The 288,358-nt window shown below is 39.3% G+C and overlaps 2 protein-coding genes and 2 long non-coding RNA genes across 6 annotated transcripts; 3 read left to right on the forward strand and 1 right to left on the reverse strand.

The window, feature by feature from the left end:
* The first annotated feature begins 7,198 nt into the window (after positions 1-7,198).
* On the forward strand, positions 7,199-50,331 carry LOC148045423 (uncharacterized). The gene is made up of 3 exons (XR_015696726.1): positions 7,199-7,413; positions 44,224-44,313; positions 48,328-50,331. It is a non-coding gene; the product is annotated as an uncharacterized LOC148045423 (long non-coding RNA).
* LOC148045424 (uncharacterized) lies at positions 42,211-53,021 on the reverse strand. The gene is made up of 3 exons (XR_015696727.1): positions 52,932-53,021; positions 52,520-52,685; positions 42,211-43,118 (listed from the first exon to the last, which is right to left on the reverse strand). It is a non-coding gene; the product is annotated as an uncharacterized LOC148045424 (long non-coding RNA).
* Positions 53,022-53,127: 106 nt separating this feature from the next.
* LOC106552325 (uncharacterized) lies at positions 53,128-63,668 on the forward strand. Its single transcript, XM_014070569.2, has 5 exons — positions 53,128-53,279; positions 55,334-55,473; positions 56,354-56,450; positions 58,195-58,281; positions 59,294-63,668. Exon 5 carries the CDS (start codon positions 60,049-60,051, stop codon positions 61,420-61,422), a length of 1,374 nt encoding a protein of 457 aa, XP_013926044.2. The 5' UTR covers positions 53,128-53,279; positions 55,334-55,473; positions 56,354-56,450; positions 58,195-58,281; positions 59,294-60,048; the 3' UTR covers positions 61,423-63,668.
* A 19,265-nt stretch (positions 63,669-82,933) lies between these two features.
* On the forward strand, positions 82,934-196,225 carry SMARCA2 (SWI/SNF related BAF chromatin remodeling complex subunit ATPase 2). 3 transcript variants are annotated; one of them, XM_087716022.1, is made up of 34 exons: positions 82,934-83,048; positions 96,865-97,121; positions 103,424-103,553; positions 113,008-113,328; positions 114,011-114,094; positions 115,503-115,752; positions 124,437-124,563; positions 126,047-126,220; positions 129,095-129,268; positions 130,682-130,852; positions 135,906-135,959; positions 141,045-141,175; positions 141,779-141,839; positions 143,850-143,950; positions 144,092-144,239; positions 146,635-146,798; positions 148,985-149,051; positions 149,706-149,816; positions 152,777-153,019; positions 153,895-154,008; positions 155,066-155,173; positions 155,810-155,896; positions 157,357-157,403; positions 159,146-159,312; positions 161,404-161,567; positions 162,342-162,569; positions 167,054-167,131; positions 169,790-170,008; positions 176,822-177,039; positions 188,072-188,177; positions 190,794-190,895; positions 193,479-193,608; positions 193,919-194,061; positions 195,324-196,225. In XM_087716022.1, the coding sequence occupies exons 2-34, from the start codon at positions 96,897-96,899 to the stop codon at positions 195,357-195,359; spliced, it is 4,683 nt and encodes a 1,560-aa protein (XP_087572148.1). In that variant the 5' UTR covers positions 82,934-83,048; positions 96,865-96,896; the 3' UTR covers positions 195,360-196,225. The 3 variants fall into 3 exon arrangements, with proteins under 3 accessions (XP_087572148.1, XP_087572147.1, XP_087572146.1); XM_087716021.1 differs by lacking the exon at positions 82,934-83,048 and adding an exon at positions 83,453-83,644; XM_087716020.1 differs by lacking the exon at positions 82,934-83,048 and adding an exon at positions 84,755-84,943.
* Positions 196,226-288,358: the final 92,133 nt, after the last annotated feature.

The raw sequence follows: 288,358 nt of genomic DNA on the forward strand, positions 1-288,358 counted from the left end.
CCCTGAAAATGCATGGATATGTGTATGACCTATGCAATTCTGATTGAGATGAAGAAAATTACTTAGGGACAGAAGCTGTACGTGGCAAACTTTGCAATTGTTGTAAAAATGGTTTCCATGGATATTTTAAAGCTGGAGGTGAGAGAAATCTGGGTTGCTAGAGGTGACTTGGAGCATCTTTTACCGCCATAAAACTCCACGTTAGTTTTAATGTGAAAGATTAACCAATCTTATTCTGCAGATATTTGTTCAGTGATGTCCCTTCTTTTCCTGAAACATAATAGACCCAATCCATTATACGCACTGCATCTCCACCAGCGGCATATCAAAAAGAATATATGACCAATAACCAATATGGGATCACCAACCAGGCAAGTGGAGACAAAGTGGCACCAAATAGAAAAAAGGAATCACAAGGAGGAAATGAAAATGGATTGTGGCATGCCACAGTTTAACACAGCAGGCCATAGAGATTGTGCTGCTCACAGAAGACCATAGGAGGCCTCCTACCCATTGATCTGGTGTCCTTCAAATGCCCTCTAGTGGCTGAAATTCTATATAAAAAGCTCTAGCTTGCACTCCCCCACCATACTCCAAAGAGAACTAAATACTTACACAACTGAGACATCTAAGTGGATGAGCAAATCATTCTTTGAAAAGTTGTTTCAGAAAATTGTCCATGCATGCTGAACCCACCCCCCACCTGCCTCCTCTTAGTTGTGATTTACGTAATGTAATAGACAACAGTGCAGCTTTCTGCTTCATAGAGCAGAACACGGAGGAATGCCTGCATACCAATGGAAGTGGATGCAAAGTTGGCACCTTACTGGGTTTCCCTAATAGAAATTCTCCTGCTTAAAAAGATCCTTCCTTCTCCCTCCCTTCCACATTTAACCAGAAGTTGGTATATTTACAAAGAAATTTAATTAGAATTTGGTAAGATGAAAAATATTGCTGTACTATGAAGCAGAAGGTTAGAAAATTGTAAACAAATTATATTATGTACCTTACTATATGCTGCCTTACCAGATGAAATTGACATCAAAACTGGGATAATATAAATTATTGAGATCCAGAGGGGAATTGTAGATAATTTATCAATAAAGAATTAACATTATTTATCAAATTAGCCCATGTCATGTTGCTGCTAGCTATGTGCTATTGATATTTGCTTAACAAGGTGCCGAAAGGCAAATATTTTGTGTAGCACACATGCATGACTAAAGTGCAGAATGGGGCAGCTTGCCGCTGCCAACTCGCCATGGCCAACTTGCCATAGGATAACTCAACACTGTGTAATTCAATAATTCACTTTCATTATTTAAAATACTTTTTAAAATATTTTAATTGTTCCCATTTCATTTTGCCCATCCTTTGTTCCTTTTAATGATTCTATCCTACCATTTGAGTTGCACTAGATCCACTTAAGTGGGGCACTTTGCCATATCAGTAGAGTCTGATCAGGTTCTCTATTTAAATGAGCTGGTAGGAGGTTAAAATAAGGATGGGGGTGGGGTACACATCACAGCTAAACCTCTGTTGGAAGAAATGTCCATCTGGGTTGAGTTCCAAGTGGGAAGAAAGACACTGGGAACATGGAGACTTCTTGGAAAGATGGCTGAATGGTGGACAGGATCACATGGTTTGAGTTCCTGGGCAAAAAGAGGAAGAGATGCTGAGCGTGCCTGGGTTTTATGCCCTCTCTGGGCTTTTGAATTTGAGTTTGTATTCTGATTGGTTGTCAGACTCCCTTTGGGCCATGCAAGGGTAACTTTTTAGATTGTTTGTGTTCCAGGCTTGGTTGAGCCTTACTGGGTGATGATGTGATGAAGGGGCTTTGGGCAATTCCTGCCATGGCTCTGCCTGAATGAGGTAGATCTTTGTTATGTAGAATAGACTGGACCAGCCCTTAATGGCCCATTGAGAAAGGAGGAGAACTGAGTTTATGCCTTCCTTTTAGGGGAACTATTCTGCCCTTTTGATATTTCCTAGAATATCTCATTTTGCTAGAGAGGTGTGGGTGCTAACTTTGTACACCTCTATGGATGATAAATGCACAATAATAACGATGATTATATTTGCAAGAGATGCAAACAGTTAGCTATTTATGAAAGGTATCTCTCTCGAGTTCACTTTTTCTGTGCTTCCCATTGTATGTGAATTAAAAATACTATTTTATGCATTGTGGTATGAATCTTCCTCTCACCTTACTTAGTCTCAGACATAAATGGTTTCAAATAGTTCAGTAAATTATAGTCCAAACTCTTCATGTACCCACTGGAAGATCAGGTTGACTAAGAATTGTTTTTTCCTTAAGTATGGCAATATTCAAATCTACTAAGAAAAGATAAGACTAGATAACTGAACATATTGCAACCCTTAGGCTGTGACTACAAAGCTGGTTTCTGTCCTGTCCCAGAGGTGGTATTCAGCCGGTTCTGACCGATTCTGGCAAACTGGTAAAAGAAATTTTGAGTAGTTCTGATAACTGGCAAATACCACCTTTGGCTAGCCCGCCCCCATCTATTCGCTGCCTCCCAAGTCCCAGCTGATTGGCTGGGTCTTCTTTTGATGCCTTGCACAGGAGAACAGAGCTGGAAAGCAGGTTAGTGGGGTGGGAATGGGGATTTTACAGTATCCTTCCCCTGAAGTGGAGTGGGAATGGAGATTTTGCTATATCCTTTCCCCAGGAGTGGGGTGGAAATGAGGATTTTGCAGTATCCTTCCCCTGGAGTGGGGTGGGAATGGAGATTTTGCAGTATCCTTCCCCCAGGAGTGGGGTGGGAATGGGAATTTTGCAGTATCCTTCCCCCAGGAGTGGGGTGGGAATGGAGATTTTACAGTATCCTTCCCTCAGTAGAGGGGAGGGAATGGGGATTTTGCAGTATCATTCCCCTGCCACACCCATCAAGCCATGCACACAGAACAGATAGTAAAAAAAATTGAATCCCACCACTTGCGGGCCCTACATATATTTTGCTGTCCTTTGGTGTGACCATAGCCTATACAATTTCATCACTACACATCAGTCAAATTGGGAATGAAACGGTTGAGATCTAGGTTAGTTCTGGTTATGTGCAAAGTAAAAATATAAACTTATTCACACTCAGATAATATTGTCTGTGATACCAGCATGTCTTTTAATGATCAAGATGACATAAATCAAGCATAACAAGTAACCTTTTTTTTTCTGGAGCAACACTGAGAAGGAAAGATGTCTGCATTTAAAAAAATCATCTTAATTTTCCAGTTAATGTACAGTAACACACATTATCTGAATTTTCCCCAAACTGTTTGTCTCAGGCTGCAATACAAGTGACTAAGTACTTTCACATACATATGTTTTATCATTCTTACCACTAAGAAGGCAAAACTACCCTCATATGTTAGGATATTCTTCAGGTGCTGAATGAGACTGTATAAATTATATCTAGCTATGCCCTTCCAGTTAAGTTATTGGTATTTATAAATAGGAATGTCATCTTCTAGATTGCTACTATGGATCTTAATTCTCATGGAATGTGTTACAGAGCAAGTGTGCTACAAAAGGAAATTAGTTATTAAAAATCTACAACAGACATCTATTTTTATCAGCAACAAATAAAGAAGATACTTGTCCCCCTCCGACCACTATAAGTTATTGTCAAATGCTCTTAGAAAACACAGTTAATGAGAAAGTCATGTCATTTAACATTGCTGCAAAGAACAAAAGTCTCGAAAGGCCTGTTTTTGATGAAGGATCTCAGAAATGCTAAAGGAGGGTGGGGAAAAGGCTTTGAATTATGCTGCTGAGGAAAATAGTTGAGAATACATTAGACCACAGGAAACATAAACAATGTTATATATCTTGCACACCTAATGTGAATGCAAAAATCACTGGATTCCAAACACCCTGAAGGTTGAACAAATGGAAAGCAATCACAAAAGTTGACAGAAGATAAGACAAATATATGCTTTTATAGGTGACAAATGCACGACCTTAAGAATGCTCAGGAGAATATGGACAGACAATCTAAGTACAGTCAAATCTATTGGATCACGAAGAGCTAGAAGTGACCAACCACTAGCAACACATTCTACTGACATAAGCTTTTGTTGCAGAAAATGACAGGCTTTAGACTTCTCAGGATACCGGAAAAGTTTATTTGGCTGCCAGGTTCAGAAAGCTAGCACATTGCAAATGTCTAACATTGCAAATGTCTAACATTGCAAATTCTGAACAACCTTCATTATCGAAGCACGCGTTCTTATACGTTCTCCAAAGCAGCATAACACGGAAACACTTAACTCGTTTCTTATTGGTTACCTTGAGGAAAAAGCCTTATAAGGAGATGGGGTCTTACTTCTCCTTTTGTCTTGAGCCATAGGTACTGACTACCTGCCTTTATGCGAACTTTAATTGAACCTTGTGGTTTGGACTTTTGACATAGGGACGTTGGCTGGAACATCTTGTGGTTAGAGGCTGATGACATTTCCCTGTCCCTTTAAGCAAGCTTCTAACTGTCCCTTTTGCCATGTCTTCATTTTTTATATTTTTAATCCATATTTTATTCTACTTTACTTTCTTATCTAAAGCACATGCAATCAAAAGTACTTTGAATACTCATTTGGCTAATGAAAAAAACTGGTCTCAAAATGTCTTTGCAGTTCTGTTTGGAGCAACATGAGTTTTCAGCCGGAGCATTGGAGGAACAGGTGGCAGCATAGAAAAGGAAAAAGGGCACCTTGGCTACGGCCTCTTCAAATCTGTCAAGGCCTTCCTTTGCCGTATTGGAAGAAATATCCATCTGGGTTCAGTTCCAAGTGGGGAAAAGGACACTGGAAACCTGGAGGCTGCTTGGAAAGATGGTTTAATGGTGGACAGAATCACATGGCTTGGAGCTCCTGAGTGAAAAGGGGGATCACGTGCTTCAAGATGTTGGGTGAAGAAGAAGAAAGGGTTTGCTTGCTGAGAGTCCCTGGATTTTATGCCCTCTGTTGCCCCCCCTCCCCCGGGCCTCCCGTTCCTGTCCAAGAAATGCACTCTGATTGGATGTCAGACTCCCATGGGGCCATGCAGGGGCAACTCTGTAGACTGTGCTTTGAGTCCAAGTTTGGTTGAGCCTTGCTGGGCAGTGATGCAATGAAAGGGCTTTGGGATTCCTATTATGGCTCTGCCTGTAGATCTTTGTTATGTAGAATAGACTGGCTCAGGCCTTAGTGGCCCATTGACAAAGGTGGGGGTGATGAGTTTCTTCCTCCCTTTTAGGGGGAAATATTCTGTCCTTTAATATTTCCTAAAATATTTCATTTTCTGGGAGAGAGGTGGGTTTTAACTTCCAACAGCCGAGAACAAAAAGATCTCTACATCCCCCAGTGAAATTTACTATATGTGAATAAGTTAAGGCAGGAGTCCCCAACCCTTGGGCACCAGCACACTACCGGCCTGTGGCCTGTTCAGAACCGGATCACATGAGCAGCTAGTCAGTGCATACATGCACAGCTCGACCTGCACAAGCAGGCCAGTTTCCTCCCTCCTCCCCAGGGCCACCAAACCGTAAAGGGGACTGCTGAGTTAAGGTGTGAGATAAATGAAAGAGAAGGAGACAGACAGGCAGACAGACAGATAGACAGGCATACAGACAGACAGACAACAGTATATACTGAATGGCACCATCAAACTTTGTGTACAGGAACATCTGCACCAGTAGTGGGTTTCAAAAAAGTTTGGAACCTCTTCTGTAGGTGTGGCCTGCTTTCCGGATCCACTGGTGGAACCTCTTCTAACCGGTTCAGTAGATTTGACGAACCGGTTCTACCGAATAGATGCGAGCTGGTAGGAACCCACCTCTGATCTGCACAGAATATGGGCTAACCCCTCCTAAGTCCAGGTGGGAGATAATCACAGCAGATCGTGGAGAATAAGCAAGTTAAGATCCTGTGGGACTTCCAGATCCAGACAGATGGGCAGGTACCAGGCAGTAAATCAGACATTGTGATGGTAGACAAGGACCAGAAGATAGAGGTGGTGATTGATACATTTAGTGGTGCCAAGTGACAGCACCATCAGAAGAAGAACCAGTATGAGAAACTGGAGAAGTACTAGGATCTGAAAGACGAACTGGAGAAGAAGTGGAAAGTGGAAAGGCCAAAGTGGTTCCAATACAGGTAGGAGCACCTGTAGGTTTGTATAAACACATAGATGCATGCATTCAAGGAGATAATCTACTGGCAGAACAAATTTGAGTATAACTGTGTGTGGGGAGAACGAAGCTCAGATTCATACTATATCTGTAGGTAAGGATAAAGAAGGTTCTGGACTGTAAGGAAAAAATGACCGGCAAAAACTCACACAGGCTCATAATCTTGGAAAAAGGTACAAAATGTTCATTACTCTGAGACACAAATAATCTTTCCAGTATCTGTTTAATAATTAAATATTGCTCTACCAAGTACACAAATTTGTTTTTAACTCCTGAACAAAAATGGCATTAAGTACACTAAATGCTAGAAAAACTCTAGAAGACTAAGCTGCATGAACAGCTGTTCCATTAATCCAGAAAGAAAAGGCAAGTTGGTAGCAATGTCTTCAAAGGCCATAGGAACAATTTAATCATGCAATGTTGAAACAATGGGTGAGGTAAAAAAAATAATTTAAAAGCTTATTTAAGACATTTTAAGTATCCAGAATGCATTGATAGCTCCACTATCAACAAGAAAAGCATCCAAGTATGCATAAATGATTAGACCAAATATAATGTAAACATTTATACATATCCACCTAGGGCAGAGGTGGGCAAATATGTGCTGGCTCAGGAATTTTGGGAGTTGAAGTCCACAGGTCATAAAGGGCCCATATTTGTCTACCCCTGATCTAGGGCTACAGTGATTTACTAATTAATTATTTTGATTCCAAATAAACCCCACATAAGCACAAAAGATAACATGTGCATTAAATTTGCACATAACTTTTGGCAAAGTAATGGTGCATGCAAGCTCAAGTCTCAGTCCATTCTTTTAAATAGACATTGAAAGAGGGCGGAAAAGAACAAGGAAGAGATGCCTGCAAATCTCTTTTCTTCCCTAATGCACTCCCTTTCTTGTCCTTGAATGCAAAGTACATTGTGCACTGTACTGAGCAGTAACCACTGTGAATGGTCCGTGAATTAAAATTGTCTCAGCAAGCCCCATGCTGCTATCCTTTTGCTGCCTCAGCCTCGACAAGGTTTCTGTGGAGAGAAATAATAGACCATCAGAGGAGAAAAATCCAGCACCCCGGAGTCCTGCGGGAAAGTTGTTTTAACGCACTATACCACCATCATCATGGACAAACCTATTTGCAGATTTGAACTTGCTTTATCTGGACTCATTAGCATAACTCTGTAGGTTCATACCGCAGTCAGACTAACACGGAACGCCCCATATTCTTATCAGGTATGTCTTTTTATATACAGAGTTGAATATGATGTTGCATTCAAGAAATCCACAATTGCTACTGTAGGTGGATTGCTTGCTTTAGATCATGTCTCCTTTGTTCATGTACATAACACAGCAAATGTACATTGGTTGATATAAAATGCTTGAAACAAAAAAAAAACTTTCAGTAATCCATTTTAAAAAGAATATGTGTAGAGACATATGTACATTATACAGTTCCTGAGTAGCTGTATTCTAGGATTCCCATATCCTCTTTAGTTCAATAACACTGTAAAAGGCAGCTTCCCTGTATTTTGAAGAAATGCTTTTATTACTGTTCTAACTTATTACTGAGTTTATTTACAAATTGTTCCTGTGATGTAGTTGTACTGCCTGATTAGAACAACCAACTCATAATTATCAAAGATTGTGAGAATGTCTAGATCTGTGATGGCGAACCTATGGCATGCGTGCCAGAAGTGGCACACAGAGCTATCTCTCCGGGCATGCAAGCTGTTGCCCATTGCTCTTCTGGTGCGCCAGCCAGTTGGTCTTCATGTGCACGGGAGTGACTGCCAGAAAGCAGAAGAACAGCCACCTGGTGCGCATGAACACACTGGAAAAATGATCTTCTGGTTTCCAGTTCCCACATGTGCACCAGCCAGCTGATCTTTGTGCATGCATGCACGTCAAAAACCAGAAGACCAGGTGGCCGGTGTACATGCACATGCCAGGAAGATGATCTTCCGATTTCCGGCATTGGTCTAGATAATCACATATTCTTTTACTTCCAATATTTCTAGAGTAAATATTTATTGAACTGCTTTATTCACAGAATTTTACATGATATTATCTTCAGTGTAGAACTTGCCTGTCTCTTCTTCCCATTCCTCCTTTCTTCAGCTGCTAAATGTTTTCAGGTACCTAGAAGCATTCCTATTAATTACAATAAGCAGTTTACGAATGTAATTCATTTGAAATGCAATTGTTAAAAGTCCTCTTAAACTGTTTAGTAAAGTTAAACTCAACTGAGAAAATCAGTCCTTTAAGTGTGATTTTGTGACCGCAAGGACCTATCTTAAGGGGTGGTATAAATTGGTGGGTTTACTTCTTTGTAGTTCTTTGGTCAAAAAGAAAGAAAAAATGATAATTCTTGACACCAACCCCCCTTCCCCCACCGCAATATTCACTCTATAAGAAGCGCAGACATTTCCACCCACTTTGGAGGGGGAGGGAAGTGTGTCTTATCGTGTGAAAAATACGGTAAGGTTTCATAGAGCAAGAGTAAGTAAAAGCTTATTTATACCTGTAGTTTGCTTGGTTAAATCTAATAAACATTTTGTTGCTGCAACTCTTAACGTTCACTGTTATACAGTGCTGAGACCAGGTTATTTACTATAATCTTCTTTTAAAGAAAAACATCACTGAAAGCAGGAATAATACTGGTTTACTGTAACAGTGGAGCAACTGACACCATCTTATTTGATGTTAAATTATTTATTATTCACCTTTTTTGTACAAGCCAAATTTGAAGTAGATAGATGTCACTGGATGTTTTTTATTCCTATTGAAATCTGTGGATAAGAGTTAGTTTGGTGTAGTTCCCATATTGGTCAAATTTGCCCAATTACTTGTTTGTTTCCCTGTTTTCGCTCTGTCAGCGGACCAAAGGAAAAGCTTTCAAAACAAGTACTGATAATTGCCATTTCAAACTAAGAAAATTAAACAGGCCAACCAACATTGCTCAGAAAAACTTGCATGATGATCAAAATCTGGATGTTTCAATTGTTTATATTGCCAGTGTTAGACAAACCAAATTCCTCTTGCAATAACTCAAATCTATTAAAATTTATTAAGTAATATGTTTATCTAAAGTATTAATACTTTTGTTGGTTTATGAATTTTACAAAATTACTTGCAATTTTCAGGAGGACTATCTACCAATGTAAGTTTATCTTCTAAAATAGAATTAAAATGTTTTTTATCTTAATAACTTTCTTAATAACGCCCACAGAGATTTTTGACTTAGTTCACTTAAATTTTATAAAGACTTTAGAAAATAAGCCTAATAATAAAGCTAAAAATTGTGTGATCATCCTAACATCCTGGGGTTCACCTATAAAAGTTTTGAGGTATTTCTATGTTGTTAAGAAAGCTATGGGTCTTAAAGCAATATTCATATTTACAATCTCTTGATTGCCTAATAAGACAGCCCAACAATCAAGTTATGCATAAGAGGAGGTAAAGGCCACTTTTATTTAATTCCATGGAACATCTTAATAGGTAAAGAGATAATCCATTTATACTTAATAGAGCTGAAGAATTAGAGAGCCAGTTTGGAAGGGTGATTAAAGCATCAGGCTAGAAACCAGGAGACTGTGAATTTTAGTCCTGTCATGGGCATGAACCAGCTGGGTGACCTTGGGCCAGTCATCTTCTTTCACCCCTAGAAAAGAGGCTACAGTAAACCACTTTTTAAAAACTTGCCAAGAAAACTGCAGGAACTAATCCAGGCAATCTTGCAAAGATTGGACACGATTGAACAGAATAAAAGAAAAAAGCTGAAGCGTTACAGGCGGGATAGCAGTAGATTTTAGGGATGATCTAAACAGATTGCTCATTATCCAGCATGAAACACAGTCCCCACTGCCTAATAATATTAATAATAGATATGAATTGTGTGCATGGTATTTTTTCCTAAGTAATTATTCTACAATTTAGGGTCTGGTTCTCCTTCATGGAATGGCAGTGTGGAAATAACTATTACTGGTTTATAAGTTCTGTCTCTGATCTGGGAAAAACATTAAAACCGAAATCTTTTATTATGTTCTATTTCACTGGGGAAAGGGAAGACTATGAGAGAGGAAAAGAGAAGCGAATATCATGCTTGTACTGTAATTAAGGCCAGACGTGCTAAATTTATCATTTGTTTATTTTAAAATGATGGTTATAAAAGCCGTGTTTCAGAATGTGGTCCGTATGTATGGAGATTGATCTGATGCTATTCAGTGGAGACCTTCTTCTGTGCACATATAGGAAGAAAGCAGGTAGGCAAAGTGATTTCTGAAATATGGCTTGTGTGTCATTCATCCTTGCTCTGCATGACTGACAACAGATTTCAGTTCTTTCCCAGCTGTCATGCCAGGAAAGGAGTTGCTTTTATCTTTCCTTCCTTTTCTTCAAAGATCCCAGGAGTGCCTTTGGGCTTCTAAAAACTGAGGATGCACTTTCATCGCTGTTCATCACTCATAGGAAAATGGGGAAACCAAGGAAGAGCCCCCTACACTTTGTGAGAATATTTAAAGGTAAAGGTAAAGGTTCCGCTCGCACATATGTGCTAGTCGTTCCCAACTCTAGGGGGCGGTACTCATCTCCATTTCAAAGCAAAAGAACCAGCATTATCCAAAGACATCTCCGTGGTCATGTGGCTAGCATGACTAAACGCTGAAGGTGCACGAAATGCTGTTACATTCCCACCAAAGGTGGTTCCTATTTTTTCTACTTGCATTTTTACGTGCTTTCGAACTTCTAGGTTGGCAGAAGCTGGGACAAGTAATGTGAGCTCACTTCGTTATGCAGCACTAGGGATTTGAACTGCCGACCTTTCCGATCGACAAGCTCAGCGTCTTAGCCACTGAGCCACTTTGAGGCTTGAGAATATTTAGGAGAACTAATCTTTCTATTCCAATCTCTTTCCTATCAAGAGGAAGGAAGTCAGGTTCACAAGACCAATGTAATAAGTGTGAAATGAGTTGATGTTTGAAGTGATCCAAGGATAGAAGTGACTGTGCAGTGATTTATTTTAGCCGTCGCTCAACCCACAGTAGAAAGCTCAGAGCACTGTCTAAACCTATTCTGGGCAACGTTGAGAAGAATCCAGGAATGGCTGCAGCAAATACATTATTATTCAAATACTTGCCCATTCTTGCATGTTTTAAACTAAGCCACTTTAGAACAAATTTTTAAAAAAATAAAGTGGCCATTCATATCAACAGGCTTAACTTTGCCTCAGATGCAGTCTTGCTGCTCAATCATGGCCCTAAACTGCACAAATGGTTACAGTGCAACATTTAAACGCAACTACCCTGGTTCCCTGAAAATAAGACCTCCCCGGATAATAAGCCCAATCGGGCTTTTGAGTGCATCTGCTAAAATAAGCCCTCCCCTGAAAATAAGCCCTCCCCGAAAATATTGCAACACAGCAGCAGCCATGAGATTATCATGCTCGCCACTTCCTGCACCTCAAAAATAATTAGACCTCCCTGAAAATAAGGCCAAGCGCTTATTTCAGGATTCAAAAGAAAATAACACCCTGTCTTATTTTCAGGTAAACACGGTAGTTAGTTGTCTTGCTAATCAGCTGAAATCAATAACAACTATCTCAAAATACAAATAAAACACACAAAGCAGAGGTTCTGACCAGTTCTGAAGAACCGGTAGTAGAAATTTGGAGTAGTTTGGAGAACCGGTAAATACCACCTCTGACTGGCCCTGCCCCCATCTATTCACTGCCTCCCGAGTCCCAGCTGATTTTGCTGTAACCTTCCCCTGGAGTGGGGTGGGAATGGAGATTTTACCGGAGCCTTCTCCTGCCACGCCCACCAAGCCATGCCAGACCCACTAAGCCACACCCCCAGAACTGGTAGTAAAAACAATTGAATCCCACCACTAAAACAAACCAAGGTGGGGAGGGAGATCATATTATTTTGGAAATTTAAAAGAAATCTTTAGGAACATTGGAAGGGCATATATTTATCAAAGAGCCTAGCTCCCAATCATATTTTAAAAGCTGTCTCTTTGACAGGCCAAGATAGCCGCTGAGAATGTCCAAAACTCAAAACTCGCTAAATACATTTTATTGTTTGCTCTTCAAATCTCCAGGAGAGGGAAGAGAATGAGGCCAAAGAAAAAAGAGCCGTCCAAGATGGATTGTTTGTTGCATTTTGATTACTCATTAATGTCCACCTAGGTGTGATTCATTATCAGACTTATTCAACACAGCTATATTTAGCTTTCTGGCAGGTCTCTGAATGTTAGACTGCAGTTAGATGCCTCTGAGTCCAAGGGAAGAAAAAGGATGGAGAATATGGAGACTGGATAGTACTTAAGGGAATTCACGCAAACTCTCCCAGGGGACCCTTACACAGGAATAATAGGGTCCATTAAACACTGTAAATATGCAAAGACAACATTATCATTGTGCCTATATATATATATATCTCACAAAGGTGCTATAATATTATTAGTAGCATAAGGTTGTGGAATGCACTTGATAGAAATGTTTGTCCTCGCCTCTACATTTGGCTTTAGATGAGCAGCTAAGGCAGATTTCTTTTTTGGGCAAAAGTATAAATCTGAACATTCATTTCAATATTTTTTTCTACATTTAACTGTCTTGGCCACTTTGGATGCTCAGTTGAGTAGAAAGGCTAGATACACAGTACATGAAATAAGCAAAATGAATACTATAGAGATTCACACAAATCCTATGCAGAGTCATTGAGAATTGGGCACCATGCAAGTTTAATGAATTATTATCATTATTATCATTATCATTATTGTTATTATTATCATTATTATATTTTATTTTGTAACAGTTCTGAATTTTATTTGAATACAAATAAAGAAAGTACAAGAAATATGTACTTTCATCTTTTCTTTTTGTTTGCTTTTACGAGTTTTCTCTTTTCTTCTTTCCTTCTTCTTCCCTGCCTCGGTCCCTTTGTATACAGGCAGTCCTAGACTTATGACCACAGTTGAACCTGAATTTTCCATTAGGCACCATTTTACAACTTTTCTTGTCCAAATTGTTAAGGGAATCACTGCAGCTGTTACTTTAGTACTGTTTCCCCAAAAATAAGACAAGGTCTTATTTTCTTTTGACCCCCAAAATAAGTGCTTGGTCTTATTTTCAGGGAGGTCTTATTCTTTTTGAGATGCAGGAGGCGGCGAGCATGGTCATCTCATGTCTGCTGCTGTGTTGCAATATTTTTGGGGAGGGCTTATTTTCAGGGGAGGGCTTATTTTAGTGCATGTGTTCAAAAGCCCAATTGGGCTTATTATCCGTGGAGGTCTTATTTTCAGGGAAACAGGATAGCACAGTTGCTAAGTGAATCCGGCTTCCTCATTGTCTTTGCTTGTCAGAAGTTCTCAAAAGGTGATCACATGATCCCATGACACTGCAATGGTCATAAATATGAATCAGCTGCCAAGCATCTGAATCACATGACCACTGGTATGTTGCAATGGTTGTAAGTGTGAAAAATGGTCATAAGTCCTTTTTTTCAGCACCATTATAACTTCAAAAAAGGGGAACACATTGGTTCAGTAGCTAAGACGCTGAGCTTGTCAATCAAGGTCAGCAGTTCAGCGGTTCAATCCCTTGCGCTGCATAGCAGAGTGAGCTCCTCTTACTTGTCCCAGCTTCTGCCAACCTAGCAGTTTGAAAGCTCATAAAAATGCAAGTAGAAAAATAAGGACCACCTTGGTGGGAAGGTAACAGCGTTCCATGCACCTTCGGTGTTTAGTCATGCCAGCCACATGACCATGGAGATGTCTTCGGACAGCGCTGGCTCTTCGGCTTTGAAACAGAGATGAGCACCGCCCCCTAGAGTTGGGAACAACTAGCACATATGTGCGAGGGGAACCTTTACCTTTACCTTATAAGTTCAAATGGTCACTAAACGAATAATGCTAAGTTTAAGACTATGTCCATTTGGACCCAGAGGTGGGTTCCTACCGGTTTGGCCAAATAGGTAGTAACTTGGCCTGCCGCACCCCCGAACCTGTTCTCTCAATGACGCCATAGGCAGTGTCATCTTGTTTTTTGCTTCTGCGCATGCGCAGAAGCAAATTTTTAGTTCTGCACATGGGCACATAGCACACATCAAGCATGCATGCAAAGCGTCCCTGAGCAAACTGGCAGTAGCAGCAGCCGGAACCCATCCCTGTTTGGACCTATCTTTAAAATCACTGTGAGAGACTTCTAAAGGATGCTGTTATTTTAATCCTGTAAGGAGAGATATTTTTCCCAGCTTAATATCCTTTCTTAAGGGCCCTGTTTTAGATATTTTGCACAGCCCTGTTCTGCAAATTTGTCCCCCAAAGTCTCTAATTCCTTCTTAAGAAAGTAATGAGACTTGATATTAATTTAATCGATCTCACAAGCAAGGATTTTTTTTTAAAAAAAAAATAGGAATGGTAATTTGCAAACTTTAGGTACTATTGCACTACAATCCCCTATGATCAAAATCAGCAAAATCAATGGTGATTGATGGTAGGAATTGCAATTCGGCATCACCTGTGGGGTCCAATACCTTTGTTTTTGTAGTCTGCCTAGGCTACAGTTGCTGCTTTCCATTTTTACTTACCATTGCTGGTCAGCTGTTTTCCTACAGCAAAAGTTACCAAAAAGAGAGAGATCACAAAAATTTGAGTTCTGGATAAGAGGGATAGAGACATCGCTATTATTATTGTTTGGGGTGAACAGGAAGAACCATTATAGAAGAATCTTGTCTATGAAGAATGGCATTCAAGGATTCTAGGGCACAATATACTGACATTAAATCATGTGCATAGCTAGTAAATTGTTTCAGAGAAGCCACCGACTATTTTTACAGAAATGCCTTGCAGAACATTAGATACCTATTAATCCCAAGGAATTGTGTGGAAATTCTGACCCACATGTTGCATCTTGCAGGGAGACACAATGGCAGACAAAAAGAGTTACTTAGACTATCATTTCTTAAATGGCAGTGGAAGAGGAAGAGACCCTGTTGTGACTAAAATGAGGCTGGAAGATTAGTCTGCATTTGTGCTATGCAGCATTTGAAAAGATTATAGACTTTGAGGCACTCACGTTTTTTCCAAATCTAAAATCAAGGACAACACTAATTGACATAATTATTTTTCTGGCTTGTATGAATAAATCATAAAAATATGATCTAATCTCAGTGCTAGAAGCAGATGGCAAGCCCTGCTGATGGTGACTGTAACAGTAAGTGTAAATAGGCAGCAACACAGGGGATAGTAAAGAAATTTTGGCATATACAAGGACCACTGAGTCTGTAAAGAGCAGATTTCATAAGGGAAGTGCAGGAGAATAAAATAGGATAAAGGCTTTGTGATGGCCAAAAATCAGCTGAAATCAAATTTTTGGAGCTTGCATATCTAGGGAAGAAATATATTAATCAACCGAAGATTAAGCAAACCCAAGAGAAAATGTTTTCTATGACTCTGATTTAGGACTCAGGCAACACTAGATATTCTAAACTATAGATGCATAACACATATACATACACAAATACGCACTCAAATAAGAAATCCCTTAGAATGTGTGTATTCTATTGAAATAGGCATAAACTGAACCTACCTTTCACAATCACAATTTCTGTTGTTAAGCAAAACAGTTAAGTGAGTTTTGCCCCATTTTACTACCTAACTTGCCACAATTGTTACGTGAATCACTGATGTTGTTAAGTTAGTAACATGGTTGTAAAGTGAATCAGGCTTCCCCATTGACTTTTCTGGTCAGAAGGTCGCAAAAGTGGACCCCAAGATGCTACAACTGTCATAAACACGAGCCCCTTGCCAAATGTCCAAATTTTGATTATTTGACAAAGAGATGCTGCAATGGTCCTTGATTATGAAAAACATATATAAACCACTTTTTTCAATGCTGTTGTAAGTTTGAACAGTCACTAAACGAAATGTTGTAAGTTGAGGACTACCTGTATTCTAGCCTGTCTTTCTTTTATCAAGCTCCAATACAATGTCCAGGGGTCTTGTCCAAGCAAAGGGCACCATAAGAATAGCAAGCCATCCTTTTCTACTGGCTGGAATTGTAACATCTGCATTATGGTATCACTTGGCTTCTCAAGATATCATACGAGACTTTAAAAAAAAAATCATTTTAGAAGCTTCCTTCTTCTACCTGTCTGCCTGCCACGAAAGAGTTAAGTGCCAGCACCAAAATCACAAAAGGCTTGCTATATCTTTTTTTCCTTTTCCTTCTAAAAAAAAACCACCATACATCAAAGTAAAATACTGACATGCAGTACCCTGAAGCACTCTCCTGCATGCTTTTAGGTTTGGGAAATTTCATTTTCTACCTTATGATGATTACATGAGAGGATGAAATGCTTGCTTTGAGATTCATTTTAGACAGGGATGTAATAAATGGTGTGGCTTTCCCTTTTACTGCAATGGCACTCTCTTTCTCAGTCTCTCTCTCTCACACACACACACTGAGAGAGAGAGAGAGAGAGAGAGAGAGAGAGAGGGAGAGAGGGAGAGAGGGAGAGAGAGAGAGTGCTTAGTTTATATTCAAGTGATATGATACAGGTGAGGATCTAGCTGCAATATTGGGAGGGGGCAGGAAGACAGCTAAGCAAAGTAGACCCTGGTGTATAAATGTGGTGTCTCCCAGAGTGAAAATGAGTTTCCTGGTCTCCATCCCTGCTGAATGGCAGTCCACTACCACAAACATAGAAAAAAAATCCTCAAATTTCATCATAAATAATTCACTTAAGGTTGACAGAGTTTACAGCTTCTCCTCCACCAAGACCCAGGAGCAAGCCAGCACAGAGAGTGAATTATCTCTTGCCCCAACAAGAAGTCAATTCCTCCAGAGGGGCAAGACACATGATAGAGTTCATTTTAATCATGCCACACTGTGCAGAATTACACAGTTGCTTTTTTAAAAAATCCCTTTTGTCTTTCAGACCCCATCCTAGATTCTCTTTGGATTGTGGGAAAGCTGCAAAGCTATATGGCTCTTTGCAGCTGTGATTAAAAAAAAGGAATGAATAACTTCTTGGGTTCCTAAAAATAATAATAAATTTTGGGGGGAAAAACACCAGCATATGAAACGCTTGTCTCATTTTTGTTTTGCAAAGGATACGTTGTATTTGTTATTTCTTCAAAACACAAGTGATGTTTAATAGTAATGTGCATCAAACACATCACAGAATCCAGTGTGGTATTCTTTTTTTTTTTAAAGGATGGACCAAGACAAAGCATTGCAAGTGGGAAAGAAGCAGGAGATACTACATAAATCATGGACTGATTTACAATCATCTATTCCAGTTGCCATGTTGCTTATTTCATATTTGTAAACAGGTTTGCTGCTTTGTCTGAAAGTTAAGTCCTATTTGACTTTAATAAAAAATAGCAATAGCACTTAGATTGTCCCCAGCAATCTGGGTCCTCATATTACCAACTTTGGAAAGATGGACTGCTGAGTCAATCTTGAGCTAGTCAGGATCATGCTACACTCTGAGCACTATGCCACCATGTCTCTTAATCATGCTGGAAATATTGCAATGGCAATGGCGTTTTTTGAAATAGAGGCAAATGAAAACTTCCATTTGGGAAGATCAGTCCATTTCACCTACCCACCTGATACCATCTTTCCTATTATCACCTTCCAGTCCCCATCTGGAACACTTTTAGGTAGATATATCTTTTTGTGCCCTACTAGATTTTTTTTAAACTCTAGAAACTACCACAACCAAAAATATCAGAAATGCCTTCTTCAAAAACCTGGGCTAACGATGGAAAGAGCACTAAAAGCACAGATGTGGGCATTCATCACATAAATAATTATTGAACCAGATGCCACAGCAATGGCATGAAATGTTCATTGCATTACAGTGATTAATTGTAGATTTGCCCTCAACATGGCACCTCCACCACCCCAGGTTTAGATTGTAAAATCCAGTGTTCTTCTGTAGTAGAAACTGAAAGAAGGCCCAGTAACTGCTGCAACTGCTGAATGAACAATTTCTCTTGTTCTTTTCCAAAGTCTTAGCTGATGATGGGAAGACAGCTAGAAGCAAACTTATAACCAGGATGATTCCTGGTCTCTTCTGAATGTTCATTAAAACCAGTGCTTTCATTACTGTAAATAAGGTGTTCCATTGTGGGTATATAAATGAAAGTACAGTATGAAGACAGCCTCCTTCATAACCATCACTATGGAGGGAAAAGAGGGAAATAGTGCAATTACATTCTCTTTTCAGAATACCCCAGGCAAACCAAGGAGGCACAAATATTGCCAAAGCAAATATCTCTCTTCTCTTCTGTACTTTCATTTGTCAGATCTAAGGATTTTATTCTGTTCTGTTGTTCTGTTCTGTTACGTTCCATCCCATTCCAATTTATTCTATACTAGCCGATAACCCAGCATTGCCTAGATAGTTATTTATAGGGGGACCAAACGTCTGGACCAAACGTAATTTCTAATGTTGGATTTTCCCCCTTACCAGAGGGAGCCCCCTTGTGGAGTACTGTAAAGCTGTTACCATGGCAACTCCACTGCGCTGTACAGTAGAAGCCATTTTACGGCAGAACAGTAGAAGTCATTTTAAGGCACATCAGGCTGTATCTTAACAGAACACACACCCGAGGGGTTTTAGAGGGGTCTTATCCCAACAATATTTTATCCAGAGAGTAAGTCGTCTGTGTACCAAGATTGGTTGAAATTGCTCAAGGCGTTCCAGAATTATGCCGGAACACACAGACACACAGACACACACATTTTTATAGATATAGATTCCATTCCAATTTTTTATCAAATTGGTATGCTCCCCCATCTCACTATCCAAAGCAATTCTGTGCTATTCTATTAGTTTAGTTTCTAAAAAGTAAATTAGAATTTTTTTTTAAAAAAAGCAACAGGACCTTATTTTAGCATTTTTTGCAGTTAAATCACTGAACATTCATTTGACAAAGAAATAATGGAACTAAAAAATAAGGATATTAGATTATATGTACTAAAGTTCTGCTTATTCTGTAGGAATTGTCTTCCTACGTGGGTGCATCCCACTTTTCCAATATCAGAGCATTTCTGGCTAAAAGGCAGCTACAACCCATGGAATAACACGTATGGCTGACTGTTGTAAATTTTTGCAGGATGCCTAACAAAATTGAAAGAGGCATCAATTACTGCCATTCCCTAAGTGGTATTTATAACATGTCTCCTGACAAGACAGCGTAAAAAGATGCACAATTCAGAACACATACAACTCTTGTACAAGGCTAATATCCCAGGTTGCCTTATAGTGCATAAATGATCCCTACACCTGTGCACTTATCATAAGGAGAGAACGGGATGTAGATAAAGTGATGGTTCTCATTTGTCTGGTGCATTGGATTCCATGAAAAAATTGTATCTCTATGCAAGCCGTTTTCTATTCTTAATACAAGTGTACATAGGTTTGCGGGCATAATTAGGAAGTCAAGCTTACAAAACAAGCACTAAAAGAGGACTTATCTTTCAGCAAGCAATTATTATTTCTATGATTCTGACATCTTGCATATGTTCAGCATGTAGAAGAAAAAAGACTACAGCAACTGCCAAGTAACAAGCTATATTTTTTTCAGATTAGTTATTAACAGGTCTCTAAGGACATGCCACCTATTTCTTTTCTTAACTTTCTCTTTTAATTGCATCTGACATAAAACAGATGTTATTTTATTTACTCAGCCCAATGTCTTTTTTTTTCAGAAGTTTCATTAGATTCAATGGGTCAGTTGCAACTGGAATGGGATAACTGACCGTGCTGGAGCCAATTCACCACGGAACAACTGGCGCTGGGATAATTCAAAAAATACAAAAGTTACATTGATTAATTTCAATGAACACATCAGAGGTGGTATTCAGCCAGATCTCTCCAGTTTGACCGAACCAGTAGTGGCAGCTGTGAGAGGCTCCACCCACCCACCCTGACTTAATGCGCGAGCATTGCATATGCACAGGAGGCGATGCGCCTGCACAGATGCGGTGCTTGCGAGTAAAGCAAGACGACTTTTTGCTGTGATGACTTTCTTGTGGATTGCTGGACCCAAACACCATTCCTGGCATAAATGGATGAAAGGTCTCCTCTGGAGGCAGCATCTGGACAAGCATGATCTGCTTCCACAAATGTCATCTGTGCAGGGCTGAAAGACATGAGAACAAGCTCCCCTCCTCCTCCTTTGTGGGTGATCCTCTCAGGAAAGGCATTGTCAGAGAATAAGAGATGTAGAGATAGAGTTGGGATGGGTTGATAGCTTCTAGGCAGGACTTCAGGAAGTAAAAAAAATCAGTAGTGCAGTTATTAAACAGACCAGTTATAACAAAATAGGGACATCACAGATAAGAAAAAAATAGCTGGATTCTTATGTTTCAGGGAAAGGATAGACATATATTTTCATCTCAGCAGAGAATTGGCATCCATTAAACATCACAAAAGAGCAATATTAAAAAGGCTGTTGGCATTTAAATACAGTTAATGTAAGAATTTTTTCTGTAAATTAACTTAAAACATTCCCTCATAACCTTGGGCTGTACAGAGAGGGAAAGAAAGAAAAAATTGAACACATGTTTTCTCTTCACTCTGTTTTGTGAGCCAGACAAAACCAAGATGAAGGCATTTGCTTTCTTTTAAATTGCTTTAACTCTTTCTCCTAAGAATTTAAAACTCTAAGGATCAGATTCATTTAATAGTTGCAATTATCTTGAGTGCACACAAAGACAAAGACACACACATATACACAAAGACAAGAGAAACAAAACAGAAAAGGAAAACTCTCAGGTTTACACCCTGGTCATTCCCACCATAAATCTCAGTTAGCTTCAGGTGAGGGAAGGCACAAATCTTAACCAACCTGTGGTTACATGAAAGACAAGAGAGGAAGAGAGAAACAGACAAACAAATAAAAACCCCAACATTCTTATATATGATTCTGATTTCTTTCAGTGTTTTAAAATCAAAAGTACCATCTTCTGGCCAAATATGCCCTCCTGTCCTGTCCTTAATCTGAACCCATTCCTTGCATGTTACCTTTGCTCGATCCCTTTTCACACCATCTAGGACAGGCACTTGCCTCTCATCCTATGCTGAGAGCAAAATCACCTAGTGGGGATCCAGGTCTGTCCCTCGAGCTACAGTTTCCCTTGTCCCATTCAGATGTGGGGTTCATTTTGACCTAACTAGGCTCTACCTGCTGCAGCACCTGCTGCTTCTAGCCTATCAGTTTCCAGGCAACTCTGGCCCGGGGAGGACTCTGCCTTCCTTGGCAAAGAAAGGGCACCTCCTCTCTCTCTCAGCCTACCAGTTTTTGGATTCTTCAGTCCGGGAGGACTCTGCTTTCCCCTTTGCAGAGTAAGGGCACCCCCTTAAATGGGCTCTAACTAATCGCAGTTTAACCAGGGGTTCCTTTCTCTTTCACACCATTCTGCCATTACCCATTCGGCTTCCTTTCTCTTCTTGTAGAAGGTCCTTCACTTCTCCCCTCTTGCTTTCCCAGGTCCTACTGGCTAACAATGGGCCGGGGTGGCGGCGGCTATAGAGTTCATGAAGGGAGTGGGATACTGCTGTTGTCAGAGGCCTCGAAGCCTCATGCACGCACCCACTCCCACACTCTTTCATTCTCTAGGTTACTAAATTTAAAGAGACAGTACTTACCCTCTCTCTGACAGCTATTGAGCATAAGACTCGGAATCTCCCTTTATTACCCGTTAGCTCTAGGCAGATTCCATGGGCTTCTACATTCAGATAAATGGTCTGTGCCGGCTGGGTAGTGGTCCACCAGGCCCTGTCTGGTAGCTGGGTTGGCTGGGAGTCCCTTCTTTGGTCACCAAATTGTTGGGAAAAAATTCCCAACTGGGAAACAAACACATAGAATTTCTTTTAACAAGGGTCAGTGGTATTCACGGGGGATGGAGGGGTGTTAGGCTTGGGTATTTTGTCGCATTGCAAGGATTCTAAACTGATGATGCATTTAACTTCCCCACCTCCACTCCAGCTCTGCCTGCTCTTCTACACATTGGCTTTTATATATGACATGGAATCTTACATACCTTATGCACTGTCTCAAGAAGCTTTTTGGTTGCCCCTAGCAATGTGCTACTTCCTTCTTTGAGCATCGTAGGAGAAAAAAAGAACAAACTTCTGTATTTTCTTCCTCCAGTTGGCTAAAAGCAATAGTGGGGAATTAATCTGGAAGTGGAAAATTAGCAGAGTGAATAGGCTCTTCTGTCACCAAAGAATTCCTTTGGAGACTGTCATTTGGGCAGCTAGTTTCGATTAAAGGGGAAAACATTGGGGGAAAGGGAAACTATACATAACATCAAATATGTCATTTGAATCACAGTTGTAATTATTACCAAAATCAAGTGACAGGTACACAAGTTATAACATTCATCCCAGGAATGGAGTAACAAAGTGATAAGAAGTCCATATACAGGGAAAATGAGCAAAATTAAGTGGTTATTATTATTTTTTAAAAGGGGCTAGCAAGGGAACAACTGTATATTCTAATTTCTGGTTAAAATGGTACTTGATAACCAAAAACAGTAAACCAACAGATAAGTGAGAAATGTTTACAGATGGAGTACAACCCAGCCCCCTGGGTTTTTCAAGTCAGTATAAAAAGATGTTAAAATATTTTTAAAATGGAAAATAAGAGTAATGTATTTTGAAATCTTAAAAACTATGAAATGTTTCAACAAGGTGTTCAGTGTTTGCAGCTTGTGTTCACTCATAAACAGGTGCTGAGTATGTCTTCAAAATCAGCCATTTTTTCTCTTCAGGGCTTAGCAGTGAATGTTAAAGAAGATTTGTTTGTAAGAATTCGTGTATTTATTGCTCAGCTCTGCTGGCATATTTAACACATAAAATGAAATTTGTTAGATTTTCTTCCCAGGAGGGAATATATGGAAAAGTTTTGTTTAGATGAATCCTTTTCAAGCATCTTGGCAGCTATCTCTGCAGCATAATTATAGGTTATGAAACAAAAAAGAGAAACAAGAAATGTCTCTGGGACTGTATTACCATTTTTCCGTTATCTTCACTCTACTTATTACACATAAATCCATTCAGATTCAAATGCCTTGGAACTGTTTAGCCACAGAATCATAGAGATGAAATGACTCCAAAGATGAGATATCTATTAGTTCAAAAGACTTTGAAGAAGTATCAGGTGAAATGTAAAATGCCAGAAGATCCTAATGGAAATAAGATGTAGTAGTAAATAACTATGATGGTGGGTCTGCTGACATAACACTTTGTAAACATTTTTACAGTGTTTTTCCAGTCTGGTGCTTTTTATTCCAAGCTGTGAACTTCAATTCACAGAAACCCCAACAAAAATTTGCTGGCTGAAGATATCTAAGAGTTCAGAGATGTGGAGGGCCTTTAGTTGAGGAAGGCTGGTAATATACTGCTTTCCAGGCATGTCATATGTATTATCTCATGCCCGATGTATAATATCACATAAGGTATCAAAAGCCAGTTTAGTATAGTGTTCAAGGTTAGTAACCAAGAGCCCATGAATTCTAGTCCTGCCTTAGGCACAAAACCAGGTGGATGACTTTGGGTCAGTCACTTTCACTCAGCACTAGGAAACAAGCAATTTTTTTCTGTTTAATCTGATTAATTTTGGGGGAAAGGATGTGTTCAAAATCTGAATCATCTTCTTTTCAGGTCAATGTAGTATTTGTTTATTGATTTAAAGCATTTATATAGCCACCCATCTTTCAGCAAACTCTAAACGGCTCCCAATCAAAGGTTTTAAAAAACAAAAACAGTTTTTTAAAACTATAAAACACAATAAGTTAAAACATAAAATATTAAAAACAACAAAAATATGGCACCAATGCATGCTAACATGCCATCATCTACAGCCATAAGGGCTTTGGGCCTCCTTCTCAAGCTATAATTCCATGCATATTTCATGTCTCTTAAGTAAACCAATTCAGAGAAAAGGTTTCCAACTCAGTTGCTGGAGCACATTGTCCCCATGCCAACGTTTCTCTTTTGGTCGGAAAAAGTCCTTGATTGAAATAATTGGAAGCTGCTACTAGATAATATTAGCTAACAGAGAGAGCAATAGTAATAGCAGTTAGACTGATATACCACTTCACAGTGTTTTACAGCCCTCTCTAAGCAATTTACAGAGTCAGCATATTAGCCCCAACAATCTGGGTCCTCATTTTACCCACCTTAGAAGGATGGAAGGCTGAGTCAACCTTGAGCCTGTGAAAATCGAATTGCAGGACTGCATTCTAACCACTGCACTGCCACAGCTCAGGTAGATCAACTACTGTAACTACCATGATCTAAAGTAGACAGAGCCCAAGGTTCTTACAAGGAGAGTTTAAAAGCAACATTCAATCAGCATATAGTATATCATTTTCCTCACGGTCATCCCCCAAAGAGTTATGGACCCAAGGCCACCTACTAGGCTCTTGGCTAAGTATTGATTTGAACTACAACATAATAGTCCTGATGATGAGCTCCAGGGAAAGTACATCAGCAGAGGGCCATTACCTTGTGTTTGGTTGCCAACCTCCCAGGAGGCATCTGACGGGCTATTGTGATACAATTTAATCCTCTCACCTTCTGGTAGCTCTGATTAATAACCCACTTTCCTGAGCTCAGGGGGGGTCTGAATTATTATCAAAAGAAGTGAGCTGGGCTTTCGGATACATTACCTCATAAGAAAGCCTTTAACTAACAATTATATTACTCTAAAATAACTTTCTGGAGGAGGACTCTTACACTGAAAAACATAATAAATCTTCAGCCCAGAGCCTTGTTTATTTAGCCAGCTTTGGTCTCTAAATACATGCTGTTACAGTATGAATAAATATGCAGTCAGCAATATCCCTTAATAAAGGAATTAAAATCAGAATTAGAAGAAATGCATGAGACAAAAAATGAGAGCTACAGTTTATGATATATTAAATTATTTTAACATAGTTAAGGAATTACCTGATGTCTTATGAATAATGTAAATCAGTCTCTAAGTTCTCCATACTTTCTTATTCGGTAGGTAAAATCAATGTACGAGTTCGTTTTCACTGAATGTTTAATTTATATGGTAGTCTTATAAGAGTTTTCCTGATAAACTCTGACTGCTGCTCAAAAGCAATTGTAGCATACTTGCTTGACTGTTTTGCTTAAGGATGGGACCCCTTATAGTCATTGATTTGCTTAGGGTGTTTTTTTTTAATCTTTAGGTCAAATTAGATTACCTAACCCTGTTTGAACCGCAGTTTGGCACTTTGTTCATGAGCCCAAGTGTTTTGCTTGACAGGTGCTTTTTCTGTTCTTCATTGCTAAGACTTCATTCCTGTACTATGGCCAGGGTTCAGTCCATTATATACAACAGACCTATTACCTTTCAAATGCTGTTGTATTGAAACTGAAATGCTAGTGGTATATTCAGCTCAGGTTTTGGTTAGTATCTGTGAAATCAAGTCAGCAGATCTAAATTACAAAAATTAGTGCCAAAGAATGAAGTCTACGTAGTTCAGTGGTAGTCAACCTGGTCCCTACCGCCCACTAGTGGGCGTTCCAGCTTTCATGGTGGGTGGTAGGGGTTTGCTGTAACCCTGCTTTATAAATTTTATAAAGTAAAGTTACTTCCCTATTTTATAAATCACCATTACTGTGGAACCAGTGGACGGTTAAATTTTTTTACTACTAACAGAGATACAAAAGTGGATGTTAGGTATAAAAAGGTTGACTACCCTTGACGTAGTTCATAGAGCATATCACAATTCCAGAGACTGTTCAATTTGCACCAACTTTATACACAAACTCTTCTTTTCCACTTCTTTTCTAGCACAACCTACACATTTGTTTGCTCTTGTTAAAAGAATATTGGCATAGTCAGAAAGCACTGCAGAAATAAAGGGATTTACTGTTGAACAGAGTTTGGGAGTAATTAAGACCATCTGATGAATAGTAATGAATAGTAATTGCCCAGACAGTGAAAGTTTCTGATTTACAAAACTGGTGGGAAAAGTGTTACTTCACGTATTTTGAAGTCTGTCCCCTTGCAAATTATGTAAATTATGTTGTAAAATGTAATAAACAACCAAACCTATTGCAGAAGTTACAATAAACTATTATTGTAGAAATAATAACTGGATTTCTGGGCTAAGGCAAAATTGAAAGAAAAAAGAAAAAAGAGAAAAAGAAAAGAAAAAAAGAAAAAAAATTCTCATTTCCCTAAAGCTTCCTTTGGTTCACATTTGTTTAATCTTTCTTAAAACTATCCCCTTCTCCCTATATTTTGGGGAAATATTTTGCTTCATTATACTCTGCTGCCTAGAGGAAAAATATCTCTAAAATCTTCAACATTTAAAATGTATCAAAATAGCTTCTTCATCCTCCATTTCTTGATTTCACAGTCTTTTTACCTTTACCCCACATTGCTTTTTTGCTGAATTGTTCATTACCCATATTCCTTTCTGAAGAGACTTCAGTTTATTACAGTCTTCTGAAAGATTGACACTTTCGGTACCAGACTGAACTTAGTGAGAATTGCACAGCACCTCTGCTTTTCAAGAAAGGTAATTGCCAAAATGCATAATTGCCTGGTTTTGAATACTAATTTGCTTCCCTTGTAATATAGGATATAAATTGAGCATCATTTCTCCCACGAATCTTCTGATTTTTTAGAATGTAAAATGAGTTTTGAAATGCATGCATGTTTTAACACATTAAAATTCTGGTCAGCTGTTTTAGAAGCAGAGAGAAAGAAGACCTTTACCTTTTAGCCTCTTATTCTCATTGAAACACTTGTTGATTGCTTCATACTGTAGACACTGAAATTCTTTAGCATTAAATCCTTACTCAAGATTAAATGCAAAGTAACCCGATAAAGTAATCTTTTGCTTTGTGAATCTCTCATTTGATCCTATTTTGTAGAGTCACATTTCAAGATAAAATGGCTGAGTTCACACAACCCTTTCAATCAAACCAAGGTAGACAAGTGTGACTCCAGACACTGTGAATGTATAAATGACTTAGCCCTACGTATGCATGAATGCAAATATCTGGCATTAAAATATAGCTTAGTGCATGGATGGATGAGTCTATAATTGTGTCATATGCAGCACTGTCCATATACATGTGCTAATTTTAGGAGTATGTTCCCCCAAAAAGCTCAATTTTAAATCAAACCTGGGAGTGGGATTTCTATTTCTCTTGTGCAGAGATTTGTAAACTCATGCATGCACGCCTGCTTTCTCTTCTGAATATAGCATCTCAGCCACACACATACATCTTCAGTCAGACAACAGCACGATTGAAACACATTATTTCCTTTTCTACTGTCACATCTTTTCTTCTGACAAACCCCCCTGATTCAGGTGAAAGATGATCAGCTAAGTAATCAAGGTACATGCATTTCCATAAAGATAAATTATACTTTGATGCCTTCTTATGATAACCCTCGAGAACTGATTACTGTAAACAGGCACCAGGTAGGCGAGGTGTGTAAAATGGTGCTTTAAGGTCATTAAAATGTATGGCTCCCACTCCATGGTTGTTACAGCCGAGACCCTTCGTACCACTGTTTTGTATGCAGGCTGCCCTTCGCCTCCATCTCTCCACTCCTATTTTCAGATTTCATTCTGGAAAACAGCTTTAACAAACAAGAGCCCCTGGAACAATTGCTTCTGTGCTGAAACATGCTGGTCAGTGTCACTTCTATCATTATGTTTCTGGTTAACTGGCTTTTTGAAACACTCCGCACAATCCTAGTTGCCTGCATTTGTTGGCATTTTCAGTTGTTTAAAGCTGTTGCCTAGCCTTGATCAGTCCTCTCTTCTTGATGCCATATCAGAATGCCAGCATACTAATACAGCTTTCATTTTTCCCACCTTGCATAACTCTGTCCTTTCAGATAGATGCATGCCAAGACACATGTAAATCATGGATGTAATTCAGAAGATCCATGAAAGTGTTAAGCCGAACGTTTCATCACCCTGTATTTATTTTCCTGTCTACTGCGAATTTCTGAAAATGCACTTACTTCATTTATGAGTCTACAGTTCATTTGAGATACCTGATTTCTAACATGAGCTTAATCCAGTCTTCATGCTTGTTTCCTAGATCTATCATTACATATGATTGGTCATTTTAGCTGCTTTTTTTCTGATAGGAATTCATCTCCTCTTTCTTGTGGGCATCTTCACCTAGCAACTCTTCTGTCTCTTGAAAATTACTTTATTTATGAAGCCTCCATTCTTCTATTGCTTGCTGAAACCAAAACTGTATATTTGTTAGGCTTATTATTGTAAGCCAGAGCAATGATTTTTAATTATAATTTTGCACTGAGTAAAACACATGCATTATATTATCCACAAGGGTACAAGCTTTAGATAACCATTCAAGCATTTAATATTTGTTGGAAATGGAAGAGGAAAAAAGGAACATAGTAAGGGGTTGATAATGCAAGTTGGCTGTGCTATACATTTATTTGTTTGATGTCAGGTTTTTATAAAGCTGCTCATCTCAAATAATGTTAGTTGTACTGTTGATGGCATACAACAGAAATGAAATAATAATAGCACTCTAAACATCTGGCTGATTGTGTGACACACAATAATAACATCTCTAATACCATCAAACAATTTTTGCCTATCTCGGGTGCGTGGGGAGGAACGTGATAAAAATTCAAATTTAAAGAGACATCCCTTGCTTTTCATAATATTATGTCAATATTAGCTTATTGCTAAGTTTTAAAATTTCCACCTGAAAATGGTAGAAACAGTCTCAGAAAAAGACTGAGAACTACAAGGCATTTTGCAGATATATCCTGAGAACTACAAGGCATTTTGCAGATATATCCTGATTTAATTATAAGAATAATTTAAAATGTTATTTTTAAATTTGAGTATGTTTTTAAATATATTGTAATTCAAATCAACTAGTAGATAGGGATATTTACTGTACCTTTATTTCAATTATTTTATTAGCTCAATAAATCAGTGTACAAAGTTTTGTATTTGTGAAAATTCTTTACCAAATAAGATGGTAAAGAAAAAAACACCAAAAATCTTTTTTTTAAGAGAGAGAGAGAGGTTTCAGGGGAAGAAAAACATAGCCAAACATAGGCATTTTTGAATTGGTGTTTGTTTTTTGTTTGGGCTTTATTTGCTTGTTTTCTACAGTCTGATGAAGAATATAAAAACCTATTTAGGGTACTGTAATATATGAAATAAATGCATTTTATTCTGAAGGTCAGACTCATATGCTGTAGCAAATTGTAGGCAAAGCTTGCCTCAAATTGAGGCAGACCTGCATTCAGAACATTGCAGTTTCAGCTATAATAGAAAATGTTGCCAGGGAAAAAATTGTATCCAGGAGTGAAATGACATATCTTTAGATTGGGAGTCCTACAGTGAGCCAGATAGCTGACAGCTGATGTGCCTAATATAATTTCATCTGAATCTGTCTACTAGAGACCATTAAAATAAGTATTCTGCAGAAGTCCAAATTCTGAGTCATTCTTGGGTAGGAGATGGAAAACAAAAAAGAGATGGAAACAGGTTCTGATCATTCACATATTTTCATGTGGACTAATGGTGCAATGTCACTTGAGCTGTTTGGGAAGTTTATCGATACAAATAAGGAAGAGAAAATGCAAAATCATAAGTCAGTAGTGTCATGGTAGACTTTTGTGAGGTCCATACTAAGGAATTTGCAACCTGGTACCTTCCAAAATCACTGCAAATGTCCCACTCCACTCCCAACATCCCTCTTTATTTTCATGAGTAAGAAATGGGGATTGTTTTTTAAAATGCATTTAGGAACTCAGATGGATTCATGAGAACTGAATAGGGTGTTTATTATTGGAGAGATTTACGTATGAAATATAGAGGTTCTTTATAATGTATAATTCCAAATTAAGGGTAAACTAATCTTTTCATAGTTTTCTTCACACACACATCCCAAATTGCCTATATAATTCCACGAATTAACTTGACATTTATACAATATTAATCATTGCGTATTTTACAACTGTAATGCCTATGCTGCTGTTAATATTGAATAATCTGTTTCTACTATATGCTCCAATATTTCTGGATTCCACAAATTCAGGAATAAACAGCCATGTATATTTTGCAAGGAGCCTAGGCTGAGGGAGACAATATGAAGATAATGCATTTGAATGGGAAAATAATAGATTGGATTATTCTAGAAATGTTAAGTAAATTCATACATAAAATGAAGTTTTCTGTTTTAAGAACCAAGATAAATACCATAGTTCACATCTAGTACAGATAGTCTTCACCTTACAACTATTCGTTTTGTGACCGTTTAAAGTTATAACAGCATTGAAAAAGTGACTTATGACCGGTTTTCATACTTACGACCATAGCAGCAACCCCATAATCACATGATCAAATTTTTGGCACTTGTCAGTAGGCATATATTAATGACACTTGCACTGTTCCAGGGTCATGTGATCATGTGATTTGTAACCTACTCAGCCTGCTGCCCACAAGCAAAATAAATGGGGGAAGCCAGGTTTGCTTAATGACTGCATGATTCATTTAATAACAGCAGTAATTCACTTTAAAATGTCGCAAAAAGTCATAAAATGGGGCAAAACCAGTGGTGGGATTCAAACAGTTCGCACCACTTTGGGAGAACTGGTTGTTAACTTTCTGAGCAGTTTGGTGAACTGGTTGTTGGAAGAAATCATTAGGGCAGAGAACCGGTTGTTAAATTATTTGAATCCCACCACTGGGCAAAACTCACTTAATAACTGCCCTGCTTAGCATTGGAAATTTGGGGCTCAATCTTAGTCATAAATCAAGAACTACCTGTATTTGAAAAACTGGTCCAGATATAACTGCAGATTAGTGCACTATAATAGAGCACTATAATAGAAAGAATATTATAATACAGAGGAAGAGGACATTGCCAGTGTTAGGAACAGAAATGGATTCTAATTGAAAAGAGAAAAAATTACAGTAGGGAATAGAAAATAGAAGAGAGAAAAATAAGAACAAGAGCATAGACGATGCTTTTGAAAGACTCTTCAGAAAAGCTCAGTTTTTAATAACTTTCTAAAAATTACCAAGCAGGGGGCCACCCTGATCTCAGTGGGAAGCCTATTTCATAGCAATGGCACTTTTATACAGGGAGAGCACCTTCTGGATTTTTGCCCCTCCCCCGAGCCATCTGGAAATATTGGTCAGCAACATAATCTAACATGCAACGTTGAATCTGACAGTAGCTGCCAAGCCAAGTAGGGCTTCATAGGGTGTCACCACCCTTCAAATATACTCAAAACGGAACTGGTAAGTCTGTTGAATATGGATGACGCATAAATTCAAATAAATAAATAAAGGTATATTATTGTATGGCTGATTGTAATTTGCAGATAGCTTCTAAAGAGAGCCCCATGTAAAACACACTGCAGAAGTTTATAGGGATGAGTTACTGTTACTAATTTCTCCTGCACCTGGTAAAGATAATAGTTACTGCATCTACTGAGGACCAGCAAACCCACCCACCCACCCACATCTTGTCATGGCATCATTTAGTGTTCAGGAAGGAGTCACCAGGAGTTCAGAAAGATGGTACGAAAGAAAAACCCCAATGCATAAATAGCATTTCTGTCTTTAACAGAAAGGACCTTGGAGGCCTTCTAATCTATCCCCCCATTTGAACAGGAGATCCTATTCCAGTAATGGAGAACCTTTTCGGCACTGAGTACCAAAAAGGTTGCACGGAAACATCATGCACGTGGGCGCTCGTTAAGGCTATGTTCCAGAAAAGCCGAACTTCCGGGTCCTAGGGTACATGCACGCCTGACGATCAGCTAGCTGGTGTGCATGCGCAGGCGGGTTTTCGGCATTTCTGTGCACGTGAAGTGATCACGCTCTGGAAAAGCCGAACTTCCGGGTTCTGTTGTGTATGCGTATAGCGATTTTCGGCACTGCCACGCACAGGAAGGACACGCGTGCACGCCAGAAACCCAGAAGACAAAAAGGCAAGGCTGCGCATGCCAGGTGACATGGCTTCGCGTGCCACTTTGGCCACATAGATTTGCCATCACGGCCCATTACTGTTTCAAACAAATGGCTGTCCAATCTCTTCTTAAAAACCTCCACAATTTCTGAAGTCAAGCCATTTCACTGATTAAATGTTCTAACTATCAGGAATGTTTTTCCTTTTTCTAGTTTGGTTCTTCCCTTGATTAGTTTCCATCCACTGCTTCATGTCTTTCTTGGCTTCAAACCTGCACAGCTTCCTGGCACTGGAATAAACATTAACACCATTTTCCCCAGAAGAGAGCCATGCTAGGAACACTTAAGATTCTGCACTGAGCCCTCAAACTCATAGGCCACTGGTAGAGGATCCAAGACTGAGGAAGACACAGACCACCCAGAGAAATAAGAAGGGAATATTTATTTCTAAGAAACAAAGAGAGGAATGGAACTGCAATTGTTTTCTCTGTCAAAATGTATGCCTTATCAGAACATCAGATTTTGAGCCTCGGGACTGAAGACAAGACACCACCATTTTGAGCCTATGCAATTAAGGACTAGGGATGACATGATAGCAGTATTCCAGTATTTGAGGGGCTGCCACAAAGAAGAGGGGGTCAACTTATTTTCCGAAGCACCAGAGGGCAGGACAAGAAACAATGAAAGAAAACCAATGAAGGAGAGAAGCAACCAGAAATTACGGCAAAACTTCCTAACAGTGAGGACAATTAACCAGTGGAACAACTTGCCTTCAGAAGCTTCATCCCTGGAGGTTTTAAAGAAAAGACCTTTCTTAAATGGTATCAGCTCTTGTGCTTGAGCAGGGTGTTGTACTAGAAAACCTCCAAGGTCTCTTCCAGCTCTATTCTGATTGACTGAAAAAAAAAGAATACTAGAATCAGTATCTGGTTTTGTACTAAACCCAAAAACCCTAAAAGTTTCATTGCATACAGACATTTTACAAATGTCACACAAATCCTGCAACAGCAGCAATGAAGTAAAATGGCCACAACCTTGAAACAAATTGTGCTTTCACAATAGCTCCATTTTAAGTGTTATGCATACTTTTCAAAAAATTACCTAAAATTACCAGTCCCCTTCCTGACCTAGGCAATATCTATGATCTGGCACTTTTTCTTGCACCTTTGCTGTAAGAAGATGTATTGATTTCTGCCAAAATCATCTTTGTGACTCCACTATGCAAAACACATAAAAACATGTGATAACTGCTTTGTCACAAAAGCAACATTACAGTGTAGCCAATGGCCTTAAAAAAAACTGTCTCACAATCAAGCAGACATGTTGGACTCCATTAACAGCTTAGTCTCAACGCCTGAGGGAAAAGCTCAAGGCTTTCCACAAAGCTAACAGGATCAGGATCTCAGATGGGGTACTGAAGCCATGACAAGGAAGGACTTGCCCTAAGAATTAGCTGCAACAATTGTCAGTGAAGCAATCACTTCCACAGCACCAGAATTTTTGCCGCCCCATTTTCTAAAAATCAAATGCCATCCACCTGCGATAGTCCTCATCCCCATCATTCATGCTGCCTCCTTGCATTTCTTTAGTAAATTGCAGTAATCAAACCACCTCTTGACTCTCAATGAACTGGGACTTCTTCTAGCTAACCAATAGATGGGAGCACAAAAAGCAACCATTACCCGGCATCCCAATGCAGAAATTGGAGCAAATTACAGGCAGTCCCCTTCTTCATTACCCCAATTGGGATTAGAATCTTGGTCGCTGAGTGAAGTGGTCAGTGATCGAGATGTTATGTGACTCCCATGTAACTGCTTCACTCAACAACCCCCATCCTGTTAAGAAGGTATTTACATTTAGCAGCTGGAACAATGGGGTTGTATAATGAGCTAGAACCAGTGGTGGGTTCCTACCAGTTCGGCTGAAGCGGTAGTGGTTTGGTGGCCTGGGTCACTAGAACTGGCAGTGACCGAGGCCTGCCACGACTCCGAACCGGTTCTCCAAACCAGTTCTTGTAGGTACCGCCATCTTGTTTTTCAGTTTTAATTGCACTGCTCATGCATGCACAGCACACATCATCAAGCACGCACAGCATGCATCAAGCACGCACAGCATGCATCAAGCACGCACAGCATGCATCAAGCATGCATGTGCACAAGGCACGCACACAAGCGAACTGGCAGTAGCGCCTGCCAGAACCCACCTTTGGCCAGAACATAGTTATAGTTGATTGATTGGAAAGTGCTGGCTCACTGCGTGAGGCAATCTGTGCTGTGATTGGCTGTGGTGGGTGTGGAGGCGGAGTTTCCCTTTCCCCCCGCTTTTTTCTTCCGTGCGCCCTGTGTGCTCTGTGATTTACCTCATGATGCTCCTGTTTGTCTGACTAGCTAGTGTGTTGTATATATCGATGTAAAATCTATTTATTTATATAAAGCTACAATTTCATCTCAGCATCTCTGACTACATTTGGACACCTCTGATACCAATTCCCTGATACCAACACTCCCAGTTGCAGTTGTTAAGCAGTTGTGCAGGTCATTAAGCACATGGAATCTGAGTTACAGAGTGGACTGCGGGGTGGACAGAGTGGACTCTGGGGGCGAGAGCCTGGATAGCATCAATTAGGAACTGAAAATCCTCCATGCCGCAGCCTGTGTCAGGCCTCCCCCCGCCCCGACAATCCTGAGGCATACACACTCCTTCTCTTACCATACTGCCACTCACTCTGCCCAGGAGTTAAAAATCTTCCCTCCCCAAATCCTAAGAAGGATTTTCAGCCCGAGTAAAGAGACATGTGCACATTGGCCTGTGCCAGGCTCCCCAGGGCCTCTTCGCCCTCTGAGAGATGTCTTACTTTACCAAGCTGCCTCTGTCTTTGAATTTCCACTCACTCTCCTCTCTAGGGACTGGCTGAAAGAGAGGCATGCCAAAGGATGTCGGCTCCCCTCCGTGCATAGAAGGGAACTCCTTCAGCAGGGTGAAGGAATGGAGCTCAGATCTTCGGTGTCAGCTCCAGGCAAGGGAGAACCTCTCATAAGTGTGACATGGAGTGATCTGAATTCTGTGCTTTCGATTATGTAGAAGGAAAGAAAAGATTGGAAAATAACGTGTTTCCCTTGGTAGCAGGTCTCTGGGCCATTTCCAGATCTATACCTTTTGGATGCTAGATATTGAAAGTCATACCCCTTGATACCAAAAGTCGTATCCCTAGATACCAGAAGTAGTAAAAGGGCCAGGTTCTATTTCTGTAAGAGAGATGATGTTTGTATTCTGCAAATGAAAAAGAGCCAAGGGAATGTAACTCACCCTCAGATTAAAATGGCAACTTGAGACTCCTGTCACTCATTTCCCTGTTATATTTTATGATTAATTATCACCCATTTATAAACTTATCAGCTTTGGGTCTACAGCCATTAAAAAAAAGAAGATTGATAGATTGCAGATGTGTGGCTTTTCAGCCAATGAGCCCTGTGTGAACTATTATTAGTATTTCCTTTTCTGATCTGTTTTCAACACATACCTGTCTCTGACTGAATAATATAAGACATGCAGATCTTGTACATCGAACTGCCAAGTTACATCTTGACCTTGTACACTGCTCTGAAGTTCTCAAATCTATTTCTGAAATTTTCAAATACATGACAACTGTTCTTTCCCCCAACAGTTCTGGCTTGCCATATGAAAGCAATTGCAAACATTTACAAAGCAAGATCTGCCGCTCTGAAGACATTCAGCATTTTCCATAATGTTTTCTAACTTGATGTTCTTCAATTGTGTTTAGACAACAACTCCCCAAATTCTCTAACATGCATTTTGGTTGTGTTAGCTGGGGATCTATCAGCCTAATTCACATACAGAATGTTCAATTAGAAATAGTAATGTTATGGTAGGAATAGTAATCTATTAACATGCTACATTTTGTTGTTTAATGATATATATTTATTGCACTTTTTCCAGATAATTGCTTCATTAAGATGGCAATTTGAATACAGTATATTCATCCATCCAGGAAAAACTTCATCTTGGATTTTATTTTCCTTTCCCAAAGAAATAGTTACCGTACATGATGGTGTTTTTGCTGATACAGGACATTGACCCATTAATGCATTAATGGTTAACACCTTCTTAACACTAATGGAAGCAATTACTGGGAATAGTTTTTTATACAGTACCAGCAAGATTGTGTTCTATGTAAAACAAATATCCTTGCCTTTCCACCAGAAATAGAAAAAAAATACTTCAGAATCTGATCGATCAGCAGTATGTCTTAGCTAAATCAGAGCTAAAATCAATCTGTTCTCTGGATCAACTGTACTGGAAGGTAAGTCCCACTGAACTCAGAAAGGCTTCCCTTTTAACATCTCAGGCATTACATACAATTATTTTGGCTATCCTCCATGCAGTTCCATAGTCTGCTTTTAGGGTTAAGTAGTGTCTAAGGCTAAGCCCTGGCATTTTTCTTGCTTTTCAATTGCTTTCGTTGGATTCCAGCATTTCTGTGTGTGGGAATCAGGGGAAGGAAGGAGTGCTGTACTTGCAGAACACTATGCTTGCAGAAGGTAGTTCTTTTACTACAATAGGTGCCCCAAGGAGTGCTAAGGCTTAATCAGAATTGAGAAAGAAGCATCCCTTGATCTCAGGAGCACCTTTGTCATCTTCATAAAGACTCAACACATAATCCAGCCCTATTTGTTGGTTGCAGACCTGCCAGAAGAGTTCAACATTGGATACGGATAACCTTAATTCTCAATTTGGTCTGTGGAATTTGCCAGGGCTACATCTGGATTGAAGGGTGTCCCTGTGTAAGGTGGAACTATGCCAGTAACAGAAGGTGTCATCCAACGTGACATTATAGCCAACTTGCTTAGTATCCAGTATTCTTTCCAATCTCACAAAGGCATAGATAGAAACACTTCTCGTGAGGATTCATTTCCAAGAGGTCCATTGCTAAAGTACCAAGCAGATGGCAACATTAACCCGGAATTCACTACACCTGTGGAACCCACCACACTTGGAAATATATTACTGGCTTGCACACACAGAAATTAGGAGCCTCCAAGGAGAATGTATGGTGAGACTTTGATTTGCACTTGAGGTAGCAATAAGACCAGGGGTGTCAAACTCAATTTCATTTAGGACCGCATTAGGGTTGTTTGATTTCGGGAGCTGTGGTGGGCATGGCCAGGGTGGGCATGGCTAGCTCGACATCACTCATATTGGTACGCCTGTGATGGCCCGAGTACTCTGCCAGCAAAAATGGGCTCACGAGCTCAGTTTCTGGCTGCAATGGCCTCCTGCAACTCTCTGCCAGCGAAAACGGAGCCTGGGAGGAGCATGTATTTCTGGCTCTGAAGGCTTCCTGCAACCCTCTGCCAATGAAAACAGAGCCTGGGCGGGCCGCACACAGCCCTCCTGAGCTCTGTTTTCAGTTGCAACAGCCTCCTACAACCCTCTGCCAGCCAAAATGGTGCCCAGGAGAGCCACATGTAGTGCTCAATGAAGAGGGAGTCAAACTATTCTCCAAAGTACCTGAGGGTAGGACAAGAAACAATGGGTGGAAACTAATCAAGGGGAGAAGCAATTTAGAACTAGGGAGAAATTTCCTGACAGTTAGAACAATTAAGCAATGGAACAACTGGCCTCCAGAAGTTGTGAATGCTCCAATATTTTTAAGTTTTGAAGAATGAGGAGGAGGAGGAGGAGGAGGAGGAGGAGGAGGAGGAGGAGGAGGAATGTTTGCTTTATGAAGTTTTATTATTGGAGGAGAAATAACATTAGCTGTTATTTTGTGATCACAAATGGCTGTTTTAGGTTCTTGGATCTCTTTTGAGATCAGAACTGATTTATCTTCAAACAGAAAATATATTGGAGGTTCATGAAACTGAGACAGCTCCAATAAATATTATTTTACCTTTTCTGCTATTTTTTCTCTCTCAACTACCTGCTTAGCTCTGGTTTTCTAACCTGAAATTATTAGGTTTCTTAGGAAAATAATGAAACTGGATTAAAATACATGTATAATAACATTGAAGGACAAATACTGAGGCATTTATTGTATCTGTTATAATACAATAAAGAAAGCTACAATAAATTTATCTCCTACCCCACCAGTTTTGCTTATTACAAGCAGAAAGGCATATATATCTGTAAATACAGAATCAGGATTTGTTATCTTTGGCTAATTAAACTGAAGTATTTTTCTTTGTTTTTACAAAAGAACTGCTGGGTTTCCCAGGATCTCTATTAGCCACTAGAGGCCACTGCCACACGTGGCAAAGTGGCTTGGCTTTCTATCTCTCTATTTGAATCTGGAGTAGGAGTATGGGGTAGTTTACATGGAATGATATGGGCCACCAGAGAAAAATGGATGCTACTACATTAGACTATGTGTAAACAAAGAAATTCTGGAAGAAAAACACATTCTGCAGAATGAAAAATGGAACATTTAACTAGATTCCCTTTTCAGAGCATGTTTTATAAGTAAATGAGCCCTTTCTCTTGGAGAAACCTACCTCTGGCACTTACCAATGTGACTACATTGCACAAAGAGGTTATTGTCTTATCTAAGATTGAGGAATTGGGTAATGCTACATGGAGACCTCAGGTTACAATGGCAACTGGGATTGGAAGTTCTTTCACTAAACAATACAGTCGTAAAGCATGACATCACATGACCATATTGCTTGGCAATTGCAATTCTGGCAGTCACAGTTGTCATTGTTAAATGAGGACCACATGAGTTGTTAAGTGAGGGCCTCATGTGATTGTGACTTCTGACTTCCTACCAGCTTTCTCACTGACATATGTTTGTAGGAAGATGGTAGGGAACATTGGAAGTTGTCATCACATGACTTTGGGGACACTGCAAGCTGGAACTAGAGAAAAGAAGAAATGCTTCTCAATAGCATATGGAATGAACATTTTTAAAAACCAAAGTCTATTTTGGCTTTTTTCCTTCATCCCAGCAAAGCTTTGGAGAACCCGGAAGAAGCAGGAATTGCAGCCAAGCTAATCACAATATTTGTGTTTCCTTAATCACTAATAAGCATTTTTTTGTTAGATATTCAAACATTTCAACATACAAATATCTTGAAATGACCTCAGTGAGATCTGGGCACAGAAAAATCCATTTAATGCTTATAAAATAAGCACTTATAACCATGTACATGCTGGTTTTGCACATAATTCTTTACCATAAACTATGGTTCAGACACCATAGTGACTGGGTTCAAATACCAGGCTGAGCAAGACCAAATAAATCATATTGTAACTTAGTATGGCATGCGAGCCTAGTCGTAATGAAATACGAAATGAAACTCAAGTCTTCTGACGCTATTTTCAACATGGTATATTACCCTGGTTTTCTTTTATATGTGAATGTATGTTTCAAGTGAGAATAATTCAGTTAGTAATGCATATATGTGAGAATGAAATATAAGCAATTATTTAAACTTGATGTACTTTGCACTTACCTTTGCACTTCTTAAAATAAATATAAACTAATGTTCAAGTAATTGCTAGGTAAAAAATACAGGATGTTTCATGGACTGCCTCATTGCATACAAACTATTCCAAGTATCGACTGTAAGGCACTGTTCCATCTAAATTAAAGTCAAGAAAATGATAGGGCCTTTTGTGTTATGGAAACCTTACTTTAGGAATTTAGTTCAAAGGGAATCTCACCTGGCTCCATCTCTATTGTTTCTCTGTCATTTTAGATATTTTAAAAATCACTCATGGTTGTTGTTTTTTAATGTCTAGTTCTGATTGATGCCTTTGAGGTGCTCATTTCTACCTTGGTTATTTGTCTTTTTCTACACTGTGAGTCTGCCTTGAATTAGTCTTGACTTTTGATGACTAGTTCCCTCTGATTTTCAGAAGTGATCTGCAATTGCCTTCTTCCTTAGGCTGAGAGAAAGTGATTGGCCCAAAACCGCGAGCCAGCTTCATACCTAAGATGAGACTAGATATTAAACTCTGTGTTTTCTAACTGTGTCTTAGTTAAAACACCAAACTGGCTCTCCGAGTCATTTTTTAAAAGGCTTCTCATCACTATTTTGCAAAGCAGAAAACAAAGGAAATGCCAAAGAAGGAAAAGAGAAGCTCCTCTGTTCTACCTAAGAATATTTGGGACTTTAAAAAAAGATACAACCATTGTGTATATGCAATTGTATTAAAAAAAATATCACCAGGCAATCATCACCATGTAATCTCTATTTGGTGTTCACCTCAACCCCACTTTCTATCACGGTTTGCTTGTTAGTCTTCAGCCTGACTGAAAATCAGAAGTTAGTTGAAAGAATTATAGATGGCAGACTTCCTAAGCTATTTACTGGATAAACAGCCTGGCAAAAGACTTAGTCCAAAATGTGGAATAGAGATGAGAAACATTTAGCAATGTCTCCAGCCTTGATCTCATTCCTCTGTGTAAACAAGGCTACATTCCTACAGTGGTCTAGCACTAGTTATCATCACTTTGACAGACTAATGATAATATATGGCCAAAAAAAGAAAGAAAGATATCCACTGATTGCCCTTAGTGTGCTTAGCCATCTTTTTAAAGTGAAACTCTTTTTGAAATTGTTTGTGCCTCATTAGGTAGCCTCAGTCTCAGCAAAGGAGAAATTTGCTTTAATGGCATTGTTTTGAATTGCTGAGGGAAGAATCTATCAACTGCAAGGTGCCCTGCTGCTGAACTCAGCCAAAAGGCGGTTAATAACTCCAGCAGATGTTTCAGCTTTTTAGGCCAACCTGAGTTCTCTCCCCCCCTCCCCAATCATTTGCCAATATGATACAAATCCACAACTCAGAGTTGCTAAAGGAGAAAGAAAAAACCTTTACTCCATTATTGGCAATTATTTCCCAATACATAATTATTTGCCAAGAGAACAAAAAAGGAATCCTCAAAGTACTGTTTACACTTTCAGGATTAACCCTTTAAGGGTAAAAGCAATAAAAAAAAAGGGGGGGACCACTTTTCTCAGTGATTTTTAGTTTGCAATGAGGTGTTACTGAAAGAAAAAATGGCATTCTTTTAAATCATATTTCTCCTTTATCTTTTATATCACCGAACAATCCTCCCCTCCATCACTACTTTGATAGTGTTTTGAACTAAAATGTTTTGAACTAGCCCTACCAATGGTCCAGATCCATGTTAGTTTGTCACATGGCTCTTGCTTCTTAGCAAATTGCTCTGGATTCAACTGAGAGATTGATTAAGTGCATGTCAGTCAGTCTTATATTTATTTCAGTGGGTCTTAAGCACATCTATATTTGTCAGTATTGTGATGTCTTTGGATTAAGGGATTACCTGTGAGGGCTGAGTAGCAAATTTTCAACCCTCTTGCAAAATACTGTCGATTTTTTGCAGTAAACCAAGTAGAAAATTAAAAAGCAAAGTTGCTTTCTTAAAGTATTACTGAACTGGTCAGCAGTTGGTTATTCTGTCATCTAGTTTAGCATAGACTCTCTTTGATTCTCTGCATTAAGCTGCTATTTCCCTATAGCACTGCTTGGTTTTAAGTGCTCTGACCTTCACAGTTTTGCAATATTAGTTATGTGCTTTATAAATACTTGACTATTACTGTGTTGTACAAAAGCCATGACTGTATAGTGTCAGCACTTTCATGCCGACTCAAAAGTCTTGATCATATTTATATTCCAAGTATTTATTTAACTTTAAGCTCTATCATGACTTTGGGTAGAATACAATATAAGGCAAACAGTACACTATCAAACAATACAAAAAAACTGGAGAAACTCAGCAGTCTAACAAGCAATCATCCTTCAAGGAGTCCACCATCCACTCTAGCCAAAGTCTGGGGGAAGAGCCAGGTTTAAAATAAGGTCAAGGTAGATGTCATACAAAGCTCTGGAAGAATACTGTTCCAGAGGCCAATATTAAATTCTTAGTGACATAAATAAATATTAAAAGTTACTATAAGCAATAGCTTGAGGAATAGAAATGATGATAAAAAGTCCAGTGCGTCAAATTTATTATAACTGCATAAGGGACAGATTATGGCAAAATTCAAATTTCAGTGGCAAGTGTATGAAAAATGTATTAGAAAACATTCTGTGCCATATAAGCCCCTGTCCATTGGATTGATTTTTGTGGCAAGAGATCAACTTTTCAAAAAAAAAACCAAAAAAAAAACCGCCACTATGATAAATTCTCATAGAAAAACTAAGAGAAAGAGAGAGAGATCTAGATCCTATATCAAAGGTCAACCGAAAAGACCAAGTTGTTTCTTGTGAGATTGCTATATTATTGTCATACACCAGGACTTTCAACTTTCCCCCTGCATTTATTTTATTTCATATTACTTAAGTACATACTGAAACCAACCAAGATCTGCTCAACTCACTTGGATTCTGCAAACAGGTTGATTGCTGTGGAGGATTCTAGTTGAAACTCTTTTTTACATGTGGATCCAGAGTCTTTATATAAACATTGAATTATCAAATAAAACTGCTCATTTCCAGATAATGTGAGAAAGAAGTGCCTCAAACTCCCTTTGCTGTCCTAAAAGATCAAGATGACAAAAATACTAATTAAATGCTTCCATATAAGGGTTTTCAATAATAAACAGTAACTCTGACTACATATGGAGAACACTTGAAATGGTACATGCCAAACACTTAATAAATATATTCCAAGATAGACAACTGTGAATTACCATCTGCTGAAATCAGCCTTTATTCTATTGTCTATATGTGAGAGAGTTTTTTAATGTAATGGAACAGCTAGTAATGTGCTTTATAAGGAAAAAAACCCTTATATATAATAGGGTTTTCATTCATTTGCCTTCTTCAAATGTTGATGGGAAACTTGCTGATGCACTGATAGATGAGAAACACATGCAGATAAAATGTAACCTTCTTAAAATATGAAAGGGTAAAAGCACAGACAGGTGCTTCATAGCACAGCCATTCCATTCTTCTGCTTCAGGAATGTCTGAAATGTAAATAGAAAGAAATATTTCTTTAAATCCTGGAGCTGCTTTCTTATACTGTTCAGCTATTAATTGTTCTAGTCAATTGGTATCATTTATTCTGAAGAAACCCTTAGTCATTGCAAATAAAGAAAACATGTAAACAAACAGAGCAAACAATACTCAATGTCCAGACAGAAACAAAGTTAAAATTAAGTTTACAAATTAAATAAGCAGCTAATAATTTCATCTTCACATGATTGGATATCTGCCATTAGCTATATTGCCAAGCCAAAATTTCAGTAGACACCTTGTTTATGATACCTTAGGATGTACAAAACAACTACCATAAAAAGCATTTTTACTTTTCCCTAAATTGAGTACTTTCCTTAAAAATCCCAACAAAGTTTTTACAGACACCATTATAAATATTGGGTACAATCTTCTTCTTTGGGAAGGTCACATAAGTTCCTTCCAGATAAGCAGATGGTATGAACTGAGTAAAAGGATCTTAATTTTCTTCTTCAAAGAAACAAAGAATGCCTTAAACCTGTGTCTTATGGTCTGTTGGAAGAAATATCCATCTGGTTCAGTTCCAAGCTGAGAAAAAGACACTGGAAACATGGAGGCTGATTGGAAAGATGGTTTAATGATGAAGCAGAGCCATCAACCACATGGTAGCTGACCCCATGGAGTAGACAGAGAGAGATTTATACCCTCTCTTGGGCTTTGCCCTCGAGTTTCCTGTTCCTGTGCAAGAAATGTATTCTATTGGCTGTAGTCAGACTCCCATGGGGCCATGTGAGGTCATGCTTGTCTGAATGAAGTTTGGTTGAAGCCTGGAGGGTGATGCAATGGTTCCCAGGTGATTGTGCCATGTGGTGAGCTCTGCTGATAGATAATCCTATTATGTCCTGGAGGGTCATGTCCTAATCCCATCACCCTGGAGCTGAAGGTCTTTTGTCTTGCAGATAGGCTGACTCAGTCCTTCTTAATGGGCACCAAATATCTGCTAGGGGCAGGGAGCTGGGCTAAATTCTGTTTCCTTTTAAGATTTCCATTTCTCTTTTAGGGGAAATATAATATTCTCCCTTTTTAAATATTTCTCAAAATATTTCATTCTTCTAGGACGGGTGACTTCTCTCAACACTAAGCAAAGTAATGGAACTACAAGACACACAGACACACAAAATGTTGCCAGGACATGTTTGTGCCATGGTAGGTATAATCTCAAAGTCTCAATACAGTTGATATATGGGAGAGCAGTGCTCCTCAATCTGTCCCAGTTAATCTCCTCCTTTATTTATATTTCCTATTACAGCAATGTCCCTTAGTCATTCTCTGGGCCTTTTCCTACTGCTGAGTTTAAATGCTGTCCAACCATCCATGAGTCAGCAGCAAACACTGGAGTGACATTTGCTGTTGCCACTGCTGATCCCCAGCCTGCTTCCCTTGCATCTGTTGTAACTCATTGCTCTCCTGATCAGGTACCTGCAGGACATGTTAAATAAAGCAACTGGTTTAACATTCTTGCTGTGCTGCCCTCCCCTTCCAGACATTGCCAACTAATGGGAAAATATCCATAAGTGCCAATAGAAGATAACTTCTAAGTTTTCAAAGAAGTTGCCTCCTGAAGAAGCACCTTTGGGACCTGGATGACTGAGAGCTCCATAGACATTTAGCTACGCACTTTGGGATGAACCCTTCAAATGATGCAGGAATATGAAGGGATTTCCAGACTATAGGAACCATTTGCACTTCAGTTTGAGATGCAGACAACACAGACTCATCCCCAACAGCCTGAGCCTGTCTTCAACAGTGAAGGGACGCAGGGCAGAAAACATCTTGTAGCGGCTCCACATAGATTAGTACTGCTCAGGTGACCCTGAGGACAGAGATAAACCTCCAATAGCCTCAATGACTCTCTAAAAGAATACAAATGACCAACTATCTGCAAGGAATATAAATCCTTCCAGTCCCCACCATCCAGTCAGAGCTGAAGAAGCTTCTTGGATGAGAAGAGAAATGTCTTCAAAGAAGAACAAGAAAACCCAGTTGCCTCCTGAAAAAGCACCTTTGGAAATGGGACAACCATGACCTGGATGACTGAGAATCTCCATAGACAATAGAACATGTGTAACTAGGTTTAACAGAAGCAGTAAGACACAGCGTAATTGAGGATCCACCAAGATCATTCCCACCAACACTGACACGGCAAGCCACTTGTATATAAAAAGAGCGCAAACACCATTCCCTTTTAGCACTGATGATGTTACGCAGTTGGGTAATGAAATGTCTGCAAGAAAACAACCAGGCTAAGAGAGTACCAAGGTACCACATATTCATAAATCACTACAATGAAATAAGAATGGGTCAGGCCTAACATCTCTAAACTTCTGTGACTTATCTCCCAATCAATAAAGATTAAGCCCTGGGAAGTGACAATAATCATAAGAGGAAGCAAGTCTTATGCTCAAGCAAAGAGTCCCATGAAAATACTTACAAATGTCAGCTCCCTCTAGTTGGGGGGGGGGGAGAAAAGGAACAAGAACTGAATAACTTCAACGTCATTTTACTGTTGCTCATCTGCTTTGTGAATGACATGCTTTTTAGCTTTCTGCAAAATGTCCATTCTCTACCCAGTGAGGAACATTCTACTTTGCTCTTTTATGTCATAGATGAGAGAAGGTGAAATGAGTGAGATTTGATTTGTCTTAGCTTCTTTTTAATGCAGCCAAGGGTGATGTGATAAACCTCAAAGTTAATCCTGCTCTCTTTTTTAGATACCACCTCATACACAGTTTTAGGCAACAAGGTACTTTCTCCCTTTAAAGATACAGGTGAAGGACAATGTTAACCTCTTGTAGAAATGTAGAAATCTCAAAAGGGAAGAAGAGCAACAGAAGAAGGAAGAAAATGCTTGGCCAATATGTCCTTGTTGAAAATGTTCACCAATCGCATACTCAAAAGAGCAGCAAAATGTTTTGCTGTGGTCAATGAGCTAGAAAATTGCATGTTCAATGTAAATGGATGTAAAAGACAAAAGATTTACACGATCTGAAGAAAAACATTTGGCTATGCTATAGAATTAGATACCGTATTTTTCAGAGTATAAGACACATCTTTTCCCCCCCAAAAAAGAGGGTGAAAATCTGGGTGTGTCTTATACACTGAATAAAGCATTTTTGGCCTCCCAAAACCCCACCCCGCACATTCTGTTTTTCACAAAAATGGACATGCAGTGGGTTTAGGAGGCCTGAAAAATGCTCCTGGGGGCTGAGGAGGGCAAACATGAGTGAAAAATGAGCCCGTTTTTTGTGAAAATGGTGGAGTTTTTGTCCTCCCAAGTCCCCACAAGCATTGTACAGGCCTCCCAAACCCTCTGCATGTCCAATTTTTGGAAAAAATGGGCCTGTTTTTTGGCTCCCAAGCCCCCCCACGTGTTGCGTTTTTGCCCTCTCTGGCTCCCAGGAGCACTTTGCAGGCCTCCCAAGCTCTCTGCATGCCCCGTTTTTCACAAAAAAAGGAGTGCGCAGAGGGTTTGGGAGGCCTGCAGAGGCCTCCTGAGAGCCGGGCAGGGCAAAAACTGTTTTTTTTAAAAAATTTACTTCTTCAAAATCTTGGTACGTGTTATTACTCCTGTGCGTCTTATAATCCAAAAAATATGGTGAATTGCAAAAGCTTTGGGATAGAAATTATAAGATGACAAGGGCCAATGCATATAAGGAAAACTTATATAAAATGTGGCATCTGCCATCGAAAAGATTAGCAAAGATGTCTAGAAATATGTCCGCCAAATGTTGGAAATGCAATCAGATACCAAGTACTTATTATCATATGTGGTGGACATGTATGAGGGCAAGAAAATATTGGGCTAAAATACATCCATGGTTGGAAAAGATGATTAAGCAGCACATAGATTTAAAGCCAGAAATATTTTTGTTAGGCATAATACCAGAAAGTTATGATAAAGGGACTATATAAATACTTCATGTATTGTCAGCAGCGAGTATTGGATTTGCACAATATTGGAAAAATGAGGATACCCCACCAGAAGGAAACATAATTCGGAAAATATTGGACTATGTAGAGATGGATAGACTGACATTAAAAATTAAAGGAGATACAGAGTATTACTCAACATGGGATAGGTTTTATCAGTGGTTAGATACGAGAAATAGAAGTTACAAGAGGAAAGATTATTGTTATGTGTATGTAAAAGATGAATGTTATTATGACTATAAGTATGACAATATAATTAATAGAAGCACAAATAAGTTAACACAACTATAATTATTGTTATAATTACTACATATATTATCATTATTATTACTGTTACTATATTTGTTATTTTTACACTTAAATGAAATACCTGGGCAATACAGTTTCAAAATATTTATACATAAATAAAAAATATATTATTAAAAAACTGTAAATAGATGTAGTTTGGCCTAGCTAATTACTTTGATGATGCTCTAACTAGTATTTTTAATTTTGATTCCTGTTTGAGAACTAGCTGTTCCATATTTAGACATTTTTTACTAAGGCTATTCTCCGGTGCAGTAAGATATAGCATGGATTTTATTTTACTAGAAGATTCAAGGGGCAGGAAAGGGTAAAGCTGCTTTGGACAACATCCCTCTTTTTACTGCCAGAGGTACATAGTAAGAAGTTAAAATATAGAATAATTGAAGGAGATTGTGTTTGTTTGATGGGGAATGATGTTCTTAACTGAAAAGAGTAAATTTGCAACAGAGGTGAGGGATACCTTTTATTTATTAAAAGTGAAATGCAAATACAAAGAAGGGTGGAAAAAAACACATACACAGTCTTCCTTTAGGGTCTTATCTTTCCTGCTTTAAGAGAAGATAAAGCTGACCAAGTATACCTAGCAAAAACAAAGGATGTAGAATTAGAGATCCTTTCTGAATAGAAAATAGTAGGATTTCAGAACAAAAATGAACTTCCTAGCTTAGTGATTTTCTTCTAAAAGAGGCCTTTCCTCACTGTAAGTAACTATATCATCCAATTTTCATTTGGCCACTATAATAACAGTGAGAACAGGCTTCATATCGTCATGACAATGGATGTGGAACTAGAAAATGCTATTATTCTGTAGTAAGAGAATGGCCTAATGGTGTTTCTGTTTGCTTTTTTGTGACAAAGTCAAGATTCCATAGATCTAGGGAAATGGATGAACATTATCTTTTCTCATTTTTAAAATGGTAACAGGTGCTATCTCTCCTCTATGACTGAGACTTGGAAACTCTTTTCCTCTGAGGCTGGTGTGGCTTGGGCTTTCACACAGAAATGAAGTAAAGATAAGGAAGCAATCATTCAGTGCTATACATCAACATCAAGCAGGAGTATAATGAATCTACATGCCAGAAGACCAAGAAGAGAATAAGTCATCCACTTGTTCAGGAGATGGTACCTATGAGTAGGGCGAGGAGGGTCATCTCCCATAAGAACATATGTTTTTGATGAAGCCCTAATTTTAATCAAAATACTCACAATGGCCTAATTAAAAGACAGGGAGGGCAAAAAAGAATGCTTAAAAAAAACTCATTTCCCCCCTAACAGAGAATCCTTAACAGAGAATCTAATAGAGAATTCAGAATGTAAAATTATTGAAGCAAAGCAGTGATTTGTCTTGGGTATCTTAAAGAATGTTATTGCTACACTTGACAATTATTGATGTTGCTAGGTAAGACATTGGGAATACAATTGGAGGGTGAGTCTGTTATCATTGGCCATGGCTTCTTGGCTGTATGACTTCCAAAGGCATCAGCCACTACAGCAGGGCGGTCAAATTCCCAGCCCAGGGGCTGGATGTGCCACGCACTGGCCACACCTACGCCCAGTTTAGCAAAGGGAGGGGAAGTCCCGATATGACATGTGACACCACCGTGATGTGAGTTTGACACCCCTGCTAATGCTAATGCTTTTATGTTAAATAAAAATAAGTTTTATAATTTTCATTTAAAAAGTAACTTTTGTATTTAGCTGAAGGATATTACAAAAAAATGAAGGCTAACCTGCCACATATATTTTTCCTATTTTCATTTTGAATGTCAAGACCTCTGTGAAAGAAGTAATTATTATATAAGCAGTGAAAGTAGTAAGTAGTGGATTTTAACACTTTAATCAAAATAGTCTACAATATGCCATTCATTATGTATAGACATACTGCAATTGTAAGGTGGTAGGGAGCAGTTGATATACTATTTTTTTAAATGACCTTGGTAGTACATTCTGTTTCTTAAGAATAGAAGAATGAATCTATTCTTAAAGCTACATAATTCTTCATTTCCAAAGAAATAACCAACAATAGTCTCCCCTATTCCTTCTCTGGCAGAACTGTTATTCTGTGGTTAAGAAGCATAGACTATTCCTTTTCATTGTGCGGTAACAAAATAATTTCATTATCATTTTGTCCACAATGCTTGGAAAAGAAAAACTACAAATTGCAAGATGATATACATGATCAGATTTGTTGTGAATATTAATCCAAACACCAAAACACACTATATATTACACATCTCAAAATTCTGTTGTGACTGAATTCTGCATATTATTTATGCCTTTCAAACACACAAAGTTGATGCAAGAATCCTTGAGACTTTAAGTAAGAATTGTTCAATATATAAGCAATTTGGAATAGAATTAAATAAGTGTCTTTCTGGTAAATTGCAAGTGTGCATGTATGGATGTATGTATTAGCAATGGTTTTGTTATAAAATATATTGTTGGCCTTACCATTATGTAATATTTGTAATGTAATTGTAAATATTTTCCTGTTTGTTTGGGAGATGTATTTGAGGAGATGTATTTGGTATTTGAGGATCCCACATGGTTCACTGCCCAGTGAATGGCAGAGTTCATCATGGAAGATATATGCTTCATCTCCTCTAGAAATCCAAGTGTTTAAGGGGAGTATGACCTCCTGAGAGAAAACTAACAAAACCACCTCTGGATTAAGGAAAAAGAACCAATCAAGAGCAGCAAGATATCTAAAACGGGAAGTGGGTATGGAGAAATGACAAATTCATTTTGTCCTTATTTCAAGCTTTTTTGAGGGAAGTGGGATGCCTTTCCTAGCTGACTCCAAGCTAAGTAGTGTTAAATTTCTCTGTGAAGTCTGGGTTTTAGAGATTCAGGAAGCTTGATATGAATTAAAATCTTAATTTTGTTTTATACAAAAATTATGAGTTGTAATGCCTTTCTAAAGCAGTCACTGAAATGAATTCTGCAAACATGAATGACTTCTTTTGTTTTTAGTTTGCTCTATGGCTTTCAGCTCTTATTAATTCATTACCTTGATATCCATAATAAATATTTGCATTTCTTAGTCAATCAATTTCAGTCTACGAGCATTTTAACAGTAGTTCACATATCCCCTATTCAGTTCATTTACAGGGGAAAAAAGGATAGAGTTAGGAATACATGTAATAAAATATATAGTGGCAGCATTAGCCAAGTAAGCTATCTCCCAGGGCTTAAATGAAAGGTATATAAATGACGATCCAGAATTGTTTTTTCAGATGGACAGCCATGTACATCTTTTAAATTAATTACAAAATTGGACATTATTCTCATTATTTGGAACAGGATGCACAGGAAGCTTGTATGTAGCAAGAAATAAAAGGAGATACAGATGAAGTAGAAAGAAAGACACAGTAAATGGGACACTGATGTGTAAGTATTTCTATTATACTTATGGGAGTTTAGTTACAGAATGACTGGAGTGAGGGGCCTGCAACCCTCCAGTACAGGTAGCCCTTGACTCATGACCACACCTGAGCCCAAATTTATGTTACTAAGTGAGACATTTGCCCCATTTTATGACTTTTCTTGCCACTCTTGTTAAATAATTCATTGCAGTTGTTAAGTTAGTAACCTGGTCGTTAAGTGAATCTGACTTCCCCATTGACTTTACTTGTCAGAAGAATGCAAAAGGTGATCACAAGACCTTGGGATATTGCAACCATCATAAAAATGAACCAGTTGCCAAGCATCCAAATTTGATCACAGGACCATGGGGATATTGCAATGGTCGTGTGAAAAACAATTATGTCACTTTTTTCAGTGCCATTGTAACTTTGAACTGTTACTAATTGACTGTAGTAAGTCGAGGACTATCTGTACTAATATATATGAACAGCACCAGGTAAGAACTATTACTGAGCTGATGAACCCCAGAAGCAAGACTGCCTCTATGTTTTCAGGTAATCAATAATCTTAGAAAAGGAGAGTTCCATATACTTTGGAATAATAAATGACCATGGAAACTAACACCAAGGAATTTTTGAATGAATAGGATTTAGTGAGATAATGTATGAGAACCTTCTGCATTTTCACAAAGTCCAATATGGCCTCTTTCACTTGTCTCCAAGTATCAGGATTCAGCCTTAAAAACTAGCATATGGTAGTAATTATGTAATTTCATGTAGATACCCTATCAAGCTTTCCAGTGGAGAAGAGAGTAAAGTATGAAGAATGCTACAGTCCAAAGAAATCATTCCTTGGACAACAAATCAAAGAATATTTATATTCTTTGTATTTATTTATAATATATATTTATTTATATCCCACTTTATGTTTACAAGGTGAACGCACACAATACTCTTTCCTCCTCCTGTTTTCCTCACATCAACAACTCTTTGAGGTGGGCTGGACTCAGAGTGAGTGACTCAGCTGGCTTTCATGCTTGAGGCTGGAATAAAGCTCACCATCTCTGGGTTTCCAGCCTGGTACCTTGTCCATTAGACCAAGTCACGATGAATAAAATTAGTAATGAAATGCTATCCAGGTGCTGGCATATTTAATATATCACCTAGGTTGAAAAGTAAACCATTGTAGGAAGTTAGCACCCAGCCCTCTCCTAGAAAAATGAAATATCCTAGGAAATATTGAAAAACCAGAATATTATATTTTCCTGTGTAGGAGGGGAACTTCACCAAGACAATGTTGCATTAGGTAAACCAGTACAGCACATAAAAAGTCACTAGAATAACAAAGCCAGCATACATTCTAAAAGGAACCTCCGGAGAATAATTACCAGGATATCAGGACCATTAGGAATAGCTGCAGAGTAGGAAATAAGACAAAAGACCCAGGAAGGGCAGGAAGATGCCACCCTCAAGCAAAAGGAAAAGGGCAGAGTGGCAACAAAGACTGAATAGCTCAGGACAGAAATGTAAAATAGGAAACACAGTAGAAGACATTTGTGCTCATCCCAGCTCCATGGAAAGTACTTTAGGGCAGAGGAATAACAAAACGCAAGACAGGATTAGAACCATTAGCAAAGGTACACACAAAAGGTGATAAAACAATAATACAAAGAAAACAAAAGGACTTCAAAGAGAAAAATGGTATAAAAAATGTACTCTCTCTGTATATGGCTGTCAGGCTGTCAGCTCACCCAGGAACGCTGATCTACGCCACTGTAGGTCTGACCTTCCTGAAATAACAAAGACAACTTGCTTTCAACGCAACTTGCTTCGATCCCAAATTCATTCACTCAGCAGGGACATTCTCCCAGCTGGGAAATACGAACTCACGGAGGAAAATCCTTTTCCGTTTAACCCCTGGATGTGAAGAGAGAGAAACATGTTTCCTTCCTTGCCGACTTTGTTAACTGTAAGTGAATTTTAAAGTTAATATGTATTACTTTAATATTTTATTGCTTTATCCCGTTGCTTTTACTTAGCTGCCAAGAGTCGCCTTTATGTGAATGGGCGGCATGTTAGTTATAAATAAATAATAATAAATAAAAAAAACACAAAAATATGTAGCGCGCACACACAAAAAGAAAAATCTCTTCAGATGCGTACAACAGAAGGCAGGAGAGGCGCACACCACACTCTGGGCCGCCATTTCTTTTCAAAAAGTAACCGGCCTCTTCCCCGTCACCTCCAGGATCGGATAAGCCCCGCCTCTCCAGGAAGACTCCGATGTGGCAAGGTGACGGGGCGAGGAGGGCTGGGGACGAAACCGGAAGGAGCTGCCGCAGCTACTTCTGCTCGGCTGCAAAAAAAAAAAGGGGCGCAAGTTGCCGAGGCCGTTTCTTTTCTTCTCTGGTGCGCCTAGACTGCTCTGCAGGGGTGTAGCGGAAGAACCGCCGCCGTAGTCACTGTTCAGAGTCAGATGGGAAAAGAGCGAGGAGGGAGCAGACGAGAGAGGTGGGAACGGCGCTCAAAATCTTGGTCGCGCTTTTCTGCATCTCGGGACTCTCCTTTCTCCCTGCCTTCGACGCGGAGGGGAACCAATCATTTCCAAAGGATTGAATCCGTAGCTTTCAGGGAGAAATGGAAGGCAGGATTTCCCAAGGCGAAATAAAGGGTCTATTTGGGAGAGGAGACTCCCTGGAACATAAGAACGCCGTTTGCTCTCCTTTTAGAATGATGGGTCGCTGTGATATAATAAAATCAATACATTTATTATATATTTATTATAATAAAATTATCCCCTTAGGCTTTTCCCTTCCGAAACAAAAACAGAAAATGCAGTTTGACTTAGGGTCATTTTGCTTGACAAAGCTGTTCTTACAATACTGGGCTCAGGAGGAGAACTTAAAACAGGAAAAGGTTATTTATACCTGTAAAGAAAGACAAATATTTTCTTGCCTGGTGGAATACTCCACATAAAATGGACATGAGCTATTACTGCTGCAAGTTAGAAGGATGATTTTTATACTTTCGGACAATAAATTCCCTGGAGAGCTCATTTGTATTTTTCTAACCAGAACAAAGCTTACTGCCTGATAGAATGTGCTCGGAGAAAAAAGACAGCAATTAATTACTTGGTACACTTGATAGTGCACTTAAATAAATATCTATTAATGGGTGGAGAAATCCTGCAAAGCCAGTGAGAAGCCTACCCTTCTCCCACCCTCTTATCACTTGAGCTTTGCACCTGTTTTCTGTATCTTTAACTTGCCTATTTTTTCCCTGAAACCTCTTTATTTAATGATGGATGTTACATAATAACAGGGCATTTGGGGAAAATTATTAAAATGGGATATTAGAAAGGAACAGGCCAGCAATAAGCCCCTCCCAAACAAAAACAGAACCCCACCCTAAATTTGCCATCCCACGATGATGTTTGCTAATGGAGTTCTTTTTAACAGCTAAACTAACAGCTGTTTAACTTTATCTGAATTTCAGTTAATCTTACTGTAACAACTTTATGTAATATAGAAAGAAAATGAGCTTTTGGAATAAGCTATGACATTTACATATGTATTAATAATCAGCCCCACAAACCTGTTGTAACTTGCAGTTATGTTTGCTATTGTAAAAGCCTTATCTATAAGACTTCTGTGACTGTGACATCTCCTATATCATAATCCTGGGCAGTTCACAAAACAATAAAAACCAACTAGTAATAAAAAGCTGTAAAAGAACCTTAAAAAAAGAGAATACTACTGATGAAATAAATAAATCTACTTGGATATGACATTAATAGGAGTTACTTGGTGAAGTATGGAGAAACACTGCATAAAATATAATTGCTATAATTAAATCTCCCTTTTTATTTCCAGAGTCTTAGTAACTTAAGCTTTTTTGTAAAATAAGTTTCAAATGTAGGTTGCTGGGAAAACCGGGGTATAACAATCTGAAATTGTCTAAAGTTTAGCGCAGTTTTTTTTTTTAACTAATTCTTATCATCACCATGCAAAGGCTTATACTAGATTGGAATCAACTCTGCAATCAAATAACATTGGCTGGTTTGGAAAGTTAAGTAATTTTTTAAAACTAGTTTATTTGAAACAATAAAGTTGGTCTTTTTTCAATATTGCTTATGGAACTGTTCCTAGAGTCTTTCATAAGCATTGTTTAGCATACAGGTAGTCCTCAACTTAAACTACAATTGAGCCTCAAATTTATTTTGCTAAGTGAGAAATTTGTTAAGTGAATTTTACAACTTTACTTGCTACATTTCTTCTTCTTTTTCTTCTCCCCCTCCTTTATCCATCATCAGACATTGGCAATCCTATTTTTATCAACAGCCACATGAAAAAGTCCTGCTGAGTTTTGTCCAAACTGGTTCCTTAAATTTTGAAGCCATGTTGTTGAAGCCTTCTCCCTGGACCTTATTTGCCTCCAATTTTTCCCTGGAGGATTAAGTGAAGTGTGCAGTATTTTTCTAAGTGTTGCATCACATATCCAACACATCCACACATCCATAACTTTTGCTTTTTTATGGTTTTGATTATTTCCCTTGGCTTTCCTAGGTGGCTTTCCCAGTGAATCATTGCAGTTCTTAAATTAGTAACACGGTTGTTCAGTGAATCGGATTTCCTCATTGACTTTGCTTGTCAGAAGACCCCAAAAGGAGATCACATGACTATGGGATATTGCAACCGTCATAAATGTGAGTCAGTTGTCAAGCATCCAAATGTGAATCACGTGACTAGGGGGGATGCTGCAATGGTCATAAGTGTGAAAAAATATAATGTTACTTTTTGCAGTACCATTCAGTAACTTTGAATGTTCACTAAATGAACTGTTGTAAGTCAAGGACTACTTGTATCTGCTCTGGTCTAGACATTGCAGAAAAAACTAAAACAGGAGGGAATATAACTTTGCAGCCAGAAGCTCCTACTTCTCAGATTTTCTTTTTCTTTTTTTAAATGGCTTCAAAATGCTTATAAAACAAATTAAAAATGGAGAAGGGGTTACAGTTTATTTTCTTACACTTGTGAGAAGTGGGATAAGAGAATTATATATTACTATGACCAAAATCATAGATGCTAGTGTACCAGAAAATACCTCCCTCTGTATGGAATAGAAGCAAACTTACTGCACCAACACATACATCTGATCTACATCATGTATTTGCATTTGTAAACAAAAACCCAGATGTTCATAATAGAATACGTTGAAAAGTATAAAATCATCTTTTTTCCTTTGAAAGACCTAAAACCCATGATCAAAGCATAATATGGAGGATGGGACTCTTCACAAATTTTTCAAAGAAAAATTTACTGTGTTTCCAAAGCATCACACCTAAGTCAAAGCAAATGGATTCAACTCTCCCACCTCTGCAATAGGATCACAGAAATGGAATTACTTTCGCACTGGTTCTGTCCTTCTGTGGAAACACCTGTTGTGATCTCAGGAAATGCTGAGTGTTTGCTGATCCGCTGAGATGAGATGAACATAAGCTTCAGATAGTTTTGGAGGGACTGGGGAATGAAAACAGTGCTGAAATTGTTTACATGCTGACATGTTTTACTTCTTTTCACTTTTAGGTACTACATTGTCCACTAGTTGTGATTTAGAGGATTGATTTGAACCTATTGTCCACTTGGTTAAAACTGCTCATTTCAACTTGGAATCTAATTTGAAGTAAGCTTTCCATTCACTAGCATGGAAAAACCACAAATAACTAACTTTTTAATCCTTCAACCACATGAAATAACATTTCTAGGAAAAGTATTATTTTTAATTTACTTACTTTCTTACAATGAAATGAGGACCATACAAATTCCAATTCTATAATTTGGATTTTAAAAATCATAATACAGTTAAAACCATAATTCCAAATGTTGAAAACCACAAATACTAAAATCAGATACTTTATTTTAAATCTAAAATAATTACTTGAGAGATAGTTGTAGCAACTTTGCCCCTATTGAAATAGCCCAGTCTTCACAAACTTTCTAATTAGGGGAGAGGGGGCATTTGAATGTCTGGAAATGGTATTCCAGAGGAGGAGGCCACTAATTTAAAACATGTTTCCATGGTTTCTGTTGTTGGAAGTCTCCAATACAGGGAGTGTGTACTCTGCTAGATATGCAGGTTGGACAGATGTTATCAGGAGAAACTACTCTCACAGATAATCTAGGCCCTGATACATTAAGGTCTTTAAAATTGACAACTAGCATCTTGAATTCCATCTAAAATCAATTGGCAATCAATGCATCGTTCAGTAGTTATATGAGTTCTGTGAAGTAAATTCCATTTTACTATGTCCTCCATACCTTATAGACAAAGGTCTCTTGTAAAGCACTTTAACTAAAACATGCTTGATGAACATTACTTATAAGTGAGAAGATAAGGAGGCAATTGTTTGACTCCACATTTCTTCATATTCTTTCCATTCTAACCTTTTAAACAAAATTGGAAAGTGTAGCAGTTTCTGTAGGGCATCAAGCAATAAAATATTTCATTCAGTCTCACAGTTCAATTTTAGTCATGTAGACAAGCCACTTTTGTCTGCCCCTTTCCAATTATACCAATAGAGGAGAATATTTGTAGATCAGTTGAAATGAGGGGTGCTTAGTGTTCTCTGAGCTTGGTTGTTTTGTAGATGTCCCAAAGGTGCTTTTTCAAGAGGCACCTGAATTTTCTTGTTTTTGTTTGAAGATGTTTTGCTTCTCATCCAAGAAGTTTCTTCAGACCAACTAGCAGTCAAAAAACATGATGAAAACACTTTAATCTCACAACACAGACTTGATCATAGTTTCAGCTGGGAAACCATGACCACTCTAGACCAAGCCATGTCTAAAAATATTAAAGAATTCTTGGAAGTCTGGCACTCTGACAAATCAGCCATCAATAAGCCCACAGACATAAACATTTACATACTGTGCAAAAGAGACAATCAACAACTCCCAAAGGGAACAAAAAAGACCAAAACACATTCCCACCAGCAATCAACACTCAGATGAGCATAGACTATCACCAACATTAACATCAGACCAACAATCAAGAAGTAAACAATATCCCAATCAAGGAACTGCTAAACAAGCTAACAATAAACAGCCCAACCAAAGAACATCCATGATCACTCCTACCAACACTGACAGGGCAAGCCGCTAGAATATAAATTGAGAGCAAACATCATTCCTTACTAGCACTGATGGTCTTACATAGTTTGGGTAATGAGATGGTTGCAAGAAAATAAGCTCAGGGAGCACCAAGGACTCCCCACCCCACCCCACCCCACCACTTTCCATTTCTGTTTGGCTGAATCCAATATAAATTGTAGGCCTATTTTTTTTGAAACAGAAAACTTCCAAACCAATATATAAATGTTTATATCAAAGACTAGAATATACTATCAATGTTTCTTTTTCTCATTTGCCAGTTTGGAAAAAAATTGAATCCAACATATATCAGGAATTGCTACTAATCTTGACATTGTCTTCTTTCAAAAGTGTTTGGCTGGCATTTGGTAAGTGCTTGGTGGTGGCGGGTTTTTATTTTATTTTATTATTTTTTTGTGCTTTTAAGTCAAGTGTTGACTCCTGGCTACTATCTGGACAAGTCACTGCAGTTTTCTTGGCGAGATTTCAGAAATGGTTTGTCATTGCTTCTTAGGGCTGAGAAAGAGGGACTGGCCCTAAGAGAAAAGGCATGACTGCTTAAGGCAGATCTAGAACTCACAGGTTCCTGTTTTCTAACCTGGTGCCTTAACTACTATACCAAGCGGACACTCAACTGCTTGAGGTTATTTAATGTAATTTTACTTATAAATAAAGGCCTGTTCTGTTTCCCTAATTAAAATTTTTGAAAATTAACTTGTACAGTCATTTAAGTTTAAGATATTAAATAAATGCAAATTGTATACTATAAAAGTACTAATGCCACATTTTAAACTCAATCAGATAACAAAAACAAAAAATCCAAACAAGTTGGAGGTTCTGCAAGTAAGTTGTAGCTTCAGTTCAGAATCCTAGCCATTTTTTCTTCTCTTCTGTCTCCATGTCCATTTTTAATAACTGCAGATCTTGGAATTACCGGAGCATGCCAATTTGACCTTTCTTTTGTGCATCAATGGTGTGACTTTCGTTAAAATTGCATGGGCATGAAAAAGATATTAGCAGAAATACAGAATTTTAGGACTGAATTTTCATTCCACAAAATAACTTCAGTAGAGTATAGGAACCAAGACAAACCCCAAGGCCTCTTTTGGGAGGGAGATGGAGAGGGTATAGAAGTAGGCTATATGATCATCTGATGCCTGATGTGTCTTAATATTTAATTTGCCATAGATATTATAAGCCTGGCAGCTTTAGGCCTCCATTGGGAGGCTATTAATTTTGCATTTTTCTCTGAATAGTCATTAAGTATATAGTTGGAACATGATTAATTATTTCTCTTCTCTCATCATTGACATTTCTGCTTAAAAGTTGTTTTCACCTTCTGACTTGACCCGTCTCTTTTCTTCCTTTTCTCTCATCCAGCAATCTTCAGACCAGATCTTCTAGGCATCATGCTGGCACTTTGCTAAGAAGCTGGCTAGGTGTCATCACTCTTCCTTCTGGCCTGGTCATCTGTCTCACCTTTTAAACCTGTTTTTGTTGTAACTTCCAGAGGAGTTTTACTTTTAGATATTCCCTATAGTCCAAGCACACATTCATCTATTGTTGGATTAAACCCTTTGGTGATATCATATTGAAAATTAGGGGGGTTAGGAGGATTATATCATGTTAAGACTTGTTTTGATCATTTGAAGACAATGGACAGCAGTCAAAAGGATAGGATGACAAATGCAGTGAAAAACAGAAAAATGTGTATTTTCAGCAATGCAGCTTGTGTGCCAAATGGGCTTGAGCTGTTACTGCAGTCACAGCTTGCTTGGAGAAAAGCCCACTAGAACTTTTTAAATGCAAAAATAAGCACAGCGGGAGTGGTTTGCAGCAGAAATTGGCCTAGCAGTTGGCTTGTCTTTTCATTTGCTATTGTACTTGACAAATAAGGAATTTGTTTTTGACCTATTCTCATACCCAAATTCTGTGTTAAAAGAATGCTATTTATATAGTCATTGAAATTGAGGGTTGGCAAATGTATTTTCAGAAATTGCCTTTTCATTTGAAGGTGTTCGATGAGCTAATTTATGCGTGGCATGAGCTCCCTTGAAAATGTTGCCCTGACTGGATGGAAAAACAAACACAAATTTCTTTAAAAGTTTGCTGCTAGGAGTATCTAAGTCGCCAAAATGATACGTGCTTTTCATCTAGAAGAGCTAGCATCATTTGTTCACGGATGTAGTAAGTGGTATAAAGTTGTTACCCAGGCTGCTGGTGCTTTCATGACTCGTGGGATTCTATCGATTGTTATTGAAAAAAAACTTCGCGCGGAAAGAGCGATTCAGAATTATTCTCGTCAAGTTGCTATTGCCAGTTTGAGCATTATTGGATCCCATCTTCACATTGCCCCACAATCTCGTTTCAGTGATTTGGATTTGGAAAAATTGGTTAGATCGATATTTGCTGAGCCAGTTGACCCAGCCATCTTAAGAAACGATACTCAGCTTGAACAAAATTCATTCCTATTTGGTCCAGATGCAGCCCTGATTGTGCCTAACGCTCAGGGCAATTTTGTTTTCAGTGCTGAACGATTTGCTGCTTGGATGGGACAAGTTTTTGACGCCAACAATCCTGTGCGCTCCCAAAGCAATTGTCCTCAGGGTGTACCTGCGGCGGCTAAACCTGCACCTGTAGCTGGCGAAATCCATCCTTGGTTGTTCGGAGGGCTTCTTAATGTGAACCTTGCTGATGGAACTGACAATACAGCTATTGTTCAAGATAATCCTCTCTGGTCTTTTGAACTACTGGCTCGGGTTATGGTAATGTCACCCCAATTTAGAGAAAAAATATTAGCAAATTTGACCACAGCTGTATTAATAATAACCTGTGCAGGGAGTATTACTCCAGCTAAACTGAACAAAACTCTTAGACAAATCCGTCGAGAGACAGGATCTCAGGATATTGAAGTAGATCAAGATGCTGTGATTAATGGTTTCTATTGTCTTCGTGCCATTTGGGATGGGCAGACCACTGGACAAAACTTTGAAGAGATGTTTACTAATCTTAAAGCAGAAGTTACTAAAATCTCATTGACGCTTGGGACTATGGTTGAAGAAACAAGAAACAAAATGCTTACTGGAATAGTAATTGTTAATCAAGCAATTAGAACATATGAAGATTTTCCCTGGACAGAGCTAAATGAAGAAATAAAAGCAGTTACAACAAAAGACGAGATGGCAGTAGCAGCTGCATTTGGAGATACTGTTAACAATTGCCATTGGATTGGATGGACTTATGTTTTTAATACTGCACGGCCAGAACATACAAATAAACAATTTCCAAACATTCTTTACACTGCCATTCAGCTTCAAATTTTGGCAGGAGGAGTTCAGTCTCTTAAACGATATGAGGGATTGAAAAATATTACGATAGAACTAAGGCCTTTTATTAATGGATTGGTTGCTCAATATGCTCAAATTCGCCAGACTGGTGTTAATTATTCTGTTCAACCAGGTGCAGCATCCAGTGTGGTTGATCATATGAGGCAACTTGACTTGACTTGAACATGATCTCATATGCAATTCTATTTACAGAAGGATAACCTGTTCCATGTATATCCTGAAAAACTTTGTGCCTTAGGTGGCACTAGAATTCATCATCTCCTTGATTTTAGCCTGCTGCCTTTAGCCACTAAACCAACTGATTTTTGTTACAATTACTAGCATCTTGGATCTAAATGTTAAGAATAAAAATAGTCATTTTTCAGGCAAGCTGGACTCTTCAGAATTTCTGTGGGATATCCATGAAAAGCCTACTTTTTATGGGCAGAGAATAGAAGTGGTTTGCTATGGTCTTCTTCGATAATTCTCCAGTCCCAGATGGTCCACCATCCAGCTGCTCATCCTGACTCTGGTTTTCTAGATGAGCCAAGACAAAAACATTGAAATATATTTAGAGATACAATATCAAAAAGAGTTGTCAGAAATGTACTTAATTTATTAAATTTGTATGCCACTCATCTCCCTTTCCATAGCAACTTTGAGTGGCTTATAATATCATAAATTCAGAAAATAATAGGACATAGATAAGAAACTGTACACCAAGAGTACCACAGTATGGTGATGGAATCTCCTCTATCCCTCCAGCAGCCTTCTCCAGCATAGAGTGCCTTCATTGGAGCTCCAAGCCAACTGGTAGAGGCAAGTTTTAAGGCTCTTGAGTAAGGTCAAAAGTGGGGGCAGATCACACCTCCAGAAGCAAAGTCCTCCAAAGGATTGTGGCCACAGCAGAAAAGGTTCTACTAAGCTGAAATTCCTTTATGGAGGAGAGTCTTCACAATACTGAAACCTATGGTTTTAGAGAAATTTAATTGTTCAAACTGCTTTCACTATCTTGAAATGAGTTTACCTGCTAGAATAACAAGCACCTGAAATTTATTATGACAAATTATAATAATGCTTTCAAAAATCAAAATGGCTTCCTCCTGTAATATGTATCGTAAGTCTCTGAAATCGCTTCTGTTTAAAAGCAAATCTAAAACTGGCTGATGTTGAAGTTGGACAGTGCTATTTAATTTTTAAATGTTCAGCTCAAGACATTTAAAATTCCACAACCACAATTTTTTGTTCTAGTAAACAGTTGTGTAATCTCAAGATGATATTCAAAAGCAGGAAACAACAGTTGGACTCAATTTGCAATCTGAGGAATTGGAATCTGATCTGTTGCCATTAGATATGAAAAAGAAACTATGGTTTGAAAAATATGGATCTGCCAGAAATGATTGAAAAGAATATGAATATAAGAAATTCTGAGACAATGGATATAATGAAGGATGGACTGGACTCTCTGGCAAGATGACTGTTGTATTCTCAAAAAGAATTATTCAATAACATATGTTGCAAAGACACTTACAATAGAGTCTTATGAACTTTGGAAATAAAATGCAATTGTTGGGAAAGTTCCCAATTAAAAACCTAAGGAAAGGTTTCATTATTAAGACCCAAATCAGGGCATTTGACCAAATACTCTGGTATTTGACTCAGAGATAATGGCCGGGGTGATTCTGTTCTACAAGTAAATTATAATAACAGACTGTTAACAGAATGCGTTGAGCTTCAAGTTTGCTTTTGTTTGACTTGTTAACTATTTTTTTCCTTCATATGCATCAGGGGTGTCAAACTCAATTTTATTGAGGACCACATCAGGGCTGTGGTTGACCTTGGGAGGGGGGAGGGAGGCATGGCCAGGGTGGGTGCAGCCAGCTCAACATCATTTATGTCAGGGGCACCTGTGGTGGTCCCGAGCTCCATTTTCGGCTGCGGCAGCCTCATGCAACACTCTGCCAACAAAAACTGAGCTTGGGACTGCCACCCACGGACCTCATGAGCTCCATTTTCAGCTCTGATGGCCTTCTGCAACTCTCTGCCAGTAAAAATGGTGCTTCATTTTCACTGGCAAAGGCACTGGGGCTGGTCCTTCACTGTTTCCAGAACAGCCCCGCAGGCAATATCTAAGCATCTCACAGGCCAGATCCGGCCCCCAGGCCTTAGGTTTGACACCCCTGATATATGTAATGTGTAACAGGTCATTTGGGTTGCAAATAGATGTACAAGCTTATAAATGTTAAACCTCCTTTTCAATAGGGGGAAGGTATTGTTACAATTATTGTTTTTGTCCTTTTTTATTCATGTTTTTTATCTTTTTGTCTAAATTTGCCTGTGTTTAATTTTTTTTATTTTAGATTTTGTGTTTTAATCTTTTGAATAAAATAAAATTGGACAATAAAAAGAGAGGTCCTTGGCGTTCTGAACATAGTTGTTTTCTTGCAGACATTTTACTACCCAAACAAGGTAACATCAGTGCTAGTTTGGGTCATGAAACATTATCAGTGCTAGTTTGGGTCATGAGACATTTGCAAATCCCCTCATTTCAACCTCAGACTAAAATATTCTCTATTGGTACAATAAAAATACATTTAAAATTTCAGATCAAAATGTGTTTTTGGGATTCCACAGCAACTCTTAAGTTGTTGATCAATAATATTAATACACAGATAACTTTAATTGTACTTTATTTATAATTCATTATTGAAAAAGATTGATTTGAAAAAGAGCATGGTATTCCAAAAACAGTTTTCCAAAGAACAGTATTCCAACCAGATTTATAGTTCTTTGGAGGAAAGAAGCTTGACAATGAATATACTGTATACTTGATAGTATTTTTTCTCCCCTCTGTTTATTGAGGCAATCGCAGCTAACATTTAATCAAGTAATTAAAACTATTTCAATGTGTCCAATTTTCTATTCAATAACATTGATTCTTAAATTAATTTGATTCAAATTATGGATAAAGTCTTCCATTCCTTCTTTTCATGCTTTGGCACCAGGAGAATTTTAATTCTGTAATTCCATATATGCATCCTTACAGGGGAGAGGATTGACTTGAACACAGGGTAGGACTGCACTGTTCCTCCATGAAGAAAACCTCTTATCTCCCTAGACTTAATGTTATGTTTCAATGAAAAACAATATCAATTAAATAATGCACACAAATTTCAAACTTGCTGCAACATTATTAAAAGAGCTATGTTGGGAGTTTATTGGCTTATATTTTTCATTGAGTCAGTGCTTTCTAAACATTTGTATAATCAATATTAAGGATTGGGAAAACATGCACCCTTGTTTCTCTATTGATAGAAACTTTATATTTAAGAGACCCTATTTGTCATAAATGATTACCAGGAGTCGGGTTGTATCTGCTGTCTCCTCTAACTGTCCACTGAGGAATTCTAAGCTTTTCTTTTAAGAGTCTTCCAATCCACACAATTCTAGGCAAAAAAAAAGTGAAAAGAAAGCACTTAGATGTTCTTGTTCCCAGTAACTTGGAACTTAAGGCATAAAACCTTATCATTATTCTAAAAAATAAGAAAAATAAGGGTTCAGCCCAAAAATTGTGGCAAATTCTCTTTTAAAGCAAAACAAGCATGTATTGAGATACAAAACGTTTATTTAGAAGGAGAAGAAAAGAACAAGGGCAAGCAACAATTACGCAGGCTAATTGTTACCTGCCTAAATATTTTGGGGGGTTTCAGACCATTTGCAAAATATTCTGTGCAGAGGATACCTGAGGGAATGTGTTGGCCTCTTCTGATTAGATGAGGATCCCCAATTGAAAGTTCATTTTACATTTTTATGAAAATCTTAAGATGAGTGGAAGATAACCTCAGTGGAGATAAAATACAGTATATTGTATCTTAACTGAACAGCCTGTTTCTGTTATGTAGGAAGTAGGTTAGCAGGAAATTCATAACTAATCCCAGTTTCTTAACATAGAAATGTCAATTACAAAAAGGGCTAGCTAATTCTCAAATATAGAAATGGTTGCGCAGAAGAAGTTCTAGGCTTGGGGTCAATGTACTAATGGGTTTTGGTTATTTTGGGTAGTCCTCGGTAATATACAGGTCGTATTTGACTTAAGTTTGTTTAGTGACTGTTTGAAGTTACAAACAGGCATTGAAAAAAGTGACTTATGGCTGTTTTTCACACAACTATTGCAGCATCCCCATAGTCAACATGATTAAAATTAGGTCCTTGACATCTGACTCATTTATGATGGTTGTGGTAGCCTGGAGTCTTGTGATCACTTTTTGCAACCTTCTAACAAGCAAAGTCAATGGGAAAGCCAGATTCACTTAACGGTGTTACCAAATTAACAATTGCATTGATTAACTTAACAATTGTGCTAAGAAAGGTCATAAAATGGGATGACATTTTTTTTAACTCTCTCACTTAGCAAGAGAAATTTGGGGGTCAATTGTGGTTGTAAGTCAAGAACTACCTACAATGATGCCAGATGATGTCCACAGGATTCCACAAATAAAACTTGGATTTTGTTTTGATTCCTAATTCCTATTAAATAACAGCTTTTGATAATCTTGTTAAGGTCATTTTTAGGAACTACCATTAAGCTTCATCAGGATATAAATATCCTGCAAAAAAAGAGAAGCCAACATTGAAATTTGTTGTATTTCAATATGAATTCAGTGTGGGATTATTGTTATCTAGTACTGTTATTATTAAAATATTGAGATAACAACAGTGGTGGGTTCCAGATCCCGTTGCAACTGGTATGGTTGCAGTGGGGCACAGCATCCTCCACATGAACGAGTGCAGTGTGTGCATGCGTCTTACCTTCCAGCGATGCCTCTGCAAACCTCCGCGGCACTTCAGCTGCTCAGCGGAGCGTTGCACAGGCGCTGTATGCGCCATGCGTGTGTGCAGAAGCACCGAAGGCTTTAAAGACAGGTAAGGATCACGGGCAGGCGGGTGGGCCCTCCGGAGTACCGGAACGGTACCCTGTGCTCTGGGCAGGCTCCGGTACACCCGTACTGGGATATACCGCCTGTAACCCACCACTGGATAAGAACCAAAAAACTTCCCATACTTAACCCTAACCCTGACTTGAGAAATAGGCTAACGTATTTATCAACTACAAGAAAAAAAATGCTTTTCTTGGTTTCTGTCATTGCTTTGCATGAAGGTCTCTCAAAATGATAAGGGCACACATTATTTTACCATCAGATTGACCCAGAGTTAGAAGACAACAGTGGCCTGAAGTGATTTTTTTTATCTGTACCTAAACTGGGAATAAACAAACATCACGCAGTTGAATGGTATAAGATTTTTTTTTAAAAAATCCCTCCTCCTGGCCCTTCTTCAAGCAGTAAATAATTTAGGGTTGGCATTTGCTGTACTTTATTTTCTTTTGAATAATTGTTTCCAACGGCAATGTGAAATAATTATTAAATAGTGCTATTAAGAATACTAATACCATTCCCAATTGTGCTATGAAAGTTCTTTGTCCAGGGCTATTTTTAACATTAGCATTATATTTGGCATTATATTTGGCAGCTACCAGCATTCCAGCTTCCTCATAACGCTACAAATGGCTGTTCAAAGTTCTTGTACATTTTAGAGCTTGGTTTAATAGCTGCTTGGTGGCTTCATATGGTTGCCTTTTCAATTTCCCTTAGTCTCCTAGCATTAATAGGCAATGCTGCAATGCTGCTCTTCCAACTGGCAGTCCTTCCCTCACCCAAAGTTATGCTATGTGAACTCAAAGCTTAGCCATGTTAACAGTTGGGTATATAATGCCCTCCCTCCTTTTATGTGAGGCATATAAAGCAGTGAAATTTTGGATGCCTTCTTATGATATACACCTCTCCCAAATCTGTGATAAATACACACTATATTCCTTCTTCCTCCTATTTTCCCCACAACAATCCTGTGAGTTGAGTTGGGTTGTGAGATTGACTGGCCCAAAGTCACTCAGCTAGCTAAAGTGGAATTAGAACTCAGAATCTCTTGGTTTCTAACGGAGATCAGCGGAGGTCGCCTAGGAACTGTATGCTGCGTGTGTGTGTGCAAATAGCCCGGTTGTCTTAAAAGCAGGTAAGGAATGTGGGCAGGTGGGTGGGTCCACCAAAACACTATTCCGGTATGGTGGCCGCTGCTTCCAGCTCCAACTGGTACGCCTGTATCGGGGCATACCGGCCGTAACCCACCACTGCTGGGCAGTTCCTTAATGCATATCATTAGACAGACAAAATGATCTAAAAAGCTCAACAAATTAGTCACTAATCATTGGCCATATCACCCCTCAACATCTTTTATAAGCGCAATAATAAATATCCAATATTAATAATTTATACATGCATTTCTGTTGATATTTACCCATAAACATAAGAAATCTGACAGCGTAGGCAAGTCTCCAGGCTGAAACCAGATGATATGCATAATTGCACTTAACAATCCCCCTGATGGGTTATTGTTGTTTATTAAATGAAAAGCAGCCTTGGGAAGCTATAATCAGAAATGAGTCAGTAGCAAAGGGAAAAGGTTCTTAATTCTCTTTACCTCCAGCCACTCAAAATGATCTTTCCCAAGCTGTTTTGTTTCTAAGCAGAAAAGTGACAGTATTTTTTCCACTTGGGAAGAAAAACAGTTGGTGAAAGGCACTTTCAAAGGCAAAAATAAATAAATAAATAAACAGCCGGTAGGGAAAAACTCCAGCACTACCTGAGCTCTGTTCCTTTTCCTACTGCAGTCTCTGAAAACTGCTGCTTTTTAATAAAATAAAACATCAGCAAAATGGTACCAATAACCCTCTAGATAACCAAAACACAAATGTTGATTTTCAACATTTTCAATATCAAAATTAATGGAAACAGTATGTAGAATCCTGTCTTGTTTATTGATTTCAGCACTGTCGCAACCATTATTTCATTTTTAGTAGGACTATTTTGTATCGGATAGAGAAGCTCAGTAATCTGTGTGATTTCTCTAGTCATCATAACTTCATAAAAAAAAGGTTGCTGTTCAAACACATCTGTACCATTTAGTTTCAAAATATACCAATAGTCCTTCACTTACAACCATTCATTTAGTGACTATTTCAAGTTACGGTGGCACTGAAAAAAGTGATTTATGGCCAGTCCATACACTTATAACCATCATAACATCCCCATGGTCACATGCTCAAAATTTGGAAAAGTATTTACTACCATTAAGTGGGTATGTGATCTCCATTTGTGACTGTCCCACTGGCTTGCGACAAACAGTGTACGGTAGGGAGCTGGATTTGCTTAACAATTGCAAGAGTCATTTAACAACTGCAGCGATTTGCATAAAAACCAAGGCAAAATAGGTTGTAAAATCAGACATGCATCACTGAACAAGTGACTTGCTTAGTGACAGAAATTCTGGTTGCAATGGTGGTTGTAAATCAAGGATCACCTGTACAAGTCAGACCTAACTCTCATAAAATGATAATTAGAATATGATGAACGGTTTATTTAACCACATATACTTGCGAAAGGCAGTGCCTAAAATATAGGACCACTACCTCAGAATGGTAACCAGAAATGTTCCTGATTCCAGTATGTTTATGTTTGTTTCTTTATTGGATTTATATGCCACCCTTCTCCCAAAGGACTCAGGGTGGCATACAACATTAAAAAAAAAAACATATTACAAAAGTCAAAGAGGAAATTAAATAAAGTATCCAAAAACAAACCCAATTAATATTAACAATAAAATTTTAAAAATTAGATTAAAATTAACAATTAAATTAATCATTTATTTTATTCTGTTCAGGCCAGGCCGGCTTGCTGGAAAAGCCAACTTTTTAGGGTTCGTCGGAAGGACCGGAGGTCGGGGATTATACGAAGCTCCAGGGGCAGCTCATTCCAGAGGTAAGGCGCTCCCACAGAGAAGGCTCTCCCCCTGGGGGTTGCTAGCCGACACTGTCTGGCTGACGGCACCCTGAGGAGGCCAATTCTGTGGGATCGCACTGAACGGTGGGAGGCTACTGATGGCAGTAGGTGGTCTCGCAGGTACCCTGGGCCTAAGCCATGGAGCGCTTTTAGTACCTTGAATTGCACCTGGAAAACAACTGGAAACCAGTGCAGGCCACCTAAAAGGGGTGTAACATGGGAGCACCTAGGTAACCCCATGATAACCTGCGCAGCTGCATTCTGGACCAGCTGAACGCTCCGGGTGCTCTTCAAGGGCAGCCCCATGTAGAGAGCATTGCAGTAATCCAGGCAAGAAAGGACAAGGGCATGAGTGACTGTGCACAGAGCATCCCGATCCAGGAAGGGGTGCAACTGATGTACCAGGCGAACCTTGTAAAAGGTCCACCTGGTCATGGCCGTCAGGTGTTCTTCTAATCTAAACTAAGCCACGTATCCAGGAGGACTCCCAGATTGCGGGCCCTCTCTGAGGGGGCTAAAATTTCTCTCCACATGACGGAAACCACAGCCACTCAGTCTTGAAGGAATTGAGCTTGAGCCTGTTCCTCCCCATCCAGATCTGCACAGCCTCCAGGCATCGGGACATCACGTCAAGGGCATCATTTGGGTGGTTTGGGATAGAAATGAAAAGTTGGGTATCATCAGCATATTGATGATACCGTACCCCAAAACCGCAGATGATCTCGCCCTGCGGTTTCATATATATGTTGAACAGGAGGGGTGAGAGAACCGACCCCTGGGGCACCCCACAAGTGACGCGCCTCAGGGTCGATCTCTGTCCTCCAGTCAACACGAACTGAGACCGATCCGACAGGTAGGAGGAGAACCACATAAAACAGTGCCCCCACCCAACCCCCTGAGTCGTCGCAGAAGGATACCATAGTCGATGGTATCAAAAGCCACCAAGAGGTCTAATACAACCAGGACAGAGGAGCAGCCCCTGTCCCGGGCCCGCCAAAGATCATCAACTAATGCAACCAATGCCATCTCCATGCTGTACCCGGGCCTGAAACCCAACTGAAACAGATCCAAATAGGCAGCTTCATCCAAGCACTGGAGAAGCTGACGTGGTACCACACTCTCGACAACCTTCGCTACAAAGCGAAGGTTGGAGACCGGATGATAGTTGGCTAAAGAAGCTGGTTCCAGGGAAGACTTCTTAAGGAGGGGCCGCACCACCGCCTCCTTCAAGGCGGTGGGAAAGAACCCCTCTCTCAATGAAGCATTGGTAATCGCCTGGAGCCAGTCTCGTGTCACCTTCCGGGAAGCTGAAACTAACCAAGAGGGACACGGGTCCAGCACACAAGTGGCAGCACTGAGTCTCCCCATAATCCTGTCCATGCCCTGAGGGGTCTCCACAAGATTCATCCCCCCCATTGACTCGCCTGAATCTACCCAGTCAGAGTCCAAGCCTGTCTGTATCTGACCGATTTTATCCTGCAGATACTGAACAAATTCTTCAGGCCTACCCTGCAAGGGGCCTTTCCCAGTTCCTTGGTTAAGTAAGGAGTGGGTCACCCTAAACAGGGCAGCTGGGCAATTATCTGTGGATGCAATAAGAGGAGAAAAATGTTGCCATTTTGCCGCTTTTATCACCACTAAGTAGGATTTAATATGAATTCTTACTAGTGTTTGATCAGATTCAGATCGGCTGGCCCTCCAACTACTCTCTAGGTGACTTTTCTGGCATTTCATCTCCCAGAGCTCCTCGGTAAACCAGGGAGCTACCCAGGATCGACACCGGGTCAGAGGCCGCAAAGACACAACGTGATCCAAGGCCCCAGTGGCCATCCTATCCCAGGCTTCCACTAGGGCTTCAGTCGAGCTGTGAGCAAGGGATTCAAGAAAAGTCCCAAGCTCCATCAGGAACCTTTCAGGGTCAATCAGGCGCCTGGGGCAGAACCATCTAGTCAGTTCCACCTCTCTGCGGCGAGGGGTAGCAGAATGGAAGTCAAGCCTGATGAGGAAATGATCAGACCATGACAAGGGTTGAATAGAAATATCCCCTAAATCTAGATCATTCATCCACTGCCCAGAGACAAAAATCAGGTTGAGCATGTGTCCCCTGTTATGGGTGGGGTCTTGAATTAACTGAGTTAGGTCCATTGCCGTCATGGAAGCCATGAACTCCCGAGCTGACTCGGATGTCTCGCCAATGGAAGGCAGATTGAAATCCTCCAGGATCATAAGCCTGGGGAAATCAACCGTCAATCTGTCTAACATCCAGCAGCTCCAGCAAGGCCAATGAAACGTAGCAGGAAGACAGGTACGTAACAAAAAGACCCACCTGAACTCCAAGGCCCCATTTCACAAAAAGGGACTCACACCCACCTATCTGAGGCACAGTGAATCCTGAGGTCCGAAACTTTCCCTAATAACCACTGCCACCACACACACCCCGCCCCTGCCCTGGGCTCTCGGCTGGTGAAACGCTTGGAAGGCGCCTGAAAGGTGGGCATAATTCACTAAGGGAAACACCCCCCTCATGGCCCAACCAGGTCTCTGTAATGCACGCCAGGTCTGCTCTACCTTCTTGTATGAGGTTGTAAATGAGGGGAGACTTATGTAACACGGACCTGGCGTTAAGCGACACCAGAAAGGGGGAGTTCCCGAAGGGAGTAAAGTTCTGTTGCAGTATAACATAGAGAGTGTGGCATCAACCAAATGGGATGACATCATAGGGAGATGGAACGAGGAGATGACATGTCCACTGGGGGGGGGGACAGCCGACAGTGTTCAAGGGGGTAGCGGGAAGCTTATGTCCATCATAGCAATGGCTGGTGTTAAGCACAATATGTAGGAGTAATGGCCAGATGTCAAAATCACAGCAGATGATAAATTGCGAGGTGGTGAAGCGGCCAGTGATGGCAGTGGTGAAGACAGCGGAAGCAGCAGCAGCTACTCCAACAACTTCAACAACTCCAACAGCTAAGCTCCGTCAACGCCAGCCGCACTCATATCAGTCGCCAGGGCCGCACTCCGTTGACCCAGTCCATAGTGTCACAAGAGGAGGGGCCAAATGGCCAAATGACACAGTACGGTGGCCCAGGCAACGGCAGTGATACCAGAGGGGGCCACAATGAAGGACCCTCCCCACTCCAACCACACCCATGCCGAAGTCATCTTCCGCTGATCCAGTGTATCACATCCATAAGCAAGGTGGAGGAGGGGAGCAACTGGCGGGGGGAGCGGAAGCTGCAGAGACCCCAGGCCGGGTGTCCCACCGCTGCTGACGATGACCACACCGCCGGCTGCAGAGACCCAAGGCTGGGCATTCCGCTGCCGCCGCCCACACCCACACTGGCAGCCACCGACGCTCTCCATTCTCCTTTCACTGCCAACTGCCCCGTTTCACTCACGATGTTCCAGCTACAAGGCAGGAAATCACAGCTCAAGGGTATCCCCGAGGTCCCAGGAAGTTCTCATAGCTGGACCTGGAACCGACAGTGGGATAGGGTACCCCCTGCAAGCCCCGAGAAGGACAATCATCTCCCTGAAGTGCATGCACACTTCTGTTTATCACTAATGCTGTCTCCCAGTAGAATAAAGACTCACCTGTAGAAGAATGCATTTTTCCATTCTTTTGTAAGGTCAGTTTCTACTAGAACAGTGATGGCTAACCTTTTTGCCATTGCGTGCCAAAAGTGGGGGGAGTGCAGGGGGGGTCGTGTGCAGGCATGCCCACACTCATAATTCTATGTTCATGACACCCATGTGAATGCGCACACACCCCATACATGCAGGCGTGACCCCTGCACTCCCCCCACTTTTGGCATGCAAAGTACCCATTTTTCACCCTCTCCAGGCTCCAGAGGCTTTCTAGGAGCCTGGGGAGGGTGAAAACAGCCTGCCCCACCCCTTAGAGGCTCTCCAGAGGCTTCAGGAGGCTTCTCTAAAGCCGCCAGAGGGTGAAAAATGGTCCAACATGCAAACCAGGAGCCCGTTCCCAAACTTCTGTTTTGCGCATTGGGTTGTTTTTCACCCCCTGGAAGCTTTCGCCCTCCTGAAGCCTCCAGACAGAGAGAAACTGCCCAACAGGCAAACAGGAAGTTCAGAGATGGACTTCCGGGTTGTCCATAGGGGCGTTTTTGGCCCTCCGGAAACTTCAGGAGGCTTCCCTGAAGCTTCAGGAGGGAGAAAAACGGGCCAACGTGCAAACCGGAAGTCTGTTCCCGAACTTTTACTTTGCGTTGTTTTTTGCCCTCCGGAGGCTCCAAGGAAGCCTCTGGAGGGCGAAAAACAGCTGAAAATGAAGGCCAAACTCAGCTGGCCAGCACACACATACATGTTGGAGCTGACAGGGTAATTCCTCGCATGCTCTTAACAAATGGCTTTGTGTGCCATCTGTGGCATGCATGCCATAGGTTCGCCATCACAGCGCTAGAAGGTATATTATAGTTATGAATCTGAGCGCCATGCCAAATCTGGAAGGAAAATTTCTGAGTCAGTATAGAAGTTTGACTTGCAGGTTCAGGATTATAGTCTACCAAAGCAGAGGAATAATGGGGAAATGTAAAATTGTTCAGAATTCAAGGAATCAAAGAGGAATCTAGGAATCGAAAAGTGCAAATTCAAGGTTGTGATAATGCTTCTAAAATCAAGAGACTAAAATTGATGGAGGCCATAGTCCAGGGATTCTGTCCAGTCTTAGTTGTGACAATAAAGCCCAAAATACTTTGAAGCAGTCTTTCTTCTATATTTTGGGGGTTTTCATCTGTAGATACGTATGCTTTTTTACAATATGGTGGGATTTCAGTCTTTTCACCTGAAACTCTTGAGTTCTGCAATAGGAACTGATTAAATCTTAAGATCCCTAAAGTTTTCTACTGCTTATGTTCTAAAGTTTCTCCTACATGAATTAAGATTTGTCAGGAAGCATTGACACTTTCAAAGAGATTTGGCAAAGCATAAGAGGAGGTAACATACAAACAAATGGGGGTGACCTTCATTTTCTATTTGTGCCCTCTGAGAAAGATATAACAGATAAAAAAAATGAAGAAATCTGAATCTGTCATGCCTCCTGTTGATTATACTACAATCAAAAGTTGCTATGGGACCACATTTGTGATCTATAACCAAGACTTACTATTGTATTCCAGGTCAGGATTCCAGCTTGCCAACTCCACTCTTTTCCAAATACTAAAATTACTTTATTGTATTTCCTCTCAATAGACATTTGATGTTCCAGATTCAGTTCTCATTGGGCACTTTTGAGTGTTTTTTTAAATCATTTTATATTTAATGCTCCTGTTGTGATTTCTCAAATACTTCATGCTGTGCATAATAGTATATTATAATTAGATTTGGCATTTGTGAAGTGAGTTAGTTGATTATTGGCCTATATGATTCTTATAGGAGTTAAGATTCTGTGTCAATACAATTTGATTGATCTTTCATATTCATGTAACTTGTTTTTAATAATCTGAACATCTTGTTCAATTCCTTCACAACATTAGCATTTGTAATGCTAATTTTTGGTAGTTACAAGCTTTTATGAAATAAGCATGAGGCAATCAGGCTGGAATGGAATTGCTATGAGAAAATCAAGAGTGAATATAGATAATAACTTGCATTAACAACACATTTGGGCACGTTCATTATGGTGCTAAAATTCAGAAACCACAAATTTGACTTAAAATTGAAAGTCTTACCATTAACATAATGGGTCAGGGATTGAAAATCCATGAAATGTATTAGATCATACATGTCTGTACACAAGTTTCAGGTCAAATCTTTGGTTTTAAAAAAATTGTCTCATGCAGAGGCTTATAGTTTCCTTCCTTTTATTTAACCAAGAAATACATTTTGACATTGCATTACTTAAAAAATAAGGAGTATAAGGCCTGCTGGAGTCTGTTTAATTTGCATATAATATGTATCCGAGACTCCATTTGGTTTGGGGAATTCTTAGAATCATCAATTCTGCTGCCAGTGATTCTCTGAAAGTGAATGAGTTATTTGACGGGTCTCCCTCTGTCTTTTTCACCTTTTGCCCTTTTATATGTGTTCTGCCATCCAAAGATGCAGGCAATCATCAAGAAAATTTGACCTCTGAGCAAATAAAGCCTCCAATCCAGATCATACTTCATCTGTTGGTGCATTAAGTCTAAAATGACCCCCACAACCCTAAAACTTTTTCCTCCCAAATTTAAGTGTTTGTTATCTAAATCCTTTGCCAGGCCATTGTCACAAAGTCCTTGTGCAACATGACTTGGGAGAATATCAAAAGGGTTGAAGTCACAAGTGTTCTAGCCAAAAGGGAATGACTAGCTTTGACTTGAATGACAGAGGTTTTTGAGTCACACAAGTCTCTCAGGATTAGTATAGATATGCTGCTGATGTGAAGGGTCTTCTATTAATGATCCTGAACTGAAAAGGATTCCCTGATAAGTATTGTTTAACTTTAAGAAAAAATGCTAACTTTTATCTTTGCCTTGAGGCTTGCATTACTTAGGGACACAGGTAGAGTCAGATGTAGTTCTATTGTCCAACTGCTTTGCTATGCCAAGGAGACATTCAAATATATTGGGAATAACAATGAGAGCAACACAGAAGATATTTACAAAATTATACTCCTTACTTTTGCTAGCCCTAAGCACTGGATGCTCCCACTCATCCCCAAACTATGTTAACAGCTATCTAGCAATGATTTTGGTTATGCCTTATATTTCTATGTTAGCTTTACGAACTTCTACATCTTCCTTGTAGAAAGTATGTTTTGAAGGTCTGCTGATTAAAATGTTATTCTCTGGCTGAAGTTGAAAGATTTGACAGACAAGGCTGGCAGGCAAATTGACCTGAAGTGTTGTCTGTACTTCACTCCTTCTCAGCATAAGGGAAAATACCAGGTTTTGCATCTTGGAGCGGAAGGAGGAGGACGCGACAAGAAGGTAGTAAACAGCAACCTTTATTCTAGCAGAGTAAACTATGATTAACCTGGCGTGGTTCGCGCCAAACACTTATACCCCCGGGTTTGAGCAATGAGCCAATGGGGCGTCGAGTGTCTCGGCCAATCAGGGAAGACATTGAACCGGCTCCGCCCGCAAGCCAGTATTCAACACCCCTCCCCCCCTAGTCAAGTACCCTCACGAAGGGCAAACATAGTCCTGTAGATAGGTGGGACGGTGCCGCTCTCGTCCCGACCTTCGTAGCTCCCCGACAGCTGTCGTCGGGGGGGGAATCGCCAACAGAGGCGAGTCTGTGGCGGAACGGTGATCCTGTGATGCGGCCCCGAGAGATGGCGCTCCAATTGTCTGAGATGGTATCTCCGCAACAGCCGGAGTATCCGACGATGGACCCGTACAATCTGGTTGGAATATATGGTCAGAGTCTCGATAAAGGCTTTGAGGGAAAGAATGGCCAAATGAGGCACGTCTGTCCGAAAAGTTCGTATCGGCTTGTCCCCCGTTCCCCGAGGAAAGGCAGTCCGTTGGGGATAAGGTCATCAAGGGTAGCTCGCGCTGAGGGCGAATGTCTGGGGGGCCCGGGCCGTCTATTTCCGCAGGGAGGCGGCGCCTTAACTGGTCCAGGTGGCGCCTCCATTGCGTTCCGTCGGCCAGACCGGCCCTGAAGGAACAGGGGCCAGTCAAAGCTGTGATTGTTGCGGGAACCCACCGTGGATCCCCTGAAAAGGAACGAGCCCAAACGGGATCCCCTAACTTAAACGTATGGGACGGAAGGGCCCCCAAGTTGCTCGGTAAATCCCCTGCATAAAGTGGATGGAGCCTATCTAGGGGGGTTCGCAATCTCCTACCCATCAAGAGCTCCGCAGGACTTTTATTAGTTGTTGGACAGGGTGTAGAGTGCTGGCTCAAGAGATAGGCCGCCACTCTCTCCTGCCAGTCACCCTGGTCCATGCGGCCCAAAGCTTCTTTAGCTGAGCGAACTGCGCGCTCCGCCCTACCGTTACTAGCTGGATGATACGGGGCTGTGGCCGCGTGTCTAATCCCTTGCTCTGCCAAAAATTCTTGGAACGTCGTGGAAGTAAACTGGGGCCCGTTGTCTGAAACTATCACATCTGGTAGCCCGTGTGTGGCGAACATCTTACGAAGAGCCCTCACGGTACTCTCTGCCGTAGTGGAGGTCATGATTACCAACTCCACCCACTTAGAGTAAGCATCAACCACTATCATAAAATTTCGGCCGTGAAAGGGGCCGGCAAAATCAATGTGTAAACGGGACCATGGGCCTCTAGGAATTTCCCACTCACGAGGGGCGGCTGTGGGGGGATTCGGCCTAGAATTTTGGCATATTCTACATCGACCTACATAATCTGCGATTTCCGAGTCTAACAAGGGCCACCACACATAACTACGGGCTAAAGCTTTCATTCGCGCTATACCTGGGTGATTTTTATGGAGCGCGGGCAGGATTCGTGCCCGTAGAACTTTAGGGATCACTACCCTATCCCCCCAAACAAGGCAACCCCCGTGAAGGGCAAGTTCGGCTTGTCGTGCCTTAAACGGTCGAAATTCTTCCGCTACCTTTTTTTCGGGCCACCCCCTCAACACCCATGAAGCTACTTGGGACAAAATGGGGTCAGCCTTTGTGCAAGCTGCAACATCCGCGGCTGAAACGGGGAGATCGGATTCAGCAATAGACAAAATGGAGAGAGAAGGCACGAGGGCTGTGTCCGTCTGTGGCAAAGGGCAACGACTCAGGGCGTCTGCGTGCCCTAGCTGCTTACCCGGACGGTATACCAGCGCATATGAATACGCCGCTAAAAACTCAGTCCAACGTGTCATGCGGGGAGACAAAATGGGGGGGGTTGGCTTATCGCCCGCCAATAGGCCTAAAAGCGGCTTGTGATCCGTAACAAGGGTGAAATTCCTACCGTAAAGGTAGTCATGAAAACGCTTAATACCGGACACTGCAGCTAGAGCTTCTTTGTCAATTTGGCTATAATTTCGCTCCGTTGACGAGAGCGTCCGGGAGTAGAAAGCTATAGGAGCCTCTGAGCCGTTCGGGAGGACATGGCTCAGGACCGCCCCTATGCCATAGGGAGAGGCGTCACACGTTAAAACTAGGGGCATCCTGTCGCTATATTGAATTAGGACTGCTGACGAGGTTAAAATGTCCTTTATAGCCGCGAACGCCTGCGCTTCACGGCTACCCCATTTCCAGGCCGCTGACCGGTCAAGCAATCGATGTAACGGTTCAGCTAACGACGCCTTGTGGGGAATAAAAGGGGCATAAAAGTTTAAAAGCCCCAGGAACGCCTGCAATTCCGCCCTCGAGGTGGGTGCAGGAGCGTTTTTTATGGCCGCAACTTTCGAGGGAGTGGGGTGGATGCCCTGTGCATCAATAAGGAATCCCAAAAACTCTACTTGGGGAACAGCAATTTCGCACTTGCTGCGCTTTAACTTCAATCCAGCCTCCCTAAAACGTGTAAGAACCTCCCGCAGTGTTTTTAGGAGTTCCAGGTGGCTAGGGGCTGCAACCAGGACGTCGTCAAAATAAGGAACGACGCCTGGGATCCCATGGAGCAACCGCTCCATGAGGCTCTGAAATATCCCTGGGGCAACCGAAACGCCGAATTGGAGGCGGCGGCAACGGAAAGCCCCGCGATGGGTAACAATGGTCTGGGCTGTAGCCGCATCATCGTCTACGGGGAGCTGCTGATAGGCCTGTGCCATATCCAGCTTGGCGAAAATGCGGCCTTGCCCCAAAGAGTGAAGTAGATGTTGCACTACAGGAACAGGATATGGATTTGCCTGCAGGGCCAAGTTGATGGTCGACTTATAGTCGGCACATATCCTCACCGATCCGTCGGGTTTGACCGGGAGGACTATAGGGGTTTCCCAAAGGGCATGATCTACGGGCTCTATTACCCCCTGCTCTATAAGCTTATCCAATTCAGCATCTACCTTTGCTCTCAATGCAAAAGGAACCCTACGTGCCTTCAGCCTAATAGGCGCGACCTGGGGATTGAGGCAAAGGGAAATGGGGGTGCCCTTATAACAACCTAATTTCCCATCGAACACATCTGCGAACTCATCCAAAACGCTATCTACGGCACGGGGAACTACCCTATGCACCCCTTCTATAGTGAGGCCCAAAACGGGGAACCAATCTAACCCCAGAAGAGCGGGCAGGTTATCCTTAACAATTAAAACTGGAAGTTTCCCTTTAAAATCTCCGTATTCCACCCGGATGTGGAATATTCCTGCCGTGGGAATCCCATTTCCCTGGTAATCTAAGAGGGAGACCCCGGCAGGGCGCAATTTACTCTGAGGAACCCTAGGGCAAAGGCGGGAAAACAAAGCCCAAGATAAAAGGGAACGGGAAGACCCGGAGTCCACCTCCATTCGGCAAGGCTGACCTTCAAGACGAACGACGGTGCTAATTTTGCGACCGCCGTCAGGGACGTGGGAAGCCTGATAGACTACGCGCTTAGCACTAGGGAGCTGGTGGGTTGAATAGCAGTCCTCAGCTCGCCTCGCTGGACGTGGTTGTTGGCGGCGTTGCAACGTCTGACGCTGGTTGCTGGGCTGCATGAACGATGGGGCTGGCAAGAGAGCCCGGCAAACCTTGGCGAGGTGTCCTTCTCCTCGGCAACGGCGGCAGACAGCGGAACGAAACGGGCAAGATACGCGGCTGTGGCGTCCACCGCATCCACGGCAAGGCATGTTTGAAGCTGGCTGAACGGACGTCGATGGTTGCTGGTGTGGCCTCTGCTTCGGCTGCGTCCTCATCTGTCCGACGGTTTCCTCCTCCTCGTCTTCCGTGGGGGAGAGGTCGTCAACGAGGTTCGTCTGATTGGAAGGCCCCGCAGCGGTTTGCGTGAAAGGTTTCAGCTGAAGGCGTTCCATGTCGGCCGTGGATTGTTCAGAAAGTTCTGCTGCTCGCGCAGTCTCCACAGCTTGCGCCAAAGTAATCTTGTGGTTCCGGAACATACGGCTGCGCAATTGTACGTCGCGGACCCCGCATACAAACTGCTCCACAAGATTCTCCTCTAGGTCTGCAAAATCGCATTGGGCGGCCACTGTGCGCAATGCCTCGAGAAACTGACTAATAGATTCGCTGGGCTTCTGCACTCGGCGGCGAAAAGTAAACCGACGAGCAATCAAAGAAGGTGAGGGGGCGTAATGGTCCCTCAACCTGGACATTAGCTCGTCCCACCCAAGTTTGTAAGCTGGCCTCGGAGCGGCCAGGGCTCTCGCAGAAGCAAACATAGAGGGCTCGCAGCAAGACAGGAAAAAGCTGCACTTCTCCTCGTCAGTCTGTGCCCTGTTCTTGGACGCGATTAAATAGCATTCAAAACGCTCCATGAAGCCGTCCCAGGATTCTCCCGCAGACCCAAACGGCGCGAAAGTTGGAAGCGCTGTTGCCATTCTGATGCAAAAAGCCAGGGAAAGGAAAGAAGAAACAGAGAAGATTTTTGTTCGCTGCCGGCGTTCCTAACCTGAAAGGTATGATTCAAACGTGGAGGCAAGCTGGTTTGTTCTTCTCTGTGGTCACGGGAATCTCATCCCATCCTCGTCGCCAGTTTTGCATCTTGGAGCGGAAGGAGGAGGACGCGACAAGAAGGTAGTAAACAGCAACCTTTATTCTAGCAGAGTAAACTATGATTAACCTGGCGTGGTTCGCGCCAAACACTTATACCCCCGGGTTTGAGCAATGAGCCAATGGGGCGTCGAGTGTCTCGGCCAATCAGGGAAGACATTGAACCGGCTCCGCCCGCAAGCCAGTATTCAACACCAGGTTTGCAGATAAAAGTGTTATTAATCATTACGATTATCTTCTCTTCCAATAAAAGAGAATATATGCAGCTCAGGATTGAAGTGTGGAGTCATTGGTGCTGATCAAGGCTATTTGCTTATTTTTCCTTATCCGACTAGGTAACTTCATCTGGGTAAGTGTGACTACAATTTGGGTTGCAAAGTGTGGCATTTACAACTCATCTACAACAGACAGGACAGGCAGAAGATTACAGCACATCCATGAATACCAACTAGCAGTCAGAAGACATGATGAAAACTTCTTAACCTCACAACAGATGAACAGAGTTAACCAGTGTTAACGGGGAAACTGAACATCCTAGACCAAGCTAAATCCAGAAACACTAATTCCTGGAAGCCTGGCATTCAGACAAATCAGCCCTCAACAGACACAGGAGGATAAACCACATTTACAAACCATTCAAAAGAGGCAATAAAAAATCTAAGCAGGGTGGGGGGAGGAGAACAGAATACATCCTCTCCAACAATCAAATAATCAGGGATTAACTTTTATTATTTATTCAATTTGTATAGCCACCCATCACAAATCGTTAACTCTGGATGGCAAGCAATCCTAAAACCAGTTAAAACAGTATAATGCAGAAAAGAAATTAAAGGCAACTAGCAGCCAAGAGATCCATTGGTGTTAATAATTAATACCAGACAAGCAGAAAATCAAGACTACCAAGGAGAAAACCACTCCCACTAATACTGGCTGGGCATGCTACTACAGGTAGTCCTCAACTTATAACACTTCCTTTAATGACCATTCAAAGTTACAACAGCACTGGAAAAAGTGAGTTATGACCTTTTTCACACTCAATTGTGGTTGCAAGTCAAGGACTACCTGTATATATAAACAGGCAGCAAAATCCACACTCACTAGCAATGATGATGTTACCTACCGTTATAATGAAAAACAAGCACATAGCCAAGCTCAGCAGCAAGGACTCCACAGTTCAGCCCTCAGCTGCATATAGTCTCTTTGGAAGAAAACTGTAATGAATTCTAAAACTTCCTGCCCCCTCATTTTATTTGCAAACCTGGCATGTTTCCTCATGCCAGCGGGCCAGTACAGAGAACATTCAGGGACCTAACTCCACACTCACTAGCACTGATGATGTTACCTTATTAGGTGACGTCTATGGAGATTCTGTTATCCAGGTCAGGATTGCCCCCAAGGTGTCTTTTTCAAGTGGCAATTGGACTTTCTGGTTTTTCTTTGAAGACCGTTGCCTGTCATCCCAAAAGCTGCTCCAGCTCCGATAGGATGGTGCCTTCCATTCCCCACCATCGTGTCAGAACTGAAGGAAGCCTCTTGGATGAGAAGCGAAACGTCTTTAAAAAAAAGCCAGAAAGCGTCTTGAAAAAGGCACCTCGGGGACTTATCAGAAAAGTCTGCAAGCAAAAACCCTCCAGCTCAAGAGAGCATCAAGGACTCCACGACGATCTTCCCTGTTAACCTTGCCCCTGTCCCAGGAGCCACAGGTAAACAACTGCTACAAAACCAACACTGAGGTGAAATCAGTTTGTTCCCCACCCTTCCTTCTTCCCCGACAAGCTTGCACCGGCAGGCACGGTTAAATTCCAGCACCTTCTTCACCCGACCCCTCCTTTAATTCTCTCTCCCCTCCCCCTCTTTCCAAAAGGGCCGACACGTTCCAAAGATTCCCCTCTGGATCCAAACAGCTGAACCGAGAAAGAGTGGGGGGGGGGGAACCCCAGAAGCGTTCACACGCATGCACGCGTCTGCCTTGAGGGGAGGGGGGGGGAAGCCGCGCTCGCGCACTCCGGCCAGGTTCTCTCTCTCCCTCTCTCTCCACATTTTTGAGCAGCGGTAAGCTCCGCCCTCCACCAAAGCTGCAGCTTGAGTGACAGCGCGCAGTAGCGAATCCGCCTTTCCGTTTCCTCTTCCGGACGAGAGCCCGAGACTCGGTTCGTCCAATCAGGAGCTCCCCTCTTCTCTAGTACGGAGCGTCGGAATGGGAGAAAGCGGCCGAGAACGAGCCGAGAGGCGGGGCGGGAGTTTAGGAAGAGGAGGGAATGGCTGTCATCAATGAAGTCATATTCATAATCTAGTTCCCCTGGCTAGCTGGGTCTGTACTCTGAGTGACTCATAGAGAGGGAGAGATCTAGCCCGCCACTCTCCCCCAGCAAGGTAAAAAAATCGCTTGCAACTCCTCCCTCCCTTTCCTAATCATTATCCGTCGTTTTGATTTGCCTGCCATGTAGTTGTTGGTATTGTGGGGGGAGGGTTAAGGAAGGGAGAGGAAGAGAATTTAGCCTGTGCATCCTCCGTTCTCCCCCCCCCCCAAAATAATATCCAAACAGACTCCCCCCCTTTCATTTCCTCCGGTCACAAACAAGTCTCGATTTCCTCTGCGTCTCCTTTGCAGATCGAAAAAGCGAACGGAAGAAAGTTTTCCCGATCCTTCTTAATAATCCTAATAATCCTCATTTGAAAAAGCGGCTGGGCGAAGATTTCCTGGGAGAGGGGAGGGGGGAGAAAGAGAGGATACTAGGCGCTGACTTTGTGAGTCAGCTGAACCTGGGGAGAAAGTCGGGCGAGGGAGGAGGGCTGGCGTGCCCGTTGCAAGCCCGGGCTCTGGCGGCGGCAGGAGAAGCCAGAAGCCTCCGGCGAGGAATCAGCTGCTCACGGGGAGGGGAGGAAGAGAGAGAGAGAGGAAGAGACGAAGAGAAAGTGCCAGAAACGGATTGCGAGCAGGTATATGCAGGTCCGGCGCGATGGAGCCGGTAGGTTGCCTCCTCTTGAACCCGTCTTTTGGATGCGCTGAGCTGCTTTTGGGGAGGGGGAAAGTCCGTCTTTACTTCCTCTAGAAACTGCACTAAGGCTCTGCTGGGGAAAATCGAGGCGTGTGGCCGGCTGTGAGTGCTGGAAGTTCGCACCGCGTCCTGCCCCGGGCAAAGGAAAAGGCGGAGGTGCTTTTGCCCGGGTCGCCTCGCTGCAGAAGATCCCGGCCGCCTTCTTCGCCCTCCGCTGCAGAGTTTCCCCACTGCGGTCGAGAGGCAGGAGAAGGGCTGGTGGGAAAGGCGATTGGTTCGCGAAAAAGGGAAGCGGTAGAAGCGTCAAAGCCGGGCAGGCCCAGCTCCGGACCGTCTCGCTTGCCTTAACTGGCCGCCGAGAGTGCCCACGCGAGACCGGAGAGCCTCTGGAAAAGGCGAGGGTGGTGGTTTGTTGGAACCAGAGATCGGTGCGCTTTTCTCTTCATAGTTCGGGCCTCTTCAAAATATCCGAGATTTATTAGCGTCTTTAAAACTCCACAGCCCCCTTTGCTTCCTTCTGCACCGTAGCCGCCGTCGCGGTGCGTACCCCCGCCCCCCCCCCGCGCGAAAGTGTCTGGCATTTGCCTGTGTTTGCCTCGTCCTTTCGCTCTCGCCCGAAAGCGGGCTCTCTCTCCCGTTGTGAGACGCGGGCTTTTCCCTTATTTCCTCCGAGGGCTGGGGGAAAAACCACCGAGCATTTTATTGATTTCGAAAGTTACTGAGTGCCAGCCACAACCTCGGGCGGGGGGGAGGGAAGCAGCGTTGTCCCACACCCCGTGATTGGCGCGGGGGGAAAGTCTTTTAACCCTCGGGCATGAATTGGGTTAAGATTCGGCCGAGAAAGGGGGGAAAAAGTTGTGGGTTCTAGGCGGAGGGGGGTGGGTGATGAAGTGCCTAGAAGAGGAGGAAGAGGAAGAGGATTCCGCCCGACTGGTGCCGCTCGCTACTGGTGGCTGAGCAGGCCAGCCAGGCTGGAGAAGTAGGAGGGTAGCTGGAGCCAGCCTCTCTTGCTGCTGGGAGAGAGGAAGAGGCGAGGTTTCGCGCTGGTTGGGGTGGATTGTTTTTTTTTTTCCTGTCTGTGCTCAGCAATGCAGAGAATCAGGAAGTCACCGCAGCCAAGTAGGACTCATACAGACATGTTTGATCGTGGTGACACGATGACGGGGGAAAGATAGGCCCCGATCTGCCATGAAAGCTCGCGATCGGCGCATCTGGCATCTCACCCACGGCGGGCGTGCCTAGATCTTCTCCGGGTGTCACACCAGAAAGGTAAAGGTCTCTGCAGCCGTTGCTGTGGGAACCGGGTGTGGGAGGAAGGGAAAGAGAGAGAGAGAAAGACGGCGTGGGGGAGGCTCTTTTCAATATGGACTCGGGGTCGCCCACCGGGGAGGGTCGCAAACTTTCGAATCGGCTTGGCTAGATGGGCGCACCGCCACTCGTGACTCTCCTCTCGGGTGGGTTGGCAAATGGAAACTTGAGGCCTATCGAGTCTGATCAAACTCCAGCAAGAGAGTTCCTTCTCTTTACCTTCGCGCAAAGCCGCGTTTTGTAGCTGCGGCCGGGTTTTGTATTTCAACGTGTGTGTGCGGGAGGGGGGGGGGAGATCGGGGGCGACAGGCTTCTCCGTTCAGATGTAAACCCGAAGTTACAGAACACATGGCGCCTTTTGCCTGCGCTCTTCCTCCTCCCAGTTCGAAGCGGGCCAGCCAGAAGGCCCGAATCCTGCATTTATTCCGGCCGCGATTCAGAGCGTCGGTTGCAAAACTGTTTCAGCTCCGTGAGATTATCTCCAATTTGCAACAGACAAGAGGAACTGATTAACTCTGCTGGGTAGTTGTTGTTTTTTTAAAGCCAAACTGATTTCCGTACTTGCATTTTAATGTGATTGGGACGATTGTGTTTTTTTTTTAAAGGGGGGGACACCCCGCAACTATTTGAAAGTTGGGAAATGTTGCAGATTTGAAATGTGCCCCATTTGCATCACTAACTGCAGCCGCCGAAGTTTGTGAGCCATTTTTCCCCTGGGGTGAGAGTGTGTGTGTGTGCGTTGTGTAGAGGCACGGGGGCTTTGCAGTTAACATGGCATTTGACATTTGCAGTCTTGTTCTCTGGCCTTTTTTCTTTTGTGTACTGTGTGCTTTAGTTCCTTCCCTTCAGTCCCCTTTAGTTCCAGCCACTAACTCCTGAGGTCTGCAAATGAATGGAGAGCCAGTCTTCCATTCCTTTAGTACTATAACAGCTACATGTTTGGAGGTGGGGCAGCCTTTGCTTTAGGAGTCCACCTATTGTCATGCTAATTTAGGCACACTTTCTTTTGTGAATCTAATTGCCCTATTATTCCCATTTGCCTATCCCCCCCCTTTCCCCCTTCCTCTAGAATCCCTTTGTTACTGCAGAGAGAGAAAAAATAATGTAACAGAAGGACTGAATTGGATACAGATTTTTATGTCCATCTGCAATTCATCAAACTCTGAAACCTAATAATATTAATAACAACGATCAGTTAGGGCCATTTTAAAGCAAATTTGTAGTTAAGTGTATCAGTAGGCAAAGAAAGGTAAGCTTAATAGAGTTGAAGATAATGCTTCCTTAAAAATAAGAATGTTTTCTGACTTTTGATTGAGCTTCAGGACTGGTTATTTTATTGGCTTCATAGAAAGCTTGCACCACAACAGCATTTTCAAAATGACCTCAGATCTTTTCTTCTGTTAACTTCTGAAATGGTTGCTGAGCATTCCCTGTTAGTCAGTGCTTTGACCAACACTTGATGCTGGCAACTGAAAAGAAAAGAAATATTGCAGCTAACATTTTTACATGGTAAGGGCTGGAAATATACAATATTTTCTTTCCAAAAATGGAATGGAAATTAATACTCCCTGGACACAAAACAGACTCCTTTGGTTGATGTTGAACTTTAGATAACACAACAAATAGGGGTGGGTGGATGTTTTGTCTCCACTTTTAATTTTTCTCTTGAACTATGTTTCTGAACATTGCTGCTATAATCTCAGTGATCCAAGGACACTTTGCAGACTGGGATTTTTGTGTGTGTACACTGACATTCAGTAAAGCAGCTTTTCCCAGCTTGATAATGACTCCCAATTGGATTGCAATTCCTCACATTCCCAGCCTATATAGCCTTCACAAACAAGAATTAGAGGAAGGAATCCAGACGGGAGAAGACCGTACTGTATTATATTTACTATATTCCTGTGGGATTTTTTATTCTGTGTTAGACAAACTTCAGGTTTATATGAAAAAAATAGACTGTAAATGCTGTAAGTCTTTCTAATATTATGGGCCACTTCTAATGTAATGTGAGCAGACTGTTTATCTCCCCAAATCCCCCTGTACCTCTCCCTTATGCCTCCCAGGTGACTCCTAAGGGATTTGATGGACCTGGGAATATAGGCAACAGATGAGTTTATGGGATAATAACTAGTTCAGCCTTTAAGGTGCCAAAATATACTTTGTAGTTTTGCTGCAGGACACTAGAAACTATAGAGTGTCAATATTGCTTATGTCCTAAAAACTGTAGATTCTAAATATTGCCTATGTGTTTCTGTATAAAATTAGAAGGGAGCAGATTTTTAATTCCTTAATGAGGTGTTGAGCATTATTCAGATGCACCCATATTTTAAAGTTATTTTGCCCTTTTCTGACTATCTGAACAACCAAAAATCTTTATTAACCATATTTACCAGATATCGGTGCTGTTTTGTGTTGTTTCTTCTGCACCTGTCCACACTATGTTTTGCATCTCTAGTTGTTTTCCTTCCTACTCTTACAGATATACATGAGCCATAATATAGTGCTTAAGTAATTGGCCTTATAGTTGAGCAGAAAAGTATACTGTAATTCATTCCTTTTGGCAATTCCCAAGGTAGATTATAGCCCGCATATGCTGGAAATTTGAATCTTGCCTACTGCCAATAACACTTGCAAAATTTTGTACCTTAGTTCATGGTGTTTCATGCTCCCCCTAGGGGCCTTCTCTACAATTTGAAAAAAAATACATGGATTGCTTTCAAAAACAATGATTATTTTATTCCTTTTGTGATTTAAGATTGGCAGTAATTAGTGTTCTCTTAGTGGATATCTAACAATTTGTTATTAAAGTGGAGACAGATGTACTAGGCATGCCTTTAAATTCAGAATTAAAGACATGTAGGAACAGTTAATATAATAGCTTCCTGTGTGTTTAATATTTTTTTCTTGGTTTTTCACATAATTTTACTAGAAAGCTTTGGGACTGTGTGCATAGTTTTGCAGAAAGATGTTCTGTCTTGGTCAAGATACTGCTTTGTTTCCTGAGATTGCTTGTACAGTGGATCTTGCCAACTATTCACTTGGAAAGGTTTATTCCAATGAGTACCGTATTTTTCCGACCATAAGATGCACTAGTGTATAAGACACACCAAGATTTCAAAGAGATAAGTAAGAAAAAAAAGTTTTTGTCCTCCCCAGCCCCCAGAAGCACTGCAGGATTCAGCAGGGCTGGGGGAAGGGAAAAATATCTCCCTTTTTGCCCCATTTTTTGCAAAAACTGGGACGTTTTTCTCTTCTCCCAGCCCTGCTGAAGCCTGCAGAGTGCTTCTGGGGGCTGGAGGAAGGGAAAAACTCCTCTGTTTTTGCAAAAAAACCTGCCCATATTGCGGGGCTGGGGCTTTGGGAGGCCAAAAATGACTGTATCAATGAATAAGACCCACCAACATTTCCATGCTCTTTTAGGGACGTGGGGGGAAAGGTGTTTCTTATACACAAAAAAATACGGTAGTTAACTTCTTGTAGCATAAATTTACTTCTAGTGGCAGAAATGAACAAACTTTTGAATACAATTAACTGTATTTCTCTGGATTATATTGAGCACACCTTCACCCATGTTCTTCAGCGATATACTGTAAGAACTCACATATTCAGTGTTGATGCAGGTCTCTTCAAAGTCCTGTGTCAGACTAAACTAAAGTATCCATATTGATTAGACTGTTTGATGTGTTCACTAAAGAATAAGAAGACAAGGACTGTTAGAAGTCTGCTATTCAATTTAAGTGCAAACAATCCCGGTCTTTTGAAAAAGAACATTTCGAGTAAGAAGATGGAAAACTCTTTCTGATGTCAACCCACTGCATTTCAATATGTATTGATATCAGCTGAAAGGGAAATACTTGGGAGAAACTTTGAATTACAGCTTCAAGTGATTCTTTTTAGAGCAGTTTTCAAAAATGAATTAAAATCTGGAACATTAATGACAGAAATCAATGACACATGTTGGCTGGAAGTGCCCTTTTTATCTAAACATTACAGATCTCAGATTTAAGGCTAATTCTTAACTAGTAGAGTTTTATAGTAAACCACCAACTTTTTAGGTTTGGTAGGGAAATAATGTACAATAATTGCAATTCTATTGACATACTTGCATTCTACATGGAATGGAATATATTATAAATGACCTACCTTTTTATGAATATATATCCGCTGCAGTAGCATGCCTTAGATTTGTGTGTTGTCTCCTCTTCCATTCCTTCAAACCAGCAGTAATTACAATGTTAATCCCTTACCCCTTCTTCCATACTCTATTTTTTAATTACAACCCAGTCCTTAATTAGGTTTTAAACTTATAAACCAGTGTTCCCAATTGTGTCACTTTCCATATTATGTTGGGTTTCATAATAAACCCTCAGGCTGTAGAGTTTACCAGTCTGAACGTTGTAGATTTCCCAGAACTGGGCCTATAGTCACCCAGGCTGAGAGCCTGCTTCCCCCCTTGTATTGCTGAACTGTAATTCAGTAGAGACTCCGGGACACTGGAACCGTCATAAATACATGTCATTTGCCAAGCATTTGAATTTCGATCATGTGACCATGGGGATGCTGCAACAGTTGTGAATGTGAAGAACAGTCAAAACCATTGTAACTTTGAACGGTCACTAAACAAATGGTTTTAAGTGAAGAACTAATCGCACAGAAAGCTAGTAAGTCATATGGTGTCTCTGGCTTTCTGGATTTGTTTTGTGTGTGTGTGTGAGAGAGAGAGAGAGAGGGAGAGAGAATGAAAAAGAAAGAAAACCATTTTTATTACATTGCTTTCTCCATTCTCATTACATCTACTTGCTAGAGTATCTCTGTTTTTAAAAATCTGATGGATGAGATTTTTGGAATAGTCTTAAATTTACAGAATATGGTTAATAATGGGCAGCCCTTACACAAAGTACTTTTCAGTCCCCCAAAGGGCCAAATCTAATCAATATTTTTTCAGTCTTCTCCTATGATACAACTTCTACATGCAATTTAAAAAGTCAGTCTGAAAGTTGTACTAATGTGACATTGTTAAATGCCAATTTATGAATGTAGGACTCCATATGTAGCATAGTACAGGTAGTCTTTGGTTAACTATGGCAATTTCCATTGCTAAGCAATGAGATTGTGAAGTGTGATGATACTGACCATGTTGCTTAGTGATAGCAGTTCCTGCCCTTCCCAGTTGTAATTGTTAAACGAATTACATGTTGTTAAACGAGGAATTCACATCATTCCCATTTGCAACTTTCTACTGATTTCCCTGTTGACTTTTCTTGTAAGAACCCAACAAAGAAGGTCACAGATGGTGAACGTGTGACTACAGGGATGCTGCGATGGTTGGAACTTTGATGGTAAGTCCCCGAAGGTAACACTGGTGCAAGTTCAGTGTTGAATGATTTATCATTAAACAAGGACCACATGTAATACTTAAAAGTGACTCTGGTTAGTATACCCAAACATCATGGATACAGATAGCCCTTGACTTAAAACAATTTGTCAAAGTTACAGCAGCACTGAAAAATATGACTTATGATCATTTTTCACACTTATGACTGTTGCAGAATCCTCATGGTCACATGATCAAAAGTTGGACACTTGGCAACTGGCATGCATTTATGACAGTTGCAGTGTCCTAGGGTCATGTGATCCCCTTTTGCCGCCACCTTCTGACAACCAGAGTCAATGGGGAAGCCAGATTCACAGTACCACCAATGTTACTAACTTAACAAGTGCAGCAATTCACTTAACAACAGTGACAATAAAGGTTGTAAAATAGGGCAAAAATCAACAAATGTTTCAGCAATAGAAATGTTAGGCTCAATTGTGGCCGTATGTTGAATACCGATATATGTCTGTCTTGTTTTAGATAACCCTTTTGGTCTTATGCCGTTAAGTGGATCGGTTTTATAATTCTGGCAACATATCAGTAATACAAATTATGCTGGCATTTTGGCATTGATAGGCCACCTCACATGTTCTGGTACATGAATTGTTCATAGCATGAGACATTGTGTTTTGCAGTCTCTGAGACATGTCACTGTAGGCTACATCTGTGCAAGAAAAAAAAGAATCTTAATTTAAAATATGTTTAAAAGAAAAGCCACAAAGTGATTCTGGGCATTACATTTATCTCTTCATTTTCATCTGACTTCTTTTTTATCCGGCTTCCTTTTTGTTCTCATTTGCACTCTGCAATAATAACTTGTCTGATGAAACTTGGGAGATTTTCACAAGTGGGAGCAATTGCTATATTTGTATAGGTATTTTTTTTTTACTAGTCCACTATGTCTGTATTAGGAGGGTTTCTGGAACATAATGAAAACCATCCAAATCTCTCTATCCCTGAGAGATGGGCCAATTTCCCCAGAATAACCAACAGATGTGGTTATAACATGTGCTGGGAACACTAGAAAGAGCACATGGTGAGACGTAAGTGCTGGGAGCAATGCCGGCTGGCACTGCATGAAAGTAATGTAACGTATATTGTAGGCATGGTTTGCGGGAAGAGACTGAAGCTCAGAATTCAGTCACTCCATTAAAAGGATTACAGCAGCTCTGACTGCAGTGGTTCCATGTTATGTAAATGCAGGCAGATTTTGCACTTCCTGATACTGAATCAGTGTGTTGTCAGTGCCCATTTTCCCAAGACAAACACCTTTCATTGAAGATTTATGTGCAACTCAGACCTGTCCCCAAGCATGACACTGGATCAACAGATACAATTTGAGAAGAAAAAGAACAAAACTCTGTGTACAGACACAAAACAGTGTTATGTCTCCAAGCTTGCAGTCGATGGTCCCCAATATTTTTTTATGGATAATCTTGCATGTGGTTAGAATGCAATATTGCAGGCTAACTCTGCTCAAAGCCAAGAGTTCAAGGTTGACTCGTCCTTCCAAGGACCCAGAATGTTGGGGTCAAGGTCAATATGCTGATCTTGTAAACTTGCTCAGAGAGTGTGGTAAAGCACTATAGAGTGATGTATAAACCTAAGTGTTACTGCTATTGCTTTAGTCTTAGAGGTATCTCCAGGATTCTGTGCATTCATCCAAATGACAGAAGCAGTGTTGTGCGTTCATTGTACAAACATCTTTCCTGGTCTATATTGTGTGCAATAGCATCGTGTCTGTACAAGGAACTTGTGCCGCAATAATATGACCCTGTTTCAGTTATTTGCCCTCACCTGCTCCCCTCCCCCAAGATCCCTCTGGAATATGGAGTAGTTCTTCAAATAAAGTAAGAGTAGGTTGTGTACCTCACAGAAATAATGTTATCCTATGAGGATGGACAAAAAGAATATTGAAACAATTATACAAGGGATTCTACTCAAGGGGCTTATGAGACGGGACAGATTGAAGAGTTTTTCCCAGAATACAATTCTAGCACAATTCTAACAGTTGGAAAGATGTCCACAGTTTTTGGCCATCTAATGTGGTAGTTTTTAACTGTGGTTAACATTTACCAAAACAATAGAGTACATTTGCAGTAGCATACTGTTTGCCAAGAATGCAAAGCCGATTGCAGCTTTAGTTCAAACACTGCATGATGCTTCTCAGGATAGTACTAATGAAAGGGGTTGTTTAAATTTAAACCGATAGCAGTGCCATTTTTTTGCTTTACTTTTTTCCTCCAGAATGTGGGCATTTTGATACATAGAAAAGGAAACCTGGTGGCCCTCCAGAAGTTACTGTACAATAACTTCCAGCAACCCTCACCACTGCCTAGGCTGCGTGGGATTGCTAGGAGGTATTATTTTGTGAGCCAAAGAACATGTTTGTTTTAGAGTGCCCCTCTCCTCCAAAATGTCCTTGTAAGTATCATATAAATGACCTAGTAGTTACAGTTATGTACATATAAAGCAGACCCCTTTATAACAGTTTACAACAGTTTACAACAGTGGATGGGATGGCACAGATTAGTCCCTGGGGTGTTCTGTGTCTTTATTTAAACTTTAAAACTTCAGAAGGTATTTCCATATCTTGCCCTGCAAGGAATGAGCTCCCAAGAGTTTCTCTTGAATGGGAAGAGAATGACCTCTCTTTCTGCCTTATAAGAAAAAAGTATAGTATTAAGGCATAAGAATATAAAGTTTTAGAACAATTTAGTAAAACTGTTGAGTATTGTTACATATTCAGGTGCTCTCTTAAGACACTAATCCTGATTTTAAAAAAAATCAGATAGTGGTTCCATGTCTTGTCAGCTTTGGAAGAATTAGTTCCCAAATAGTGAAGACCCTGTAACTAGGTCGGGGTCACTTCTGAAAATAACAGTGGGATGGCTTGGTCTGAAAGGGTGCTTGCTAAGAACTTGCTATTGTTAGATTGGACTTTATTAAATAGCCTTCTACCTGAAACTTTGGGGCAAAAATAACTCTTTGCACTTAGCAGTTGTAGGAACTTCCAGCTCACAGTTATTTCCCTTTCCATAACTTGTATGCCATGTTATAAATTTGCTTGCCTCTCACTTCAGGGTTAGAGCAGAGGGGCAACCTTTAGGCTGTGTGCAGCCTCTAAAAATGTCATTTTCCATTTCCTCCTGTAAAACCTTTGAAATATCATCACCTTTCAGTGATGCCACCAGCAGCTTTTAGGCTGCGAATATTGCCTACTTGGCTTAGTATATGTCAGAGTAAAGATGAGGTAATTTACAGATATATTGGATTTCAACTCCCATTGCCTCTTAATTTGCATGACTTGGTTTTTTTATATATTTTTTATATAAAAAATGCAAAAGAAACATACATCTAACACTAACAACTGCAAAAAAAGGAAAAATGTACAAAAAAGAAAAAAACAACAACCGAAATATCAAATAAATTTAACATTAAATATATAGAATTCATCCCGGCTGGATGGTGAGAAAGGGGAAAAAATCCAAGAAAACTGATAATTTCTCCTCTTTACATAATGGGTCTACAATTCTTTGACTTTTGATTATTTTGATTGATTTAACAAAAATACTATATTAAATAAACAAATGTTCCAAGTGAGGGGATCTCTGATAATTAAATCGACTCAACATCTATCTATCTATCTATCTATCTATCTATCTATCTATCTATCTATCTATCTATCTATCTATCTATCTCCACACGCACCTTTTCCAGCTGTTTCAGAGACGATTTCAACTCTGCTTCTCCCTGCCCTGCCCTCCCCTCATGAAAGGCCAGAGCTCTGTCAGACTGAGCTAGTTGCTCCCAGAGAACTCTAAAAAGCCTCTAAAAATGCCCTCTACAGGAGGCGAGAGAATACGTGCCTCATTCGCATAAAGAATTTTTTGCTTGTTGACCGTTGACCCTTGCTTAACTCTTAAAAGGCGAAAAATTCCTTATGCAAAAGAGGCCCCTAGTTCTTTGGCCTCCTCCTATGGTTAACACAAAACACTGTTCCAAGTCACTGTGAATCTGGCAGCAACTACCTTGGCTTTAATTATTTTAAAAAAATTCTTTAAAATTCTTTCCTTTTCCTCATGACTGGTGAGGCCACGCTTCCCTTGCATCTAGTGACTGCACGTCCCTGATATATATGTGTGTGTATATGTAGATTTTCACGGATATAGGTATGCTGGTCTTGTATTTGGGTCTTTTCCCGTGTAAAATTGAGATTGTCTTGGCAACGTTTCAGTGAGGTCTCACTTGCCATCCTCAGGCTGATGTTTTTGTGGCCGGAGCTGCCATCTTTCTATAAATCTTGGTGGGGTATGTGTGAAGTGCTGGCTTTGTTTTAGTAAGTGGATTGCGTGGCCCGACAAAACCGCGCTCGTCAAAATAGCGGCGACAAATAAGCGCCGACAAGTATGTGTCGTCATTAGAGCGCCCACATTACCGCGTCTATCAGCGCGACGACGAAAGCGCAAAGGAAGAAACAGTGAAGCTTTTGAAATATAAGTTTATTATGTCACTAAATAAGTTAGGTTTAGGGGTTAGGTTTAGGGTTTAGGACTAGTTTTATTATTATTTATTATTTATTATGTCACTAAATAAGTTAGGGTTAGGGTTAGGGTTAGCTTTTGAATGCTAGTAAAAGTTTATTTCGTTGCATCAAATGGAATAAAGATATCAATTACAGACAGTAAAATGTAGTACTGATGTTGGCGCGCTAGGGTCGCATTTTGCTGAGCTCTTCGGAAGGCGGGGATTTGCCCTCCACAGTTATGTCGGCGCGCTAGGGTCACATTTTGCTTAGAGCTTCGGACGGCACGAATTTGCCCTCCGCGGTTATGTCGGCGCGGAAAAGGGCTTCGCGGTTTTGTCGGTGAACCAGTGGATTGATTGGATGTGTGGCTATATCATGATTGGTAGATTGGTGCTGATTGGTGCTGGCTGTGGGTCTGTTGTTGTTTTGTGTTGTAACGGCCTGGGTGGTGGGTGGGGCTCATTTGTTTACCAGGGCTGGTTTCCAGATGTCTGGTAGGCGGAGGTATTGTCACGTTTATTCATATTGTATATATAGCTGTTACATATATAAAACCCAAGTCAACAGGTTAACCCAAACATTACACTAATCTTCAAATCCTTCTGTTAACCATCTGTTATTGTATTTGACATGTTCACAAATGGCTTCCAGTCTCTTATAAAACTATCTCGTCCCTTGTCTCTAATCAAAGCATCTTTGCTAATTCAGCCATTAACTTGCATGGCTTTTGAAAGTCAACACATTGTGGGGCGGGGGGGGGGGCGCTCCATAATGGGGAATGCTAATTTTACACGATGGACATACTTATAAGGAGCAGAATATTTCTAATATGAGTTATTCTGAGCAAAAAGATGTCCCATTGAGAGAAGAGATGGCCCGCTTACCTTTTAGAAGAGTTTGCTCTCAACTGCAATTTGGTTTGATAGGAGAAGGAAGGCATATTAGATATGTTCACCGCCTTGAATTATTTATAAAAACAATAAAGATGGGATCAAACTCTAAATAAAGAAATAAATAAATGGTATACAATTGCAGTCTTTGGGAATGTATAACACAAGGCGTATCAAATATTCATTAAGTTTGTGGCATGTCTTTATAGTGCTTGACATAAAAAGGCAATAGCACGTGCTTTGGCATTAATTGTTTTTGTCTAGACAATCACTTTTTCTGACAGACAGAAACATACACTATGAATGACATTGTTATTGTTTGTTTATCCTTGTATTTATTATCCTGTATAGTTAATTGTTAATAGGGAGATGGGGAATTTGAGAATCATGGTATTTATAAAAGCTACCTTAAATAAAAAGGAATTTAGTGACTTCTTTTTGAAAACCTTATAATTCTTATTTATTTGCGTATATACTTTATATAATCTTCCTTTCAGTGCAAGACTCCCAAGGCGATACTCAATTTAAAAAGCAAACAAACATGTATTATAATTTTCTTCCAAAAGACTCAATTTATTTTAGCCATGTTTCATAGTGGACCCCCGATACAAATGAGTAACTTCACTTTGACATCTATTTTATTTTGATATAGCAATAGCAATAGCAGTTAGACTTCTATACCGCTTCATAGGACTTTCAGCCCTCTCTAAGCGGTTTACAGAGTCAGCATATAGCCCCCACAATCTGGGTCCTCATTTTACCCACCTCGGAAGGATGGAAGGCTGAGTCAACCCTGAGCCGGTGAGATTTGAACTGAAGTGGCCTGCAGTACTGCACTCTACCCACTGCACCACCTCGGCCCGATATAGATATAGATATAGTTTAGTTTAGTTTAGTTTATTTATTTGTATGCCGCCCTTTTCCCTGGGGGGACTCAGGGCGGCTCACAATATAGATATAGAACCACTTGAAGTTCTTATGCTTAAAGATGAAATCGTGCACAAATTATTAAATGTCTTATGTCTTTCTTTCCTAATGGCGAACAACTTAAATTTAGATGTGTTATTCTTTTTTTCCTTCACTACAGCTCAATCACTGATTCCAAGAGAGACAGAGTAGATGTCTACACCAACTGATCCTACTACAATGCCTCATCCAGGCCCTTCACCAGGGCCAGGCCCATCTCCAGGACCGATCCTAGGTCCCAGCCCAGGACCTGGGCCATCACCAAGCTCAGTACATAGCATGATGGGACCAAGTCCTGGACCTCCAAGTGTACCACATTCAATGCCATCTATGGGACCGGGCGATTATTCACAGGAAGGCATGCACCAAATGCACAAAGTAAGTATTACTATGAAATGTTTTCTACCAAATGTTTTCTATATGCAGAAGAATTATGATGGAAAACTAAAATGATCGTTTTGTCATCCTAAATGTTATATATGTGCAAGTCATTCATTAAGACTGTGATCTTGAGGTGTGAATTCCAGAGCATAAATTAAGACTTGCTTGTGGCAGTTGTGGTTAATGTTCCTCAGTGAGATAATTTAGCATACGTTGGAGTACATATGTTTAAATTCAGTAGAGCATTCTTTGAAGTGCACATGTGTATGATTCACCATAATTTCTTTTTGGAAGAAGAAGAATATTTTTGAAGATAAAAACCGGAATGATAAAAACCGTAACAATATTTAAGATCCAGGAACAGTGCAGTATTCTGCTCATAATATAGCTTTATGAATGCTATAGTGCCTTAGGAAAATAAGACCACATCCAATAATGTAGAATGGTATCACAATTAAATTGGAGATTTTCTTTCTTTTCATTCTTTATTTGGTGTTTTCTCTTGTTCCAGTATAAATTTCTACTATATAAGATTTTATTTATTTATTTGTTTAAAACATTTATATAGCCATCCATCTTTCATCCAATTCTGGGTGGTTCCCAGTCAAAAATTAAAAGACATATCAAATTATATTAAAGCAGGGTGTCAAACTCACATTGTCACAGCAGTGTCACATGACGTATCAGGACTTTCCTCCCCTTTGTTAAATTGGGCATGGGCATGGCCAGTGTGTGTGTCGCATTCAGCCCACGGGCCTTGAGTTTGACAGCCTGTATTAAAGCTATAAAGCTCAAAAGACCAGTTAGACTTAACTATAACTAAATGTTCAGGTGGTCCAAGATCAAACAAAAATTATCTTTCTGTGATACTAAATTGTCACTCTAAGATTTTCTGAGATGTTCAAAATCATTCATATAGCAGGCTTAACTGCCAATAGGGTAACTAAGAGTATACTTAGGATTGTATATCATCTCTGAAAGTTAGAATTTGTAGAGGTCCATAGTCAGCATTGGAATCAATGGAACAAAGATTATAATCATTATATGTAGACAGCCTTGAAATCTTTATATGATATCTTCAGTTACCATCAAGGAAAATGAGACTATGATAGATACTATGGATCTTGATGAGGCTATAAACTTTGAGTTAGAATTGAGCTGTCAGAGAAGCTGTATCTGGAGCAAAGTCTAGAGTAGAAAAGTGGCCTTGGGGAAGACTACAATGGCCTTGGAAAAAAATGGTCTTTAGTCTGATTTTTGTTCTGTACTACAGATAGGAATCTTTTAATAAATACCCACTTGTGACCAGCAAAGTTCATCCTTCTTGAGATGTACTGTAATAAAAATGTAATGAAACAATTGTTATAATGTAAAGAATAACTTATAATTTCAGGACAATTTATTTATTTTATGAACTATATTTTTTCCCTTCTTACTTGCTGAGGTGGTGCACAAGTGTCATAGCTATTGATGTGATATCAATTAGTGGGCTGAACTTAAGATTTTCAAATCTACTTTTTCCCATAGAGGAGCTTGGGGTAACCATTAAAGAATAAAATTACCTTTCCAAAGCAGAAGAGTACTTGATATGGTATATAGTTGGAGTTTTAAATGGCATTCATTTCCTTCTCAAAATCCTCATTCCCATATTTAAAATAAAATCTGCAAGTTTGGCTTGTCAGCCTGGACTGCAAATAGAGTATATCTGGTGGGGGTGTCTGCTCTGTATGGACCACCCATGTCTACTCAAGTGCATTTTCTTCTTCAATAGCCAGAGAGTATGCTTACAAACTATAGTTAGCAGGCATTTTTCACTGTGGCTCATCCCTCTTGCCTGGAGGACCATTTTTTTTTGTTAAGAATCAACAAGACATTAATTAGCAAACTCAGTGGCTCATTATGGTGACAAGAAAAGCAACAGAAAATGCTATATGAGAGTCATCCTTAGATTCCTTCTCTTGTTCTAAGAAAAAAGACAGTAGCAATAAAAACAGTTTACCCTCAAGGCCTTACTAGTCCTTTCAGTCCACTTTCAATCTCTTCCTTTTCCTGCCTCCCAAATTTGTAGAATCGTTGATGACTAGAGATCTAAACGCCCATACTTTTCTTGGTATGGAGTCACTTAATAATAAGGTACTACCAGATGACAGGAGCATTGAATCAATAATTACTGTCTCAGCAACAGAAATACTCTAATAAAGGGCATAAGCAGTGTTCTGGTCACCCAGATGTCCTATTAATTTGGTTATGGTCAGGATACTCCTTGTGCATTCTTTCTTTTGCTGAGACAATAACAGTTGATTCTCTTCCATTTTATCACTGTCTCCATGAAGGATTTCGCATTCTTTTAGGACTGCAATTTGACAGGCGGGTGCCTACTTCATCAACACTCAACAGCCTCAAGGGAAGTGTCTGCATTCAAGAACTGAACATATTGATCAATGTGGAACAGTTTCCTTTTTTTCCTTTGATAAGTTTATAAAGATAAACAGGCAGCTCCCCTGAAAGACCAATAAAGCATAAGTGTTGCTCAGAAGTTTTGTTTCTCAACACAGCAGGATATGGAAGATTTAATAGTGTAGATGCCTTGTAGATGCCCTACTTTGTAGATTCATTGTCCCAAATGAATGCCAACAAAGTAGCATTAAAGTCTTTTTCGTCTATTCAGCTTTTGCCAACCCATCCCTTCTGGTTTGAAGGGACTTAAACCTTTTTTAATGGCTCTTGGAGCCTCTTCTGACCATGATTGCTGAACCCTTGAAAGCACAATTTCTGATTTGAATGGGGAAAAACACAAAAACTCTAGTATAAAAGCTGAAACCAGCATTATAAAAATAGTAATTTTTAAATGGCTTTATTCTGGTTGCAACTCTTTTCTTACTTCTCCCAGAAGCATTAAATACAGCCTACCGTATATGTCTCTGGGAAAGACTAAGGACAAAAATTATCTTTCAAAATTCTTATAATCACCTCAATTGTTTTAGGATTTAACTATCCCTTGGAAACTGTCTGTTAACTTTAACATTAGCATTTAGTAGACAGTTCATTTATCATTTCTAAAGATGTATTCACTATTCCTCAAACTCCTTTTATAATCTGTGATTTGGTGTTTTTTCCCTTCCATTAGAAGGATGCGATGGATAAAATATGACCTTGATTGGGGATAGAATTTTTCTTCCTTAATACATCTATCAACTGTGCAGATAATTAATATGTGTTTTGCAGACACTATCCAATAAGAATGAAGTGTAAAAAAATCAATGAGATTTTAATTAAAAAAAACACCTTGTTGAAATCAATGGAATTTTAATTTGCTTAATTTTAGATGGATTATCCCTAATACAATGTTCATGATCTTGTAAACTTTCTGAAGCACTGTTTCTTTTTAATTTTTTTCCTTTACATCAACTGTTTCCCAGGATGACTTTTGAATTAAATTATTTTGAGATGTCTCATGCACAACAGGCGCCCATTATGATTTAGAAAACAATAGAAAATATCAATAGAGGGCAACACTGATTATGGGTGACAGCCTTTTGTTCCCAGTTGTTGAAGTTGATTAAACCCGAAATATTAAATAAGTAGGAATTAATGTTTTGTATTTCTGTGCTGTGTAGCGCCACGTGCTCAAATATACTGCAGTTTTAATTCATTAATTTAGCACTAGGATATTGGGTTAAGTAACAGCCAGCTTGTCTCTTGATTTTTTGATATATTAATCCTGTTTTTGTAACTGCTGAAGACTATTAAGAGATGATTAATATGCATCAGTTTCTCTCCTGTAATTAATCTCTCAGGGCTTCCTCATCCCACCTTCTGGCTTCTTTTCAGTTCTTAACTGATCTACTTAACTGTCACGGAACTTTCTGAATCTTTAAGAGCCATATTAAACAAGGGAATAAAACTCCTTGCAACAGAGAATAATATACGGTTGAGTGTTTTATGCCCTACAGATACAGCCATTCAATTTTCTTTGCATCTCAGCTCAACTTTGAAACAGGAAATAGACATTTGGTGCTTGTAACTTTAGAATATCTTGTCCCAGATTCACCTTTGATAGATCTCCATTGTAACTAGCTAAGTGGACTTCCTGACAGAGTCCCTCTGTTATTTTCTTGATAACTATGAGTACTTTCCTTAGTCTGTTTTAAGGATCAAAGCTTATCCAGATTTTGTATATTGCTAGCTCTGTAGCTTTAATGACATGTGGGGAGAGTTTGTTTTTTGGAAAAAAAAATACTCTGCCATTCTAAGTGGAAAAAAGGGTATTGAATAAAACCCACTGTTAGAGGAACAGATGCATTTAAAAACAACAGTTTCGTATGAAGAGTGTTTGTAGCAGGGCAAAAATGACCAAATTCTGAGTTGCACCCCAGAAATCTGGAATTCTTGTGGTTTTTCTCCTTTTAATTTTCTTCAATATTTATTCCTTTAAATCTCTCTCTATCTTTTCCCCTCCTTTCCTTTTCCACTCCCCAGTTCCTTCCCTAGCAGTCAATCTGTATCTGTGTATTCTCTCTCTCTCTCTCTCTCTCTCTCTCTCTCTCTCTCACACACACACACACACACACACACACACACACACACCCACACCCCCCCCCCACACACACATTTTGAGATCTAAAACCTGCTAACGATATGGCCTTGACTGAGAGTTGTTGTTGTGAGAAACCTGAGCCCTTCAGCTTTGCATGTGTGGAGTGGAGACAGTCTTTAGAGAGCTGCACATAATGTTTGTTGAGACACTCTCAGAGCAACTATTAAATGTTTCTTCCCCTTTAAATAGCTTTTCCCCTGGGCTCTCCCCTTACAAGTGAGGAAAATCTTTTTTTATTTTACCCTCTGTTGATGATTCAATTCAGAAGCCTTCAGGTTTCTTTCCTGGCTGCCTCCTCCTCCTCCTCCTCCTTTTTTCTCTTTGAATGTAGGGTGGGCTTCACTTTGTCCTCACATGGCAGCCTTTCCTACCTCTTGCAGCTGACCTTTCATTTTTTCCTCTGATGGCTCAGCTTCTTCCTCGTCTTTCCCTTCACTGGTAACAGATTCTTGAATACAGCCTTGCTTTGCTAGTAAAGCATGGCTTTTGCTGGAGTTAGGTGATAACTGAAAAGTGCTCTGTGAAGTTAACTACAGGTAGTCCTTGACTTACGACCACAATTGGGCCCAACATTTCCATTGCTAAGCAAGACAGTTGTCAAGCGAGTCCCCCCCCCTTTTATGACCTCTTTTGTTAAGTGAATCACTGCAGTTCTTAGGTTAGTCACATGGTTGTTCAATGAATCCAGTTTCCCCATTCCCCATTGACTTTGCTTGTCAGAAGGTTGTGAAAGGCGATCACATAACCCTGGGACAATACAACGCCAAAGATCTGAATTTTGATCATGGGACCACAGGGATGCTGCAGCGGTTGTAAGTGTGAAAAATGGTCATAAGTCACTTTTTCAGTGCTGTCGTTACTTTGAACTGTTACTAAATAAATGGTTATAAGTCGAGCACTACCTGTAATTTCTTTTGGTCCCTTGGGTACCTGAAAAAAGATTGATTGTTGTAACAAGATAAAACACAATTTTTACCAGCATGGTAGTGATTATTACATATAAAAATTAAACCTAAGTGGGACCTTCATTCCCAGATTCATCCAGACAACACAATACAACCATTGCTGTAAATTCTGGAAACTGGACCATTCACATGGAGGATAGTAAGATTGGGGAAGGGTAACTTTTTTTAAAAAAAAAATCTGGTTAGTAATGCTTGTCTCTGGAGTCCTCTGTAGTTCAAAACACAGATTATTGTTGATATTGCTGCCAAAATATAGCTCATTACATACAAGTGTTTGCTTATAATAAATGATTGGGGAAGAGAAATGGAAGAATGTTAGGGCATGTATTTAAAATATCAATAACTTGGCCTTCCCTTGTCACTTCCAGAAGCGTGGGGGTTATAACTCTCATAGATCCTAGCCAGCATTAAAAAAAAGATAAAATTATGTAATTTCAGAAAATATTGCTGTTATGGCATATTAAGGTCAATTTCATTTCCTACTAATGCTGACTGGGTTTTTTGATTTCTTTGATGTTTTCATGCACATTTTGGTCTGATTTTAATACTATTTTATGCTTGCTTATTTGTATCAGTGTGTTTTAAGTATTGTAATTTACTATAAATCTTCATGATGGAGCAAGCCAAAGCAGCAGATTGCTTAAGCGTTATTTGAGGCAGGAATGAGACTGGAGGAACGCAGGATGTAAATCCAAGAAACAATAAGAATTTTAAAAAAAATTATTTTCCTCTTACAGCCTATTGATGGTTTGCATGAAAAAGGGATAGTTGAAGACCTACACAACAGTTCCATGAAGGCTGCAAACATGCGACCACCTCTTCCTGGCATGGGACCACCTCAGAGTCCAATGGATCAACACAGTCAAGGTTTATAGTTTTGTCCTATTTTAGATTATTCTAAAAATTGTGAAATTATATATCTTTTTTGTCATGAGAACTGATGGCTTTTAAGCCTTGTTGCGTTTGTAGTACAGATAAACCTTTAAAGGTAAAAATCATATCTGGTAGAGGATGTTTGTTTGAAGCGATAAGTTCAAAGTGATGCAGAAAATGAAAAATTGAGACTTTTGTTTTTCTTAGGTATTCATCAATGTCAAGTACTTTGTTGATTCACTCATTGCTTTGAATAAGGAAAGCCACAAGCTTATGTTGGAGTAAGTTTGGCTACGGCTGCCGGCTTGATTGGAAAATTGGAAAATATATTAATAGCACTAGCATTTAGGCTGATATACTGCCCCATATTGCTTTACAGAAGCAGTCCCCAACTTTTGGGGCTGGGCAGCCCAGCGGGGGAAGAGGGGAACCAGGCTGCATGAGCAGCTCAATTTGCTCAAGTTGAGTTGTGCACAAATGTGCACAGGCTCACCACTCGCGCAAATAGAGCTGCATGCTGGCCCGCCATGTTCCGGTTCCAAATAGGCCACCACCCGGTAGTGGGCTGCAACCCAGGAGTTGGGGACCTCTGCTTTACAGCCCTCTCTAAAGCGGTTTACAATGTCAGTATATGGTCCCCAACAATCTAAATCCTCATTTTATTGACCGCAGAAGGATGGAAGGTTAAGTCAATCTTGAGTCCCATCATGATCAAACTCCAGCATGTGGACTGTTTGCCTGCAATACTGCACTAACCATTGTTCCAGCAGGTCTCATTCTATCTGAGAACAGTGGTTTTTGTTTTGTTGTGTTTTGGTGTTTTGATAAAAACTGCATGTGACTGAGTTTGACTTGAAGGACACTTTATCTTTTATCAAAATACTACTATCCACAAATACTTGTATCTAATAATAATAACAAGAAAAAGGCAAAGATAGTACCAAAAGTAATAGATGCCTTGGATGGAATGCCAAAACAATGTCATTTGAACACTATCGGCATTGACAAATTTATCTTCAGTCAATTGCAAAAGGCAGCTTTACTCAGAGCAGCTTACATTCTGCAAGCATACCTTGTAACACCATCAAACAACAACATTTGCATATCCCAGGTTGTTGGGAAGGACTCAGTAGATGGATAAAAATGCCAAATCCAGTCAACATCTCGCTGACTCTGCAGTCAATCATAATAAAACCAACCATTGTAGCTGAACATATATACTTTTCCACTTTGACAGGTGAATACAATACCAACAATATTAAAAGAAAAATGAATTATATACAAATGCATTTTAAAAAGGAAATTTAAAAGACAATTACACGTATAAGCCAAACTCAGTTGCTAAGATGGAAAGATAACAATGTACAACTTCCTTGAGGGGGGGCGGGGGTATGAAATGTAAGAATTAGAAATATGATTTCAGTTATTATATGCTCTAGGTCTGGAGTGTATATTTTTTCTTTTATCCTCATCCATATCCTTCAGCATAACTGTCTTCTTTGGCATCTCTCAGTCCCAGCAGCAAAAGCTTTGAGATCAATCCTGCATGTCAGAGAAAAATTCATCTCCTTTCCACAGTCCCTTCGTAAAGAAGCTGAAACACGCGCGCACGCACACACACACACACACACACACACACACACCTCCCCTGAGACTTAAGGAACAGGACAGAAGCTCTTCCTGGTCCTGGGCTTCTCTCAAATTAGTTCTGAAAGGGATTGAAGCAAGGCCTGAGCTGTAGCTCCCTGTGCTCACCTTCTCAACTTACCAAGGGTGATTTTGGAGTCATATTTATAGTTAACAATCTGAACTCTGCCAAAAGTATATTATAAGACTGCCATGGGCTCTTTCCAGTTTGGATTTAGTATAAATACTGCATCATATCACCTGGGTAATCCTTAGAGATGAAGCTTTGGAGACTGACTTTACTGTGAGATTCAGCTGGGTTAGGATGCATTTTTTTATGGAGGGTAGGAAATGAAACTTGGCCAATTTAAAAATGCTAAAATTATCAGTAATAATAAAATACTTAATTGATTTTCAGACAAAAGGTTATTTGTCCCTCTATGTCCCACTCCCAATTTCTGGAGATTAAAAAAAGTAAAGAAGTTACTTTGAAATTTTTCATATTCCAGCATCAAAGTGAAAAATATAGAGGAAAAAAACTTACCTTTGTTTTTATCCTTGCTGGCTTTCTAAAAACACAATGCTATTGATGCTCAGGCTTGGTTTTGACCCCATCTAAAGTTCAAACCTAAGCTTTCAGTCTTTATTCATTACTCATGTGCCTTGGTTTTTAAGGAGGACAATTTTCATCTACTTCCCACTTCTAGCATTTTTATTTTTATAATTTTTTAAAATTTATTTAAATAAGTCATATGGCTGCCAATCTCACAAGACTGACCCTGGGTGGCGTACAATGCTTAAAATCTAACAACTGAAACCAATATTCAATAACCTGTGGCGCTTGGAGTAAATAACATCTTCCAATCATAAAATACATCAACAACAGAATTCCAGTGCCTCATTAAGGATCATGTATTTGGCTGATTTCAGTCATACAGATGGACTTTGCACAGATCTGGGCCACAATTTTTTTTTTTGGTTAGCTTGGTAGAAGCTGGTTCTTATTTACTTTATAATCTGCATTCCTGTGGGTAGTGGGAGGACATTTTTCAGTGAATAACTCCCAAGCTTTGTCATTCCTTCTTTGTTCTGAATCAAATGGTACAATGTAATACTAAATATTCAGGGATGTTTAAGCTGCGTTGATCATTTGGAAATAAAATTAACACCAAGATGAATAGATTTTAGCAATTGACACACATAATCTTCCTTAGATTCTTCAGGGATGTAGTTTATCATGACCTGGTATATTGATGGTGCCAAGGGGAGGATGAAGACAGTAAACATCTCTGCTCAAATGAACAGGGAGAATAAGAAGTGCACTTCCTAAGGAAACCGTTATCTCCATAGCCAACTAATGATGGTGTAATTAAATACCATTACTGTTATTTGGTCCTGAATGCTAATTAAGTGTTGTTATTTCTGGCAAGTTGAAACTATGGTTGAGTCTGTCCATGTGTTTTGGGATTAAGGATGTTTCATCATGTCTTCATAAATGCACTCTGCTACATAGTTTCAAAGTAGTGCAAGATCAGAAGATATGGAGAGACCTGGCCCATAGAATCACTATGAGTTGGACACAACTGAATGCATTACATCATCAACATCATCACCTAGTTTCAACTTGGAAAATGAGCATCCAGACCAAGCTAAATCCAAACATGCTAGGGAATTCCTGGAAACTTCAGATAAATCAGTCATCGTAGAAATAAATCATGCCATTCAAAAGAGACAATTAAAAAACTAAGAAGGAAATAAAAAAGGGCCAGAACACATCCTCTACACCAAACAACACCCAGAAAAGCAGGAATCAACACCAAACAAACAAGCAGAAAGCAATTCATTTATTCATTCATTCAGTTTATGTGTCCTAAAAAAGAAAGTACCAAGGAGAAAACCACATCCTTATCAATACTGGCAGGGCATGTTATGAACGGGACAAAAATTCCACACTCATTAGCATTTATGATTTTACCTACTGTAGTTAGGCAAAGAAATGTTTGCAAGCAAACAACCAAATTCAGAGTACCAAGGACAATTCAATCCTAAACTACTTATATTTTTTTCTATTATAATTTTATTGTTTTTTTTCCTAACTAAAAATTATTTTCCCAGCTCTATTTCAGAGAGAGTTGTTTTTGCAAATTAAGTAATTGATTACAATTATTAGATCAATGTTTGGCATTATAATTTGTCATTTATTTAGGAAATGGGGAGTAATTTGGTTACTGTTTAGTGGTGCTGTAATAACGGAAATACTTTCCATAATTGGGTATGTTCAAATTATAGTTCACCAAATATAATATAAATGATATAAATCATTTGTGGCTTATTCAAGTGCCTGGTTTTGTGTTTGTCTCTTTAGAAACTTAGATGCGGATATATCAGGCATATGGCAGTTTGAAGGGCATAGTTAGGGGCCTTTGTTTTCTCTCCTCAAAGCAATGATGCAGGTGTTAACTTATCTAAAAGAGGAGTGGCTTTGGCGGACTTAAAAATGCATTTCAAACTAGATATGCAACCTTTTCCCCAGTTCCTTTCTTTGGGCCATATGTTAATAATGCTGCCTGCCTTTTCCAAAGCTTCATGGCGCAACCCCCCCAGTCAGTGCCTCTGCAGATGTTTGTTTTCAGATGCTTATGGAAGACAAGGAAGGGCTCTGAAAGGTCAATTTTTCTTGTAGCACCATATGCTGCCTGGTTAAGCTTTCAGAACAGAAGGTTAGTATAAAATAATCTCTGGCAATTTTAAAAAGCAAATGAGCACTTACAGGACCACATCCTTCATGGCCCTTTCCCCAAGGAATTCATAGTTGAAACCATTCATTTGCAATGCACTTTGGATATTTATATAATATTCACAAATGTTCCATGATTTAAACAGCTGTCTAGCATTCCAGAAGCTCCACAGAACAGGGTGACAGACATTTATTTTAAAATATGACAATGTTGCTGGGTTCCATAAGGAGATTTCTATGACTTGCTGTTTTTTATTTCTTGCCCCCCCCCTTACAACCCCCTTGATTATTTATCTGACTGTTGTAATGCTTCTTTTTGGTCTTCTCAAGAAAAACAACAACAAATGGGAGTGACTTTGAGACTGGTAGATTAGTTGCAGTCACATATATAGTCACAGCAAATAAAAATCCCATAACCTTTGACATACAGTTACCCTCTGTTGCACATTGATTGTTTGGAGTTGTGCAGAGTGGAATGGTATCGCAGGTCTAATAATTGTGCAGTACAATTGCTGTAGTACAAGCAACACAAGTCAGTGTGGTCCAGAAGCAGAAAATCCAAATGACTTATTAATATGGGATACAATTCATCAGGAATTTCTCCTCTTCACAGCTCGTTGTGATAAGTTATCTCACTTCTTCCCACAATCTGAGAAAAGCTCAGCTTGTTTTTAGAGTGATTCAAATTTATTTTACTTTTATCTTTCTTAGTAGAGCTATTTTTGGGGGTGTGCTGGATGTGTGAAAAATGGGGGAGAATAGACCGAATTTGACATACTTGCTATCTGCATGCCCCACTTCCCTTTCCAAAAGTGAAAGTGTTTGGGGAATTAAGGCTGGTGATTGAAGAGGAGTTTTGGATTAATTTTCAGGAATTTAGAATAAAGTATTTCACTTATCGTTAGAAATTTGAGCAATACTTTGCTTGGACTCTGATTTACTTTTGGATGCTATTTGGAACCCTGACATAGGCATCATGACCACCTATCTCCCCATCCAAAATCATGAGCTGAGCAATATCGCCAGTTGTTATTTATGGAGATTATGTGAAAGCAAACTGGTTTTGAGTTATTGAGACTGTTTCAAAGGCCTAGTTGGCAGACCTTTTCCAATAGATTGCAATGTCTGGTGCTGCATTGTCTAATTCTACTACTTTTAATGACATCCTGAAACCCACTATGGCAGACTCTTTTGCACGAGCGGTGGTGCCGCAGTGTTAGAATGGAGTATTGCAGGCTAATTCTGTTGACTGCCAGCAGTTCGATCCTCACTGGCTCAAGGTTGACTCAGCCTTCCATCCTTCTGAGGTTGGTAAAATGAAGAGCCAGATTGTTGCGGGCAATATGCTCATTCTATAAACCGCTTAGAGAGGGCTATAAAGCACTACGAAGTGGTATATAAGTCTAAGTGCTATCGCTTTTCTAAAATAGAAGTTAATTATGCTATTTAGACAACTTAAAGTATGAGTGTTTCTTGCAGTTATTATGAAAAGATATCCATATCAAAATCTTTGTTGTCTTCAGTTATGTAATAGAGCTTTTTAAGAACAAGGAGTATTGTGACGATTCTCTGAAGGTGTGACATTATTAGATTAAGCATTGCAGAATAGAAGTTGCAGGATTTTTGGTCAGCTGTTTTTCAATCTTCCTCCCTTCTGTTCTGTCTGAATTAATTATTTCTTAAAAGATTAAATACATATGGTACATGCATAGGCCTGATTAAATTTATAGTGCTTCCTCAGAAAGCTCGAATAGTTAAAAATGTAAAATGAGTGCAATTGAATGTATATTTTTTTACTAATTAACATTATTATTTTGTATATTTAATTTTACCTTTGCACTGCTTTAGCAATAATGTTTTTCATATATTAAAAGATTGCTGGTTTAGTACTGTATTAATTCCAGCTTGTGCTCAGAGGATTGCTGTTTAGAAGCAATTACCAGTAAACTGTAAGGAATTTTGGCAACTTACTGTGCTTAGGAAGGAAAGGAGTAACAGAGGGATCTGAATTACAGTCTGTGTTGATTCTGAATGAAAATAAATGTGGAAGAGAATTTATAAAAATGTCAGGTAGTAACTGTCTAATACCAGGTCTTAAGACTCCAGGACAAAAGTGAACATTTAAAATCATCATTGCCCAATTTGATGTCCTCTGGGTTGGCTGGGTATTTATAGACTTGAATTCCATTGCACATAGAAGCCACCAGTTAAAAGAAAGCTAATGAAGATTACTGCAATTGTAGAAGTAGAACTTGTATCCATTGTAGAATAGATGCATGGGTGGATTATTGAACTTTCTGGAAATTCAAAACATAGCCTATAAAATGATTGGGTTAAATGTTTGCGGATTAAATATTAAAATATTGTATTTTGTTTTGGTGTCTATGTTACTATATAACCCATAATTACTCTGCTCAGTAGAAAGAATTTGTACAATATATCCCTATTGTAGATAATTGCTTGCATGGCTGAAGACTAAACAGTTTGTCACAGTTGCCAATTGATAACAACTTTATGGCTTTGCATAACACTGGTGCCTGTAAAAGTTCTATTCATTTTAATGCAACATGTATGCCTGATTAAAGGACTGTGCTATGTGTGGTCATAATTTCTGAGGCATAGAAAGAAGAGTGTCACATTATTTCCTCCCATTGAGATTCAGTTTCAAATGTCGCCCTTACAGATATAACTAGTTTGATTTTGTTTCAGGATGTACAGTATATCCTGCCTTTTTAATATGACCTTTTAAGACTAATTACTAAATAAAACCAAATGAAAAACCTACCAAATCAAATAAAAAACACTTTTAATGCTGCTTGCATTAAGGTCTAATTACCCATCTAAGGAACATAACATATTCAAGCTTATCATATATGTAGTTAGTTAGTGGAGATCACTCTACTCACTCTAATCACTCTACTATTCATCAAGTGAATAATAAATAGGGAAGAGGTTTTGATGTCCTGTGAAACTTAACAATTATAACTGTACGTAACTGAAATTTCAAACTAAACGCACAACACACACACACACACACACACACACACACACACACACACACTTCTCTCATGCACCACTGAAGCTGGAGTCACCCAAAGTACAGACTGGACATCAAAGACCCTTTCAGAAATGCAAAAATAGCAATGTCTTCCATAACATAACTATAGCATGCGAGCTAGGGTCCTAAATATGGTGCAAACAGAATGGACAAAGGGAGATTCACGAACCACCAAGTTTGGAAATGATTGATTACACAAAAATTGAAGCTGCAGGTGATTTAGAGAATTTTGTCTCTGAGAAAACCAAAGCTCAAAAACAAGAAAATAAGGGAAAACACCAGAACATAAATCTTAAAATAAGGGGATTCTTGACAGTGAGTGATAGTCAAAAATGTTCTAGGTATGGAAAATGACAAATACATGTTGTAAATATTATGGACTGTATCTGAGCTTGAGGGGAGCGGAACAAACCCCCCAACAAACAGACTGTATAAAGCCCTCTAAGAAATGGAGCCTGGGACGTGTGAAGAGCAGTGAATGACCCAATTTGAAACCAGAGCTGTCTGGAAGCCGGTCACTGCATGAAAACTGCACATGATGCAAGACATAGGGATCTCAGTAATAACAGCAGCAACTCATGAGACACAGCTGATGTGGAAAAATAATGCACTGCTATAAAAAGCAGGAGCACACAGGAAGCTGACTGGAGGAAAACAACCCATGTACACATATCTACCTGTCAGATCAGTTTGGCGAGGATTCAGTGGGTCGGCAAGTGAAAGTGGATCTGCGAGTGAAAGTGGATCTGCATGAATGTACTTAAGCAAAACCTGGCTACATGGTACTCAATACAACTGGGATCCTTTGTAAAGCCATTTGCTACCTTACTTCAATCTGAGATTATTATCTCTCCAAATGATATGTGAGTCTGGTCCCCAGATAAAATGCCAGACTGCTGCCTTGAGCTAATAAAATAAACCTCAAGACACCCGTTCCTAGCCATTCACGAGCCTTGCACAACAGCGTTTGATGAGAACTGATTATCTCCACTCAAACAATGAATGTTTACAGTGTGAGTGAAATGATGCAACATACCTTATCCCAGAGCAGGCATCCGAACTATGGCCCTTTTATGACCTGTGGACTTCTTCCAGAATTCCCGAATCAGCCATGCTGGCTCAGGAATTCTGGGAGTTGAAGTCCAAAGGTCATAAAGGACCCATAATTGCCCAACCCTGCCTTGCTCCCAAAAAAACATCCACCGATCGGTTTATTCTGCTAGGCTCCAGCTTCACCTCTCAGTCACTGCTTGAAATGTTACTGCAAGATGCATTTTTTAAAAATTATTTTTAATCCCACCTTGGTTACTTTTATAAATAACCCAAGAGACATACTCACTGCCCCTTCCTCCTCCTATTTTTCCCAGAACAACAATCCCTTGAGGTGAGTTGGGCTGAGGAGAGAGCAACTAAAGTTACCCAACTGGTTTTCACGCCTAAAGCGAAACTAGAACTCATAGTCTCCCGGTTTCTAGCCTTGATCAAACAGGTGCAAGAACAAAAAAAGTCTATTACAGAAAATGGTAGGCTGTACTCAGCTGTGCATATCCAGCGGCAGAACAATGTGGGCAAAGGTCTCACTTCCTCCGCATGTATCTGCCTCAGTTTCTAATAATTCCTGTTCTATCTCAACTTTCCCATATTGTAGAATTTTCCAATCAGCCAGTCCATAATTTTCTTCAAGAAAATTTCCACTTAAGCCATTTTAGTCTAGAATTCCAAATGAGAACTTGAAAAACAATTGCCATGTTTGTCTCCTGTGGTTGTTGCAAAGTGAAGAGACATTCTATTGTTTTGACCACTCTTTGGTTTAATAGGGTTTTTTAAAATTCGCAATAAGAGCTTAGTTTAAATGTGCCTAAATGAAGTGTGCCTAATAGCTTCTTTTTTCCCTTGCGAATTAGGAGTCTTTTGGAAGAATATATTTGCATGCAAAAGTATGATTATTGCAGTACTCGGTTGTTAAGGCTTATTAGTTGGAAACCAAACAATCATAAATTTTCTGGTTCTTTTGTTTTTGTGTACAGGCTATATGTCTCCGCATCCGTCTCCCCTGGGAGCACCTGAGCATGTGTCTAGCCCAATGTCCGGAGGAGGTCCAACTCCACCCCAAATGCAACCGAGTCAGCCAGGACCCATGATGCCTGGAGACCCACAAGTGATGAGCCAACCCAGTAGAGGCCCTTCACCTTTCAGTCCTGTCCAGTTGCATCAGCTCCGAGCTCAGATTTTAGCATACAAAATGCTGGCAAGAGGACAGCAAATCCCTGAAAACATTCAGCTTGCTGTACAAGGAAAAAGGTCACTGCCTGGGATTCAGCAGCAACAGGCTCTTTACAAATCATCCGGTAAAATGGCTACCTTCAGTATTATGATACCTATGCAAGGCTGAGGACAAAATTGTGTCCTTTCCTCTATTATGTGTAAATCGGAATTCAAAGAGTGATTTGTGAGGAAAGGAGTAAAAGGGAGTCCTGTTTTTTTTTTGCTTCAGTGCATAGGTGTGTGCAGAAGCAGTGTGGATGAGTAGTACAGACAACAGGCATTTTGGGATCCTGAGTAATTTGAGCCCTAGAAAAGCCAACTTCTATGGGGTGGTGGTGGAATATGCATTTCCTGTAATGTCCTGGTGAGAGATTTTCTATGCGTTTACCTCAAAGCAGAGAAAGAAGGAAAGAGAGCTCTATTGAATTCCATAGGGATCCCTGAAGTGAAATAAAGAGTCTGCCCTCAAATAAAAATTGTCTATTTCCTGTATGCGTTTAATTTTAGTATGAACTACTAGGTAAATGGAGCAAAAAAAAGGAGGAAGGGGCATCACTACATTTTGATTTCAAAACATCTACTGAAATGTAAACTTTAAATGTTTAATTAACAACACACGCCTCAACCCCCCCCCCCACACACACATACATACACACACTATTCATATGAAGGAATTTCCCAAAAGTCACCCTAAGGCACAGAAGCTGTTTGCATAAAAGTTCTTGGTATCTTCTGATAAGAGATCATGTGCATTCTTCCTTGCAGGAGTAGTTCCCATGCCTGGACACGGAGTTGCTTCAGGAATGCCAGGACATACAGCTGCCATGGCTCCAAAAACTTGGCCAGAAGGTAAAACTGCAGTACCATAACCCAAAACTACCAGCAGTTCATGTGCAGTTAACCATGATAGTTGTGATCTGAGAAGAGGAGGGGAAAGAAAAAGCAAAAAAGATCTTTTCAAATCCTTCCTTTCTAAATTGTCTTAATAGCACATCTTCACAATAAATAGATAGTTTTCTCCTCAGATATAAGAGAAGATATAAGAGAACAGAGATAACCATGATACGTTTTAGTGCTCCTTTCCCCTTTTTTTCTCCTCCCAAAGTTCCTTTTGTGAAGTATCTCCAGCAGACAAAAGTTTAATGGGTGATTATTAAAGAGGGATCCAAGCTAGAACTAAGGAGAAATGTTCTGACATGGGAAGAATTAATCAGTGAGATGGTTTACCTCCAGAGGTTGTGGATGCCCCATCACTGGAGGTTATCAAGAAGAGACTGGATAGGTATTTGTCCAGAATAGCTGGTTGAGCGGAGACTTGGACTAGGAAACCTCCAAAGTCCCTTCCAATCCTTTTATTCAATGTTTTATGCTATGCCCATATGGGAAATGAGGTTTAATGATAGTTCTAGTGGAAAAGAACAAGCTTTCATTTCAAGGAGTCATCACAATATTCTGCTTCTGAGATTCTGATCTAAGATTTTGACAAGACTTTAAAGTGTCAATAATCTCTGAAAAATATTTTTCTTATGTTTTCTTCTTCCTAGCTTGGTTTTAGTTAGCTTCCAGTTATCTACTGTTGCCTTACTTTTTAGAATATGAAAGACACTTCACTGCTTTCTAGCTGAATAACATTTAGAAAAATCACACTTGCTCGGCTTCTGGAATCTCAGGCAAAAATATTTGCATTGTCTATCAGAGGTGTGACTAGCAGATAGAAAGTTTCAAAGCCTATTCACCTTTTTCTAATACATTTCCAGGTTCTTGACTGAAAGATAATTTAATTGTCTGCAATGAATAGAAGCTGTTCATCCCGCTTTTGTTGGTTTGCATCTGAAATCCCTTTAACATGATTCCTTTGACCCCCCCCCTTATAATGCAGTTTTATAAACATCATTACAGGAATAATTAAGAAACCAAAAACATAACTTGAGAATCAGAGCAAATTGAGAGTAATTAATGTGATCACAGATTAGGGCAGAGATGTTACTTTCATGTGGGATGTTTATTTTAGGTATAAAATTAAACAGAAAAAAACCCTAAAACATTATGTTATTCATGTTTCTGTTAGTATGTACATGTGAATGCCTATAAATACTGTAGAAGTTTCAAAGTTAATATCATTTGATCTAGATCAGGAGTGTCAAACTCAATTGCATCACAGGCCATATCGTGACATATTGAGATTTTTTTTGCCCTTGTGGAGCCAGGGTGGGCTTGGCCTACCAGTATTTCTTCTATCTCACTTTTTATTTTCCAGGGCAAGGAGTGGATATGAATGTCTCAAGTACACCCCAAAAGTTGGCTGTTCCTCCTCCAAGTGGAAGACCATCACCTGCCCCTGCTGCTACCCAGCCCACAGCTGTAATGCCAGGTCCTTCTGTACCACAGCCTGCAGCTGGTCAGCCTTCGCCTATTGTTCAGCTGCAGCAAAAACAGAACCGTATCAGCCCCATCCAAAAGCCTCAGGGGCTGGATCCTGTTGAAATTCTTCAGGAACGGGAATATAGGTAATAGCCAAAGTGGAGTGTTTCAGATTAGCTTGATTTGTGAGATGATTCTTGTCATTTCAAAATTTTAAAACAAACTTCATAGCAATTATTTTATTTTTTTGGAAAAGGACTGAAAATCAGCTGGGAAGTAGGGCTGGGAAATTAAGGGCATGGGAAGGCTGAATCAAATTTTTAATCCCTAACCTTTGGCATCCTATTGTAAACCTTTCAGAACTAGAGAAAAATTTTAAAAATCGTTTAAAATTTAAACGATTGCTAAAGGAAATTCTTCAAATCCTGGAAGAAAATAGGCTAGACCTAACAATTACCAGTCAATTTGGGATTGGAGTTTGGATTTAAATAGAAATCTTCAAAATTCTGAAATGTTTTTTTTAAACCAGGTTTAAGTAAAATCAATTACTGTGAAAATGTGTTCGGAAATCATAAAATTGTGCTATTCTATTTTTTCTATTGCAATCAATTTTCATGAGTTGGGCACATTAGAATGACAGAATGCAGCATAAAAAAAGTATTTACCGTATTTTTCAGAGTATAAGACACACCAAGATTTTGAAGAAGCAAATTTAAAGTAAGTTTTTGCACTCTGCAGACCTCCCCAAAACGGCCTGGTTTTTGTGAAAATAGGCCTGGGTCCGTCCCCGTCCCCCCCAAAAGGGCATGCATAGCCTTTCGGAGGCTTATAGAGTGCTCCTGGGGGCTGTGGGGGCAAAATTGAGCAAAAAACGGTCTATTTTCCACTCATTTCTGCCCTCCCCAGCCCCTAGGAGCACTCTGGAAACCTCCTAAAGGCTGTGCGTGGCCATTTTGGTGAAGGGGTGGGGTTTCGGGAGGCAAAAAATGCTATATTCAGTGTATAAGATGCACCCAGATTTTCAGATTCTTTTTTGAGGGAAAAAGGTGCATCTTATACTCTGAAAAATACGGTATATGTGTATTTGGAAGGATTAATAGACAAAAAAATAGATCTCCTCTCTACATGAGAGTACTCATTTTCCTTTTATATAAAATAACTTCTATCTATTCAGTAGTCTAATAAAGGAGATTCTTCATCCGTTTTCAAGATCAAAATTCGTTTGCCATCCAGTTTATGTAATTTATAATTTTCCTAAATGATATAGCCCATTGATTGGGCATCTGTTTCCTTTTATTTTTTTCTTTAGTCCAAGCCAGCTTTTTTGGTCTGGGTGGCTCAAAGGTTGTGCAGATTTGATTTATGTGCATGAATAAATATTTACATTTCCCTCTATCTTTTCACTTCATTTCCTTAAATCTCTGAGTATGTATATAATATATGTGTGTTCGTGATTCAGTAGAAGGCCTTTTTTACTTTCCAAGCTTTATACTGAAAACAATTTTACTCTAAAGCAAAATAATAATAATAATAATAATAATAATAATAATAATAATAATAATAATAATAATTTCATTCAGTTGCCTGGCTAATATTACATGCAATATTAGCCAGGCAACTGAATGAAATTTTACAAAAGGGCCAAATTGATGAATGGTTGACAACTGGAAAAACATACTTGATTCAGAAAGATCCAACTAAAGGAACAACACCTGAAAACTATAGACCAATAACATGCTTGCCAACAACCTTCAAATTACTCACAGGCATTATTGCAGATAACATGATGGATTATTTGGAAACAAACAACATCTTGCCAGTAGAGCAAAAAGGCAACAAAAGAAGGAGCAGGGGCACAAAAGATCAGCTTCTAATTGATAAAATGATATTAGAAAATTGTAAGAACAGAAAAACGAACTTGAATATGGTCTGGATTGATTACAAAAAGGCATTTGACTCACTGCCACATAGTTGGATCATAAAATGCTTAGAAACAACTGGCATTAGCAAAAATATTACATCCTTTACTGAAAAGGCAATGAAACAATGGAGAACTGAGTTGGCAGTAGGGAATGAGAGCTACGGAATGGTTAATATCAAGCGAGGAATTTTCCAGGGTGATTCACTTTCACCTCTTCTCTTCATCATTGCAATGATCCCACTATCAGTAATCTTAAAAAAAATGAAATTAGGCTACCAAACAGCCAAAAAAGCTGAAAAAATTTCGCATTTACTATATATGGATGATTTGAAACTCTATGGAAAGTCAGAAATAGAAATCCAATCATTGACAAATACAGTCCGAGTATTCAGCACCGATATTTCAATGCAGTTTGGCATGGAAAAATGTGCCACTGTATCCATAAAAAGGGGCAAAATCACTGCATCTGAGGGAATTGAAATGCCCAATGGCCAACTAATTAAATGCAAAGAAAATGAAGCCTACAAATACTTAGGCATTCTCCAGTTGGATAACATCAAGCATGGAGAAGTAAAAACTATTGTCAGGCGAGAGTACACCAACAGAGTTAGGAAAATTTTGAAATCTAAATTGAATGGTGGAAATACAATCAAGGCCATAAATACCTGGGCAATACCAGTTATAAGATACACAGCTGGCATAGTTAACTGGACACAAGCTGATTTGGACCTTTTGGACCGAAAAACCAGGAAACTAATGACAATGCACTACAGTTTACATCCACGTGGTGATACTGATAGACTATATCTGCCCCGAAAATCAGGTGGCAGAGGATTACTACAAGTGAAGCAAATAGTTGAAGAGGAAAAACATGCACTGGCTGATTATTTAAAAGAAAGTCAAGAACATCTATTAATCGAAGTAAAGAACAAAAATCTACTGAAGGCCCAACAGACAAAACAAGAATACAGAAAAGATGTGATAAAATCAAGAATGGAGAGTTGGCAGAACAAAGCACTGCATGGTCAATTTCTGGAAAAAATAAAAGATAAAGTGGACAGTGAACAAACTTGGTTATGGTTAAAAACAGGTACATTAAAGAAAGAAACAGAGTCACTAATCCTGGCTGCGCAAGAACAAGCTATCCGCACAAATGCCATTAAGGCCAAAATCGAAAAATCCTCTGATGATGCCAAATGCAGACTTTGCAAAGAAGCTGATGAAACTGTTGATCACATACTCAGCTGCTGTAAAAAAATCGCGCAGACTGATTATAAATTGCGGCACAATTCAGTAGCACAAATGATCCATTGGAATTTGTGCAAAAATTATAATATTAAAACAGCAACAAACTGGTGGGAACATCAGCCTGAAAAAGTCACCGAAAATCAGATGGTCAAGATCTTGTGGGATTTCCGTATACAAACCGACAAAATACTGGCGCATAATACACCAGACATCACACTGGTTGAGAAAAATAAGGTCACAATCATAGACATCGCAATACCAGGTGATAGCAGGGTCGCCGAGAAGGAACTTGAAAAAATCGCAAGATACCAGGACTTAAAAATCGAAATTCAACGATTATGGCACAAACCAGCAGTGGTAATTCCAGTGGTAATTGGCACACTGGGTGCTATTCCAAAAGCACTGGAATTACATTTAAAACAGTTAAAAATTGACAAAATCACCATCAGTCAAATGCAAAAAGCCGCACTGCTTGGATCTGCACGCATATTACGAAAATACGTTACGACGTCCTAGGCCCCTGGGTGGGGCCCGACTAGTAACCAATGCCAAATCCGGCGAAACAACTGGCCGCTGTGATACAATTGTATAATAATAATAATAATAATAATAATAATAATAATAATAATAATAATTCTGGAACTTTGCATTTTAGTAATGGGAGAAAGGAACTACATTTAAGTCAGATTAAAATTGGAATAAGTACCAATAAGAAGTATCTCTTGTTAATTCATTTGATTTTGTTTGGGCAAGCTTTAATGTTTTAAGCATGTCTTAAAATCATATAGGCAAAAGGAGCCATTTGTCCTATTGAATCCAACTCCTTATTCAGTGGGGGAATCCAAACTAAAGTATTCCAGATACCTTCTAGTTACAGGCATGCAATGAAGGCAAGGCCATTGCTTCTCTGGATACAGTAATTGGTTCAACTGTGAAAGTACTCATAACTGTCAGAAAGTTTTCTTTCTAACCCATCATTAGAATCCTCTTTCCTGTAACTTTAAATCCATTATTCCCTGTTCTGCACTTCTGAACAAGAGAGAATAGGTCTTGACCTTCTTCAAGTGTAACATTCTTTCAGGAATTTGAAGAATGCTATCATATCGCCCCCAACTCAGATTTTGCCCCAGAGCTAAATATAGCCAGCTCCTTCAGTCTTTTTTCACAGAATTTAATTTCTAATCTCTGATCATCCTTGCTGCCATTCTCTATGTCTAATTCGAATAATTGTATTCTACTTTCTGTTCATCCTTCTTAAGTCTGATGAAAACAGAAAAATGAAGAAAAATAAGTTCTCATGTTCTAAAAGTTATCCTGTGTATTTGATGTTGCTTAATATTTCAAATGCTTTTTTGCAGCCATTTCCCGCAGGTCAAAGTGCAGTATGATGTGTCTGTCAAATTCATTATGCTTAACATACTTCTTAAGTGTTATCCCTTTATGGGAACAGCAACAGATATTGTGAAAGAAATACATATAAAGCCTTCACATATTTAACATGTTGATAACAACTCGATTTACTTTGCAGTTTAAAGCTGAGCCAGTTTAATAAATTTATGCACAAATTCTTAAAAAGCCCTCCTAACACTTAACAAAACAAAGTACTTGTTCTTCTCTAATCTTAATGAATTCCTCTGAAATGAATAATGTACAGTGTAATTTAATGTCATTCCACTATGAGCAAAGCTTCTTTTCTCCTTACTACTCATTAAAAAATTGCATATGTTATTGTCCTGAAATGATGAGCAGAATGGATTATATCAAATGGGTCTTTTTAATTGCCTCTCCGTGCTCCTTGGGTTATCATTCTGCAGTTGTGGCACCTACTCTGGAATCCAATAACATCTGTAGTTGCGCACAGTTGGTTCAAGGGGATGGTGCCCTTTTGCAAGAAGATCTTTATCATCCCTTTAAGAATTCTCATTCTGCTTAGAAAAAGACAAATAACGACACTGGAGATTAATTAAACAAATTTTGGACAGAGTTAGCTTAAATCCCCAAAGCCCTTTAACTGGCGACTTCAGAAAACTGCTTTCCTCTTTGTGTCTCGATTTTAGGACTTAATGGCTTTTAATATTTCCCCCATAAGATAAAAATAGCCTTTCCCCCCCCATCTGTTTTAAAGATTAGGCAGTGAAGATGATTTAAGTATTTGATACCTACATTTTTGGACAAAGTAGATTGTCATAAAGTATTCCAAGATGCCACATAAATTATAATTCTGTGTCTGATACAATGCTATAGTAATTAAATAAAAGCAACTCTGAGCCTCTTCCTTTTAAATGTCATAATTTATAATAATGATCATTTTACTTCTATTTATTTTTATTTTGGAAATGCTAAATAAGGACTACAGATTTTAAACTTGATTTCAATTTAATGGCAATGGTGATAATTTGGTATTGTTGGTAGCTTCTTCCAATGCATATGCTTGAGCTTAAATATATTCTTTATATTGATAGCAGTTATTAAGACAAATGAGCCATTGTGGCTGCAACACCATTTTAACGGCCTAGAAATTAGCGTATTTTTCAGAGTATAAGACGCACCTTTTTTCCTCAAAAAAAGAGGCCGAAAATCTGGGTGCGTCTTATACATCAAATACAGCATTTTTTTGCCTCCCGAAGCCCCGCCCCTTCACCAAAATGGCCGTGCATAGCCTTATGAAGGCTTTCAGAGAGCTCCTGGGGACTGGGGAGGGCAGAAATGAGCAAAAAATGGGCCATTCCCCCCCCCAAGCCCCCAGCAGCACTCTATAAGCCTCCATAAGGCTATGCAAGCAAATTTTTTTGCTCTTTTTTGGAGGGGCTCACCCCCCAGGAGCACTCTGCAAGCCTCCCCACTAAGCTATTCATGCCTTTTATTTGGAAAACAAATGGGCCCGTTTTTGTGAAAAACGAGACGTTTTTCGGAGGTTTGCAGAGTGCAAAAACTTTTCCCCCCTTTTGCAAAGCTCTTTAACTGATAAGAATTACATTGATCAAGTGCTGTGCCAGCAGAAACAAAGTCTTAAGGTTTGTCAGCGATTTCCTTTTCCAGCACATGGATAAATATACCTGGAAACCTCTACCTACCTAACTACACTCACTCTCTCTCTCTTTCTCTCTCTCTCTCTCTCTCTCTCTCTCTCTCTCTCTCTCTCCTCCCTCCCTACCTACCTACCTACCTACCTACCTACCTACTGTATTTCTCTCTCTCTATCCCTCTACCTACCTATCTACTCCCTCTCTCTCCCTACCTATCTACTGTATTTCTCTCTCTCCCTCTTTCTATTTCTTTCTCTCTATCCCTCTACCTACCTACCCCCTCTCTCTCCCTACTTATCTACTGTATTTCTCTCTCTCTCTCTTTCTATTTCTTTCCCTCTATCTCTCTACCTACCTACCTACCTACCTACCTACCTACCTACCTACACACACACACACTCTCTCTCTCCCTCCCTGCTGTATTTCTCTCTCTCTCGCTATCCCTCTACCTACCTACTCTCTATCTCCCTACCTATCTACTGTATTTCTCTATCTCTATTTCTCTGTCTCTCTATCCCTTTACCTACCTACAAAACTACTCTCTCTACTTACCTACCTACTGTATTTCTCTTTCTTTCTCTCCCCCTCTCTATCCCTCTATCTACCTACCTACTTTTTTTAAAAAAATGCCTCTTCAAAACCTTGGTGCGTCTTACACTCCGAAAAATACACTACCCTGAAGGTTGTGTATTTCTTCACTATAACTACTTGTCAATTTTGCCTCTTCGCTGCTAACGCAGTTAAAGAATCTTTTAGCAAGGATCTTAACCACAGTTGAGGGTAGTTGCTCCCCATTTAATTAGAATCTCAATACACCATTTGAAACAGCTTTCAGATTGTAGGCTGAACATTACATTTAGCCAAGAAGGATGGTCTTGGACTACTTAACTGCTGTCAAGCATAGCTGAAAAAAAGGACTCTGTGAACAGGGAAAACTTTTTCTGGAGGCTGTATGCTTGGTTTGTCAATGCTAGATAACAGATAAACGTCACTTCATCTGCACTAGCTCGATGTGTTAGAGGTATGTGTCAACTCCAATGCGAACTTAGCTGAAGCTGTCTTGTGCTGCCTCATAGTTGCCACGAAGCCTGAGAGGGGGAAGGGAGGGAGAAATAGATAGCCCGGATACAATCAAAATAAAGTTTTCCTGTGGGAACTAAAGGCAATGGAACAGGTGGCTGTTGAAGGAGGAGAGGAGCCTGCCACCCATCTTCACTGGACAATGTGACCAGTGACAACTGGGGGGGGGGTGTTACTCTTTTAATTAGGTGAAAAAATGGGAACTGTTAGATTTGGTTTTCACCGACTGTGCCACAAAACCTCAGAGTTCTGCTTTCAATGGGTGCATTACTCAGAACACTATAATTAAACCAACTCTCCCAACTGTCCGCTCCAGCCGGAGCCACTCTCTGGGGTCCTGAGCCCCGGCTGCTCACCTGATCTTTTGAGAGGAGCAGAGAAGACTCAAGGAAGACCTCAGAGTTGGAGAATTGGGGAAAGGGCATGACTTCCCACAGAGAGCTTGCAGACCCCTACAGAGGTCCTGTAGACCACAGCGATGCTGACAGAAACCGCCCTACTGGCGGTAACCCAGCCCAAGGTCCGAGCAGAGGCAACAACCACTGGGAACTTATACCGGGCCAAGGAAGACCTCAGATGCCAGGGCTCCATTCAGTGGGATGTGACTGGTGACACTTGGGAGGGGGGATTTTTACTCTTTTAAGTAGGTAAAAACTGTGGGAACTGTTAGAGTTGGTTTTCACTGGCTGTGCCAATATGATGTATCCAATAAACCTGTTCTTTGAGGAATCCACCTGCCTTGAAGTTCTGCTTTCAATGGGTGCATTATTTGGAACGCTGTCACTGTGGTCATATAGACCAGCTGTTCTAACATTTCTTAATATAAGGCCTTTGTGCAGCAACAAAGGCCAGGAGACCCAGTTTTGAATATCTTCATGTTTAAGTCAAACTATGGGTTCCTGCATTTTCATTCTTTGATTATATATATGGATATTACATGCTGCATGGTCCAGTAGCCTTAAAATAGTCATTATGGTACTTGAAAATGTTTTTACATTTTACACATATGTTAAAAAGAGAGCTTTTACAAGTGCTCCAGCCACCACTGTTATAAATATGATATCCTTGTTCCCAGGAATTCTGGCCATTTAGAATGGGCTTGGCTGCATGCCTTGATACTAAAGGAAGGGGGTCAGGGGTATTAGGGGAGGGACATGGGTTTGAAAGAGACACCACCTTAAGTGGTTTGTTATAAGTCTATCTGAGAACTTGTACAGTTTTTAACCAGCATGGGAAGTTTAAAAAAAAAAATGAATGGTTCTCCATTCTTGAATTGGCCAGCTTTGTGGGGCTTGACAACAGTAGCATTTGAAAACTCTTTGCACGAAATGTTTGCGCACCTGTGTGTGTGTGTGTGGGGGGGGTAATTCAACAGTAAAAAAACCCCTAATAGTTCACTTTATTTGTCTTAAAACACAGGGTCTTCTGAGTTCAAAAAGATGTGCATGCATAAAGCAAACTATAAAAGCCAAGAGATAGTGAAAGAGACTTGAAACTGACACATTTATTTATTTATTTATTTTAAATTTTCTGTCTTGTGTCCTTATCTATCTAGGCTTCAGGCTCGAATTGCACACAGAATTCAAGAATTAGAAAATTTACCTGGTTCTTTACCTCCAGATCTGAGGACTAAAGCCACAGTGGAGTTGAAAGCACTTAGGCTACTAAATTTCCAGCGCCAGGTAATGCATTATACTGGGGGGAAAGATATATTTATTTGTGATCAGACACTTAGGGCCTTTATATGTCAGTCATTCTATTTTAAAGCTAAAGAGTAATTGGTGCACCAATGAATTTCATGTGTCTCGTGTGAGCTCAACCTATAGAAGAGAAGCACAACAACTGCAGTTGAGTCATGGTGGTGCAATGGTTAGAATGCACTTTTGCAAGTAACTCTGCCCACAGCCAGGAGTTTGATCCTCAAGGTTGACTCAGCCTTCTGTCCTTCCAAGGTTGGTAAACTGAGACCCCAAATTGTTGGGGACATGCTGATGCTGTAAATCGTTCAAAGAGTGCTGTAAAACACTCTAGAGCGAATATAAATCTAAGTGCTAAGTTTAAGTATGGTATTTATTGCAGCTCCTGTTTTATCTCTTACACAATTCCCTGTCCTGCAAGGTTATAGAAGCAAATGAGTTTTCATTTCCATAGAAGAAAAATGTCCTGAACATTGCTGATGATCTTGGGGTGGGCTTTCCTCACGATTCGCATGGAACAGATTATGATACCAAAGTATCTCAGCGTACAAAAAGCATTACCATACGTAAAAGGATGCAAAAACAAATTCATTGGGCTAAAAGGGAATATAAAATCATATATTATGAAATGTACATGAACATTTGTTAATGTTTGTTATGTTTGTGTGTATCAAACAAAACTTTCACTTTTTTAAAAAGTTGCAAGCTGATAATGAAACAGGAACCATTTATGGATTGGATACCAAGCAACAGATTTATCATCAGAAGTTACAGAATCTCCCTTGGCCTGAAGTTTTATTTTGTCTTTGTATATATCTGTGCACGCTTGTCTTAACACCAGCAGCACTTTCTGTAACATTAGGCACAATTTATTTTACTGTCTAAAACCTTTCATAAAACAGGTTAGGCTTAAGGAGAATGTTCTTTCCAAGTTTATTATTTTTATTTTATCTTTTATTTATTTTAATTATTATATTTTAATGACTTCGCATTCCACCTGCTGTACAATATGGGCCTCAAGCTGAGAATCATTTTATTCACTTTTCTTTTTTCTTTTTACAAAAGCAACCCGATCACAACAAACAACAGTGCAACCAAAACCAAAACAAAAAACAGAACAATAAGTACAGACCTATTTTATGAAACTAAAATCAGGAGAGAAATTAATTTGACACTGCTGCTCCACTTTTCATTTAAATGCCGGGACTCAATTGATAAAATCTGTTTCCTTTTAAAGTTAAGCACTGCCTAGTTAGATTTTCTCAAATTCAAATTAACTCGCTTTATTTGATCAACAAACTTGTTTTAGAAACTGGAAGTCCCGTCACATTTATATTAGACATCCAGAACAAAATGGAAAGAACACTTTGAAATGCTTTTCTTTCTTTCTTTCTTTTTGTTTTTTTATCAGTGCAATTTCTGCTGAGACCCAATTTCCTTTTAAAATGCTATCTCTTCTGGTTCACAGCTGCGACAAGAAGTAGTGGCATGCATGCGTCGGGACACAACTTTGGAGACTGCTCTGAACTCTAAGGCATACAAACGCAGCAAGCGGCAGACCCTGAGGGAAGCCCGAATGACCGAGAAACTTGAGAAACAACAGAAAATAGAGCAGGAGAGAAAACGTAGACAGAAGCACCAGGTATTTTACCCTTCAGTTACTTTGGGACTGTTCGGTTTGTATGTTTTTCCTCCCTCTACAAGTGGATGAAATAATCTGTCAACGGGCCACTCATTTCTTTTATATCCTGCTAGATATGCTGGCTTGCCTTTCATTATTCCGCAGTCCATTTGTCAGTGAAATGCCCATGCAGAGGTTGGAGGAAGATCCAGCTGCTTCTTTTGTGTCTCGTGTATTAACATAATGAGAAGGAGCCACAATGAATCGGCAGCTCACTGCATAAATTGGAAAAAATCTGAAAGAGTTGGAATTTGCTGATGCAGAGGTGTCCACAGGATCCAATGCTTTCATCAAAATGAAACTGTTGTGCCATTGTGAGGCGAGCTCCATCCCATTCACCCACGTGTGTGAGAGCACAATGCACGTACGAAAGGGGCGGAGCTTGCATAGCATTGGCACAACACTGTTTTTGTCATTTTGCCAGTCACCCGCATATGTTGCTGTGTGGAAACTCATTCCTCGTTGTTGAAAAAAATCTATTAGCTTTTTTTGTGAAAGTTCACATTTGTTCCTGCCATCATACTTCACTGACATAAATCATATTAAAAAAATAATCTTCCTTGGATCCAAATGACAGTGTGGGTCATTCTGTGTTTTTTGATATGTAACAAACGGATAGATGCAGAAACTCAGTACTTCCGAACCTGGCAGGAAGTGAATATTTGGGCTTTTTAGTCTCTCCCAAATCTACTAGTAAGTATCAGATATTGGATTGGAAAAGTTCTTCAGCACCAAATTGAGCTTGTCCTGATATAGATTTCAGGAAATGAGGCCACTTTATGCTTCTGGTTCTTTTTGGTGGATTCAATATTTGGAGTCTTTTAATGAGAAATTATAATGTAGAAATATATCCAATGGAATTAATACTATTTCCATTGATTGGCATGTTAGCAGACATTGCTTGCTAACTTTTTATGACCTTTTTAAAAAATGGAAATATTAGGAACTGAACTTTGGTTTTTTTTACACAAGCGATGTCCTCTTTCTGAAATAATCAATCTATAGTTGATCTCACAAATGCTAAATAGCTTGTGTCCATTAAAAGGTTTTAACAGGGAGATTTCCTCTTCTGCATTTTAGATATATCCGAATTGAACTTTGAGATCCACATTGAGAACTATAATTCCAGAAACAATGACTAAAAATAGTCCTTAATAATGTTTTTTAGCTGGATTAGAAACTACTTCCTTGGATGCAGCCCTTAGAGAATGGAGGTTCGGATAATCACCAGGCTGGATAAGCTTTGAGCCAAAGAGTTGCAGGAAGTGCTGATTGGTAGATCTGGGGCCACATATGCAGATATGTTCAGATCCACCAGAGCCTCTTCCTTGTCCCACACCAAAGAGAACATCTATCCTCATCATGGTTACAGCCTATTAACTACTATATAGGAAACACCGTATCCAATTGCAGAATATCATAGCTTATAACCTTTGTATTGAAAAAGGTTCAAAAGCCACTGGCCCTTGAAGAAAGATACTTTTTTTCTTTTTGAAAAGCCCTGTTTCTCACAAGAAATTGTTACCACAGAATCTGCTCAGTACAGAAGCCAGAGGGTCAGATACTTTAGCTTCTGCAGTAAGAAAAATCTGTAGTGTCTCTCCTTTCAAGAAATTGCCTTTCAAGAAACTGGCAGCTGCTGAAATAACTATAAATCAAGAGAGGCAGAAAAATAGGGAGGAAAGGTTGCATTCAGGCTGCCGTAACTGGGCTTCATAAATTCCAGTGCCAGCAAAGAATTCAAGTTTTCTGCATCTCTTTGCTGGCATGTGATGATTATCTGAATTTTTGCTAACTCTTTATGGTAATATTAAAAGCCTGCATCAAAACTCTAAAAATTGCCAGGTTTCACCTCTCAATATGTATGTACATATATGCCTATATATGCATCAAATCTTTCAAGTCGTTTTGACTTGTGGCAACTGATTGGATGAGTCGCTGGAGTTTAAAATCTTCTTGGCAAGACTTTTGGAAGTGATTTGCCATTTCTGCATCATAGGCGCTAAGAGAGAGAGAAATAATCTAGCAGGCTTTGAACCTAAGACAGGAATAGAACTCAGTTTTCCAGTCTTTAGCCCACTGCTTTTAGCCACTAAACTGAACTGGCTTTCTGAAATGAATTGAATAGCAGACTTTTGTCTTTGACAGTTTTGTTAAAATATAAACTACAGTGAGCTTTTAATACGCAATTATAGGCAATTCAGCAGTTATTCTAGATTTACTTACACTGCAAAAAAGAGGATTTTTTGAAGTAGACATGTAATTTAGCCTTCATATCTTTGAGTATTCATCCTAACTTCATCCATCCATCCATCCATCCATCCATCCATCTACCTAAACTTGCCTTTTTCTTTGCAGCATGCATCCTCAAGATTGTATACGCAAGCCCAAAACTTCAAATCTAATCCAAATTATGTTACTAAAACTGAAAGGGGAATATTACTAACTACATGAGTTATAATCCTATTAATTGAGCTTAGTTAAGATAAATTTAGTTTTATTCACCCTATTTTTTATTAGTGATATGTTCAGTAATGTTTGGGGTGCAACCAGAAGCATATTTCTGAGAAACAATATGTAGCCATTTGTCTTTTCAGTTCTCAAGATAGAAACAACATAGTACTTCAAATCCCATCAGACATAACCAGTTTTGCTGATATTGAAGACTGTTAAGAGTTTCAGTTCATCCTCATATAGAATACTGCTTGCTACTTACAGCTGTTCTGCATTGAATAAAAAATTAAATAAAAAATACTGCTGTCATATACTTAAGTGATTTTGCTAAGTTTGTTGGTTACTGCCCTTCAGTTGACTTTTTTACTATTATTTCAACAGGAATATCTCAATAGCATTTTACAGCATGCTAAAGATTTTAAAGAATACCATCGGTCAGTGGCTGGAAAAATTCAGAAACTTTCCAAAGCTGTGGCTACCTGGCATGCCAACACAGAACGGGAACAGAAGAAAGAAACAGAGAGGATTGAGAAAGAACGAATGAGAAGGCTGATGGTAAGATGTGATATAACCAATCATGGAGACAGACAACATTAGTTCTTGTTTTGGGGATCAGAGGAGAAGCTTAAAGGAAAAATTATATTAACCCTGTTCCTTTAGAATTCCTTAAAATATTCATTCAAAAATACAGGAGTTAAACAGATGATACACCTGGATTTAGAGCAGGAGTGTCAAACAGCCCAGATGTGTCATGCGTCGGGTACCCTCCCCCAGCTCCATGAAGGGGGAAAATGTCATGAAACGTCACATGATGGCAACATGACGCCGCAGGTTTGACACCCATGATTTAGAGGCAAATGAACATAGGTGCAGCAGTTCATGACAGTTCCAATATGCTTTATGTTTTAAAAATCCTGGCAATAAAGATGTATTCTGGTGCTATCCAGTTATCAAAGAAAGATTCAAGGGAGTGTACCCCAAGGACAGCTTTGTTGGTTGGATCCTTTGCCTCCCCAACACATTTCCATCTTTATGTTGGATTACATGAAGAAAATAAATGAAGAAATGTTTATTATACAGTTATCTGAACCTGGTTCCCAGACATACTAAGATGATAATCTAATATTTTATATATTTCATTTTTAGAGATTGATTGTTGCTCAATAGAAATTTTTGCCATACCATAGCCTGTCTCTTAAATTCTTCAAACTCTTTTGTTTCCTTCCCTTTCAGATATATTTGAATCATACTAAAAATTAAATGTTTCAGCTATTTGCTATTCTCGGGCATGTTTTGAAAATGAGTAGCATGTCAAAACAGTAGTTTGATCATGATAAACTTTGGAATGTCATTGTTATCAGTGACGTTTGTTTAATTGAATTTTCAACCCAAATCAAGATTTTCCAAGAGTGTTTACTGTAAACTCCACACAGTGAGGGGAAAGAAGTAGATTGATAGTTTTGCCTGGTATGTTTATTCTCTCCAAATATTATTGAACTCCAAATCCCAAATCAAAGCTTGGTTTGATTACTGCTAGGAATTGTCGAAGATGGAAGTTCATAAACATAAACATATTACCCATCTCGTCTCTAAAAAACAGTAGACTCACTAGACTCTGCACTGATTGCTTCGATAATCATCACCATGTTGTATGTCTTAAATAACAATAAAGTGATCAGTTGATACCCCTAGATTAGGAAGAACAGTCTAATTTGTAGACCTGATTTGTAACCGCATTTCTACAACCATTGGGGGCCCAACCTTTTGGCTTGCCTGGGCCACTTTGAGGGAAGAAGTCTTGGACCACATAAAAAAGATAAAAAGATATAATTAATGTATATAAATAACAAATTTATTTTTAAAAAATATTTTTATACAATACTAGTTGCAATACTAGCTATCCAGGACTACACAAATTGATCCTTTCCCTTTGACATTATGTGAATTTTCATTTGCTCATGCCATTAGGCTGAAGATGAAGAAGGCTACCGCAAACTCATTGATCAGAAAAAAGACAGACGTCTAGCCTATCTGCTGCAGCAAACTGATGAATATGTGGCCAATCTGACAAATTTGGTGTGGGAACACAAGCAAGCACAAGCTGCCAAAGAAAAAAAGAAGAGGAGAAGAAGAAAGAAGGCAAGTATAAAGTTTAGTTGTTGCTGAAAAGACTTTTAAAGAAATCTCTTGTTATGCAGTTGCTTTCTTCCAAGGCATTTTTATAGAAGGTTTTCTCAGGGTTTTTTTTAAAGGCACATTTTGGCAGATACTAATAAATAAAAAAAGCATCTGATCTGTTATGCCAAATTCCTCTCTCCAGCTCATTCCAAAACATATGGGACATATTACAAACAGCACTTTAGTAGTGAACGGGTCTACTTTTCCCCTCCAAACCTTGCCACCTGGTGGAACAAGTTTGGGAACCAGAGAGGATCAGACAATAAAGTTAACTCATTACACATATTTAAATTATGTCTGACCCTGCATCTATATAGATTAGTTATTGCTAACTTTATTTTTTTTCAAGCAGGACAACATAAGGATATTTTAAACATCTTTTAAGTTGTAATCTCCAAAGTTTCTAATTATAATCAACACACTCAGGCCATAACAATATACTTTGCCTCCAATAGTTCATGTGTTTCTCAACCTCAGCAGGTTTGAGGTGTGTGAACCTAGTACAGGTAGTCCTCAACTTACGACCACAATTGAGCCCAAAATATGCGTTGCTAAGAAATTTAAGTGAATTTTGGCCCATTTAATGACTTTTCTGGCCATGGTTGTTAAATGAACCACTGCAGTTGTTAAATTTGTAACACGGTTGTTAAGTGAATCTGCTTTCCACATTGACTTTGCTTGTCAAAATGTTACTGTTGTGGCTTGCTAGCGGAGCTGGCAGCAGATTTGGAGAGTGAGGAGGTTGAGGAGGAACATGGGCCAGTCCTGAAGTCTGGGGAAGACTCTGATGAGGGCTCTGTGTCGGAGGCAGAGAGGGGACCAGAGCCGTATGCCAGCTATCAGCTGCCTTCAGAGTCAAACATCAGTGAAGCAGACGAACAGCTGGAGCCTGTTCCCAGTGTGCACATGCACAGAGTTGGCAGATGAAGGGAACAGCTAAAGAACAGGGGTTGACTTGGGAATAAGGCCCCAGGTGGATGATAAATTGCCCCTCCCAGAGGAAATAAAAAAGGAGCGAACAGGGAGTGGATTTTGCAGGAGATAGTTAGTTTGCTTAATTGGTTGTGACTCTCCGAGATGCCTTGCCAAGTTCTGCAGATATCGGCCTATCAGCTCTCCAAGTCAAATAAGGTCTGTGACTATAAATCCTCCCTTGAAAGGCTTTGCTGGATGTGAATGAGCAGAATTCACAGTAAATTAATAAAAGGGTTTTTTGTCGGGACAAGGAGTTTGCTTCATGCTCTTAGGAAGCCTAGGTCAGAACAGTCACAAAAGATGATTATATGACTCCTGGACACTGCAACTGAGTCAATTGTCAAGGATCTGAATGTAAATCATGTGACCATGGGGATGCTGCAAAATGGTCATGCCACTTTTTTCAATGCCGTTGTAACTTTGAACAGTCACTAAGTGAACTTTTGTAAGTTGAGGGCCTGTATATGGGCTGGGGAATTCTGGGAGTTGAAGTCTGCACATCTTAAAGTTGTTGTGGTTGAAAAGCATTGACATAGAGAAAGAAAAGGACACTCAAGGGAGGTATGTACTATATACATTCCAAGCAGTCTTCTGAAAATAGTGGTAAATAGTCAAAACCTGAGGTGATACAAGCATAAATGTTTGTTGTTGAATCCAAATTAGAGGCTTTTGCTTTTATCTTCTTGGTAGATAGATTTTTAGAGTCTCCCACTTCTGAATGCTGCTTGTTATATCCCTGTACCTTGGGGAAGGGACCTTAATAAGCTGGGCAAGTCTAATGGCAGGAGGAAAAAATGGAAATGAAATGACCTACATTTCATTATATTGTACACGCTCATGTTTCGTTAAAATCTGACCCTGGCTCATTTTATAAATTACCGTACATATTTTTAAATGGGCTCCTGAAAGAAGCATTTTGGTGTGTTTTCAATATTTAAAACGGGTTAATGTACAAAAATGACTTCTTTTTAAATTACCCCTTATCCTTTCATATCATAAACATTATTATTTTTTTAATAAAAGGAGATGTAAAGTATACTTAAAGTTGTTTTTAACATTCTTTAGGGTGACATATAATTGATTGAACTCGGGATCATTCAATATTAACACATTACTGCCTAACTAATGAAATGTTTTTATCAGAACAAATCACTCTTGCTCACTAGAAATATAGTTAGGAATATCTGTGATAAGGAACTTGATAATATGAAGTGTTCTAACTCATTGATACGTAAATATAACATGATGCCTAAAGCATAAACCTTATTATGTGTGGGTAATTGGCAGTTAGATTCACAATCTAGCACTGGTAGAATTTAATAATTCAGGTCCTAACCAAGTTAAGTGAGTGTCTAAGAATTATAAGAAATTCAAAGCAAGGTGTTTCTTTTTGTAAAATTACAATGTTCTGGTCTGATAAACTTTTAAAGAATTGTAAATGTGTTATCTAGCCTTTCTGTTACAAATATTTTCTCATCTAGTTTGTTTTCACTTTTTCTTTGCTATTTCTGCATTAAAAGCTTAATGGTCTTCCATGGCAATTTTATATGCTTGGGCATTATTCATATGCAGGATAATACGTGGCTGCTTTGTGCTTAACATCAGTACCCTGCATGTGAAGTCCTGTTTAAACTCTCAGTTCTGAGCAGCTCTTTTTAACAGAGCTAATTAAGAGGAGGAGGTGTGACATTACAGGCCCTTTTTCATATATAGAAGGCCTCCTCTTAGTTGCAGAGGCTGCTTGCTGTTAAAATAAGCTTTCCGGCAATGCAAGAGCTATCTGCTTTCTGCACCTGCCTGCCACCAGGATTTGGTAGGCATTGGCTTTCTGCCAGGTTTTGTGTAAATAGTTTTCTATATTTTGTACCACTACCAGGAAAAGAAGAAAACAAGGTAAATAAAAGCCGGAATAGGGTTTTAGCAGTTAGGCTAGAGAGAAACACACCTGCCACCTTTCAAGTGTTTACAGTTCTCTAAGATCTTTGATGCAGCACAGATGCCCATAGCTCTCCTTCCTTTTTGTCACTACCCAGCTAACCAATATTGCAGCCTTTGTTGCCCCTACCAACTTCTTGATGGGGTCTACTTCAGTGAGGTCTAGCAAATCATAGACTTCTCTCCATACCAGAGGGTGCTCCTGAGCAGGATCTCTGGTTAGAATTTTGCAAGAAGCAGCAAAATGCTTGTTCAGGGATTTACCTGAATGCAGGAAGAGCTCACTGGGAAGAAACAGTGGGATGGAAACACACTTTCTTCTTGTTTCAAAACTCCATACCTTTAGGAGGTATGAATAAAATGGAGCTTCTACTCACATTCACCAAAATAGTACCAGCAATTGGCATCCTTTTACAAAGACTCTTAAGAGCCACAGTTGTGATAGGCGGCACTGCATTTCCCCAGAAGGGGTAGAGGCAGCTAAAAATTAATTTGGTGGTGTTAAGATGATTATTTGAGGATTGCTTACAAATTTAAACCATTGGCCCTACCTCTTTTTAAAATCAATTGTTTTTCATTCTGTAGAAATTATTTTTCCTCCATCCACTGCTAAAAGCAACTTATTTGCAGAGTATGCATTAACATGTGCCCACCTCTCAACCCCAAATCCATCTTTAAAATCAAACAATAATCTTTTTCCAACTCAGCAGAAAAGTTTCCTAATACTTATAATTCTTTTTTCTGCACATTTATTAGGAGTTAACATCCGCTGGTCAATGAGTAGAGATTGAGAGCATTAGTAGCATTCTTCCTCCCATCCTGGCTTCTTCATTCCCAAGATGGGCACATCTAGAAATGAAATTGAGTAGAAGGAAAACGCAGCCCAAGGCGCGGATGGCAGCAGGAATTGCTGGGGAAAGCTTTCAGAGCTAAATGCTCAGGCTGATAAAATTTGCAGTACTGCAGTGCCCTCCCCACTCGGAGACATCTCAGAAGCTTCCATTAGTACAGAGTGTGGTACTCTGAAGGTGGGGGAGATCCACCTTAGGAATGGGACATCTAGATGGCTGCTGCACTGGTTACCATTTTATCTTCACCCATAATTCAGAGTGAATGTATTACTTCTAAAGCTCTATGGCTTGGGTCCTTGTGTCATAATGTGGAACCATACTCTTCAAATGGAGGTTGGCTTATTGTGCGTGATTGGCTTGCAAGTGCAGTTTCCTTTCAGACAGTAGCTTGAAAGCAGGCCTTTTTCGTATTGGCCCTGACTTTCCGGAATTACCTATCCCTGAGATGTTGCCAGGGTCCTTGCTGTCTTGTTGTTTGGAAAGGCAACAGTCCATCCATTTGGAACTTAAAAGAGTTTTTTTTTTTTAACTACTCCTAAATATATTGGTTTTAAAACGTACAGGCAGTCCTCGACTTACAACAGTTTGTTTCTGAACAAAGTTACTTATGACCATTTTTCATATGTACAACTCTTGTGGCAGCCCATGGTCACATGATTTGCCTTTGGATGCTTGGCAACTGCTTCATATTCATGATGGTTGCAGTGCCCCAGGGTTATGTGATCACCTTGTGCCACCATATGACAAGCAAAGTCAGTAGGGATTCACTTAACCACTGTGTTACTAGTTTAACAACTGCAGTGATCCACTCAACAAATGTGGCAAGAAAAATTGTAAAATGGGAGAAAACTCACTTAACAAATTTCTCACTTAGCAACATAAATTATGAGCTCAGTTGTGGTTATAAGTCGTGGACTCCCTATATATTGTGTGGGGGTCTGTTGAATTAGAAGTGGGATATAAATGATGAAATAAAAGACGAACTGGATTCATTTCTGAACATAATTAAATTATGAACAAGTTCCAGTTTCTAAGGCAGGATGTAATTATAGCATTTCATTCCTTGCTTTAAATAAGGGGACTAGTCTAGAGATAGTATGCAGATGGAAAATGTATTGTTTTGTTTATACTTAATATGAAATCAGTGTAACTTCAGTGTTTGTTTTCCACCATCACCTAAGAAAATCACAATTTAAATATTTTTAAAGAGCATTTCTGCTGAAATATTAACTATCCATGTGTTTTTATTTCAGAAGGTAGAAGACAACACGGAAGGAATAGGATCTGGACTTGGTCCTGATGGTGAAGTAAGAATTCTATTTTCTTCTGAGGAAGTATTTCAAATGTATTCACCTCTGTTACTATAATGCTAAACAAAATGTCACGTTTCGTATTTTAATAAATTTGGGAGCAGTGGGGCAACAAGGTTAACACAAAGAACTATTTTCCTCAGTATGAATTATAGATAGTTTTAGAAAGCAATAGTCCTATTTATAAATTATGGTACAGATAATGAAGCCTCTATGTAACATCTTTTTTCAATGGTAGTAAAACCAATTATAGAAAATAAGATCCTAAATTTTAAAAGTTCTTCAACAAAGGAACTTTAATCCATATAGTTCTCTCTTGACCCTGGAATCCCTTTCTCATCTAACATGCTCTATATTGGATTTGCAAGGGGAAGTGAGAACTGGGAGAACTAATTTGCCTTTAATTTCTCATCAGCAGAAGGATCTTGTATATTCAGTTTTACTTACTAAGTCTAGGCTTGTAAATATATGCTGTGTTTATTTTAAAATTGTATGTGTTTTTGATATTATTTTTACCCCTCATCATATTCAAAGGAGGTTGTATATACAAGGTTAGAACATAGAAAAAGAGGGATGTAAATTAACATTAGCTTAATTGCATAGATGTTGCCTCCTATTGATTGTAAATGATAGATTGAAGCGTGAGGTTACCAGTTATGTAAATGCAACATAAATAAAGAAAACTTTAAAGAAAATCCTAATGATCATGATTTCTTAATATATAATTTGGAGGTTACAGTTGTATAGGCTAGAGAATAGTATATTTCATATTAACATCCATACAGTTGGCATCATTTAAAATTATATTTTGGAATCGGCGACAAAATATTTTGCTTTTGCAACTTGAAAAAACACAGTTTTAGCTTTTCCCTCCATCAGTAAATTGGATTATTACAGTCTGTTTAATCAGCCACATTTACATTAGTAGATTTACCGTATGCTTTCTTTTGTCATATGCAATAAGATGTCTAGTAAATTGGTTTAATGCAAGACACTTTGTCCAACACATCTAATTGAAGTTTTTAATGAGTACACTTCTACTTAATGAGCTATCTCACTAATGAGCATGCTAGAATGCACTATAATAACCATAATGTTTCTATGCTGATGTCTTATGCTAGAAATATGACACACATTATTATTTGAAACTTTGCCCCAAGATTACTTAAAATGACTGAGATGTTTTTATAAGCCATTGAGATAATCTGGTGTACAGTTATATCTGAAAGTAATCCTACTGCAGTCAAAGAGGCTTATTCCACAATACATATCGTTGCATGTTGCCTTGGAAAGAAAGTCTCACTGAAAACAGTGAGACTAACTTAAAGGTCAGTAGGTAAGCTTTATAGCGTTGAATTGATGAACTGCCATCAAGTTAAGATAGACTCTTAGCAATTGCATAGGTAAACTTTCTTCAAAATGATCTATTCACAACCTGGCCTTTTATATCTCTTAATGTTTCATTCATATTGCTGTTGTAATTCGGTCCATCCACCATGCTGCTGATCATCTTCTTTTTCCTTCCACTTGTCCTAGTGTTATTAACATTATTAATGTCCCTAGCATTCTTAAAGAAGCTTATCCTTTGCATAATGTTTCCAAACTATTGACAGATTGAACCTGTCATATTCTGAAAAAAATATTTCTAAAACAACATTCTCCCAAGGGAGAATTTTGGATTGATTTGTTCTACAATCCATTTGTTTGTTTTCCTGATATTCTCAAGAGTCCTGTCCAACACCAAAATTTAAAAGTGTCTTGCTTTCCAACTGCCACTTCCATAGAATGTGCACAGGGAAAGCCGTACCAAATCCTAGCATATGCCTTTTTAAATTATTGTTAATGTTAATAGTTGATCTTAAAAGGCAAAAGGGGTCCACTAGTTCAATGTCTTGTCACTTCTCAGGTTGATTATTCTACAATTAACATTAGCGTAGTCTTCCTTATTTTAAGGAAGACAACATGTAGTCTCGTGTTCTTTTTTCTGCACTCCTTGATTTTGTAGATCATTTGTATTTTCAGTTATCCAAATAGCATCGCCAACATAGGGCAGGTTATTGATGTTATCCAATCTTAAAATCATCTTCATCTTCATCCATACTGCTTCCCTCATTATATATTCAGCATATAGATTGAATAAAGAATAAAAGGAGACAGGGAGGGAAGGAGGAGCTGAGTACTTTCTCATCCACTTGCCAACCTGGAGTCACTCTTCTGTTTGGTTGATATGTCCCTATTCTTTGTATATGTTTCATATGAAGACAATGATATATTCTAGGAATCGCAGTTTCTTCAAGACATTCCACAATTCGGATCGATTCATTCAAGGCCTTTCTAGAGTTGATGAACTACATGTCGATTTCTTATGTGCATTCTTTGGCTTTCTCAATTATCCAGGGTGCATCAGCAATAGTGATTCTTGGTCCTCTGCCTTTTCTAAAACCAGCTTGAGCATCTGGCATTCCCTTTTCTGAGCAAGATTGCATTAGATGATCCTAACAAGTACTTTGCTAACATGTGAAATAGAGAATTTTATGCAATCACGTAAATCTCCTTTCTTTGCTACTGGTACTTCTTCTAATTTGTTGGCAATGTCAATCTGTTGTCCAGATTTGCTGGCATAGTTTGGTTGCAACCATTATTGATTCTTCTGTTGCTTGCAGTATTTCTGTAGATATTCCATCAGTTCTTGTAGATTTCCAGTTTGGTGATTGCTGTAGTGCTAATTTTATCTTCATTAGAAGTTCTTATAAATTTAGAATATCTTCCAAAGTATCTTTAGATATTGACATCTGGTTACACTCAGTTTCAGTGTACTGCTTCCATCTGTTTGTTCCTCGTTGGATTGGTCACTATCTATCCGTTGGTGTCCAATTTAAGGTTGGAAGCTCCTTCAGACATTTTTCAAAGGACTTCCCTTGGTTTTGGTCTATCTCCACACTATATTTCTCTACCAAAATTGTAGTACAGCTCCTTTGCCTCTTTTAACAGTTCTCTGAAATTCTTTGTTAAGTTCCTTCCTGAGATCTTTGTCTTTCTTGGCTTCTCTTCTCTTCCTGGCAGTGTTCACCATCTGTTCTGATATCCAGTTTGATTTCTTCTGTTTCTTGGTATTTGGCAGTCTCTTTTCACATTCATTCTTGACATCTTAGATTTCATTCCTTGGCTATAAATGTAGTTCTGGCCTTCGTTGCAGTTCCCAATGTTGTTCTTGAAAATGATGCATCTGTGGTCAAGCTCATGTCTTGGAAACTGGCTGGCTTTGTTCTTCGGCTTTACTTTGATTTGGAACTTGCATACAAGCAGTTCACATGATCTGTTCCACAGCTTTTGATTATGTCTTTGCTGTTACAACTGAGCTCTTTTATTTCCTTGTACCTTGATTTCTTTGTGCTTCTTCTGGCGATAACCATGTACATAACTGTTGTTTTGTTGTCTGAAGAATTTATTAATAATAAAGGCATCATTAAATTGGCAAAAATGCATAATTTACTTTACTTCTTCATTTCTGTTTCCTAGGCTGAACAGGCCAACTATGTTTTCCTCCTTACCATTTTAACTTTGGCATTACAATCTCCAAACTGCAGACTGTTTCCAGATCTTGCTTGCATATTCTGTCAATTTCAGATTGAACTTGACCATAAAACACCCACAATTTTTCTTTACCTGCATCTGTGGTTCAGACCTAAACCTGAATAACTGTAATGTTAAATGATTGACTGTGAAAACTTACTGATGTTATTTGGTTGTAGCCTATCCAAACACTATTTTTGCTATATCCTTCTTGGCTATTATTTTTTTGCCCTGAGTAGTAAACAGTATGATCTCCTGATTTAAAGTGTCAGTTCCTATCCATGTCAATTTGCAAATGTCCAAGATGTCAGTTTGTAGTTTGTTCACTTTTCACCGGCTTGAACTTTACCATCTTCATGCTTTCTACATTCCAAAGTCAAACTATAATTCCATTTGCAGCTTCAGGTTTTCTTTTCTTTCATGGTAACAGCAGCAACTAAAGCTTTAATTTAGCCACATCCTAAACATTATTACAGATAGTCCTAACAATTACGATCAAAACCCATGATGCTTGTAAAGCAAATCACCACATAACTGGGCCTCTTTTTCTTTATTTTGCAGTGGGAGTTAAATGAACCCAGTGTTCATTGTGGGCCTGTGTTTTGCCAGAAACTGTACATCATGGGCACTGCAAATGAGGGCCACTTGCTAAGCGCCCAAAATGCAGTCACATGAATGCAGGAGAGGGTCTGATGTCAGAATTTGGAAACCAGATTTTACATCCCTTTTAGGAGGCTTGTTATAACTTTGAACTGTTGCTAAACAATCAGTCATAAGTCAGGGACTGTCTGTAGTACTCTAAAAGGCCTTTAGCAATATCCAGTCTAAGGGGCCCATAATCTGCCGTTTATTAACACCATTGTCTTCTTCCAAGCGGTCTTTGATTTCTTGATGCCTGCTATAGTTCTTGATATAGATGTCTGCTTCCTTTATCTGAACAGCTGGGATGAGTTCATACTATTGGGAGTATAACTCCTAGCATCCAGTCCTGATGCTCTTTGCTCACCTCTTCCAGGAGCATTCCCTTCCACAATGAGGCAACAAAGCAGTTCTTAGTGTCCTAACCTTTAAACTTACCCTATGAAACCTATCTCCTTTATTATTGAGTATCGAAGACATTTAAAGTTATAACAGTATTTCCACCAAAATATAAACTGTTAATTTTTTTAAAAATCTATCCATGTTACTCTCTGACCTGGCATACTTTCTCCCTCATCAAGCTACAAACTTTATGAAGATTGAGGGTTGCACACGGGGTATCTCCAGTCAGATTGCATCACATGACAACATACATTATGCAGGGTTTGGTTTGAAAGGGAGTAAGTCCCAAGTCTTTTTTGAGTAGGCACATTTTTGTCCTCTTAAATCCTTCCTAATTTTGGGTTCTCAGCATGGGTCTAAATAAATAAATGGTGGGATATTAAGAACTTTGAACCTATTTTCACTCTTTGTCTCACAGAATCCTATTGTCTATACAAATTCAAATGTATGCTTCTCCTTAATATTTAGCTCATAGATGAGAGCAGTCAGATGAGTGATCTCCCGGTCAAGGTAACTCATACAGAAACAGGCAAAGTCCTTCTTGGACCAGAAGCTCCAAAAGCAAGTCAATTGGATGCTTGGTTAGAAATGAACCCAGGGTAAGTAATTGGTTTACCTACTAACGCGCAACCCAAATACTTTTGCATTACAGTCATGCAGCTTAAGTATTTGCCGATTTTTTTTTTTAATTTACACACATGTAAATGGTTCTAAACCCCATCCATATTAGCATTGTTGGGGTTTTTTATGTATTGTGTTTGGCCACTGTTTGCTCAAAAAGTTGCAACTTTTGTTATCTGCAACATGCTTTTAATATGCAGCTATACTATTATATGTTTATTAAAATCTATTTATTTCTCAATGCACAAGCTTCTATGGATCTTTCTTAAATATTTACTTATGGAGGGGTGCATTTTTCTGAGAAAGTCAACTCTGAGCACATTTTTGAACAGAACACGATGGATGTAATCAACTATGCCCATTGTGACTAGTTGTTGTGGAGCAATAATTCTAGCACTGTGAGCCAATTTGTTTCCTCTGGAAGTCTATGAATGATTTCTCCCATAATTGATTGCTTTGATATCTTTAATATTATTTTTGTACTTCTCTGAAATACTTTTTTCTTAGAAATATTTTTAAAGGGTTGCTATTTTGGAGGAGTTCCCTTACTCATACTGTTTCACCTGCTTCTCCCTGGCCAGCTATGAAGTTGCTCCCAGGTCAGACAGTGAAGATGAAAGTGGCTCAGAATATGAAGAAGATGTAAGTGAACACTCTTTCTTGATGTAGCTCTTTATCTAGAAGAATATTTTTTTTGATAACAGAGTAAAAATAAGCATGCAAAAAACAAATCTTAACTATTGAAGTACAACTCTTTAATACTGCAAGATAAATACCCGAATAGACTACCACAATGGTGTGTGGGGTTACTTTTACCACCGACAATGTTACCTAGCCTAGTAACGAAACATTCAGAAACCAATCCACAAGCTCAGACAACAAACCTCCACCCTCATCCTAAACACAAGCTATAGATATTTTGTCACTATCACAAACAAACACAATTCTTCTGGAAAGCAGCTGTTCCATAGGGAATTTAGTAGTTAGAAGTTATCCAAGTTGATGGTGTCCATAGTCAGTTTATTTAGGCATCATATTGTTTCTTTGGTTTGATGAATGATCAGGTTTATTTATTTTATTATTTACTGTTATATATTATTTTAATTTGCTGTTTTAATTTGCCACAAGGTTGTATAATTTAGAGCAGAAATAGAAATCCCAATAAATAAAGAAACAAAGAACCTAATTAAAATAAAATCCACCGTGTATTATGCAGTCTCCCAGTTTGTTTCTACCATAACAATAATAACCCATAATAATACTAATTTGTGTGACTTTTCTTGTCTAAATAAAATGTTTCAATTGGGTCGTAAATTACAGTACCATAACCTAATTAACTAACTGGAAAAATAGCTAGTTATAAATCTTTAAGCAACTGAAGGATGCCAGATTTCTTTTTGATTACTGATGGTTGTTAATCACAGTAAGTAATGGGGTTTTAGTTTTAAGGATATTGCAGTTCGTCAAAATTGATGTAGATTGTTAATTTTTAATATAATTGGTAATAAGTCTTCTTGAATATTTTTTCCTTCATATACAGTAGCTTGTCTGAAAATTATTATATTTTAGTCAGTTTCTCATTAAATGGTTTAGAAGAGGAAAGGTAGTGGGGGGGGGGGATTGGGGAGACTTTTTTGTTTTCGTTTTGTGATGTTAGCAGCCAAGGATGTGTTCAGTAATTTTTAAAACTGCCATTAAAACTACTGCCAGTAATAGTTAGGAAAGTAGATATGCATTGCTATAGAGCAGAGGTTCCCAAACTTGCAACTTTAAGACTTGTGGACTTCAACTCCCAGAATTCTCCAGCCAGTTGCCAAGTTTGGGAACCTCTGCTCTAGAGCAACACAATGGAAAGTGTTTGGAGTTTTTATTAAATCTGTAAGATTTATTTACTGTACCATTTTTTTTGCTTTTGCTTTGGGATCTCAAGGTCCCAGTCTTATAGTTGCTAATCCTTCCTTTCCATTATAGAGGTTTTGACCCAGCAGAATAATTTATTTTAGGGACTAAGCTCTGAATTCTTCCAATTATGGTTAAAAGTAGAAAATGTTTAAGTTACCTGAGGTTATCTATAGTGGAAAAACTGTGTGAGAAATACTACACATGGAAAACATGTAATATATTCTGCTGGTGTCATGCCCAGTGACTTGGACTGGTTCTGAGTTCTATTCCTTGCCTTTAGCATGAAAAACTGGCTGGATGACTTTGGGCCTGTCAATCTCTCTCACAGCCCAATCTATTTAACAGGCAAATTGTTTTTCCAATAGGAGGAGGAAAGAGTATTAGATATGTTTGCCACTTTACGTTATTAATAAAAATAATAAAGCCAGAATAATTTTTGTTTGAAAAAAAACAATCCCACAAAATCACCTCCACTGGTTATTTTAAAAGCATCAGGAATTATATGTTGCAAATTTATTTATTCATTATAAAACCAAGTTCCTATAATCAGGCTAAACTCTTTTTTTTAACTAACAAAAGGTACTTCTCTATAAATCTCAGTGGGGCAGTTTTTTGTTTTACAAGGGAGAGGAAATTGAGGAGGGAAGCAAAACATAATGGAAAATTGTAGCTGGCCTTTGGAGTTCTTGCTGATAAGTGTTTCATGTGGGATTGACTTCATGGGTTGTTGGGGGTTTTTTCCCTGTGCAGGAAGATGAAGATGAATCAAGTAGACAAGAAATAGATGAAAAGATACATCTGGATCCCAACACTGAAGATGTTTCAGAAAAAGACGCTAAACAAATCATTGAGTGAGTAATTTGGGAGAGCAGAGACAGCAAAGCATGTGGCACCCTCCCCTTTCTAGATCGGATTTCTGCATGTTTTAAGAAATAAAATGGCAAACAAGTCATCAATGTGAAATTAAAAACAAATCATTCCTTGCTTTATAGGACAGCAAAACAAGATGTGGATGACGAGTACAGCATGCAGTACAGTGAAAGGGGATCTCAGTCTTACTATACAGTGGCTCACGCAATTGCTGAGAGAGTGGATAAGCAGTCCTCACTTCTTATCAACGGCACCCTGAAACATTACCAGGCAAGCATACTAGCTGGAAATTGCTCCTACAGGAGCTTCATGCCAGAGATCCTTAAAATGTACTATAATTAGTCTCCTTTAAAAAGCTGGACTATTTCAGATTTTCAAAATCATTCTGTTTAGATATGGGATGATTCTTGAATTCTACCTTTGATTATTTTAGGACATACAATAAAAAGCGTACCTTCCTTTGTCCATTGTCTGGTCCATATTTTGAAGCATACCAGATTCTGGCCCTTTTTCCACTGAATTGTCCACATAAGTTTCAACTTTGATTGCTAGTAAGACTTCCTTTATTTATCAAGGTTTAAAAACTAGAACAGGGTTGAAAACATATAGCATTTGACAGTTCCTTGGAAAGCTGATAAGAGCTTCAGTGCCCATTCTTCTTACAGCGATGGTTGTATGAATTCATACTTCCGGACTAGTAGCATGCGAAAAATCATTGTGTGTATCAATATATATATCATATATATTTCAGCCCAGGTATCATGCCAAGTATGTTATGGACCAAGTTCAAGCTTATCCCAGTTCCTCTTTCTTGGATATCCATAGTCTTTGATTTGGTGCAGGTACAGCCTTCCATCCTTCCGAGTTGGGTAAAATGAGGACCTAAATTGTTGAGGGCAATATGCTGACTCTATAAACCACTTAGAGAGAGCTGTAAAGCACTATATAAGTCTAAGTGCTATTGCTATACAAGAAACATAGCCATGATTGCATATTCTATTGTAAGATTGAATTAATAGAATCTTGCAAATCTGAAAATATTTCTCCCGTCCTTTTCTTTTACTCTCTGGAAAACTAGGGAGGGTCCCTTCTGAAATGCCTTTGACGCCTCCTCTCCTTCTGTGGGCTGGGAAATCTTTATTCAATTGTCCAGCTTTTCCTCCAGTTTCCTAAGGCTGTTCTTGTAAACAAATATTTTACATTGATACCAGTGCTAATCTTTTGTTTAGCTAATTACATTTAAAAAAATAGTTTTCACCTATTGTTGAAGCAGCAGTTAATAAAGCCAGTGAGTAGCATTACTGCAGATTGGGCGCTACAGTTGCTCTATCTATCATAACTGTAATATCAAAAATAACAGAATTCAGATATTTACCAAGCCAAGGAAATGCTCCATTAGACTGCTATTATCAAGACTGAATATAAAACTCTTGTCTGGGATTTTCAGTGATTGATCTGGCAACATACTACATAATTGCATGATGGCATTCTCTTCATATTCACTTTGATGAATATAATCTGTCCCACTTGCTAAATTGTTCCAACTACATTTTGCTGTGTTTTCAGAGATAGAACGTTTATCACAAACCTTCAGATTGTGATGTAAAGTCAAAATCGGAATTGAATCTAAACAATAAAATAGACAGATAGGATATGTTAAAAGTGCACCACCTAAATTCACAGGCTCCCAGGCAGCCTTAGAACTCCTTGATGGCGCTCTTCCAAAAATGGTATTTTTTAGTCAGATGGGTGAGAAAAAATATGAAATGCATGAGGTATGATTACACGTACAGCATTTCAGTTAATTTTCATTAAATTTAAATGAATCAAATAGATAATAATTTTTTTTAATATTGGGTTTTTTTAAATGTCTCATTATCTGGTGTTCAGACTGGAAGTGGTATTTTTATCTACCATTCGAGTCCTACCAAATGACCTGGTATATCATTATCATTATCATTATTATTATTATTTGTCCCCTTTTGGAGAGCAGCTTCTAGCACATTATTCAAAATACCAAGTCTAGCTCTTGGTTTGAAAATGGCTTAGCTCTTCTGGGAAACATGAATGGAAAATCAAACTAGGGAAGGGAAGTATGATAGAACCTATTTTCTGAAGTCTGACTTTGCATTGGACATTGTTATTTTTTTAAATCCAGTTCATTTAGCTGCAGTGTTTTGCTGACTACTTCTACCAGTTAAATGTTAAATTAACTGTGTTTTATTGCAACACAGCAATATTGAATTAATTTATCATTCATAATTTATTTTCAAACAATACTCAGGACAGTTTCATTGTAATGTGCAAGTTGGTGATTAGGAAATGTACTTTATTGCTCTAAATGCTATCAAATAGATCTATAGCACTGTGAAAATATAAATTTGAAGCCTATACTGATTGCTAAAAACTTGAACTATGTCACAATATGAGCAGCATTAATATTTAACACTGCCTAAAACAGAGATTGGTTTTCAGAGCAAAAGAATATCACTACTACTACTTGAAATATATAGCAGCAGTTATTCTTGTATGGGAGATTTTTGATGCTTTCTTTATCATTAAGCTACTTAAGGTCAGCACCAAGGCACTCAACTTCAAAGCGGAGATGTTAAAATAAGAAAATATAACTGTTATGGATAACTGAGGGGATTTTATTGTATTTCAGGTCCAGGGCTTGGAATGGATGGTTTCCTTGTATAATAACAATTTGAATGGAATTTTAGCTGACGAAATGGGGCTAGGAAAGACCATACAGACAATAGCGCTCATCACTTACCTGATGGATCACAAAAGGCTTAATGGACCCTATCTCATCATTGTTCCCCTCTCGTAAGTAGGCAGATTCTTCCTAATGATATTTTCCTGTGATTGGTTCATTAACAACATGTACTTTTTTTCTTTACCTTTAATGACCAGATAAAGCACACACCAGGTGTATGCCGCCTGCATGTTACCGATTTAATCTTTGATTGTCTTTCCTTCCTTACATATGGATTCTATGAGATTGGAAACCAGATGGCTTAGAGGTATAAAAGGACGCAAATGACCAGCTGTCCGCAAGGAATATAAATCCTTCCAATTCCCCACTATCCTGTAAGAGCTGAAGAAGCTTATTGGATGAGAAGCAAAACGTCTTCAAAATAAAAACAAGGAAGTCCAGTTGCCTCCTGAAAAAGCACCTTTGGGACAGATGGCTTAGAGCAGTTGAAATTTACTGCATCTTTTAGTCACCCTAGCTAGCCCCTATTGTGATTCACAAGATGGAAAATATATTTCTTACCTGAGATTGGCTGCATAGGATGCCCTTTTAGATTCCAAAATGTCCTTCTTTGAGGATCCTCATATTCTTCTGGAGAGTTACTTAAATTTTTCGGCTTCCACCAGCCACAATTTTTGGATGTGCTGGAACTCCAGCTCTACAAATTCCCAGTTAACTTAGGCTGAATGAGAATTGTGGAATTGCAATGCTGCTCATTTGGTAATTGTGGTGATTATTGTTTTTCTTCCTTAACTAATCCATCTTTGTGGTTAATCCAGTGTTAGTATGAAATAGGTTTTGACAGAAACCCTGTTTTGCTTGGTTATCTTCTCCTGCAGTTAACTTTGAAAAGATTCTTGTTAAGGCTGGTGATTTTAATTGAAATCAGCTATGCCACTTTAAAGTCAGATATCTGTTTATACACGTGCTGCAGTATGTCTGCAGGTTTTGTTTTATAGCCTTCCCTGTCTCCCAAATCAAACGTATCAGCTCAGATTCTGCATCAGAGTAAATAACTTGTCAATGAACCATATTATGGTTTATTGAGGCTGCAGCAATTATATTATTGAACAGTTAGGGATACATTTCGTGTATCCATTGGTGGAGAGAAAGCAGTAGAATTGCAGATTAGCTGTCTTTGAAATAAAGAAATAAGAATATCAAGAAAGGTAAAATAAAAATTTCTTCCCAAGGCCTGACTCTGTTTTTTTTTTTTTTAACCTAATACATTTTCAAATTTCTTCATTTGTCAAAATACTTTTGAGCTTTGCATTAAATATGTGCTGATCTATTCCAGGCACATAGGAATACTTCTGGGGGTGTTAGTATATGTATTAAGACACCAGTTCATTCACTTTGATTTACTCATATGTTGACTATATAGCCATGATGGCAAACCTATGGCATGCGTGCCACAGGTGGCACACGGAGACATTTGTCAGGGTATGCGAAGACATGCCCTGTCAGCTGGCCAGCGCACATGTGTTTGCTCCTAGGACCGTTTTTCGCCCTCCGTTTTTCGCTGAAGGCTCCGGAGGGTGAAAAACAGACCTACAAGGAACCTGGAAGTCACTTGTAGGGGCAGTTTTCGCCCTCCGGAGGGAAGCTCCTGAGGCCTGCGTGGGGAAGGGGTGTTGTTTTCACCCTCCCCAGGCTCCTAGAAAGCCTCTGGAAAAAACTGCCGCATAAGTGGGGAGGGGGTCACTGGTCGCAGCATGCGCACATGGGGGGCACATAGCATGGGTGCGGAACACAGGCGCACGACACACACCCCCATGCTCCCCCTGCTTTTGGCATGGCAGCCAAAAAAGGCTTGCCATCACTGCTATATAGGATCAATGCACATTTTCTTGAAGTGTGAGTTGGGGTTTCTGCCTTTTAAAGAGAACTGGGAAGCAAGGATCTCAGCGTAAAAATACAATACTAATATATGTTATGTCATTGTTTCTTTCGGTTTTGTGAACAGGTCCTTAAAAGTGAAGTTGAAATTCAAAAATTCCACTAAAATCAGTTTGTTGGATACAGACTAGACAGGTTTATGTACACATGTAATAATTTTTTAAAAACATGGTCAAATTCTGATCTGAAACCCCAGGCAGCGCTTTTGATATGAGAGAGCAATCTACTGTTACAGTGAGGAGGTGCAACAGGTTTCATTTTGTTAAACATCTTGCATCTTGGAGATTAAAAATCAGGTTGCAGAATTTTATGTTTGATGCAGTTTTAATATACCGTGCAATCTTCATCTTTTATATAGGACTTTATCCAACTGGACATACGAATTTGACAAATGGGCCCCTTCCGTGGTGAAAATTTCTTACAAGGTTTGGATATTTTATATATGAATGTAAAGATGTAACTTCAGATTCACTGAGCAATTTTATTCACTTGTAAAGTATGGCCGTTTTATAGAACTCTGTCCCCTGATTTGTAATATCTCACAAGTACTTTCAGGAATTGAAATGTATAAGGAAATTGCGAAAACTGATTCCAATATGCTCTTTTCCAAGTAATCATGATCATAATTACAACACATTAGTATATTCTTTTAAAAATATAAATAATGTAGATACCAGATTGTAGCATGGCAATCTACCTATCTTGAATTAGTCCACAGCAGTTGGTGTTATAAAACAGGCTGGAAAGACAGGCATGAGATTGACTGCAGCATAAGACTGCTATCTGAGCAATGCTTTCCCAGTTGCTGTTTATCAACGGGGTATCATTTGCTGATGAAAAGATTCATTGAAGGGTTCTGTCAACGAAAGACAGTTTTTCCTCCTTGTAGCAGACCTATTGAATACATTTGTAAAGATTCAATCCACGTTTCTTTTTGTCTTTGGCTTCCTCTTGAATGGACTGGAAATATTAATAATATATTAGGAATTCTCTGCTGCCCTTCTTTAAAATCCACCTCACAACTATCCTTTTTTAGTGAATAACACCTTGATGTGTTTTTTTCTTTTCCTTTTTTTCAGGGTACACCTGCTATGCGCCGATCGCTTGTACCTCAGCTACGTAGTGGGAAATTTAACGTTCTTTTGACTACATATGAATACATCATAAAGGACAAACACATTCTTGCTAAGGTACTATTATATTTGGGGGTTTTCCGGATGGCTAGCTTTTTTCTTTTTCTTTTCTTGGCTTCCTCCACTCTCAGTTAGTAAGAATTATACCAACCCTGAAGGGTCCAGGTACAATATCCATAATCGCTATTGTCTTTAAAAGTTCTGTGTTTTTCTGAATTGCTTTTGCCTTCTCCCATCCCATTCACTGTCTCTGTTCCTGCTGAGTCCTTTCAGGATTGCTGGTGAGGGAAAAGATTTTGCTACCTGTGGATCCCATAAATTCCACACCGTTGCTCTTTGTCAAGCAGAATAGCCACCTCCTCATCCCTCTACTGAATCCCATTTACCTGGGAACCCTGCTATTCCATTTTTATCTGCAGCTCTTCTCCAGTTCTTTGTTTCTGAGCAGAGATGAATAGAGGGAAAGGAGGGAAAAGAGAATCGGGCTTTGTTAATGTTTTCCAGATGTGGAAAGATAACAGAGACCAGATTGAAATTTATACCGTTCATTTCATTTATGCACAAAAAATCTTTTGAATAGACACTAAAACATGGGAGTCCTTCTTTGGAAATTACTTCAGTACTTCCCAAAATTATTTTGTTAAAGTAAAGGTAATTAAATAATGGAATCCACTGTAATTGGTCACATCTCTCTTCAATTCTCTTTGCTGCATTTCCGAACATGTACATTTTTTAACGAGAGACATTCGCTTTAAGTAAGCTTCCAAAAATTTCAAGCTATTTTTTTCCCCTTTCTGAGACCCAGTATTGGCACTTTGAAAATAGGCTATCAGTGTACCCCACGAATACAGATATTTTTCAACGTACAAAAGTTCATTTAGTGAAAAGGTATGACATCACAGAAAAAAGTGACATGACCATTTTTCACACTTACGACGATTGCCACATCCTCATAGTCACATGATCAGAATTTGAATGCTTGGGAAGTGGTTCATATTTACGACAGTTATAATAGGATCATATGATTGTCTTTTGCGACCTTCTGACAAGCAAAGTCAATGGGGAAGGCAGCTTCATTTAATAACCATGTTACTCACCTAATGACTGCAGTGATTCATTTAACAAGGCTGGCAAGAAAAGTCATAAAATGGAGCAAAATTCACTTAATAACTATCTCACTTAGCAACAGAAATTTTGGGCTCAATTGTGGTCGTAAGTCGAGGGCTACCCGTAATCCTCTTTTTGCACTTCCTTCTCTTCATACATTTGCAATGGGGAGAAAATTGAGAGGCTCCCAATCCCCTCAAATCAGTTTTAAAAAAGTTTTTCCTGCCTGTTCAGTCGGTCGAATTTACTGTGGAAGATGGTAGTGCAGGTGAAGGGAGGGCTAAAAAGGTTGTCCTGAATTAAATATGTATGTTAATGGACACTTAAATCTTCTGATAATGATTTTCAAGATTTCTCAGTAAAATATTAAGGGGTATGGTTTCAACCATTCATTGACTCTGTTTCTTACTTCCTTACATTGTTCCTCTCCCCTTGCGAAGTGATAGTAAGAATAAATGGGCCAAGTTGCAGCCCGCTGTTCTATGAGGCTATACAGGGAACTAAAGTTTACTGGGTTGATACTTATTACCATATTTTTCAGAGTATAAGACGCTCCGAAGTATAAGACGCACCTAGCTTTTGGGGAGGAAAACAAATCTGCCTCTGCCTCCCAGCAATTTTCCTCCTTGCAACAAACAGCAAACAACACAGTAGATATATGCTGTTTGTGGTGTTACATTTCAGACTATACTTGTACAGATGCTGTTAAAATTGATGTGGCTTTCTGGAAGTATACATTATTCTCTGCTGTTTAAAAGAAAATACAACAGCTTCAGATCAAGCATTTATTTTAAAAGCTTCTTCATTTTGTTAAGTTGTCTAGAATAATAATAAAGCAGTCTTTAAAAATATCTAATAATTTGAACATCCTATAGGCATTTATAGTAATTGACTTACCTCCTTGCAGCAAACAGCCTGATTAGCACAGTGGGAAAAAACTTGCCTCTACCTCCCAGCAATTTACCTTGTGGAGCAAACAGCAAGTTTCACTTCCAATTTGGCCTCCCGATCATCAGCTGTTACAGGCTGCAGGGATTGCCCCTCTGTTTGCTGCAAAGAGGTAAATTGCTGGGAGGCAGAGGCCAAAGGGTGGGGGCCGGTGGGTGGGCGGGGCTACATGTGTACACGTACCTAAATTTTCACCCTCTTTTTTGGGGGGGGGGGAGATGTGTCTTATACTCCGAAAAATATGGTATATAGTTGAATGCATTAAATTGTATCAATTCACCTTCTGGAATTTTCTTTAAGTCATGAACTGCATTTTGTGCTTATATAAAAATGTTTAATTAAGGGTTCCGAAGCCAGAATTTTTTACTTTCTTTCATTATGAGTTTATACTACTGCACATATCCCTGTGGAATAGCATCCCCTTGCAAATTTGTATCCAAGCATTCTTTAAAAAACTGTTTTTTTCTCTCTTAGGCTTTAGTTAAAGGATTTAATTCTTAAGGGTTAACCTGGTTTAGGATGGTTGGATAGGCTCCTATGAGCTGTAACTAAGATTCTTGTTCCCTTGATTTTTTATTTTATGGATGTTGCTCATTTTTAATGGAGCTTTTCTTCTTTTAACTTTGTGAAGCCTCTCATAGTCCGAGTTGGACAGCCTAGAAATTTATGAATACATGAATAAAATAAAATAAAATCACACAATTTAGTTTACATTGTTCTATTATATAGGATTATATTAATCCAATATGCCCTTTGAAGGTGGGCGTTATGACGTATATTATGTGGTACACTTGATGTACTCCAATTTTAGTGGCTGTTTGTTAATATTGTGCAAAATATGTACTAATTATTGCATACTTTGAAATGAAGTGTGAGTTTTGAAGGCTTCAGTTGTATTTAATCGTAATGATTTCATAGGTTAGAACCTCAATAATTTACCAATTATTTCTGTATTTTCATAGATTCGGTGGAAATACATGATTGTAGATGAAGGTCATCGAATGAAGAACCATCACTGTAAGCTGACTCAGGTGCTAAATACTCATTATGTGGCACCAAGAAGGATTCTCTTGACTGGAACGCCATTACAGAACAAATTACCTGAACTTTGGGCTCTCCTTAATTTTCTCCTCCCAACAATTTTCAAGAGTTGCAGCACTTTTGAACAATGGTTCAATGCTCCTTTTGCCATGACTGGAGAAAGGGTACTGGGCAATTTATTTAAAAATGCTATAGTAACACGTTATATTAAATGGACAGTCTATTTTATAGCAACTGGTATATATTGATACATTGAACTTTTTAAATTAATGCACTTGTAATCTTTTAAATTGTATTAATATATAAGAAGGCTTAAAGAGTTTGTTGCATTGAAAAATAATGAAATATGAGGATGGGGTGAAGGTTTATTCTCTGAACTTGTGGGTTGGCTTCCGAATGTTGCATTACCAGGCTAGGTAATATCTTTAGCAGAGTTTAGGGGATGTCAGTGTTCTTCTGTTTATAAGGGCTTCGGTGTGGGTGAGTCAAGTGAGGATCTTGTAATGGGTTTTGTGATTGGTCAGCTGTGTGTCACCAGTGAGAGTCTTGTGATGGGGAAGCTACATCATGTGAGGATCATTGGGAGATCAAGTGCTGTTTGGCAGGGGGGGGGGGGCTTGCATGGGTTGTTTGACGGTTGATGCTGTCTCTGGTTGACTGTGCAATTGATTTGGATTCTGAGGAGTTCATAGGCTGGTTGTAGGTCAATGTGTCTGTTGATGGAATTGCTTGTGGAGTGCTTTGATGAACTCATGAGCATGATGGTGGTGGTGTGATTGATGATTTTTGTGTTGCTCCAATCGAACTGGTGTTGTTTGGTGTTGGTATGGATAGAGATTAAGGATTTGGGATCGTGGCATTTGACTGCCAGCCGGTATTTGTGGATCCTGGTTTTTAATTGACGTGATGTTTGTCCCACATAGAATTGGTTGCAATGGTTATAGTTGATTTTGTAGTACTATTGCAAAGAATGAAATATATAAGTACTGTTTTTAAAGTGCTTTTTTTCCTCTTTCCTCTTCTTAATCTTTTCATTTAGGTGGATTTAAATGAGGAGGAAACTATTCTGATTATTCGGCGTCTCCATAAAGTGCTAAGACCTTTCTTGTTAAGAAGGTTGAAGAAAGAGGTTGAATCTCAGTTACCAGAAAAGGTTTGTTAAGGGGAAGCTCTGTTGAATTATCTGTAGTAATAAATCCAGATTCCATATGATGCAAAATACCTCTGTCACAACTTATTCCACTCTGCCTGAAATTTCAGAAGGTTGAGCTTGGTTGTAAATCTTGCTTTATCTAACTATCAGTAATATCAGTAATGTAAAATAGGAAATAATTTAGAGCTATATACATCCATTTAAAAACAATATAGATGGTTCCTTGCTTAACAACAATAACTTGTTCAGTCACCATTTGAATTTATGAGGCTGCTGAATGAGGAAACTTAAAGCCGGTCCTCAAAAGTTGCAGCAAAATCAATGTGATGTCACTCCTAAGGATCACATGGCAATTATTTTATTCTTGTGCCATTGGTGATGGAATTCGTGGTCCCAATTCCTGTCATTAAAGGAGGATTATTTTTGAGTTCTTTGCTAGTTCAGTTTACCATGTCATAATTTGTTTTTGTGTGTGTGCATATGTATGTCTTTAGTGTATTATTACACATTTTCTATCAAACTTCCCTGTTGCCCTTTTAGCTGTGATCCATAACATAGTACTATTGACTATAATAATCTCAATCTTCCAAACATCAGCATCACTATTCCATTGACTGTATAGAAAATAATATACATTTTTAATAAAATATAAATAATTAACTTTTCGAATAAATAAGAGTAAAACAGATAGGATAGATCAGGAGATATGTTTGTGACGTAGCAAGAGAATTAACCTTTTCTGTATTATTCCCCCCCCGCCGTCCCCACAGTTGTTGAGAACCAGCATGATCCAGTTTTGCTAGTATTCTTATTTATAAGTGAATAGGTTGTTTTATAAATCCTTATATAAATATAATTTTAATACAGGGCTGTCAAACTCACGGGCCAGATGCGTCACACATTGGCCACACCCACCCCTGGTTTGGCAAAGGGGAAAAAGTCATGATATGTCACTTGACAATACCGTGACAATGCGAGTTTTACATGCCTGCTTGAATACATTTTAAAATTTATTATAAAGTTGCATTATTTAATATTTATTGTCTTTTTTTACAAGGTTGAATACGTGATAAAGTGTGATATGTCGGCCTTGCAGAAGATTCTGTATCGTCACATGCAAGCAAAGGGAATCCTTCTTACTGATGGCTCAGAGAAAGACAAGAAGGTGAGAAGTCTCTTGGCATGTCACATTCAAAACTCCCCTATACAAAAACAGTAATTCTAACAAATAACAAATGATTTGAGCCTTCTTGAGTATAACTAGCAAAAAAAAAAACATTACTAAAATAAAAAGTAGAATTCATTATATATGAGACCTAAATTGTTGCAAACAGATGGTGGATTAAAACAGAAATGGAGGGAATCTGTAATACTTTAAACTGAGGGCAACCAGCACTGTGAATAGAATAGTCATGAAGGTACTTTAGAATTTGGATTAAAAAATATCAAGCTTAAGTAATTGTCTGAAAAATATGTTTTAGAATATATTCCAAAACAGCCATGGGATTTTGGAAGAAGACACAGCTGCTTTAAAAGATTCATTAAAAGCAGCTGACTGCTGCTGTCACAAATACAGCATCTGTAAAATTCACCTATTTGGGAATGTCACAGAGTTATGTTGAGTGTTCCATTACTAAAAGTTTGTTACAAAGCATCCCTTTCAAAAGGCTCTAGATAATATATTAGAATAAGCATATATTATACTGTGAATATAGTAATATGGTAAATATGTCATATATTAAGTGAACAATGCTGTTTCAGATTTTATTAATTCATAACTACCTTTGTGTCACTCCCTCAGGGAAAAGGTGGAGCCAAAACACTCATGAATACCATCATGCAGCTGAGAAAAATATGCAATCACCCATATATGTTCCAACATATTGAGGTAAATTAATCTTATCATTTTATTCTACAAAGTTGTTATTCTCCCTTCATTTTTCTATTCTTTCAGTGAGATCTTTTGAAAACAGTTTCAACATAGATCAACTAAATGTTGGAATTTCTGGATTACTTGACATCAGAAAGTTTGTTTTTGATAATGAGTAATTAAATTACCTGCCTATCATCAAACGATTGACTTTTTCATATAGTCAAGAGAGTTTTGTCATCCTGACTGACATGAAATATTTTACACCTTTTTTTAATCACACGACTATGAAAATACCTCCATTGTGTTTGCAAATTCCACTGAGCAAGAATTGCTGGCTTATCCTAACTTACTGCTGGTGAGTTGCTGGTTGAATTTGTTCCTGCTTTGCACAGAGGTATATAATGAACAAGAAATTGTAAATGGAACTTCTGGTTTCCTTCTTGCTTCCCTGAAAGCTAGGATGTGTAATTCAATATGTTTTGATTTATTCCAGTTTTGAACCTTGATTCATTTGGGAGTAAGGAACTAGAAATCAAGGTTCAGTTATCAAACACAACTTGACATCTAACCAACAAAGAGCAGAAGTGAACAATCTGCATGTCCCCACACATTCACTTGCAGCAATGCAAGACAACCTAGCAATTGTATCTTAAAATTGTATTAGCACAATCATTAGAGTAGTTGGCAGCCATGGAAATAGAAGTTATAAATAAATAATTGGAAATAAATGCATAGTCAAGCAAATGCATGTCCAGTTATAAGTCATTAATTTTCTTTGAATCATACACTTAATTCATATGTTGTAAAATTGTTCATAGATTACCAAGGAAATGGTTAGTTGCAATCATTTAATTAATTACAGAACTGAAAAAGCTTCTTGGATGAGAAATGAAAGGTCTTCAAGGGAAAGCAAAGAAAATCCAGTTGCCTCTTGAAAAAGCACCTTTGGCATTTAATCAATTAGTTGCCCGTTATTTATTTAACTCATTACTTTAATGATTGCATATAGCTTGCCAGCTAATTTATGTAACTTAAGTATGCCTTTACACTTTTAAGGAAAATATAACTTCTGAAATCCATTCTTTTAAATAACATTAGAAATAGAAAGCTGAATTTATGCATTTAAGTGGTTCGTTTCTAGAGCTAAGCAAAGAATTCAAATGGTATTTCCCAATGTGAGCAATAAGTACAAGTACTCAGTTCAATTCAGAAGCTGGGGTTGTTGTTGTTTTTTTGCAGCAGCTGCTGCTGCTTTATAAGTTGATTCTCTGTGTGTTTATGTACTTCCCTTTGATTTACTGTTCATGTTTTTTGTTGGGTATGAAAGTGGAAGCCTCGCACGGGATGTGAATGTTTCTATTATTGGAAGAGATGTTTTGTACATGGTCCTATACATTGTAAAGCATTTCTTCTGATGGATTTTAGGGAATGTTTAATATGGAAAAGCTAAATAACTCACTGTTATCATTTTGCAGGAATCCTTTGCTGAGCATTTGGGTTATTCCAGTGGTGTTATCAATGGGTAATTTTTTTCACTTATTTATAGCCAACAGATGGGGTTATTTCAAATTAAAACATAAACCATTCAGAAAATACATTGGCATAAAAAATTAGAATAAGACATGATCTTGGCATGATAAAGCACTTCTAAAGCACCAAGTTAATATTATATTGATAAAAGAAATTGAACCGCCGAGAGTTGTTTAAGATGGGCAGCCATGTAAATCTTTAAATAAATGAATGAATGAAGTAAATAAAATTAATAATACCAAAAGAAGCATTTATATTAGAAAAAGTTATGTTATAAGACAAAAGTGAAATGCAAATCAGCTTAAGGGAAAACAAGTTATTAGAACTCTTAGCCAATTAAATATTTAGAAACAATAGTAATAGCAACAAAGTATCTCTTCTGGAGATACTGGGTGATCTATCAGTTAAGTGGAGGAAAATCTCAACTTTGCATGACTGCACATTAGATCCCTATTATATTTCTTTAGTTTCCAATGGAGACATACTGTATGTTTCACACTTTTCCCTGAAAGTAAAGGAAACTTTAAGGCACTGATTGACTGTTTCTGATTTTAAACATACAAAACTGTTTACAGCAATTAACACTACAAATTAAAAAAACATAAAAATAAAATAATACAATTAAAATTAAGAGAAGCTTAAAATCGGAATAAAAAAAAATCAAAATGCTACTCAATTCACATTTCAAATCTGGATGAAAGAGATGGATTTTCACTCATTTCCTAAATTGTGAGACATGCAGGGAGTCAAACATACACCCTGGGGACTACATTCCATAGTCTAGGGTTCACATTGGAAATTCCCTCTCCCACATGCTAGATAGCGCTGAAGTATTTTCAGAAAGGTTTGTTCTGCTGACCTATGCAGATTCACAGCAGGAGATAAAGTGAGATTAACTGCAGAGTATAAACTTAAATTAGTTTGTCATGTCAAATTACACAAAGAAAATTGCCTTTTTTATATCTACAAATTCTAGGGAGAAAAAGAAATAACTAGTATTGTGTGTAAAGCGTGAAAATAGGGGGTCAAATATGTCCTCAGAAAAATCCAATCTACCAAAAGGTAATAGTTGAAGAGGTTGAAGAAACAATGTTCTGAACACTTAGAAAGTCTGTGGATAACAAACAAAACAGAAATTTCCATTCCTTCTATTTGTACTGAATACTGAAGTATTTCAATATTGAAATTCTGAAGTTTTTCTCTGTGAGAAGCCCCAGACCAACTAGGTGAAAAAGACTTTCAGACAAATATATGATTTATGGATTGAAAGTTTGGAAAGGGTAACTTAGGAAAATAATGAAATTTTGATGCAACCTGAGAAGAGAGAGATAATAATGTATAAATGTATTTATAATTGCTGTCAAGGAGATTGAAGGGTGCTTCTTTATAATCTTTATTTTACTTGTATTTCACTTTACTATTTTCTTTTCTCGTCATTCATTATTTTTCTTTATTCTATTTATTTTATCTTATAACTTTTATTTTGTTAAAAACATTGTTAATAATATATATATATTAAAAAGATTATTTCCAGACTTAAGGTATCTTTCCTTCTAAAACTAGTCGTCCCTTCCTTCCTTCGTCCCTCCCTCCTGGACAGTATTTAGTCTGTTTGCTTTTGCTTTTTCTGGATTTTGGGTTTAATTTTGGAAGATAGATTAGTGAGAGTTAATATAGACCTACACAAATAAAAGTAATTCTTGTGTGATTTTTTGTTTTTGTGTTTTGTCACAGAGCTGAGCTTTATCGGGCTTCTGGGAAGTTTGAACTTCTTGATCGAATTCTACCAAAGTTGCGAGCCACTAATCATCGTGTGCTTCTTTTCTGTCAAATGACATCCCTTATGACTATTATGGAAGATTACTTTGCCTTTCGAAACTTTGCTTACTTGCGGCTTGATGGTAATGTCCAGGATGAATCTAGAGTTCATTTATTTTAAAGATTATAATAGGAATACCTGTCAATTAATATGCTGTTAATAAACTAAGGTCTATTTTGTATTATTGTAACCGAGACTCTAAAGTTTGGCCATTAAAGCCATGTCTACAATTTTTGACTTTTATTACTTATTGCTATTGTCATTCAGTGATTGAGAACATTCTTTATTTGCTGGCACACTATTATTACAGCACAACAGACCTGTCAGCTTCTGAAATGGTGTTTCAACTTGTTAGCTTCCTATAAATGATATTGAGATACTTTACAGGGATCTTACAATCAAGACTAAGTTCACAAATGCTTCAAATATCATGTTCCTTTCATCCTTTCATTAGTTTAAGGCTGTCTTTCAAAATAATGTGGCAGAAATCTAGAAATTTTGCTGAAGTTGTTACATTCATTTCTCCAGTTCTCTAAAAGACTGTATTGTCAAATTCAAATATCCTTGATATTTCTGATCCAGCTTGGATTCTTCTTAGTCATTAATATTGATTAACATTTACTTCCATCTTAGGAGGTGATATTCTTAACTAAATAAAGGATTGAGGGGAGAAGTTTATTAAAAGGTTTAAAGCTAATTGCACAAACTACAATATGTCTTTATAGATGTTCCATGGCAGAAGAGATTATGTTTATGATTATATGATATGTATACTGTTCAATTAAATACTCTCCCTCTATTTGGTCACTGGCTAAAAGTGAAGGTTTTTTTCAAGAAAAGAAGAATATCGAGAAGTATGTTTAGCAAAACAAAACTGTTAGAAAAATAAAAATTAACTCTTCCCTAAAAGTGAGTTAGACAAACTGCCTTTGGCATCAGTGGTAGCGGGCTTATTGTACAGGAGGATTCTATCAAGTCAGCTCTTTGAGGAAAGATGTGAACTGCAAAAGCAATCTTGTCCTCCTAGCCCAACGTTACCTGGCCCATTTGAGTCACTCCTGATTACAGACACTTGTGGGGAAGGGGAACAGCTGCTCCTGCGGTGTGGTTATTCTTCAGGACAATCAGAACTTGCGTAAATAATAAGATTTACTTGAAATCATTTGGATTTGCTTCAAATAGATGTTCCACTTTCTTATGAGCAGAACATCTATGAATAACTTGCCTCTGCATACTATGCGAACAACTATAAAAAATATTGTGATCCACTTTAATGTTGTTTTCCAAACTAAAACAGAGGTGACATAGAAATGGCTGAAAGTGAGTATGTAAACGAATAAGCCACTTTTGAGAACTTGTTCTTGGGCGGTGTTATCAATAATCAATACATAAATATTACTTAGAGCAATGGAACAGCTTGCCTTCAGAAGTTGTGGGAACTTCATCACTGGAAGCTTTCAAAAAGAGACTCGACTGCCATCTGTCAGAAATGGTGAAGGGTCTTCTGCCTGGGTGGGGATTTAGACTAGATGACCTACAACTCTGTTAATCTGTTAAAATAATCCCAGAATCAGCAATATCAAATATCCTGTCTTTCATTCATGAACATGGAGCACCATCTATACTGCTGTCTCCTCCTCCTCCTTTTCCTCTAAACAACACTATAAAATAGGTTAGAGTGAGAAAGTGACTGGTCCAAAGTCACCAAAGTTTTTAAGGCTAAAAGTAGATTGGACCTTGGCCCTTCTCACCCCCAGGCCAACATTTTAACCACTACTTCAGATTGGCTCTCAAACATGATGGCTTAGAAATGAACTTTGCTGATTTTATCTTCATGTAATTAGTTAACAAATTTATTAGCGTCAGCTTCTTCACCAAGAACAGTTGTAATTCTTCAGTTAAGATGCCAACAAACTTAAAAATAGTTGTTCCTGAAGCTTTATCCAAGCAAAGCGTAAGAAGAAAACTACTGTTTATTACATTCAAATCACATATATTCTCGCCTGCAAATTCATTCTGTATTGCAGATAAAGGGAAGTGAGTCCCCAGTATAACTAAATCCTGGGATCAATATTGCAGATGTTTGAAAGTCTGGATAATGAGCAGATATTTTTAGGCTAGGAATTCCTGATTTCTTTTTTATTTACACTGTTTTTTGTGTTTTTTTTTTTAGGAACAACAAAGTCGGAAGATCGAGCAACTCTGCTGAAGAAATTCAATGAGCCCAATTCCCAATACTTTATTTTTCTGCTGAGCACAAGAGCAGGAGGTCTGGGTTTGAACCTTCAGGCAGCTGATACTGTGATAATTTTTGACAGTGATTGGAATCCTCACCAGGTAATTTATGATTCATTGTTCTTCTGTGTTGTTTTAAATCATTAGTAATAAATAAAACTTTCAGTGAATAGTAATGTGTTAGAGTACATCAAAGATGTTGAGTCCTTTCCCACCAATTTTCCTGGATTTATCCCCCCCTTTTTTTCTCTTTCCAACCACTATCAATTTAGCTGCAGATTGTGAAAGAAAATTTGCTAGGGTTCCCACCACTTAGAATACACCATTTGTAGGGGCTCTATGATAAAAGCTTTCTCAGTGATGGCTTATCTCCTCTGGAACAGCCTATACCCAAATAGATGGACCACTCCCACCATATTACATCTTTGAAGAGCTGACACACTGTATATCCATGAACAATAGTTGAGGTATCTTTTTTTGAGGTGAATAATATAACGTAGATGAACTCTAAAATACATCAGTGATCAATTTGATATATTAACCATAAATAAATTAATTTGAATTAAAATTGCAGAAAAGTGGAAACCAGTTATGATAGAAGAACATTCAAGCAACTATCACAATCTGATTGTGTGATTTATGCTGGCAGTTGGGAGATGTTGGTATAACAAGACACTCATCTTTCTTTAAATCATTGTATTATGGATCCAAGAATTCATTAATTGGAACTTTGAAGAGCTTCATGTATAAGAAGGTCTAGATTAAGGAATATTGATTATAGTCTATAGTGCTTTTCTGAATGTAAAATGTTGAGGATTATATTTTTCCTTGCCCAATTACTCCAATATTAGAAGTGTACCAAACGTATTTTTACAGGACTTGCAGGCGCAAGACAGAGCTCATCGAATCGGGCAGCAGAACGAAGTTCGAGTCTTACGATTGTGCACAGTGAACAGTGTCGAGGAGAAGATCTTGGCAGCTGCCAAGTATAAACTGAATGTGGATCAGAAGGTTATTCAGGCTGGCATGTTTGATCAAAAATCTTCAAGCCATGAACGAAGAGCTTTTCTCCAAGCCATATTGGAACATGAAGAAGAAAATGAGGTATTATACTAAAAAATCTCTGTTAAAAATAGATGTGCATTTCATTCTTACTCTTCCTAATTCCAGTATCCCCACACTTATTCACTTAGTTCTTGATTCATGCTCTAGTTCAGGGTGGTCAAACCCGCAGCCCATGGGCTGGATGCATCATGCGCTGGCCACGCCCAGTTTAGCGAAGAGGGGGAATCTCAGTATGTCACATGACGATGCTGTGACGACCCAAGTTTGATACCCTGCTCTATTTCCTAAGAGAACATTGAATCATGCTCAGGAACATCCCTGACCATCAATCTTAGCCAGAGCTGAAGAAGCATAATTAGTTCCACCAGAAGTGGAAAAGAAGTGAGGCTTTACTAACAGAAACAGAAGAGGTAGAGTCTGAACTGGCAGAAGCCCCAGACCCAGTGGTGGGATTCAAATAATTTACAACCCGTCTCTGCCCTAATGATTTCATCCAACAACTAGCTTACCAAACTGCTCAGAAACTTAACAACCGGTTCTCCCGAAGTGGTGCGAACTGGCTGAATCATACCACTGCTCAGACCTCTATAAACCCAGCAGTGGCTGTTGCTTTGCTTGCTACTCTCAGAGGAAGGAAATTTGAGGGTTGTCAAGTGATGCAGTTGCCTTTAAGCCATGCTACTAATCCAAGCTTGTAGAAGGAGCTGTAGAAAGTGACCAAGCCTACTGGGAATTGTTCAGCAATTGTTAAGCACTACCAGTTGAACTGTAACTTGTGGAAAAGGGACCAGGCCATCCTGCAAGATTCCTTTCATTCTCCTTAAAACCTTATAGCAAAGTTTCGTAGTTAAGAAACTGAATAATAAATGTCTTTTGATTAAACAGAAGGCATCAAATGGAGTCTTCTAATTTTAAATGTTTTTAATCAAAGCATTCAGGATATTAAAATAAAATAAAATAAACAGGATATTCTGATAGACGAATTCTATCTCATCAGAGCTGGTACTAGTTCGAACTAGTTCTCCTGAACTGGTAGTGGAAATCGCTGGTGGACCTGCCCTGGCTCTATTTTGTCCTATTTAAGGACATTTTTTGAGGAAAGCGCATCTGCTGGGCACGTGCGTGGACGCGTGCATGGACATTTGCGAACCTATAGGAAGGGAAGTGAAAACCACCCCTGTGTCTCATGCTATATATCATCCTTCTATGTGTCAGTGTGGAATTTTCCTTCTTGGGAGATAAATTGAGCTTCCCTAGAGCCGTGATGGTGAACCTATGGCATGTGTGCCACAGTTGGCACGTGGAGCCCTCTCTGTGGGCACGTGAGCCATTGCCCAGCTCAGCTCCACAGCTCCACCATGGATGCACGTGCACTGTCCACCAGCCAGCTGATTTTCAGGTCTCTGCAATGCATTCGGGAGACACGTACGCATGCACAGGGGGGGTGCAGCACCCTGGTTTTGGTCTCAGGAGGCTTCAGAGAGGGCTGCTAGGTCCAAAATGGGCCGTGGGGGTGTTGTGCGCGCATGCATGGGGGTGGTAAAAATATGGTTGTGCACTCGTGTAGGGAGCGGGGCACGCGTGGGAGTGTCACACACACATTATAGGTTTGGGCACGCTTTCAGCACGTGAGGACTAAAAGATTAGCCATCACGGCCCTAGAGCATACAAAATGGTGATAAAAGAAAATCGCAGAACATCTGTTGTTAATACTGTTGTTCAGAAAGATCTATGATTTAAAGGATCAGATTAAGCATCCAGGTTTCTGGATATATATTGTATTATTTTGTACTAAAAAGTTCAGAAGTTGTATATTTAGTATTTCGCTAGAGCTGCAGTAACCGTGCTGCAGGAATCTGGATGAACACTAGAAGGCAGCAAAATATTAAACTTTATGATGTTATGTGGCAGCCCTCTGATGATTGCATATATTTTTGCAACCCAGGAATGATAGCTCTAACTTTAACCGTTGACAGAAAGTGCGGAAAGGGATGTGTGAAATCTAATTAATGGATTATGAAAGTGGCACATGTTTGGAACATAGATATATCATTTCTCAAGAGACTCACTGGTTAAAGATGATGAGGATTATTTTAGCCAGGAGTTGAGTCTTTATTCTTGTTACAAAAATTGTTTCGTAGCTATAAATAAAAATGAAGTCAAAAAACATGACTGAATCGAAGCTGTATCAAATCCTTTAAAATGTTGGCCATTTGTGATGTGAAACAAGCAAGTAGCCCTCGCTTAACACTTGTTCAGTGGCCATTCAAAGTTGCACCGGTGCCGAATGAATGGTACTTAGGATGGGTCCTGGAAGTTCTGCCATCCAGGCCCACCTGCGGTCACATGACTGCAATTTGGCAGCACCCCACAGTCAAATGGGGTTTGCAACCTTCCCTGCTGGCTTATCGCAAGTGGGGAAGGCAGCAGGGAAGTTGGAAGTCTGGCAAGTCCCACCACCACCACCACCATGGCTTCCTTCTCCCCATGACATCCTTCTCTCATCCTCCCTAGGCTCACTCTTAATCGTGTTCTCCTTCCTGCACTCACATGCAGCTGCTCCTTCAGACTCCAGCCTGTGCACAGTCTCTGTGACCTAGGGCCGTGTTGGCAAACCTATGGCATGCGTGCCAGAGAGGGTACACAGCCTTTTCTGTGGGCACACACACCATCAGCAGCTGGTCTTCACAGGTGCTGGAGCAGTAGAAAACAGCCTGAAAACAGCTAAAAAATGGCCAAAGAACAGACCATTTTGGGGCTGTTTTCAGATCGTTTTGGGGGTTGGGGGGATGTTTCAGGCCATTTTTCGGGCTCGGTTTGGCCGAAAAATGCCAGAAAATGGCCTAGAAAACAACCAAAAAACAACCAAAAAAGGCATGTCCGTGCCAGCCAGCTGATCTTTGGGTTTCCAGCACTCTGGCACGCTCACATGCATGCACATTCACGTGTGTTCCGGTTTGAACCCTTGGTGCCAAAAAGGTTTGCCATCACTGTCCTTGGGCCTCCCCATAGGCCTGCAACAGCCCCATGCTCCCTAGGTGGTTCTCTGGCTACTTCCCACTTATTGACCCATGTATTTTGGAGTTACTCCATCAGTCACATGGCATTGCCCTTTATGGCTACAGGTAGTCCTTGACTTACAACAATTCACTTAGTGACTCTTTGAAGTTACAACAGCACTGAAAAAGTGACGTATGACTGTTTTTCACATTTAGGGCCATTGCAGCATCCCCAGGGTCATTTGATCAAAATTCAGATGCTTGACAACTGACTCATATTTATGACGGTTGCAGTGTCCCTGGGTCATGTGACCTCCTGACAAGGAAAGTCAATGGGGAAGCCAGACTCACTTAACCGTATTACTAACTTAGCAATGGCAGTGATTAACTTAACCACTGTGGCAGGAAAGATCATACAATGAGGCAAAATTTGCTTAAGAACTGTTTTACTTAGCAACAAAAGTTTTGGGCTCAATTGTGGTCATAAATCGAGGACTACCTGAATATAACTTAGCGTGAGCAATCCCAATTGTCATTGTAACCCAAGGACCACCTGCTTATATTCTCTAATAGACTCTCTCTAATGGTTTTTTCTAGTAGAAGACCAATGTCATGTCCCCATCGGAACCTGAATCTGTAGGGGAAGACAAGCCAGTCAGGCTAGGGCCTTTCAGGATTAGGATGGCTTGTAGGCAGGGAGAAACAGGGGCAGGATGACCAAGAGAGGCTAAGCAAGGGGCATGAGGGACAGAGCTCAGGCAAGGAGCAAGGACCACCCCCTCCTGATCCGAGAGCACGGAGAATGGAGAACAGCGGAAACTGAGCAGGCTACTCGGGAGAAGAGTACCCCTCCCCTTCTCACAAAGCACACCTGGGGAATGAGACTTATGGAGACTGCTGTGGGGAGGGCCATTTGTCAGGAACAAATGGTGAATTCCTGAAGTGTTGGGTGCTGATGTTTGAACTTTCCAAGAGCGCTTGCATTCTTTCTGGATTTCTGGACTAAAATTATCTGGATCCTTTGCTTCTTGAACTCCTTGATTTGCCCTGCTGGATTTGTTGCTGTGCAGCTGTGGTGAACACAGCACTGGGCTGGACTATTTGCAGCCAGAGGCTGCTTGAGGTGTGTGTGGGTGTTTGTTATCACTTTGCTCTGGGACTTGCCAGAAAGGTGGGAGCATTTTGGAGAAATTTGGAGCAATAAAGGGGTAGTTTGAACTGCCAGCTGCCTGTGTTATCTCTGTGCTGTGTCCCGGGTTATCGCAGCTAGTTTGGTGTAATGGTTAACCCATCGGACTAGAAAGTGGGAGACTGTGAGTTCTAGTCCTGTCTTAGGCACAAAACCAGCTAGATGACCTTCAGCAAGTCACTTTCTCACGAACAAAGGAAGAAAAGACAATAGCAAACCACTTCTGCAAACTTTGCCAAGAAAACTACACAGGCTTGTCCAGTCAGTCTCTTGAGAATCAGACATGATTGAATGAAAGAAAACAAAATTGTAAACATTTTTGTTTCTCTCTTTAGGAAGAAGATGAAGTTCCTGATGATGAGACTCTGAATCAGATGATTGCACGACGTGAAGAGGAATTTGATCTTTTCATGGTAGTGATGCATGTTTCTAATTGTGGATAGAATTGTTGCCTTGATAACCTTTATAACTCACTTTTTAATCTAGGGATGAATTCATTAAGGCAGAAAAGTGTGAAATCCCTAACACATAGGAATGTATGAAACAAAAGGACGCTCTAACAAATTGCATCTTTATGCCCTAGCTATAATCAAACTTTATAACTGCTTCTTTATGTTAAATAATAAGTGTGGGTGCCATTTCTAGCATTTCAGCACAGAATAGATTGAAACATCGTTTTAACTAGCAAAATTATTAGCATGAGTAGATCATGCTTTTTTTCAATATATATCAGTCAGCATAAACTAAATTAATTCTTTTTATGTCTTTCTACAAAACCTGAGTGAAATACAACTTATCTATTTATCGAATTAAAAACACTAATCTCTTATTAGATTAATAACTAGCCTTGAAATGCATTTCCCTATGTGTGCCACAAGAGGCTGCTCTGATACTTGCTGCTAATCCAACTGGTCCCTCTTCTTCACCTGTTCTGTTTGTTGGCTGCCTTTTAGTCTTTCTCATACTTCTTAGTGACAGATCTTGATCAGAGGAAATGAAAGCAAGAGGGAGAAAACAGTAGAGAAGCAATGAGACTTCTTTGAAGTGTTTGTTATCTATGTACTTTCTTGTTTGCTAAATTTATACAGCACTATTAAAAACATGCAGATTAAAAGAACCTTCCAACATAATAACAGATCGACAGTAATAAAATATTCTTTTTAAAAACGGAGGTTCTATATGATTATAGACCTAATGTTTATGGATTTTTTTAAAATTATAAATTCAGGAAATACTTTAAGACTGATGGATTAGTCAGAAGTCAAGAACATACTCTGTTTCTCGAAAGCCAGTACATTTTTTAGGGTTAATTAAAGATAGACTTGGGATGTATATAGAAGCCTGTCAAACTCCCAGCCCACGGGCCGGACACATCACATGCTGGCCACGCCCACCTGGTTTAGCGAAGGGGGAAGTCTCAATATGTCACATGATGCTGCCGTGACAACATGAGTTTGACACCCCTGCTGTATAGCCTAATAATATCACAGACTGTAGCAATACTGGGAGTTTTGGCCCATTTCCACATTAAGCTAGAATTTTCTTTTTCCCCAAAATTGTTGGAGATACCCTCTTCTTTTATGTGTCCTACTGTGAACTATTGCAATCATACAACCCCGGCCCCCCAAAGTCCTCTCTGTTTCCTTTTAAAAGGCCAATGTTATGGTAGAAGGGACAAAATGAACTGGATAATATTTTAGGATAGTAATATTATCCCAGTGAGTTAGGAGTGTATTGATCCATGCACATACATGCGCTAAAAAGTTTTATATTTAATAGGAAAAAGTAATATGTATAATATTATCAAAGATTGTTTTGGGTAAATATTTTTCATTGAAATAAAAGAATCTCTCATCTTCATTATTAATGAAAATGTTAGGCTTTAATTGACCAGTGTCTTTAGGCTGGGTGATTGATATTACTCTCAAACATTTCTTCAGGAGTGGATGTGATTAAAATATTTAAAGCTAAGCTCATCATTTATGGTGTTGCTATAGAAATGTCAGTAGAAGAATAACATTCTGTAATTTACTGATGTGTACATATTATGACAACGATACTCATTAGGAGTTTGTGTGCAGTGTGGTTGTTGTGCTGGTTATTTTGCCGATTAAAAGGAATTGAAGTCAAAATACTTTGTAAAACCTGCTGTAGGAAATACACAAGGACTTGAAAGTATAATTCCATTGTCTGGGCTGAAATTCTGTGACTATAATTATTTCACAATGGTAAGAATGGAATATATCCATATGGTTTTTCATATTGTGTTTGGTTAGTTAGTATGTAACACTAATTTGTGCATAAGCAAAAATGTGTGCACCCAAAACCTCTCTGCCTTGCACCTAACTTGAAGAACAGAATTTACTGTAGTTAAACTTTAATTTATTATTGTATGGAAATAAAAGTGGTGGAAAACAAATCAGATTAAATAATTATTGCTTTGAGATTTTTTTTGCTTAATAAACTTATATTTCTTTTTAAATAGTAATTCTCAATTTTCATTTATTGCCAAATTGAGCATCAGCTAAATTGATGAATCAGGAAAGGGAAAGCGAAGGGGTACAATTGGTGTCCTACTAAATTGTAGCCTAATTTACTTGGAAATCAGGTTATAGAACAGATTGCTGAAAAGTTGGGTGATGACAAAAGCTGTCATAGCTCTTAGTTTTGATATTACTTTAAAAGAAAATTATTGTGGAAGAACAGATGCTTAAAACTTAATATATACAAATAAATGAAATTCGTTGTTGAAGGGTCTTCGTACTTCTGCAAACTCTATTTCTCAGTCATTCTGATAATTCCCTCTTGTTTCTTGGTGCTTGCATTTTGGCTAAAATCCAGTATTAGAACAGCTGATGTATATAGCTTACTATTTTTAAGATATGCTTCTTAGAGTGAATGTTTAATTGCATTTCCTGTTCAGCAAATATTTCTAGTTCATGGTGGCATTGCAGAATTCAGGTTGGTCATTTGCTAATGTATGCATTGCAGATAATTTTACTGAGAAAATATAAATCCAGCATTTGTTTTGCCATCACCTTTCTTAAATATCATATTTATCACTTCTCCAGCGAATGGACCTGGATAGGCGCAGGGAGGATGCTCGAAACCCAAAACGCAAACCACGCTTGATGGAGGAAGATGATTTGCCATCTTGGATCATCAAAGACGATGCTGAAGTGGAAAGACTCACGTGTGAAGAGGAGGAAGAAAAAATATTTGGGAGAGGGTCCCGTCAGCGTCGGGATGTGGACTACAGTGATGCTTTGACAGAGAAACAGTGGTTAAGGGTATGTAAAATCTATTCTTTTCGGTATTAATTATAAGATATAAGAATACAAACTGGAGAATAAAATGAAATTGCCCTCTGAAGTGAACGAGTAATTGGGGGCACCTCTGTATCAGATACTATGAAAATTGTTTATCTTTGAGTATTTGGCTTTAATAGTAAAAACGTGCTCATCTAACTTTAAATTGAGTGGAACTGAAGAACTTTTAAATTGAGTGGTGTCAAAGAACTGTACAGGATGATCGGGAAGGAGACATTTTAATTGGTGTAGTACGAGTTTACTTTTACTTCCACATATTCATTCTGTGAGGGACTTTGCCTCTTCAGTAATTTAAAGAGTTTGTAAAGAATGATGACATTTTATTTAGGCAGAGAGAGTCAGGCAGCGTTTCCGAATGCAAATATTTTCATGTTAATTCCCTTCCTTTATGTGTATTTGTTTGTGTGCGTGTGGACGCAGATATAAAGAAACCTTTCTCTTGCCTTTGGATGGTCCATTTTGTCGTATTGCTGATGGGAAGATAGTTTTGTTAGCTGCAATTATGCTGATGAATAAATAACTTGATCCAGGAAGAAGTTTCAAGCAGTAAAGTTTGGTAGTTTTCAAGTAGTTCACATAGTTGCTCAGAGCTGAACAAAGAAAACTTTTGAGCAAATATACAGGGTGGTATTTGTATTGTCTGTATTGTAAATGTTTCTGCTTGGATTGTGTATTACATCAGGTGTAATTAGTTACATCTCTTAAGTGGATGCAATTTCTTGTGATATAGAAAACCATTGTTACATATTTGGAAAATGAATAAATACAGATAGTCCTCAATTTACAATAGTTTGTTTAGTAACCATTTGAAGTTACAATGGTGCTGAAAAAAGTGTCTTAAGACCATTTTTCACACCCATGACCACTGCAGGATTACTGTGGTCACATGATTAAAATTCAGATGCTTGGCAACTGACTCATATTTATGACAGTTGCAGTGCCCTGAGGTCAGGTGATCACCTTTTGCGACCTTCTGACAAGCAAACTCAATGCGGAAGCCAGATTCACTTAACAACCGTGTTACTAACAACTGCAGTGATTCATTTAACAACTGTGGTGAGAAAGGTTGTAAAATGTGGCAAAAATCACTTAATAACCATCTCTCTTAGCAATGGAAATTCTGGGCTCAATTGTAATCACAAGTCAAGGACTATCTGTATATCCCTAGAGGTTGGAAAACTCATTCTTTCTATATTTCCATTTTCTTATCCCTGCTAAACAATCCTGAAATCCCAAAATATGAACTTTTGCAATGAGCCATGAAGATTTATATCCTTGTCTCACCAGATGTTTTAGTTCTTCAGAGAATCTTTGTCATTGGGAATATGCCCGAATGCTCTTGCCTGTCAATTGCATTGTGTGATGGAACATCTGGGACTTACTTGCTTGGAGTTGATTGGGTGCTTGATGTAGATTGCATGATTGATATGGGGATAATTTCAACCAAATTATAACCCTGTCTAAAAAGGTGGATTTATCAGAGGCTGAATAAAAGACAAAGAAATGCTAGCTATTCATAAAATAGAAGTTCAGATATATGCGCAGAAGCAAAAGGCAGTGTTTTTACTTGCCATATAAACAGAACTGACCTACATGGCAGCATTCCAGAAGTAGTGAATCTAAAATGATTTGAAAAATAGCTGCTTGCAAGCTCAGCTAACACTTGTGATTCCTCTCATCCCTTAGGCACATAGGAAGCTGCCTTTTAAAAAATTAAATTGTGGTCTTTCTACTTCAGGGTTATTCCTCCCTTCATTGCTGGACTATACATCACCATCCACTAAGATTTCTTGCAGTTTGTTCTGAAGAACTCAGTCTTTCTTGCCCTTACTCTGGAGAAACGAGGGATTGTACTTGGAAGATTTATGTGAAAAGTGTGTGCTTAGCCTCAGAACAACAAAGTAAAACTATTTTTAATGCTGTACATCACTCAGAGTCCTTATGGAATTGGGCTGCATTAGAAATTTGATATACAAGTAAACAGATGTCAAATTTGTCCACTTGATGGTACCTCTTTATGCTTGTGGAATCAAAACAACTTGTATATGTCTTATGGTACATTAACTATGAGAAAGATAGCATGCTGCTTCTAGTGGTGGTGCTAATAATAAATAATACTATAGGTGATTGAAAATGTCCAATCCAATCTAAGCATCTGGCTGATTGTGCAACCAACAATGCAATAATCTGAGAAAATTTTAAATAATATTAATCAACATCACATAATGGTCTAATCACAAATCAGGTATACTTTCAGGAAAATATTTTGCAGTTTTACTAGACTATAGATTTTTTATACTCACCTACAGGAGTACTACCATCTAATTAATATTTTTAAAAGGTAGCAAAATAATTAAAATACATACTCTATGTAGGTATATCAACATCATCATTATTTTAGTCATTTTCTGTCCACTGAAGGATGAAGGCCTCTTCCACATGTTTCTTTTGCCAATTGGGCCCACAATCCTTGCTGATGTCATCGATCCATCTTGTTTTACGTCTCTTTTGTGGATGCTTTTTATCAAGTGGGATCCATTCTATGACTGCCTTGGTCCACATGCCATCAATTCTTCTTGCTATGTGACCAGCCCATTTCCATTTCAATTCCTTTACTATCTTGATGATATCGTATACACCTAGGTATATAAAAATCCATGTAGACTACTATGTTGCAAAATTAGATTAAAAACACAGAGATTTAAAACAGAAATGGGGACTATATTCGGATTATAAGGGAACATATTCCATATTTTAGGAAGTGGCTTTTGCATATCTAACATAAATAAGTCATGGTATTGAATAGTAAAGCAAGATGAGGAGTGATTTAATCACTTGAAAGATTATAGAAAGTGTAAAAGAAAGAAACTCAAGATTTACCCTGATTTTCTTTGGTATGTAGTTGGGGAGAGAAAGAGAAAAACTTTACCAGACATCCAAGATTCTCTTATTGTACTCGAAAGGAAAGGAAAGGAGAGTTTTGGTAGTCTTTGTGGAATTTGTTTTTGACCTGGTCCACCTGAAAGAGCTGATAGGCTTCTAGCATTTCATAAATGTGAAAGATTCTGGATTTTTGACTTTTGATTACTTTGGGTTTTTTAATGAGTTAATCTAATTATATTAAAAGCTAATGTAGAAATAGGCAGAAGAGACTCAGGTTCAAGTTTCAACATAACACTATATGATTTGGAGTCGCTTAACTTTCTGTCAACTAACAAGCCAACTTTTGTCAGATTGGTATTTCAGGAATAAAGTTAGGCAAACAGAGAGATGAATTTAGTGATATGTGTTTGTGCTATGAAGAACCCCAAGGTACCATTTTTGCCTCCCCCATTTTAACAAAAAAGTTGCTAATGTAAAAGGGAAGGAGTTTAAGGAAGGGTTGCTTTAGTACCAAATTTTTGAGTTCAAGTGAAAAAAATCAATTGGCAGTTTCCATCTCTTTTCAATCAAAAGTAAATAAATGATGCTTGCTGCTTTTTACTGCTTTGTGTGAGATAAACAGTAGTATCTCAGCCTGCTAGGCATTTGTCACACTTGCAAAACAGATCTCTTTGTGCTACATTGAAACAGTAGAACTGGGAAGTGTGCTGCAACTGTATTTTACTGATGTTGGTTACATATCATTGTAGTACATATAAGTTATGTACTACATATAAGTTATGAACTACTTATATGTAAGATACATATAAGTAATTCTAGGACTTGTTTCATTAATATTAGTGAAGTCCAGCATTGTCAGTCTTATATATCATTGGAGTCTGCTTTGGAGAACTGTATTAAATGATCTGGGAAAGATATTGAGAAAGAAATGTTACTGTAGAGACACTTGCTCACAGTGTGCTGGATGGAAAGTTAGTGTTATTAAAAATTTGTAATTGTGTACTATAGCATCTATTTCATAGAAATTTGTAAACAGGTACAATGGTATCTATTTTAGAAAAACAGTGTAGATTCTGCTGAGACTCATTAATAAAATATAGGGTTTGCAGAAATACAGAAATACATGAAATGGTGACACACATGTAGAAAACTACATATGCTCATTTACTGTCAGTTTTAAAAGGTTTAAATTGACTGTTCACATAATTAACACAAATCAAAAATTAAAATTGGGCGCCACCTCATCTGAATAAAATTATACACTTGGTACATCAGCATTTTAATTTGCTGAACACTAATGTATGAATTTTCACAAATCTTTCACAAAATGCAGAGAATATTTTTTTTAATTGTTGTATTTTTTTAAAAAAATCATGTTTCACAATTTAGCAGAATTTGTCTGCTATTCCCAAAATTATAAAACACACACAAATGTACAATGGAGATATTTATGAAAAACTGTAATATCCCTTGGAATATAATTTTTACAAAAAAATATTGAAAGAGGTAAATTCTAGCAGGTGAGGCATGTGAAAATTAATAACCAGTGGTGTGCTTATCTGTGAGAGGAGAGAGAAAAAAATTGATCATTTTATTGGTTTTATTTTATCATTTTTAAAAGCATGTTAAATCAGAAAGGTTAGAAAAATGGGGGGGGGGGGGAATTGGTATTTAAAGCAATCCCAGTAAATTAAAATTTTCTGTGAATAATGAAGCAGCCTTGGGTGCTATACAGCCTTAAAATACAGACTTCACTGTTTTGCTTTTTAAAAACATATATTTATGTATATATTTATATATCTGAGTTTTTAACATATTGATAGTATAATTAAAATGCTTCCAGGAATCAGTAACTAGTCTGCCAAAAAATAATTTTTATTTGTATTCCTGGAATAATATTGGGAAAATATGATAAGTAGTTGTCAATATTAAAGAGGCTTGAAGGGAGAAGGCTTTGGGCCTTGTGGTAGGTAGTAGAATGAAACGGCAGATTTGAGTATCTACATTCCTTTCAGTGTTGCCTTTTCAGTAAAATAAAATTACTTGTATATGAAAACATAGCCTTTCCCCAGCTCTCTTTTTTTTCCTGATCAGCTGATGAAGAGACTAGCAGCTCGCTGCTTTGCTGGCTTGTTAATTTTATCCCCACTAACTGTGATTTCCGATAGCCGGCCTGCTGATAGTGGTAAGGTAAATATCCTTTTTCATTGCCGTCTTGAAGATTCAGTAGAACTACATCGCAGGCATGTGTAGGTGTGTAACACATCAAAAGCTGATGTTCTCTGTGTTTTTCTGTGTACAAATGAGTGCTTAAGGAGAAGCGATAACATTAACTGTTGACAGCCCTGCATGCTGCATTTATTATTAGAATTTCTAGCTTCCAAGATTTGCAGAACAGTTTCTTTTGCATAATCTTCGGGAGCTGCTGTGATGTGTAATGGGTGTCCTGCTTTAGCCAAATGAATATTAATGAATGTGTGTGCAGATATATACATACATATATGTATATATATATTCATATTCTTATTCTCTTTTCTCCCACCTAACTCATCAGATCTTAAGCTGCTTCATAGTGGTTTGCTGAACGCTGTGAAAGCATGGTGGAAATTGTCTTTTGATTATTAAGGCCTGGGTTAGCGTCTCTCCCTCAGGATTCTGTGTTCATGTTTGTTCGTTGGATTTGCACATCGAAGGATGAATAAGAAACAGAGACTGAAATCTCCCTGGCATTTTTAACGTGCCAGCCTGTTTTGTCTGATGTACCAGGTTTATTCACAAAATGTTTTGCAAGCAACATAACCCGGTGAAAGGAATTGTGTCTGGGATGTAATCACTCTTTGTATATTGATTGTTACACTCACATGATCATAAATATTAGCCATGTTTGGTGCTGTGGAAAAATGAAGGTAATTGCCTTACGATTAGAGATGTTTCAGCTCAGAAAAAGATTGATTCACATTTGCATGTATCTTAGGTAAAGGGGAGCAGAAAGGACAGTGTCAACATTTATGATTTGAGAAAGCATCATAAAGGCTGATGTAATTTATTTTTAAAAAGCAGGGTTGCATTTTCTTTCTTTTTCTCTTCAACACATTGTTAATTTTAAGCTCTTTGTAAAACAGAACTACTCACATCTTTGGCTTTTTTCTTCTGTTATTTTTTTTTAGTTCGGATTCCCTGATTGTCACATATATTGCTGAGAGTATGAACAATTTCTTTTAGATCAGATCTGGTTTTGCAGCATTTTTCATTCTGTCATTGTATAGTATTATTGGCTGTGATTTAAGGTTCATATTTGCAGGTAAATTTTAAACTAGTATATGTTGCCTGAATGTGTTTGCATTGTGTGGTTTCTTTGTCACCCCATAACGCTAATATTCTTTACATATCAAACAATGCATTGTTTGCTACTTCTGCATTGTGAGTAGGCATTATATTAAGGTAAAAGCACGTTGTTTTAGGTGTATAATACTGAGACGGTTTTTTGAAATTCTGTTTGTAAACTCCTTTGCAAAAAGAGGAATGTGTGTGAATATATTTTGAAGGGATTTTTGTTTTGCTTTGTTAAAACTGTCCTGTATATTAAAAATGAAATCTGAGGTTAATTGTTTTAAAGAGTACAATGGATCATTACTTAATTGAGTGTATACAGTTGCAGCAACAAACGCTTTTTGGGGTTGACCTTCCTTTCCACAATCAGAGTACTTATGAACAATGGTATTGTTGTGTTTCTAGTTGATAGTCCCTAAAATTCTTTTGTTCAACTTGTATAAACTGTTTAGCTCATAAACACTACAAAGTTGTTTGTACCATTTAGACTTAATTGGATATAAATTTATTCTACACATCTTTACATATTTGTATATATTTTCCTGTTGTCCTTATTAATAGGCAATTGAAGACGGCAACTTGGAAGAAATGGAGGAGGAGGTTCGGCTTAAAAAGCGTAAAAGGAGAAGAAATGTGGACAAGGATTCGGGCAAAGAAGATGTCGAGAAGGCGAAAAAGAGGAGAGGAAGGCCTCCAGCTGAAAAATTGTCACCCAATCCACCTAAGCTGACAAAGCAAATGAATGCCATAATTGATACTGTGATCAACTATAAGGACAGGTAAGGTACTGTTTTTCAAAATCAGCACTTTAGTTTCTTTGGAACAAATTGCATTTTCCCAATTTTCATCATGCCATAGTTTGACATGAAGATGCCCTTGCATAGAGTTCTAAAATTTGTTTCGTATAAAACCTTCATCAAATTTGAAATTTGTGTGTATACACACACTCAGACACACACACACAGACACACAAACAAACCCACATAAACTGACACACACAAAAACATATGGGAAAACCAAACACTTGTGTATATTATTGTATCACTACTTATGAATTCAAGATAAATATTTGTAGTATTGTCCTAAAATGAGAGTATAAATAGGTGCAGGTTTATATGTGTGTACATGTGTGCATGTTGCATATATGCTTGTGGATGGATAGATAGAGAAGAAAGTTCATTTGTTTCAATCAAAATAAGCAGTCTACCATCTATGTAAAGTTATACAGAAAATTTGTACTACTTAAATAATAGTTTCATATTTCACCCACATAAAAACTTTTCTTAAGAGTAAGAATTTCTCTGTCTCATAGTAGTGCTTCAGAAAGTGAATGTTGAAGCTTCTTCTGGGGACTTAATGAAGAAAATCCTGAAGCTTTTGCATAGCTAGCAGTAGATTTAGTAGGTTCCTTGAAAGACTAGTGGGATGATTATTCTGTATTGGAAACTCAGCGCAAGTAAGCAGAGTTCAAATAAATAAAATAAAATAAAAACCGCAACAAAGAACACAGTTGGAAGAATTGCCCTTATTTGTTATATTGCTATTTTGAACAATTTATTTATACTCTCAATTTATTTATACCAGCAAGATATCAAGACTTCCGTGGGCTCTGTGTTTGTTCACACAAAAGAATGTAATTTAACAATGCAAAACAGGTAGCCCAAGTGTCACCATCAAACTCTCACACAAAAGGATGATTGCGTTTTTTTCCTTTATTTTTGCAATGCAGGCAGTCAGGTCACCCGTTTCACCCTTAACTCCCCCATCATAGACTTTTTAGATGTGGGCTTCAATTAAACCCATCAACTTTGAGTCACCAGGTTGTGTATTCTTGGTCCAAATAGCGAATTCGAAAACGTATTTCTATCACCTCTCGAAGTAGACTAGACAGACAGGTTTTAAAGTGATCTTTGGATCACCTAGCAAAGTTTTTTGTTTTTTTTACTTTTGAAAACAAATTCTCTCAGAATTATTTAGAGACATATTTGTAGTCTTTTAATTGTGAGTGTAGTTCAGAAGCTTCTGAAACACTTGGCTGGGAAAAAATTGGCCTTTCTCCCATTCTTCAAGAGCTGGTACATTTTCAGTAACCATTGCATATCTGCAAGCAGCTCTTCAATACGGAAGAAGGACACTTTGCATAGAATTGCATTACTTTCTTTTGAGCATTGACTTAGGAATTCTCTCATAACTGTGAAGAAACTGCTGTGATACTTTAGCCAACTGAATGGTATCTTGGAGCAGCATGGTACACCTCACGGACACTAAAAGGTTGTGAGACGCTGCCCATCGCCCATACCTATTTTACATATATACATTACAATACAAGGAAAATAGCAGGGCAAAATCAAGGCAGGATTCAAAGGAACCAATCCCCTAAATTTGGCTATAAGAGGATGATTCTTAGAATGCAAGCTAATAAAGCTGCCTCATTTAAATACAGTTCTAGCACAATAATTAATGTTTGGGACAGTAGCTAAATTTCGACCCAAAGAGGTCCTTTCTACTCTTTCTTCTTAAGATGTGCCTCATGCAAAAACTAGAGATCAGTCTGATGTGGTTCTTTTCAACAGATTTCTCTCAGGGAGTTGAAGAAGGGAAGCTTTTAGGGAAAACTTCCGTGGCCTATGCATGGTCTTTTCTAAATGCAGGTAGTCCTTGACTTACGACCACAATCGAGCTCAAAATTTCTGTAGCTGAGACATTTGTTAAATGAGTTTTGCCCCATTTTACGATCCTTCTTGCCACAGTTGTCAAGCGAATCACTGCAGTTATTAAGTTAGTATCAAAGTTGTTAAGTGGATCTGGCTTCCCCATTCACTTTGCTTGTGAGAAGGTTGCAAAAGGGGATCAAGTATTTAAAACATTCATATTAGTATAGATATTTTCCAGAGTGAACTAGCTGCATTTATTTAAGTTGGCTTTTTTTTTTTGTTGAGATTCTGAGATTTTGAGATTCTCCAAAATCCATCTTTGACATAATATTACAAAGGTTATTTATATGTATTTAAGAAACAGATATTCTTGGACTTTACTTTTTTCCATAGAAACTTTAAAAAATGGTGCCACTAAGTATGGGTCCACAAAAATTAACTGTGAGTGAAATAACTCAGTTTGTTGTGTTGAATTAGTAAGCAGTTTCCAGGGGATTTCTGCTCATTTTTGTGACAACAAAACTTTATTCACTGCACTAACTCTTGCAAATCTGTTGTAGAGCAGAAGTAAAGTTCTCCAAATAAGAATTTTTTGGCAAAACTTTTCAATAATTCTGGTGAAATGACTTGAATAACTGTTTAAAGTTGCCTGATTTTACAAAGAATATTTTCCATAATATAAAATAATAAATCAATACATTGAACTCTTAGTTTTCACAAGTTGAGGAATGACTCAGTGTGAAATCATTAAACCAATCTTAGCTGCAATCCTAAAGAGAATCAACAGGGATGAACAAATCAACCTATTTTTGATGGCATGTGACCATTTCATATTTACGGTAGAACCTCTGGTCACGAACGCTTCTGACCACAACCAAATCGGGTTCCAACCAAAAAAATTCACATTTTTTTTTCTGCAGCCGATTTCCCCTTCTGCACCATTTTTTGGGGGTAAGCACCAAATTTCCAAAATTAGGTTCAGGTCATGACCAAATCAGGTTGCAACCAAAGTTAGGGAACAAATTATGGTCGTGAGCAGAGGTTCTCCTGTATTTAGTTACAACTTTGCTTTGTCTGATTTCTATCTGTGTCAGTTTCCATGTGGCAATAAATAACAACAATATATTTATATCTATTTTATGTATAGCTTTCATAATGTATGTAAATTACACACACACACAAACACGTATATATACATACATACATATAACATATGTGTGTGTGTCAGTAGTGGGTTCCGGATCCCGTTGCAACCAGTATGGTTGCAACGGGACCCGTTGTCCTCCACATGAACACGCACATGCATGCGATGCGTGCATGCATCATACCTTCCAGAGGTGCCTCTGTGACGCTCCATCTGCTCGGTGCAGCATCGTGCAGGCACTGTATGCGCCATGCGCGTGTGCGGAAGTGTCAAAGGCTTTAAAGGACAGGTAAGGAGCGTTGGCGGGTGGGCCCTCTGGAGCACCGTACTGGAATGGTATCCGGTGCTCTGGGCAGGCTCTGATACGCCCGTACCAGGCATACTGCCTACAACCCACCACTGGTGTGTGTGTATTGCATGTCTTTGAAACTTAAAAGGGAACAATATAATATATATTAATAAAAGTAATATGATCCAATGGAGAGGAATAGTTGAATTCTTTGAGAAAAATATAGCTGGAGTTTTAATTATGAATAGAAGGCCTAAAATGCAAATCAGAAAGTTCAAATTGTTGTAATATAGGTTGTTGTGGCTATATACAAAACTAGTAATTTGTAGGTTAATGATAGTTGCATCTTATGCTCCAGTGGAAAAATCAAATACAAATTTAGGGGAAATTGTTCAATGTTTGAACAAGTGTAATCCAAGGGAAACATTCTCTGGATAACTTAATGAAATGGAACAAGATATTAACAGAAAAGGTTACGACCATTCACTGGTCCAAGTGTGAATCAGAATAGTTACTGGATATCTGGTTAGGAATCAATCTTGTTTGAAATACATTATTAAAGCATAATTTGCAAGAATAAAAATAAATAAAGAAGCATAATGGATTAGATTATTTTTGCTGAAAGATTTAGAGAATGGGTGAAATCTTTAACTATTATGAGAGGTTTTAAATGTGAGAAACAAAGGTTGCTTGGTGCTTTCTGAGCTTGCTTGTTTTCTTGCAGGCTTTTCATTACCCTAACTAGGTAACATCAACAGTACTAGTAAGGAGTGGGGTTTACTGTCAGTATATTCTGATGTCTTGCTCTGTCATTGTTGATGGGGATGGTCCTAGAGAGTCTTTGGTTGAGCTGTTTACTGTTGACTTTTTGGCAGTTTCTTGATTGAGGTATATTGTTTATTTGATTGTTGGTCTGATTAACCTTGGAGTTAATCGATGCTGATTGTTGGTGAAGAGGTGCTTAGTTTTTTTGTTCTTTTTTGGGTTGGGTAAGGGTTTATTTTGCAGAGTGTACAGATGTTAATGTCTATGTGTCTATTGATGGCTGATTTGTCAGGTTGCCATGTTTTTAGAAATTCCTTGGTCTAATCTAGTCTTGGCTTAGTCTAGAATGGTCACATTTTCCCAATTGAAACGATGATTAAATCTGTCTATACATTGTGAAATTAAAGAGTTTTCATCATGTCTTCTGACTTGCTAGTTGGTCTTTGTGGATGCATTCTGCCAGCCTTCTGCCTGTTTGTCCTACATAGTGGTTGTTGTGGTCCTTACATTGTATGTTGTAGATGATGCCTGTTTTTTTTTCTGGGGTTGTTGGGTCTTTTGGTCTGCTTAGGATGTTTTGAAGGGCTTTAGTTGGCTTGTGTGATTGCAGTGATCTGTTGATAGTTTCTAAGACATTCTTGATGTGTGGCAGTGTAATTCTTTTTAGGGCTTCTGTTGGTTGTGCTGTATTGGGTTGAGTGGTCAGGGACTTTTTGGTGAAGTTATGGAGGGAGCTAAGAAAACAGGCGTGAAATCTGTTTGCCACACAGTGAAAATAATTATATTACAAAAGTCACAGAATAATCTTATAGAATTATACTAATGGAAAAAATGAAATACATGTTTTATGCTGAAAAGAATAAAAATAGGCTGTAGATGGGGGAAAAAGAGAAACTGCTGTGAAAAATGAGGATGTAAGAATATGATTGAAAAGAGCAAGGAACAATTAAGAGAAACTAAAAAAAGAACTTGCCATGATGGAAATAAAACTATTGTTTTGGAAGTGAGTGAAGAGGCTTAAACAAGAAGTTTTCAGAAGAGTGAAGGGAATTAAAAATAAAAGTGTTGAACACAATTGAGGGAAAGCTGGGTAGAGTATTTTAGAGGTTTATAATGTGAACAATAGGGATTTCAGGTCTAGAAATGAAACAGATGCTTTAAATATTAGTGTTCAAGGAAAAAATATAAAAAGGCAATTATAAATGTGTGATTGTCAAAATTGGCAAGGCTGCCGGTGTAGCTAGTATGGAAATGATTTTCTTATGGAATGATTTACAACTTGTTAATGTGTGCATGAAGATTTCAACCTATGCCTGATGAATGAAATAATGCTTGTTCCTCTATACAAAGGGAAAGTCAGGAAGAGTACATGGAAAGACTGTTTGTTAAGTGCCCTAGGAAAATACTTGGGCAGAATTTTGTTTAAAATTCTGCTGGATGTGATAAGTAATATATGGTTGAAATAAAGTATGCTTTAAAAAATAGATGAAATAGCAAATGGGAGCAGGTAGTAAGATAAGGATGTGCAAGTCTCCTTGGTTGTCTAATGTATTTATGTATGAATTTATAAGGAACAGCTTAAACATATGTTGGTTGGTAATGGAGAAATATGTATACATTACATACCTATGTATTTTGGTCTGAGAACCCAAATAATGTGCAGAAAATGTTGGGTTAACTTGTATGATGCAATGAGAATCATATATCTTTCATGAAAGACCAAGATAATACTGTTTGATAGGAAAAATAAAATGATCAATTACAAGTTATACATAAATGGCAACAAATAGCAAGTTGTTGAATGTGTGTCCCTTTTGTAGAATTTTTATTAAAGAAGGGTGAATTAATGGAGATGTTCAGAAATAGAAACAGTAAAAATGTGTGTGATTTCCGGTAAGGAATAATTGTTACAAGAGGAGAAAATAACCGGGTATACAACCCTGTTTCTGCTCATTATATGAGAGTGTTTTTAGAAGTGAGAGTTTCGTGTATTGTGAGAAATCTAAACATAAATACAGTTGTAATGGAGCACTCCAGAATTCTATGTGGTAAAGGCAGAAGAAATAGGATAAAAAATGGATAGGGGCTGAATGAATGGGATTGAGTATAAAACTAAACAACCAGTACAAAAGAAGTTTAGTGAAGTGATTTGGTAATACAGCACAAAAGGATGACATTACAAACCAAATTAAAAAAAGAGTGAGTAGGTCAAGAGGAAGGAGAAGTCTCAGAAAGAGGTGGGTGGATGGATTTTTATGAGCTCCTCGAAAAGAAAGTGGTGAAATAGGAAAAGGCAATGAATGAATCACTTTACTGATGTGGTACAACTAAGGATGGTTTGCTAGAATTGTATGAAAAGATATATTGAATCATATAAAACTATATTAAACAGCAAGAGGAGGGAGGGGAGGAGAAGAGACCCAAAAGTGCTTTTTCAAAAGGCAACTGGACTAAGTTTTCCCTTGAAGACGTTTCACTTTTCATCCAAGAAGTTTCTTCAGTTCTGACTGACTTCTTGGATGAGAAGTGAAACGTCTTCAAGAAAAAACAAGGTCCAGTTGCCTTTTGAAGAAGCACCTTTGGGACAACCATGATCTGAATGACTGAGAATCTCCATAGACATGGGAAAAGAGAGTTTTTCAGGCAATACAGCCACATAACTGGTTTTCTTCTTAATCTTCCTTTGCAGAGGAATATGTGCACATAGCCCAAATTCTCAAAAGAAAATGATCTTGTTGTGGTTTAGGAACTTTATAAAATTGCTTACCAGCCAATAATTCTCCTCAAATCTAGAAAGAACATGAGTTAAACAGTATTATATCCGGACCACTTAGTTATTGTCATAGTGCACAGTAAGTTTCAGAATAGAAAATAAAAAACAGAAAAACCTATTCAGCCTTGCAAGTCCCATAAACTGTCACTTTTGAACCGTTGCTCAGACATAGTACATAGTACATGGTCTTCAACAACTCACCACAGTTCTCTCACCTCAGACATCTCACCACAGCCAACTTGCTGCGGCCAACTTGCCGTGGCCAACTTGCCACAGGACAAGTTACACTGATATCGAAGAAATATTCAAATAGAACCATTAAAGAAAGGATGCCAAAGGAAGGACAAAATAAAGTGTGAATGACAAAAATTAAAATATTTTAAAATTTCTTTTAAATAATTAAATTGAATTGTCCTGCAGCGAGTTGTCCTGTGGCATCTTGGTCATAGCAAGTTGTACTGTGGTGAGTTGGCTGTAGAGTGTTAGCTATGGTGAGTTGATGGTGGCCAGTTGGCCGTGGCGAGTGGATTGAGGCAAAATTGTCTCATTCCATTGTGGATCTCCACCTATTTTAGAAGGCTATTGCTATGTCCATTTTTATTACCAGAGTCAAGTTGGGTGTAAGTGGATTGACCAGCCCAGAGTTAGCCAGGGAACATTAAGGTCTGAGGATATGTTACTTATACATAAATTTTCACAAGTGCTTTAAAGAGGACAAATGTCGCAACATTTTGAACAAAAATACTGCCTTGGTAGCTAATGCTCTCTAACCTTTGAACAGTGTAAACTAAATTTCAGGCTTAAGCAACTTCATCAAGATAGGGATCGACCCTTTCCCATTTCTTTTTTTCTCATTCCACTTAGCACAGTGAGTAGGTCACATTTCATACATCAAAGCATTCCTTTTTATTATGGGATGTCCATTGACATTAATGGTGCCTGATTGCACCTCACACTTCACTGGGTTTAATGCTTTGTTAAGCATGCCTTTCCTAGGAATAAGACTAAGATAGAAAAGATCCCTGTTCTGTTATCCATCGATTGTAAAATTCAGGTCTCTGTCTGACTTTGTCTTTCAAATTGTGGTTATAAGAATATGAATCCTGTGTTAATACACAGTCTGAAGCCAAAATTATGAAATGCATATAGTGTAGAATTTGATTTTTTTATGATTGCTCATCTACACTAGAACTGTCTCATGAGGAAAATAATTTTGCAATACCATAATTACATTAATGAGGACAGATCATACAGTAAGTTGTTACTTAGTAAAATAATTTTCCTATCTTAATAGCTTGGATCCATGTGGGTTTGTTCATAAAAGTAGAAAATATTTCCATTTTTTTCTCTATTTTTTCTAGAGATTGGAGAATCAGAATGGTTCTGATTGCAGAACGGTTCCTAAGTGTTTGTGTTTGTTTTGTAGTTAAGTAGTATTCTCTGGGTTTAGGTATCCCATGCGCCCCAATTGTTGATACAGGTTGATAGATTTTCACTTAATTCCAGACTGAGGATATCTATGTGGTCAGTTATTCCACATCTCAGCATGTATTAAGAAAATGGAGAAAGATAGTTTCGGGAATCCTCAAATCTCAGGCGGAGATGCCACTTGTTAAAACAGTTCCTTTGTTGAACTTAGGAAATAAGAAATGTGCATTTTAGATTTATACTTGAAGAGCTGAGATGGCACAGTGTTAGAGTGCAGTACTGCAGGCTACTTCAGCTGAGTGCTAGCTGCAGTTCGGCAGTTCGGCTTAAGGTTGACTCATCCTTCCAAGGTGGGTAAAATGAGGACCCAGATTGTTGGGGGCAATATGCGGACTCTGTAAAACCGCTTAGAGAGGACTGTAAAAGCACTATGAAGTGGTATACAAATCTAAGTGCTATTGCTATACTTTGCTTCAGAATTTTGCGTCTACACTTGCTTATAACCAGTTCTGTAGAAACCTAGAAAGTTAATGATGCATTGATCGTAATTAACAGTATTGAACATATCATTCAATATTAGTGTAGCGTAACGTGAAAATCACTATTTGATGAGGTACAGGTAGTCCTTGACTTAACCACAATTGAGCTCAAAAGTTATGTTGCTAAGTGAGACATTTGTTGAGTTTTTCCCAATTTTACGATCTTTCTTGTTAAGTGAATCACTGCAGTTATTCAATTAGTAAAATAGCTGTTAAATCAATCTGTTTCCCCCATTGATTCTGCTTGTCAGAAGGTCACAAAAAGGGATCACATGACCTAGGGATACAGCAACTGTCATAATATAAACCAATTGCCAAGCATCTGAATTTTGATCATGTGACCACCGGGATGCTGCAGCAGTCATAAGTGTGAAAAATGTTATAAGTCACTTTTTTCAGGGCCATTGTATCTTCTAATGGTCACTAAATGAAATGCGGTCAGTTGGGGACTACCTGTATCTAGATAGTGCTATGGGACTAATCTCTACAAAGCCATAAACATTTCCTATTTATTTGTATCTGTTTCCTTTTAAATTTTGAATTAATACTGAATTATTAATTAATTATTATTAATGGAATGCTACCAGAGTTTTCAGTAAAAATAATCTGATAGGCCCTTTGAGTGCACAGTTGTGAGAGGCATCTACATTTTAACTTCAAATTTATTCCTGTTTATCCCATAGGGTGTTTTTGAAATAAGAATTGCTTTCCAGAATGGCAAGACATGTGTATAATGTATACACATAAATATATAAGTCACAGTCTCTATTTGCTTGCTTATTTGTGTGGAAAAATAGTAGAACTCACTGCAATTATAGCACTGAAATGCCACTCATATTTCTGTACATTCCATTAATTTATGCAGGTCCTATTGCTCTTCAGCATATAATCTGGTAGTTGCTAGGCAACCAAAAGAGAAATAGTGAACGTGATTTTTTATGTTTGGTAGGTCTCTCTCCCTCTTTCATATGTGCATGTGTGTTTCTAAAAGATGTTATTTGAAACAGAAATGTACATATTAAAATAGGATTAGCCTGCATATTAATCATAATTTACTTAGCATATCCTTGATTGCAACCATTACATTTTTCTTCTTAGAAGAATGCCTAATAGATTTATTTTTTCAACCTTTATGTACATTTGCACACAAATATAGATACAACATCTTTTTTGTGAAGCACAAAAATCAATGGATGGGTGCCTCCCGCCCCCCCCCCCCCCCCCCGGGCCAGGGCATAATTCAATATTCTGATGCTGGTGTAAGAACATACATTAAGCAAGGCACTACCGTATCTTTGGCAAAATACCTTTATTCAGTGCTTTTGAAAACATTATTAAACAAAGCTAGCCTATGGCAAATCCAGGTTCCTCCTTGCAAAAGAATTGCATTGATAATACATTTCTTGAACATTAAAACAATCCTTTTTTCTTGTCTTTTAAAGCAAACTGGACCCTTGAATTCCCTTTTTAGCAAGCATAAAGAGCTCACAAAGTAACACCACAATAGAAAACGCCTTTTTCTCTATATATAAATACCCAGCTGATTCTGGCTTTTTTGCATCAATCTTGTCTGTTGTAGTAGTTCATCCACAATATTTGTTTATTGAAGTTGAAAAGTTGACTGAATGAAGTCTGTCCCAAATTGACTTCATTAGGAATTGTTAGACTACGATTGTTTTATGCACAGATCTGGCTTATTGGCAAAGTGTTATGTAAATAAGCAAAGGAATTGCAGATAAAATATCCCAGATTGGCACTGTAGTCTGCAGTCCTGTTGCCAAGATAATAAAGATGTACAGCTGTGCTGCACTTGCATTGAAATTCATTAAAACCTGCAGTTTCTGGATAGTTTGGATGTGACTTCAGATGCTAAAAATGATTATTTGTTTCTGCTGGGATACAAATCCATGAGGTAAGTTATGAATGTTATGACTGAAAAGCTACCATGCTTCTGAAATGCCAAACAGCAGGATCTTTTCTTAATGGCAATAGCATTGGAAATGTTTTTAAAAAGATATTTTGCATATTAAATGCCAAGTCTGGCAATTTCCCAGGGAAAATTACTTTTGAATGGGGCCCTAGTAATTGGTAGTTTAAATTCCCAATATTTGTCTTGGCTCCTATCCCTATCAGGACACGGTCTAAGAATGCCCATGGAGAATAGAATCAATGCATTGCTTCTTGTCTCTATTAATGTTTTGCTTCCTTCTTTTCTACAGTTCAGGACGGCAGTTAAGTGAAGTCTTCATTCAGCTGCCTTCTCGAAAAGAATACCCAGAATATTATGAGTTAATTAGAAAACCAGTGGACTTCAAAAAAATTAAGGTCAGTATAATTTTGATTGCATTTGAATGTATTTGTCATTAATTAAAATTATTATGTAAATATTTGCACACAATGAACATAAAAATATTGCTTGCTCTGAATCTTCATAAGTAATATTTAATTGTGAATAAATTGTTATTGAAAACAAATTCTTGAGAATATAACATAGCCTAGTTGTTGAAGGCATCTATTGGAGACGAGCCATCCCAGATGGGAGAAGGGCTCAAACAAAGAATCAGCCTAGGCTCATTATGTAAACGCAAGAGATTATTGGTTGGATCAGTATGAAGTACTGTATTTTTCAGAGTATAAGACGCACCTTTTTCCCTCAAAAAAGAGGCTGAAAATCTAGGTGCGTCTTATACATCAAATACAGCATTTTTTGCCTCTCGAAGCCCCGCTCCTTTCACCAAAATGACCGTGCATACCCTTATGGAGGCTTTCAGAGAGCTCCTGGGGGCTAGGGAGGGCAGAAATGAGCACAAAACCAGGCCCCAGCAGCACTCTATAAGCCTCCATAAGGCTATGCATGCAATTTTTTTGACAAAAAAAGGGGCCTGTTTTTGTGAAAAGCAGGCCATTTTTTGCTCGTTTTGCCCCCAGCCCTCCAGGAGCACTCTGCAAGGGCTCCCCCCGGCTATTCATGCCTTTTGGGGGGGGGGAAACGAGCCCGTTTTCATGAAAAATGGGCCATTTTTGGGAGGTTTGCTGAATGTAAAAACTTTTTTTTTCCTTTTGGAAACCTCTTTAACTGATTGATGAGGATCACATTGATCAAGTGCTGTGCCAGCAGAAATAAAGTCTTAGGTGCTGCAGAGTGTCAGCTATTTCCTTCTCCAGCACATGGATAAATACACCTGGAAACATCTGCCTACCGACGTACGCTCTCTTTCCCTACCTATCTTCTGTATTTCTCTCTGTCTCTCTCTCGCTCTCTCTATAGATATAGATATATAGATATATATCCCTCTACCTACCTATCTACCTACCTACACTCTCTCTGTCTCCTACCTATCTACTGTATTTCTCTCTATCCCTCTATCTACCTACTCTCTCTCTCCCTACCTATCTACTGTATTTCTCTCTCTCTCTCTATTTCTCTTTCTCTATCCCTCTCCCTACCTACCTACACTCTCTCCCTCTGTCTCTCCCTACCTACCTGTATTTCTCTATCTCTCTCTATTTTTCTCTCTCTCTCCATCTACCTACCTAACTACTCTCTCTCTCCCCCTACCTACCTACTGTATTTCTCTCTCTCTCCTTCTCTCCCTCTATCTACCTACCTATTTTTTTAAAAAATTGCCTCTTCAAAACCTTGGTGCATCTTATACTCCGAAAAATACGGTAGTTTCTCTGAATGTGGTCAAATTCTGATATGATGTATGTAAAATTAGGCAAATTTCAACTGCCCACTGTTAATCCACTACCAATCACAATATATTATTCTGTTTGTTTTATTTTTTTAGTATTATTGTTTTAATGCTTTTATTTGCTAGTCTTTGACCATAATAAAAATTGATTGATTGACACAAGAAGTCTAGGTCTGACATGCCACCCCCAAATGCCTTAGAGTCTTTTCCAGGCAAAAGCTGCCAGCCTGAGGAGATTCCTGTACTATAGGCAAAGAACAATAAAGTAGATAGCTTGAATTCTACATGTATGGGTCTGATCGTTTGTTCCTGACAGCATCTGCACAAACTCTGGAAGTTTGATTTTTATAAAATGACCAGGTTGTTAATAATAAATCCAAAGTTTTTTTTAAATTAAAAACCTTTATTGAGATGCATGAGGGAGTATAAAACAAGAGCCAACTTTGGAGAATATTTAAGCTATCTTAAACATAGTATCCATCACAAGCCTTCCATGAAGCAGGTGCTCCTTCTGAAGCTTCTACTCAATCCGGAAAATTACATTGACAGAAAAGAGTAGTGTTATCTTCAATGGCTTATCACTTTCTCCCATTTCTGAGAGGCCCCTGAAATTTATAGAGACCTTCAACAATTGAAAAGAAGGTAGTACTTGCACTGCTGAAGTGTGTGAGAGAGAAAATAACCAACAAAACTCAGATACTGTTCTTACTGATGGAATAAACATTGCATTTAACCCATGGATTTCATTATAGCTACATTTAGTTTTAGTGAATTTGAATGTTGTACTTTCTCACATTGTGATGTATATGTAAACAGTAACAACATAAATATTGTTCTTTATAAGATTATTAAATTCCTTGGATTATATAGCAGCTTTAGGTACATCAATGGGGTATGCACCACTAAAGCTTCTAGTATTTTCATTTTTCTGGCATGTATAAATTTTTACCTGAATTAGACACATAGCTTCTTGAAAGTATCATTTGTAATTCTTCTTTTCATTCAGTGTTGTTCCCTGTTCTTCGTTCAATATGTGGAGAGTTTGGGCATTTTTCTGAATAAGGGCTGCTATGTTTGTGCTATTTAATTAGTTGACAGGGTATAGTACTTAAATCATTTAGAACAAAACTGCATCTCTCTTATTCTGAGTTATGTTGTTAATTAATTAATTTTATGTGTGATTTCTCTCCCCCCCCCCCTTTCAATCTTTCCCTCTGCCCTTGCTTTAAAAATCTACTCTTTGTAGGAAAGAATTCGTAATCATAAATATCGGAGTCTCAGTGACTTGGAGAAGGATGTCATGTTGTTGTGTCACAATGCCCAGACCTTCAACTTAGAAGGATCACAGGTCTGATTCGAATAATTTCTGATTCTAAGGCCATTGATGTATATATTTGCATTGAATACTGTGTACAATCTGGATTCCTTTGCCAATCTGGGCCATTCAATTTGAAATTTCAACTTTCAATTCTTAGTGGGAACTGAAATCAGCACAATTGAAGGGTGCTGGATTGTCATGCTCTGCTATTCAGTGGGCATGAGAGTAGGAAATACTGGCACGAAAAATGTTATCATACATTGTGCATAATAATTTTACATAAAATAATTTTAAATCTATTTGTTTCGGCTTCAACTTAGAGGTAGTCCTCAATTAACAGCCATTCATTCAGCAGCTGTTCAAAAGTTACAATGTGCTGAATGAATGGTACTTATGCCCAGTCCCCAAAACTATTGTAATGTCCAATCAAAGTTGGAGGCTGGGCAACTCATCTCGCTTATAACTGCAGGGATACTTCAACTCTCCCTATCTCTGTCCTTTTGGCCACTCTGCACAGCGGCACTCCTCAGCAGTCTCAGCTGGCTTCCATGGCCCCTACCACAACATAAATCCCTTGCCATCCTGTGTTTTACAGGCCATAGCCATGCCCAATTAACTTTGGCCATCTTCCTCCCACTGCTGACAAGGCAGGATCAGCCTGGTCCTATGAGAGGCAGCCATTGACTATGAGTCTTCTTTCCAAGATTGTTTTTGCAGTTCTCCAAATAGCACACACCCTTCTCACAATGCTCTGGAAGGTTTCTAAGGCATTGGAACTTTCCATAGCTCTTCCGAAACATCGCAAGAATGGCATGTACAATTTGGAGACTGAAGGTCAGGGCCTTCTCGCAGGGTTTTTAGACGACCTCAGAATCCTTGTGAAGTTGCATTGCAGATCATCAGTTGAGCACATGATGCCAGGAAGTGGACACAATCCTAGAGGATAAAGAAGGTTAAGGGGGAATCTAAAACTGGCAGGGCTGAGAACTGCATATATGCACGCTGCTTTCATTTTGCAGTTATATTCTGGCAAAATTAGAGCAGGACGTAGACTTGCTTCTGCTTAGTTGAAAAACAGTGTAGAAAGGAATGATTTGTTCATTTAATTCTTTAAATTGTAGTGGAAAGTTTGGTGATTTTTTGGGGGGTTTAAAGATGCAACTCAACTTCCTGGACTGATTGGAGAACTACAAGAGTTCTCCAACACCGGAACACAATGAACACTTTTGGAAGATTTATGTTCAGAAAACAGCAAATTATCCCTTCAAGTGACCAGTTTGAGAATCCCTGGAACACTGTTTTATATGCAACTACACAACATGCACACAAAAGGGAGATTTAGAGTACCAGTTCTCATTGCTTTTCTTCGGGAATAATGCTGAATTCCAAAGAGAAATCTTATAAATCTTAAAGGCTTCAAAGAAGACCATTGTTCAACGCTATTGACAGAGGGGACCCTATATCACTCCTAATGAATATTCTATAGTCTTAGCATTATAGTTGCACATTTATTGCACAAGGAAGCCTAAAAGTAATAAGAATCCCAAACTAGTTTTAAAAACAATAAGCCATCTAGTTTACACCTATTATCTGTGATCATTTGAAATGCAAGTTAAGTGTCTTCGTGTCTATAAAATGGCTTTGAGTTATTGTAGTCGTATTAAACATCGCTTGCAATAGTACCAGTTCATTTGAGAAGGAAGATTAATTTTCAAACCTTCTTTTGCAAATACAGTTATAGAAAAAAGTAATGTAATGGAGAACTCAAGGTCTTTTTTTCCTCAAAGGTGATCTTTAAGTCATTTAGTGATATGAGCTGATAAAAGAAAATAATTTTTTTAAATTATTTGAAAAATTTGAGAGATCAGGAACTGACTGTAAGATTGAGAGTTTGTTCCTTCTAGCCCCATAGGTTCTGTGCAAAAAAATCATTTTCCCCTTATGTCATGGCCTAGATTAGGGGTGTCCAATGTTGGCAACTTTAAGATCTGTGGACTTTAATTCCCAAAATTTCCCAGACAGCAATTGGCATTAACTAGATTGAAATCATTAGAGATATAAATCTTAAATAGTGATTCAGGGTCTTAATGATAAGCCAAAACCATTTTCAGGAGTGCAACTGGAGTTACGATGCTGCAATACTTTATTACCTTTTACAGCAACTATGACCTGAGCACTTTAGATACTTACAGTTTATTTCATAAAGGTTCTGTTACCAGCAAATATGAGCCATTTTATTTTTCTGCCATAATTATCACCCAAGTACTGCGCCTATTTCATGTTGAATATATAGTTAGACTATAATCTAAATCTTAATTAGAGCTTTCCATGGAAGACTTTAATAGCATTAGTACTGCACGATTAAATAATTTAGGCATAAAAATAGGCTGGGAAATGTGAAAAGCACTATAATATGGAAGCTCACTTAATTTAGTGCATAAACAATTAACACTGCTATTTCCTATAAAATGCATGTAAGAAGAATGATGCCTTGTTCAGGGAGAGAAGAGGCCATGCTCTCTGTGGGTTTGAATAGAAAATAACCTTCCATGCTGTGGATTTTTGATGAAGCACAGCTTACATTTCTGACACACATTTGCTTTCATGCTCCAGATCTATGAGGACTCCATTGTTCTTCAGTCAGTCTTCAAAAGTGCACGGCAGAAGCTTGCCAAAGAAGATGAAAGTGAGGACGACAGCAACGAGGAAGATGATGATGAGGAAGACGAGTCAGAATCTGAATGTAAGTCTTTCATTCAAAAATAGGAACAAGCAATCTGCCTTTTTGGCAAACTGACCATCTTTGCCATTCAAGACGTAGCTAGAGAAAGTTCCATTTGGGCCTGTAAAATAACAATAAAAAGAGAGTTCTTACCATTCAGATTATTTCAAGCTAAGTAATATATTTTCATGGCTTAGCTGTGGTTTTTGTAAAGCCATGGGTCAGAAAAAGGAACGGTGAGGAAATCCCTTATAGAGTGGGACATACATGTTTGTTTTAAGAGTATCAATTTTGGCATTCAAGTTCTCAACATTTTTTTCCGCTTTCTCAGCAAAATCTGTGAAAGTGAAAATTAAGCTAAACAAGAAAGAGGACAAAAACCGAGATAAAGGGAAAGGCAAGAAACGCCAGGTTCGGGTCAAAGCCAAACCGGTTGTGAGTGATGATGATACTGATGAGGATCAAGATGAAAATGTAAGTATGCCATTATTGAATCACTGATATCTTTTATTTTCCTTTCTTTTCTTTACTCTTCACTGCAATTAGTTTTACACGTACTAATCTTTACACATTAATATTATGGGGGAGATCGAATTTTTTTTAAAAGAAGTAAGAGGTGAAGTTTGCAGTCTGCTTTCTATCCATTTACGGCATATTTGGACAAAAATATCAAAAGTGGTGTGCAGCTTGTCCTGAACATCAAAATAGATTGTAGTTCTCAAGCCCACAGCAAGTCACCCAGGGGATTATATCTCAATGTATTTTTCAAAAATCCTAGGGAGTATGACCAAGCCTTGAATGTACATAAAATAGCTCTCTAATCTCAGTCTGTCAGTACAAAAGCTAAGTATTAGAAATTCACTAGTGTAAGAAATAGAGGTGAACATGAGGTTATATTTTTCGCTATGCTTAATAGATTACAGCTTACTAGTGTATGTTGCTCAGAATTGAAGTTGAGCATCTTCTAAATCTAATTAATCTATTCCAAGATGCTCCAACATATATACAGTGTAGCATATTTTAGAATTAAGAAATCAGGATACTGTTAAATACAAGCTCAAACCAGGGATTTACGTTCAATTCTAGAACTGAAAATACACCAAGTCATAGTAGAAACTATTCTTAGCTTTTCCTCCAAAATTGGTTCTGCGTTGGCATCCTGTTTTATAAGGGGAAGCAAAATCAAACTCTTGCTGTTGTTAATGAATGGAAGCCAGGAATATTTGGTGCTCCACTAGAGGCCCCATTTTATGTTCAGCCAACTCCTGCATTCGAGACAGGCTGTTTGAAAGATGGAGGTGGAGTAGCAGCCCCTGCTCTGAATCCTGCAGTTGTGGTGCTTCTTGAATCCTCCGATCACCAACAGAAACAAGATTCCTTCTTGCAGATCAGCTCCATCCAGTAACTTTGTAATTCATGACAGTGCCAGGTATAATCTTCACATTCCTGTGTGAAAGCCTGAGAGTAAGTTTGTGTTTGGTTTAACCACAGGCTTAGTGGCATGGATAACATATACCCTTCAGTGGCTCCCATAGCTCTCTGGCTTAAGACAGTTCTACTGTAAGGACCCAAAGAAATTCTTCTGAAGTAGTCATCAGGAGTTAAATCCATTTAGTTCAGTAGAATCTGCATGCTCACTTAGTTCTAGATTTCCACCTTGTTTCTCTATTGCCATTCCTTTGCTCATTTTTATTTTGAGCATATTCTAACTTTTTCCCTCTATCTCTTATATTTAGGACCAGTCAGAAGTAAGTGGAAGTGACGACGAGTGATCCACACAGTTAAATATTCATAAAGACAAAATTTCTTCTCTCAGTTTACACCCAGTGAATTCACTTGGTCAGATAGGCATCGGGGTGCTTCTGTATTTATATCATCTATAAATTAACTTTAGGGTTAGTACCAGACAAACATATTTCGTGGTGTAAAAAAATGTAACATACTGTGACCAAAAAGGCCTCAAAGGAAAAACAAACAAAAAAAAACCCCTTTTGATGGGAAAAACATGGGTGGATAGTATATTTCTATGGGTTGGATTTAGCTAACTAAATGATTTGACAATTCCTGGGTTCGATATTTGATTAGATGCTCTCAACCAGCATCAAGAACGTTTTAAAAGAAAGTCTTTTGTAGCATTGCTAACCAGGAGCCATTAAAAGCAACTGGTAATTTTATTTTTCATCAGGCAATTTTCCAAGTTTTATTAGTTTATCTGTTTTACATTGTATCTGTTTTACATTGTGCTACATAATATGCAGTTTTGTTTAATAGCTTCTAAATGTACAGTAGCTAGTCTCTCGCCCACCCTCTACCATTTGTTGCTTCAGTTTATGCTCCATGATCTGTTGAAAAAGAAATGCTTTTTGAACTGTATACATGAAATTTATGTCTACTGTAAACTTTACTTTTTCCCCCTCCTCTTCTTTCCCCCCCCCTTGATTATAAAAAGTTGGATTTAAAATGCTGTTAAATATTGCAATTATAGTATAATGAATGGCTTTTTTCATCAGATTCTTTTATGCTACCATTTATGGTTTGTTACCTTTCCTCAAAGTGTACTTAATCTTTGCTTTCTTTGCACAATGTCTTTGGTTGCAATTCATAAGCCTGAGGCAAATAAAATTCCAGTAATTTTGAAGCAATGGTCCTTCCTTTACTTTACCAGGGCAGGGAGTGGGGAGGAAGAGGCAGCGCTGATGAGCCCCACCCCCATTCGCAAGTAACCAAAGTGCTGAGTTTAGGTCAACCTCCCAGACATTCATTATTGCTGCTGCCTTGTTCCAGAAGATGTGTCCCTATGGATTACACTTAACTACATCTTACATACATTTCAACATTACAGTTGTTGTTGTTGTTACTCAGAGGGCTTTTCACAAATACCTTGTCAGTAGTAAGTGAACTAAAATAAAAATATATTTTAAAACAAAGCAAATGATTTGCAAGAATAGCTGTTAAGAAACCACATCAAAGGAAGGATTATTTTGGGACTTATTGCTTCTAGTAATGATGGATCAACTTTTGGGGGGGAGGGAATCCCATGTTGAAAGCAACAAACGCTCAATGCGAAATCATCTTTTCTCCAATTAGACATTTAGGCCAGGTTATTTGAAGGACCCTGTTTTCCCATTTATATCTACCCAACCCACCAACAGAGTGGAAAGGCAGGATATGTTACAGGTCCCCTCTCAAGAGTTCCATTGATGGGACTAAGAAGAAGGGCCTTCTCCATGGTGGCTCCTTCCCTGGGGAATGTCATCCCTGAAATAAGATGGGCCCACATTTTGACACTCTTTCAAAAGGTCCTGAAGACATCGTGTTGCCAATGGGCCTGGGGACCCCAGAGTAATATGGAGCCCATCAAATGGTTGTGTGGACTGTTGTTGCCAGGGGGGCGTGGGGGTGTATTGGTGTTTTGTTTCTGTAAGTGGCCCAAGAAAATCTGTGTGACATCATTATGTTATTTCTGGACTACTTAGGCACACTGGGTTTAAGCAAAAATGTTCACATCAGTTTTGTGGAATTGTGTGAAAGGATGCCCACAGAGAGGGAGCGAGTACAATGGACTACAGTGGCAATTTCTCAGGAAAAAATAAGGATGTTCCCAAAAAGGGGGGAGGAGCCAATCCAGCCAGAGTTGGATAGGAGACAGAGGGAAAAAGTAAGGATAGAAACTCCCTATAAATCTTTAAGGGTATCTCCATTAGGGTGAGAATAGTTAGGGTTTAAGCTGGTGGGAATTTTGTTTGTAAGCAAATAAAGAACTAAACTCTGTCTCAATTGCTCTCTGTGGTCCTTGGGCTTAGAAAAACAGGAGCTTTGTTTTACTTGGAGTTCATGTTGGGCACTGTGCCTACATCAGCCTAAGGGGCCTCTCCAAAGCACCTGAAGGCAAGATGATAACAACGGATGGAAACTAAACAAGGAGAGAAGCAACCTAGAACTAAGGAGAAATTTCCTGACAGAACAATTAATCAGTAGAACAACTTGGCTCCAGAAGTTGTAAATGCTCCAACACTGGAAGTTTTTAACAAAAGATAGGACAACTATTTGTCTGAAACGGTATAGGATTTGCTGCCTGAGCAGGGTGTTGGACTAGAAGACGTCCAAGGTCCCTTCCAACTCTGTTATTTTTTTTTTAAGATCTTGGCTGATAATATCAACGCAACATTAGAACTGAAATAAGCTGCTCTGCTTTTTTGTATGGGAGAGATTTAAAGAAAGATAATAGATGTCTTTAGCTTTGTACATGTCCCGTCCCCGTCCCCCCCCCCCCCGCACAGGAAAAATTGATTGAAGGTGAGTGCAATGGTTTGCAACATCTGCTATCCCATGTTGCTTTAAAATGCCCAAAACGGCTTATCTTTCATCTTCACTTATGCTACAGGATTTGTATGAGGATTACAAAGGAGTTTTATTTGTATTTGTTTCACATTAGTTTTGCCTCAAAAACAACCATCTTAGAGCAGGCCCTCTCTTTAAAAGGAAGTCCCTGAATCTTATTAAATATATGCATGCTGCTGCATTCTGGACCAGCTGTGTTTTCCAAGTGATCTTCAAGGGAAATCCCAGATAGAATGCATTACAGTAGTCCCATTTATAAGGTGACTAGGATGTGGAGAACCAGATGGCCTCTCAATCAGATACATCAATTGCATCAGATGGATCTATGCAAAAGTCTTTGAACAGGAACTATGAATCCAGCTCTTTGTGCATCCATACAGGAAATAAAATAATAACTGGATTTTACTAGATTTCTCTTCTAGATAAGCCTTGCACAAATCGCTAGCCTGCATTGATAAACACATCAATTTTGTCTCCAGGTGTATTGGAATCAGAATGAACTGCAGAATCACATGGCTGGCGGGAATTCTGGGAGTTCAAGTCCACAAATTTAAAGTTGCCAAGATTGGACATTCTGATTTAGAGTATTGCCTTAATGATACAGCCCTCTACTGTTACTTTAGGATTAAAAAAGAACTAGACAACCCAAAGGTGCTTTTTCAGGAGGCAACTGGACTTTATTTTTTTTCTTTTGAAGATGTGTCACTTCTCATCATCAAAAAACAAGAAAGTCCAGTTGCCTCCCAAAAAAGCACTTTTGGGTCAACCAGGACCTGGATGACTGAGTATGTCTACAGACTTTTAGTTATACAATTTGGGATGAACACCTTAGGAATGGATTTCCATAGGAAAAATTGCAGACTACAGGAACCAGGAACATTACTCAGGTGACCCTGAAGACACAGATAAACCTCCAAATGTTTCAATGACCCTCTAAAAGGATGCAAATCTCCAGCTGTATGCAAGGAATATACATCCTTCCGTTCCCCACTATCCTATCAGAGCTCAAAAAGATTTTGGGATGAGAAGTGAAATGTCTTCAAAAGAAAAAAACAGGAAAGTCCAGTTGCCTCCTGAAAATGAACCTTTGCGACAACCATGTTGAGAGTGGGCTGTTCATCATCTGTCTCCAATCTACAACACAGTCCTTTCAACAGTTCCAAGAAGGCTCCATTGTCATTTGCACCACTCAGGTGATCCTGACAACACAGATAAACTTCCAGGTGGCCTTAATGACTTGCTAAAAGAATGCCAATGACCAGCTACCTGCAAGGAGTATAAATCCTTCCATTCCCCACCATCCATTCAGAGCTGGAGAAGCTTCTTGGATGAAAAATGAAATGTCTTCAAAGAAAAACCAGAAAGTCCAGTTGCCTCTTGAAAATGCACCTTTATAACAACCATGACTTGGATGACTTGAGAATTTCCATAGACATTTAAAATCCTTAAATCACCATAAGGAACTAAAATCATAATTGATGTGGTCTTCTAATATTAAGCAATGTGCCTCTTCAGTACTTTGGATTTGAAGGCAACAAGAGGCTTTGGAGATTATGGGGGGCACATATGCAGTCCCTTCTGCAGCTCCATGAAGCAGACTTGCAAAGGTGACCCTGGCTATGTAATTTTAGGAAGGCACGCTTGTTTTAAGAAATGGCAGTCAGGTGCTATGCTCATGACTTACAACTCCAAAATACTTGTTTGTCTTTGCATCCAAAGCACTACAGGCTGTACAGCAAAAATAAAACACTATTTTAATAATTATTATAGTAAAGCAATTTTGTACTAAGCCACCACTACCTAATCTAGACTCAGTCTAGGTTACAAGGTGCAGGGGAACTGGTTGAATTTGATTCATTTCTGAAAGACAATATCAGACATGGGCATTTTATGGGCCCCAAGCCATATCCTGGCCCTTTGGTTGTTCCAGTCCAGTCCACGTGAGGTCAATTGGAAATTAGAAATCAAATGTAAATAAGTGTACTTTTTTCGTGAAGATGACTGTTTTTTCTTCTTAGCAATGGAAATTTCCTTTCTTAGGGATGAAAAGTTTGGGCTCAGTTGTGGTCATAAGTTGAAGACTAGGCTGTAGACAGAGTTACTGGATAACATTTATCAGGTCTGCATGCAAATCTAGTATAAAAGTATCTGCATTACTTTTATTTTGAAAACAACTGGTTTATTTTTTTAATTTACAAATGCACATGCATGCCTATGCCCCTTCTCCGCCCTGTTGGTTCGGCCACCACAAAAGTACCAATTTCTCATATGATCCTTGGAAAAATGAATTGTCCATCCTTGGTCTCTGTTATTAACCACAATTCACAAATTTCATGACAGCTTTTGCCACCTTTTTTCCATTAGGTGGAGTTATAACACTTTCTAGTTTCCTGTTGAGTTCATGGACAATCAAATCAATAAAATTCAGATTCTCTTTTTTCTCCCACATTATCTTTTTGTGCTTTGTTTAAATATGTTTCATTTTTTAAATCATGTAAACGATATGAGAAAAATAAGATTTGGTCAGGGATTTGGATATTTTTGGTTGAGGAATAACCTCTGAAATTGGCCCTTAGATATACATAACGCTGGTAAAAGATAATATTCTCTGCATCTAGATAGTTTTTGATAGGAACCAGAGGATTGTAACTTTCATTAATTGCCTCAAATCACAGAAACAATAGTTTATTGGTATTGAACATTGAATGCCTGTAATAAAAGTTTAAGGGAATGCTATTTAGTTAATAATTTCTTTTGTTTTCACAATGTCATTCATGTTAGGGGGGAACAATTAAGACTTCTCTAAGTATTCAATCAGATTTTCCTGCTTCATCTACAATAAACAGTTACTATATTTAAATTTGCTTTTAATAGCATTTAATTTTGCATTCAAAAGCATAAATCCTGGGTACTCCTACACAAACTAGGAGAAAGACTGTTCTTTTTAATGCTACTTCTGCAATTTTGTTCTGTTTGCAAACAGCATTTTTGTCCTTATGTTATAAAACTTAATTACCTCAATTCAACACAGATCTAATCCACTAATCTTTGGGATAATGCTGAATGTGTTTTTTTTAATAAGAACATAAGGGAGCAATGATAGCTCAGTTAAATCAAAAATCAATAAACCATGAATGAATAGAAACTATAAAAATGGATGAAATAGCTCATCAGTTTCTGTGACTGATTATATTTGTTGGAATTTAAACTGCAATTTTTCTCCATATCCTCAGCAGACGCCATTTCAAATAAATAAAAATATATATAATTCTTTTAAATCCATAACAGTTTGAAGCTCATTTTTATTACATTTTATAGTATTTTCCCTCATATTGAAGTCCATCATTTAAACAAGGAGGAAAAGATCTGCTTCCCACAAGGTAAAATGTGAGATGTAAGAATGTGTAAGACCAATATAAAGTCACTGAAAAAAGGGACTTATTGTGCTTCCCCACTCACCCCACACACACACGTAACTGTGGTTTAGTGAGTTTATCAATTTTCCCCAACAATACTCTTCACCAACACTCAGAACTGTCCCAATTAAGTCCAGTCAGAAGCAGACCAAGATTAGTCCACAAAGCAATGGCCCAATAATCCATAAAGCAATTGAAAGTTGCCCAAACAAATATCTCCACCAAGGTTAATTCCACCAGGCAAAACTTAAATCCACACACAATAGCTCACTTGGCAGGAAAAGTTCAGAGTCTCCAAGGCACAATTCCAAACACGGTGTCAATCCAGGGTGAAGCAGGAATCACGACGCTCAAACAAACAGCTGGAAAACTAACACGTTGTGTGATGTACCCGTGGTTCACTCATGAGGCCAATGTTGAGAAAAGACACAGACACGAGCTTTCTCGGGATGAGGCGACCCAGATTGGGGTCTGGGAGCCCCTTTTATTGAGATAGGACAAAGGCAGGAGGAGCAATCAGCATGTGATTTAAGACAGCCTGTCAAACTACAATTGCTAATCTACTGCTCAGGGAAGTTCTGTCTATATATGGTCAAATCCTGGGCGTCGTTGGGTAAGGCACATCTAGAGCGAACTATCAGGATGTTATGTTATGAACTATCAGGATGTTATGGAGTTTGTTTTTTCCTGTGTGGGTCAGCGTGGCTGTGCATGCCCTGTTATGCACTGGACCATGGGTGACTACCACACCTACACAAGGAGTTATATGACAACAGCGTTGTTCCCAGCAATGCCTCCATCTGTCCGCTGTGACAAATAGCCAGGTTTCAGTGCAGCCCATCAAGACAGGCAGGACCTTCTCCTCTCAAGTAGTCTGGCTGACCTCTGTTGCTCCTGCCTTTTCTCTGCCCTGCGTGTTTTCAGATCAGAAGGTGGTTCCTCCTCCTCTTCGCTGGCCATCTGTCACTGCAAGCTGAACTATTAATCAACTCGGTTCTGGATGGTGCGAGGAATGGGCTCATCCTCCCTTGAGCTGGCCTCTGAGGAGAAATCTGGGGAGTTGCCCAAGGGAGACAAAACATTTCATGACCATTTTTTACACTTAAAAGCATCGTCACATGATCAGACACTTGGTGACTCATATTTAGGATGGTTGCAGTGTCCCAGGGTCACGTGATCACCTTTTGTGACCTCCAGACAAAGTCAATGGAGAAGTCACGCTCCCTTAGCAACCATGTTACTAACTTAACAACCATAGTGATTCACTTAACAACTTTGGCAAGAAAAGTCATAAAATGGGGCAAAATTCACATCAACTGCCTTGCTTAGCAACAGAAATGTTGGACTCAGTTGTGGTCGTAAGTTGAAGATTGCCTGTATGCACAAATTGCTAGAAATCAGTGAGGTGGTTTCCTATCATTTTGAGGAAGGAAGAAGCACAAAGCATAGGAGCAAAGTAAAGGCATCGTAAAGAGGCCCAGAGCCACAATTCTCACCTTGCCTATGATGACTTGATCCTATCCCTGTTGTCAACATTAATGCGTGGACATCTAAGATATGGAAGCTGTGTTGAACCAATAACCTCAGCCTCCTTTTGAGTAAGCCACAACAGTGGGCAATGTTTGCAGACTCTGTACAGGTTGAACATAGAGACCATTCATAAGAAGGAGATGGGGTAGAGATCAAAAAAGAAGGACGATGGCAGAAGTCAACAAAGAGGAATCTATACAGCTGGGGTCCTCAACCCCCGGTTCGTGGACCGGCACCAGTTCACGGCATACCAGCAACATGCAAACAAGAGAAGCCCCATCTGTGGAATGGAGGCAGCACACAAAACCATGCCCCCTCCGGTCTGTGGGAAAAACCTTTCTCCATGGAACTGGTCCCTGGTGCCCAAAAGGTTGGGGGCCACTGCTATACAGTATTAAAAGTATGATTCGCTTGGTAACAGTTTGAAGTTAACAACAGAACTGGAAAAAGGGACTTATGACCATTTGTCACATTGCAACCATTGCAGCATCCTCATGGTCATGTGATCAAAATTCAGATGTTTGGCAACCAGCATGTGTTTGTGACAGTTTCAGTGTCCTGGTGCCATATGACCACCATCTGTAACCTTCTCAGCTGACTTCTGACAAGCAAAGTCAATGGGGGAAGCCAGATTTGCTTAATGACTGCATGATTCAAATAACAACTGCAGTGACTCACTTAGCAACTGTGGCAAACAAGGTTGCAAAATCGAGCCAAACTCAACTTAGCAACTGCCTTTCTTAGCAATGGAAATTTTGGGCTCAATTGTGGTCATAAATTGAGGATTAGGTTGTAGGCAGGGCGGAGGTGGTATTCAGCCAGTTTGGGACCGGTTCATCCAAACTGGTAGTGGCCAGCCCACCCACCCCGGCTCTATGCCATCCTATTTAGGCACGTTTTTAAGCTGTGCACATGCACGTGATCAAAGCACATGTGTGGAAGGCCAAGCGTATGCGTGGATGGGGCACGCTCACATTTGCGAACCAGTAGGGAAAGTAAGTGAATACCACCCGAGGCTACGCTTCTGTTGCCTAGCTTTGACATAATCATTGCCTAGGCCAGGGGTATCATGTCACGGCATCATCACATGATGTATTGGGACTTTTCCCCCTTTTCTAAACCGGGTGGGGGCGGGGCCAGCATGTGACGTGTCCAGACTGCGGGGTGCAAGTGTGACACCCCTGGCGTAGGCAGAAGAGAGTTCCTTCCTTAAGCTTAAGGTGACCAGATGTCCCGCTTTTGGCGGGATAGTCACGCTTTTTCACAATTTCTCCCGCGTCCCGGTTTTTTTAAAAAAAGTCCCGTTTTTTTTTAAAGTTACAAAAAAGCCTCCAGCCGCAGAGGCTCTCCCAGCAACTGGGAGCGTATATTCTTCTTCGAGACGAGCGCATTCCCGCCCGCGCGTCCCTGGGAGCTGTTGCCAATGGCTGAGGGAGGAGAAGACTTACTCCATGTGGAGACCGCAGACTTCCCTCACAGATTTTTTTCTTCTTCTGTTGCTTTGAGCAGCCCCCCCCTTCCCCCTCTCTTCCTCTCTCTCTCGGAGCTAGCAGCTGCCTCTGAGGCTGTCCAAGCTCAGCCCCTCCCCCGCCCCTGCCCCAGACTGCTGCTTCACCTCGGCTGCTGCTCGGGGCTTCTAAATTGGCATTGCGTGTTGTTGTTTGAGGAGGGGATTACTGTGCCATAGAAACACAGCGTATGTCTCACGTGGCTGATAACCTGGTCTCTACAGAAGAGGTAATTTTAAAAACTTCAGAGCGAATCCAGAAAGAGGGGAGAAAGAGGCTGAAGGAGTGTGTGAGGAGGGGGGATTTTCTAAACCCCATTGAATCCAGAGGAGGGGAGAGAGAGAGAGAGAGAGAGAGAGAGAGAGAGAGGAGAGGGAGAGGGAGAGGGAGAGGGAGAGAGAGAGGAGAAAGAGGGAGTGTGTGAGGAGGGGGGATTTTCTAAACCCCATTGAATCCAGAGGAGGGGAGAGAGAGAGAGAGAGAGAGAAAGAGGGAGTGTGTGCACAGGAGGGGGGATTTTCTAAAAGTCCTCATTGAATCCAGAGGAGGAGTGTGTGTGTGTGTGTGAGAGAGAGAGAGAGACTATCACTAAGTGTTGTAGCTTATGATTCTTGCCTAATGTATTCTATTATTTTTTTTTTTATGTACACCGAAGACAAATTCCTTGTTTGCCCAATCACACTTGGCTAATAAACTAGTCTACTCTACTCTACTCTACTCTACTCTACTCTACTCTACTCTACTCTACTCTACTCTACTCTACTCTACTCATTTCTATTTCAATTCTAATAAGGAGTTTAGCTTCTCTCTTGAAAATGTAAGCTAGCATAAGGCATTATAATGCAAGCTAGCTTTAGCTTTCAAACAGTTCATTTAGTGACCAAAGTTACAATGGCATTGAAAAAAGTGACTGATGACCATTTTTGACACTTAGCGACCATTTTTCACACTTAGCGACCGTTGAAGCATCCTCATGGTCACGTGATCAAAATTTTGATGTTTGGCAACATTCATATTTATGAAGCTTTCAGTGTCCTGAGGTCATGTAATCGCCTTGTGTGACCTTTTGACAAAATATAAAATTTTTAATCAAGCCCCCCCCCCCCCCCCGGTCAATAGTGTCCCTCTTTACCAATCTGAAAATCTGGTCACCTTACTTAAGCTAGAAAGTCATTTTCAAGTATAAAGAAAAGATGCCAAAGACTACACAAGCTGTTTATAATCTACAGCTGAGGCTGGAAAGTCTACCGAGATTGCTCCTGAGAGAGCAGGAGACCAAGCTTTCAACTGTTGCTATGAGAACAGTTCTCTTCCTGGGTTAGGCATTTTATTTTGAAGATTGCTTTTGAACTTTTATTTGTTTATTTTTATTTATTTACTAAATGTATAAGTGGCCCATCTCCCTAATAAGGTAACTCTAGCTGACTTAAAAACAGTAAAAAGATAAATAAATAAAAACCATTAAAATAGTAAAACTAGGCCCAAAAAAGTAAGTAGATAGAACTGCTGAGGTTCCAGAGTCTGTTTTGTATTCTGATTCTATACTTGACTGTTTAAAGGAACTAGGGAGAATACGTTTTCCATGCCTTTGAACAGCCTGTGTTTGCTTTTTATGATGTGCCAGTCAGTTTTCCACCTGTGTCTACAACAATTTAGAGGCCTTTGTGTGTAAATCTCTGTGTGGTCTCCTTCCATGATTTCTACAGCATTGCACTTTTTTATTTTTAACCAGCCTCACTCTTTCAAATTCAGACCCCCCAAAAATTAATGCTGCCATATCTGGACTCACAGATTCAAAAATATGTAGCATTGGAAGGAACCGACAGGATAATCTACTCCCATTTTCTGCAATATGCAGGAAAATCGATGAAATCATCCCTAGGACATGGCCGTCCAGCCCCTTCTTAAAATGCTCCACAGATTTAACTGTAACAAGAGCAACCTTTTTAGTAAGGATGATGTCACACAACATTTTGCAACAGGTCCCATATATATATTATGGCATAGATCAGCGATGGCGAATCTTTTTTGGCTCGCGTGCCATAAGTGGGGGAGTGCAGGGGCATGCCGCACCCATAATGCAACGCACGATGCCCCCCCCATTTTTTTGCATACTTTTTTCTCCCTCCACAGGCTCCAGAGGCTTTATAGGAGCCTGGGGAGGGTGAAACCAGCCTCCCCTGCTCCCCTCCCTGAGGCCCTCTGGAGGCTTCAGGGACCTTCAGGAAGCTTCCCTGAAGCCTCTGAAGGCCTTAAACCAGCCCTACGAGCAAACCAGAAGTGACTTCCGGTTTACTCGTAGGGTCATTTTTAGTCCTCCAGAGGCTTCAGGGAAGCCTCCTGAAGATCCGTGAAGCCTCTGGAGGGTTTAAACTGACCCTACGAGCAAACTGGAAGTCTGTTCCTGAACTTCCGGTTTGCCCATAGGGCCGTTTCTTTTGCGCTCCAGAGACTTCAGGGAAGCTCCTGAAGCCTCCAGAGGGCCTCTGGGGATCATGGGGGAGGCTCTTTTCACCCTCCCCAGGCTCCTATAAAGCCTCTGGAGCCTGGGGAGGGTGAAAAATGGCTTTAAAAAAGGCTGAACTCAGCTGGCCAGCATGCGCATGCGCGCTGGGCAGCTGACAGGGCAACACCTCACATGCCCTGACAAATGGTTCCGTGTGTCACCTGTGTCATGTATGCCATAGCTTCGCCATCCCGGGCATAGGTAGGTGGGTGGGTGGGTGGGTGGGTGGGTAGGTGGGTAGGTAGGTAGGTAGGTAGGTAGGCAGGCAGGCAGGCAGGCAGGCAGGCAGGCAGGCAGGCAGACAGACAGACAGAGACAGACAGATAAATAGAGATAGAGATAGAGATAGAGATGAGATAGAGATAGAGATAGAGATAGAGATAGAGATAGAGGTAGAGGTAGAGGTAGAGGTAGAGGTAGAGGTAGAGATAGAGATAGAGATAGAGATAGAGATAGAGATAGAGATAGAGATAGAGATAGAGATAGAGATAGAGATAGAGATAGCTAGAAGTATCACCCATGGATTTCAAACTTCACATGACTCAATACATTAAAATTTTGGATCTGTGATAAAGTTGACTTGGCGAAAATATCTCAAAACTTAGTTACCTTCCAATATAAGTAATTCAATTTGGAATTTCTAATTCAGTGTAAATATCCATTCATAATCCACTGAGGACACAAAATGCCTTTTTTCAAATTTCTTTTTCAATGAACTAAAAAAGAACTTTTCATGTAGCTGTTCTGTGATTTTCTCAATTTATTTTTGCTATGATCTTTCACTGCTAATATTAGAGGAATTGTTTTTTCAGTCCCTGGAAACTTTTTATTTCATTGGTTTTTGTATTATATTATTTCAATGTTGTTATTCATACTTATTGATTTGTATCTGGCAGAAGAGGATGTTGCAAAAATGCTGTTTGAGTGTCTAAGGGTTTTAACCTGATATATTTTTGTCACATGTTATGCTGACTTTGGCATCTCTGTACCAGAAATGCAATTTAGAAATCTTGTTTAGAAGGAAAGAAAGATGAAGCAATCAGTCCCTTCCAGAAGAAACGTTCCATAAATAAGCATAAGGGAGGCCTAGTTCTGCCTTTAAATAAGCATAAGAGGCAATGAACAATGTTCCGCTTTTAAACATATTTCTTTAATTGGAAACCAGCAGAAAATACAGGTAATCCTCTACTTACAACACTTCATTTAGTGACTGTTCAAAGTTTCAACAGTCCTGAAAAAAGGGACTTGTGACAGTTTTTCAACCATTGCAGTGTTTCCATGATTAGATGATCAAAGTTCTGATGCTTGGCAACGGACTTGTATTTATGACGGTTGCAGTGTCCCGGGGTCATGTGATCAACTTTTGTGACCTTCTGACAAGCAAAGTCAATGGGGAAACCAAATTCACTTAACAGCTTTGTTACCAACTTAACAAGCGGAATAATTCACTTAACAACTTGGAAAGAAAGATGGTAAAATGGGGCAAAACTCACATAAGAAATATCTCACTTAGTAACATAAATTTTGGGCTCAGTTGTAAAGTCAAGGACTACCTGTAACCAGTAGTACTGGAATTCCAGACAGGGCGATACAAAGCAAACTGAATTGGGAGAGAGAAATTTGAGAGGGAAGAAGCAAAGTATCAACTTTTCAGGGGAATCTGTACTACTAAATCCTGTAATCTTAGTGTGAAATAATGAACACAATAAATCATCACTTCCTTAGAAAAATGGAGCATCTAAAAATATCGATCATGGTGTACATAGAATAATCACCAAAGAAACTCCGGCAGATTCAGCACTCCACAGAATACATTAATTTATTAAAATTAGTAAACCACCTTCACTTTAAAGGCAACATTTTGCTATCATTTTAAAAAGTAAAAAGTAAAATTGAGTTATATTTTTTGTAACTACATAGCCATGTGTGTGTAGTTTTCTTACCACAACATAGGAGGCTCTAGCCATTACCTCTTTCTGAGGATGTCTTTTCAATAGTGTAGAAATCGTCCAGGATTTTTCTCACAGGCCCCCATCCAATTTCTGCCATCTGCTGCTGCAAAAAAATCCAAACATAAACACTGATGTTGAATTAGGTATATCTGGAAGAACCAGCCTGTACCCGTATTCACACATGAACAGCTGTAGGTAGAAATGTTAGGAGTCAAAATGCTAAAAAAAATTACAATAAAAATTTGTTACACAACCATTCATGGAACATTTACAGGAAAAGGAAGTGTATATACTTCAGAAATAGATATCTAAGATGATGAGACACTATTCGAGAAATTTAAGGGATAACCCTCTCTGGGATATGTTTTAAAACATTAGTTTACTTAATTTTAAATTCAACAACATATTCATAAAACCATCCCCAAATATATATAGGTAGTCCTCAATTTGTGACCACAGTTGAACCCAAAATTTATGTGGCAAATTTGTTAAGTGAGTTTTGCCCCATTTTACGACTTTTCTTGCCACATTTGTTAAGTGAATCACTGCAGCTGTTAAGTCAGTAACACGGCCGTTAAGTAAATCTGGCTTCCCCATTGTCTTTGCTTGTCAGAAGGTTGCAAAAGGTGATCACATGACCCCAGGACATTAAAACCATCATAAATATGAACCAGCTGTCTAAACATCCAAATGTAAATCACATGACCATGGGGATGCTGCAACAGTCTTAAGTGTGAAAAACGGTCATAAGTCCCTTTTTTCAGTGCCATTGTAACTTTGAACAGTCACTAAACATACTGTAGTAAGTCAAGAACTACATGTGCCAGAGTCCTATGAACAAAATCCTTCATCTTTCTATTATTCTGTCTGGCTGCATCCTTCTAGAACTGATACTGTCATTGTTATAGTTTACATTTGTATTATAGGATTGGACAGCCTGATGATGTTCGTCCGTCGTGTTCAAAGAGGACCTTGACATAACTGCTTGTGGGCTGTCCATGATGTGTCCGCAGGTGGCTGGTAAGACCTATATGGGCACAAAATGTTCTGCCACATGTCAGGCACACATGTGTGGGCATCATTGTTGCAGCATTTGCAGTTCTGGCTTTGTGGGGTGCACACTTCTCTTGTGCCATGGTTGTTCTTCTGTCCTCAGATGTGTGGGGACCTTGGTGGATCAGCATGCACCATGTTGATCGATCTTGTGCCAGGGTTTCCCAGGAGGTGGTGTCAATATCCAAGGACTTGAAGGAAGCTTTCAATGTGTCTTTGTATTGCTTCCTTTGTCCCCCATGTGATAGCTTTCCTTGAGACAGCTCACCATAAAGGAGCTGTTTGGGGATGTGATGGTCTGGCATCCTTGCAACATGGCCTGCCCAGCGTGCCTGGGCTTTCATCAGCAGGGTGTGAACTGATGGCAGGCCTGCACTGGAATGGAGTTCTGTGTCTGGTACCTTGTCCTCCCACCGGATCCTCAGAATTCTACAGAGGGAGGTCATGTGGAAGTGGTTCAATTGCCTAGCATGCCTCCTGCATACAGTCCAAGTCTCACTGGCACACATAAATTAAACAGATAGACAAACTGATCCAGGCAATGAAACACATAGGAAAACAGAACCTAATTATCTCGGGAAAATGCTTTGTGCTAATGTACATTACATATGTTTTCATTCAGATTATAGAATTTGTTTAGTGAGAGTTCGTTCTGATGCACAAATAGAGCTCTCCTTTCTGGTTATGGTTTTTGCCCTGCGTTCTTTCATAAGCACTCAGCATATACCGAGCAGATGAATACTTTATGATATTTCCCAAATATCTGATATGCCTAAAATCAGGGGTGTCCAACCTTGGCAATTTTAAGATTTCTGGACTTCAGCTCCCAGGGTTCCCCAGTCAGTCATGGAGAGGATGGGAGTTGAAGTCCACAAATTGTAAAGTTGCCATGGTTGGATCAAATGGAGCTTTGGTATGATCCAGCATAATCCTTACAGTAAAATTGTGTTGATTTTCTAACTCAGTGATGATAAACTGAATTTGCATCTCAAAATCGCTTTGTTTTTGTGGGAAAATTTGCACAATTTCTGTACTGGCTCTTAATGGCACAGGACAAGTTTTTTTATTTCTTTGGGGTACTTAAAGTGCCAGCGCAAGGCTAATCCTATTAATGAAGGAGGTTCAAACTTCCTGAATTCTCAGATTTTGTAATAATAATTGAACTTCAAATGAAAAAATACCCCTTATACATGTAAAATGGACTGCTTATCTGAAGAAGACAGGACAGAAATCTTCCGTTTTAATCTCCTAATGTATTTAAAGGTGAATCACTGCTGCCTGTTGCTTGATACCAGGTTCAAAAATCTGCTCATCATATTACTAAAAAACACGCTTCCTGTCATTAACTTGCTCCTAATTAAACCAATATCCAGTGATTTGTTAAAGGGGTATTTTGCCAGCTCTATCCAGAGGTTTTTCCTTTTCCTTTGAGATCAAGTTGGAAGAGATTGAACCTGGCATGTGTGGCATCTCCAATTGAGTTGGAAACCTGCAACACAAACTTATCAATTCCAAGAGAGGGAAGGGGGGGGGGGAGAGAGAATCTACTGCAGAGTTTCAAGAAAATGTCTCAGATGTATAATAGCTAACCCTGAAACCAGAAATTATTTTGCAGACACCGGTGCTGTTGCCATGGTTTCCAAGGCAATAACTCCAAGGTCATTTCCTGAAAATCCTTCACTCCTAATGTCAGCAGAGTGTTAGATTCACTCTTTCCAATCCCCAATGGTGCTGGCCATTATCAGGGTTCAACTGCAACAGCCTTCCTAAAAGGCCCCAAGAGAAATATCCGAAGTATTTTCCGATAACAATCAGACAAAACACATAATGAGACTGGAATTTAATGATGCTGGGCTTCTCCTAAATTCAAAACCCTTGGCAAAAACCCAAACAAAATGTGATTTTCTTGGTGCCTCAGCTGTGGCCTCAAGAAGCATCAGGCCACTGTCCTAGCCAGAAATTTGTACAGGTAGTCCTCACCTTAACAACCACAACTGAGGCCCAAATTTTTGTTGCTAAGCAAGTTGTTAAGTTAGTTTTGCCCCATTTTATAACCCTCCTTGCCGGAGCTGTTAAGTGAATCACTGCAGTTGTTTTGTTAGTAACACAGTTGTTAAGTGACTCTGCCTTCCCAGGACACTGCAACTGCCAAGCCCCTAAATTTTGATTACATGATTGTGTGGGTGCTGCAATAATCATAAGCGTGAAAAACTCATAAGCCCCTTTTTTCACTGTTGTAACTTTGAACGGTCACTAAACAAATGATTGTAAGCCGAGGACTACTGGTACATCAAATAGTTAAGATACTAAAGATACTTTAAAAAAAAGGAGCCCAGTAAACTGGTGCTGAGATAAACTTGCTTCTTTCCTTCTCTCTTTCTGAAGATGGATAGAGACCCAGATGACAGCAAAGAGGGTGCAAATTTTCACCCCTTTCTCACACTTTTTTGTAGCATTTTCTACCGTGAAGAACTCTGGAATCCTCAAAAGCTTACAAACACATTTGATCCATTTGGATAGGGCCGTGATGGCGAACCCATGGCATGCGTGCCACAGGTAACATGTGGAGCCATATCTGCTGGCACGCGCCTGTGTGCTGGAGCTGACAGCTTGCGTGCCAGCTGATTTTCGGCTGTTTCCGAACTTCTGATAGACCCTGTTGGGCCCATTTTTCACCCTCCCCAGGCTCCGGAGGCTTTCCTGGAGTCTGGGAGGGCGAAAACGGCCTCCCTCCGGAGGAAATGCCAAGCTCAGCTTGGAGGCGAGCAGTGTGGTGCACGTGGGGGAGTGCGTGGGGGGGTTGTGCACTCATGCACATGTGGGGGCGCGCTTTGCATTATGGGTGCTGGCACATGCATGCGCTATCGCACACGCCTGCTTACATTTTTGGCACCCAACAACAAAAAGTTTAGCCATCACTGGGATAGGGTGTTCCTAAAGGAATGCAGTGTCTAAGAATAGGTGTTGGATTTTTGCTTAGGAACCACCTAGCAAAATTGTGATTGCTTTATATTCAGTTGGATCATCACTCCGTCGCAAACTCCCCCTGAAACGTATCCCTAGGAGAATAAAACAAATAAAATTGGCAAGATCTGTGTAAGTAAGTGGCCATCCCCTCAAGGCAGTGCAGGATTAATTCATGCAATTAAAGCATTCATTAGTACAACCCACTGGGAAAATTAAAAATAAAAAATCCACTGAAGAAAGTGCAAATGTAGGGAGCTGGCTTCCTTCCACCCCTAGCAGTGGAGTTTGGGAAGTACCTTAAGACTAGGCCTTGGCCTTGTTGGAGGTGAGTAGCTACAATTGTATTTGTTATTAGGCTGTAATTCAATATTTTGCTTCAGTGATTCATAAGACTGAGGCCTGAATGCTTCATATAAAGAGTTGAGAGCTATTTTCAAGTAAGTACTTTGAATTGGACATTTTAATGTTTTTCACGCAATGTTTTAATGCTTTTTAAATATTTATATTCTTTTAATATATGTTGTGAATTGAGAGCTGCCAAGAATCATTTGTTGAGATGGGCAGCAGAAAGAGGAAGGAAGGAAGGAAGGAAGGAAGGAAGGAAGGAAGGAAGGAAGGAAGGAAGGAAGGAAGGAAGGAAGGAAGGAAGGAAGGAAGGACGGGAAGAAAGGAATGTCAATGTCATGAAGTTATTTAAATGGTGAATTGCAAGCTCTCTAAGCTCAGAGGAGTCCACTGGGTCAAAAGAGTCATAATGTCAACCACAACCATGTGATTGACATTGCCTCATCCCTTTTCTCCATGATTAGTGAGGCCTGTAAAAGCAGGAATAGCAGGAGTTGCCCTTATTACAGTAAAATAGAAAAGCAGAAAGTTGAAAGCCTGTCCTGTTTCCTCACTGAAATCAATTTTGTTCTAGCTCGCCCTTCTTTCCATCTCAGGGCTGTTTAATCTCTATTCCAAATCCCCTTAAGGTAGGGGCAGGCAACTATGGTTCCTTTACAATCTGTGGACTTCAAGTCCCAGAATTCCTGAGCTACTCATGGTGGGTCAGGAATTCTGGAAGTTGAAGTCCACAGGCCGTAAAGAGCCTTTGTTGCTCATTCCTGCCTTAAAAACTTACTCCTTCTGGCCTGCCTTAAAAAGGTCTCTCGTATTTTCCCAAGATCAGCTCTAGATTCCTTCATAGAAGCAAAATAGTTTCTTTCTGGAACAAGTCAAGAAGCACATTGTCTTATTTAGGTAAATAGATAATTTGTAGTGCAGATGCAGATTATCAGTCTGGATTCAGATCCGACCACTTTCACTTGCCGGCTTTCTCGCTTTCTTATTTATCCAAATGGTGTTGATATCTCAAGCAAGGACTTCAACAGATCTTTATATTCATTTGATTTTTTGGTGGTGTTCCACTTGGGATGAAGACAGAGGTGGGTTCCTACCAGTTCGGACTGGTTCAGAGCAGTAGGTAGTAACTCGGCCAGACATGCCCTTGAACTGATTCTATCGATGGCGCCTATGGTGGCGCCATCTTGTTTTTACTTCTGCGCATGCGCAGAAGCAATCTTTAACTATTGTGCATGTGCACATAGCACACATCAAGCGCATGCACCTGCAGCGCACCACTGAGCAAACTGGCAGTGACCCATCCCTGGACCAAGATCATTTTGTAATCTACTCTTCCATCTTGGAGGAGTTGGTCCAAATGGGTACATGACAAATTTCATTGCCCAGACCTGGTTATGTGATGGATATAGCATTGCTCACACTGGAATTCATTCATTTATTCAATTACTTTTAATAGTCTACAAGCGAAGGAAAACAAGATAACTCAGAAAATTCAGTCATAGATTCTAAATGTTAAACTAAACTGTATTTACACATCAATTTACACTAAATTAATGAAATCCATGGTTTATTTGGGTCTCCTAATGTGAAGGCAATAATGTGTCCCAAATCTGCTCACTAATAATATTTTTAAAATGCACTCCCATTCTCCCTTTTTCTGAGATCTATATGATGATTTTTCTATTCTTAATTTTTTCGAGTTGAAACCATGAAATACAATTTTTGTTTGTCACAGTGTTAATTTATTAATGTTTTCTCTGGCACTTCTGTTGGAAGAGTTTAAAATAAAATAAAATGTTTTAGCTGCTGCAGTTCAACCCATATTTCTTGCCCCAGATTTTTATTTCTTTTCATTTACTTTTCATATTGGGATAAAATCATTATTAAACAGTTTGTTTTAGCTTTCAGTACAATCAATTCCTAGATGTATCTATGGAGATTCCTAGTCATCCAGGTCATGGTTGCCCCAAAGGTGCTTTTCCAAAAGGCAACTGGATTTTTGCTTGAAAAAGTTTTGTCTCTCATCCAGAAACTGAAGAAGCTCCTTGAATGAAAAGTGATATTTTTTTTCAACGGGGAAAAAAAACATGACAGTCCAGTTGCTTTGTGGAAAGCACCTTTGGGACGAATTCCTAGATCTTATCCTTCTACCAGAATATTTAAAATTCTAGCTCTCTTTGTATTTTAGAACAGGTATGGAACAACATTAATTGCAAGTTTTGAAAATATACTAATAAACCTGATATTTTTCCCAATTCTTCAATTCCATCCTAATTTAATTACAAAGCTATGTTACCAAAATTTGAAAAAGTTAATATATCATGCACAAATAAATTTAATATATAATTTATATCTCTTACTTTATCCCTGTAATTTCCTTCTTGCTTAGAAGAGCTACCATTACTGTTTCTATAATGAGGTTAACTAATAATGTATATAATGGCCACCTTTCTTGGCACCTTTTGAAATTGGGAATTGTTCAGTAATAAATATTCATTCTTATCTGGGTACTAGCAATATTAGAAATTTCATTTATTATGCTGAAACATTTCTGAGTTCAGCAGTATACAAAATCAGAAAATACAGGAAATAAAATTGGTATATTGAATCACATTATTCCTGTCTAGGAAATGAAGAAACATAGAGCTACAAAATCTGAGCTGCAGAAATACAGACAACCGCTAGATGGCAACAGAGATTTAAAAATGTTATGTAGCTGTTTCCTGCCATCTAGAATCGTGGTTCTTAAAGTGGGTGGTGGTGGTGGTAATTGCAGGTTTATGGTGGGGTAGTGGAGCAATTTCTAATTGCTTGTTTATGATTGAGGATCCAATTTGGGACAGCTGGTGTTTTCTGGGGAGGGGAGAGCAGGCAGTAACAATATTATTCAAGACCTAGACAGGGGAAGTGTGCAGAAACAGCTTAAGAACCACTGATCTAAAGTGTGATCCTGATTTTTGCAGCCTGAACTTGGCAGTTGTTAAGGACACAAGAGTTACATCTTTTCCTTTTCTTCTAGTATGTGCCTGTGATGCAGTGATAGACAGTATTTAGCCCCTGTGACTTCAAATGTCTTTGTATACAGTATGTTCAGATCAATCACAGATGACATAAAATCAATGGTCACCAAGGTTTTGTTAATTTCAGATGTCACTATGGGAGATTTATGAAAGGTTGAACGTGACCTAGTAAACACTGGTGTTAAAAGCAACAGAAGAAACTGCAGTGGGTCATAGGTTGATATTCTGTGCATGTTGCCAAACATATTTTTAAAGTCTAAGAGCATATCATTTAGTGCAGGGATGTCCAACCTTGGCAACTTTAAGACCTATGGACTTCAACTCCCAGAATTCCCCAGCCAGTCATGCTGACTGGGGAAGTCTGGAAATTGAAGTACTTAAGTCTTAAAGTTGCCAAAATTGGATACCCCTGATTTAGAGTTTAGTGATTTATGTAGTGTTTTGTACGCAGGAAGGCTTTCTGAACCTGTGAATGTGTATTTAAATATGGATGGGAACTTTAATCCCTATAAAGAACAGCTGTCTTCAATGTAGCCCCGTGAAGAAATAACAAGAATTTAACCTTGTATCCAGCACAAGGTTTACAAATGGAAGATCTGGTCATCCAAATGTTGTGTGTACTATTTTAAACTATAGTTTGACATATATTCATGGTGAAAATCTGGATGTTATGTCAGTTTATAGGGAACTATAAAAATGACTCCAGCTGAAGACAGCTGTAATAGCACACAGCAAATCTCACAAGACATCCGCACAGGGTTGTGTTGCCGAAATCTATGTTGTGTTTGTATTAGGAACAGCAATTCAGTCATTTATTTGAGAAAAACATATATAGTATGGTCATAGCTTCATTTATAGCATTCTCCCAGGAAAAGGAATATGTATTATGAACTGCACATCTTGAATGACTCTGAGCAGGAAGACATGGCTCAATTTGAAATATTTTAGTTCTAATACTATTAATAACAACAAGAAGAAATATGTATATACAAAATATGTATGTATGGAGAATATTAATTGCATTTTGTTCATTTTAATGCTCAGGATGACCCTTCTTCCTCCACTGACTTAAGTTTTATTATAGTTCTTGAAGCCCAAAGGAAGCAGACATGAAAACATATTTTCTCTGCCGATTAATTACCTTAAATATCTCTTAATCAATAAATCATTGGTCTAGAAATGTCAGAAGAGCTGGCAAACAACCGTTCCAAAATACACAAATGAATAATGTCAAAGTATGGTAAAACTATTGTAATTTCCAGGGGAGGAAAAGCATTTCCACATGATCTGTCTGAAGAAACAAAATAAGAAGTAAAATCCATTAAGCAATAAATCGGTTCCATATGCACAGGCCAATACCTGGAAAAGGAATGGCTGTTAATCAATTTTCCTCTAAATATAAAATTTGTTTAATTTAATGCCTTCCTATGGCTTAACTTTTTCAAGAAGACAGCACATTGAAACTCAGTGAGAATTAAGCTCAACTTGAAGAACACTGTCTCATTAAACTAGCCATATTGGCCAATAAAAAGCATTCAGTAATACTCTGAAAAGAGGGACGTGGTGGCTCAGTGGCTAAGACGCTTAGCTTGTCAATCAGAAAGGTTGGCAGTTCGGCGGTTCGGACTCCTAGTGCCGCATAGCGGAGAGAGTATACTTGTCCCAGCTTCTGCCAACCTAGCAGTTCGAAATCATGTAAAAATGCAAGTAGAAAAATAGGAACCACCTTTGGTGGGAAGGTAACAGCGTTTTGTGCACCTTTGCACGGAAGACCACAGAGACATCTTCATACAGCTGGCTCTTCGGCTTTGAAACGGAGATGAGCACTGCCCCCTAGAGTGCAACTCACTGACCCCGTGCATGCGTGTGCATTTCCCGCATGTGCACTGCCCCCATGCATGTACGGCAGAGTCCTGAAAATCAACTGGCCGATGGGAGGCGTGTGCACATGCGCAGTGGAACATGTGCATGCCCACGTGTGCCATAGGTTCACCATCACAGACCTAAGAAATGTGAATGAATAATAACAAGAAACAAGGGCCAACTTTCTCCTAAGGCTGCCAGAAAGCATTTTATAACAATGAGAGAGGCTGATGGGTCAAGATTGGCTGAAATTAAATATGAATCACATGAAGATCTAGCAAGCCTATTCACTAAAAGGGACAGCAAGAACAGAGTGGATGTCACAAAAGAATGCACAATGCAAAATGACATGTCTCCCTCTTTCAGCCGCCTCTACAGTGCTTCATCTGGGCAAAGTCATTCCGAAAGGGAAATGTTATGCTGTCTTCCATAAGCAACAGTGAGAGGGCAGAGCGCTCAAATAGGCCATTGTGAATGCTGTGTATTGCTTTGGGGGTCGCAAGGTTACCCACAAGCATTTGCAGTTTTCTCAATTCATTCTTAGTTTTCTCTTGAGATAATGCTGTATTCTGTCCTGTTTGTATCAGTTTGGTACACAGAAAAACCAGTCTAGTATTGGTCCTGTAAATCTTGAAAGTGGCCACTAATGCTTTTTTTTTTTTTTTTAAGGAAAACACTTGTGGAAAGTTATCACCCAGCCCTCTCCCAGAAAAATGAAATATCCTAGGAAATATTGAAATGGCAGAATATTATATTTCCCTGGATGTGAAAAGGAAGAAACATGTTTTAAAAAGGCAGAGTAGTTCCCTGCAACTTCCTGCCCACCCCACTTTTGTCAATGGGCTTAAGATGCCCAAACCAGTCTATTCTACATAATAAAGAGATTTTCCCTTCTGCTCAGCTCCCCTTCAGGCATGATTAGCCTTCACCCACTCCCCACATGGCATCTGAGAACTCAACCAAACCTGGATTAAATACACAGCCTAGAGAGTTGCCCCTGCATGGCCCCATGGGAGTCTGACAACCAATCAGAATACAAGCTCAAGATCAAAGGCCAGAGAGGGTGTAAAACCAGGGACTTTCAGCATCTCAGCCCTTCCTTCTCTGCTTCTCCCCCAACATTGAAGCATGTGATCACCTTTTCTGTTCAGGACTCAAGCCATGTGGTCCTGTCCATCATTAAACCATCTTTCAAAGCAGCCTCCGTATCTCCAGTGTCTTTTTCCCCACTTGGAGCCGAACCCAGAAGGACATTTCTTTCATCACACCTATGCAATTTTTTTATCACACCAGCTCTTTGAGTTGACTGACATGTATTTATCAGTGGAACGGTTTGCCTTCAGAAGTTGTGGGTGCTTCATCACCAGACGCTTTTAAAAAGAGATCGGACAACTATTAGTCTGAAATGGAATATAGGGTCTCCTGCTTGAGCAGGGGGTTAGACTAGAAGACCTCCAACATCCCTTCCAACTCGGTTAAATCAGAAACAGAGACACAGGAAAAAACCTCCAATATAGATAGATATTAGGACTTCTGCAAGATCTAACGAGAGATCTTTTCCAGAAGTTCAGTTGGGTGAATTAATAAGCAACATTGCAATTTGAAGATGGATGAAGTTCTATGAAAACCAGGAGATTGGAGATCTACTTACTAATTCTGGAAGCCTCTTTGCTGTTGAAAATATTGATTGAAAAGTAGCCTCTACGCATTTCTGACAAAACATTTCAATGACAATGCCATTGGTATGAGGCCATTGTTAAATAGATTATTACTGTTAACCAATCAGTAGGCATTGAAAGACCATAATACTGGGTGGGGAATTCTGGGAGCTGAAGTCCACAGTTCTTAAAAAATGTTGGCTTAAAACACCTGAGAAGTATGTGAGATACTCTAGTGTAGAGGTTTGCAAGACTGAGGAGAAGGAATAGACTCCTTTATATATCCTCTGAAGGTAAAATATGCATGTAAAAAGCAAGAAAGAATGTCATTTTAATTCACATTCAAGGAATTTAATAATAAATAAAGTAATGGTAACAAAGCTAAGTCAACACCTGGTACATATAACACTACATCTAAAATTTATCTAATATCTAAAGAAAAACTAAATTTTCTTTTTTAACAAAAGATTAATTGCGTTGTCTGGAGGCAAACAACATACATGTCAATCAGAATACCATACAGTACTGGATATATCCCCAAAATATACAGTGCACCACATATATAAGGTTAATCTTCAGTTTAGTGGACTCGGGTTCAACCTTAAAAATGTTTATCTGGATCAACTTTCATTTAAAATAGCGGCTTTATTGTATCAATAGGGAGTTAAACTGAGATAAATAATGCCATTTATGACGGTATATTTATACATATATACATACACAAACACACACACACATATATATATATATATATATATATATATATATATACATACATATATACACATTCATACATATGTATATCACAAATGACAAATTGATGCAAATGGTGTCAGTTTAGATTTAACCGATATTTAGACTGAAGATGCATCTTTGTTCCCTTATCACTGCACCTGTGAACTTAATAATTCAGAAGCATCTTCCATCACTTGGTGAAAATGTATGAATTGTTTACACAAGAAGCAAAAACTTAATAATTTATTATACTCTGGTTGCTGAAATTAGTTAATGGGGGAAGAGATTTTGTTCTGCATTGCCTGTTTCCCATTCCACTCCAATAAATTCACAATGGAATAGATTTAATAATGTTCGGAAGAGATGCTCATGCGGCTGGAGAAATTATTCTTTATTACTAGGTGGTAACTATGCAAATGAAGGAATATTAGTCTTATATTAAAAGCTGCATCACAAAAGCAGGTTCTGGAATGCAGCCCTGCATAGCTTTGGTTTAGATGCTTAAGTGAGATGAAATACATTTTGGAATTATTTATTATAATGACTCCCCATTTAAATGGAAAATTCTAAGTGCCATCCAAGTGGGCTGCATTTCAAGTCGTGCTTAAAAAATAACGATACGGTTGAGGGAAATATATTGTCTACTCATCAATGACAAATTCCTTCATGAGGCAAAGGAATAGTGGGGGTGGCAGAGGGAAGTCTATATGATTAGGCTGTTGTTATTTCTGCTAATGAAATAAACAGCAGATGGGATGAGATGAGCAGCCTCCGAGGTATTACTGCCTCGGCTGCCATATTTATTTTCCTTTGGGAAACTGCACGATAATTATTGGATGCTAGTCAAGTCACAAACCAACAATGTGCCTTTGTGCTACCGCAGAGACAAATGAGCTGTGGGATAAAGTATATTTCAGTTCCATGTAATTAAGATAATTTGTATGTGATTGGCCTAAATGTTGCCGATGCCAAGTATCAGCCAGTGACTAGCGTGAACTCTGCAGGGCACATGCTAAAACAGGTTAACATAGTTCTCCCACCCTCTAGGCCAGCTGGCTCCTTTCACACAATCCCACCTACGTGTGGTGTGTATTCATGCATGCAGACCTTTGCTCTACCTATGTGATATTTTTGATTCACCGTGTTTCTGACGGGTCTCTTAACACTCCTGTGTGTGTGTATGGGATGCCTTCCTTGTTAAACAATCAGAGGGGGAGGATTTGTGGCCTCTAAGTACATCCGAGTGGGAGGGATCTGGCACATTCTCTTGTGAATTCAAGGATTTATAACCCTCATGAAATGAGAGAATCTCTCTTTAAAAGGCAAGTGCCAAGAATGAATGAATGGGCAGGACGGCTTGTGCCAAGACCAGCTTTCCTTCTCAAGTAGTTTGTGCTGCATTGCCTTAATTGACACAGCTATCCAGGACTTCATGGGGGCTCCCTCCCCCTCACATAACCCCCCCACTTCAGATTAATACTTTCAATCTTTTGTCCTGATTCCACCCTGAGTTCAGCATCAGTTGCACAGCCATCTCATCTTTTGTGTTTGGAGTGGTACCATTATTCTTGAGGGTGAGCACCTGATGCCCTCTGATTTTGCCCTAGGAACCAGGCATGTTCGTGAATGTTAGCTCAATTGGAAGACTGACTTAGGGTTTTGCCTGGCCTGCAAACAGCTCTTTGTGGTCCTTTCTTGGCACGACTTTGTTTTCTGGCAAATGGCTTAGCCCTTATTTTGCTCTTGAATTATCCTGTTGCATTTCCTTCCCTGAATTGTCTTGTTGTCTCCTTGGCTCAGAAAGTTATTCTAGCTTTGTATGCTCTCCAGGAGAGTTTTATCCACTTGTTTAAAAAAACAAGACTGATTTATAATTTCATAAATGGCGTAGCAGAACCTGTGAACTCTCTTTTTCAATTGCCCCTTGAAATTGGCCATGTTTCACATAGGAGCCTCGATTTGAGATGAATGAATGAATGAATGAACTAAGAGACAGATAGGCAGGAATTTGGGACATTTGGGAAACTTTTATCAAAGGACTTTGGTCAAGCACAATTTATCCACCTCTAAAGTCACTTTTCCACTATTTGTAAAATTGACAATCTTAGTTTTCAAAAATCTGTTTTTATCCCAGACCAGATAATATTAAAGACAATATTCTTGAAATCTATGTTTGTATTGTCTTCACTAGTTGGCCAGTTACATGGAATCTAACGAGTAATAACATTTAAATCTCCATTCAGTTTCTCCATCCTTCTCACAAGCACAGATAGTTCTTGGCTTACAACCACAATTGAACTCAAAATTTCAGTTTCTAAGTTAAGTGAATTTTGTCCCATTTTCTTGCCAGAATTGTTAAGTGAATCATTACAGTTGTTAAGTTAGTAACAGGTTTACTAAGTGAATCAGGCTTCCCCACTAACTTTGCTTGTCAGAAGGTTTCAAATGGTGAACACTACAATGTGATATATATGCCAGTTGCCAAGTTTCCAAATTTTGATCACATGACCATGGGAATGCTGCAACAGTTTTGTGAAAAATGGCCATAAGTCACTTTTTTCAGTGCCATTGTAACTTTGAATGGTCACTAAACAAGTGATTGTAAGTTGAGAACTATCTGTATCTTTAATAGCACATCTGTCTCCAGAGGTACAGTATCATCTATTGGCAGATCCTGGACAATGTAGTATTTATAGTGCTTATTATTCCTTTTGTATCTTTATAGACTGCTTAGTTTATTTTTATATAGAAAAGCAAGAAAAAATGTTGGATCAAAATATTTCAACTAAACAAGAAGGTGATGAAGGAGTCAGGAGACTTCAAAGCTATACATGGTCAACTAAGACAACCTTCTAGAAGGATCTATGTTTCTCATTATCTAAGTGGCCTTTCAGGGAATCTTCATAGCAATGCTGTGATATTTGCAAATGTTGTGATTATTCTTCAGCTGTGATATTTGGATCACTAGTATGGATTTTTCCTCCCCATTCCTGTTAATTTTCTGTTCCCAGGAATGTGGAGTCCTTCCATTCAAACAAACTAAAAGTTTCCAACAGCAATTATATTGCAGCTGATCTATGTAGCAGTATGTGAGTATCTGTCAGAAACACTTGACTTCAAGCATCAGTGTAATAATATAATTATCTGTGAAGAATTAGGGTGTGACTAGGCCACAGCTTCCCCCATGGTCCCCCATGTGCTTATCCAAAAGCAGACAAAGAATTATTTGGCCTAGAAATGAGAGACAGAGACAGTACATACAGTACATCTGCATAGATTTCCTTTTCTGCAATGCTGATAGGAAAGCCTGGTGCCCTCCAGATATTTTGAACTGCAAACTCTGTAATTTCTGACCCTAGTAGTGGAATTGAGGAGAGATGAACTTTCCTGAATACCTCTGTAGAAAGTTAGTGCCCACCCCCTCCTAGAAGAATGAAAAAATTTGAGAAATATTAAAAAGGCAGAATATTATATTTCCCCTAAAAGAGAAATAAAAAGGGAGACAGAAACTCAGGACCCCAGCTCGCTGCCCCCAGCAGATATTTTGTGCCCATTGAGAAAGATTGGCTCAGCCTATCTACAAAATAAAAGACCTTCAGCTCTAGGATGATGGGATTAAGACATGACTCTTCAGGACATAATAAGACTAACCCACTACCATCTAGCAGCAGAACTCACTATATTGTAAAATCTCCTAAGGACATTGTATCACCTGCAAACTTCAATGAAACATAGCTCGGACAAACATGACCCCTATATGACCCCATGGGAGTCTGACAACAGCTAATCAAATACATGTTCTTGCACAGGAACAGGAAGCTCAAGTTCAAAGCCCAGGAGAAGGTATAAAAACCCCTCACACTCAACTCCATGTGGTCAGTTACCAAGAATTACACATGCTTGGTAGTCAGGGCCATCACCACTCCCCGCACCAGCACCTGGGTGAAGCTGCTTTCGTGGTGCAGGAAGGTGCTTGGTTCCTGCCATCTCAATCTCTGGCAGGTAGCAGACATTTGCTGTTCTGACCAGGAATCGGTGAGTTGCAGGAGCCTCTACCCCACCCCAACCCCTGCCTCACTGCCAACCCCCAAATTGCGCCCCAGTGCATCTTACCTTTCCAACTCCATCGCGTTCCTAACTGTTGTGTCCAGGGAAACACTTTGTAAAAAAACCTTCTCGTGAGTTCAAGAAGTTTTAACTCACAAGAAGTTTTTTTTTAACAATGTGGTTCCCTGGACACAATGGCAAGGAACGTGACGGAGCTGGAAAGGTAAGTTGCGCTTCTTGCTTCTTGCTCACCCCACTTGCCACCTGCCAGAAAACAATAAGCCCCCCCCCCAATAATAAGGCCAAGGCCATATTTCGGGGGTCAAAAGAAAATAAGATCTTGTCTTATTTTCGGGGAAACACGGTAGGCTGCAGGATTGGGCAATTGTGGGTCCTTTATAATGTGTGGACTTTAGCTCCCAGAATTCCTGAATGCTAACTCAAGAATTCTGGAAATTGAAGTCCATAGGTTGTAAATGGGCCATAGTTGCCAACTCCTGTAATGTTGTATATGTATATGTATTTGATATGTTGTATATCAAAACCTGATTCTTAACAAAAAATATCCCAACTCCATTTGGTTTCTTTCTCCAAATACTAAACCCATACAACTAGAAATAAGATGCTACTTTTCCTCAAAACCTTTGAATGAACTGATATTACGCCTGCAGAAAGGAAAGCCAAATTCTGGCCCAGGAGAATATATAAAATGTTCTCCTCATGTATTTTGTTTGTAACAGTAAACATTTTTAAATGGTTTAAACAGCAATAAGAGAATGAAAAGTATTTAATTATGAATGGCTCAAGATGAAAACCCTATAAATTAAGAGACAAATCTATTGCACATACTCAAACAAAAAATATCACAGCAGAAAAAAACATAGTTGAGACTTATACATTCACACTTACCGTGTTTCCCCGAAAATACGACATGTCCTGATAATAAGGCCATGCCATATTTTTCCTATGGGCAAAAATATATGCCCTCCCCCGATAATAAGCCCCCTGGACAACCCCCCCTTTCCAGCCAGGCAGAGCGCCACCCACCGACCCAGTAATATCCCAAAGGTGGTAAGCCACGTGGTGCTCTGCCTGACTGGAAAGAGAGGTTGCGCGATTGCCTGTTCTGCCCCCACCTCATGTGCCTCCCAGCCTCACCATGCCCTGGCCCAGCTCTCCCTGCAGGGCAAGGGTGCCGCTCTTGTGCTCTGAGCATAACCGGCTTCCAAACTCCAGAGATCTGCTGCTGAGTCTTCCGGCAACGGCTGCTCTGGGACTACGCTCTATGGTTGTGGGCTGGCTGTTGGAAGACTCTGGTGGGACAGAGAGTCTTCCTGCAGCCATCCCACAACCATAGAGCATAGTCCCAGAGCGGCTGCTGCCAGAAGACTCGGCAGCAGATCTCTGGTCTTTGGAAGCCGGTTATGCTTGGAGCATGGCGGCAGCAGCAGAGCAGTGGTGGTGGTGCCCTGGCCCTGCAGGGAGAGCTGGGCTAGGGCATGGTGAGGCTGGGAGGCACATGAGCTGGGGGCAGAACAGGCGCACAATCTCCCTTTCCAGCCAGGCAGAGTGCCACGCGACTTAGCACCTTTGGGATATTACTGGATCGGTGAGTGGTGCTCTGCCCGGCTAGAAAGGGGCGTTGCCGGGCTGCTGCTCATGAGCGTGGTCACCTCATGGTAGCTTTGTTGCACTGCTGCGACAACGCAACACGGCTGTTTGCCCCTGGGGTTGCGTCCGGCTCTTCAGGCTCCCGCTCACAAGAGACCAGCCACCCGGAAACCCCAAACCAATAAGCCCCCCCTGATAATAAGGCCCAAGCAACATTGGGGGGGTGTCAAAAGAAAATAAAATCCTCTCTTATTTTCAAGGAAACACGGTATGAATTCAGAGTGACAATGTTCAGTATTATGGTTATTTTTATATCTTTTACTGCATTAGTTTCTCTTTTGTCATTTTGAAAAAATATTTTTTCCCCCACTGAATTATGAAAAAAATTCTTCATAACAGACAAATGTGAGTAAAAAGAACCTCTGTGCAAAGGAACAGTGCTTTTTAAAATTTGTTTATATTTCATATTTCTTAACCGCCCATCTCCCTCAGAGATGGGAAATTTTAGCTATTTTTACTATAGGATATTATAGTAATATTTATATAATGTTACTATTATAATAGTAATATGAACAAAACTGTATTATAATATACTATAATAAATATAGTATATTTTCCCTAACCTGGAGCTGCCCAGTCGTGTTGAATCACATTACACAGAATTCTGGCTGGCAGATTAAAATAAGGATATGTTGGTTAAACCTTGAGAGTTATAGCCTTGACATATCTGAAAGCATCTGACTGGATATGGCAGAGGTATTTTTTTCCCCTTGAACTGCTCTAATGCTTTGATTATTACTCTACCATGGAGAAATTAAGCAGGGGATTCTTTTCTTGGCTGCTTATTTTCTGTACATTGGAATTAATTTTAATAGCATAAAAGGATCTTCTATGTATATAAAAATGGCTGTGTGTGTGTGTGTGTGTGTGTGTGTGTGTGTGTGTGTGTGTGTTCCAGCATAACTCTGGAACGCCTCGAGCAATTTCAACCAAACTTGGTACACAGATGACTTACTCTCTGTAAAAATATACTGTGGGGGTAAGACATTCCTAAGACCGCTCAGGTGTGTGTGTGTTTTGTTAAGATACAGCCTGTTGTGTCTTAAAATGGCTTCTACTGTGCAGTGCAGTGGAGTTGCTGTGGTAACGGCTTCACAGTACTCCACAAGGGGGCTCCCTCTGGTAAGGGGGAAAATACAACTTTACAAAATTATGCTTCTGGGGTCACAGGGAAAACATTTTTAACTAATTTAATTATTGCCGAAATCAGGGCTAAGAGAGAGGTTGCTCTTGCAGGCTTCACAGTACTCCACAAAGGGACTCCATCTGGTAAGGGGGAAAATCCAATATTAGAAATTACTTTGATCCAGACATTTTCCCCCTATAAATAAATACCCGGGCAATGCTGGGTTATCAGCTAGTTGGGCTATAAGATACAATATGGTCATCCCCTACACCAGATTCCCCCAACCTGACCTTTTAGATATGTGAATGAATGCTGCATCTCCATATTTCATGGCCCAGGTGTCTTCCAGTATATCTGCAGAGCAATAGGCTTCAATTCCTTTTGACTCTTCCTAGACTTGCTGAAATTTATTCTGATAAAAGCAACAAAAAATACTGCTCTTATTCCCTTTGAAATTAAAATGACCCTTGGTATGCTAAAGATAAAAGACAGGATCAAGGATAAAATTAAATCTAGGTAGGGTTGATTTAACATTACCCAATCATAATAGAAGCACCAGCATATGTTTTTTTCCCATTTGTCCTCATAGTCTGGAAATTAATCTTGCTTTGAAAATGGGAGCTTTGCCTTTTTTCTCCTCTTAGAATGAGGGAGGAATATTTCCTTTTGGGTTATGTTTTTTAAGCATTGCAAATGGTGGGGGTTTTTAGAGTAGAAAGGGACCCAGAGGCTTTCTTGCACATGCAGAGCTGTTCATAGAAAAAAACCTTTAAATATACGTAGGTGATGAAGCCAGCGGTGGTTTCACATTTTGTTACCACTGGTTCGCTGTGCCCTTCCGCGCATGCGCCAGGCCTTCTGCATGTGTGCTTTGCTCACGTGCGTGCCTTCCACGCATGTACCCGGTCTCAAAAACGTGCCTAAATAGGACAGCATAGAGCCAGGGTGGGTGGGCTTTCTGCTACCGATTCAGGCGAACCAATCCGAACTGGCTGAAAACCACCTCTGGATGAAACCATAAACCTATAGTTAGAACTGCTTATTTGCATTACAAGATCTATATCGTAGCTTACCAATAGCTACCCAATCACTTGGCACAACAGATGCTATTTGACTGAAATTTGACATCTGAAGCTCTTGTTGGACTAAAAGGCCAAAAACACATGTAAAGGGCAATCTAAAATATTTTTTTTAGAACTCAGACTGATTCATATTTTCTGTGATACAGTTCTCCGAGTGTCATAATTCAGTTTTTACACACTTTTCTCAGATGGATTGCTCTAATGCTTCTAATGGAGGGCTCGGCTCATTTTCCTACAACATTAATGAATTAATTCCTCACTGCCTCAATCTACACAGCCAATGAGGAGAGCTACAGTGTCACTGAACTCTTATTTTTTTACATACTTCTGGTTGCTGTTCTGCTATCTTTTTTAGACTTAGTTTTTAAAGATAAAGTAGTGTATGCCACAGTATTGGTAGTTAATGGAACAACTATTTTGAAGTTGAATAGTGGTATAACACACACACACACACACACACACAAACACACACATCATTCATTCATTACATTGTTACCTTTCATGGTTCTTAACAGTATAAAAATTGGTGTGGGAGGGGAAGATAAGCAGTAGTAAACAATACTAGAAATAAAAGGCCAAAAGAAAAATTTTGAAGCAATTGTTACAGTTTGCTAGGATGTACTCAGGAATTATGACCAGGATATTATACGGAATATTATGGTTTTAGTCATAGTTCAATATTACGGTCATGATTGAGTATTAATTATCTTTTGCTTTCTAAAGAATATAATCCTCTCTATTATCTTTTATTAATGGTTACTGTCTCAATACAATATACCATTATATTTTTTCTCATGTCTGTCATTTTCTGAAACCAATATGTCATCAATAGTTTCCAACATTTTCATCTGCCTTTTTAATAAGGAAATCTCATCTTATTAATATACTGTTTCCATCTTTTTACTAACATTAATAGGATATATCAGAATTTTAGGGTATATGTGTATGTATTCAATTAGGGGGAAAAATAAACAGGAAAAGTTCTGAGTAACCTATTTTATCACCTTGCAAACAATAGGAATAAGATATAGTTAGCATTACATAAAGCTTAAACACCATTTTGTTCTTTGGGAATGTTCATTATCATGTTAGACTAGAGGGCATAACCATTATGTCATCCTTGCCCTAACTTGTTCAGTTCTAGATATTTATGTTTTTAATGCTGTCACTATCGTTGCAACCAACACTATATAAAATATTCTACTGTATCTTCCTTGTTTGCCATATTTGTTATAAATGTGTTTGTTTAAAAAGTATTCTGACAATACCTTAATCATCAGAATACTGGAAATGAGGTCATATACAAAGATTGTAAAATAGAGGAAGGAAAGAAGGAAGGAAGGAAGGAAGGAAGGAAGGAAGGAAGGAAGGAAGGAAGGAAGGAGAGAGAGAGGGGATTGAGCAAATGTCTACAGATTTGAATCATATACAAAGATTGTAAAATAGAGGAAGGAAAGACGGACGGAAGGAAGGAAGGAAGGAAGAAAAGAAAGAAAGAAGGGATTGAGCAAATGTCTTTACAGCTTTGAATCATATACAAATATTGTAAAATAGAGGAAGGAAAGAAGGAAGGAAGGAAGGAAGGAAAGAAGGAAGGAAGAAAAGAAAGAAAGAAAGAAAGAAAGAAGGGATTGAGCAAATGTCTTTACAGCTTTGAATCATACACAAAGATTGTAAAAAAGAGGAAGGAAGGAAGGAAGGAAGGAAGGAAGGAAGGAAGGAAGGAAGGAAGGAAGGAAGGGATTGAGCAAATGTCTACAGCTTTGAATCATATACAAGGATTGTAAAATAGAGGATGGAAAAAAGGAAGGGAGGAAAGAAGGAAGGAATTGAGCAAATGTCTTTATAGCTTTGAATCATATACAAAGATTGTAAAATAGGAAGGAAGAAAGGAAGGAAGAAAGGAAGGAAGTGACGAAGGAAGTAAGGAAGGAGGAAGGAAGGAAAGAAGGAAGAGATTGAGCAAATGTCTTTACAGCTTTGAATTGGCTTTAAATGGAATTTCAATGTGTTATTAATGAGCTAAATCTCTAAACTGTGCTCAAACACAGTTTTCCTACAACCTTGGGGAATGGATGAGAATTTTTAAATGCTTTGCTTTCTCATTAAGGATACGTGCATAGCTTGCCTTGGAAGGCAGAACATGATAAGCTGGGCCCACAGCTGTGAAATTTCTGTCCCAAGCATGCTGCAACCCACTTGGGAATGCTCTTTGCATTTAAGTAGGCTTTTTGGAAGTGGTTCAAAATCATTCCAGTAGAATTAATTTTTGAAATGAAGTGCAAATAGCTACATCCTATCTCCCCAAAAAGTTATGCTTGTGAAGTGGGATTTCTTTCTCTTGTCCTCAATAGCCCCATCTGTTCCACAGCCCTCTGGACCAGATTTGCGGATATGAATTGGGAAGATAATTCTATTATGAAAATGAAGGATCTGTTTCAGCTGCAGATTGACAGCACAGAACACACAAGCCAATGAAAATCACCTTTATTAAAAATAAGACTGTTTCTGTGAGTGTTCTATCAGATATTTCTAAAATTTGCTCTATTTTCTTTCTCATTTTATTGGATCTCTTATTTATCATAAAATGCAATTTTTACTGATTTACTTTCTAGTTTGTCTCTTTTGTTATTTTTACATCTTTGCTTTTTCTCCTTTATTGACTGTATTCACCTTTGGTTATCAGCATCTTATTTTAACTTCAAAGCTTTCTTGTCCTCCCAATTTTTTCATACCATCTTTCCTCGCTTGAGGATATTTTTATAAAACTTTTTTCATAAGTAGGAAGCTTTTATGTCTCTTTGAATAGGTGGTTAAAAATTTTTCAGTCATTCACAAAAAGAGAGTTCATTTTGCTACTCATTGATTTCATTTGTATTCTACTTCAAGCTTAGGCGTTTTCCAAATTGGCAAGAATCTTTATCTTTATAGAAAGAAATAATGAGCACATCCCATGTTTACACCACAGAAATAATGTAATGTTTCTCTAAACAGAGAGTCATGCTAGCTATCTTGGTTTCATTTCTTAGATTTTACATGTTGGCTTATATTTAGAATAATTGCAATATATATTATCCTTTGTCTCTTTGCCAATGTTTTATTCCTTCTGTGTCACCATCATGTTCAGCCCATAATTGGGTTGATCTTTCCATGTGGCACTAGTGGAATCTTCCATAAAACAACACCCCAATCAAGAAACCACCAACTCAGACAAACTATCAAACAGTAAACAACAGTCTAATTGAAGAACCACCAAGAACCATTCCTATCAACACTGACAGGACAAGCCACGTGTATATAAAGAGTAGGGGTGGGTTTTGGCTGCTGCTTCTGCCAGTTCGCTCAGGGGCGCAGTGTCCACACACACAAGTGTACTGCGCATGCACAGTATTTTAAAAAATGCTTCTGCGCATGCGCAGATGCAAAAAACAAGATGGCGGCACCTACACCACCACCGCGAGAACCGGTTTGGGGGCGGTTTGGGGGCGTGGCAACCCGAGTTACTACCTACTCAGCTGAACCTCTCTGAACCGGTAGGAACCCACCTCTGATAAAGAAAGCAAACCCTTCATCCTTCTAGCACTGATAATGTTATCTAATTGGGTAATGAAATGTCTATAACAAAATAACCAAGCTCAGAGAGCATCAAGGATAACTCCTATTGTCTTTTCCTTGCACCTAGCTCTTTATTACAAAAAGATTATTGTTATTCAGGAAAGCACCTGAATCGTGCCAAAATTACCAATGAAATGACATAACTGAATGGCTTGAATTTTACAAATGAGAACATTGCCAGACAGAAGGAATTTCTATATGTTACCCTTTAGTCAGTTGTTCCTAAGGAATCCACAAATAGCCCCAAAGAGCTTATACTGTGATGCTGCAAAATATCTGGAATTCATCTTCTTCAATATGTATTAAAGATGAAAGCATTATTTACAAAATTGTTTATTTCACTGTCATTTAATTTTGAATCTGCAGCTGCCGGAAGCAATTGCTTTCAAATCAGCTGCAGTCTCATAAAATAGGAACAAAACACTCAAATGGGAATATTGAAAATTCACATTCATTTTGACAATGATTTTTAAAAACCATCTTTCTCTTGATCACGAGCAGCAGTTTAAAAAAAATGATGTTTGTGTGTGTGTGTGAGGATAGCTACAAAATATACTTTAAGTCTTTTGAAACATACTCTGTGCTAAGAAGTGATCAGCTCAACTGCCTAATATCCAAGCCACACGCATACAACGCAATTTGTATTCCAGAAAGTTGAATCTCAATGATATTAGCAAGAGCTTAATTGACTTTTATCCAGATAATTTGGATAAGACCTCCATATGATCCTGCAGAATTAAACAATAAATCTATATTCAGCTCATCAATAAATTATCTGACTATTCTTCAGTCCACAAATCTTACTGAAGGAGAAATAATGTGTTTGATCTCTATTTCATTGCTGATTCATCCTAAATCATCTTTGATTTAGAGATGGCTCCAGCAACATATCCAGATCATAAAACATAGAACAACAGAGTTGGAAGGGACCTTGACGGTATTCTAGACCAGGGTTCTCCATCCATGGCAACTTTAAGCCTGGAGGACTTCAACTCCCAGAATTCCCCAGCCAGCAAAGCTGACTGGGGAATTCTGGGAGTTGAAGTCCTCCAGGCTTAAAGTTGCCAAGGTTGGAGACCCCTGTTCTAGACCATCCTATGATGTCTCCCTTGGACAACTTTCCAGATACCTCCTCAGATGTCAGCTCAGGAGAGGATGAGCCCATTCCAGGCACATAAGGAATTGAGTGATTTGATGGCTCTGGAAGGGATTTGGAGGAGGCTTCAGCTGGGGAAAGTTTGCAGTGGCAGATGGCCAAGGAGGAGGAGGAGGAGGAGGAACTGCTTTCTGATCTCATCCGAGACTACGTAGGGGAGAAAAGGCAGGAGCAAAGAAGGTCAGCCAGACTATTCGAGAGGAGAAAGCCCTGCCTGTCTTGATGGGCTGCACCAGAACCTGGCTATTTATCACAGCAGACAGATGGAGGCGCTGTTGGGGAACATGTTTGTTTTTTAGCTGCTTGTTTGATCATTGTGATTCCCGCTTCACTCTGGATTGACACCATGTTTGGAATTGTGCCTTGGAGAGACTGAACTTTTCTTGCCTCTCTTGTGTGGGTATTTAAGTTTTGACAGGTGGATTTAAGTCTGTCTGGTGCAGTTATTTTCTTTGAGCAACTTTCAATTACTTTGTGGACTATTGGGCCCTTGCTCTGTGGACTAACCTTGGTCTGCTCATGGCTGGACTTGATTGGGACAGTTTTGGGATTTTGGTGAAGGGAACTGCTGGGGAATACAGGGTCGTATTTTCTTTTGACTCCTGAAATAAGTACTTTGCCTTATTTTTGGGGAGGTCTTATTATTTTTGAGGTGCAGGAGGTGGTGAGCGTGGCCACCTCATGGCTGCTGCTGTGTTGCAATATTTTCAGGGAGGGCTTATTTTAGGGAAAACAGGGTATTAATAAACTCACAAAACCACAGTTACATTTGTGTGTGAGTGAGAATGGCAGCACACATCCCCCTGTTCAGGCAGGAGACCCAATACCATTCTGGACCTCAATTAGGCTCCACCTCTTTGATCTGGAAGTTTCTCTACTCAATCTTATAATTATTCAATTAATAATTATAAGATTGAGTAGAGAAACCTCCAGATCAAAGAGATGGAGCTTATTATTATGGCAGGAGGAGATTAAACTGAAATGTCCACAAGAATTGAAAAGTTTCTTTCAAGCTGCCTTGTTGTGAGCAACAAGCCAGGACATAGCCCTAGCCTTAGAGGGCTTCCTGTAAAACTGGGATATTCATTTCTTTGTATTTCTCATACATTGCTACCAAAATCACTGATCAGTAGGCACATCTATTTCTATTAACAACAAGGTTTCCTTTTACTACAACACTGGTTTGTATTGCGATAGAACAGATTTGCCAGATCTGATTCCATGAAAGATAGATACAAGTGTTATGTTGTAGTGGCTATGGCAATGATTGTCATTCTTCCACAGAGGTAAAAGAATAAGCTTAAAAGGAATGAAGATGCAACCATTCTATGTAGATATGTACCAGTTACAATGTATGTTGTATATACAGTGCAGCATTTAATTGATTGGATTATAGTTTGTGTGTTAGTGAGATTTGAATGGTGAGGTAAGTAGAGCTGAGTACAAGAGCTTTCCTGAGTTGACCAGAAGGGTCTAAGAATATGTTTCTGTGTACCATATTTGCCTGAAAATAAGACTGGGTTTTATATTAATTCCTGCTCCAAAAGATGCATTCGGGCTTATTTTCTGGTTAGGGCTTATTTTCAGAGAAATATGGTACTAAATGCATCCATCTGGATGACAATCTTAACTGGGACTTATTTTGGGGGTAGGGCTAATATTACGAACATCCTAAAAATCATGCTAGGACTTATTTTCTAGTTAGGTCTTATTTTCGGGGGAAAGGGTAGATACTACTCCCCCCCCCAAATGTTATCTGGTATCTTTGTTTCCCAGAACTCTCCTTGTTTTAAGGCTGAGCTATCAATTTATTTTCCCTGGGAAAATATATTTGAAGAGAGTAATTTGTCTAACTTAATGCTATTTTTTCCCTACTTCGCGGTCCAGAAGTAATACGGCTCTCAGTTTTATAAAATTGCCTTGAAAGAGCCTGCCAGGTGAACTTGAGTTCTGTGCACTTGATTACCATGGAATTTGAAGAAGATGGGGCATTCTGTTGAGAGTTCAGCCTTAATATAATTAATTTTTTTTTTAAATATAACATAGTAGTTTGAATCTGGCATATATCAAATTCATTATATTCCATATAGCCCTCTTATTTCCTGATGCTATACAGAGGTAGTTCTCATAGTGAATTTTCCTAGTTGACAAATGCTCTATAGAAAAACCAGGATGCATCAAAAATTCTGATTAGCATGGTAATATACAACCATAAACATAAGGACAGGCAGTCCTTGACTTAAGACCATAATTGAGTCCAACATTTCTGCTGCTGAGATGTTTGTTAAGGGAGCTTTGCTTCACTTTATAACCTCTCTTGCCATAATTATTAAGTGAAGCACTGTAGTTGTTAAGTTAGTAACTAGGTTGTTAATTAAATCTTGCTTCCCCACTGATTTTGCTTGTCAGAAGTTTGCAAAAGGTGGTCACATGACCCCAGGACATGGCAACCATCACAAATGTGAGTCAGTGGCCAAATGTCTGAATTTTGAACACATGACCACGGGGACGCTGCAATGGTTGTAAGTGTGAAAAACAGTCATATTTCTTTTTTTCCCCCGGTGCCACTGTAAGTTTGAACAGTCATTAAATGAGATGTTGTAAGTCAAGTACTATCTTTATATGTTTGTATAAATCCAAGTTAACCAGAGAGCAGGATTTGGGAAAGGATAGACTTTTCTCAAGCTCAGAGTAATAGGAAGACTCATGTTGCCAGCATTAGTCATTTGGGCTTGCATGCTTGACTTCTTTTGAAGCTGTGGTTTCTCAGGTATTCTTGACTTTTTCAGGTTGTCACTGACATTGCACAACGTAAATTAAATTTAACAGAATGTCACCAAGTGAGAACAGATATATGACTCCCCCCCCCACCCCTTGGTAGCAACTGAGTTCTTACTTTAGCAACGTTCCCTCTGGTAGCAGGTGACCTACTTCAAAGCAACAAGGTTAGTCAAGCAGAAGCAAATCCACTTTCGGTAGCAAGGAGATCTTCTACAATAGAAACAGGTGATAATCCTTTGAGGATTATTTCCTAGATCACTTGCAGGACAATCTTTAATTTAAGCCTTGCACTGTAGATTGGATCTGGTTGGGAACATACCGAAGGTTTTTAGCTTTCCTTCAGGGAAGTACAACATATCCTGCCTTTCGCATGCTTATAAATGGTAAGGTGCAATAAACCTCTGCAAATTCTTTTCTCAACAGTGGTAGAAAAACTGTGCCACCTAAAATTGAAAAGCTGACAGCACAGCTAGATCAAAGCACAGGAGTAAGATAATTGCATTAACTTAAACAAAGTGGGACAGTTTCTCCCATCTCTCTGAATAAATAGTCTGATATATGAGATTTTTTGAAAACGCTTTCCCAAGGCAGTCCAGTTCTCTTGCTCTGATATTAAATACCATTTGTTTGAAGAAGAGCTTATTGGAAGGAAAGCAAAAGGAAATTGGGCCGATAAAAGGTATCATCATATGCAATTTTAGCTTTGCCAGGAATTCCCAGTGTAAAACTCTCAGTGATACTAAGACAGCTGGGTATTTTTTTATATTTATGGAGCAGAAATTTGGCTTGGAAATATTTTCAAATTAGTAGTTTAAAATAATAGTTTTAAAATCACACACACACACGTGCGCACTGCAAACTATAGTAGGAAAACTGAATAGCAGGCAGTGAGTTTAAAATAGCAATTGTTTTGCTAGCCAAATAAAGCTGCAATGCTTTATAATCTTTTAGAAGGCCCTTGGATGGGGGAGGGACTGGGGCTCAACTGTCCAGGAGTTCCATGGTCCAGATGTACTAAAGATTCAAAAGAGGTGTGAACAAGATTTAGAAGTGTGATTGATTGACTGACTGACTGATTGATTGATTGTATGCCATCAAGTCGTAAAGGGACTATTGTTCCCCACCCCTGCTTTAGATTATGGTTGCCCAACCTTTTGGCTTGCTTGGGGCTGCACAGATTGAAGAGGAATTGCCTTGGGCCATATATAAAATTGTTAATGTATATAAATAACAACTTCCTTTATTTTTTAAATATGTTTTACACCCATCATCATTGTAACTGAGTTTATCCACTGAGCTGCTGCCTCTTCCTCTCTTTCCCTCCACCTTTCCCAGAATTAGAGCCTTCTCCAGAGAATTAGGTCTTTCCAGAACAAGTCCAAAATGTGATAATTTAAGCCTGGCCATTTATGCCTCCAATGAGAATGCTTGAGTTGATCTGTTCAATGTTTTATTGATTTATTTTTTTCTTGGCTGTCCACAATACCATTTCCAGTGTTCTCTGTTAAGCCATTTCTGCTTAATTGTGTTTTGTCAATATGCTGACTTCATTCCTGAAGAGTTTCTAGGTTCTATGTGCAAGCCTCCAACAGGAAACTATTTTAATACTTTACAGAACTATTTTACTGCTTTATAGAAAAGAGCCCGCCGTCTAGGACTAATGACCCATTGTCAAAGCTTTCAGAAATATGCGCAAGTCGCTTTATTCTCCATTGGGTTCAGAGATGGTATTCAACCAGTTAGCAATAGCAACAGCAGTTAGACTTATATACCGCTTCATAGGGCTTTCAGCCCTCTCTAAGCGGTTTACAGAGTCAGCATATCGCCCCCACAGTCTGGGTCCTCATTTCACCCACCTCAGAAGGATGGAAGGCTGAGTCAACCTTGAGCCGGTGAGATTAGAACCGCTGAACTGCAGATAAAAGTCAGCTGAAGTGGCCTGCAGTACTGCACCCTAACCACTGCGCCACCTCGGCTCTTCGGACTGGTTTGCCTGAACTGGTAGTGGAAATTGTGGGTGACTCCACCCCCCCCGCCCCGGCTCTACGGCATCCCATTTACCCCTTTTTTCAGCAAAAGCACATGCATGGAAGGATGTGCGCATGCGTGGAGGTGGTACATGCGAGCGAAGCACATGCATGCTCACATTTGTGAACCAGTAGGGAAGGTAAGTGAATACCACCCCTGATCGGGTTATATCAAGAGCAAGGGTGGTATTCACTTACCTTCTGGTTCACAAATGTGAGCATGCTTGCTTGCTTCGCTCATATGCGCCACCTCCACGCATGCGCACAGCCTTCTGTGCTTTTGCCGAAAAAAGGGCCTAAATGGGATGCCGTATAGCCAGGGCAGGTGGGCAGAGCCACTTGCGATATCCGCTACTGGTTCAGGCAAACCGGTCTGAACCAGTAGAATACTACCTCTGATCAAGAGCAAACGCACAAGCTCTTTTGGGCAGCAGCAAGCCGATGCCCTGAGTATGGGAAGTTCCTTGCCTCTCCTGGCAGCTGGACAGAAAAGGCCTGGCATAATCGAGCAGTCATTAAGTCTTTAACACTTGCTTCAGAACACAAAGCAAACAAAGCAAGCGGAGAACAAAATGGCTTAATAGCAGGCTGCCTGCTGAAAATATTTATATAGTTAACAAGTCCTTCTCGTTTGTTGCCAACTGGACCAAAAATGTTATTCCTGGAATAGTTAAAACAGTGGCTTTTCTTTATTACTGTCATGTTAAAAAAGACCGAACATTATCTTGCAGGCTGCTGGGAGTGTAGTTTTGAGACCCGTACTCCTCCCAGCTCATTTTGTTCCTTACACAAGAGAGCTGGAATCCATTCAGTGTCTATCTTGTTTAGCATGCCACAGTGCCCGGACATTCATGGACAATTAAATGGCTGTCTTGTTTGTGCCTTTTTCACACAAAATGGTGGCTGGAAAAAAAGAAGGAACAATGCTCGAAGAATATTGATCCCCCCCCCCCCGTGACGCCCTTTCTTATAATGTTGAAGAATGACTGGCCTCTTTAGCAATCAGCTGCTCTATTATTCAGGAGCATGTTTAAAATTCAGTTATTCCCAGGTATTCGGGGGTGGGGGGATTCTTTTTTTTTTTTAAATCACCGAATGTGCACCCAGTCAGAAAAACTGCATGGCACCATCTGTTTGGCTTGCTATACTATTTACCATTTTTTAGCATGTTTGTTTTCCTAAATTTCATATCAGCTTATGTTGCGTTGAAAAGTCACGGGCATGTTTAGGTGCATAAAATTCATCGGCATTTTCATGCAGGTTCTTTTCCAGATAGTTCCAACTGTGCAAAAGTTTCTCCCCATTAGGTGCCTCTTTGCATTTATTTTTATTTAAAACACTTATGGTATAAAGCCACACATCTTATATATTGAATTCTGAGTGGCTCCCAATCAACAGTTAATACGATATCACTAATAATACCACATAATATACTATTAATACGATATTTTATATATATATTAATAACTTGGAATCAAATTTAAATTTCCAATGGAGAGTCCCTCATTAAATCCTGTCACCCATCTCAACCTATCCCAGCACTTTTCCATGTTATGCATTCCTTGGTATGTACTATTTAATCAGCAAATTGCTATGCAAAATACAGAAACATGAACAACAAAATGCAATTGAGTTCCGGTTTGCTTCATATTCTAGCAAAATCCGGGCCCTTGGTGGAAACCATAGTCATTTACTATGAAAGCTCCACATTCCAGCAGCTGATCCACCCAGTATAGTAGTCTTCTCTGGGACCTGTCCAAGGTCCTGAAAAATATAACCGCTTTTTATTTTGATTCCTTTGGTCTTTCATTGAAAATCTATACACCTAATCCTCGACTTATCACCATATTTGGGACCAGAACTTCCATTGCTAAGTGAGGCAGTCATTAAATGAGTTAGGCCCAATATTGCCATGGTCATTAAGCAAATCTTAGTAGTTATTAAGTAAAACAGATGTTCATTAAATGAGTCCATCTTTCCCCATGACTTTGTTTGTTGGAAATCCCCTGGGAATGTTGTAAGTGGCAATTATGTGTCCCCAAGATGCTGCAAGTGTTGTAAATACATACCAGTTGCCAAGTGCCTGGATTTTGCTCATGTGACTGTGGGGGTGCTATAATGGTCATAAGTACGAAGACTGATCATAAGTCATTTTTTTCAGTTCCATTGAAACTTCAAACAGTTGTTAAATAAATAGTCTTAAGTCAGGGACTATGTTGACTTATTCCTACTTGAAATATTATGGTTTAATTATCACGAGAACAGAACAGAAGAAGACAGAAATTGAAATGGCACAAATTTATAATTGATACACATTCCAAAAGAAGGGAATACAACATTTGTAAACTGGCATAGATAACTTACCAAACATTGTTCATTGGCAACATTTGACGAGCTCCCTGATTTACCCCTTTCTGGCAGAGTACAGCATGATGGATGATAGGTACAAATAAAAACGGGTGAAGTAAGAAAAAGTTTTATCCTTTATCTACTTTCTACTATATAGAACAAAATGACAGGAAATCTACTATCACATATACTAGCATCGTAAAATCCTTCCATACTATAAATTTATTAGGAAACAAATTTGTTAGACAGAAATCCCATATGACAGTCTGTACAAATATAAATTTATTGGTATCTTCCTACAACTTTGTCCAAAGAGGTTTACTGGACTGCAAAAATGCAAGAGGGGGGAGAAATCCTAATGATGAATTTCATGACTCTGTGCGTCCTCCACTAATGGCTGTTGCCCTTAAAAATATTCAGTGGGAGAACACCAGGAAATACTAGAGCTGCAGACCAAACAAGGAAGTAAAAAAAAAAGTATGTAGAAAGAAGATAGTGGTCAACCATTTTGTCAAGAAGACTATACATATAATTCTACAAACTCCCCAGGAATGAAGTTTGTTTGTTTGTTTGTTTGTTTGTTTGTTTACCACATTTACAGTATATCACTGCTCATCTTACAGAATGTGTATGTCTGGGCAGCATACAATAAAAACATATCATAAAAACTAACAATTAAAAAAAGCATTCCATATTTAAAAACACCAGCCAGAGTTATCACCAACAGAGTAGCAGGAAGAGCTATTGTGATAGGGAATACAGCCATCTCACTCATTCACCATTTCCTGATGAGATCAGGAAATGATGACACAACAAGTCTGTTTTAGAGGACGTCCGGAAGAATGTCAGAGATAGGCCCAGTCTCACCTTGGTGAGAATGACGTTCCAGAGTGGGAGCCATGCCAGAAAAGACCTGAATCTGAGGCCCTGTCCTTTGCAGGCAGGACCTATAGCCGTGATGGTGAACCTATGGCACGCGTGCCAGAGGTGGCACACAGAGTCCTCTATGTGGGCATGCATGCCGTCGCCAGTTGCTCTTCTTGTTTCTGGTGCACGCATGCATGCCAGCCAGCTGACCTTTGCACTTGCCAGAGCCCCAGAAACCCGAAGACCAGCTGGCCAGTGTGTCTTCAGGTTGGTGGGACTTCAGGCTACACACAGGCATTCCGGTTTGGGCACTCAGTGCCGAAAAGGTTCGCCATCACTGACCTATAGCATACCTCTTCTGTCAGACTTAATGGGACAGGCAGATGTAATTGGGTGAAGGCGGCCTCCTATGGAACCCAGTCCCATGCTGTGAAAGTTTTTAAAGGTCAAAACAGCATATTGAATTGACAGAAGAGGTATGCTATAGGTCAGTGATGGTTAATGATCAAGATATGAGTGACTGTGAGGAGAGCCTCCCACTCCAGGAATGTGCGCAAGTGATGCACAACACAAAGCTGTGCATAGGCCTTTGTAGCCACAGCTACAAACTACTCTTCAAGCAGGAGTCATAGTCCGGGAAGACCCTCAGTTTGCACACTAGATCTCTTTGTTGTGATGTAACCCCATCTACTCCAAAGATGGCATAGTCCTCAAACCAGAGGACCTCAAAACCCAGAGCCCCTCAGTCTTGCCAGAGTGAAGCCTGTTGTTCTGCATCGAGATCCTCAAAGCCTCCAGGCGCCAGGATAGGACATCAACAGCATCACTTAGTCCATCAAGGGAAGAAAGATATACTTGGATGTAATTGGACATCATCAGCATATGAATGATACCGCACTCCATGGCAACAGATGATCTCTCCCAGCTTTTTAATGTTAGTGTTGAAGAGAAGAGAAGAGAAGAGAGCATCAAACACTGTGCAGTAATGGTCAGATATCTTTTCCTAAACCACCATTGATTTCTACTGATCCCAGAGAAAGGAGAGAGAAAAGAATGGCTATCTTTGGATGCAATAAGGATAAAGTAGTAGTGCTACTTTGCTGCCCTTGTTGACCTGAGAGTGGCTTTAATAGCATATTTAGTTAAGTTCATCCCTCATCAAGTGTCAGAAGTGCTCTACAAGTCTCATTTCTCTCAATTCTTCTATGAACCCACAGAGGTTCTCTGAGAGGGGGGAGGTAGTAGGATACACATGATCTAATTCAAAGTCTTGATGGTCTTCTTGTTTCAAAGGGCCATTAGGGCTTTGGATGGAATGTGCAGCAAACTAGCAGGAACAATTCCCTCTGAAAGCCATCATGATCCATCAGTTGCCAAGGATGCACTGATGTAACAGTCCTGCCTTCCTGCAGTGGATAGTAGCAAGAGAGGATCACATGGTAAGCCGTTCCCTCCCCCCCCTCAATTCCAGGTCACATTGCCACTTCTCTAACAGGAAAATTAGATCTCTGTGTGAGACTGCTGTCCCACATCAGGCCCTGGGTGACTTGGGATAAGCCCATGGCTATCACAGTAGCTATGAAATCCCGAACTACCTTAAATTCCATGCCTAGACAAGGCAGACTGAAGTCCCCAAAACCATAAGCTAATTCCACTACTAAACTGAACTCAAAAGAGACTTTATTTGTATCTTGCATGATAAACTATACAGTACTGTACATCTGAATTTCAGATATATTTTTACTTCTATATGTACTTCCTTTCATTGAAGTTATTGTTGCTTTGAAAGTTTGTTTGTTTGTTTATGGATATAACCATGTTTCTTGTATCTTTAAACTTTATATTGTTTCATTTATTTCCTAATATAATTTGATTGCTTACTGGTAACCTATGACTATCACTAAGTATTGTACCTTATGATTCTTGATGAATGTATTCTATTTTATTTTTCTTTATGTACACCGAGAGCATGTGCATCAGACAAATTTTTTGTGTATCCAATCACAGTTGGCCAATAAACTATCCTATTCTATTCCATTCCATTCCATTCTATTTATCTAATTCAAAGGTGGTTTTTTTTCAATTCCTTTTCCTCTTCCTCCTTTCTGGTTTGATGTGTCAGGAAGTATGAATACAGATACAAATTATTCACATCTGTATATCAATTCTGAAAAATTGCTGCAAAAATGCAAACAAAAAATGATCAGAACATTAAAAAATAATGAACTACATTGAAAAACATGAGACATTTTACTCAGACATAAGCCAACTGTCTGGGTTGCATACAAATTGCTGCAAAACTATTCAAGAATGGAGATTTTCAATTTTGCAGTGTTAATATCAAGTAAACTGTTCTCCATATTTGCGTATCTAATTGCATTAAGGAAAGCCTCTTTAATTCTTTTTCTGAGGAAATTACTAAACATTATAGATATATAATTGAGGCAATATTTTCATTTGGTAACTGAGGATTTATGAAATATAATCTTTGACTTTTGAAGAACTGAAATAAGGCAAGTTATATTATTTTGAATTCACATGTTAAGCTATCAGTTGTGTTACCTTCTAATATGAAGCTTTACTTTTGCTTGAAAATACCAGTGGAAAGAAACACATTTGGCTTTAGCAGAAGAGTTACTTTGTATTGCAAATTAAGCTTTGAAACTTCAAAGGGTTCCAGAAAAAATATTCAGAAGCAGTTAACCAAAACTGATTAATTTTGCAATCTAATTGGAGCATATCTAAAGGTAGGCAACAGTTTTATCTCTCTCGGCTCTAGCTTAAAATCCTCACAATGGTTTTACACAGATTATGTTTGGAAGAAGCAGAAGTATTAAAAATGTCATGACAGAAAGAGACCCCAAATTGTCAACTGACAAACAGAGGGCACTAATAAATATAAAACATTTCCTGAAGCTAATTCTTGGATTAAAGGGATTACATGTTTCCTGTCTCAAATTTCTTTTTTAATTGTCCCCCTTACACATTTACAGTAAAAATATTTAACTTGGAAATGACTTGTTTTATCATTGGTCAGCATAGAACTAGGAGAATTTGGCTGGGTCATATCAAAGGCCCTTTAGTAATTAGGAACATACTGAAAAGATTGTTAAGAAAGCCTGAATCAGGTGCAGTCGCTCTCTGGGCCACCATTTTGTTTTTCACAGTGGATCATCCAGATACTTCTAGATTGTTCACAAACAGGAGATGGAGACATGCCCTTCTCCTGCCATTGGTTCTTCACATATGGTACCAACCTGGAGATAATATTGATTCTTCAAAGCTCTTGTTAGACCTCCATAAATTGGTAGTCCTCCATAAACCCTCCATAAATTTATCCAATCTTTTAAAAAAATACAATCACATTCATCTTGTAGAAATGCATTCACAGCTTAACTATATGCTGCTCCATCCACCATCTTGACTACATGCTGTTAGACACCATTGAAGACTTGTCAGCAGTGTTCCCACTAAGCTGCACGGGTACGCGGCCGCGCACATGGAAAGTAAACACTGTGCAGCAGTTTCCAACTGCCGCGCAGTGTAATTTGCCCGACACGGACTGCAGTCTGCAGAGCAGCCACACAATCGCACAACCCCCTCCAGCTAAACAGGAGTCTTGAGGTGCAGCAGGGCAGCAAAGTGACTGGGTTGAGGACTTGAGGTGGGTCGGGATTCCTGGAGCAACTATTTAGAGGGAACATTGCCCACAGCTGCCTTTGCACAAGTTTAAGAAGGCTAAATTTGCCTCGTTGAGTGGGTGGGAGGGAGTGATTGGCCGAAACTCACTGAAAGAAAGTTCCGTGTCTTTCTGACCCACATGATTAATTCAGCCTCTGAGATAAACGTATTGTGTGAAAGCAGCCAGCTTCCCTTCTTCTCCAGCATCCGTGCCTTGATTAACACATAAAAACCCACAAGGGGTGGGGGTGGGGGCTGGTCACGAACCAAGAATGAGCCAACTAAGCCGAGCATGGGTTGCTCTGCAGAGAGCAACCCACGCTTGAGAGAAATGGCGGCAGTGAGCCTCCTGCCTTCGCTTTCTACCTCTCCGCAACGAGGTAGAAAGTGAAGGCTGGAGGCTCACTGCAACTGTTTCTCTTGAGGCTACCTACCTGAGGCTCTCATTGGCAAATCCAGGGCAACGCAGCAGCGATTCTAGACTCCCACCTAGAGCGTTTGCACCACAGAATCCAAATGCAGGAAGCAGGATCTGTTTCCTCGTGCATCTCTCTCTTTCAAAGAAAATCTTCCTTGTTCTACCTCTCCTGGCTGCAATCTCAGCTATCTTTGAGTCTCCAGCCGGTCAAGTGATATCACGTAATATTTGATAACTCATTGGGATTTTCAAAGCCATTGAGAATATTTTTGCTTTTAAGCTAATTACACTTCCTATCTGTCAGTTTATCTGTGCAATTTTGTTGGATATTTTGAGTCACTAGTTACTATCACTAATTATATGCAGAATTGTCTCCCAGAGCTCAGTAGTAATAGGTTACTGAAACCACCTGTATAGAGAGGAACAAATTGCCACAATTTTTTAAACAATCAGCAAGCATTGTTGAACAGATAGGCAATAAATCCTTGAGTTTACAAATTAATGATAGAAGAAAACTGTTAGATGTGAATGAGACTTTATGCATGGGGATTTTAATCATTTTACTCATTTAAAATAACAAATTGCATATAATATATTAAACTGAAGTATATCAAGTGAAATTCATTGAAATGAAGTATATCAAACATTTACTATTTTAATATTACCAGTATTAAGTGCCATTTATATATTCATTTCAAAGCTCTTTTTTATTTAATCCAAAATGAATTTGAAAAGATAATTGTGGTGAGTTTGCTTTTGAACAAATATTTCTAAATTTATTCCTTTACAATTTTTTTCATTTTAAATTGTTATTAGTTTGATTTGATATGACACTGATTTCATTGTTGTCTTGGGTGACATCTGTGAAAAAAATTCAGGTGCTCAGGCATGAAAATGTGCTGCTCAAACATTATACTTTTCCGCCTACACTGGAAAAAAATTAGAGGGAACATTGCTTGTCGGAAGGCAGCTCAAACAGGCATATTGAAGAGGAGAAGAAAGGGGAAAAATACACCACCACCCATATCTGATCATCTAGTTTTAATAAAATTAACCAAAGCAAATATTTCTTCATGTCAGAAAAATGGGTTAGAATTGACATGAAAAGAAAAATATCCAGAAAATATCCAGAAGGGAAAGTTAGTTATTAATGCTGATGAACTGCAGAAAACATTGTGTTATTCTTCTAGATTGGCCCTTGTGCCTCTAGGATATGTTCTTCAATTTCATTTTAGCATTAACTACCCAGCACTATTCTATTCATTAGGACAGGCTAAAAATAAAAGGAGGTCAAGTGGTTTCTGAAAGGCAGCCATCCCTCAAAGTGCTTGTCAAGAAAAAAAGCTGTCAGATCACCAAAGGGAAATGCTTCTATCAGAGCCACACAGTTCAGTGTGGAGGTTTCTTCTCAATCCACCTTGGATTGCAAAAGGCAGCCCATTTGCAAATGTTATAAAAGTGAATAATTGCCCCTAGCACATATTCTGATTTGCTCTCAAGATCTAGAGAAAGGGACCACTAAACTTGCTGTGCAGTTAGATAATAAACCTTCACTAAGCATTAATGGGAAATGTAGCAAAGTCTCCTTTAAAGAAACATAATTTTATGTTAAAATATTAAAGGAAGTACATAAGCTTGCATTTTTAGTAAGAGTCTAAATAATCATTGTTTGTGTACAGGTAGACCTCGACTTACTATAGTTCATTTTGTGACTGTTCAAAGTACCTAGATTGAACAGCCAAGAAGCAGATGCAGACAGAGATAAAGATTCAAGAGAGGAATCTGGGAGGCAAGTCAAAAAAAGCATAGCAATTAAAGTATTGAAGTGAGCAAGAGACGATGGATAGATGAAAAATGTGATTTGTGATCGTTTTTCACAGTTGCAACCTTTGCAGTATCCCTGTGATGATGTGATAAAAATTCAGATGTTTGGCAGCTGATTCACATTTATGACTGTTGCTGTGATCATCTTTTGCAACCCTCTGACCACCAGAGTCAATGGGGAAGCCAGATTCACTTAATAATCAGGTTACTAACTTATCAGCTGCAGCGTTCACTTGACAACTGTGAAAAAGAAAGATCATAAGATGGGAAAAAACTCACTTAACAAATGTCTCACTTAACAACAGAAACTTTGGACTCAGTTGTGGTCATAAGCCAAGCACCGGCAGTGGTGGGGTCCTGTTCCCGTTCCAACTGTACCAGTGTCGCCCACATGGATGCGTGCCATGTGCGCACACACATACTATCAAGCAACGCCTCCGCAAGCCTCCACGACGCTCCAGCTGCTCGGCAGAGCATCGCGTAGGCCCTGTATGTGCTGTGCCGGTTGCGGAAGCACCAAAGACTTTAAAGAAAGGTAAGGAGTGCAGGTGGGCAGGTGGGCCCTCTGGAGCACCATACCGGAACAGTATCCAGTGGTCCGGGTGGGCTCCGGTACACCCGTACCGGTGCGTACCGCCTGCAACCCACCACTGAGCACCGGACTACTGTTGGAATGCAGAACTTGCATTCACATAGGCAAGTTTCTTTCTTTGGTATTCTTGTAGCAGAAATAAGCTTAAGTGCTATTGCTATCAAGTATCAGCTGTGCTCTACATGTCTCTCTTCTTGTATCATCTGTCTCAATTCTTTTATGAACCCTAGAGTATTGCAGGATCCATGAGAGGGGAAATCTGATCCAGGCATGATCTGATTCAAAGTCTTGATGGTCCTCTTGTTTCAAGTGGCCACCAGGGTTTCAGATGGAATATGCAGCAGACTAGCAGGAATAATTTCTATCTCACTTTGAAAGCCATCATGGTCCATCGGTTGCCAAGGATCGAGTGATGTAACAGGTCCTGCCTCCCTGCAGTGGATAGGAGGAAGACATTCTCCCCATTCTGGGTCAGTGCCAGTGTTCTAACAGGAAAACCAGATCTCTGTGTGATACTGCTGTCCCCCATCAGGCCCTGGGTGACTTGGCTGTCACAACAGCTATGAATTCCTGAACCACCTTAGATTCCACTCCTAGACAAGGCAAACTGAAGTCCCCAAAACCATAATCCTGGGCAATTCCACTACGATGTTAACAACAGACATTTGGGCTCAGTTGTTGTCATAAGTCAATTATGACATTATTGGAATGCAGAGTTTGCATTCACATGGCCAAGTTTCTTTCTTTGGTCTTCTTGTAGCAGAAATAAACTTGTACTTGCATGTTTAAAATTTTAAAACCTAAAAATGCCAGTGTGGGGGTATTTATGGATATTAGTAGAGCTCACCAGGCTCTGAGGCAGACCTCTCAAATGGGCCTCTTTTAATGAGAGGACTCAGCCTCAGGCTGTGGCAGTTGAGGGTAGGCCAGAGAAGTGAAGGAAGAGGTGCTCCCAATTATCCCAGAGGCTTGCACAGAAGTAAAAAATTAAATCTATCTGCTTCTTCTTCTGGGTGTTAAAACTGGGGGGGGGGGAATAACATGCTTTCTGCACTAAAGTGAGTTGCTTCCATTTTATCTGGCTGATGCAGGCGAATACCTACCAAAGTTGCCAAATTGCCACCGAGCTAGCTAACCCAGAGGAAGATTGTAAACAACCCAAAGCCTTATAGAAAAAAAAATTAAGGCAGAAAGTCTCCCCTAGAGAACACACATGATATCCATATCTAGTGATTCCATGAAGCATGACTTTTGTATTAGTCTGCCAGTCAACTCTATCTCGGTTCAATAACCAGAAAGCCTCCCTGAGGTACTCTTTCATTTCTCAGAATGAAAGATATTTACGGAGAGATAAAGCCAGTTCTAAATATGCGTTAAGGCTGTGCAGCACTTCAGATTCAAAGGCCAAAATATATTTTGGAGTACGCAAATCTTAAAGTAGTTACATATTTTCCCAAAACTTCAGGAAAAGATCCCTTTGGCTTTTTTGGGAGTTGCAAACAAATACTACATTTTGTCCCTGACGTTTTACAGTTTTGCTCAGTTTTACAATGTTGGCTCAGTGGCTAAGACGCTGAGCTTGTGGATTGAAAGGTCGGTAGTTCAGCAATTCAAATCCCTAGCGCCGCGTAACAGAGTGAGCTCCCGTTACTTGTCCCAGCTTCTGCCAACCTAGCAGTTCAAAAGCACATAAAAATGCAAGTAGAAAAATAGGAACCACCTTGCTTTGGTGGGAAGGTAACAGTGTTCTGTGTGCCTTCAGTGTTTAGTCATGTTGGCCACATGACCACAGTGACATCTTCAGACAGTGCTGGCTCTTCGGCTTTGAAACGGAGATGAGCACTGCCAACCTAGAGACGGGAACGACTAACACATATGTGTGAGGGGAACCTTTATCTTTTAGTAGCTGTAGGTCTAAAAACTAAGCCAGAATAGAAGACCTTTTACTTAGGAAGTTTGAGTTAGATATAAATCACTTTTTAAAAATGAAACATTCACATAAAATGTATTATTTATTCTGTATCTTTATGGGGAGATATCAATGTTTATTAATTTTATTTATTCAATATAAGTACCATCCAATTTCCAAAAAACTCTGGACATTTTTCTTTTCTTTCTTTTCTTGCACCTTTTTCTCTTTTTCTTGCTTTACTTTTTTCTTCAGGTTTGTCTTTTATTTCATGTAAAATTCTTAATGTATATTTTTTTAAAAAGAGTTAAATACAGCTAGTCCTCAACTTACTAACTTACTATAGTCATTTAGTGACTATAGCACTGAAAAAAGTGACATGGCCATTTTTCACAGTTATGACCTTTGTAGCATCCCCAGGATCATATCCTAGATTCTTGGCAGATAGTTCATATTTATGACCGTTGCTTTATTCCAAGGTGTTGTGATCCCCTTTTGCGACCTTCTGACCAGCAAAGTCAATGGGGAAACCATATTCATTTAACAACCAGGTTACTAACTTATCAACTGCAGTGATTCACTTACAACTGAGGTAAGAAAGATTGTAAAATGGGGCAAACCCCACTTAACAAATGTCTCACTTAACAACATAAATATCGGGCTCAATTGTGATCGTAAATCGAGGACTACCCGTATCAAAAGATGGAATAAAATATTAATGTGAATAATAAAAAATACAATACAATCAATCAATAGAAAAAACATCTACAAAATACATCCCAGAAGGGATTCCGTCCTCAACACAAGGCCTAAGAATTATTCTTGGCACAATTAATGGGTCATTCATATATTAAGAAGGTTGTTGTATTAAACAATGGAAAGCTGAAATGTTGGGAAAAATCAATAGTGTGAAAAACCTATATAAGTTTTTGTTATTTTGTCTGACTGGTAAAGTAGTCCTTGACTTATGACCCCGATTGTTCAGTGACCATTCAAAATTACAATGGCACTGAACAAAGGAACTTAATACTCTTGACCCAAGTTCTGAACATTGCAGAATCACATGATCAAAATTTGAGCACTAGCCAGCACACCTGCCCTTATGATTGTGGGAGAACTGCAACTCCCCCCATCCTGTGGGCTGAGAGGCCTCACAGTAGCTAGGCCCATTGGCACTCTTCCCTTTCCCCCCATTCCCAAGAGACCTTGGCCTTTCTCCCTTGTCCACCATGTCTCGGTCTTTCCTTTCCTTTTTCCCTGCAGCTGCTGATACATGCACTCATCCAATGAGAGGTGCATCTGAAAAACCAGCAAGGGCAATCTTCCTCAAGATTAGAGAGGCAACCTTTCTCAACAGGACCTTCACTGGTTAACCTATTATGGGCCGGCCTTGAGAAAGATTGCCTCTCTAGCCTTGAGGAAACTTGCCAACCAGAAATCTAGCAAAGGCAATCTTTGTTAGGGCTGGAAAGAGCCACACTAGGAAAGGCAAGTCTTCCTCAAGACTAGAGAGCAGAAGTGGTATTCAGCAGATTCCGACCAGTTCTGGAGAACCGGTAGCGGAAATTTTCAGTAGTTCGGAGAACTGGTACATACCACCTCTGAGGCTGGCCCCACCCCATCTATTCTCTGCCTCCTGAGTTCCAGTTGATCAGGAGGAAATGGGGATTCTGCAGTATCCTTCCCCTGGAGTGGGGAGGGAATGGAGATTTTACAGTATCCTTCCCTGCCATGCCACACCCACCAAGCCATGCCCATAGAACCAGTAGTAAAAAAATAAACAAATCCCACAACTACTAGAGAGGCAAGGCGGGCCAGGAGCACAAATTTTGCTGACTGACTTCCTGTTCATGGCCTGGCTTGAGCAAAATTGCCTTTGCTAGTTTTCTGACCGAGTGTCGCATGACTGGATGTGCCTAGTAGCAGCTAAAGGGAAAGGGAAGTGAATTGGGGGATAGTGAGATAGGGAGAAGGCCCAGGCCTGTTGGGAGGGGTGGCAGGGGGAGGGAGGAGGCCCCTATGCTGGTGGGTCTAGCCAACCAGAGCTTCTTGGCCCAGCAGCAGGTTTCAACTTGCAACTGTTGGGCCTGCCCCATCTCAAAGCATCCTGTGTGGTGACTTAATGATGGAGAGTTGGGATTGTGGTCCCCTAATGGCCACAATTACTTAAAACTAAAATTCCATCCTCAACTCAGGTTGTAAGTCTAATTGTATACACGAACAATATACAGTGAATATAAATGGTGCATTTAACTGACGAAATGGTGACAAAACTTTTACTTTTCCTTCCTCCTTATTGCTTGCATTCAACCACAAGAATGATGACTCAAGCTGGTGAAGTGAGCATTTATTTTCAAGCATATGGACTGTAGCTGCCAGAGGTCAGTCAGCAGATGTCTTGAGTCTGGAAAATTCAGAGAGTTGTTGACACAGGCTGTTTTTAACCCTTAGCGGGTAAAGGTCAAGTAAATCATCTATATTCACTTCAGTCAGTGAATATTAATAAGCAGATCATGGTGATTCATGCTTTCGTCTGGTTTGTTTGCCAGAAGCAGCACCGTATCTGTGAAATTTGGCATGTCTCTCTCTCTCTCTCTCTCTCTCTCTCTCTCTCTCTCTCTCTCTCTCTCTCTCTCTCTCTCTCTCTCTCTCTCTCTCTCTCTCTCTCTCTCTCTCTCTCTCTCTCTCACGCGCGCACACACACACACACTCTGCTGGAATGTGGATACTACACACACACACAAAAAGATAATTCTTCATCCAGGTAATTTGGATGAAAAAAAAGCTGAATCCTGAAACTTGCTGCACATTTTGCATATTGTACATATGGTACTGTACAAAAATTATTCTCCCTTTTATCTTGTAGAGTTTTTATGGCTTAACTTATCATGCAGGGAGTACAATATGGCATTAAATTTGGCCTTCATTCACTTGCTCAAAGGGTTCAGAAATTTCAGAAGTTATATCTATCAATGGCTAGAAACTTCATGAAAAGGTAATGTAGAAATTTGCCTGTATTTCAATTATACATTTAATGTTTTTTGATGGCTTTTCATGAAGCTGTAGCATAGATATAATTCTGCCATTATTATTATATACCTGAAAATTTCATGCCTTGAAAATCACCCCCTTGTAAATCAATCCCCTATTACTTGTGACGGCTCTGAGTGCACAAGGCCAGAATTTTGTGGACTGTTGGTTTAACCCAAGGAAGCTGTAGCATAGATATAATTCTGCCATTATTATTAATGGCAGAAGATCATTGGAATACAGGAATATAAGAATAGGTAAGGTAAAGGTTCCCCTCACACATACTTGTTAGTCACTCTAGGGGGCAATGCTCATCTCTGTTTCTAAGCTGAGGAGCCAGCGCTGTCCGAAGACATCTCCATGGTCATGTGGCCAGCATGATTAAATGCTGACGGTGCACGGAATGCTGTTACCTCCACACCAAGGTGGTCCCTATTTTTCTACTTGCATTTTACATGCTTTTGAACTGCTAGATTGGCAGAAGCTGGGACAAGTAACAGGAGCTCACTCCATTACATGGCGCTTGGGATTCAAACCACCGAACTGCCAGCCTTTCTGATCGACAAGCTCAGCGTCTTAGCCACTGAGCTACTGTGTCCCCTTTTGTATGAATAGGTCATACAAAATTCAGCAAGGCTTTCTTCTAGGTAATAGAAAAATATATATCATAAATGTCATTTTAAATGTGAAGTTCCAATTCTGATAATGTCAGACATGGACCCTTAAGATCCACACACACTTTCTGTCCCCATTTCTACTATTAATTTCAAGCAATTGCACTTGCAGCTACTGTTGTTTTAACTGACACTGGATGCCTAATAACTTTTCAGCATTGTAGAAAACTTGCTCCAAACTATAGCAATAACAGGCTGTAAAAGCACAACATGATAAAATTGGACCAGAGATTTTCCAGCTTAATACATGTATTGATTGACTTTTTCTCTCTTCTATAAAGCCTCTTGAAATGAATGGGGACTTTTACAAATGTGATGTCTATTGGAATGCACCCTAAATGATTAAACGTTACCGAGATCAGCTTCCAAATCCACGGGTGTGTTTTAAAATTTTATGGATTATTGGGGCCCTCAAAGGGTTGTAAATTTATGATAATGCCATATCTTTTTTTAGTTTTTATGGTGCCACAATAGTCTGTTATTTTTGCTGGACTAGAACAATATGGTTGTGCCTCTGCAAGAAATTAATAGAACTAGCTTATGATTTATCAATTGTGCGTGTCAGCTTTCAAGTAGTGGTATATAATGGCTGATTTCTGTATTTATTATTCCTCTTGCTCATGAAATGGGATGAAGTAACAATGCCAAGATTCCAGCCTTTTTCTTTTTCTGCAAATATGCTGATATTTGCAGGATTGCTTCACTGAACTGTTTGCCAACTCATTTTGTTTATTGGTGACAACCCAACATTCTGGATAAAAAAAATGTGTCCAAGGCTGAATGACAGCTGAACAAATGTTTTTCTTCTGCTTCAGCAAAATGAAATTAGAATTCAGAGGTATTTCAGATTTTGATGAAAGGGTGACTTATAGATGACACTCTGTATTATGTGATCAGTAATGGCCATATAATAATGTCCATAAAGATAGCATGGTCTGTATTCTGTATTCAGTCATTGTATCAAAAAATCTGAACTGTCCAACCTTCATACAATGCCTCCCTTGTAGTGATTTTTTTGTTGAGCTTAAGCAGTGCAATCTTCGGAGGTTTTGACAAAAGGAATTTTGGGGCTCTATATAGTGTATATACCCTTCCATTCACAATCCTATAGCATCATCATTATTTTGTAGACTACCAGTACAGAAGCATGTTCAGAGAATACCAATGCCCATAATTTAGGCTAGTTGCCAACTTGAAGTTGTGTGGACTTCAACCCCCATAAGTCCCCATCCACCATCCACACATCTTCAAGTTGTCCAGGCTGAGAAGTCCTGCTTTTGGCGTAATATTTTTGTACATGAAATCTATCCATGTAAATTTCCATATATTCGGAAACTCTGAAATGTAGAATTTGGAGTCCTTCAGAAATCTGCATACATATGTTTCAGCCATACATGGACAGACTTTATTTGCTTATCTAGATACGTTAAGATTGCAAAAACTCTTAAGAAAGTTTACAATATGTGGAAGAAGTCAAAAACACAACTAAAATAATATGACTACCTAGACTAAAGCAGCATTCCCAACATTAAAAAAAAAAAAGACTCAACAGGTACTCCACAGCCACCCTAAGCTCAGGCCTGGGAGCAGAGCCAGACGTTAAAGACTTCCAGAATGCTTGGAGAATGGGATTGATGTGGGTCGGCAGCTTGAATCCCTAGCGCCCCATAACAGAGTGAGCTCCCGTTATTTGTCCCAGCTTCTGCCAACCTAGCAGTTCGAAAGCACGTAAAAATGCAAGAAGAAAAATAAGAACCATCTTTGGTGGGAAGGTAACAGCGTTCCATGCACCTTCAGCATTTAGTCATGCCATCCACATGACCATGAAGGCGTCTTTGGACAGCGCTGGCTCTTCAGCTTTGAAACGGATAAGCATCACCCCCTAGAGTCAGGAACGACTAGTACACATATCCGAGGGGAAACTTTACCTTTACCTTTAAAGCACTTTTACTCTGCACGAATGCACCCAACAGCCGAAACCGCTGGAGGCAGGCAGTCCCTCAAATAACTGGGCTCTATGCCATTAAGAGCTTTCATAGGTAGTGACCAATATTTTGAATTGCACCCAGAAGCCACTGGTAACCAATGCAGTTCATGTAGCAGGGTAAGACAATGGTCATAAAAACTGCCCATGCCTTCATTCTGAGCCAGCTGCAGCTGTATGTTTTTGAAGGGCAGCCCCATATAGAGGGTATTGTAGTAATCTAATCATGAGATGATTATAGTCTCGATGACTATTCGAAGGGTCTTACATTCAAGGAAGCAAACCAGAAGTTTCTACCTGGTATCTATCTGACTAATCGGATTAGACAAGATGGGCGGGTTTTGGAGCCCGTCAGCCAAAGATTGTCAGTTGGCAGGGCCTAGAAGATGTGCCTTTTCTGCTTTAGTGCCCACCTTGTAGAATATTCTTTCTCCGAACTCTGCTGGCCTTTCGTAAGACCCTTAAGACCTGATTCTGTGCCTAGGCCTGGTTCTCCCTGAGTTTGTGGAAGGACCTGCTTCTTTGTTGGGTTAGTGATTTGGCTTCTTGTTTCTCAGCTGCCTGTATTTTTAATTTTTATAATGCTAGTGGTTGTTCTTATTCTATTTTAATTCTGTTTGCTGCCCAGAATCACTTGTTGAAATGGGCAGCCATACAGGTAGTCTTCAATTTACAACCACAATGAGGCCCAACATTTCTGTTGCTAAGCGAGACAGCTGTGAAGTGGCTTTTACACATTTTCTTGACTCAGTTCTGAAATGAATCACTGCAGTTGTTAAGTTAGTAACACAGTTAAGTGAATCTGGCTTTCCCAGCCTTCATAAAGACATGCCAGTTGCTAAGCATCCAAATTTCGATTATGTGACCACAAGGAGGCTGCAATGGTCGTAAATGTAAAACAAATGGTGAAAGTCACTTTTTTCAGTGTCATTGGACCGTCAAATGGTCACTAAATGAATGGTTATAAGTCGGGAGCTACCAGAGGTGGGTAGCAGCAGTTCGTACTGGTTCGGGTGAACTGTAGTGGAAATTGGGACTTGGTTGCCGATCTGGTAGGGACGGCAAGCTAGACACCCCCCCGAACCAGTTCCGTGGTTGCTGCGGCTGTTGCCGGCTTGGTTTTTAATCATTTTTTAATGTTCTATGCACGCAGTGTGCATCTGGCGTGAGTCAGAGCAAAAGCGAGTATGCGTGTGCAAAACACGCGTGCTGCAAACCGGCAGCAACGCCAACAGGAACCCACCCCAGGCTCCAGATGCTTTCCTCAAGCCTCTGGGAGGGCAAAAACTGCTTCACCTGGGCTCCGGAGGCCCTCTGGAGCCTGGAAACAGGCCCCGTTTCCAGACTTCTGGATCTTCCTGTAGGCCCGTTTTCCATCCTCCCCAGGCTCCAGAAGCTTTCATTGAGCCTCAAGGAGTGTGAAAACTGCTTCCTATGGGCTCTGGAGGCCCTCTGGAGGCCAGAAAGGAGGTCCATTTGTGACTTCCAGAACCTCTGGTAGGCCTCCCCGAGCCTCCGCGTGGGCCCTGCACTCACCTGGCATGATGAATGGGCCATGTGGAGACTCCTGGGAGGGGTAGGGGCCAACCTGGGGTGGCATTTGGGGGTTCAACTGAGCAGAATCCTAGCTAGAGGATCACCCGAACCCGAACAAACCCCCAGCAGCTCAACCCATTCCTCCCCATTCAAACTCAAACAGCCTCCTGACTCTGGGTCAGCACACTGACAGCGCCCCCTACATAGTCTGGTATTGAGATGTACAATTAGATGTCATCTGCATACTGATCATACCAAACCCTGAAGTGACAGGTGACCTCAATCTCAAGCAGTTTAATGCAGATATTAAACAGGCGAGAGCCTCACCTTATTCCTACAGAAAATTGGAAGCACACCGCCCTGAAGCTGCACTTTGCAGCTTATAAGTAAGAGTAAGTCATTTTTAATGGGGAAAAATAAGCTTTGAGCTGGCTAGCTTTCAATTCCATAAACTACATCTCATCCTCAATCATTTGCCTCCCAAATAAACAGCAGTAGAAGATTTGTATTTGTATTTATTAGTTTGTTAAACATGTATAAGATAGCAAGAATAAATATAAACATGGATATGAATGAAATAAATGAATACAAATAAATGAGGACAATAGGACAGGGACGGTTGGCACGCTGGTGAGCTGATGCACAACCCCTTTATGGACCTCTTAGTTTAAAGTTGAAGCTGTGTGGGTTTGAGGATGTAACAACAGAGTCAGGTAGAGCATTCCAGGTGTTGATCACTCTGTTGCTGAAGTTGTATTTTCTGCAATCAAGTTTGGAGCAGTTTACCTTGATCGTGTTAACATTTTGTTAATTTTTACTACATGGGCTCCAAGAGAAAATAAAAACAATAGAGATTGTGCCTACCACTGTTCCCTCTAAGGTGCGCGCCTGCGCGGCCGCGCACATAAAAAGAAATCCCCGCGCAGAGGGTTCTAACTGCCGCGCAGATATTTCTACCAAAGCAAACGTGGGGAAGTCCTTTGCAGGCGGCTAGAACTGGCCGCCCGCAAAGGACCTCCCCAGACTTGTTTTGATGAGCCGCCAGTCCTCTTGCTTCTTCTCCTTCACCAGCAAAGCTCCCGCTGGCTTCCCGGCCCATGGCTTTGGTGCCTCTCCCTCCACGCGGAGCACCTGAGCTGGCTCCTGCGTTATCCCTCCCCCTTCCTCCTCTGCTGTGCTTTTGAGGCCGCGGGAGCTAGTAGGAAAGCGGCCGAGCCCTCCGCCGCTTTCCTACTAGCTCCCACGGCCTCAAAAGCACGGCAGAGGAGGAAGGGGGAGGGATAACACGGGAGCCAGCTCAGGTGCTCCGCGTGGAGGGAGAGACACCAAAGCCATGGGCCGGGAAGCCAGCGGGAGCTTTGCTGGTGAAGGAGAAGAAGCAAGAGGACTGGCGGCTTTGAAATGCAACCCCTGCCTTGGTCCCGCCGGCCGCGGATTTGATTCGGCGTAAGTGGGGGCCGAACACATGCTGAGCCGACTTTGCGCAGTGAGGCGGAGTAATTCAACCCCCCCAAAGAACGTGTGTGTGTGTGTGTGTGTGTGTGTGTGTGTGTGTGTGTGTGTGTGAGAGAGAGAGAGAGAGAGAGAGAGAGAGAGAGAGAGAGAGAGAGAGAGAGAGAGAGAGAGAGAGAGAGAGAGAGAGAGAGAATTGGATCAAAATTGGTGGCCAAAGGAGTGGAGGGAGGGAGGGAAGGAAGGAAGGAAGCCCTCCCCCTGTGAAAAAAACTGAAGATGGAGCAGTGAATGAATAAACCATAAAAGCAACAAACAGTTAATGCGTAAGTAAGCTGAGGAGGAAGTTCTCAACTAAGGAAGAAATATTAGAAAGAAATATAAAAAGCTCAATATGCCAAAACACTTATTTTAGTCTTCATTTAATTACTTGTATTGTAGTCTGATGTAACATCTTTTTAAAGTTAACGTTAGAAAAGATAGGGTACAAAACTTAAATAATAAAAAAATGTACATTCATTTTGAAAAATAAATGCAATACTTGATTAATTTCATATCTTTATTTAAAATAGTTTTGGCATGGCATATGATTTTATTGACTCAGTTGGAAATGATGTGGATGTTGTATCTGATTCTGAGGTATATATATTCTTAAGTAACATAACATATAGCATATTGTCCAAACTTGCTAGACTATTTAATTGATCTTACTACTTTAAAGGGGGAGAGTTTCATGATAAATTATTTTATTACATTTATGTTGCATTTATATATTATATTTATTACATTTATATTTCACATTATATATTTGTATTGTTATTTTAGTGTTTATTGTCAATTTTGATAGATATTATATTGATATATCAATACTGATTTTACTCATACTAAATAACAATTACTGCTATTATTTATCAGCATCAAATATTTACAGTTTTTAATATTGAGTTAGTCATATTTTAGAATAATAGGATTATCTTTTAATAGGATAATTGGCAAAATCTAATTCACATGTGATGGGTTGCATTCCAAAGAATGTGAGAGGACAGGTTGCCTGCAAAATGCCAGGACCCAGGACCCTGTTGGTGCCATGTCTCTCTCTAGCCAGTCTAACAATGTAAAAGCTGAGCAGAGAGCCTTTTTTTTTTTCAGGGTGAGCGGAAAAGTATAGTGTTTGAGTGGCACTTTTCATGTCTGGCATTCATCGGGCTGAAACCTCGCTCGCAATTGGCGCTTGACGCTTGGAATGTTGCGCAAATGTCCAGCAGACGCGACAGCAGTTCAAACTGTGGCTCTCTTAGGTGCTCAGGCATGAAACTGTGCCGCTCACACACTGTACTTTTCCGCTCACACTGAAAAAAAATTAGAGGGAACATTGGTGCCTACTCATTAATCTTTAGGCAACGCATCAAAACATAGAATGGAAAGCACCTACAACATGTCCAGACAATCTTTTACCACTCATATGACAGTGGAATATTAAGACGTTTACTTGTCAGGCGCCCTTTAAGGAAGGCTTCAATATCTTCGAATTGTTGGGAATATACACTAAAATAGCACTTCAAAATCATGTATCTTTTGGTTTTTCACCTTTGCCAACCTGGTGCCCTCCAAAGGTATTCACATAACAGCTCCTTAAATCCATAACAGATTTTCTAAGGATAGTTTGCTAACATTATTATATCTTTCTAAACAAAAACCAAATGTGGGAAGTTAGCACCCATCCCTCTCCTAGAAAAATGAACTCTTTTACAAAGTTTTATTAAAAGGACAGAATATTTCCCCTAAAAGGGAGGCAGAAACTCATACACACACACACCTTTGTCAATGGGCCATTAAGGCCTGGGCCAATCTATTCTACATACAAAGATCTACTTCCTTCAGGGAGAGCCATAGTAGGAATTGCCTAAAGCCCTTTCATTACATCATCACCGAGCAAGGCTCAACCAAGCTTGGGACTCAGGACAGCCTACAGAGTTGCCCCTGCATGGCCCCATGGGAGTCTGACAACAAATCAGAATATAAGCTCACATTCAAAAGCCCAGAGAGGGTATAAAACTCAGGCACTCTCAGCATCTCTGCCAGAGGTGCGTTTCTGCTGGTTTGTTCCAGATCGGATGAAACAGTAGTGGCGGTGGCAGGAGGCTCCACTCACCCACCCGGATGCTTCTGCGGATGCGCAGAAGCATCGTGCAAGCGTGCGCAAGAGCAAACTGATAGTAAAATAAATTGAAACCCACCACTGATCTCTGCCGTTTTTTTCTTTGCCCCACATCTTGAAGCATGGGATCCTGTCCACCATTAAAACCATCTTTCCAAACAGCCACCATTGTTTCCAGTGTCTTCCTTCCCACTTGGAGCTGAACCCCAGAAGGACATTTCTTCCAACACAAATAATTATCTACTGAAGACTATCTTCTAATTATGGCTTTGGGTTTTTTATTATTATTATACAGTGTTTTCTCTGTTGCTGATGTTCTTCTGTCTTCCAGCATGTGCTGAAGTTCACCTTCAGATACTTTTCTCCTTTGTAGAATGTTCACTGCAGAGCTCAGCAAGATAAATTGCTCATTTTTCCTTCATTGTGCGTATAAATCTGTTTATTCCTCTCGGTGTCTCATTTCAGCTTGACCTGTCAGGTGTGAGAAATTTATTCTCTCAATGTATCAGCCACCAACTGAGCTTATTAACCATCTCATCATGACCCTGCTGACTCTGAGATGGACTTTTAGCAACCATTGCAAATTTGACTTCCAGTTTGATAATTATATGTTTGAATTGACACTTCCCTGCATCATCCCTCAGTAATTAATTTAAATTGATTTGGAAATTAGCTCTTCGAAAAGGTTTACAAGCTGCCTGAAGAACCATAAAACTTAGTAGTGATAAACAAGCCTTTTCTGTGAGAACCAATCTATTACCATTTAGTAGGGATTATGTTAGATCTGTTTGTAGGCAGTCCTCAATTCACAACAGTAATTGAACTTGGAATTATGGTCACAATTTGTGGCAGTTGTTCAGCAGAACACCTTGTGACTGTGCCCTATTTTATGGTCTTTTTTTTACAAACATGTTGGTTGTTAACCAAATCATTTTCTTCAGTGGGTGGGTTTTTTGCCAGAAACCAGAAATAAACGCTGGAAATTGGCAAACACCCCCCCCCAAATCATGATCATACAGCCATGGGATGCTCCAAAGAGCCATAAAAATGAACCGGTTGCCAAGTGACCAAAATGCAATCACATGACCACAGGTGTGTGTGTGTGTGTGTGTGTGTGTGTGTGTGTGTGTGTGTCAGTGGTGTTATTCTGCCAGTTCGGACCGGTTCGCCCGAACTGGTAGTGGAAATCGCAGATGGCCCCACCCATCCGCCTTTGCTCTACGACATACCATTTAGGCCATTTTTTTCTCCAAAAGCACATGTGCAGAAGACTGTATGCGCATGCTCAGATTAGTGAGCTGGTCGGGAAGGTAAGTGAATACCATCGTGTGTGTGTGTGTGTGTGTGTGTGTGTGTGTGTGTGTGTGTGTGTTAGCATCAGAACTCTGGAACTGGATCATAAGTGGCTCGGGGAAGTCTGTCATTCATTGAATGGTTGCTAAGCAATTAATTGTTAATCAAGGATTCTCCATACCATAATTATCATATATAATACGTTATGGAATATGGTGGAATGGAAACATTTGGGAGTGAGAAAGAGATACTAATTAGATGGATATCCTGAACATCATAAATACAGAGATATAAACGAGTGGCATCAGGGCATTTCAAAAAAAGCAAAGATGATAGAAAATGATTGCAAAAAAAAAGTACAAATAATTATCAGCAACAATGTTCCTGTATTCAGTGCAGTTATCTGGAAAAATAACATAACTTTGAGAAATGTATCTTCATATGGAAGAATAAGAGATAAAACAAGAGATCTCAGTAGTGACATGACAACCCCCTCTAGCTAAAATGTAGTAAGCTCCCTCATTATGATTTATTTGTTTGAAATCTAAAACACACACATACACATCAGTTTTATAGGCAATCTTATTAAGGGAATGCTGGATTACGAAGCCGTATATGAGATGCATTCATGCATGGCTTTTACCCCCCAATGATTGTGCCATCTTTATTATAAATATATGGGAAGTTGCTCACTGGGTGATTAGGAATTATAAAAAAAAAGAACAGCCCTCTCTAAATCTCACCTACTGTAATTGTGCATTATAGAGCTGCTCAAGCCATCCCTCTATATGGAGTATGCAAATATCCGTATAGATATTGTGCATTGGTGCTGCATTACTTCCAGTCGAGAAACGAAGCATGGAAGATAGGTTAGTAATACTTTGTCAAGATGAAAGGTTTCCCATGGATCATGGGAAAACACGTTTCTGCATGGCATGATAAAATAGGAAGGAACCTGACTCCTTGGAGAAAGGCTGAATTCAGTACCCTATTGAACTATTAAAATACTAGGAATGAATAAATAGGGATACACTCATGGGTGGGCTTCAAAATTTTTAGTAAGGAGTTCTCTGCCTGGTTGCTGGGTGGGCATGGCCCTGGTGAGCATGGTCTAGTTGATTCCTGCACCATGGTGGGGGGGCTTTTGCCCTTCCTGGGCTCGGGAGGCTTTCCTCAAATTTCCAGGAGGGAGGAAACGATCTCCCCAGGCCCCCTGCAGGCCCATTTCCGGCTTTCCCAAACTTTGGTAGACCCATTTTTGGGCTCCACAAGCCTCTGTGCATGCCTTGCTCTTAACCTGCATCCAAAACAGGCCGCATGGGGACTCCTGGGAAGGGTGGGGGAGGTGGGTGGGGCTAGCCAGGAGTGAGATTTGGGGGTTCTCCGAACTGCAGAGAATCTTAGCTAGAGGTTCTCCCGAACACCTGCAAACCCCCAGTAGCCCACCCCCAGCACACACTCTGTGCTTACGGGCACTGCTGAACCTCTCACAATTTAAGAAACAATACTTCCCTACTGCCTTTAGCTCTTTCTCCAGGACAGCAGAAATCTGTCTGAAACAGCAAATTTTTTCAACATTGGCGGTTTTGAGATGGGTGGACTTCAACTCCCAGAATTCCCCAGTGAACATGCTGGATGGGGAATTCTGGGAGTTGAAGGCCACCCATCTTAGAGTTGCCAGCCTTGAAAAATGCTGCTCCAGAAAGTCGACAAGGCTGCTGAAAGGCTGCTTTAATTGATAAAGCAAATGTTTATAATGTACAGGAACATCCTTAATGTTTAACATCTAGTTAATTAAGCTATTTTCTTATGCACTGAATGAAAATCTCTAACTATACATTTCAATGAATTATTTACCTGTAAATTCATTTATATTATGATAGTTACATCAGTGTAAAATGATATAGTAAATCATTCAGTATTCATATTAGCAATATCAGCAATCTGTTCCTCATCACCACCTTCTCTTAACTTATGTCATCCTGATGAAAAATGTAAGGTGAGAGGAATGAGGAGGAGAGAGAGTTGCAGCTGGCCAAAAACTCATTGTGGAAAAATGAGGAAATTCACTGGAGCCCAATATTTTCCTCTATTTTTATGCAAGGCACAGAGGCGAGGGAGAAGGTGAACGTAATTGCTATATTCCACTGCTGTTCTTAGTTATCTATGGTAATACAATCTCTGGCAATAGTTCTTTGACAATGCACACTAATTAAAGATATTTAAATGAGTAAACAGTCCTTTTTTATCAAATAAAGCAGTGTTGGAAGTGATCCAGAAAAGATTAAAGTGCCTGTGGGATTAATGAATGCCTGTGCCCTGAATTGTTATTGGCTCTCCAATCAAAGTTCCCAGCATTACGGAAAATACTAGTGGTTGAGTTATAATTACTGCTTAACTGCACATAGTAGCCCATACAAAGGTCCATTGAATGCAAAAATATCTGAAGTAATACCTGAACACGCTGGATGGGTTAAATATTCTAAGACAGCGCTCACCAACTTGTGGTCTGTGGACTACTGGCAGTCTGCAAGAAAATTTTGGTGGTCCACAGAAAAATTATTTGTATTTTTTATATTGCACTAAATTGGGGGTCCTCAAACTATGGCCCTTGGGACGGATACGTGCAATGAACCTTTGTGTTGCTGCAGAGAGTCTCCCCCTTCAGGGCCTTTTTGTGCAGGTCGGAGGGGGCGAAAAAATCCGACTTGGGGGCTGCTTTGGCCTCCTGGTGCGGGGCTTTGGGTGAGACTGGAGAGAAGTGCCACTGGGGGCGAAGAGCCAGAGGGCCTTGTTCCAGTGGGACTGCATCATGGCCTGGAACTGGCTGATCATCTCAGCCTGCTCAGCTTCCAGGCGCCAGTACCTGGCCTTGCATTCCCACAGGTCTTCCCTCTGCTTAGAAACCCTATGCTCGTAGTCCTCAGTGAGATGCTTCTGCTGAGCCTCCTTTTTGGTCAGATCCAATTTGAACTGAGCCAGCTGTTTTGCCAACTCTTTCTCATGGTGCCTGCTTCCTGTTGGGCCCTAAGGAGCCTGGATGAGCAGGTGAGGAGTGAGTGGGAAGGGAGGGGCGAGTAGAGGCTGGTGAGGCGTACCTGACGTGAGTGACATCGAGCCACGCCCACCCAGTCATATGACCACCTACCCATGCCCACCCATCTATCATTAGGCAGATCATATTAGTGGTCAGTGGAATTTAAAATTATGAATTTATTGGTCCCTGGGTGACTCCTACTCTAAGACATCACGTCAGCTCCTATGGGATGAATGAGGTAAAGACAGTAAACCACATCTTCTTCTACTCATGATGCAATCCTTTCTGTCACAATTCACTCCCTTTGGAAGTATTTTGCCGAAAGATAATTCAATTTTTTTTTTTAATTACCTGTGAACCCAAAAGTTAGGTGTTTGCAGCAACATAGCCTCACATACCATCTGCTGGAAACCACCTTTAACTTCTCCAACTTTTCATAAAATTTTGGGTCTCCCTTGATATTGCAGTTCCAGAGGCCTTTGGGGGCTTCAAAAAAAGAGATCTGGAAATTTTCGTGTTACCTCTGGACTACAAGGATACAGAGAAAATTGATGCTTTTCTGATTATGATCCCTGAAAGTAGACCTGATGGCCAGGGTGAGAGTATTTTTAATGGTCATTTTGGAAATAATATGAGCAAACCAGGTTAGGAAGGTACATAAGCACAAGTGTTTCCTTTTGGATGTGCTGTGTGTTGTGCATCACACTCAAATGCATATGAATATGTCTGTCATCCCATGTCAGCCAATCAGTGCCATATGCCATGATTAATGTGTAGGAAATTATGTATTCCTGATCCCACCTGTTTTACACTTGTGATCCCTGAGCAAAATGTTCTTGGGTGGGTTTTTTCCTCTTTTCACACAAATCTGTTTAGCCTGCAGTCTAGCTTAGCTGCTAGAGAGAATTCTTTTAAAAATTTTCATGCATTTTTCTACTTCTCAAAATAACAGATAAGTATCTAGACCACTTCCCTATTTATTACTTACAATATATAATGCTAGAAAATTTAGGACTTGGCATAACCTACGGAGAAACAAGAAGTTTTCTAGTGTGCTCTCATGGAACACAAAGGAGAAATTTTTGCTGACTTATAAAAATGCATTGCATGAAGCAGTTATATTGAAGACAAGTCTTCATGGCACTCCACAAAGACAGACATTGCTAGAATCAATAGCAGTGCTGAAATCAGCAAATGTCTTTCATATATTCAATTGATGGACTACTTACTGCTGGCGGAGGTATGAATATATGCCAATTTCCCATTAAGAAAGATAGTCAGCTTCCTTAAGTCATATTGATTGTATATTTTGTGTTTTATTAAATGATTCAGAAGGTTTGTGCATTTCATTAACAGACTCCTTGTATACCATGGCTTTTAAAAAAAATGAAGTAAGTATTTCTTAAACAACCCAATTTGAATAAAGAAGTCATTGTTCATTTTGCTGTCTTTATAGATGTTTGTTTTCTGAGGCTAACAATCAATTCCCATTTGTCCACAACACAGACAAAGTCTGTTACAATCAATTCACTATCACCTGGAAACATTTGTGCCACTTACTCTTAATACAGGTTTTGGTGCAAGAATGCAAACAAAGTGTAATTAAACAGCATGTAATTGAATGTAACTCTCGGTATTTAGAATGTGTATATATAATCAGTGTAGAAAATATGATATGGAGACCAACTGTAGCATATGAGAGTAACATAAGCAGTGGTGGGTTTCAATTTTTTTTAGAACCTCTTCTGTAGATGTGGCCTGCTTTGTGGGAGTGGCTTCCTGTCCATGTGACTGGATGGGAGTGGCTTGCCAGCCATGTGACTGGGTGGGTGTGGTCAATGTGGTGAAACTCACTTAACAACGCTCTTGCTTAGCAACCAAAATGTTGGCTCAGGAACTCTGGCATTGAAGTGTGCAAATCTTAAAGCTGTCAAGTTACAAGACCTTTGCACCCCTAACCCTTTAGAAAAAAAACCCAGGGGTGTTCAAACTTGACAGCTTTAAGACTTGTGGACTTCAACTCCCAGAATTCCTCCTCTCGCTCTTCATCTTGACGATGTGCGGACAGGCGGGGGAGGTAGCTGGAACCGGTTCTAAACGGCACTGTAGATTTGTGGAACCTCTTCTATAGAAGAGGTTAGAACTGGCAGGAACCCACCCTGAACATAAGGCACCACAAAATAACCATAGAACAGTAGTGATTTAAAGGCTATTCTAGATTCCATCAAAATCTCAGCATTTTAAGTCTTTTTTTGTCAAGCTGAAGAACATTTTTTCTATCTAATATAATGAGCCATGATATGCTCTCATTTTTAACCAGTAAACTATCTCTAAGCCCCATGAAACCCAAAATAGTCCTGCCAATAAACAGTGGTGTTATTTATTTGCCAGATATATCAGTCTAAGAGGCTAGAGTACATTCTGGCTGACGACAGTATAGTTTAGATTACTCCTTCTCACAATGTAATACTATAAGGCAGTGATGGTGAATCTTTTTGGCACCAGTGCCCAAACCAGAATGTGTGTGCATGTATGCATGCCTGAGTGCCAGAAACCCAAAAACCAGCTGGCCAGTGTGCGCATGACTGTTTTCTGGTCAGGTTTTTGACCATTTTTGGGGCATTTTCCAGTTGTTTTGGGCCATTTGTTGGGCTGAAAAACAGCCTGAAAACAGCCTAAAAATGATCCGGAAAATGGTGCCAAAACAGCCTGTTTTTTTTGGCTGATTTTGCAGCTGTTTTCAGGCCATTTTCTGGTGCTCCAGCCCCACGAAGAGAAGCTGGCTGATGCGCATGTGCGCCAGAAACCAGGAGAGCATCTGGTGACAGCATGCATGCCACAGAGAGGGCTCTGTGTGCCACCTCTGGCACATGTGCCATAGGTTCGCCATGACGAGTGTAGGGTATATTTGTAGGAGCGGAAGCAATGGGTCAATTGCCTCAGCTCCGCACTTGCAATGGTGCCTCCAATTCCCAATCTTGGCAGGTGGCCCAGAAGGATACTGTGATTGACAGCACTGAAGACTGTTGAGAGATCAAGAGACAAGAACAATCACCCTTCTTCTCCTTCCATCCCAGTCCCACCAAAAGTTATTCATGAAAGTGACCAATGCAACTTCTGTCCTGCTCCCAGGCCTGAATCCAGACTACTAATATGCCTAGATAATTTCTGTCCTCCACAACCCTCTTTTAAGACCCTTCCACAAGACAAAGAAGTTGGAGATAGGATGAGAGTTGTTCATTCCCACAGACTCCTACCAGGCTTCTTGATGAATTGGTGGATCGGCACTTCTATCAGGGCTGCTGATACCTCCCTTTCCCCTAAAACCATTTACTTTGCTCTGGATCAATTTCTAGTCCATTCCTGTCGCAGTGGTGGAAATCATTTTTTTTTACTACCGGTTCTGTGGGCATGGCTTTGTGAGTATGGCTTTGTGGGCGTGGCAGGGGAAGGATACTGCAAAATCCCCATTCCCTCCCCACTCCTGGGGGAAGGTTGCTGCAAAATATCCATTCTCTCCCCACCCCACTAACCTGCTTTCCAGCTCTGGTCTCCTGTTCAGGGCAACAAAAGAAGATCAGCAGGGGTAGGGCCAGCCTATTTGTCGGTTCTCTGAACTACTCAAGAAGCTACTGGTTCTCCAGTCAGAACTGGCTGAATACCACCTCTGCTCCTGAGTTACTGGGACAAGGTCCAATGCACAAGTGGCAGAGCAAAGATCAGAGAGAATTTTGTCTACTTTCTTGAGGTCCACCATTATATCAGTTTTCCTGTCAGGAGCAAACTATTACACCTGGATCATCTTCAGGTTTAATACTCTTAAAAACATTTTCCCCTCTATTTTACATTTTATTTCTTAAGATAAGGGTCATGTAGGGCAACCATGGGCCTTTTTAAAAACATCCCACTATAGAGAGTCTCACAGTTACATTTGGGAAATGTGCAATCGAGATTACAAAAATGGATAGAAAGCCTGTACAGCAGAGCAGAGATCTGGGAGCATAAAATTTGTTTCGTAGCTAAGATATATAGACATCTGAGTCACTGAAGCTCTGCAGCTTTAATGTGGGACTATAACTGTTCGGTGCTCCTTCACTGATCCATTTAAAGGAACTTTGTGGGAACAATGCATCATTGTGTTGGTGTCTCATGAATTTTAAGTATTTTGCTGCACTGACTGAGTTTTTAATCAAAGGATTATTTTATTAGAGATTTTCTTCCTGTGAAATCAATAGGGCTAATAGTAACAAGTCTACAGGTACTTTAATGGGTAATTGACATAGATGAATGCACATATTTTTCAATGCATCAGGTTTGTTGGAAAGCAGGCAAAATTTTTGTGCCTATTTTGAATGTAACAATAATGTGTAATTTAATATTCAATTGTCTATTTGTCTTTCTCAAAATAAGAAGACTGATGAATTTGAAACCACCTTGTGTTTGAAAAGGAAAATCTTAGACTATTCCTGACACCATTCAAAATTAAATAATACAACTAAATTATCTTGTAAATTCTATCAAAAATAATGGACTTGAATGAAAGTTAGCATTTTCTATTTTTGCTTGTTAATTTTTTACTTTTTTTGCCTCCATCTGCATTTAGGCAAGGCAGTTCAAGATAAATCAACAAAATAATTCTTTTAGTGGCAAAGAATTAGCAATTAGCAATTTAATAAATTTGTATGCCGCCCAATCCCATAGGACTCTGGGCGGCTTACAGAAAGATAAAAATTAAAATTAAAAATAAAGTGAGATACAATTAAAAAACAACACACCATACATTCCGTTTAAGTGGAGCTGGACCTTGTTCAACAGCCCCAGGCCTGCTGGAACAGCCAGGTTTTAGTGGCTTTTCGGAAGGCCAAGAGAGTGGGAAGGGTCCGGATCTCTACGGGTAGATCGTTCCACAGAGCCGAAGCAGCTACAGAGAAGGCCCTCCCCCGAGGGGCCGCCAGCCGGCATTGTCCGGTCGATGGAACTCGGAGAAGGCCCAACCTGTGAGATCTTATTGGTCGTTGGGAGGTATGTGGCAGGAGGCGATCTCTCAGATATCCAGGTCCTAAGCCATGTATGGCTTTAAAAGTAATGATTAGCACCTTGAAGTGCATTCGGAGACCAATAGGAAACCAGTGCAGCTCGCGGAGGATAGGTGTAACATGGGTGTACCTAGGTACACCCAATATTGCTCGCGCAGCTGCATTCTGGACCAACTGTAGTCTCAGAACACTTTTCAGGGGCAGCCCCAAGTAGAGCGCATTACAGTAATCGAGCCTTGAGGTGACGCGGGCATGAGAGACCATTTGAAATGCCTACCGGTCCAGGTAGGGCCGCAGCTGGTGCACCAGGCGAACCTGGGCAAAAGCCCCCCTGGTCAAGAAATTCTTTAGTGGCAATTTTTTAATGCCAAAGAAATATCATCAGCCCAAATACCCAAAATCGTTTTGGTATCATATGTCTGAAGTCAGAAATGAGTCTAGACAATCTATTTCTTTCAAAGAAGTACTTTTATATGAAAATCAACCTGTATCCTCTCTTTTGTTGTTTCTAAGAAAATGTATGTATAGAGCTACCCAATCTGGCCTGCAAAAATATGTATAACCAGTAGATGACAGCAAAGGGGTACAAGACTTCTAATTCTGCTGTGATCTAGTGATCATTCCTCTCCAGTAACCAGAATGGTTTATCCAAAAGCTCATTGGACCGTTGAAAAAGGATTTACTCCACCACTAAATCCTATTAGACAGAATAGGCAAGATTGAAAAAGGAGGAACTTAGACTAACTTCAGAAGTCTTATCCCTCTCAAGAAGTAACATAAATTATATTTCTAAACATGGCCAGATGGTATCTCATTATCTTCACATTAAATTTGGGATGCTTGTGAGTGACTTATTCCTCAAAAAACATCACAAATCTCTTTTAATAGATACTGTTGAACGTTCCATTGAGCTAAAGCTAGGTTTAAGCCGTTTTTTTTAACATTTTCCGAATAGCGAAAAGAGATCATTTATCCTTATCATATGGCAAGCATGACAATTAAACCTATTGCATTCATAACAAGCAATATGGCACCTACAGTTTAATTATCTTTTGACCAAATACACCAGGGATGTCAAACTCACAACCTACGGGCCAGATGCATCATGTGATGGCCACCCCACCCTACCCCATTTTAGCATAGGGTGAAAAAGTCGCAATACACCATATCATGTGATGACATGACGATGTGAGTTTGACACCCCTGCAATACACTATTGCCTGGGGCGGGGGGAAATCAAGGAATCTGGTTTTATCTGAGTCTTTCTTCTCTCACCAGTCTATAGATAACTAAGCCATATACACAAATGCCTGCCATGCTTGGATGAATTACTCTTAACTCTTGGGGTGATTTGGGATAAATAAGATGCTGTGGTAAATTTAGAAATTGATTACAAGAACAGTTTGTTAACAGAGGGTTTTGAAACTTTAATCTTGCTTCTTTATTCTTCTCATTAACTATTTTGTCATTAATATAGTATATAGAGTACAGATTAATAATAATACGCAAATAGATTTAGTAGTTTAAAAAATTTGGAGGCCCTGTTTTTCAAGGGGTAGGGAACTACCATATTTTTGGGACTATAAGACGCACCGGAGTATAAGACGCACCAAGGTTTTGAAGAGGTCATTTTTTTAAAAAAAGGTTTTGCATTCTGCAGGCCTCCCAAACCCTCTGCATGCCTTGTTTTTTGTGAAAAACGGGGCTTGCAGAGAGTTTGAGAGGCTGCAAAGTGCTCCTGAGAAGGAAAATGAGCAAAAATGGCCTTTTTTTTTGCAAAAACAGGCCCATTTTTGCAAAAAATACAGGGCATTCATAGGCCTTGGGAGGCTTGTAGAGTGCTCCAGGGGACGGGGGGGGGGCAAAATTGAACAAAAAATTGCCTGTTTTCCCTCATTTTTGCCCTCCCTGGCCCCCAGGAACACTTTGCAGCCCTCCCAAACTGTTTGCACGTCCATTTTTGCGAAGGAGGAAGGGTTTCAGGAGGCCAAAAATTCTGTATTCAGTGTATAAGACACACCCAGATTTTCTCCCTCTTTTTTGGAGGAAAAAGGTGTGTCTTATACTCCAAAAAAAGTGGTAATTTTGTAGTAATGGAGGGGTGTCAAACTCAAGGCCTGCGAGCTGGATCTGGCCGACTGGTGCTTAGATCTGCCCCACGGGGTCACTCTGGAATCAACAAAGGACAAGCCTGCAGTGCCTCTGCCAGCAAAAATGGAGCATAAGAGGGCTGCATGTAGCCCTCCTGGGCTCTATTTTCAGCTGCGACAGCTTCCTGCAACCCTAAAAAAAACCAGAAGGAGAAATGTTTTCCCTTTTGCATTTGAGCATGCAAAAAGGGATAGGAAAGGAGAAAGGGGAAGATGAAAGACAAAGAAAAAGAAGGAAAGATCAGAAAAGAGCAAGGAAAAAATAAGAAAAGAGGGGAAGGAAGAAGAAAGGAGAATAAAGAGGGAAGGAAAAAGAAGAGAAGGAAGGAGATTATAATGAATAGCGAGGGAGGGTCTGAAGGAAGTCTTGCCTTAGCACTTGGCCACCACAGGTGCCCTCGACATTTGTTTTTTCTTGGCTTTTTTAAAAAGGAATTTTGTATTTTAACTTTTTTAAAAAATAAAATAAAAATAGGGGAAAAATAAAGAAATGCCTGTTATGTCATCTTATAAATCAGGGTGTCAAGCTCAATTTAATTGAAGGCCACATCAGGGTTGTGTTTGACCTTGGGGGGGGGCATGGCCAAAGTGTGTGGTCAGCTTGACATCACTCATCAAGTCTCCATTATTAGCCGTGACGGCGTCCTGCAGCCCTCTGCCAGTGGAAATGGAGCCAGGAAGGGGTGCAAGCTCAGTTTTCACTGGCAGAGGCACCGCAACGTGGTCCTTCGCTGTTTCCAGGGCGGCCCTGTGGGCCAGATCTAAGTACCCTGCAGGCCGGATCTGACCCAAGGGCCTTGAGTTTGACACCCCTGTTATAAATCCTTGTAATGTCAGGGCCTTTTTTAGTATCATGTGATAAAAATCATATGCATCATATATATCCGCCTGAGAATTCTGGGAGTTAAGTTTATGTGTTTATGGGGCATATAGTGATTAAAAACTGTATATCTTTATTTCTTGAGATTGTCTATATGGGTTTGACATATACCATTCCAATGGAAGTTTATTCAGAAGTAAGTCATTATCTATTGAACTGGTTATTGTTCCTTTTACTGGTTTTATATGTAATTTTTGTTTTTTTATGCCTTTATTAGCTGCTCAGAGTTTTTTAAGATGAGCAATCATATACATTTGCATAAATAAATAAATAGAATTATCTGTGTGTAAATTATGCATAGGATTGCTATGCTAATTGTCGGCTACACTTTAAGTTTCAAAATTAGTAAATAATCAAATTGCTAAATGCAGAGCCCACTTATTAAAATGGGGACAAGCTTCTATTGACTCCAGTTTCTCATGAAACAGTGAAAGTATTGTGGAGAAACTAATTAGAAACAGTCAGATTTTTAATTGCAATATATATGACCCTCAGAGCAGTTCCAATTTCTAGTAACATTCCAGGTGAGATTGTTAGAGAAAGGCATAACTGAAAAGAAATAGAGAATAATTGGAACAATTAATTGAAACAACACATAATTAGGAAGATGACAATCTTGACTCTCTGGCTATGACAACAGTGTCTGATATGGAGCTCCTTTACAATAAAACATTTAATGGTATATCATGTTATGAACCATCCCCCATTCTATTCCAGTATCTCTATCCTTAAGGTGGAATTGTATACTCATCAAATCTCAACAGCAGCAAAACCATGTATAATGAGGAATCTAGATGGGTGTGAGTCAAATAAACAGCCTCTGTGCAAGATTGATCCTAACTGATTATGATCTCTTGCATGGTTATTGCTAATCAGGGCCATATGGAACATGAGACTAACATCTGTTCCTGAGTGTTCAAATCTATTGTGACAACCCCTGGATAAGGATGGCATTATTCACCTGATCTCATGCTAATCCTTTTGCTAGGGCTCAAATAGGCAGAGCTACAACAGCTGGGGATGCTGAACAAATATATGAGAGGGAGACAAAATCAGGGCAGTGGTGGCATAGGTCTGCTTCGTCATTGAGTCATGAGTCTGGTTGGGAAGACTGCTTTTGAGAAGGGCACGAACAGCATATCAAGTACGTCAGGCCAGATATGGCATTAACCTGGAAAAAAAAACCTGGAAAAGAATGGGCTGATAGGAGCAGAATTACTAGTCCAATACATCAGGTGGAGACCCATTACAGGTAGTCCTTGACTAACAAACATCCATTCAGTGACCAGTCATTCAAAAAAATCATTTTATCAAGTCCTTACATTTACGACCAACACAACATCCGTGTGATCAAAATTCATGCATTTGGCCACAGACATTTATGTCAGTTGCAGTAACCCGGAGTCACAAGATTGCAATTCCCAGCCAGCTTCTAGCAAGCAAAGTGAACAGGTGAAGCCAGATTTGCTTAATGACTGTCCTTATTCACTTAACAACTGCATTTGCTTAATGACTGTGGTCAAAAAGGTCATAAAATTGAGTGGTACTCACTTTGAACCCTCTGGTTTAGCAATCAATTCTGGTCCCAGCTGTGTTCATAAGTCAAGGACTGCCTGTAAGAGCAGCCTTACAAAACTAAATTAAATAAAATGTAGACTGTTAGGCCTTTAAAAATATTTCCCTTCCCCCAACTCCATGTCTCTCCCCTACCCCAGTGTTTCTCAGCCTCAGTAACTTTAAGGGGTGTGCATTTCAGCTCCCAGAATTCCTTAGCTATTCCTACCCTGAAAGTATAAATTCGTCACTTACAGAGGTGATTTGCTAATTCTTTTACTACCAGTTCGGGTGTGCTCCCATGCTTGCTCCCGCCCACCTATGATGCTTCTGCGCATGCACAGAAACATCCAGGCAGGTGGGTGGAGCCTCCTGCCGCCACTAATACCGGTTTGGCTGATCTGGGCCAAACCAGCAGCAACCCATCTTTGATCACTTATTGTACTGAAGAGGTGTCAAACTGTTGGCCCGTGGGCCAGATGTGACACACTCAGAACATGTGAAAGAAAAAAAGTTGCAATATGTCATGTGACGGCAACATGATGCTGCAAGTTTGACACCCGTGTAGTACGGTAATAAGGTAATAATCATATTGTAAATCCTTTGGAAAGAAATGGATTGAGTTTATGGTATACCTTCCGTGAACTGCGATGGCTAATCTCTGAAAGTTGAATCAGCCATCTATATAATAAACCTGGATATTCAACTAAGTAGAGCTGAATATAAGTGGCTTGACTTCAAAAAGCGGTTGATTGAAAAGGTCCCATTCATAGATAATTGTATACAGTATTTATCCCATTGTGCTATGAATAATTCTATTCATAGTCGTCCCCCTAATATAAATATATATTTTATACTTTAATCTCCCATTAAAACTAAGGAGGGCTTCAGTGCCGGAAATGTATCAATGAGACATTTTTATAACAAAAGCTCAGGAAATGCACACATGTGGGGGCTTTTTGTGCCTAGCTTTTTATAATTAACCTACACGAATTTAGTTCTATGTTTTTTGTAATGTTTTCTAGCATGGATGTGCTTTTTTTTTTTTAAAAAAAAGAGCTACATTTGGCTGAGCGAGCGGCTGGAGCCCCATTCAGAAATGCTTTTGATTAGTGCCTGCTGCACATCAGCAATTAAAACCCATTGCAGAATCAGCTTCTCATAAACTTGTGAAAGAAAAATTCAATTAAAAAAATGAAGACAAATATTTTCAGTCCTTAATTTGGGAAACGACTGGTTATACCGGTGGGGGTGAGGAAGCAGAAATTCAATGAAGTTCATTGGGGGAGAAAAATGTTCTGGTATTCAAGTTTAAACAAGCACCTCAGAAATTTTACAATTATGCTGGTTATCTGGGTCATCTTAAGCACCATTTTCAGTATTAGTTGAGTACTGTGCGCTCATGAATGGAGCATTGTTCATTCATTCAGGTCTGTTTTGGTCACTACATTTTTTTTCTTCCTAAACTAGCATACACATTGAAAAATATATTGTTAACTGTTGCTTTGTAGCCTGTGTTGCTTCCCAGAGAACTAAAATGGTGATATTGATTCTCCAAAGTCTGCTGACCCTTCAGAAATGGGCAGTGCTGAGTCATTATACAATTAGCACAATTAACTTTATTCAGATTAAGATTAAGGCACAAGTAAGATGGTCTTAAAGGGATGCGGTGGCTCAGTGGCTAAGACACTGAGCTTGTTGATCAGAAAGGTCGACGTAACGGAGTGAGCTTCCATTACTTGTCCCAGCTTCTGCTAACCTAGCAGCTCGAAAGCATGTAAAAAATGCAAGTAGAAAAATAGAGGCCATCTTTGATGGGAAGGTAACAGCATTCTGTGCTCCTTCGGCATTTAGTCGTGCCGGCCACATCACCACGGAGACATCTTCAGCTTTGAAACAGAGATGAGACTGCCCTCTAGAGTCAGGAAAGACTAGCATATGTGTGCGAGGGGAAGCCTTTACCTAAGCTCATCTTGAAGTTGTGAGCACTATTCTTCATATGTGTGTGTATGCACACACAATCATTTATGTGCGTGTGTATGTACACACAGAAAAAAACATACATGAAACATACATACAAACGTGAAGAATACATACATACATATACATATATCTACACACATATGTTCACACACTCATGCATAACTAATTTGTGAAGCCATTATCTGTAATCTTGGGAAGAAACAATGAGACAGCCTCATTGTGTGTGAAATGAGGTGGGGTTTGCCCTGGGATTCTGCTTTTATCAGTTTGATTCCTGCAGACCCCTCCCTGCTAATATCATTTGCTTCAAGAGATACATTTTTTTCCCAATTTGGCTGCCTTTGCTGGACTGTATTGAGGAATAAATGAAACGCCCCCAAATAAAACCCCTTTAAAGCATTATAAAATGCTTTGGCCTTACCAATGAGTCAGGTATGAAAACCTTCCTATATATGGTAGCGTGCCCTTGGATGTTACTAGATAATTAGCTTCTAAAACAGAAACTGGTTGACGTGGGCCTCAGGAAGAATTATTTTAGCCTTGGATTTCTGCTTGCGTGAAGTTTTTACAGTAGAAATGCAGATGTAAATGTGGACAAAAGTATCAGCACCACTTTATTCATGGCCCTGTGAACTGGATGTGAAATCTAGGACACTGCATCTAACCCTAGCAGGCATATTTTGTTTTGTTCTTTATAAGTTAAAGTTAACGCACAGACCTTGTGATCTATTTTGTTCCCGCTTGAAGGGAATGGAAATGTTAATAGCTTTTCTATGTCATCCTCTATGTTAATAGATGTGCTATTTATAGAAGATCCTATCACTGAGAAGTGTTTTAAAGCCTTTTTTTCTGACTCTGAAAAAAGCATTTAGTCTAAGAGAAGTACCAACAGATGACCTTTGAGTGCTCCATGCACTTTTTCCCTTTTGACTCTGCGAAATTAAAAAAAAAAATCCATACCTCCATAAAATGTTTACAAGAAAAAGTCCTGATGATTAGAACAGTAGGAATTGGAAAAAGATTTACTCCTACACACTTCTGGAATATTAAAGTGTAATTAAAAATATGTTTATTAAAAAAACCCTAATGGATTGCATTAAAATCAGAAAAATGTATATTTAGAGAAGGAACCTGCCATAGCTTGAATGGCTTGGCTCAATGGAGTACTGTATATCAATGGTGGGATTCAAAAATGTTTACTACCACTTCTGTGGGCGGGGCTTGGTGGATGTGGCATGGCTTGGTGGGCGTAGCAGGGGAAGGATACTATAAAATCTCCATTCCCAACACACTCCAGGGGAAGGTTACTGCAAAATCCTCATTTCCTCCCAGTCAGCTGGGACTTGTGAGGGAGACAATAGATGGGGGCGAGGCCAGTCACAGGTGGTATTTACTGGTTTTCTGAACTACTCAAAATTTCCACTAGCACTTTCCAGAACTAGTCAGAACCTGCTGAATACTACCACCTCTGCTGTATATGCATGCATAGGAGAGCCACCAAACGCAACAAGGCCAGCTTACCGTATTTTGAAGGAGTGAACATAACAAACTGTCAAAAGAGCCCCAGCTCAATAGAATATTCCAGCATTTGTAGAAGAAAAAGTATTTCCTATTTCCACAGTTCTGCTCATGAATATTTTTTTCCCTGCAAACATTTTGTAAAATAAGAAATTTTATTTTATTGATGTTCAAAGGCAGAGTCTAAAATGATTGAGCGTTATTTCGGATAGATGTCCACCCACCAAAGGCTATGCTTCATGCATATCTGGATTAATGATGCGTTCACAGCTGGAGAACTTTCCAAGGCGAGTTTTGCTGCCTGCAAATTTTCAGTTATCAGAAAAAAGAGCAGCCAGCTTGCTGGTTGATAAAAAAAAACAAAAAACTGAAAAAGTCTCAGCCTCAACAGATGGAAAGAGAAATTGAGTTTGAAAATGAAAATAATCCAGCAGTTGAAATTTCTATAACCTTACGCTCTTTTATTTCAATAAATCTTGGAAGAAGACTTTATGAAGATCTTGTTGGTTGAACTGGCTACAAAAGACCTGACCTATGGAACTCTGGTATGTTCCAGGATTCACATTTAATTCACAGTAAGCTATTTATAAAGATATTGTAAAATGAGCATTAGGGATGCCAAAATGCTCTATATATTTTAGGAATTCTCCAGCATTCTAGATCATTTGAAAGGGGAAAAATTAGTGATGGAAGGAAATGTCTATCTTCTACTGTATAAAAGGAATCAATATAGGTGCTCATATGATTAGGTAAAAAGTGCTGGCTGGGGAATTATGGGAGTTGAAGTCTTAAAGTTCCCAAGGTTGGGGACCCTGTGCTAAAGAATCTGTTGAGTGATCCCTATCACATTTGTTCCTGGTCTGTATTTGGTCTCAGCTCTCAAACTTACATTTTCACTTCCTTTTTCTTATCTTCCTTGTCTGTCATTCTATCCTGCTAGGGCCAGTCAAATACTATTTCTACAGCTGCTATCAGCATTTATTTGTCTTATTTTAGCTTCCCCAATGGACATCTGCCACCACATCATTCTTCTGTATCATATTTTCTTGCTAAATAGCTACACTTTACTTCCTTTTCGATTTTATTTTGTTTATCTTGTGGTTTATTCCAATAGAGGCATATCTGCTATCTTGCCTTCTGCTATCACTGAATCTATTGCTCAGCTTCCTTCATGATTAAAGATGCCAAATGATCTCTCTCTCTCTCTCTCTCTCTCACACACACACACACACACACACACATTATTTCTTACTCAGGACACTTTTTATTCCCTCAGCAAAATTTTGCAATGGCAGAACCATTATCCAGATGATATAGTCAGCAATGAGGGCTTTAAAAGCCAGGTGAGGGTCACGCAGCACATCTATTGACTGGCTGTATAATTTAAGAGACAAATTTCAAACAAACAAACAGGAACTGACCTTCCTAAAGTCCAGGTGCTACTGAACTTTTATTGCCATTTGTTTCTACTAATAATGTCCTTTAAAGTTGTTAGAACATTCAAATATATTTAAGGAAGTAACAGAAACAATGAAATTAGGGGTCGGAATTCAATTTAAGGAAGCATTTAAAATTAATGAGTGATTTGTGTTTTGCCTGCAGTATCCAAGAGCGTTTAGTTACCTACGACTCAGTAATCAATACTATTCTAATCAATTTTTACTGAGATTAGATATTATATTAGAACCAACATTTGATATATTGCTCAAATTAGGGTGGCTATCATGGTTTTCAAACATGATCAGATGTTGGAAAGAGGAGATTCTTCGCAGAGAACATCAGTAATATCAACTACCTCTGCTTACAACAGGTAGATCTTGACTCAAAAAATGGGTTGCCAATATATTTACTACTGGTTTAGGCGCGCTCCTATGTGCGTGCGCTCACGCGATGCTTCTGTGCATGTAGAGAATCATCCAGGTGGGTTGGTAGAGTCTCCTGCCACCGCTACTACTGGTTCGGCCGATCTGGGCTGAATCGGCAGCAACCGACCTCTGGTAGGATCAAAATTTCTATTGCCAAGAAAGGCAGTTAAGTGAGTTCAGCCTCACAGCACGTCCTCAGGTCCCTGTATCAACTCTGTCACCATCTTCTGAACCTGTTTGGGAAGCATGAAATTTCCTTAAGCCTCCAGGCTGCATGTGGCCCACAATGTATAGTACAAACAGAACAAAGGTTACATGGGGCTAGGAGGAAAACAGAATAGAAGAGTTAAAATCAAAACATAACCAAAATGGTATCATGCATTATGTATGCTTTGCAACAATATAATTAAAACACACAAGCATAATTAGTTGTTGACATTATTTAATAAGTCTACAGTGATTAGACTGATAAGGGAAAATATGATTTGGCGTGCTTGGAGGCTACACCTGTCAGCAGCTATTTTAAAAAGCCATCTTTGATGTCTCTCTTCTTAGATGGGGAAAATAAATGTATCACTCAATAGGAATACAAAATCTGAATTTCTGTGAAAATGCCATCAACTGTGGATGGCACAATTGCTGAATATTTCTAATTTTTCTCCATCTTGTTTCTAGTCTGGTTTTAAATCTCCCGGCTACCAGTTTAGACAGATATGTCAACTACACACACTCCAGTCTAGGAAAATATCCTGCACTGGGAAGCATTTGATGTGCAGGATGGACTCTCTAACTAGAACATTTCCAAGCCCAACCGAGTGTCCATTTTGAACTTCAAAGCCTGAAATGAACTGAGGCCAAAGTACTTGAAAAATCCTCTCCATCCATATCAGTCTGCTGAAATATGCTTTAGGGAGCCATCTCAAAAAATCTCTTTTGTTCAGTCTCTTCAGTATCCTTGGCTTTTAGTTGCAGTTAATGGCTTTACATTTGAGTAATGTCTATAAAGTAGATGCTTGTAACTGTCCATTTTATTGTTTTTTAAAGCATTTCTTTAAATATAAAGTGACCTAGATATACTTAAAGGAATCAAGTCAAAATTAGATACAGGGATTTTTCTTAGGCTGTTCAGTGAATGTTTATCAGTTTTAAGAGTTGTCAGAAAGTTTTGCATCTTTACGCTACCATGCTGCAAACTTCACTGAAGGAGGGGTATGGGTGGGCAGCCTTTTTGTTTGTGTGGTTTCCCTTCAGGATGCCTCTCCTGAAGCTTTTGCCTTCAACGCTGACAAAAGCGTAGCTTCAATCTTTAACAGTAACCAGCAGTCGGTAACATCACTGGTGCTGTATGATACAGTTTTTCACAAATCACTGCCAATAAAAAAAAGGGAATAAAGACTGGGAATCCCGGAAGATATCAAGACGGGGACAATTGCTGTTATTAAGTCATTTCTCATTAGTATTTTGCTAATTAATTTTCTGAGAATAGAAAAAAGATTTGATAGCAGAAAATCGTTCTCCAGTCATTCTAATGATGGATAATTCCCCACTTGGGAAAAACATAGTTCCATTAGAAGGTTCAGACCTTCAGTATTTTACTGTAGCTAAGATTTACAGTATCTATTTCAAATTCTAACATTCTACAGGTACTCCTCAATTTACAACCATTTGTTTGTTGACTGTTCAAAGTTACAATGGCGCAAAAAAAGATAACTTATGATTGCTTTTCACACTTACGACCGTTGCAGCATCTCCATGGTCACATGATCCAAATCCAGACTCTTGGCAACTGGCTCATATTTATGGTGGTTTTAGTGTCACGGGGTCATGTAATCAATCACCTTTTGCAAAATTCTGGCAAGCAAAGTCAATGGGAAAGCCAGATTCACTTAACAACTGTGTTACTAACTTAACAACAGCTGTGGTACGCTTAACAATTGTGGCAAAGGGGGTCATAAAATGGAGCAAAACTCACATAACTGCCTCGCTTAGCAATAGAAATTTTGGGCTCAATTGCTCAAAATTGCTCAATTGTCAGTCAAGGGCTATTTATATGGAGCACTATTATTTCCCTGTGACAATCCAGACCATGGGTACTCAAAGTCATACAACATTTTTATTACTCCATTAATTAAATACAATAAAAAAACAACAAAAAATGCACAATGCAGAAACTTATAAAGAATAAAAAAATAGATTAAAACCACAGGGTATATATTTGTAGTAGATGCATCTTAATATGTAAAACATTTACAGTTTCAATAAAGAGTAGCTATATTTCATTAAAATCATCCATAATTAAACTATGTCAAAAAGAAATTTGTTCATCCGTTGTTAATAAAACTAACTCTGTAAACCACCGACTAATTGAAGCCATATATTTATCCATCTAATGTGAAATAAAAAGGTTTTTTTTTGCTATAAGTGAGATAGATAATATTTCTTTGCAGGTGTCAATCTCCATGCAATAGGGGTAACATGAACAGTTGAGAATATAAAAACTCCATCTTATCTGACAGTTCAGTTAATATATATAATAACCTTCCCCCGAAAAGATAAACTATAGTCGATTGTACAAACTTGTGTTTACAGTATTAATCTCATTGATCTCCTGTTGCAGGATGATTTACTCCTACACTGATCAATAAATTTGAAGTATTATTTTTGTTGTAGAAGATGTAGTTTAATATTTATTGAAGTTTTTGTTATTAATGTTAATACCTTTTCCTATTGCCAAATGCCTTTTTAAGATTTCAGGGATATAATTGCTGTTTGTTCTTCCCTATCAGTAGTGGGATTCAATTTTTTTTACTACCGCTTCTGTGGGCGTGGCTTGGAGGACATGGTTTGGTGGGCATGGCAGAGGAAGAATACTGCAAAATCCCCATTCCCTCCCCACCCCACTAACCTGCTTTCCAACTCCTCCTGTGAAAGGGCAGCAAATAGATGGGGGTGGGGACAGCCAGAGGTGTTATTACCCAGTTCTCCTAACTACTCAAAATTTCCACTACCAGTTCTCCAAAACTGGTCAGAACTGGCTAAATACCACCTCTGTTTCCTATCCTTATTCAAATTCATCCAATCTACCATAAGATGAATATTGTCTGATCAGTGTCTGTTTTTTTTTAAAAGTTTAACTTTTTAAAAGAATGGTTAATATATAACTTTTTGCAATCTATTTACTGAAATTTATTATTTGGACATTAATCAAAAAGTAAATTGATAATGAGGTTAGTTGGATGTAATATAAATTTTATTAAATGATAAAAAGCTTCTCCCATTTTTTTTTCTTCCATTCAATGATGTCAGATTCACTGAGGACAAGTTGCTGTAGTTTTCTTGGCAAGGTTTTCCAAAAGTAATTTGCCATTGCCTTCTTCCTAGGGCTAATTGCTAATTGCAGGTGATCCATTTTAGTAAAAGAGGCCTCTATATCCTCTTGAGATTCTCAGGCTGACTGTACAGATTTTAGAATTTATGTGTGTAAATAAACTGTAACATATTTTATTCCTTACTAACAATTTAATACATGTAATAATTCTTTTTGTCTTTAAGCAATTTACAAAGATTTGGCCAGATTTCCCATTATTTCCCAAATACATTTAACATCAACATCAACATCAACACAGATCTTTATGAGAAGGGATTATTTCACTCTAATCTAACATCCTGCATCTCTCTATTTAAACTATTAATAGGACTTGTAGCCATCTGTGCTCAGAGTTGTACCTTGTTTTTCAAACTGTAAGCTGCTCCTGACCAAACAGTATTTTCCTTTGGTTAATCTAGTCCAGTTTACAGATGTGGATGGTCTCCATTAATACACCTACTTGGGGGAAAGATATTGAAGGCAAAGTTACTAAGAGAACAATTTCTGTCCACTGACTGGCATCCTGGACATAAATTGTTTCAGCTCCTGCCCTCAAAACGATGCTATAGAGCACTGTACACCAAGACAACTAGACACAAGAACAGTTTTTTCCTGAATGCCATCACTCTGCTAAACAAATAATTCCCTCAACACTGTCAAACTATTCACTAAGGCTGCACAACTATTACTATTAGAATTCTTATCGTTCCTATCACCCATCTTCTCCCATTTATGACTGTATGATTGTAACCTTGTTGCTTGTATCCTTACGATTTATATTGATATTAATTGCTTCTTGATTGCTTATTTGTATCCTATGACTATGATTAAGTGCTGTACCTTATGATTCTTGACAAATGTATCTTGTCTTTTTATGTATACTGAGTGCATATGCACCAAAGGCAAATTCCTTGTGTATCCAATCACTTGGTCAATAAAGAATTCTATTCTATTCTATTTTGTCTGCTACAAAATATAATTCTATAAACTTTGCGGGGTAGATAAGTTCCATCTATCTAAATGGCACTCAGTTATAAGGAGACATATCATTTTGCTATATGCATATTTAATTGATGTATCATCAAGTGGGTATCAACTCTTGGAAGATATTTTTGATGATTGTCCCGAGCCCAGTTTTTCTATCTTGTTGCTGGTCATTCTCTTCTTCCATTTCATTTTACCCTTCTCAGCAGTAGTGTCTTCTTAAAAAACTAGATCTTTGCATAATGTATCAAAAGTAGGATAATTTGAACGTGGTCATTTGTGCCTGAGTGAGACCTCTAGGTTGATTTGCTTGATAATCCATTTCTGTTTTCTTGGCTGTTCACGGTTTTCCTAGAAATTTTCTCCAGCACCAAAAGGATTATCACACTTTAGTGACAACAGCCCCATTCATCCTGGGTAGAAGACAATAACTAACTATCCCTGTATTTTTATCAGGAGAAGCCCCCATTTTTTAAGCTATTTTCTTCATAGAAGTTAAAAAACCATGCAGTCTTCCTGTCATGTTGGTTTTGAATTTTAAATATGTTCCTGCAAATCAAAATGGAAGCCATCTAAATTCAGATGACCGGATTAATCATTGGTAACATTTCTAGCCTGGTTAAAAACCACCCACTGTAAAGGTAAGAAAAGAAAGAAAACAATATGTGTATCTCAAACTAAGCTTTTCATTCATAGTGTAGTTTATATAAAGAAACATCCGGTATATTCAGACTTGTGGACTTCAGCTCCCAGAATTCCCCATGCATGGCTGGCTGGGAATCCTGGGAATTGAAGTCCACAGGTCTAAAGTTGCCAAGGTTGGACACTTCTGATCTAAACGGTCCCAAAACCCAAATAGGTTTTCTGTCTGGGTGACTGGCCTCTGTGGTCCTCCCATATTCCCAACGAGGACTTTTATTGAGAAGGATGCAAATGAGAAAAGGTCCTCAACACTGTAGCTACCACGTATTTTGCATTTATATACATTTTCTCTTTGTACTACAAAGTTTGTAGAGACATTTCGCAAGGCAGTTGGTTATTTGTAATTAATCAGTAATATTTAACAAAAGCAGATCCGGGAGTTGTATGCCACAAACTTATTTATAAATCAAATTTGTTCTTATACTTGTTCAACCATTGCTATTCCAGTAACTTTTAATGCTTTATATGGAACTCGCTATTAAAATATCTCACTCCGTATTTCTATAGAGCTGTTTCTAAGAGAAATCTGAGCATTTAATTCAAGATAGGCAACTCGCGGCTCCCAATTTAAAAGCCACCTTTGCAATTATTTCACGCATTTCTTCGCCCAGCGTGAAACCGCCTTCCAGTCAAATTGAAGGAGGAAAAAAATGGGACAGGCGGCTGGGATTGGAGGAGGTCTCAGCCAACCAGCGATCGCGGAGAAAGATATAAAAGCGGCAAGAACGTCGTGGAGGTGCCCGTTGCTTTTTGCCCGCATTCTTCTCACTTGCGTTAGCCAGCCAGGGGCTCAGGTCAGCTAGGCGAGCCTCCCTTGCACAGCGCCCCCTGCAGTTCTCGTCACTTTTGCCGCCCGCTTCCTCTCCGCCTTTCCCGGAGTGGTTTTGCACGCTTGTTGTCGGGGAACCAAATCATCAATAGTTATTATTTTTTTTAAAGGGAAAGATGAACGAGGCTCCCCCACCCGATTTCACTTTTCCCTTCCTGAAGGATGTGAACTGGTGGCGGGCGCCGCGAGCATCGGCTTAGTGAGAGGAAGGGGTTCCGAGCCCTGGGAGGAGGGGGGGGCACTAGTCGACCATGAAGACGCAAGAGGCAGTCCGCGTTTGCTTTACCCGGTGAGGACTTTTACCCCTGAGGATGTAGGAGGAGTTGAGGACTCCCTTGTTCCTCAGTTGCATTAATTCATTCTTCTAAAGAAGGGCTTGACAAAATCACAAATGAGGAGGTGAGAAGCCGCCTGGGAAAGCAAAGGAAAATCATCAAAGCCATTAAAAAGCGAAAGTTAGTATATTTTGGACATGTGATGTGACACCTAGAAAAATCCTTCACTTAATCCTCCAGGGGAAGTTTGAAGGCAAACGCGGTCCAGGCAGAAGAAGAACATCATGGTTTCAAAACCTGAGGGACTGGTTTGGACAAAATTCAGCAGCACTTTTTCACCTGGCTGTTGACAAAAATAGGATTGCCAACATCATTGCCAACGTCCGATGATGGCTATGGCACAAGAAGAAAGAAGGGCTAGGAGTATTGTGTCTTTAAGCAAAGGCTTGCCCTCCACCTTGGGGCGTAGGATGGAAAGGCAGAGGTGCACTGCTTTCCTGTTGTGGTTGGGGGGGGAGGGAAGACAAGAGAAGCCTCAATGCCTGCTGAGGAGCCCCATATGGAGAAAGGAGTCACCAGATTTCTCCAGAGGGTTTCCCCGCCTTTCTTTTTGGGGGGCTGCTTCACAGCCCTTGATAGCAGCCCACATAATTGATAGGTTTTCCATTTATCCTGGAAGAAAGAAATGGGCGGCAGCTTTTGAGGAATGTGAAACATGGCATAAGCTTAATAATTTTTTAGAAAATATAAAATATATATACATTTTACAAAGTTATATAATTATACATTTATAAATAAATGTATAATTTATTTATAAATGTATAATTATATAACTTAGGCTCTTCCCATACTGATAGAAGGTAATATTTGGAGCTCAGGGTTGAATTGTGGGGTCCTACGGTGCTCTTTGAGCTTGCTGGTTTCCTTTCATATTGTTGGGTTTGTGAACTTTTAACTCTGATCTATTACAATAAATTATATGTTCTACTTAATGGCAGTTGGGATCATCTTACAGTATACAGATGTAGGATTAAAAACAAAAATAAATACAATTGTTTTCAATTACACTAATGCACCATGGGGGGGGGTTGTTGGGAATGATGGCCTCAAATAAATTTCTAAAGTATTTCTACAGTTTGGTTCTCTGAAAATGTAGTAATGAAGGGGTTCTTTGAATATCTGGGGAATGAACTCCTCCCAAGGAGGTCAGCCATTAACAGAAAGTATTGAGTGTTAGTTCCCTGACACGGAATTTCTTCAGCAAACCTCTCTTCCGGAGCATATGTGCCCCTAGCTCTGTAGGGTTCTAAAGGTGACAACCAACATTGTTAGTGGATAGACATTGATAAACTTATAACCAGTGGTGGGATTCAAATAATTTAACAACCGGTTCTCTGCCCTAATGATTTCTTCCAACAACCAGTTCACCAAACTGCTCAGAAAATTAACAACCGGTTTTCCAGAAGCGATGCGAACCGGCTGAATCCCACCACTGCTTATAACCATTTGGGCTGGTGTGTGCTATAGCATTAAAGTTTCCAGGTGATCTTCAAAAGCATTATCACGCAAAGTGTGTTGTGATGTGACAAAGATCATGACTGACTGAGAAAAGGCCTCTTGATCCTGGGAAAGTAGAAATTGGTGCACAAGATGCAGTTGTATAAAAGATCACAGCTTCCATTTTCTGAAAATGGGAACTATGAATCCATTGATGTGGCCAAACACCCAAACATCTGGAGGGGGATTCCCCAACCAGAGTTTCCCAATCCGTATCATCTGTGCCTTATACAGAAATGCTAACAACTTCCATGTGCAACAAGACCCCAATATATCTTCTACCCAGCTAAAATAGAAATAATTAACTGAACATCGCTGGCATACTAAGGTTACCTCATTCTAGGCCATTGATGTAAAGTAGATGCTAAACAGTAAAGGGAGAGGACCAATACCAGAAGACTTAAAATACCTGTGGCAGAAACTAATGGTTCTAGGTGAGCAAGCTAGTGGAGAAAGACCCACACAGAAGATAACTGCTGTATTCATAGATATCAAAAGTTCAATCCTGAAAGAAATGGAGCCCTGACCACAATGAAAGATGCCAAGACTACTGTGACACTAATTGTGAAGACCCTCAATGTTTTAGTTAACACTTGGTAGTGTTTGAGTTGTTTAATCATGAAGCAGTTATCATTTGAACATGCATTTATTTTTTCAAGTTTGCCTCATTTGAATTGGATACCTAGAAGAAACTCAAGAGCTCACATACAATTAAGTATAAAAACTCCCAGTACTTCATATTTCTGCTGGTTCCTTAGTTTCTTTTCTGGGTTGATTTAAAATTCCAGTTGTTAACTACAAAGTCCTACATGGCATAAAACTGTGATGGCAAACCTGTGGCATATATGCCAGAGATGGCACACAAAGC

Source organism: Thamnophis sirtalis, unplaced genomic scaffold (genome assembly GCF_051295495.1).
Source record: "Thamnophis sirtalis isolate CommonGarterSnake01/CBP01778 unplaced genomic scaffold, rThaSir2_p1.2 scaffold_5, whole genome shotgun sequence".
Lineage (NCBI taxonomy): Eukaryota > Metazoa > Chordata > Lepidosauria > Squamata > Natricidae > Thamnophis > Thamnophis sirtalis.

Excerpts from the sequence above, each read along its gene's own strand:
- LOC106552325 (XM_014070569.2), top strand. The coding sequence starts at position 60,049 with ATGATACGTGCTTTTCATCTAGAAGAGCTAGCATCATTTGTTCACGGA.
- SMARCA2 (XM_087716022.1), top strand. The coding sequence starts at position 96,897 with ATGTCTACACCAACTGATCCTACTACAATGCCTCATCCAGGCCCTTCA. Across the intron at positions 144,240-146,634 it reads GCACCCTGAAACATTACCAG|GTCCAGGGCTTGGAATGGAT; the intron begins GCAAGCATACTA and ends ATTGTATTTCAG. Across the intron at positions 194,062-195,323 it reads ATGAGGATCAAGATGAAAAT|GACCAGTCAGAAGTAAGTGG; the intron begins GTAAGTATGCCA and ends TCTTATATTTAG.